This window comes from Pinus tabuliformis, chromosome 6, assembly GCF_031772625.1.
Source record: "Pinus tabuliformis cultivar Carrire ecotype Pingquan chromosome 6, CPIR1, whole genome shotgun sequence".
Taxonomy (NCBI): domain Eukaryota; kingdom Viridiplantae; phylum Streptophyta; class Pinopsida; order Pinales; family Pinaceae; genus Pinus; species Pinus tabuliformis.
Genome location: NC_142292.1, coordinates 1220862492 through 1221150849, shown reverse-complemented (window position 1 = coordinate 1221150849; position 288358 = coordinate 1220862492). Strand labels below are relative to the sequence as shown.

Sequence of the window (288358 nt, the reverse complement as noted above, 5' to 3'; positions counted from 1 at the left end):
GGATCTTCCTATAAGCGACTGTGCCAGACCAAAGGAATCTAGCCAAGATCACATCAATCTTCTTAATGATGGCCTTCGGTAGCGAATAGAGGTGCATCCAATAAACATATATGGATTGCAAAACTAACTTAATCAAAATCAACCTACCAAGCAAAATAAGCCACCTATGAGCCCAGTGATTAATCTTGATTTATATCTTGTTAATGATCCATCCCCAATCTGAAATCAGATAGGCATTTGGTTTGATATAGAATCTCAGGTATGTGAATCCAGAGTCCATTGGTCGAACTGTGACTCTGAATAATTGATTGATTTGTACAACCTCAGCCTCGTCCACCTGACCAGCAATCAACACTATTTTTTGTGAATTAATAAAGAGCCCAGACACGACACCAAAAGAGTCAAGGATATTATGAAATTGGTTCCAATCTGAAATATTTTTGGCACCTCCAAACAGAAGGTCATCCGCGAACATACAATGGGTGGCATTTATTTGTCGAGTCATTTTTATGCCAGCAATCAAGCCCTGGTCCATGTAATCTGTAATCTTCCTACTGAGCGCTTCCATAACAAGTATAAATAGGAAAGTGCACCCTTGACACAGTCCTATGTTGGCTTTGAAGAAGGGTGTGGGATATCCATTTATGATAATAGCAAAATTAGCAGTGATAACATAAGCCATGATCGATTTGGTGTTATGTTGTGAAATTTTGACATAATATCAAAGTAATTCAAGTATAGTTCCACCCCCCAACTGTTTGGGCTAGGACTCTTTTCCTTGGTGCATGCAAGAAGCACACTATGAATTTCCTCGACTATAATAGTTCGACCCAAGACTGTATTTTCTTCTTCATTTACCATCGATGGTAACAAGGAAATAAAATCCATTTGTTCTTAGAATGATTGCTCGATGGATGAGAAAACGCCTTTAAAATGGCAATAAGGAACCTGTTCGATCTCCTTTTGTGTAGTGTAATTCTAATTCTTAGTGTCCCATATGTTCCAAATGTCATTTTCCTTCCTTCGCATAGATGTGAATCTGTGGAAAAACTTGGTATTATTATCACCGACCGCTATCCATAAGGCCATGCTTTTTAATCTCCAGTTTAATTCCTGAGTTTTATAGAATAGACTCTTTCGAGCTTCCACTTCCATGATTTTTATTTTGCGAGCAGTGCAATTGTAAAGAGGGTCTTCTAGATAAAAAAAAAAACAGTTAGGGAAGCCTCTATGGAGGCCAATTACTGATTCTCTTCTTCTTTTAACATCTTAACCCAAGTGTGAACCCTATTTTTCAATCGATTCAATTTATAGAAAAAATATTCCATATGGTTGTTTTGAGGTTAAGACACCCGCCAGACCTGATGAACCATGTCCGAGAAATTTGCATGCTCTAACCAGGAATGGTTAAATTTGAAAGGTAAGGCCTTCTATCTAGATTCCCTAGTCTAGGTGAGAGTGATAGGAAGGTGATCCGATGTGAATGAGGGTATGACTAAAGAGGAGAGATTAGAAAATCCCACCACCAATAGGTGTTTAATAATGAATCGATCCAATCACTTGGAAATGCAGTTGTTCCTAGTCCTACCATTACTCCAGGTAGGGACAATCCTTGATGGGGAGATGTCGCACAGAGACAGGGAGTAGAAAACATATTTAAAATAGGATTCCTACTGAACAAACTTTGATTTCTGACTGGAATTAGCATTAATGTCTACCATCAAGTTAAGGTCACCAAACACGATAAGAGAAGACAGATCCAGAATGCAATAATTTGAGACATGTTCCAAAAATGATCGCCTACAAGAATAGGGCATGTACATGTTGATAATGTGAAGACGAGTGGTCGAGCCCCCAGAGTGTCCCAAGAGTAAAATTCTTGCAGGAGTCGAGAAAGTTGATAATTTGAGACAAGATGATTTCCATGCCACCATCAATCCCCCAAATAGTCCACATGAGTTGTATGCGCAGATGTATTAGCGAGAGCATATTTTGAGAAAACTTTCCCATGATCTCTCCTTAGAAATCATGGTTTCCTGAAGTAGAAGCAAATCTGGGTGCTATCTTAAAATAAGGCCTCTAAGGTAGAGGGATTTATGAGAGGCCCCCAATAATCTAATATTATAGGAAATTATGATCATAGGGAAACTAGAGGGTCAGGCATGTTTGCTCTAAGGAACCGATGTACAGAAGAGACAGACGCGGAGAGATCAACAATGGAAGAGGAAGGGTCTTGGAGAGGAGAGGCCTCGAAGAGGGAATAATATAATTTTTTGAATTTTAGGGGCTTCTTCTTTTGAGGGTTAAAGGGTATGGCTGAGGAGGATGGGGGAGGGGATCTTACCCTAGAACCCACCTGAAGATGGAAAAATGATTTTTTAATTGATAGGGGTTCCATCCCGAATGAGTCTGTAAAAGAAAATGCCTCTAGTTCTATGTATGGGGAGGAGGGAGAGGCCGGAGAAACTGGGATAAAGTGCAGAGACGAGGGGGGGGGGATTGTTACACAACATTTTGTCACTGACCCTGTACTCCTTGTTCCTTGATCCTGGAGGACCTCTACAGTGAACCCTTCATGCTTTCCCATCATGAAGCACCTCCCATTTCCAAATTGGTGACTCCACTGGGGAGAATTGTGACTATTGATCAACTGGCATTCATTGGTCACTAGGCACCTCCTTTCCAACCATCGTCCCTTATCGGCTCTTGTTTGCAAGCAGTTGCTTCCCGACCACAAATCAATTATGTGGCCACCCATTCCATCTCTGCATCTGTTGATGATCACACAAATGGTACTGTACATTATGTACTTGGGTCATTGGAACCCAATTTGTCTTTGGTACCAAATGACATGTATTCCTCTCAGAGCGTGGTTCTTCCATCTAGTGAGGACCTCTTGGGGCCATGTTCTCGTATGGTCCATGAATAGGATGTGAGAATAGTTCCTGGTCTTGTGTCAACCTCGTTAAAGAATGAATCAAGGAGTCATGAGGATGGTTCCTTGTCTTGTGGCAACCTCGTTAAAAAATGAATCAAGGAGTGTGAGCATAGTTCTTTGTCTTGTGTCAAGCTCGTTAAAAAATGAAACAAGGGTCTCGAGGATAGTTCTTTTACTGTGTCAACCTCATTAAAAAATGAAGCACCTCCCATTTCTAAATCGAGTCTTTGATTAAGATCTCGTAAAATCCCAGTCGAGTCTTTCTTGGATCTCGAAAGTGAACCTTCATTCCATCCACCTAGTTGACTGAAATGAAGCTTGGGGGGCATGTACCTCGATTGAGTCATTATGCTGGGGGCATGCAAACTTATAGCAAGCATAGTTTTTCATTTCAAGCTTGTGTAAACATGAAACCGAATCCAAGCAGAGTTCTCCATGGTTCAAGCTTGTGTAAAAATGAACCCATGCCCAATTTACATCTCATGATTGCTGTTTTTATCAGCTAATTTCTGCTAGATGAGCCTTGGTTGTTTCATTAAATCACCACCATCTCTTTGGCCGATCATATGCTTTAACTTGGTTGTTTTTCCTTTCTTGAGGGACCACAACGATGAGTGGTTTTATTAGCCAACCTCTTGACCATTACATGTTTTGAGAAGTTCCACCATTGCCGGAACTAATTGCTACCCTTTATACCACTCGTTCCTCCAGGACGAGTCACCTTTAAGCTCTTTTCTGACTCGTAAAAGATGAAAAGATTGTTGAGTATTTTTTCCCTTTTTGACTCGTAAACGAGAATAAAATTGGGGGGTCTGATTTCAAGCTCTTTTCCAACCCTTTAAACACCAAAAGATTGTTGAGCTCTTTTCATTTTGAACTCATTAATAGATGCGAAACGTCGTGCACCCAATATACGTTTACCCCTTTTTCGGGCTAGGATGCACTATTTACGAAAAATTTACTCCTTGACTGAAATGGTCAAGCAGTTCTCTCGAGTATCATTTTCTACCTTTTCGGGCTCGAGAGACACAAATGCACGAAAAGGAACCATGTGGAGTTTTATTTTCCGTGTCTTTATCAAACTCTCTAAACATGAAAAAGATACAGAGTTACACCTTTGTTGGACTCGCTAAAATATTAAACGACATTGGATTCGTCACCGTGACGAACATGAACTTCTCCTTCCTATGGCTCATTAATCTTACTAGGTCAGATTTGTCCAAAGGATGAACTTACAGTGCAATCATATGTTATCCCCTTCAAGCTTGCGATAAAAAATAATTGGGGCACCTGCCAGAAATGGTGGGGGAAAATTTGGAAATTCGATTAGTCGTGTCGGCAACTCACTCTTGAACATGACACTTTATGTTTCATGTCGGGTTGGGATATCCTCCTTTTCATCGTTGACCTTCCTGGGTTGGGCCGTTCATTTTTTCCTTCCATTTGATCTCTACCATGTCATCATGACCACCGATCCTATGGGTCCAAAAGCTGCCAAACTCTAGAATCATGTCATCGATATGTTCAAGAGTTAGTCCCTCTGCAGTTACACTTACTCCTGATTCTTTGTATCATCCAAAATCATTTGCATCCCTTTGTCTCATGTCGATGATGTGGGATACATCATGGCCCTCCTTCGACATGGTCACTTCCTGTCGACTTCAACTCATTATCCAGGAAGTTGGTCGAGAGACTCCCTTCCAGTACCTTGGAGCTTGCATGCCCTAACGGAAAGTTCTTCTCAACGATAAGTTCACATTACTGGCTTTTGATTGGGTGATTTCACGGGTGTTCAACTTCAGTTCCTTTATTCACATTCTGTGAATTGTGTTGCTAGTACCTTGAGAACCATTGTCATTATTGGTGGTTTCTCTTGCGCTGGTTAATAATTTACATTATTGAGTCGTAATCAAGTGATTTTCTAGCATGTTCGACTTCAACACATCTATTCACATGTTAGAGTCTGTACTTTGATTGGGTCGTGTTGGAGCGAAAAACCATGGGCTCAGATTACAAAAGTCCAGGTTGTAAGGCGATGTGACATGATCATGTTGATATACATGTCTCTTTCAGATGGATGGCTGCGACCATACCATGAGTTGTCATATGTGATCCTTCTCATTATAAGATGGTTGCAACCATACCTTGGTTTCATTATGATCCTTTCTGCTGGATGGCTGCGCCCATACCTTGGATCCATTTACATGCTCATTCTCTGGATGGCTGCATCCATACCACAATTCATGTGTCGTTTGATAGAGTTTTCAGTAATGTATATGTATATGTACTTGCTTGCAGGTTTTCCAATGACAGACTCCAGTTCCCTGCACTAATTTATAAAGTATTTCACCCCACTCTCATTCGACCTTCATGCTTTAGGGGACATCTGTTACATAACATTTTATCACTGTCCCTGTACTCCCCATTCCTTGATCCTGGAGGACCTCTACAGTGAACCCTTCATGCTTTCCCATCATGAAGAAACTCCCATTGTGTCCCTCTTCATGAGCAGAACAATTCCCCTTTGCATCATTTTCCCAAAATCTTCTATTTTTCCCAGTTTACAAGACCGACGCTAATGACCTGTGTCCTCCTCACGCCAATATGTAGGGATTACAACTGTCCCTAGCGCTAATCGGACCAATTCAGCCTTTTCCCAGTCGCGGTGATCCTCTTTTGGAAAGTTTTTTAAATATGGAGCCGAAGCTTCCAGCTTTAGAAACTTTGTAACGAAATTCTAGTAAATGGTTAGACTGGATGGAGCCGAAGAGGTCGAATTGGGCTCCTTTCCCTTATTAGGATGGAACTACCTCAAGAGATAAGACCTTCTCCCATGAGAAGAGCAACCATCTCCCATCCATTCAAGCTATATAAACCTCCACTTTTCCCAAGCACAAGCTAGTATTAGTGTGTGTGTGTTAGTGCCAATTAAGTTTTGCTTGAAGTAATCAGCAAGTTATCCATACTTTATAGCTCTCTAGTTTGCGTTTAAGGGAGAATTGTGAGTTGGTTTGGTGTGAAGCCGAAAGGGAAGAGCCTTGAGGTTATCATTGTTGGGGCCATCCATGGAATGTTAGAAGAAGTGTGTGGGAACCCAGATTTGTCAGAGGAGAACAACAATGACAAGATGTCGATTGTAATCTCTGCTTGATTTAATAAGGATGCAACTATCAATTGATTTCCTACATAAGATGCCATTTGACATGTTTATGGCTTAGTTTTTCTTGACTTGTTAAGTAGGTTGAATACAATTTTTATATTATCATGGTTGTTGTCTATTGTTGTCTACTTGTTTCAGGTGTTCCCAAGAAGAAATGGAAGATAACTGCAGCAAGGAAATAGGGTTTTCATCAAACGGATAGCGTGCTAAGAGGTAGGTGCTCTTAATTGGTTATAACCTAAGGAAATATTCCATAGAATGTTTTTTTTTTTGCTAGACCCGCTCTCTTGGGCTAGAGGAATTGTTTGTGTCCGCACTTAGAATTTACCTGCACCACAAGGAGAAAAGGGGTCGGGAGAGGAATTAACAAGTGGCGGGATGGGTACAGTCTATGGAGGAAGAAATTCCAGTGATGGTGAGATATTAGAAGTTTTTGGCTCAATGATACGAGCCCCTACCAGCTGATCAGTATGAAAAAAAAATTGGGAGAAAGACTGTGCAGGAGGCAGAAAAAAGCAAGGGGGAATTGGGATTACCTATAGAAAACATCAATGGATCATGCAAGATCTTATCATCTGGTGACCCCAATGGCATTGTGCCAGTACACCTCCAGTGAGGATGTCTAACCATGTTGAAATGTCTCGAACAGTAAGCACATAGGTGACCCATCGAATGGAAAATGAGGCATTTGTAAGGGATGCCCCAATAGTCAATAGTAAGAAAATGAAAGAAAGAGTCACAATTTATGTCCAGAATAGATGAGAGTCTGCCTCCAAGGTCGACCTCAACGAAGACCCAAGAAGTTTTCTTATCCATCTGGCCCATACTCCCCTCGTTCCAATAGTAAAAGATGTCGATAGAGATGGCTATGTCAATGATAGCAAGATGAGACCATAATTCTAGTGGAAGGCCTAGAATCTTGGCCCAAACTACCTTCCGATGGGGAGATGTCGAGATAAGATCAAAACCAAATTTCCAAGCTTGGAGCAGCAAAAAACTTCTACCTTTTACCCAAGGGGAATGTAGAATGATTTATTCATTCACCAGATTAAGAAAATGATAGCATACCCAAACATTCAGAAAAAAAATGATGTGAGGCCGTTATCCAAGCTTCGGCACCCAGATATTCGTCACCCACTGTTTGATTTGCTTGCCCTAAAGGTGTAGGAATTTCCACCTTCCGAGAAAAGCGTGGATCCTCAAACGTTCTAAGTTCTCCCTATAAGTCTTGGGCCACATGTTCAGAGTCCTCATAGCATCGTTCACCTTCAAAGGTCGTTTAGATTTTCCACCTTGTTTCCTACGAGGGAGGGTCTGAAAATTACCTGATGAAAGGTGTCTAGGTGAAATGTCGGAAGGAGGGGAAGAGTCATGTCTAGGAGTTTCATTGTTTGCTCGAGAGATAACATTTTTGAAATTCGTTGTTTAGTGATCTCGCGTGACTACAAAATTTTAGGGTTGTTTTCCAAAAACCCAATTTTCCTGACTTTAAATGTTTCTGTAGGTCTTTGGATTTTGCAAAGCTTTTCCCTTCCCTGTGTATGTTTTTTATGTTAATTGTGAGACATCTTATATGTTCTTGTAATCACAGATTGGAGTGACATGGCCCACAAGAAAAGGAAGATTAAGATAATAGCTTACACTTTGGCCAAGCAGGTCATAATCACGAAGAGGTGAAGGGCGTTGTTCAACAAATCTCAGGAGCTATCAATTCTATGCAAAACGGATGTATCCCTCCTTGTTTTTTCTTCAAATGGGAAGTTGTAAAAGTACTCCAACTCTAGTTACCCATTAAAACATTACTCCCGAGTCTTGTGTTCTTTCATCTTTCGAATTTGAGAGTTGTCATTAAAAATAGAGAAACACAAGTAATCTACATTAAAGGTGTATTTCGCTATTTTATTATTTGAGGTATAACGAGCTTTAATAGAGATACAACTTTAGGTATAATAGTGCGTGCGATGAAACAATAGAACTGGTAGTGAACTCATTTCTCTACATGCATTAGAGATCCTGGTGCAGAAAGACTATGTTCAGGATCTTTATTTTCATTTATAATAAGTATTCTATGAACAAATCCCACGCAATGAAATTGATTCAAGGACTAGGACCAAGAAACTTGAACATAGATTTATCATACTCATAAATCCAATTTTAACTTAAAATCGAGGTGCCACATTTTAAAGAGATTTTGATTCTTTGCATAAAGAAAAGAAAGGTAATATAAAATTAAGGGTTTGATATATTTAAAATGATCAATATTATATATACTTAAGAGATTTGTATTACGTTGGCATGTCTATGGAACACTTTAGTTTTCTTTGTTCATATATATCAATACATTATTATATGCACCTTACATTTTCAAAGTGTATATACATGTTTCTACTTTTCTTTATTGTTTGGTAATTTTAATTAACAAAGTACATGATTTTTATGGATAGATTTTATTTTATTTTATTGGATAAAGTCTTTCAATACAGATCACAATCAAATTGTTAGATAGATTTTATTTTATTTTAATTTGTTTTTCTAAAGGTGGTGTTGTTTTATAAATTTAAATATAGGATTATGTTGTTATATATAAAGATTTTCATTTATGTAATCACAGAATGTCTATGAGAAAGAAATGGTGGTGCTCTTGTCTCTGCAATGGAAAGCTAGCAAAGTAGGATGGATGGATGAATGGATGCTCAGGTAGAAAGTTTTCACACAATTGCTTTCTAATCATGTTCTTCTTTTCCATGCGATGGTTGGATCATTTTAAAAATAGGTTCTAAAACTCCTAGTTGAAATTATTTATCGAGCTTTCGGTCATTTTAAAAATAGGTTCTAAAACTCTTAGTTGAAATTATTTATAGAGCTTTTCATACTCATCAGCAATATATATACGATTCTTATATAATTTGAGTCATGTGATTTTAGAAAGGAGGTTATAAATTGGTATATAATTGAGTGATTATTGTTTAATATATCAACTCAATATGTTTTATAAACTAATTTAAACTTTACATATTGAAGAGTCTTTTCATAATATAATTAATATTGTTTAATAAAATAGTCAATGAAATACCCTCTACAAAAAATCAAATCTCGATGAATATAAAATCTTAAGAATTCTATTATATATATATATATATATAATCTTAAAAATATATTATTTTGTAAACAAAAGCCATATGTTGGCAATGTCCAAAAAGCAAGGGCGTGACATTGCCACCAAGTGGTTTTTTTTAACTAATAAATAAAATGGTCTTCTTCATAGTATCTTTTGTGGTTAATTTTAACTACAATTATGACTTGAGTTTATATTGTTTAATCTGTAGAAGTTCCCTAGGGGTTTTCTAGGGCGTTGTATCCATTTATGCACTCAAAAGTGTATTTTAAACAACAAAAAATCATAATCTTATTTGAAATTGTATTACAACCAAAAGGTCCAAAATACATAATAGTTAAATAACATCCTTTTTTAATACTAGCCTATATCCATCTTAACTCTGGATCTACCAAGCACCAAGAGGATCGAATCTCTTTTCACTCTAAAACAGGTTTGCAATTCAAGAGATCTTCATCGCAACTTGGTAGATTCAAAGTTAGGATAGATTTGGGGCAGTATATATATAGATATATATATATATATATATATATATATATATATATATATATATATACTATTGGAAAAACCATGAGTTGTCAAAACATGAGGCCAAAAATCGCTAATGGTAAATTGACTATTTTACCTCAATTTTATTTTAATTATTAATTTTTTAATTTTTATTTCTTTATATTTTTATGTAATTTAACCAAGTCTAAATATTTACATAACATAACACCACGGCACATTACAACATCTCTTCCAGCTAGTTATTATTTATTTATTGTTAATGTAATTTAACCGAGTCAAATATTTACATAACACAAAAACATGTTAGGAATTACATGTGTTGCTTCTTCAACAATGAAATTTTTTAATGTGAGTAATCTGGAAATGCCTCATAATTACAAAATCTCTTCCTTTATATTTTTATGTAATTTAACGAAGTATAAATATTTACATAACATAACACGATGACATATTACAACATCTCTTCCAACTCATTATTATTTATTTATTTTTAATGTAATTTAATCGAGTCAAATATTTACATAACATAACAACATGTTATGAACTACATGTGTTGCCTCTTCAACAATGAAATTTTTAATGTGAGTAATCCGGAAATGCCTCGTAAATACAACATGTCTTGCATACTCGACTGGCGATATTTATTAGTATATATGTATATTTTGGAATAAGGTTTTCAGAATTTTAATTTAATTATCAATAATTATTCAGCTGATGGTATGGAATTGAACTCTATCAACTATTTTTGGAATATTCTTAATTGTATTCATGAATTAAAGGTGGGGAATTATCTTAAAAGTAGTGGTCGAGCCTCGAGAGTGTCCCAAGAGTAAAATGCCGGCAGGAGTCGATAAAGTCGATAATTTAAGACAATATGATTTGCAAGCCACCGCCAATCCCCAAGATAGTCTAGATGAGCTGTATGCACAGAGGTATCAGCCAGAGCATGTTTTGAGCAAAATTTCCCATCATCTCTCCTTAGAAATCATGGTTTCCTGAAGTAGAAGAAAATCTGGGTGGTATCTAAGAATAAGGCCTTTAAAGAAGAGGGATTTATGAGAGGCCCCCAATCCTCTAATATTATAAGAAATGATGATCATAGGGAAACTAGAGGGTCGGACATGTCCGTTCTAAGGACCTAATGAACAGAAGAGACAGACACAGATAGATCAACAATGAGAGAGGTAGGGTCTCGGAGAGGAGAGGCGTCAAAGAGGACATAATATAATTTTTTGAATTTTAGGGGCTTCTTCTTCCGAGGGTTAGAGGGTATGGCTGAGGAGGATGGGGGAGGGTATCCTACCATAGAACCCGCCATAAGATGGAAATTTTTTTTTAAGTGGAAGGGGTTTCATTCTGAATGAATCTCTAAATGACAATGTCGCTAGTTCTATGTACGGAGAGGAGGGAGAGGCCAGAGAAAAAGGAATAAAGTGAAAAGTCGAGAGGGGGGAGAAAATGGGTCAGGAGAGGAATTAACACGTGGTGGGATGGGTCCAGTCCACGGAAGAATAACTTGGGGTGATAGTTAAATATCAGAAGTTTTCAACTCGATGATATGTGCCCCTACCAGCTAATCAGTAGGAGAAAATATCTAGGAGAAATACTACGCGGGAGGTAGAAAAAAAAACAAGGGGGGAATTGGGATTACATTTAGAAAACATCCAATGGATAATGTGAGATCTTATCATCCGGTGACCCTGACGACATTGTGCTAGTACGCCTCTAGTTGAGGATGTCGAACCGTGTTGAAACATCTCATACATGAAGCGCACAAGTGACCCATCGAATGGAAAATGAGGCATATGTAAGAGATGCCCCAATAGTCAATAGTAAGACAATGAAAGAAAGAGCCAAAATTTATGTCCAGACTAGATGAGAGTCTTCCTCCAAGATCGAACTCAACCAAGACCCAAGAAATTTTCTTATCCATCTGGCACATACTGCCCTTGTCCCAATAGTAAAATATGTCTATAGATTTGACTTTGTCAATGATAGAAGGACGGGACCATAATTCTAGTGGAAGACCTAGAATCTTGGCCCAAACTACCTTCCGACAGGGAGATGTCAAGATAAGATCAAGACCAGCCTGCCAAGCTTGGAGCAGCAGAAAAACTCTACCTTTGACCCAGGGGGAATGTAGAATGGTTTTTGCATTCAGCAGACTAATAAAATGATAGCATGCCCAACCATTTAGAAGCAAATGTTGGCATTTTGGCACAGGTGTGGCGCTACGGTACAGGTGTTCTCCTTTATGGCAAATCTCTCTGATGACAGATCTCAGTCCAGACTACAAGAATGAAGAGAAATTTCATATACGCAGATTCATTAAGCCCAAGATGCGTATACACGCCGGTACGCTATATACTAAGTCGCGGATACGCAGGCTCGCTATATACGAAGTCGCGTATACACGCAGTTTCATGAACAGAAAAGAGCGTACATCTCGAGAAGCTTCCCTTTGGTCCATGGTAGTTAGTCCTCGGTACTTGAGCCTATGTTTTTGGACCAAGGTATCTCGACAGTCGTGTTGATCCCGAGTTTTGAAGTTGATGGTATTGTATTACTATGGTTTTGGCCCATGGTATTGAGGAGGGCCTAATTCTATATAAGGAGAAGAAGATCATTAGGTTATTGTACCGAAAAAGTCTTGAATATCTAATGAAGAAAGAGATCTAGTATGCAGGTTCTGGGTTGATGATACATTGCTTGATCTGAGCTAAGGAGAGATCACATCGGTTGATGGAAGGATAGATCGGGATCAAATTGTTTGAAATGAACTATCGGTATATGGTTGATTACGCATATTTTTAGATCTGTATACTGACGCAATGTTATGTTCTGAGTATGACTGATGACTGGTACAACTGCAAGTTATGAGAAATTATTTTTAGATCTGTACGCAGGTTGGCTTCGGTAAAAGCGCGTGTATACGCGGGTTTGTTTCATTGAAGTAGCGTATATCTTTTGAAGCTTAATTTTTGGGTTGCAGTTGGGTCTGTCTGCTATTGCAGGGTTCTGTAGTCTGCTCTGTGTTCTGGTGACTGGGTGTTGACAGGGTTTCAGTGGTTCAGTGATTCAAAGTTTGATGATGCTAGTATTGGTTGTTTTGTGCTTCTATGATTTGCTATGAAAAGTGAATGAATCGTGGTCTTCAGATTGAAATGTTGTGCTTCAGGAGTATCCAGTCTAAAAATTGATGAAAAGTGGTACCTGAAGGAAAGAAGATTGTAGGCCAGCACCTATGTACTAGTATCTTAGCTAGTACAAGAGCAAAGGGGGTTGGAGCTCCCTTCCAGGAGAGTTTGGAAAACGAGAGAAGGTTGTAGCCTTCTGCAGGTTGTAACCTGCGTACTGGTATAAGGCTGCACCAGTACAAAAGATTGTAAACTGAAGTTTCTTATTAAAGAAAGATAGAGACGACTTGCAGCAGGTGGTTTTCACCCACATTGGGTTTCCACCTTATATCATGGTGTTCATGTGTGTGGCTTTTGTGTGATGATCTGTTCTGTTATACTACACCTGTTTACTTTTAATATGGTTAATAATGTCATGATGCATTTACTGAAGATAAACTAACTGAATCATAAGATTTATGGTTATACGCTGGTTGCTTTAGACACAGTAGCGTGTACACGCTGGTTCACTTAACTGAAGTAGCGTATATGTTTCTGAGTATTGAAAAGTTTTATTGATCTGATAATACTGATTCACCCCCCCCCTCTCTCAGTATTATTTCCAACAATTGGAATCAGAGCAGGTCCTTCAAAGAAGCTTGATCGCTTGAAGGTAGATCGTTCATCATGAGCAACTACGAGAGAGAAGCATCAATCAGGCCACCGGTTTTTGATGGGACAAACTTCAATTATTGGAAGGTAAGAGTTACTGCCTATCTTCAATGTCTTGGTACAGAAGTTTGGGACATCGTAGAGACAGGCTACACTTTTCCTTCAGCTACTCCTATAGATGCAGCCGAGAAAAAGAAGTATGAAACAAATGCGAAAGCAGTCAGTACCCTATGAGGATGTATATCCCAATTGGAATTCATGAAGGTAATGCACTATAAATCCGCAAAAGAAATATGGGACAAAATTGTCACGAGCTATGAAGGAGACAAACAGGTAAAGAGTGCTAAACTTCAAACTCTCAGGATTAAGTATGAGACTCTCAGAATGTATAATGATGAAAGTGTGGCTAACTATTTCCTTAGGGTAGATGAGATTGCTAATTGCATGAAAAACTTGGGTGAAGAAATAAAAGAGGCTATTGTGGTTGAAAAGGTTCTAAGATCATTGTCCCCCAAATTTGAATCTAAAGTGTCTGCAATAGAAGAAAAAGAAAATCTACGAATTCTTACTATGTCTCAGCTTCACGGAATTCTAACTGCTTATGAAATGAGAAAAGGAGGTCCATCAAAAAGAAGATAAGCTGCTTTCAAGGCTTCAGGCAAAGAAGATTATTATGAAGCAAGTCACGTGCCAGAAGATGAAAAAGAAGAATCAAATTTTGTCAGAAATCTTCAAAGGGGTTCTGGAAGGTTCAGAGGTAAGTTACCTTTTAAATGCTTTGCTTGTGGAAGAGTAGGTCATTATGCTGCCAAATGTCCTCACAAAGATAAGAATGACAAGGGAAAGGAAACTGTTAAATGGAACAAGAAACAGAATGAAAAGAAGAAAAGCTATTACACTCATGAAGATAGTGATGGTCTTTCAAATAGTGACGAAGATGAACAGGGTTATAGATATAAACTTTTAATGGCTTTTGAAGATGATGACTACATGGATGCTATAGATGTAGAAGGCTTTTGTGAAGAAATGAATAATCTCAAAGTTTGCTTAGAAGAGAAAAGTGCTATTATTGATTCTCTACAATGTCAACTGGCAGAAAAGGAAAAACATCTTGAAAAATTGGAATGTGAGATTGTTTGTCTTAGAAAGGAGATTGAGAAAACAAAAGCGATTAATCTTAAATTTGTTAAAGGATCTGAAACCTTGGATGAGATTATCAATGTGCAGCGTTCTCCTCTGATCAAGACAGGTCTGGGATATAATGGAGAAACATCTCAAGCTTCTACCTCTAAAAGTTATCTTGATGCAGCAAGGAGGAGCGAGCAAAGACCAAATAAAAGTCATCAGGTGAATCAGGGACAATTTACCTCAAGAACAAATAAAGACTATCAAGAAATTCGGGGACAAGCTGCCTTAAGGACAAACAGAAGCTACAATCAGCCACAGGTAAAATCTTCCCAATTTGCACCAAGAATGGATGTGAATAGAAGCTACAATCGGTTGGATGATAGATCTGATTATCGGAGAAATTTCTTTAATGGCCAATGTTTTTCTTGCCATAACTTCGGTCACAAAGCAGCTCAATGTGTTGCCTACAAGACAATCATGACTAGAGAAGCTCAAAAGCAAAGAAGTATGACTGGGACCATGAAAAGGACTTATAACAACTTTTCGGTTCTTGAAAATGAAGTTGAATGCTCTATTTGTAATAACTTTGGTCATGAAGACTTTGAATGCAGGAGCAGGTTCTGGAAGACAACTCAGAAGGAACAAACCTCAAATGTCAGAACATGGAGAATAAAGGAACCGCAACCAGAAAGATGTGGGATAGCCTTTTATGCAGAAGGTCAAGAAATTCTATGGTACATTGACAGCGGATGTTCGAAGCATATGACAGGGGACAAAGAAAAACTTGAATCATATACCGCATTAGAAAAGGGAAAGAAAGTTTCCTTTGGAAACGATATATCTGCAGCCATAAAAGGAAAAGGTGTTGCTCCGTTGAAAGAGAAGGTCAAAGCTGGAAATGTTTTGTATGTTGATGGATTGAAGCATAATCTTCTGAGTGTCAGTCAGATGTGCGATCAAGGAACAGAGGTAATATTTAGATCAAATGGATGTTATGTTCGTGACCTTGATATAGGTGAAACAATGATCAAAGGAAGAAGGACTCCAAATAATCTATACATATTTGAAGAAAGACAACAACAATGCTATTTGAGCAAGAATGATGAACATTGGCTATGGCATCGGAGGTTGGGGCATCTAAGCTTTCCACAAATAAGGAAAGCATGCAAATATCAGGCAGTTTGTGACCTTCCAGATATCAAAATTCCAGACAACACCATATGCAAATCATGTCAGTTTGGAAAGCAAACCAGAACTAATTTTCCTGAGAAGGAAGGATCAGCTAGCATGCCTCTTGAGCTAGTACATACAGATACATGTGGTCCATTTAGAAAAATAACACCTCGAGGAGAAGAATATTTGATATTATTCATTGACGATTTCTCCAGGTTTGTCTGGTTAGGACTTATGAAGCACAAAGATGAAGCATTCGAAAAATTCAAATCCTTCAAAGCCTTGGCTAAAAATGAATCAGGACACAAAATTAAGTGCCTCAGATCTGACAGAGGTGGGGAGTTTACCTCGAATGAATTTTTCGATTTCTGTGAAGAACATGGGATAAGAAGAGAATTCTCTACAGCTAGAACTCCTCAGCAAAATGGAGTTGTGGAAAGAATGAACAGAACAATCCAACAAATGGCTCGTGCTATGCTTGATGAGTCAGGTACTCCCGCAACTTTCTGGGGTGAAGCCGCACATGCTGCGCTTATTATTCTCAACAAAACAAATGTCTGAGTAAACAGCACTCAAACTCCTCATGAGCTCTGGTGTGGTAAGACTCCTTCGGTGAAGCACTTCAAAATCTTTGGGAGCAAATGTTATATTAAGAATACTGATGAGCAACTTGGCAAACTTGAACCAAGAGCAGACGAAGGCATTCTTCTTGGTTATTCTCCACATAGCAAAGCATACAAGTGCTACAATAAAAGACTTGGCAGAATTGTTGACAGAATTGATGTTGTGGTTGATGAGAAGGGATACATTCCTAGGCAAGTTCATCATGAAGACATCGAAGAATATGAAGGCTACCCTCAAAGACAAAATGATGAAGAAGAACCTCAAGAAGAGGAAGAACCTCAAGAAGAACCAGAGGAGCAGACAAGAATAGAAGAGAAGACTCCATCCAGATATGTTCAGAAGAATCATCCAGAATCTCAGATTGTGGGATAGAAAGAAGCAGGAGTACAAACAAGAAGAACAATTGCAGAAGCTTCAAGCTATTTGGCATTACTCTCTTCCACTGAACCACAAAATGTGAAAGAGGCATGCAAAGATGAATGTTGGGTCAAAGCAATGGATGAAGAACTTGAGCAGATTGAAAAGAACAACACTTGGGAATTGGTTCCTAGACCAAAAGATAAGAATGTCATAGGGACAAAATGGGTCTTCAAAAATAAATTGAATGAAAATGGAGAAGTAATTAGAAACAAGGCTAGACTTGTTTGTAAAGGGTATGCACAGCAAGAAGGAATAGATTTTGAAGAGACCTTTTCTCCTGTTGCAAGACTTGAGGCCATCCGAATGTTCCTTGCTCTCTCAAGTTTTCAAAACTTCAAGGTATTTCAAATGGACGTGAAATCAGCCTTTCTGAATGGAGACTTAGAAGAAGAAGTATACATTGAGCAGCCAGATGGTTTCATTCTTGGGAATGATCCAAACCTTGTATGCAAATTGAAAAAGGCTCTCTATGGTCTCAAACAAGCTCCAAGGGCTTGGTACTATCGGTTGGACAAATATCTTCACCAACAAGGCTTTTCAAAAGGATCAACAGATATCAATCTCTATATGAAATTTGAAAATAACAAATTGCTAATACTTGTTGTGTATGTAGATGATATTATCTTTGGCAGCAATGAAGAGGCTATTAGTCAAAACTTTGCCTTGGTTATGCAGAAAGAATTTGAAATGTCATTACTTGGAGAATTGACATACTTTCTTGGATTGCAAATCCAACAAAATGAAGGAGGTATTTTCTTGTCTCAAACCAAGTACCTCAAGCAGATCTTGAAGAAGTATGGCATGGAAGATTCAAAGCTAGTATGTACCCCCATGGTTACAGGATGCAGCCTCAGTACAAATGATGAATCAGCAGCAGTTCATCAACCAACTTATAGATCCATGATTGGGAGTTCGCTTTATTTGACAGGTACCCGACCAGACATTATGCATGCAGTAGGAATTGTTGGAAGATTTCAAGCCAACCCAAAGGAAACTCATCTTCAGGAAGTCAAAAGAATCTTCAAGTATCTTCAAGGGACTCAAAACTATGGCACATGGTATCATAGAGATACAGATCTCACTCTTCATGCTTACACAGATGCAGATTGGGCCGAAAGTGTGGATGACAGGAAAAGCACAAGTGGTGGTGCATTCTTCATGGGTTCCAGATTAGTATCTTGGTTCAGCAAGAAACACAGTTCGATTGCTTTATCTATAGCTGAAGCAGAATATGTGGCTGCGACATCTTGTTGCACACAACTTCTTTGGATGATGCAGACCTTGCAGGATTTTCAAATCACTTGCACTCCACCTGTCTCTATCTTATGTGATAATACAAGTGCAATCAACATTTCAAAGAATCCAGTCATGCATTCAAAGACCAAGCACATACCAATCAAGTATCACTTCCTCCGGGAACAAGTGCTTGAACAAAAGGTCAAGTTGGAGTATGTTCCTTCTAAAGAACAAGTTGCTGATATTCTCACAAAACCACTGCCGAGGGAGACTTTTGAATATCTCAGACAGAAGCTAGGAGTAGTTGATGCTTCATCCTGTTGAAGCTTGTCTGTTCTAAAGAAAAGTTGGTGTACGCGTGTTGTATAAGGGATATCCGCGTACATACGCTGATTTATGCAGGTGAAGTCGCGTATATGGAGTTCTGAACAGCAAGGGCAGATTCTGGTTGGAGAAGGTCTGAGATGGGTATGACAGAGTCCTTCAGGCACAGTTTCAAGGGGAGCAGTAGGCACAGTTTCAGGGGGAGCAGCTTAAAGTCTAATAAAGCATTGTTGGCATTTAGATGCTTTTGGTCCTAGTTCACAACTATTGTTGAAGAAGGAGCACAGAAGGAAATCTTGGTTGCTGATCTAAAAGATGATTATCAGATGATGCTGGTGACTTTCATAAGTCTTGGTCTAGTTTTTTCATCTCTATGTCATGTATCTCTTTTATGATATCTCTTTTATGATGTCAAGGTCATGTAACGGCCTATGATGGTTTCCCCACTATGCCTGGGATGAATGATGTAATGTAATTGGTTGTTATATGTAAATTTCTGATGTATCCCCTCTTGGTTGGGAGTATGGATGTATGTATTGAGTCTTTTGGTGATAGGAAGGTCCTTTATGATGTATAAGTCTTGGTTCTTTTTGAAGATCATCTTTTGTAGATCTTGCCTACAGTCAGGGGGAGCATGTTCAGCACAGCAGAGCAGAGATATCAGCATGTTCTCAGGGGAAGCACAGCCCTTTGCCCTTGATGACAAAGGGGGAGAATGATTCTAAGGATCTTGGGGTTGCCATCAAGTCCAAAGGGGGAGATTGTTGGCATTTTGGCACAGGTGTGGCGCTACGGTACAGGTGTTGTCCTTGATGGCAACTCTCTTTGATGACAGATCTCAGTCCAGACTACAAGAATGAAGAGAAATTTCATATACGCAGGTTCATTAAGCCCAAGATGCGTATACACGCCGGTACGCTATATACTAAGTCGCGGATACGCAGGCTCGCTATATACGAAGTCGCGTATACACGCAGTTTCATGAACAGAAAAGAGCGTACATGTCGAGAAGCTTCCCTTTGGTCCATGGTAGTTAGTCCTCGGTACTTGAGCCTATGTTTTTGGACCAAGGTATCTCGACAGTCGTGTTGATCCCGAGTTTTGAAGTTGATGGTATTGTATTACTATGGTTTTGGCCCGTGGTATTGAGGAGGGCCTAATGCTATATAAGGAGAAGAAGATCATTAGGCTATTGTATCGAAAAAGTCTTGAATATCTAATGAAGAAAGAGATCTAGTATGCAGGTTCTGGGTTGATGATACATTGCTTGATCTGAACTAAGGAGAGATCACATCGGTTGATGGAAGGATATATCGGGATCAAATTGTTTGAAATGAACTATCGGTATATGGTTGATTACGCATAGTTTTAGATCTACATACTGACGCAATGTTATGTTCTGAGTATGACTGATGACTGGTACAACTGCAAGTTATGAGAAATTATTTTTAGATCTGTACGCAGGTTGGCTTCGGTAAAAGCGCGTGTATACGCGAGTTTGTTTCATTGAAGTAGCGTATATCTTTTGAAGCTTAATTTTTGGGTTGCAGTTGGGTCTGTCTGCTATTGCAAGGTTCTGTAGTCTGCTCTGTGTTCTGGTGACTGGGTGTTGACAGGGTTTCAGTGGTTCAGTGATTCAAAGTTTGATGATGCTAGTATTGGTTGTTTTGTGCTTCTATGATTTGCTATGAAAAGTGAATGAATCGTGGTCTTCAGATTGAAATGTTGTGCTTCAGGAGTATCCAGTCTGAAAATTGATGAAAAGTGGTACCTGAAAGAAAGAAGATTGTAGGCCAGCACCTACATACTAGTATCTTAGCTAGTACAAGAGCAAAGGGGGTTGGAGCTCCCTTCCAGGAGAGTTTGGAAAACGAGAGAAGGTTGTAGCCTTCTGCAGGTTGTAACCTGCATACTGGTATAAGGCTGCACCAGTACAAAAGATTGTAAACTGAAGTTTCTTATTAAAGAAAGATAGAGACGACTTGCAGCAGGTGGTTTTCACCCACATTGGGTTTCCACCTTATGTCATGGTGTTCATGTGTGTGGCTTTTGTGTGATGATCTGTTCTATTATACTGCACCTGTTTACTTTTAATATGGTTAATAATGTCATGATGCATTTACTGAAGATAAACTAACTGAATCATAAGATTTCTAGTTATACGCTGGTTGCTTTAGACACAGTAGCGTGTACACGCTGGTTCACTTAACTGAAGTAGCGTATATGTTTCTGAGTATTGAAAAGTTTTATTGATCTGATAATACTGATTCACCCCCCCCCCCCTCTCAGTATTATTTCTAACAGCAAACTGATGTGAGGCTGATATCCAAGATTCGACACGTAGATATTTGTCATCCACTGTTTGATTTTCTTGCCCGAAAGGTGCAGGAATTGCCACCTGCTGAGAAGAGCATGGATCTTCAAATGTGATAAGTTATTCTAGTAAGTCTTGGGCCACATGTTCAGAGTCCTCGGAGAGTCGTTCACCTTCAAAGGCTGTTTATATTTTCTACCTTGTTTCCTATGAGGGAGGGTCTGAAAATTGCTTGAGGAAAAGTGTCTAGGTGAAATGTCAGAAGGAGGGGAAGAGTCACGTTCAGAGTTCGAAAAATGGGAAGAGTCACATCCAGGAGTTTCATCGATTTCTCAGGAGGATAACGTTTTTGAAATCCGTTGTTCAGTAATCTCACGTGACTATAAAATTTTAGCGTTGTTTTCCAAAAACCCAATTTTCCTGACTTTAAATGTTGTTGTAGGTCTTTGGATTTTGTAGAGTTTTTTCCCTTCACTGTGTATGGCTTTTTTTTTAATTGTTAGACATATTATATGTTCTTATAATCACATATTGGAGTGACATGGCCCGTAAGGAAAGGAAGATTAATATAATAGCTTACACTTTGGTCAGGCAGGTCAAAATCATGAAATGGTGAAGGGGGTTGTTTGAAAAATCTCAGGAGGTATCGATTCTATGCAAAATAGATGTAGCCCTCCTTGTTTTTTCTTCAAATGGGAAGTTGTAAAAGTACTCCAGCTCTAGTTACCCATTAAAACATTACTCTCGAGTCCTGTTTTGTTTCATCTTTCGAATTTGAGAGTTGTCATTAAGAATAGAGACACAGAAGTAAGCTACATTGAAGGTGTATTTTACTACTTCGTTATTTGAGGTATAATAGGCATTAATAGAGATAGAATTTTAGGTATAATAGTGAGTGCGATGAAACAATAGAACTGGTAGTGAACTCATTTCCCTACATGCATCAGATATCCTAGTGCAGGAAGACTATGTTTAGAATCTTTATTTTTATTTATTATGGGTATTCTCTCAACAGATCTGACGCAACGAAATTGATTCAAGGACTAGGACCAAGAAAATTGAACATAGATTTATCATACTCATATATCCAATTTTAACATAAAATCGAGGTGCCACATTTTAAAGAGATTTTGATTCTTTACATAAAGAAAAGAAAGGTGATATAAGATTAAGCGTTTGATATGTTTAAAACTATCAATATTATATATACTTAAGAGATATGTATTACGTTGGCATGTCTATGGAACACTTTAGTCTTCTTTGTTCATATATATCAGTACATTATTATATGCACCTTACATTTTTAAGTATATATACATGTTTCTACTTTTCCTTATTGTTTGGTAATTTTAATTAACAAAATACATGATTTTTATGGATAGATTTGATTTGATTTTATTAGATAAAGTATTTCAATAAAAATCACAATGAAATTGTTAGATAGATTTTATTTTATTTTAATTTGTTTTTTTTGTTTTTCTAAAGGTAGTATTGTTTTATGAATTTAAATATAAGATTATGTTTTTATAAATAAAGATTTTCATTTATGTAATTGTAGAATGTCTATGAGAAAAAACGAGTTGCACTCTTGTCTCTGCAATGGAAGGCTAGCAAAGTAGGATGGATGGATGAATGAATGCTTGGATAGAAAGTTTTCACACGATTTCTTTGAAGCAAAGTAGGATGGATGGATGAATGGATGCTCAGGTAGAAAGTTTTCACACAATTTCTCTCTAATCATGTTCTACTTTCCCATGCAATGGTTGGGTCATTTTAAAAATAGGTTCTAAAACTCCGAGTTAAAATTATATATAGAGATTTTCATGCTCATTAGTAGTATATACGATTCTTATGTAATTTGAGTCATGTGACTTTAGAAAGACAATTATAAATTGGTATATAATTGAGTGATTATTGTTTACTATATCAACTCAATATATTTTATAAGTTAATTTAAACTTTACATATTGAAGAGTCTTTTCATAATATAATTAATATTGTTTAATAAAATAGTGAATGAAATACCCTCTACACAAAATCAAATCACGATGAATATAAAATCTTAAGAATTCTATTATATATATATATATATATATATATATATATATATATATATATATATATATCATTTTAAAAATATATAAATTTTTAAACAGAAGCCATATGGAAATGTCCAAAAAGCAAGGGCATGACATTGCCAGCAAGTGGGTTTTTTTTTTAACTAATAAATAAAATGGTCTTCTTCATAGTATCTTTTGTGGTTAATTTTAACTAAAATTATGCAGAAATTTTAAAAAAATTGAGTTTATGTTGTTTAATATGTAGAAGTTTTGTAGGTTTTTCGAGGGTGTTGTATCCATTTATGCATTCAAAAATGTGCTTTAAACAACAAAAATCATAATCTTATTTGAAATTGTGTTAGAGGCAAAAACTCCAAAATACATAATAGTTAAATAACATTGTTTTTTTAATACTACCCTAGATCCTTCTTAACTCTGATCTACCAAGAACCGAGAGGATCAAATCTTTTTTCACTCTAAAGAGATCTTCATCGCAACTTGGTAGATTCAAAGTTAAGATGGATTTAAGGCGGTAGAATAATATCTATATATATATATATATATATATATATATATATATATATATATATATATATATATATATATATATATATATATATATATATATATAAGAACACCATTGGAAAAAAACCATGAGTTGTCAAAACATGAGCCCAAAAAGCACTAATGGTAAATTGAATATTTTACCTCAATTTAATTTTAATTATTAATTTTTTACTTTTTATTTCTTTATATTTTTATGTAATTTAACCAAGTCTAAATATTTACATAACGTAACAGGACGTCACATTACAACAACTCTTCCAATTGGTTATTATTTATTTATTTTTAATGTAATTTAACTCAGTCAAATATTTACATAACATAATAACATGTTAGAAATTACATGTGTTGCCTCTTCAACAATGAAATTTTTTAATGTGATTAATCTGGAAATGCCTCATAATTACATCTCTTTCATTGTAACACCCAGTGACACACCGACAACTGTTGTTATCAAGTTTTATTTACCACTGTTATTTTATTTTCAATTGTTAAAAACATTTTTGGTTGAAATGTGAGAAGAAAAGTTGTTAAACATTAATTAAAATATTCTCATTCAGTTGAGAATGGAACTAGAAAATCAGTTTTATGAATTGTTGAATAAATAGTTACAAACAATTCTCTCACTCTCCTCCTTGAAAACGGAAAAAAAGAGTGTCTCTCACTGACCAGAGTGGTCTTACAAATTTATTTAACCAATCCAATTGAAATTCTCGACAGGCCAGATGGACCACATTCTTGAGCGAATTTGAATTTGACATGAAACACCTCAAAGAAAAAGAAAACCAGGTAGCATACGCTTTAAGCCGAAAAGTACATTACATTTATGAAGTACAATTCAGCCAAGCACAATCTAACCTGCCAGAGGTTATCCGAGAGTCCTCCCTCAGAGACTCGGAATATACATTCGTATGGCAGCAAGCTTCCGAAGCTCGGGAAAAAGGGAGACAGTCTGAGTATGGATTTAACCCCAATAAAATGTTAACATTTAGAAATAAGATTTATATTCCCAACCAAAAGTTCGTCAAGCAATTTTTATTAGATGAGTTTCATAGAAAACCTTACGCAACTCATCCATGATACAAAAAATTGTTTTCTGCTATCAAGGAAAGGTAATTTCTGGCCAGGTTTAAGAAAAGATGTGGCAGAATACTTGTCCAAATGTTTAGAGTGCCAATTGGTAAAGACAAAATACTAACATCCTACCATTTTGTTACAACCCTTGCCCATTCTTGAATGGAAATGGGAGACAATCACTTTGGATTTCATTACTAGATTACCTCATACAAAAAAACAACATGACTCAATCATGGTTGTGGTGGACAAGCTGAGCAAAACTGCTCATTTCATTCCTGTAAAATCCACTTATAAAATAGTGGAGATTGCAGACATATTTATGAGGGAAATATTCCGACTACACGGGATACCCCGAGTGGTGATTTCCGATAGAGATGTAAAATTTACATTCTCATTTTGGAAAACCCTCTTTACAGGATTGGGCACTCAAATTCAGTTTAGCACTACCTACCATCCGCAAATAGACGGCCAGACAAAACGAGTGAACCAAGTCTTGGAAGACATGTTGAGAATGTTTGTAATGAAACAACCCCAGAAATGGGAGGATTACCTCCACTTAGTGGAGTTCGCCTAAAATAATGGACATCATGAATCATTAGGTATGAGCCCTTTTGAAGTGATATATGTATGAAAGTGTTGGTACCCACGGACTGGAATAGTCTAGATAACAAATTAGCATTAGGTCTTGATATTTTAGCGGAAATGGGGGCCACCATCAAGAAAGTTTGCCAAAATTTGAAGGTTTCTCAAGATAGGCAGAAGGTGTATGAAGATAAGAAAATAACCCATAAAGAATTCCAGTTAGGATATCACATATATTTGAAGGTTAAGCCCCGGAAAAGCACATTGCAATGGAAGGGTTGTGAAAAATTGGCACCATGGTATTGTGGGCCTTTTCAGATTCTGGAACGAATTGGACCCGTGGAGTACAAGCTAGCACTCCTGGGCCACATCTGAGTCCACAATGTCTTCCATGTATCCTTATTAAAAAAATATGTATACGACCCTCGACATATTATTAACTAGGAAAGCATTCAGGTAATGATAGAATGAAATATAAATATTAATAATTATGGTTTATAAAAAATTTATGAGAGAAGGTTATGAATGTGCAGGTAGAACCCGAGGGAGAATTTCTAGCAGAGCCTCTTCATATCCTAGATCAGAGAGAAACCACCCTGCGGAGGCGAGCCATCACCCAAGTTAAAGTGCAGTGGAAGCACTTTGGCCCAGATGAGGTGACTTGGGAAGAAGAGGAAGCCATGCAGAAAGTCTATCCTACATTGTTTACTTAAAGAAAAGAACACCAAGGACGACGTTCCTCTCAAGGGGAGGGAGCTGTAACACCCAGTGACACACCGACAATTGTTGTTATCAAGTTTTATTTACCACTGTTATTTTATTTTAGTTTATTCTAAATTGTTAAAAACATTTAGGCTGAAAAGCCATAAGAAAAGTTGTTAAACATTAATTAAAAGATTTTGATTTAGTTGAGAATGGAACTAGAAAATCAATTTTATGAACTGTTGAAGAAACAGTTACAGACATTTCTCACTCTCTTCCTTGAAAAGGGAAAAAGAGAGTATCCAGTGGGGGGTTGGAAAAGAGAGAGGAAAAATTGTACTGTGAGAAATTTTATTCCCAGAGCTGAGCAAGTTAGCCAGTGCGAAGCAATTGAGTTAATAGTTAAGGTACGCGACTTGAGGCTAGATTAGTTTCGTGATGCCCAAGGTACCAAACTGCCTGTCCTTGAGAGAAGTAGAAGAGCTTAGAGGGGGATTCTGGACATAATTTCCAGATCCAAGGCTGGGTGGAGAGACCTTCCAAACCAAAGGAATGTAGGCATGAATTATACTCATTCAGATAGCGAGATAAGTACTTATTATTGTGTTAACAACTATTTATTATTAGGGAAGCTTTAAATGTCTACTGTCATGATAGAAATTTATATTAGTAATTTAGTATGTTGTAGTAGCATTTCTTTATTATAAAAATAAAAAGAAATGAAGTCTTTAATAAGTTCTAATGCAAAAAGAAAACACACATTTGACAGAACATATAGGAGAAAAAAATATTGTTGCCTTTATGATGATATTTTTTATGGAAAGAATTCGAATTTACTCATAGAGGGATCATGGATCTAACAGTCAAGTATTGATACAGAGAGTTATCATTCGGGTCTAGACTTATCATACTTAACAGGCCTCTAACTCAACCATAAACAATTATATTGTATATTAAAATTTTGTACCAAAATATACTAATAGACTTCCATAAATCATAACAACAATCGTTGTACATTTATAACAAGAAAATCATGTATATAACGACCCAAATCATATTCGGTGTGAAGATATGTATATTTCTGAAGGGTTGGGGTTATCAACCTCGGTCGAGTTCTGCAAGAACCCTCCAAGAGCCGAATACCCAAGTTCATAAAAACTTCGAAACTCTTAAATAACATAATAGAGACAACAGTGTATCAAGTTTGGCACATTTAGAATCATATACATAAAGAAAAACAACGATTCCTTTCATGCAAATCTTAAAACATTCTTGGCAAGTAAAAGAGTGATCATGCTTGGCCTTTAAACCAACTTAATAAAATGTATATAAAATAAAGCTTTGTAGTAGTTTGGGTCATGACATCCATATAAATTACAACATATATAAATACAAATTCACTGTTCGGTCCCCATCGAATACGGGAGTCAAGCCAAAATAAAAGTCTAAATATCGGTAAGACACATGTCGACCCTATCTTTAACTAAAATAGATAGCTAAAACCCTCGAGCAAAGGTATTCCAGCTGTAAGGCCTAATTCCAGCGTAACACAATTTCAAGCTCTCTGATCACAGGAGGAAGCTTAAGAACTCGAAGCAAAAGGATTTTCTTGGCCTAACCCACCTGGAGAGAAGACAACACAGTAGTACTTAGAACGTCGAATCCCCAGAAGGTCATGCCGCAAGGTCGAAATGAAACCATTGAAATGTTACCTGTTCAGAAGAACAATGAAATAAGAACCAGTTCTAGTTTAAGGAACTCATAATTAAAAACAAATGACGAGAAAAGACCCTTACCTGAGCTAAGACCTGCACTCCTTGGGGCTGCGACCAAATCTGTAGAATACCTAAAACCCTTAGCAAATATTCAGGAAGGATGAACATAACCATGAATGGATGAGATTTATACCTTCGATCGACAGTTGAAGCCGAATTTCTCCATCTGGAGGTCGCACATATTTGACAAGCGAACCCACTTGGTATCAGGAACCCCTACATAAGAGCGGAAATAAGGAAACCGCCTATCTCATCTGCATAGAAATCAAGGAAAGGAAGATTAATGGTATGCTCAAACATCAGTAACAACTTGCCATTACCTGGTGGTGAAGAATGCAGCCATGGTAGGATAGGAACGACGAACCTCGAACCAGAATTAACCGTCTACCAATAGGACCGGAAAACATAAGTAGGAACAAATTAATTTTCCCTTGCAGCCAAAAGGCCTTAACCCCATCTGTCAACCTCAAGCAACCAGGACCGTGGATCAACCGGGATCCAACGATGAATATTGCACTAGATGCATAGCCTCCACACTCCTTTGAGCTGCCAAAGATAATGCTGAGTTATGAAGCCAGCTATGGAAGGGACGACGAGGACAATGGAGGACAGTGAGGTTCTCTCACCTTAACGAGGTGGATTGCCCCGAGGCAAGGACCAGGAAGGCGAATCAATTTCCATTGATTATCAGAGTTACATGGAGTCCAACCAAGATTAGCCACGTTATCCACATGAAATAGCCCTGTAGTTTGTGAAAGTTATGGGTAGTGTAAACGCCCGTTGGCAATAGCCAATTTAATTTATAGCCCAAATCTTTACTTATGTAGTGGTTAATTTCTTTTTTTTATATGGATGTTACAAATGGTATGAGATCCCAGGCTCATATACTGAGACTTCTGGGTTAATTTAGTACAATTCATTAAGTCTTTTATCTATGTGTAATCATGCAATAAACAAATTATATAAACTGAGTTTGGATGTATATGAACACAGAGAGAGAAGAAAGAATAGAAGTCAGCACCAAGACAAAAAAAAAATGCAGAGAAGCCCCAGATCAGCAAGCCAACTAGAAACGCCTTATGTGGAGGCAAACCTGGAACTGTAGGTACAATTAGGAGAGGATTCGCGACAAGACAACACTGTTCTGCTGGAAACCGTGCAACAACTACAAGTAGAAATGATGAACTTGAGGACGGAAAACGAGTGACTAAGGAAAGAACAAGAGAAGATCCTTAAAAGTATGTCTGATTGACAAAATTAGCGTGGTCCTGACCCCACTACAGAAAACAAAGAAAAGACCCCAATTGCCAACAATGGGGAGGATAATGCGGAATCAGCAGAAGGCCATAAGGAGGAAGAAGAAGGGCGTTCAAATAATGTGTCTGATCAAAAGAGGACAAAAAGGCAGAAGACAAAATTACAAGGCGAGTTCAAAAAAATCAAACCATCGTTGTTTGAAGGAGAATCCAAAGAAGCAGTGAAAGCCTGGCTGATCGACATGGGTAAATATTTTCAGATTTATGAGTATACTGAAAAACTTAAAGCTCGACTAGAAGTTTACCAATTATGGGGGAAGGCCACCCTTTGGTGGGAAGAAATTAAACCATGAGGAAGATAGATGAGGAGCAAGTAACGTGGCAGGAATTTCAGAAACATTTTAAAGATAAATACCTAACTAAACATTACTACGATGAAAAAGCAAAGGATTTCCATGAGTTAAGACTGGGAGCCTTAACCATGGATGAGTATGTGAAGTGGTTTACTTCCCTGTTATGGTACGTTCCATATATGCAAGAAGAAAAAGCTAAAATTTAGTTGTTCATTAGCAGCTTGCCAAACTTCATGAAGGAAAAATTAGAATTCGATTATCCTAGAACAATGGATGATGTAGTATGTAAAGCCCACATCTGTTATCAATATATGAAATAGAAAAATGAAGGACCTAAGGGAGCCATTGGCAAGAAAATGAGGAACTTACCACCAAACAGGCAACCAAAAGTCATAAATGGCAGAAATAATCAACAAAGGACTTTTGGAAAATTTGCAAGAAATGTGCCCAGAACTTAGACTTATACTGAGAATAGACAACCGTAAAGAGTTAGAAAAAATGTTACAGACCAGCCGCCAAAGCCGCCACTGCAATGTTGGGGATGTAGGGAAGCACATTATTACAAGAATTTCCTGCACAAGGCTCGATCGAAACAATTTTTGAACATGCAAGAAGAATATACAATGGGAGATATTGTAAGAAGCATGCCTAGAATCAATGTTGCCTTGGAAAATCATCAAGTGGAATATCAGCCCACTATGATCAAATGTGAAGGTATGATTGCTGATAAACATGTTTCTGTTTTATTTGATCCAGACACTGGCCTAAGCTACATTAATCCTAATGTGGTAGAAAAATGTAAACTACAAAGTAGTAAATTTAAGAAACCTTGGCTAGTTCAACTAGCCACCGGGACAAAAAGGAAGGTGTCTGCAAAAATAGAAAATTGCCCTATAATAGTTTCAGGACAGCCGATTCATGTTGACTTGAACATCCTTCCCTTGGGTTCGTATGATGTATTGATAAGAATGGACTGGTTGGAGGGTTGCTGGTCTTTGGTGGATTGCAAAGAAAAATTAGTTAGTTATCTTACTGAGTCAGGGCAGCGAAAAGAAATTCAAGGAATCAAGAAGAATGTCAAACTACACCCTATTATAGCCAACCCACTTGGAAGATGCATAAGGAAGGGTTGCCAGATTTATGTTGTCCAAGTAGGGTACAACAATGATAGGAATAAGATGACCTCCTTAGAGAGCATTCTTGTAATTCGAGAATTTGTGGATGTATTCCCTTAATCCATTCCTGGATTGCCACCAAAGCGGAACATCGATTTTACCATTGAGTTAGTGCCTAGAGCAGCTCCTATTTCTAAAGCCCCTTACCACATGAGCATTCCTGAATTAATAGAATTAAAAATGCAGCTTCAGGAACTATTAGATAAAGGTTATATTCACCCTAGTGTGTCCCCTTGGGGAGCCCCTGTACTATTCGTACGGAAAAAGGATGGGACATTAAGATTATGCATCGATTACCATTAGCTAAACAAGCTGACCATCAAGAACAAGTATCCTTTACCTCGTATAGATGATCTATTCGATCAAGTATAGGGAGCTAGCGTATTCTCCAAAATTGACTTAAGGTCCGGCTACCATCAAATTAGAATAAAGGATGAAGACATCTGCAAAACTACATTTTGAACTCGTTATGGACACTACGAGTTCGTGGTACTGCCTTTTGGCCTTACCAATGCTCCAGCCACTTTCATGAGCCCGATGCATGGCATTTTCCAGCAATTTTTAGATAAATTTGTATTGATTTTTATTGATGATATCCTGATGTATCAAAAAAGTCAGGAGGAACATGAGCAACACTTGAGAACAGTATTGTAGATTCTGCGAGATAACCAGCTGTACACAAAATTTAGTAAGTGCGATTTCTACAAAGATCAAATCCAGTACTTAGGCCATGTAATATCGACAGAAGGTATAACGGTGGATCCAGAAAAGATCGAAACTATCATGGAATGGACCACACCGAAAAACGTTGCTGACATAAGATCCATTTTGGGCCTAGTAGGGTATTAGTTTATCAAAGGCTTCTCAAAAATAGCCTTTTCGCTGACTTCACTGTAGAAAAAGGGGTGTGCTTTCCACTGGACAACAGAATTCCAACAAAGTTTTGAACAACTAAAGCAACTTCTCATGACTGCCCCGGTGCTAAAAGTACTAGACCCGGAAAAGTGTTTTGTAGTATGTACAGATGCGAGTAAGGAGGGTGTCAGTGGAGTATTAACTCAAGAAGGAAAAGTCATAGCCTATGAATCACACAAACTGAAGGAGTATGAACAACGTTACTCTGCTTATGATCTGGAGCTGACCGCAGTAGTGCATGCATTAAAAATGTGGTGACACTACCTTCTAGGAAAGAAATTTCTGTTATTAACTGACCACAGTAGTCTTACAAATTTCTTTAACCAATCCAGTTTAAATGCTCGACAGACAAGATGGACTACATTCTTGAGTGAATTTTACTTTCAAATGAAACACCTCAAAGGAAGAGAAAACCGGGTAGCAGACGCTTTAAGATGAAAAGTACATTGCATTTATGAAGTACAATTCAGCCAAGAACAATCTAACCTGCCAGAGGTTATCCGAGAGGCCTCCCTCAAAGACCCGGAATATACATTCTTATGGCAGCAAGCTTCGGAAGCTCGGGAAAAAGGGAGACAGTCTGAGTATGGAATTAACCTCGATAAAATGTTAACATTCAGAAATAGGATTTATATTCCCAAACAAAAGTCTTCCAAGCAATTGTTATTAGATGAGTTTCATAGAAAACCTTACACAGCTCATCCAGGATACCAGAAATTATTTTCTGCTATCAAGAAAAGTTATTTCTGGCCAGGTTTAAGAAAAGATGTGGCAAAATACTTGTCCAAATGTTTAGAGTTCCAATTGGTAAATATAGAACACCAACATCCTGTTGGTTTATTACAACCCACCCATTCCTGAATGGAAATGGGAGACAATCACTTTGGACTTCATTATTGGATTACCTCGTACAAAAAAAACATGACTCAATCATGATTGTGGTGGACAAGCTGAGCAAAACTACTCATTTCATTCCCGTAAAATCCACTTATAAAACAATGAAGATTGCAGACAAATTTATGAGGGAAGTCTTCTGACTACACGAGATACCCCGAGTGGTGATCTCCAACAAAGATGTAAAATTTACATCCGCATTTTGGAAAACCCTCTTTGCAGTATTGGGCACTCAAATTCAATTTAGCACTGCCTACCATCCACAAATAGATGACCAGATAGAACGAGTGAACCAAGTCTTGGAAGACATGTTGAGAATGTTTGTAATGCAACAACCCCAGAAATGGGAGGATTACCTCCACTTGGTGGAGTTCACCTACAATAATGGACATCATGAATCATTAGGTATGAGCCCTTTTGAAGTGCTATATGGAAAAAAGTGTCAGGTACCCACGGACTGGAATAGTCCAGATAACAAATTAGCATTGGGTCATGATATGTTAGCGGAAATGGAGGCCATCGTCAAGAAGGTTCATCAAAATTTGAAGGTTGCTCAAGATAGGCAGAAGGTGTATGCAGATAAGAAAATAACCCATAAAGAATTCCAATTAGGAGATCACGTATATTTGAAGGTTAAGCCCCAGAAAAGCACATTGCAATGGAAGGGTTGTGAAAAATTGGCACTGTGGGCCTTTTCAGATTCTGGAACGAATCAAACTTGTGGCGTACAAGCTAGCACTCTCAGGCCACATCCGAGTCCACAATGTCTTCCATGTATCCTTATTAAAAAAATATGTATACGATCCTCGACATATTATTAACTGGGAAAGCATTCAGGTAATGATAGAATGAAATATAAATATTAATAATTATGGTTTATAAAAAAATTCTGATAGAAGGTTATGAATGTGCAGGTAGAACCCGAGGGAGAATTTTTGGCAGAGCCTCTTCGTATCCTAGATTAGAGAGAAACCACCCTGCGGAGGCGAGTCATCACCCAAGTTAAAGTGCAGTGGAAGCACTTTGGCCCAGATGAGGCGACTTGGGAAGAAGAGGAAGCCATGTAGAAATTTTGTCGTACACTGTTTACTTAAAGAAAAGAACACCAGGGACGACGTTCCTCTCAAGGGGAGGGAGCTGTAACACCTAGTGACACATTGACAACTATTGTTATCAAGTTTTATTTACCACTATTATTTTATTTTAGTTATTCTAAATTGTTGAAAACATTTAGGCTGAAAAGCTAGAAGAAAAGTTGTTAAACATTAATTAAAAGATTATGATTTAGTTGAGAATGGAACTAGAAAATCAGTTTTATGAATTGCTGAAGAAACAATTATAGACAGTTCTCTCACTCTCTTCCCTGAAAAGGGAAAAAGAGAGTATCCAGTGGGGGGTTGGAAAAGAGAGAGGAAAAACTGTACTGTGAGACATTTTATTCTCGGAGCTGAGCAAGTTAGCCAGTGGGAAGGAATTGAGTTAATAGTTAAGGTACGCAACTTGAGGCTGGATTAGTTTCCTGATGCCCAAGGTACCAAACCGTCTATCCTTGATAGAAGTTGAAGAGCTCGGAGGGTGATTCTGGATGTAATTTCCAGATACGAGGCTTGGTGGAGAGACCTTGCAAATCAAAGGAATGTAGGCTTGAATTATACTCATTCAGATAGCCAAATAAGTACTTACTATTGTGTTAACAACTATTTATTATTAGTGAAGCATTTAATGTTTACTATCATGATAGAAATTTAAATTAGTAATTTAGTATGTTGTAGTAGCATTTCTCTGTTATAGAAATAAAAAGAAATGAAATCTTTAATAAGTTCTAATGTGAAAAGAAAACACACAGTTGCCAGAACATATAGGAAAAAAAAAATATTGTTGCCTTGATGATGATATTGCCTTTATGATGATATTGTTTACGGAAAGAATTCAAATTTACTCACAGAGGGATCATGGATCTAACAATCAATTATTGATATAGAGAGTTATCATTTTGGTCTAGACTTCTCATACTTAAAAGTCCTCTAACTCAATGTAAACAATTATATTGTGTATTAAAATTTTGTACCCAAATATATTAATAGACTTCCAGAAATCACCACAACAATCATTGTACATTTATAACAAGAAAATCATGTATATAACAACCCAAATCATTCAGATAGCCAGATAAGTACTTACTATTGTGTTAACAACTATTTATTATTAGGGAAGCATTTAATGTTTACTATCATGATAGAAATTTAGATTAGTAATTTAGTATGTTGTAGTAGCATTTCTCTGTTATAGAAATAAAAAGAAATGAAATCTTTAATAAGTTCTAATGTGAAAAGAAAACACACAATTGCCGAAACATATAGGAGGAAAAAAATATTGCTGCCTTTATGATGATATTGTTTACGGAAATAATTCAAATATACTCACAGAGGGATCATGGATCTAACAATCAATTATTGATATAGAGAATTATCATTTTGGTCTAGACTTATCATACTTAACAGGCCTCTAACTCAACCATAAACAATTATATTGTATATTAAAATTTTGTACCAAAATATATTAATAGACTTCCAGAAATCACAGCAACAATCATTGTACATTTATAACAAGCAAATCATGTATATAACAACCCAAATCATATTCGGTGTGAAGATATGTATATTGCTGAAGGGTTAGGGTTATCCGCCTCGGTCGAGTTCTGCAAGAACCCTCTAAGAGCCGAATACCTAGGCTCGTAAAAGCTTTGAAACCCTTAAATAACATAACAGAGACAACAGTGTATCAAGTTTGGCACATTTAGAATCATATATGTAAAGAAAAACAACGATCCCTTTCATGCAAATATTAAGAGATTATCAGCAAGTAAAAGAATGATCATACTCGGCCTTTAAACCAACTTAATCAAATGTATATAAAATAAAGCTTCATAGTAGTTTGGGTCATGACATCCAAATAAATTACAGTATATATAAATACCAATTCACCATCTGGTCCCCATCGAATACCAGAGTCAAGCTAAAATACAAGTCTAAATATCGGTAAGACACATGCCGACCCTATCTTTAACTAAAACAGACAGCTAAAACCCTAGAGCATAGGTATTCCGCCTGCAAGGCCTAATTCCAACATAATACAATTTCAAGCTCTCTGATCATAGGAGGAAGGTTAAGAACTTGAAGCAAAAGGAGTTTCTTGGCCCAACCCACCTGGAGAAAAGGAGACACAACAATACTTACAATGTTGAAGCCTTAGAAGGTGATGCCGCAAGTTCGAAATGAAACCATCAAAATGTTACCTGTTCAGAAGAAAAATGAAATAAGAACCAATTCTAGTTTAAGGAACTCAGAATTAAAAACAAATGACAAGAAAAGACCCTTACCTGAGCTGAGACCGGCACTCATCGGGGCTGTGACCAAATCCTGTAGAATACTTAGAACCCTTAGCAAATATTCAGGAAGGAGGAATTCAACTTAACCATGAATGTATGAGATTTCTACCTTCCACCGACAGGTGAAGCCAAATTGCTCCATCTGGAGGTCGCACATATTTGACAAGCGAACCCATTTGGTATTAGGAACCCCTGCGCAAGAGCGACAGTGAGGAAACCCCCTATCTCATCCGCATAGACAACAAGGAAAGGACGATTAATGGAATGCTCAAACATCAATAACGACTTGTCATTACCTGGTGGTGAAGAATGCAACCATCGCAGGATAGGAACGACAGACCTCGAACCAGAATTAACTATCTACCAACAGGATCGCAGAACAGAAGTAGGAACAAATGAATCTTCCCTCGCAGCCAGAAGGCCTTAACCCTATTCGTCAACCTCAAGAAACCAATATCGTGGATCAACCGGGATCCAAAGACGAAGATCGCATCAGATGCATAGCCTCTAGACTCCTCTGAGTGGCCAAAGTTAATGTTGAGTTATGAAGCCAACTATGGAAGCGACGACGAGGACAACGGAGGACCTCGGGGTTCTCCTGCCTTAACGAAGTGGATTGTCCCACGGCAAGGACTAGGCAGGCGAATGAATTTCCATGCATTATGTGAGTTACGTGGAGTCCAGCCGGGACTGGGTGCCATGTTATCCACATGAAATAGTCGTGTAGTTTTTGAAAGTTATGGGTAGTGTAAACACCCATTGGCAATAGTCAATTTAATTTATAGACCAACTCTTTACTTACATAGTGGTTATTTTTTTTTATTTTTTATTTTATATCGATGTTACATTCATACTCAAATGGCGATATTTATTAGTATATATGTATATTTTGGAATAAGGTTTTCAAAATTTTAATTTAATCATCAATAATTATTCAGTTGATGGCATGGAATTATCCTCTATCAAATATTTTTGGACTATTCTTAATCGTATTCACAAATTAAAGGTGGAGATTTATCTTAAAAGTAGTTATTCTCTTTGAGAGCTTTTCACTAAATTGATTAATTTAAAAAACATATCATATGAACAAGTGCCATACAAAATGAATTATAATTTTTTGAGCTTGTCGTATTGATAAACCATGGTATTGGTGGACGATATTTCCAGCTTAGATCTATCAAAGATATATTTTCACTCTAAAGGAGGCTTGTGCCTTGAAAATAGATTTGATCCCTCTCTGCACTTTATAAATCCAAAGTTAAATGGATCTAGGCTCATTTAATTATTAATTCTAATCAATTATAGATATAATTATAATATTTTTTTATTTTTTATTTTTATGTAATATTACACAGTCAAAGTGTTTTATTAATAATTATAATTATTATTTATTTTTATTTTTATTTTATTTTTATTTTTGTGTAATTTGACTTGGTAATAGCCCAAAAACTACCAAAGGTAAATTGAAAATTTTGCCTCAATTTTAATTTAAATGTCTCTCGACCCAACAAAACCTAAGCCCATTTATAGCGTAAGAATCTCCATGGTAAAATGGGGATGTATATATGTTTAACTCATATAATAATAATAATTTAAAATAAAGTTATACTTTTGTTAACTTTTATGGTTTTTTATTTATTTTACTAATGTAAAATTTATTACAGTCAAAACCTACTAGCACAATCGGTTGAGGATGGACTTTGTTAGCAAGGTGACCTAGGATGAAACCTCACGGGGGGTGGGTTGTGCCTTGCGCTAGAGGAAGGATACATGATAAAAAATCTAGTCATCGAAGGGCTAGTGTGGCCCAGGTTGTGTGTGATCCCCAGGTGAATTTGTTGGCTTAGATGCCCGAGGGTCGCAGCTCCCCAAACCACAAGTCAAACTTAGAGGATTACAGACAACTTGACAAACAAAACAAAAAATGTGAAATTTATTATAAGAGAAGTGTTTTGCAGCTTATGATGGATCGGATGCCTGCTGAAATAGATTCACAAACAAAACAAAAAATGTGAAATTTATTATAAGAGAAGTGTTTTGCAGCTTATGATGGATCGGATGCCTGCTGAAATAGATTCACCTTAACCTCAGATATATCAAGCGAGGAGAGAGATCAAATCTCTTGAAATACAGACCTCTTTTAAAGTGAAAAGATATTTGATCCCTCTCATTGCTTGATAGATCCAAGGGTAAGATGGATCTAAGTTGGGTTTTTATATACACACATACCATACACTGGATCCATCTCTCCCTCTCTCTCTCTCTCTCTTCCCTCCTCCTCTACTCTGCCACTCCCTCTCTCCTTCTCTTTTTCTTCCTCTCTCTGTAACACCCCATGCTACATGAACAATCAACTTACTTTTACTGCTTTTACTTTTACTTTACTGTTGTTTCTTTCACATAATGTGTTCAGTGGAAACACTAAAAGAATCATGGCTAAGGTGGCCAACACAATTTATGAATAATATATAATAAGAATAAAGGTGTTTTCAAGGATAAGAAAACAGTTATTAAACCTCCTAAGACAGTTAAGGTGGTTATTCACCTTTTTCCTCGAAAGGAAAATTCAAGGAAGGCCTAGGGGGCTGGAGAAATTTCAAGAGGAATGTGAAGAACTTGGTTGAAAAGGCCGGACATTGCCGAATGAGACCACAAACCTTCTTGATCTGGGTGAAATAAACCAGTGGGAGATTTGGAGATAACCCCATGAAGGTATGAGACTTGAAGATGGATTGTTAGCATTGATGTTTCATGGTAACTCAGTACAAAATATATACACACATGTGTATATATATATATATATATAGATATATATATACTCTGTCTGGAGGGGAAGAGATCGGGGGAGGGTCTAACGAATAGTTGTAATAGATAATCACACAGCTAATATCACGAAAGAAATTGGTTAGAATATTTCATTTATTGCTATAGGCAGAAGTCGAAAAATAGCAACTTACATGGTGGTTTGTTTCAAATAAAATCATGCAATGGAAAGCATATTCATTTCCTTTCATACAAGACACAGTTTCAGAATCATCCATAATTAGCAAACCAAATTTACGTCTTTTACTCTAAAAACATATAGACACAGAACATAAATTAACTAAACCCCTTTACTCTTAAATTAATGATAAATATCAATGAACATCGCACACAGTCAAGTTAAGACTGAGAGCGAACCCAATGTTCAGATAAACCAGTCTATTAACAATACAATAGTTAAACAAATTAACTCAAGGTATTATGTTATAAAACTGGAATTATAATTCTTTACACAGTCATGTACAAATAAAACGAAGAAACAAATCTAGTTTTTGAATCGGACTCGTTAACTGCTCAGGGTTCTAAAATCAATGATGAATCAAAATGTAAAAGAATTTTCCAGACGGAGACTCGTCAATGGCATACAACCCTGTCGCTAATACAGCTTGACCTAGTCTAAAATCTCGCTGCCAGAGGATGGTTCTTCCTTAGAAACCTTTCCTAAGTTAGCTAGCCTTCCCTTCCGTGTGTATGTTAATCACAAGACATCTTGATATAGGAAAAAAATGACTTTTCCTAGAAATTCACCTTCTCCAGATAACACAAAAAAACAATTCATCATCAAGCCCTTTATTTGTTTTGCAAAATCATTTCATATAAAAATCCTACTTCACTTGCAGTGAATTCTAAAGCATGCACAAACTAAAATTCTTTCATTCATACAGATATAATTTGTGAGCACCACAAATATATGAAACTCAATTTCAATAAATTAAAGATGAGCATACACACACACTCAAAAAACTCTCACTTCTCACGATTCACTCTTTATGGCTTAATTCTACATATGTTTGGCCATTATATCTCATTCAGTCTTGCAATGATTAAACAAAAAATTTCAAGAAAATTAGATTTGACTAAATCCATAAATCACTCCCTGATTTATTCCCTAAAGCTCTCATGATTTATTCCATAAATCTCCCATGCTTTTCAAGGCAACTCTGCTTTTGCGTTATGCAAAAATTCTCTCTTATCCATAGCTTTTCTAAAACTATTCTATAATAATTAAAAGAAACTAAGAATATTTAAAATTAAGGAATAATAATTACATTACAATATTGAAGTCTCTTTTGGAGATTTTCTTCAGAAATCTTAATGGCTTGGAATCTTAAATGCTCTTGCATCACATCTCATCTATTGTTGTAATCTCATACTGGAGTGACATGGCCCGTGAGGAAAGGAAGATTAAGAGAATAGCTAATGCTTTGGCCAGGAAGGTCAAATAAATGAAGAGGAGGAGGGGATTGCTCAAAAAATATAAGGAGTTATCCATTCTATGCAAAGCGGATGTAGCCCTCCTCATTTTTCTTCAACTGGGAAGTTGTACAAGTACTCTAGCTCTAGGTACCCATTAAAACATTACTCCTGAGTCTTGTGTTCTTTCATATTTTGAATTTTAGAGTTGTTATTAAGAATAAAGAAACATAGGTAAGCTACATTGAAGGTGTGTTTCACTACTTTTTTATTCAAGACACATGTTTAGGTATAATAGAGACACATGTTTAGGTATAATAGTGTGTTCGATGAAACAATAGATCTGGTAGTGAACTCATTTTTCTACATGCATTAGATAGCCCAGTGCATAAAGACTATGTTTGGGATCTTTATGTTTATTTATAATGCGTATTCTCTCGGCAGAGCTCATGCACCGAAATTATTTCAAGGACTAAGACCAAGAAACTTGAACATAGATTTATGATACCCATATATCCAATTTTAACATAGAATCGTTGTGCCACACTTTAAAGAGCTTTTGATTATTTGCATAAAGAAAAAAAAGGTGATATAAAATTAGGGGTTTGATATATTTAAAATGATCAATACCATACATACTTAAGAGATCCATATTACCTTGTCAGGTCTATGCAACACTTTATATTTTTTGTTGTACATTATTATATGCACTTTACATTTTCAAAGTATATATACATGTTTCTACTTTTCTTCATTGTTTGGTAATTTTAATTAACAAAATATATGATTTTTATGGATAGATTTTATTTTATTTTATTGGATAAAGTTTTTCAATAAAATTCACCCTCAAATTGTTCGGTCGGTTTTATTTTATTTATTTATTTTGTTTTTTTATAGTATTGTTTTATAAATTTAAATATATGATTATGTTTTTATATATAAAGATTTTCATTTATGTGATGGAAGAATGTGTATGAGAAAAAAAGAGTTGTGCTCTTGTTGTTGCAATGGAAAGCTAGCAGAGGTAGGAGGGATGGATGGATGAATGAATGGATGCACAAGTAGAAAGTTGTCACACAATTGCTTTGTAATTATGTTGTGGTTTGTTTTATTTTAGTTAATTAATTAATTTTGTTTTTTTAAGTATTTTTTTATAAATTTAAATATAGGATTATGTTTTTACATATAGATATTTTCATTTATGTGATGGCAGAATTTGTATGAGAAAAAAAAGGAGAAAAAAAGAGTTGCGCTCTTGTCTCACAATTTCATTGTAATTATCTTTCGGTTTCCCATGCAATTAAATCATTCAACCCACAAGAGGATTGGTTGGGTCATTTTAAAAATAGGTTCTAAAATTGGTAGTTGAAATTATTTATGGAGCTTTTCACACTCATCAATATATATATATATATATATATATATATATATATAATTCTTGTGTAACCTGAGTCATGCGATATGTACATTTAGTGAACAATTTTAGAAGGGCGATTGTAAATTGGTATGTATTTTTTTTCCATTAATTGAGTAATTAATGTTTACCATATCAACGCAATATATTTTACAAATTAATACATATTTGAAGAGATTTTTCATAATATAATTAATTTTGTTTAATAAAGTAGTCAATAAAATACACTCCACAGAAAATCTAATCGCGATTAATATAAAATATTAAGAATTATATATATATATATATATATATATATATATATATATATATATATATATATATTATTTTTTAAACAAAAACCATATAGTGACAATGTCCCAAAAGCAAGGGCCTGACATTGCCACCAAGTGGGTTTTTCTCAACTAATAGATAAAATGGCCTTCTTCATCGTATCTTTTGTGGTTAATTTTAAATAAAGTTACGTAGAATTTTAAAAAAAATTGAGTTTAAGTTGTTTCATTTGTAGAAGTTCAGTCCCTTGGGGTTTTTGAGGGTGTTGTATCCATTTATGCATAGAAAAGTGTATTTTAAACAAACAAAAAAAGCATAATCTTTTTTGAAATTATATCATCAGGTTTGGGTGAAAAATAGCATTTTGTCTACAAGTTGATTTAGACTAAAATTCATGATTTCACCAAAAACTGTTTTACTAGATTAAAATAAAAAAATTCCAAAATACATAATAGTTAAATAACACTATTTTTTTAATACTAGCCTAGATCCATCCTAACTCTGGATCTACGAAACGCCGAGAATATCAAATACCTTTTCACTCTAAAAGAGGTTCGCAATTCAAGAGATCCTCATCGTAACACCGAGAATATCAAATCTCTTTTCACTCTAAAAGAGCTTTGCAATTCAAGAGATGAGGATCCTCATCGTAACACCGAGAATATCAAATCTCTTTTCACTCTAAAAGAGCTTTGCAATTCAAGAGATCCTCATCGAGCTATGGTAGATTGGAAGTTAAGATGGATTTAGGGCGGTAGAATATATATATTTCGTCTTACATAAGAATACCATTGGAAAAACCATGGGTTGTCAAAACATAAGCCCAAAAACCACTAACGGTAAATTGACTATTTTACCTCAATTTTATTCAAAAGTATTATTTTTTTATTATTCATTTCTTTTTATTTTTAGCATAATAGGACGAGACATTACAACATCTCTTCCAACTGGTTATTATTTAATTTTTTAATGAAATTTAACCGAGTCAAAATGTTTACATAACATAATGGTAGGAAAGGAATTACAACACATGTTGCCTCGTCAACAATGGAAAAGTTTAAAGTGAGTAATCCAGAAATGTCTCTATAACAACCCTGGTCAAAATTTCATGTAAATAAAGTTAATAAGGGAAAAATAATAACCAAAGTCATGGGACATGTATTCCAAGTTGAGTGTTGGGAAAAACATCGTAGTGTGGTTTCTACAGTTATGTTCTAATCGAGGGTTAATAGATTGGGGTTTATGAATACTTCGGAACGTATATATATGTATTCTAGTATTGAAAGGAATATAATTAAAAATCAATCTAGTAGTCCCAATTTCGAGATCTAAGGGAAAATATTTGTGTATATATGTTTCATGTTTTATGTTATGGCCATTGTTCCCCTTGATTCACATCTGGAAGAGTGAAAAAAGTTTGCATAAAATGTTGTTAATTTATAACTTCGAAAAATCCAAGATTTTTATATAAATCCACATCATTATGTGAATGAGTATTAATGTACGATCTAAATTTTTTAATGATTAATTGATTTTTATTATCGGGAAGAAAATAACATGTTCAAAACATTCACTAATAGAAGGGATATCATTAAAAGGAAATCTATACAAAGATGGATCAACCTTGTAGAAAAATACTCTAATGACTCATCAAGTTTTATCCTAAGATTATTTATTTCATAGTATAATCTATTGCAATCATAATTTTCAAAATCAAAGAAAATCTTATCTATAAACTACTTCAATGAATGGATTGATTCAACCAACAATGTTTCACACTACTTCTTAATGTCGCTTTGAAAGTCACAGTGAATATTCTGCACATGGTGCCTTCATGAAAAATATCATGAGAAATACGATTTTGACTAAACTAAATAACATGTTTAGATGCAAATATTTCACTTTCACCATTGAATTTATTCTTTGACAAGAGTTAACTATCTTTAAGGGAATGCTACATGATACTCATCTAGAAACACATCTCCAAATAGTTATTGGAAATGAGCCATTAAAAAATAAAAAATTAAAATTAAAATGCAGAGCTCCAAAGGGTCAACTTGTCAGTATGCCCTCCTTCTAGTGCCAAAATTGTTAATGCTTGGATTATACCAAGCCAATGATGGGGAGATCACCTAATCAAGGCCCTAATTAGACCTTTTTATGTTGATTTTAATGTTTCCAACCAATATGTGGGCCTAATTTCCATTGAAAGAATTACTCCTCGTGAGGAGACTTTCTAATATGATTTCCTAAATCTAAATGCAGCCTGGGCTAATATGAAAAATACGGAAAGAACTATTCTATCCTAATTCTAAAACTAACTCTATATAAATTTATCTTGATCGAGAGAGGGAATAATCCCAATCTCAACCAAGAGCAAGGCGATTGGACCATAACTGTTCAAATCTAAGATTAATATGAATTGATAAATCACAAAAAAGAAGCATGTGCATATCTGGCTATCTGAATAAATAGATACTAGAACCATTTAAACACATTCTTAGACTCAAATGATAACAATCGATTAATTCAAGATAAGATACATTATTGTATCATAGAATCAATTCATATAATACAACAACAGTTAGAGTGAAAAACGAGTATGCAGTTTAACTACTAAATAATTATTAGCAAACACTAACATGATCTCTTCAATCCAACATTCAAATTTTATCTAAATCTAACCAACCATGAGAAGATATATTTTCATTGGTTTTAAATAAACATGAAATCAACAACAATGTAAAAATCATACGATGAATATTGATTTAAAACAAAAACAAATCAAAATTGATTAAATGTAAAGGCCAACAACCATCCCTCAAATTCAGACAATAGTGTATAAAAAATTGAGATCTGGTTACAACCTTCGGAGTACAAAATATTTCAAAGAATGGTTCATAACAACATGAGCTTCTCTAAGGTTCAACATATCCCTTCTTATACAGTCCTACTAGGTTCCAAGTTCCTTCAAGAAATTGATTTTGTAGAAGTGCAAATCATCTGCCCTTTTTCTAGAAATCGGACCCCCCCAAAATTATATCCCATGGTTCCCTTTAATACCATTTTTCTTTTCCCAAAAATTGGTTCAATTTTGATTTAACAAATAATTGAAAAAATAGAAATGAAGGTCGATTCCCTAATTTTCCATGAGTTGGAGGATCAAATCCTTACATATGGAGCTTCAATCCACAAATCATGAGTGACCAATTGCGTATATATGGGCAATAGAAAATATTTAGTTAGTAAAAGGAAAAAATAAATTTGTAACAAAAACATAACAGAAACAACACATTGATATTTTAATGGTTTTTACTAGTTCTTCCTATAAATTTAATCAAAATTAACAACTTAGAAATATTGTCCTTGATTTCATCTAAATAATGAACCATTCCATGCCCAAATTATATCTATAGAAACCAATATTTTTGCTTTTTAAGATTCAACACTCAGTAATTGTTTGGCTATGTCTACAATAGAATCGTGGTTTTTGATCTTACATGGTCTATGCATTATGCAACATGCATTGTAGTAGGGATGCTTCACTAGTTTATATTAGTTTTGGTAAATTATATGGTTTTAGATAAGTGGCTAGAACTATATAGTTTGATCGTAGGTTTTGTAGTGTTGGATATGTGTGGAAAACCTGAAATCAATAAAAATTAAATAAGAATTAAAACAAAGGAAACATCTGGCTTGGGTGATAAGTTCTGGGAAGGCCTAATTGAAAAAACACTAATGGATTCCTTTGAGATGGCGAGATATGAGACAAATAAAATTCATGTTGCTTGGTGTAAACCATCTCGAAATGGAAATTATCTCGAAACCTCAAGCTCTCAGTGCATGGGAGAAAGTTCATTTGTAGACATAAAGATTATGAAAAAGATTTCAAGGAATATGGATTAAAAATCATTAAAAATACTTTGTTGAGATCAAGCGTTTCGAAAAACAAGAAATTGATAAATTCTAAGGGCCATAACTTATTCTCGAGGAGTCGAAATACTTTGTTGAGATCAAGTGTTGCAAAATACTTTGTTGAGATCAAGCGTTGCAGAATTCTAAGGGCCATAACTTATTCTCTAGGAGTCAAAATGAGGAAAATTTCATATCATTGAAGACCTCTCAAAGGGTGGAAGATGATGGAAACCTGAAAAGTTAAAAAATTACGAGACATGAAAATCACTCAAAAATAGCAATCAAAATGCAAGCCAAGTTATTGTTTCCAAAGTTTATATGGGATCCCCTTCATTTTTTAAGACAAACTAAGGGGGCTTTTTGAGGCCTCAACAACCCCCCTTAGATTTTTTAGATTTTCTTCAACGAGTTTATATTTGTGAATTGCGCTTCTAGCTATGCAAACCTCTCCTTTGCGGGATCAAGAGAGTTATTCACATATTCATTGACTATGATTGGGCTTTTGTGAGTTTCATCTTAATTCATATGGATCCCGTAAAATCCCCATAATATGCCCAAAGAAACATGTTGTTGATACCAATATGATTTGTAAAATTCTATGGATATTCCACTAGACATCTCATCACAACAAATCTATTAACATATAATCTAAAATCTACATTATGAGGGTTTATTTCTCCTTATATTTTTAGATATGTTATTTATTTTTTATTTTATGTGCATGAAAAATATAATTTTGAAGAAAAAAAAGAACAATGAGATAAAACTTCCAAACCACAAATTGACACAAAATATAACTTGGGAAACCCTTTCAAGAGAAAACTTAGTTGGAAGGTGAGGTTGCTTTTTTCTCTTTATTTGAATGGAAAATCGATGCAAGTACAAAGAAGTTAGGCCTATGGTTCATGGGATGATACAATGCATAGACCCTCTTTGTTTTCTCTTTCCCTATCCAGTCTTGGATACTTTTTTCATACATGGAATAAAATGCACTGGAATAGAATGTATCCCATTTTCCTCCCAGTGGCCTATTTATAACACAACCTAATAGCCTACTACTACTTAGGTATGACTCCTTAAAATGTTAGCTAGAGTAATATTATGGATTCTTCTAGAGTCTTCTTCATCATGTTCATGTGGCCAACCCTTTTTCCATGAATATTAGGAGATGACATGGCATTCTCTTGAATTATGGTGGACAAAATAGGAAGGTCAGCTTCCAAGTAGCATAACTTTTGCATACAAACTCCATTTGAGATGATTCTTGCATCATTGGAAAGGTATCTATGTGTAGAATAAGGATACAATGTGAAAATTTTAAGTGGAAAATTTTTTCAACCAAGAAACACATTTTGATGAATTAAAATACTCCCAGAAGGTTTTAGACCCCATTTGCCAAATTGGGATCTGCGAGTAAAAACAGTATTGTGAGTTAATTTCTCAACTTTTTCCACTCTTAAAGCTTCAAGATGGATGACAATCAATATAATGATCCAATCTGGATCAAAGACTCCAAATAAAATAAAGTGTAATACCTAAATGAGTTTATCTTCATTTTAAGAATAATTTACTCTATTGAATAAGGCCAACCACGTGAAGGTGGAAGTTCATCTGGCTCTTTCCCCTTGCATGAACCTTAATTCTCTATACCAAAATTATCTACTAAAAAATAATTGAAAATGACATAGTAAGATTCATGCATAGAAAGTAGGAAAACACAAATTAAAGGTAAATGAAAGAAATAATATGTGTGCAAAGATGTGGACTTGTACATACAAAACATATAAGATTCATGTATAGGAAGGTAGAAAAATAAAAAATTGTAGTAACAAATAGTTTATATTAATAAATTTTTGTAATTAAAATATGTTTACATTACACATTTGTTTCATTATATATATATATATATATATATATATATATATATATATATATATATATATATATATATATATATCATCTTTTTTTGTTTCCCAGTTTGTATAAATGTCATGATTGAGTCATCCATTTCTTGATTCTCTTTACTAGTTTGGCCCTCTCTTGGTGCTAATTGAATATGCATGCTTGGATGTATTGTTGATCTAGTCATTTACTCTACACAACATGTCTACTGCAAAGGGGCATTGACTACAATAACAAAAAGTGTTAAATCGATATGGTTAGTTATTATTCATAGAAGTGGTTCACTAATACAAATATCATTACAATTTTATTTACCAAGTCAACTACTCAAGAATATTGGTTCAATTGTCATGTGTTCCTCTTCTTGTCATGTATCCTCATCTACATACTCTGTCATTCAAACAAGAGAAATTATAGGTACACCATTTGCAAGTAAATATTAATAATCATAATCCATAATTTTTGTTTTATAGCTTTAATACCATCATGGCTAAGCCAGGGAAAATTTTAAACATATAAAATTATCTTGAAGTTTAGAAACATTGGTGAATCTCACTAGTCCCTAATATGAAAACTATAAAATGTTTATTGATGTATTTGTAAAATTATTCAAATTTATGATGATTTTATATATACCCTCTATATAATGTTGCAGATCTTTAAGGTAAAATAATTTTATGTTGTAAAATTTGGGCGAATCATTTTTATAAAAAATGGAAATTGGCGAATCGTTTTTTTGGAAAAATCATGGAAAATTAGCCCACTTGCGAATATTAGCCCTAAAATTTTCCATGGGCTAAGCTACACACTGCCATCTTCAGGATGCACTCCACCATCATTTGGCTATTGTCCATTGCCAACCTCATTATTTTTGTTGTTATCCTACTTACAAAAAATAGAAACATTAATTTATGGGTGAACTCAATCATGAATAGATTTTACAAATCATCAATAATTAAAGTCCATTGATTTATTTATCATGTCATTCAAAGGGTTAGATTTTGTTTGCACCATTTTTTCTCAATGTTCAACCACAACTTGGAGATGAACTTGAAATTGAGTCGAAGGTCTTCTTCAATGGTCACAATTTCGAAGTGAGCCCATTGCTTTGCATAATTTCACTAGTTTTTCTTATCGGATGCAATTAAATAAAAGATGCACGATGATAAAAATGATAAGGTTTATTTATTTGGTACTTACAATTTGTTCTTTTAGTTTTATTTAGCCACCATGGCCAAATTTGTGCTACACATGCTTTTCTAGTATTTTTTTGGTTACTTTTGACATGTTTGGGAGCCTATAAAAAGTTTCAAATAGGTTAGATATCCCAATTTTTATGTATAATTAAAGAAAATGTAGCGTTTTAAATTCAAAATATCATATACCTTCTTGGACTAGATGGAATCTTCCCTTCTTTACTCATTTAATTATCCTTCACATTCTCTCGTAGGCTCTTGCACTTACTCTTGGGAATCATTGTAGATGCTCATACCTAATGCTTTTTGCAAATGAACATTATATTGATCCTTCACATATTTCAAATATGCAATAGTCAATGAGGTGACTTCGTTTTTGTTGAAAGATTCATCAAATATGTTGACCAATTAATCAATCATATCATCTTTTAAATTGGCATTTTGAGCATTCCATCATGTGCATATGATGGGCCCAAATATTTCCAAAACCTTCTCATTCATCTACTTATAAACAAATTCAATTCCTGGGAAACGATATGACTATTAATTTAAAATAATAAGAGATATGTGTGTTTCAATTAGATAATAGGAAATAATTAAGACATCCATAAATACCTATGATTTGTGGTACCTTGGTCGGAAAAATGTTCTTGTCCACTAAAAAGGTAACTAGCATTGTTCTCCTCATGGTAACACATGTCAATATGGGAAGGAAATCAATAGAATCAATAAGTGCCTCATGTCCACCATCATGTGCACAACTTGGAATGTACCAAGAGGGCATGTCATCTTCCAAAAAATGCGTTTCCATATTATTCAAAAGCTTATGTTTCATAGAAATAGCAAAAAATATCCTCACAGGTTGTGGCTCGTGCTAGGATATTATGGCATTGATGAATCACTACTACTAACACCAACCCATTAGTAGTTTTATGTGTGGATCCTAAAAAGGATTATAACGAGAAAATATATTTTATTCAAATCATATAAAAGCAGAAAACCAAAATTCATATATGAATATGTGGTTAATAATATTTGTAAATTATGGTGCTTACCCCATATTGTTGTATATCTTCCATCCAAAGGTTGCACCTTGCTTTGTTCACTTGCATTGGTTCACACCTATCCAATGAAATAAGTTCCCTTTTTTTCCTTTCTCCTTAACTATTTAATTGTATCCTTCGGGTTGATGGATTCAAACAATTCATCATTGTAATCCACATTATTAATATCAAGTATGTGCGCACACTCATACACACAAAACAAATTAATTTAATTAAAAAAAAAATTAATAATGACAATAAATGGATATGGATATTGTTATTCATTTAACTTATTTGAGGTTGGTTCCTTCCCATGATAACATTCTTATAATATAAGAAGCATGAAATATTAAAATGACCTTTCATTCTATGTGACTGTTTTTAGACTTTGCGCACATCAAAAGGTTTTATTTTTCCAAATCCACAAAAGTATAGGTAAGATGTAAAAGGATAAATTGCACACTCTCCAACTTGAATCAATCAATTTGGAGGTGAATAAACTCTAGGCATGCATTTTTCTGTCTCCCAATTTTATTTTTTAATTCACCAAAATGTCTTAAATATTTGTGCATAGAAATAATCTTTTTGTAGTGTAAATGCACTCCTAATTGTACAAATATATTGCAATTTTTTAAATCTTCAATCCATAACTAAAATATCAAATTAAGGAGGCTTTTCTTACTTTTGATGTGCAATTTCATACAACCAACTTTCATAATATCACCCTTTAGTTTTACAATGAATTTTTTATCCCTCTATACACAACCAGTATGTTTTTGTCTACAAATTCCATTATAAGGTTATATACACGTGTAAAAATTAAAATAATGCCTTATTGATGTTGAACATCTCAATTTGGATCAAAATTGAGAACAAGGCATCCATTTTACTTTGAAGTGGTTTTTTCTTTGAACTTACATGAAATCCCAAATCTAGGTGCAAGAAAACAACTTCTCTTGTTCTTTAATTACACTTTAAAATAGATAAATAATTTACCATACATATAAATCCATCTTCCAACTAATAAAATTATTTTTGGAGCAACAAGGAAGGTTGGGCATGCATTTTATTTGGTCACAGTGCAATTTTGACCTTCCAAATTACAAGGAAGTGGTTTCCTCTTATGCACATAACAACCATTTTTAAACTTGCCACTGAAAAAATAACAACATGAATAGGTATAATATTATAAATCACACCTCTGACAACTTTCGCAACTCAAATATAAGCTATAATACAACCTTGGCACACATTTTACAAATAGGTTGTGCATTTATAGGGTTTTACTAAGCATCTCTTACCATTTTTTGCATACCAAAATCTCTTATGACTGCAAATTCAAAAACTAACTATATAAGTTTATGTAAAATGATTTGAAATTAATCATTTACAATTTGAATCACTAATATTGAATTTGTTTTGGGACTTGGGAGTGCATTTAAGTGTAGCCCGAGGTGCATTTTGCAACAAGGCAAAAGAAACTTCTTTTGAATTTAAATTGATATTACCTCAAAATTTCAAAATACATCAACAAGAGGGACATTGTTCTTCCAAAGTTCACAATAAGAGATCTAAGTATGCCATGAGGGAAGCCATGTATATTGACTTCTTATGGATAAGTAAGTTTATCCAAAATAAAGACTAGTTGTTGGTTACAGTGAAGCCTACCATCTACTAAATGGCAACTAAAACAAGAACTGTTAGGGTCCTATAATAATAGGATTCATAATTTTGAATTAGCTATGGTTAGTCTTGTAATATTGTACATATTTTTGCTTTATACAGAATGCTTTCCATATTAAAAATTAAAAAATGCAAAGAGGGTATGTCCTAAAAGAATAATCAAAGGACAAAAAGAAATAGAAAACATAAAAAAAAATGAAAAATATGAACCCCAAAAAGAAATAAAACAGATCATGAAAGTGTGAAAATTCAAATGCCACTACTTTTTTTTTTTTATGCAAAATAAGGGTGTGTGAATCTTGTCATAAATGCCACAATCCATGATTGTCAAATAACTTAATCTTGACTTATTCATGCTTTAAATTTTATGTTGATAGATAGAGATTGAAGCTCTAGCCAAATTGTTTAACCTTGGCAAATCAGTAGGTAGGTAGAGAATAAAAATGAGCTCATCAGTGTAATCTGAGTCATTGGAAGTTATAAGATTAGAATTAGATAGTTTTCTTGTCAAAATAAAGGAAATAAAAGGTCAGTAAGCTCAAATGCACCCAATAAAATGAAGAAAAAATGTTAGTATAAATAAAGGGTAGGTAGAAGAAAGGTTGCAAATGTACAAGGTTGCTGAGTCAAAAGCACATTTATCATTCTTAATCCTATGTTTCATGTGCAGGGGCATTTATGAGAAAGAAAATATGTTCACAAGTTGGTTTAACTAATTTCCCCTCATTTCACTATGCCCCCACATGCTTATTTGCTAATTTCCGCATTGTCCCTTTATCAGTTATAAATCCTCTTTTCCTTTCAGTTTGACCCTTACCCCTTGGTTTCACAAATTTCCTTAATAATTACCCTTCAAAAATCATCCCCCTACCCAAAACTCCTTTTCCCTAGTGTGAAACTCATTCCCCATAGCAAATATTACTTCCCCCCCTTATTAATTTCCCTATTTCCCTTCAAAACCCACAAAAACCCCTTTATCCTAAGTTTTTATGCCCCTGAATTATCAAATTAATTTCCCCGCTTTATATTTCCCCGACAAACCCTTTTTTAACCCACCAACCCTTGGTACGGTTAAAAAACCCCGCCACATAACCCTTGGTCCCACTTTATTAACCTGTTGTTTATATTTAATCCCGACCTTATACGCTAATTAATTACAGTTTGTGTAATTAAACCCCGGGCCCCGTAAATCCCTTTCCCGATTCCCTTCGCGCAGCTTAACCATGCGACAGCTGTCTGATCTCCTGCCCTGAGATCCGAACGATGCACATCCAGATCGCGCGGGTTCACCATTCGACCGATAGCAGCCCGAGAGCACACGAGATTCGCGGTTTTTCCTAGGAATTGTTCTGCTATGTGGAGACACTAGGTGATATCACGTGCTCATGAAAAATACCGCCTGCCCTCTAAAAGCGGTGCGATGGCCCAGAAAACCACCTCCCCTCCCAAGCCAAAAAATTTCCCACTGTTCATTTATATTGTCCACACCAAAATGTGATCGTTACCCGTTAAAAAGCTGAAAAAGCCCCAATTAAAAATTTTTTGCTCATTTTTTACTGCAACTATTGCTCAAGCCATTTGCAACACCCTGAACCTGAAAACAACCGAATTGACCACCGTTTACTGCCTGAAGAAGCTTTGGAGACCCAATTCAAGCAACCAGTTCATAGTTGAAGCCACTGTACCCTCTGCATTCACCATTGAACCCAGTTTGCAAGCCAAACTGCCAATTTCCAGGTATTCTTGGGAAAACCAGAACGACCCTTCAATTTGAAAATGCACAGTCTAATTGAAATATTAATTAATTGAAATAAATTAAGAAATTTTCCTAAATTGAAGACGAGCTTATTTGTATACCCCAAACCCTCATTTTATAGTTTGTAATTGCTCACTCACTATACCAGAAACTCCTAAAAACTCACTTCTAGAACCTCTACAAGCCTAATTCATATCTCTAAACCCAGTTATGGCTTCCCAAACCTCCCTGGACGTGAGACCTCTACAAACTCCTCACCTGGACATCGACCACCTTGCATTAGCAGACATAGATTTTCAAATAAAGGATATTGCTTCCCCTGCTTACCTTCTAAAGCTCCACTGCTGGAGTAAGGACAAATTCTTAAACTAGAACGATGACATCCACCTTTGGGAATCTAATTTGCCCAAATATTTGTTTCCAGAAGTACACCCATTCCCAGACATCATCCATTTTTGTCATGCTTGCTACATTCCTAGCCAAAGAGTTGTTGTCACCCCTAACCAACAAGTGTTATTTACCATCACTGCAGAATCTATCAACCAAATGCTTCAGGTCCAACCAAGCCCTAATGAGACCCCACTATCTATTGGAGACTTGCTGGACCTATATGTCAAGTTAGACCTGGCCAAAATAGCCCAAATTTTCAAAACTTTCATCATAGAGGAATGCCATACTCCCATAGATAGTCCCCCTTGTGCTGCCACCATTTTTTCAGAAAGGGACAGCCAGATTATTACCATGCTCTCTTGCATCTTAGGATATACCACAGATGAGCATGTGGATGAGGTTGTCTTGGCCTTTCTTTCCATCTTTAGCCCAGACACGTCTCCTGTTGTTATTTATAACTATGCTCAGTTCATCGCAGACAAGATGCATGAACAGTTCACCAGACTACCAGCTGAGAGAGTTTTCAAATATTCTTCTATATTACTTCACATGTTTTTATATTATCAATTATATAAATTCCCTATCAGCATCCAGAAGCTGGATACCAAAGGAAATCCAAGGTCAATTATTTATTGGACACCCTTGATCCAGAAATACTCCACTGCATTCACCTATAAGGACTTCATTGATTCATTTGTCCATCCAGTCATGAACATGCTAACCAGTAGTCCTCAGCCCAGAATCAACCAAGAGATCAAGAGGGTCTTACAGTTGGCCAAGAAAAGCAAGGTGGGAGACTAGTATCTGTACCAGAACCACAAAGAGATTAGAATTTATGGATGCCAACTTGCCCCTTACAAACTGCCCAAATACCTCCCTATGAGGATATTTGCACTAGAATATTTTAGGCAAATCATCAATTCTAATGAAGTCAACTTCCTAGTAGCTAGGAAGAAAACCCAATTAAAAATTAAAAATTAATTGGGTCCCTTCATTTGTAATAATAGAGAAGATGGACAAAAGGCAGACATGATGTTACAACAAATGAAGTTCAAAAACAACTTTATGTGGGAGTATGACCCTTATGGAGTCATAAATAAGTTGAGAATCAAGGTCAAATTGGGACCTTTCATCCACCATCCTAGACTGGATATTGAGGGGTTTTCCAACCAATCAGAATGGTTGGAAAACACTCTAATTGACATGGATATCACAATAGTGGATGTGGAAAATTCATTGATTGATGTAGAGAAACAAATTTTTGAAAGTTCTTTCCTACAGGTTCCAGAACTAGGGGAACCTATGAATATTCCTCCTGTTTTATAGACCCTAGCAAATGAGGAGAGAAACCCAAAGAGAAACAGGGAGGAGGGTTCCAGGTCTGCTATCGAAACCACAGATGAGCAATTTGAGCTCAGGAAAAGGCCCAAGCTGGAGGACACCATTGAATCAGTGGAAATAACTGACATTGATACAATGGTGGAAAGAAGCAAAGGTATAGTAGCTTCAGGAGAAACATAACATCCCTCAACATCTAACACTCAACTAATTGAGAGACAACTCAATGTTGAGGTTTCCTCTTTTAGCAGGCCAACAGATAAGGAAAAAGATATAAAGGAAAGGTACAAGGAGATCAATTTGAGGAATGAGAAGTTGAAGGCTGAAACATATGCCTAATACTTCAAGCACACACCAGAAAATTAGAGCAGGTTGATGTCAACTTTTGACATCATTGCAGGAAAAAACGCAGGTGTCATTCATGCAGCCTACTGTTTAGCAACCAAAAACATTAGTTGACTACAAAAAAACTAACTTCAAGGTGTTGGCCAGGGATGTTCATCCCATTGACCAGATTGAATTCCACAAGCAGACAGGAGAGATGATCTACTCCACTTTGACAGGAAATGTCATGGCTACACATAAGTTGCAAAGCTCCTTGGATAACATTACAACCCAATATAAATTGGAAAAGGCCTCCTCATAGGGCAAGGAAAACAGGATCAACTCATTGGAGGACTTGGTAATTGAGATGGGACATGATCCCAATGACATCAAGGTTGCTGAGAAATTGATCAAGAAGAAGAATGAGGACATTGCAGCTCTCAAAAGACAACTAAAACTTCCTCATTCAAAGCACCCATAGAGAAAAGAGGTCCTGGAGATACAAACACATCAGGAGGAGATGATGGACCTGGTTCTACAACTGAATGATCAACTAAAGGAATGGAAAAGGAGTTAGATAGCTTGATACAGGTAAAACAAGCTAGTCTGGAGACTTCCCCTGCCACTGTTATCCCAACAGTTACTACAGAAATACCTTCCACTTTAGCAACATCATTAGCTCCAACAGCTCTAATCGCTACAGCACTACCAACTTCTACAACGTTTACATCAGCAACAGGGTCAACAGGTGATGAGGCTAGCAAATTGGTCAAGGCAATGGAAGACATGTCCATTCAGACCACAGAAATGAACAAGCTCAAGGAAAAGGTGACCAGTCTAGAGACTGACTATAAGCTTGCACAGATTATGCACAAAGAAGAAGTGCAGAAATCAACTAGGATGAATGAAAGAATAAAAAACTTGGAGAAGGAATTGACTTTAAAGGAACCCCTTGGACAGGCTAAGGAACAATTATGGGCCAATATCATTGACTCTGCCAATGATATTTGGTCATCCATTCAAATAATTTTTGAGAAAATTGACTTGGTGAAAGAGGCTACAAAATCCATACAGAGAGTGAAAACAGAATTGGGAGATTTGCCAAAGGAAGAAACAAGGATCGTTCACTTCCTTAACTCCAAAAATAAGTATGAATTATAGGAATTAGAGATACTTGGCAGGACAGGTACAATACTAGAAGTAAAAAGGGTCCTCACCAAGAGGAATTTAATGCTAAACCTTGAAGATAAGTGCCAAACCATACAACTGGCTATAGACAGGTTCATGGTTAAATTTGAAGTTTTGAGGCAAAAGGGTCTGCCCAATCCCTTGGTAATAAATGATAAATTAATGACACGGGAGGACTACAATAGAAGAATTAGAGAAGTGGCTAGGGATCAAGTGAATACTTCATCTATGAAGGGGATGCCTACTGGCAAGGTCCTATACCAGACTTTTGAGAACTTGTTTTATCTCCAACATGAGGTAAAACACCTTTTTGTGACAAAGCCCACTTTTTCCAAGTACACGGAGGCAGATGATATTTATAAGAAAATGATAAATATCGAATTACCAGAGGTAGAAACATGGGAGAAATTGAATGAATTACTATAGAAATACATAGTCAAAATGTAAAAATGTACAGTAAGGGTAAAAGGCATAGTAAAAGGATAATGACAGGCCAGCCATATGAAAGAGTATTAGGCAAAAGTGTATCCGTTGAAAGATCAGAGTAAGAAGAGCATTCAGCGTGAAGACCAATAAAAAAGTAGAGAATAAAAGGGAAAATATAAGAGCATAAAGACAACACAACCTAATAAACATGGACATCATACATCAGTTGAACATTTGTCTCTATCTTCTTGCATGAAGATATTTCTTTCTCCTAGATTAATTCCCAAGACAGTTTGGGATATTTTTTAAATTATTTTTATATAAATACTTCATAATTCGAAGTATTGAGTTGTGGATTGATATACATTTGTAGAGTTATTTTGATCATAAACCTAAGGGTTCTTATACCAATTTTTCAAGTTAGCAGACTGGACCAAGTAATAAAGAGATTACATTACAGGGTTCATGTGTTGAGCTATTACAGTGAAGTATTTTCTTGGTCAAATTTATTCTTTTCTTATGTTTTTCACAAACTTAAATGTTATCTAAAGTTGAATGAATTCACAGGAAATTTATCTCAGAATTTGTTTAAGTACACACTATTTTGAACTGTTGATCATTTCCATGTTTTCTTCTGATATCCGGATCTAAGAATCCTTAATTTCTCTACCATCCTAGTTGACCACTTTGACTTTCTTCATAATCTGGCCCAAGGAACCCTTAATTGCTCTTTGGATCCTATTGAAAACCACTTCACCATCCATCCTTAAGATCTGATGTAACTCTGTTATCTTGCCCTATAGACACTGTTTTTAGAACTTGATCTAGTCCCGTTTGCTTGATATTTGACCCCGTATCCCAATGGTAAAAGACACCCCTATTTTCATCTAAGTGATCCCACCACCAAATCCAAATCAAAACCCAAGTTCAATCATAGCTAGCCTAAAAAAAATAACTAAACAAAGTTAAATCATAAAGAGAGAGACCTCTATGAGAATTAGGAAGGCTAAATCCTAATCTCCAAAGTAGGTTTGTGGTTACCTCTAATCATTTCTTTCTAATCAACTCCTGAGAAATATTGGATTGGTAATAGGAACATCTAATGAAATCCATAACATAAGATCTAGAGTTTGAGGAGGTCACTAGAGTTGGATCCTTGGCATTGGTCATTAGGGAGCTAAAGGCTTAAATTCACACCAGAGGTGACTCTCCAGGTGGGCTTGTTATGCATCTAATCTCTTCGAGAATGAATGTTAATATCATTGGACCCACTTAATTTCATTCAAGGTAGAAATAATATCATTCTAGTCCTCATACTCCTCTTTAAAGACCCTTCCCAGAAGCATTTTAATCTACCAATGAAGGGTGATGGAGTTCAAATATTGGCTTTGTCTTCCCCTAGTATGATTAGCTTTGGGAACCCAGTGGGACTCCTTCTCTAATATTTCATAATATAAGAAAGTTTGACAACCATTGGTGGTGAGGATCTCAAGCTATAAAATATCTTCATGAATTTCAAGAGGGTAGTTGAATGAAAGATAGTTGCAGCTTCCTATTCCTGGGATTGGGCTCGTGGCCTTCCCTAGGGGCCATGTCCACCAACCCCCTAGCAACTTTGCAGGTGTTTTTGGGGCATAATGCACCAATAAGAACAAAAACAAGCACAAAAATTAGGGCTCAACAATAGAGAAATTAAAGGAATTGAGAAAACTGAAAAGAGGACTAAGTCTAGAGTTATTGAATGAACAAGGAAGTCTAATTTGTTGGAAACTTAGTTATATTGGGAGAAGAAGGGGTGAATTAGTGTAACGTTTAATGAATCATCATAACCAATTTTTATCCAAACATTATTCAATCAATTAAACACTTAGATAACCAACAACATAGTACATGAACAACAAATCTAAATATGCATTCAACTTCACAACACAACATAACAAGAAACACAAATGAACACCATAGATTTTAGGTGGAAATCCTAAAGGGGATAAAAACCACCGTACTTTTGATTTTATTATCTTATTCTTATTAATGTTAAATCTTTTATTTTGTATAAATTTGTTACCCCCAACTAGCTAGAAGCAACCACTCCCTCAACATAGATTTTGTTGGCCTCAACTAGCTAGGAAGCCCCAACTCCCTATCTTAGCAAGCCACCACTTACTGGAGGCCCCAACCTCCTCAATATCAATTCATTGGTCTACTAGCTAGCAATCCACAACTTGCCGGAGGCCCCAACCTCTACACAATTTTGTTGGCCACTACCAAAAAGGAAGCCCCAACTCCCTATCTTAGCAAGCAACCAATTGTCAGAGGCCCCAAACTCCTCAATTTCAATTTTCTAGCCACTACTAGCTAGGAAAGCCCAGCTCCCTATATTAATAATCTATACTTTTGACCACCCTTTCATTCATTTCCATATTGGGTCCTCTTTTTCCACAATAACACAACAACAACCTTGCTCGCAGTCAACACCAAAAACTCATACAATGATAGTCTAAGGGTAGCAATACAAACCCTCATTCAACCATACAACACAACCATCAATTGTAGTGTAATACATGGCAAGATACACAATACATGGCATCTAGAACAATGGACTAAACCTTTGCAACATTCACCCTGGATTTGATCATTGCTACATATATATTATTTAGCTTCATAATGCAGAGAAACTGAACCAATCTCCATCAATGACATAGAATATTTATGCTAACTTTGTCCTCATAAAATTGGACCAAATTAGCATACTAATTACATTCCATTTCTCTTTATGACCATATCGAATAGGACTTGATCAACATGTTATCATTCACACCAAATACCATGGGAAAATTCCCTAGGAATGCCCTTGGTTTTCCTTTCTCAACCTACAAGAAGTTCCATGGGCACATTGCAGTAATCCAAAGGTGAATGTCACAGGTAGGGTGAAGCAATACCACATATTTAAGATAGTTACATAGTCATGAAGAGGTAAGACAACAAAAATCTCAGTCAATCATTAAAATTATGTCTTCTTACTCCTAGATTTGCAACCACTAAATCAACACTTCTGCAAGAAACATATAAAAGACCTATAGGAACTTTCTAACCCTTTGCGGCATCATCCAACCACCTACAACTATGATTCACCATCAATCAAGCCAAACACATCTGAAGGTTTACATCAATTCTAACCAAACAATATTATTTCCAACAATCTCCCCTTCCACCGTTGATTGCAACCCCAACTAATCCTTCCATCTAAAAATGGCCTCTGAAAGCTTATCTCCTCAATCTCTCCCCCTTTTACATCAATGGAAATGATCCATATTTAAATAGGAACACAAACAATTACAGAGATAACCATAAATACAGAGATGCAGCAGAAATAATACTTCATTTCATTAATTTAAATTATTGAAATATGCTTACAAACGTAAATGGAAATAAACCAGCTAGGGCGATGGTAGCTTATCTCTAAGAAGATATGTGGCAGATACATCCCTCTGAACTATGCTACAATGAGGCTCGAAGGCCTATTTATTATTGAGAAACAATGGAAAACCCTAAACATCCAAAAACCTAACCCTAGGAGATGAAGCGCCAAAATATAGGCCCCGTTTTGGGTAAATTGGTACATCAACATCCCGGGGTCGTAAATTTGGCATACGATCTTCGTTTGACGCACACAATACCTAGTTAGAAAGATCTATCTGAGGACTACAACTTTTGAGTGAGAAATATCAATCCATGGACCCATGTTGCTCTCAGTTGTCCCAAAAAATGTCGTTTAGGGCCTCAAAATGGCTCCGAAAGTTCAGGACCCGAAAAACTACTAAAAATAGTAAACTGTGCTACAATTAAGGGAATTGAAAAAAATGAAAGAGACAGTTGTGGGGGTCCAAGTGGGATAAGTGGGTGGCCACCAACATCCACTTGGATCAGGCAATGGGCTATGGTAGAATAATATGGCATCAATGTCAATGGTGCCAAAAATCTAATCTCATAGTTGTTGGAGACATTTGATAAGCTCCCCCTAAGAACGTCTTAATACTAATCTTTTTTAACACTAGTGTAGTAGTACGTGATGATAAAGCCTTGGAAATAATACAACTGTATCCATCTCTTACCAACATCTTCACACATAAACAATCCTCTGATCTGAACATGAACTCTTAGCAGCAACTACATCAACCTCACTAACAAATACAAGGGTAGTAAAATGAATTACATCAATAATGACTATTACATGACATATGTATCATCCATACACACTTGAACTGATATCTATAAAATTCTAGCACACTAGCATCAACTATATACTTTCAAGGCCTCAAGAAAACCTTCTCTGACATCACACTAATTCCAAACCAACAATACACTCTACATGCAACCTCTATGTCTCATCAACATATATATTCAATGGGAAATCATTTTCTGCAATACAAACCTTCAAGCTTCCAAACCCTAGAAGCACTCTAAAAAGCACCAATTATCTGACTCATACTCTAAACCACAGATAGCAACAACTCAACATACAATAGAAACACCATTGACTCATTGACAAATCCTCCCTCTGTAGAAAAAAATGTTGTAGTAGCATATAAAACAATGATGCTCATATAATTAGCAACATACCAAAAATTCTCTCACTCTCAGCAATAATATATCAAAAAAACTCATCCCAAGACATAAAATAGACATAACCCCGACAACAACAACTCTACTATTACCCTCAACAATAGTAGAAATGTCTCTTTATCAGCACTCAATTTTAAATGGCTTTGCAATCACATTTCACTGCACCACATACTCTCAACTTTAAATGGCTTTACAATCACATTTCACTGCACCACATACTCTCAAGAATCAATTCAAAACATACTAAGACATGCTCAGATCAAATAACAACATCCGACGTTTGAGATACAAACACTATACAGAGGATTCAATAGGCCAACATCAAATCACAATTTGAAACCATGGTTACCATTGTTCTTTCTCTACACAAGTAGTCTTGGCTCTAAAAATAATATCCAAATCGATAAAACACAACAAGTACTCACACATTTTCTCATATCACACCTATACTATGAAAGCCCATCGCACTAAGCCTAAAATGTGCATAGCTCAAATCTTATCTCAAGATTTTTCACAGAACAGGGGATATGCACCTTTCCAAAAAATTATCATCAATTCAAATTATGAGCACATAGGGGTATGGCTTTGGTCATTAATCGCACTGCAATGAAATTTCACACCATCTAACAAATGTGCACAGTCTATACACTACTAGAGATGTGAATGTTATCTAACTTGCCATCAATCCAATGCATTTGGTCACACCAAATTGCATCAATCTCTCATTCAATCTCCTTTTTTTTATAACATGTTACACACTATTCACATCACTTCATTTGCATAAATGTGCATTCCCTATCGAGTGCACACTCACTTCAATTTCATTTATTTTTAGATAACTCGACCATTATCTTGTGCTACAGATCTCACAATGTTGAGGTGATGCACTCACAATCGCACCTACAAAAATGTCAACAAGTGCACATCACACATTGTTACAAGCATACTCAAGGTGCATCCGGGCTCTTCCAATTGCTTTGCATCAAAACTTAGGATCAATATTTGAAATGGTAAATTCAACACCCAAGTGTAGCATCCAATTTGGCCCACTTGAACAAATCTAACCCCTTCAACGTTGCATTAATCATGATCCACTTCACTCATGACTAAATCAACATGATGACTCGATCTGATTAAGTGCATGATTAATTAAGATGGAGCCAAACTATGACTAGATTATTTCATTTAATATGTTTCACTTATTTGGAGATCAAATTAGATTATAATGAATTCAATGATCAAAATGTTTTTGGACCATGACTAAATCAATAGATGTTGACCAAATAAACTACTTTCGATGAACATGTCAAACAATGTGCTCATGCCTTTACTTAGAGACCAGATCATCAATTAATGCACTCCACTACTTGTTGGATGACCATATCAACTTTTAACCTCTTGGACTAGATCGACCAATGACCAAATTAGATATCAAAAGACTAGATCCATTTAATAGTGCAACCATGATAAATCTTGAACACAATAGTTTTTTTTTTTTAATTAATTTCCTGTCACATCTCTCTCTTTCCTCAAACCACTAGTGCACAGGGGTATAGCCATCAACCATACTTCAAACCCGCTTTAGTGCTAGAATAAACCAAGGATAGATTCATGAAACCAAGCATCAAACTTATGTCTTTGATCATTCCAAGTCTAAGAAGAAATGAAAAAGCATAGCAATATTTGCACATAGAAAAGAGGAATTCATGGCACTTGTGCCCAAACAAATGAAGGAAATACTCGTCAAAAAACTCAACAACATACTTTTATGCCCATACCACATCAGCGCAAGACAATTGATGCTTCAAAAATCGATCTTTTAGTCAAAAGTATTCAAACTCCATGTGAAACTCTCCCTGAGCTCATGCATCTTCTGCTACAACAAAATTTTAAACTTTTCCTCACACTACTCAAGAAGCTGCTACATGCTCCCCCTAATACCAAGTTGGCTTCAATTTTTGTTTAAGACCAATTATTGCAACTTTTTCTTCTAAACTTTAATGAGGTGATCTTTTATATGTGCATCTCTTTTTGACGTCTTGTATGGTCAAATTTGAAAAAACTTCTCCTTTTCACTGGATTCCTTGATAGAACATGGAAAATTGCAATCTTTAGCCATATGGCCAATATTGTAACATCTATAACATCTTATGTGACCAAAATATGAATGAAAATACTCATATATTTTGATTCTTGGACAGTGATTCTTGTTCCTATTTGCATTAGACCTATAATCAACAACATTATGCCCAAAAACATTGCATAAGTAACAATAGCCTAAAAGAAACTTCTATATGTGATGACTAATGATGAACTCCTTTGATTTCTTGGTTGAAAAGGCTTCCTTTTTTGCTCCGTCTTCAATTGTCTATTTTGTTGGTAAGGATTGATCATTATGTGTTTATGATCAGTGATTAATGATGTCCATATTTATGCAAATTGAATCACTTGATATCCTCCAATAATGAAGCAAAAGGTCTTGTAGACTAAGGTGCTTTTCTAAAATCCTTGCTTGGCTTATGATTCAATTTTTGACCTCATTTCTTGTTGGTGTCATTTTTTTTGAAAGAGTTTTTGGACATTTCATTGGAACTAGATTCTCCTTTAAGATTATTCAAGGTCTATGTATTACTTTGTATCTTTAGCTTATTGTTATTCTTATCTAAATCATTTCTCATTAAAACCACTTCAACTTCTAATCTTTCACGTTTATTTTCTTTTCCTTTAAACTCCTTAATCATTCCCTCTTCAATTCTCCTTCCATCTTCTATTTTGGTTTTCAAGTTAATAATTTCTTCCTTAAAAAAGTGGTCTCTTTTTTCTAGTATTTGAAGGAGCTTCTTCAAATCTCTGTTTCCGCTGAGATCTTTTCTATTTCAGCCAATGTTGAGTTAAGCTTAGCTTGATCTTCAACCGATGTCTCCTCTTTACAGTAAACTATTTTGGTACTAGGAGAATAGATCCCATCTGGTTGATCACTTTCCTTCCAAGGGGAATTCTTCTTCTTCCTCTTTTCCTTTTATCCACCATTTCTACTAATTTTTTCTTCATGCGGGGCCTACAACCTATCCCAAATATCCTTTGCAGACTTGAGATCCAAGAATTTCTCAAGGTTTAGATTATGAAGATTACCACAAATTGCACACTTCGCTTGGGAATTCCATTGTTTAACTTGTTTTGAAAGGGTTTCATTGCCATAACCTTTCATCACAACCTTCCAGACTTCCGATCCAAGTGCGGATAAATGTGATTTTATCTTCTCTCCACTCTTGAAAGTTTGTAGGACTGAGCAGTGGAGCACTTTATTATCAATGATTCACCGAGATCTACCTTCCAACAATTAAGTTGTAACAAAAGGAACACTCTTTGATACCAATTATTGGAAACTTAGTTATACTGAGAGGGGGGAGTGAATTAGTATAACATCTAATGAATCATCATAACCATTTTTTACCAATCATTATTCAATCAATTAGACACTTAAATAACCAGCAGCATAGTACATCAACAAAAAAATCTAAACATGCATGCAACTTCAAAACACAACATAATAAGAAATAGAAGTGAAAGCCATATATTTTAGGTGGAAACCTTCAAGGGGAGAAAAAACATTGTACTGCTGCTTTGCTTGGCTTCTTATTATTAAACTTCAAACTTTTCTTTAACATAAATTTGTTGGCCCAAACTAGCTAGGAACAATAACTCCCTCAACATAGATTTGTTGACCCCAATTATAAAGGAATCCCCAACTCCCTATCTTAGCAAGCCACCACTTGTTAAAGGCCCCAACCTCCTCAATATCAATTCACTAGCCACTTCTAGTGAAGAAGCCCCAACACCGTATTTAGCAAGCCAAAACTTGTTGGACACCCCAACCTCCTCAATATCAATTTTTTGGCCACTGCTAGCTAGGAAGCCACCACTTGATAAAGGCCCTAAAATTCTCAAATAAACTTTGGACCACCCTTTCATTCATTTTCATACTCAGTCCTCTTCTACCACAATAACACAACAACAAGCTTCCTATAATCAACAACACCAAAAAATCACATAGCCATAGTTTAAGGGTAGTAGTACAAACCCTCACTTGACCATACAACACAACCATCAACTATAGTGTAATACAAGGCAAGATACATAATACATGGCATCTATAGTGATGGACTAAACCTTTTCAACATTCACCTTAAATTTGATCACTGCTATGGTATATTAGTTAGCTTCATAATTGAGAGTAGCTTAACTAATATCCAACAATGGAATACTATGTTTATTCTAACTTTGTCCTCATCAAAGTGGACCAAATCAACATACTAATTACATTCCATTTCTCTTAATGACCATATCAAATAGGACTTCATCAACATGTCACCATTCACATCAAATACCATGGGAAAATTCCATGGGAATGCACATGGTTTTCCATTCTCCACCTATAGGCAATGCCATGAGCACATCAAAATAAGGAAGAGGTGAGTACCATGAGAAACGTGAAGCAAGACTGCACATTTAAGCTAGTGCCAAAGTCATGAAGAGGCAAGACAACAATAATATCTGTCAATCATCAAAATTGTGTCTTCTTTCTCCTAGATCTACAACCACTACATCAACACTTTTGCAAGCAACTAGTTAAACACATGCAGCACCATTCTAACCCTTTGCAACATCAACTAACCACCTACAACCATGATTCACCAGCAATCAAGCAAAGTACATATGAAGTTGACATCAATGCCAACCAAACAATATCGCTGCCAATATAAGATGACAAAAAAATAATAGGACAAAGGAACAAAGAGGGAAGAGAAAATCCTTGGGTAGGGTCACTCGTTTTCCAGATGCCACTACAAAGCAAGTCATAATGCAGACCACTGGGAGATACAATGAAAAAATAAATTGAAATGGATTGATACAAAATCGAAAGAAATATTAATGGATTTGAGAGGAACAAGCAATGATAAAAGAAACCAACGATGCCCAAGCCATTTATTACACCTGCACTGGAGAGGGGGAGGAGACTTCTTCATCACTAACCACCAGCTTTAGAAAAATCCACGCAATCTAATACAAAATACCTTCAGCACGGCTAAATTCAATAGTTAATCCACTATTCAATTTCCCTTTCGAGCAATAGGTCACTCTATATACATGGACCAAGCTTAGATGCATGCAGACATTATTCACCTCGACTCTTTTAGCAGAGGCTGACAAACTTGCTTCACGAAGAGGCATATATGTAACCCATGTATCTACAATTGTTTCTCCATATCCAAACCCATCATTATTGGTATTCCAAGATACTAATACCACCTACGACAGGGAAGGGACCATAGTATAGCATAAAGGTTGGAGTGCAAAGTCTCTCCAAATAGAGATATGAAATAGAGAGGGAATTTCCATGGAATTGAATTTGGAAAGCATTGATTTCATTTTTAGTGCATGAGTCAGGTTGGGCATATCACCCCCCCTGCAATGGGAGGTAGTGGGGTGGTAAGATCACTCCCCAACCTCCAGCATTCCCTCGACAGTCACCTCAATCTGGGGCACTAACGAAAATTGTTAAGTTAAACAACAAATTTTCTTTTCCTTTTCATGATTATGATTTTTTTGGATAGGAGGCTCTATCATTACCCAAAAAAATAATTCCAACTATCCACAACCCCTATAAATTCATACTTCTCCTCAATTCCAAATTTATGTGTGCAAGTAATGCATCTTTTACCCAAAATTTTCTACAAAAGTAATTTTCATACCATCACTACTAATAATCCACTTTAGGGAAAAAATCTATATATTTTAACTTCACCCATGTTCCTTATGTACAACTCTACTAAGATTTCATTTTATCCATACTTATTAGTACTAAACCATACCATGCAAGTACTCTTTCAAAATTACCCTATTGTGTAGGTTTATGTATAATAACACTTCATGGCTACAATTTATACTTGTGGTATCATTCATTTAACAAATGAAAAAATAATATTCAAATATAAGTCCAATATACTTTTTAGAAACTATCCAACAACATATTTTGGATAACAAACATTATTTAGGTTTTGCACAAGCATGAAAACCCTGAGCTAGTTCTTAATGGAAGTTGTTTAATGCAATGTCAAGGGATTAATAAATCCATAACAATTAAAATTAAAAGATTTATATTATGTTGTAAGATCTCAACATATTTTTCAGCTAATTAAAGTCATTAATTTTTGGTTGAACACTACTCTCACTTTGATTTGTCTTCAAACCATTGAGTTTTTGATGAGCTGAGTCAAAGGAAGGGGAGTGGTGGTGTCAATATGCTAGATTCACCCCATCCAGCCTCATTTCGTATCCATTGGGAATTAGTCCTAGTTAAGAATTTGATTAGTTTCATGCCCACAAGTTTCTGGTTCAAATCCCTTAGGTTAATATATGCTAATTTTCACCAATAGATTAATAAAAATTGTTGAAAATGCAACAAGAAAATATCAGTTTGACATTGCCTTGGTCAAACTAGAGAAAATTCAAATTTCTATTTCAACAGAAATCTTGGAGGTAATTAACTGTGGTAACATGGAACTTGTCACTCAGTTAACTCGGTTCATTCAAGTTGGGGAAGCTTGATTTCAGTTCAGTATGTTTGATTGCTAATTTGTAAAAATATATTTTAGTTAATTTTAGTTATTGTCAGTTTGACTAGTTTTAACTATTTGAAGAACTAATGGAGGTTTGTGGAAGTAGAATTTCAACCACACTTAGTGATCAACCAATTAATTGGTCAATCAGCCCAAAATATTTGGTGCATGCAGAGAATTTGAGTTACCCAGTTAAGATGGAAATTCGAAGGTAGTGTCTTATTAGTTGTAGCATATTCCAATGTGTATAGGTAGTGCATGGAGTCAAAGGAAGGACCTTAGGGAATTGTGCAATTCAATAGTGGGAAATTCCTAAATATTAGGGGTTACTTTCCCAAGGGAATAGTGCAAGGAAATAGGAGCTTGGAGGCCTTGAAAATTGGAAGTGTTGGCCGTGTTGGCCTGACTCAATCAGTCAAGAAGAGGGATAGGCTATATACTTGTAGGTTGTGCTCAGGATTGAGCAAAAATATGTATTTCATATCTCTTCTTTGACTAATGCAATATAGATAGTAAGGGGTTTTGAGTAGTTTCTTTCCCCTAGATAAATATTTGGGCATGTGTGATGTTTCCTTTTTCATGTCTATGATTCTTGTTCTAGATGGTAACTTAAATTTCGTAGATCAATATAGTAGCTTCAAGTCTTGCGATTTAGCAAATTTCATTAGCAATATTGAATCTACACATTAATTTATACATGGTATCAGAGCCGTAATCATTGTAGAACGAAGATTTCAAAGTTTCCATTGCAGGAGGTTCAGTGTTGCAAGTTTTCTTTAGGACTGAGAAGATGTTTTTCAATGGACTCAAGCTTGAGCATGCCCTGGAAGGCACCTCAAACTTTGTTGCATGGGGGTAGTATTGGGTGATAATAGGCTGCTAGAATACATCAAGACAAATGTAAGAAAACCCCAAGCATTTGATGCCCAAAATATTGCTTAGCGGAAGAAAAATGTGTCCAAAGTGAGGACAATCGTATTGGAGGGAGTACCAGATCATATTGTCTCGAATCTCCACGGAAAATAGAATTCGTCCTCGATGTGGAAAACACTGACAAAATTGTTGAGAATAATAGTGACCGCAGGAAGCTAGCACTCAAGGACAAGCTTTGAAGTATCAAGATGCAGAAGAATGACACAACTCCATAGTATCTGAGCAGGTTTACGCAATGTCGTGATGAACTTGGCAAGGTCAATATTAATGTCCCTAAAGAAGACTTGGTAGCTCTAGCCCTTTTGGGCCTTCCCAAGACCTGGCATAGCTATCAAGATTCGGTAAATGGTAGCAAGAAACTACCAATTTAGGAGCGATTATGGTCTGATCTCGTGCAGGAAGAAAAAAGGCGAAATATCAAAGACAAGAATTCATCCAAGGGCGAGATGAGGAGAACTATTCCTGGGTTGGTAAGGGAAAGAAAGGGAAAGGGAAGAAATTCCAATCAAAAGTAGAATCTAGTCCAGGGGGGAAGAAGAAAGACTTGTCCAGAATCAATTGCTTTCATTGTCATGAATTTGGGCACTATGCCACAAAGTGTGCACACAAGAAGGAAAGAAAGAAAACCTTAGGAGGAGGAGTAAGTGAAGCTTTGGCTTCATAGTTCGAGCATAATTTTACTCTCATTGTATGCATGGACATCACAACAATGGGAAGCATGTGGTACCTTGACAGTGGTGCCTCGTTGCATATGATGGGGAATAGAGATTTTTTCAGTTATTTGGAGGAGAAGGATCTCTAGATGCACATCGATATAGGAGATGATGAAAGGTACAACGTGACCAAGATTGGTACAATAACCTTTCAGAAAGAGTCGGTCTCCCATCTCAGGCTCAAGGATGTGATGTTTGTTCCAGGTCTAAAGAAGAATCTTGTCTCTGTTCCAGTTTTGGAAGACCATGGTTATGATGTCATCTTTAGCAAAGGAAATGATTTCCTGAGACACATTTCCATGGGACAGGTGAAGCAGATCGAGCTTCATGTGAAAAACCTCTGCAAGCTAGATGTGGAGGATTGTACTGCAATGAGAAAAAAGGCAGAGAGGGTGAAAAGTCACGATGTCATTGAACTTTGGCTTAGAATAATTGGCCATTTTCATCATGGTTCTTTGAATATTGCAGCAGATTACCACAAGCCTCCCTGAAGGAGCACTACAACAACAAGACACATGCAAAGGGTGTAACTTGGGGAAGTACATAAAAGCCACTTTCCATGATTGGAACAACATAGCACATGCAGTCCTTGAAAGGATCCACTCTGATGTTTTTGGACCTTTCTCAAGAGCGTCCACTACCAAGCACAAGTATTTGTCATCTTTATTGGTGACTACTCGCGGAAGTGTTGGATCTTCTTCATGTGGAAGAAGGATGAGACTTTCTCCAAGTTCTTAGAGTTTAAGGAACTAGTGGAGAAAGAAATGGGAAAGAAGGTGAAGGCTCTTAGGAGCGATAATGGAGGTGAGTACTTGTCAAATGAGTTTAAAGATTTATGTGCAAAACAGCCCACATAAAAATGGGGTGGTTGAGGGGAAGAGTTATAGCATTGTGGGAGTGGCATGAGCAATGTTGCATGACCAAAGCCTACCTCTACACTTGTGGGTTGAAGCATGCAACGCGATGATCTATTTGCAGGACAAGAGTCCTCATCGTATTCTTGGCATTATCACACCTGAGAGGCTATCTTGGGGAGGAAGACGGATGTGTCGCACTTCATCATTTTTTGAGCTTCTTTCTATTTCCATGTCTCCAAATAATCAAGGAAGAATCTAAAGCCGAGAGTAGAGTTGGGGATATTTGTGGGTTACACATAAACTTCCCACAACTGCCATGTGTATTTTTCATCCCTCAAAATGAAATTTATGTGACAAGATGTTAAAATTGATGAAGAAAAATCCATGCATTTCTCTCTTGAGAGGGAGCTTCAGATCCCACCAGAGGAGGAGATTTTAGCTTCAAAGGAAGAGCCTTAGGATGTTGTGGACCAACCACAAGCTAAGGAGTAGAGAGTGGAGATAGCCACTCAAGCAAAACCATCCAAAGAAAGCAGGAAGATAACTAGAGAAGCTGAGAGACTTGTGCATGATGCGAGCGAGAATGTGGGTGCTCCTTCAAATCAGTGTGGGAAGAGAAGGTCACTAGATTGTTACACTGGCTACATGGCTCTATGACTGAGTTAGTAGAGACCGAGCCATCCTATTTCGAGGAAGCAGTAGATAAAACTATATGGGTTGATGCAATGGTGGAGTATGAATCCATTGTGAAGAACAATGTTTAGGAAGTGGTCCCAAGACCATCAGAAAAATCAATTGTACGTTCGATATGGATCTTCAAAGTGAAGCAGGCAACAGACAAAAGCATGGAAAAGCACAAGGCTATATTTGTGGCCAAGGGGTACTCTCAAGTGGAGGGGATTGACTATGAGGAGACATTTTCTCTTATAGCAAGATACTCATCCATCAGAACAATCCTTGCTTTGGTTGCACAAATGGGGTGGAAAATCCACCAGATGGATGTGAAAACTGCATTCCTCAATGGAGTTATTGAGGAGGAGGTGTATATCGAGAAACCAGAAGGATTTGAGCCATTTGATTGAGATTCTCATGTGTGTAGACTCAAGTGAATTTTGTATGGTATCAAGAAAGCACCCCATGCTTGGTACACCAAGATTGACAACTATCTCACTAGTTTTGGCTTCACCAAAATTGAAGCGGACGCAAACCTCTATCATATTTTGGTAAAAGGAAAAATTATGATTATTTTTTTATATTTTCATGACTTGACATTCACTGGTGATGAGAAATTGATTAGATCTTGTAAGGAGGATCTTGCAAGAAAGTTCGAGATGAAGGACATCGGTCTCATGCACTACTTCCTTGAATTGGAAGTATGGAAAGGCAATGGGGAACTGCTTGTCTCTTAGTAAAAGTATGCCAACAAGATACGTCATAGGTTCCACATGGATAAGTGCAAACCCATAAAGACTCCTCTAGTGGCCAACTAGAAGAAAGAGGATGTCACTTCAGGTGAGGAAGTGGACGTGATTGTTTACCCACAGTTGGTGGGTTCACTCATGTATATTGTGAACACATGACCATACATAGTCTTTGCAATCAACCAGCTCATTAAATCTATGGTTAGGCCAACCAAACTATTTTAGATGGAAGCTAAGCATGTTCTATGGTACCTCAAACGCACTACTTAGTTTGGACTTTGGTACAGATGAACAAAGGGAGTGAAGTTGTGTGGATTCACAAATGCAGATTGGGCGGGAAGTCCATCAGACCCGAAGAGTACATTAGGTCGAATTTTCAGTGTTGGGTCCACAGTAGTTTCTTGTTACAACAAGAAGAAAATATCAGTGGCACTCAGCTTAGCAGAAGTAGAATACATGGTTGAAATTCAAGAAGCATGTGAGGCAATCTGGATGAGAAAGATACTTGTTGGCTTGTTTGGTCAGATAATGGATCCTACTGTGATTTAATGTGATAGTCAGAGTTGCATCAAAATCTCTGAGAATCATGTTTTTCACGATCGATGAAATCATATTGATATATTCTATCACCATCTACAGGATTGTGTGTAGATGCGATTATGTTGTTGCAGCACATTCCAACAGAGGAATAAGATGCTAATATTTTGAAAAAGGCCTTGTCAAGAAGGAAGTTTGAGTTCCACAGGTGCAAGATAGGAGTGGTTTATAATTCCTTTCTTGCTAAGAGGGAGTGTTGAAAATGCAACAAAAAATTCTTAGTTTGACTTTGCCTTGGTCAAAATATAGAAAATTTTAATTTCAATTTCAGCAGAAATCTTGGAGGTAGTTAACAGAGGTGACATGGCACTTGTCTCTCAGTTAATTCAGTTAATTCGCGTTGGGGAAGCTTGATTTCAGTTCAATATGTTTGATTGCTAATTTGTAGCAATCTATTTCAGTTAATTTAAGTTGTTGTCAGTTTAACTAGTTCTAATTGTCAGAAGAACTAGTGGAGGTCAAGTTGTGGAAGTGGAACTTCAACCACACTTAGTAATCAACCAATTAACTGATTAATCAGCCCAAAATAATTGTTGCATGCATATAATTCGAATTACCCAGTTGAGATTGAGATTCTAGGGCAATGTACTATTAGTTGTAGCATATTCCAATGTGTAACAAGTGGTTCATGCAGTCAGAGGAAGGACCCTAGGGAATTGTGCAATTCAATAGTGGGAAATTCCTAAATAATAGGGGCCAATTTCCCAAGGGAATAGTACAAGTAAATAGGAGCTTGGAGGGCTTGAAAATTGGCTAAGTTTTGGGCAGATTCAGTCAGTCAAGCAGAGGGATAGGCTATACACTTGCAGGTTGTGCTCAAGCTTGAGCAAGCATATGTATTTTATCTCTATTCATTGACTATTGCAATATAAATAGTAAGGGGTTTTGAGCAGTTACTTTCCCCTAGATAAATCTATATGCATGTGTAATGTTTCCTTTTGCATGCCTATGATTCTTGTTCTAGACACTGAATTAACTTCCACAGATTAGTAGAGTAGCTTCAAGTGTTGTGATTTAGCAAATTTCATGAACAATATTGAATCTACAAATTAATTTCTACAAAAATGTCATTCATAAAAATGGGAATGCACCCCTTTGGTTTCTTCATCAAGGTTTATTTGGTAAAAAAAAAAAGTCAACTAAAATCATGTGACGTTATGTATTTTATTTGGTATACAAAGATGATAATTCGATATACAAATAATTACTTATAACAACAAATCAAGATTAGTATATGCTTATTTAGATAAATATTACATGGTTTCATGTGTTATATATCATTTGTTGGATCTTTATGCTTCAATTTCCATTTGGAATATATTCAAAAATCTCATACTAGATGACATCTTATACATGTGTTAGCCTTCATATTTCATATGCTTTAATCTACTACATTAAGAAAACAAGCACATTTCACCTAAACTAGTATTATTCCAATGGGGAGGAGAATGTCAACTCTACTTCTAACCCTTGGCATTTGGATATAATAATATATATATCTAAATATATAACTTACCTTGATGTCAAATTAGGTTACCTCTACAATGTGGAAAAATGGTATAAGAAAATATTTGCAATCTTGTAAAAGGATTTCTATCAAGGTCTAAGACCAAGATTCCACTATCAAGTGACATAAACATTGATATAAATAATTCATTGATGTAAATAATGTATGGTGAGGCAATATGATGTAAATGTGCTTTAAATAAAATTAACAAACAAAACGAAGAGGTACATAATGAGAGATTATGGATTGGGATGTGGTGAAGTTGGACTATATATATATATGAAACATGACTTTTTCTTTATGTTTGAATATAATTTTAAAAAAATGCAATTTTTTAAAGACATAATAATCTTCAAGTTAAGAATTTAACGCATAGTCATCACATAAATGGGGCTTCCAATGATGTGACACCAAACCCATACAAAGGGAAAAATTCAATTGAAGGAGGATATCTCCGAATTTTTACTCTTCACCACTTGGTTCTCATTTTAAGGGGACAAGCATGGTGATTCTAAATTAAATTCCCTAATGCTAGAATGTTATGGTCTATGATAACAAGCACAAAAAAAAATTCTTACTTTTGTTATTTAGTAAGACTAACTTGGGAGCTACAATACAATGATGTTGCAAGGATAAGCATTACACAAAGTTGATTCCATGTGATTCAATTCTAATGAGATATTTGTGTCAATTTATTGTAATTAATATGATAATTTACCAAAATTTAATAAAATCATTATAAAAACCTTTCTATCATAACTTGAAAGTGGCCATCCAATGTGGTTGGAATGAAAATGGTTCCCTATAATTCATTGTATGTGATTAAACTCTATTAACACATAATTCTATGTTTCAATTTTTATTATAATTACTATATTTATTTTACCAAAATTATTACATAATTATCAATGAAATGACAAGTTAAATAATAAACAAATTCAAACTACAATAATGATAATAATAATAATAATTGTTTGTTACTATATTGGCACATATATTATTATTATAAATGTAAAAAAAATAAAAATTGAATCATTTAACAACCCATCCTCTCGAAGGCCAAAATAAATTATAAATTTGTTCAATAATAATAAATTATTAAATTAAATTATTTAAAAACTATAATAGGTAAAATATTATAAAATTAAATTATTAAAAAATTAACATAGGTTAAATATTTTAATATTAATAATTAAAAGAAAAAAAAAAATTGTTTATTTAATTATTTTTCTATTCCAAATTGTAATGATGAAAAAAAAAATCATATATAAGTGAATACAACAAAAAAGTAATAGCATTTACTAAGATTAATATGGTCTATTGAACCTTGAAAAAGTAAGAGATTAATTGAGATGTTATTTCTATGATTGAAAAGAAGGGAGAGAAGCATTCCTAGGTTGACATAGGTGTGTTGGCTTAACAAGTCAAGAAGGTTGGTAGTGTTCCAAAGATTTTGAAAATTAGAACGGATGTGAGTAAGAGCGTGACAATTCAAGATAAAGTGATTTTCATCTTCAACCCTCTTATTATCACAAAGGTAACAAACTCTTTCATCCCAATGTGTCTTGGGAATTGACGAACGCCCAATTTCACTTTGAAGTTCATGAAAATTAATTCTTATCTTGGCAATGTTCATTTCCTTATTAATATTGGCCAAGTTGGAAAGATAATTTTGGTTATCAAGATTGTGTTTGATCACCTTCTTATAATACCTTAGCTTATTTTTTCCCTTTAACTCCTTGTCATTCCACAACTTATCCTTAAATTGGCTAGTAATAATATTTTTTATATTATCTTTATTTGGGTTTGATCACCTCCTTATAATATTTTACCTTCATTTTCCTTTCTAACTCCTTACAATCCCACAACTTATCCTTAAATTTTCAAGTAATAATATTTTTAATATTATCTATATTCATCAAGATGATCTCCTCCTTTATCCCTGAATGGTGGGCATCCTTATGTCAGCCTCACATGAGCCAAGGTGGGGGTTTTGGCTAGAGTTAGATGCAATTCTTGGGAACCTCTTGGCTTCCATGTTGTATGGACCAAAGGTGGGGGTTTTGGCTAGAGTTAGATGCAATTTTTGGGAACCTCTTGGCTTCCATGTTGTATGGATGAGATATGTAATCATAGTTATATTTTCAATGGGGAAAGTTTGACTTCAATTATGGTGGCATTTCATTCACTTCAATCTTTATTTCTATTTTCACAAATCTTATAACTTAATTAAAAATAATAAATTTTGTATAGGTGTAAATTTCAAGTTTCAATTTTATAGTAAAACCACAATCATAAAAATAAAATAAAAAGAGAGTCCTACTATTCACATTTTTGGGTTTAGCTAGTCAACTTTCAAAAATTACCAAACTTTAATATTAACTAAAGGTTGAAGATACCAAGACACTAAATTTAAATTTTTATCAAACTATGATGGTAGGGATGCAAGATGTGATGCCCCCAGTAATTGTAAATATTAATTACCACAACAAAACAAACTTGATGTTATTAATTGACTTAGGAAGACTAAAACAATAATTTGATATTTGTCTATGTTTAAATAATATGATTAAGCTACGTAGGAATCTAATATGAGATTAATATTTCTCACATCTCAAGTAGTTAGGGGAGGCAGTTACCTACCCATTACTACTCCTTGAAGATTTATTCTCAAGGAAGGAACTGAGAGCGTATGATGTACCTGAAATGAATAGAGAAAAAGACTTGTGAACATATTATTAATTGACTTAGGAAGACTAAAACAATAGGTTGTTACCTACCCATGACTACTCCTTGAAGATTTATTCTCAAGGAAGGAACCGAGAGGGTATGATGTACCTAAGATGAATAGAGGAAAAGAATTTGAACATACGGAATCCATTCTGAAGGGTCAGATGGATTGTTTATGGATTGTTTAGGCTAAGCTGGGCTAAGTCTGGTTAGGACCAGATAACCACAGTGAGAATTAGTTGCCAGTTATTAAAATTCTTGCATGTAGTTGATTGAAAAGAGGAGCAGTATGTTAAAGTTTATTAATTTAATGAGTTAATTAAATTAATTATGCTTATCTTTCAGTAATAGTTGTTTATGAAATTAAGGAACTAGGAAAGACAAAAAGATATATGACGGGAAAAGAGCTGGTCTATAACAATTCCGAGTAAACTATATAATTATTTACATAAAGTAATTTGCAGGAACTGCACAAATACAGTTACCGAAATAAATACAAATGTATTGTACTTCAACTAAAACTGTCAATTACATAAACCCTCGGTACTGTTGGAATGTTAATTCCAACTGCAGGCGGACAGGGTCAGCGATGGCAGCCAACTCAGCAGCCGTATATAACCCCAAAACCACCGCATTGAAACTACAAAACTGCCCAGAACATATCGCACCGCCATCCAAGGAAAAGCGGTTTCCGTATGCTTGGCTCCGATGGGATTTGGTGCAGACGTGTGTCACACACCTGACATCAGCCGACGTCATTTTCTCGGGAGCTATCGCTCAGACAGGTAAGGCCTTCCGATATCAATCTCCATCGTCCGATCTGGTTGTGTGTTCTCCACCGTCGATCTCCGAAGTTGCAGCCCGTCCGCGTCAAGTCAGAATTTTTGCGTGGAGTGTGAACAATGCTTGGTTGACTGTCGTCCTATCTGCGATGGAAGAATTAATGGTTTTTAATGGTTTTCGTATTGTTTGGTGGAGTCCCATTAATATGGGCATGGGCGCTTAGTTTTAACATAGTTTTTATATATATGTTTTATATATATGCGTTGACCATTATTTTCATAAATACACATGGAACGAAAAAAAAGGTGTGCGTGTTTTTATATGTGTTGGTCATTGTGAAATGTGAGCGCGCGAGAGCTGAAGTGTATGCTGTAGTTTTTATTGAGTGGTGCCTGCGAGCAAGTTATTTTGGGCATGGTGGCTGTGCACAATGTGAGTGCGTTTCTTATATATGTAATGCCCATTAAAACCAGAGGTGAAGCGAAAAAGAATAGTGTGCACAGCAGTGCATGAATGTAGAGCTCGGTGGGTTGTAAATTTTTAAGTGTTGCCCATTGTAAATCAGATGACTGTGTAAATTTCCACAGCAGTGGAGTAACCAGTGAGAGAGACAGAGGTCTCCCAGGGAATCCCTCTCTGTGCAGAGGATGAAATGTATATCAGTTCTTTTTGTTATTTAAATTAATAGAAACTGTTTTATGGCTGTTGTAATGGACTGTTATGAGTCATATTTGTTTTAATAGCTTCGCTGTGCAAAGGTCCTGGAAGAGATGAAAACAGAGTATTGTCTCTGTGGTGTTAATGTTTGTTTGGTTTTGGTATTTTTCCCGTATAAAAATACCCAACAGTGGTATCAGAGCTAGTCCAGGCTCTTTGAAGACTCAAAGAAGCTGAAGGGAGAAGGTTTGTAGCTGCAACAAAACCTCTCAGGCAGACAGAAGACTCAGACAGCGAAAAGGATTAAGGTATTCCTCAAGATTTTCTTTGTGTTACTGTTATAGAAACAGTCAGTGATTAAAAAAAACACAGTCAAGTATTTGAAGCCTAGTTAAGAATGGCAAGGTCAAAGAAGAAAGCCTCCAGGGCTGTTAAAAATGTGTCTCCCTCCTCTACTAAACTAGAAGGCAATCTATTTGAAAGCATTGTATTTGAGGTTCCAAAGTTTGATGGAAACTTTGATGTATGGGAAATAATGATGAGGGCTTTCCTAATGTCTGAGGGGATTGAAGTCTGGGAGTCAGTGATTGATGACAGCAAGATGGATAAAGAATCCATGGAGTATGATGCACAAGCAGCAAAGACTATCTTGGATGGACTGCCTGATTCTGTGAAGAGGAATCTAGGAAAATATACATCAGCAAAGGATATATGGGACAGACTGCATGACCTTCATGCAAAGGGAGCACTGACCATGACAATGAGTCAAGAAGAACCCATCATAGAAGCTGAGAATGAAAAGCTTGACCTCATCAAGCTTCAAGTAAAGGAAAGGGATGAAGAGCTAGCCAAGCTCAAGAAGGAGCTTGACCAATGCAAGAAGAAACATCATGAAGAAGTCATATCTATGACAAATCAGCTGAATGAAGCAAAGAAGCAGGCAGATGCCTTGACAAGTCAACTTGAACAAAGGCACATGAGAGTGAATAAGCTTGTAGAAGAGATTGGACAATACAAGGTAGAGGTCTCCTCCCTTAAGTCCGAACTACAAGAAGCCAAGAAGCAGGCACAAGGAGCTGAAAAGAAAATGAAGAGCAGTCAAGCAAAAGATGAAGAAGTCTCCAAAATGAAGACAGATATTATCTCCTTCAAAATAGTAGTAGCTGAAGCTACTCGTAGCAAGGAAGAAACTGAGGAACAACTTGCAAAGAAAAATATTGTATGTGAAAAGCTAGAAGAAGAGATTGTCCTCCTCAGGAAGAAGGTTGAAGGGATGAACAAAATGATGAAGAGCTCTCAAGCTTTGGATGACATGCTCAACTATCACAGATCTCCATCTGATAAATCAGGACTTGGGTATGTAGGTGAACCCTCAAACAAGGATGAGGATGCTTTAAGCAAAGGAGATGTGAAGAAGCCAGAAAGAGATGGTGATGCTCCTAGTTCCAGCAAAGGCAAGAAGAAAAATGAGGGCAGCAATAGAAGAAATCCTGCTCCAAGAAGAAAACCAGCTCCAAGAAGAAATGTAGCTGATGTCAAAGAGGCAAGATGCAATGGTCATCAACAAAGGATCTCAAGGCAGCAAGGCTTCAGAAGTACATCAAGAAAACCTCCATCTCCCAGGTACCAAAGTTCATTTTATGGTTATTGTTATTCTTGCTCAAACTTTGGTCATATGGCAAAAGATTGTAGAGCATTTCATAAAGATAAATGTTGTGGTCTTCGACAACCCACAAGAAACAACTTTAGAAGAAATCATGGAATGTTATTCATGAACAATGTTGAATGCTTCAAGTGTCATAACATTGGGCACATGGCACGAGATTGTAACTTGACATGGGCTCTTACACAAGCTAGTCCCACGCAAAAGAAGAAAGTTACACAAGTATGGAGAAGGAAGGAAAGGCAATCTGAAAACCCCTTGAACTCCCCAGTGGATCAAAATTTGTTTTGAGAAAAGTCTGCCAAAAGAAGACAAGCATACATTAAAGGGGAGCTTGTAATTTTTGTTGCTAAACTGTATTAACAGTGATTTGTTGATGAAGGATGTATTGCAGCGCAGCAGTTGCAAATGAAATCCTTGTTAATCCCTCTGAAAGGTAATATGCAGCAGTGATGAAATCAGCAATGTTTTTTCTTTGTTTTTATGCAATATGCACAGAAATGCATAAAGAATAAAAGATGGCAATGCTGAAATGTAAAGAGCAGCAGCAAGATAAGAGAAAAATGCAAAGCATGGAGACCCTCACAGCAGTGGGAAGACAAAACATAAAACAGCAGTTTGAATTTTTTTATGATGCACATGCATTGAAATGCATAGCAATGGAAGGTAGTTTCCGTCTATGTAACGTGAGAGAACATACTCACAGCAGAGTGAGTATAATACACAGCAGATGAAAATGTTTTGTATTGGGAATGAAAATGCAAAGCAGTGAGAAGAAAATGAGAAGAAGGCAAAACGCAGCAGAACGTAAATGCCCAGTGGCTGAGAATGCAAGGAAATTCTTTCACACAGCAGTAAAAAAAAATGTATTTTTTTTATGCAATGCAGCATGCAAAGAAATGCTTAAAGAAAAACAAGGACAACAGATTTTTAATGCACACTGGATGTATAAGAATGTGTGTGACAGCAGAAAGCCAAAGGAATTGCACAGTAGTGCATTGTGTAAAAAAAAATGAAGACTAAGATTGTGTGAAGCAAGGGTGCATAAGCAAAGGCAGCAGCCTGTATTTTTTTTGTGGAGAATGAAGTGCCAAGAGTATGGGCACAACAGTATGATGAAACAAAAGGCAGCGACAGTGCAAATTGCAGAGGCAACGCAGCAGCAAATAAAACCCAGGGATGACAGTCTATGGTTATGGGTATGGACAGCAGTAAATATGAAAAATGCAGCAGTAAGAAGTTATGGACAGCAGCATGATGGCAAGAAGGAGAAGCACACAGCAATGCAAATGTGAAAAATGCAGCAGCAAGAAGTTTTGAACAGCAGCACATGCAAAAGAAATTTTTCTTACAGCAGTAAAGGTAAATGTAATGAATTTGTTGTTCATTGAATTGAAATGCAATATATGCAACAGCAGTGAATGTAAGAAATATTTACACACAGCAGTGTAAATTTGTAAGTTGGGACAGTGCATTTGTTCCAGAAAACACAGAGTATTTTGTCTTTGAAAATTGCAGAAGCAGTGCAAGTGTAGACACAGCGGTGTGGGATAGACACAGTAAAGAAGATGGCACAACAGTGCAGCAGAGAATATGCAACAACATAAAAGAACATTGTAATGAGTTTGCACACACAGCAGTGCAATGATTGTTTGTTTTGGAACTGCATTTGAAGCAGTCATTTGGTGAACCCCTCTGTTGAGAGGAAGATGCTCTTTAGCATCGTTTGGTGAAACCCTCTATTAATGAGGAAGGTGCTTTTCAGCACAGTGTCACAGTAAATCCCTCTATCAAGAGGATGATGCTTTTCAGCATAGTCACAGATGAATCCCTCTGTCAAGAGGAAGGTGCTCTTCAACACATTGTTATGGTGAATCCCTCTGTCATGAGGAAGGTGCTCTTAAGCACAGTTTCAGGTTAATCCCTCTACTAAGAGGAAGACAACTTTGTTTGTTTGTGAACTGCATCAGAAGCAGTTGGTGAATTCCTCTATGCGAGGAAGATTGGTGAATCCCTCTATGTGAGGAAGTGGTTGGGTAAGATTGAAAGCCCAGCAGTTGAAATTAAAGGGGAGTGTTGGAATGTTAATTCCAACTGCAGGCGGACAGGGTCAGCGATGGCAGCCAACTCAGCAGCCGTATATAACCCTAAAACCACCGCATTGAAACCACAAAACTGCCCAGAACATATCGCACCGCCATCCAAGGAAAAACGGTTTCCGTATGCTTGGCTCCGATGGGATTTGGTGCAGACGCGTGTCACACACCTGACATCAGCCGACGTCATTTTCTCGGGAGCTATCGCTCAGACAGGTAAGGCCTTCCGATATCAATCTCCATCGTCCGATCTGGTTGTGTGTTCTCCACCGTCGATCTCCGAAGTTGCAGCCCGTCTGCGTCAAGTCAGAATTTTTGCGTGGAGTGTGAACAATGCTTGGTTGACTGTCGTCCTATCTGCGATGGAAGAATTAATGGTTTTTAATGGTTTTCGTATTGTTTGGTGGAGTCCCATTAATATGGGCATGGGCGCTTAGTTTTAACATAGTTTTTATATATATGTTTTATATATATGCGTTGACCATTATTTTCATAAATACACATGGAACGAAAAAAAAGGTGTGCGTGTTTTTATATGTGTTGGTCATTGTGAAATGTGAGCGCGCGAGAGCTGAAGTGTATGCTGTAGTTTTTATTGAGTGGTGCCTGCGAGCAAGTTATTTTGGGCATGGTGGCTGTGCACAATGTGAGTGCATTTCTTATATATGTAATGCCCATTAAAACCAGAGGTGAAGCGAAAAAGAATAGTGTGCACAGCAGTGCATGAATGTAGAGCTCGGTGGGTTGTAAATTTTTAAGTGTTGCCCATTGTAAAACAGATGACTGTGTAAATTTCCACAGCAGTGGAGTAACCAGTGAGAGAAACAGAGGTCTCCCAGGGAATCCCTCTCTGTGCAGAGGATGAAATGTATATCAGTTCTTTTTGTTATTTAAATTAATAGAAACTGTTTTATGGCTGTTGTAATGGACTGTTATGAGTCATATTTGTTTTAATAGCTTCGCTGTGCAAAGGTCCTGGAAGAGATGAAAACAGAGTATTGTCTCTGTGGTGTTAATGTTTGTTTGGTTTTGGTATTTTTCCCGTATAAAAATACCCAACAGGTACCTGTTGTAATAGAATCAAAAGAAATTTATGTAACTCACTGAGGAACTGGGAAAAACTGTAAACAAGCTCTTTTGGGAAAATATTGTCCTAAAATAAAACAGTTCAAATTAACACAGGGCATTTAGATACTGAGCAAAATATGGGTATCATTGTAAAAATCAAATTACTGAAGAACAAAAATTCAACGAAGACTCTACATTGAAGGGTCGTGTTACATACATCATAATAAAACCCTCATCATGAAAACCCATAGTAATTCATATTGTTACTATAAATTAGGAACCCTCGGCATATAATCACAGGAAATAGCATGAGCAAACAGAGAAAATCCTCTCATTAAATAACTTAAGTTTTCAGAACAAAACCCCAGTGTATGGAGTCTCCATAACAAATCAGTAAAAAATAACTTAAAGAGCAGAGAATAAGTTAATACAAGGAACGTTTTTTTCATAAATGTATCAAGCCAACATTCGGTACAGAATCATCAAGACCCTCAGCTAAAATATTCAATCTTGACTCATATTCAAATAGGAAAAAATGAGCCATAAACCAGTTGCTAAAATTAACAAAATCTAAACCCTCATGCCATCAAAGCATCCACATTACCTGGAAAGAAGCCAGAGTTGCGGCTCAGCGTCGTATTGTAGCCATTTTTGAAGTAACCTGAACAGGGTTTTGAACCAAACCTTCCAGAGCAGGAAATGGTATCGACCCTTGCAAACTATGTTTCTCATGTGCCAAAATGAACAAGACATTAGTAGATGGATAAATCGACGTGTAAAAGAAGGGCATTACCATAACTTAGTTTACCTGTAACTGACGGTGGAGATGTTGTTTTCCTCGCACTGAGTTTCACTGCCAAGTAAAGGGAATTGTTCCGAAAATTTGATCCAAGAACTGATGGTCAGTTTCTTTTCCGTTGGCAACAGAGGGAAAGAGCTGCGAAATATTTACCAAGTTGGCAGTATCTGTAGGTTATCCAAGTCGAACCTCGGACTGAGAAAAACTCCAGACTAAGAAAGAATGACACTGAGACCCCTATGTGACAGGTGGAAGTTACCAAAGAGGTTAGGGTTCCATCATCCACCGTCAGATGAGAATGTTGTGCAGAGAACAATGGTATACAATTGTTGTGCATAAGAAGGCTCCAGAACCTCGATCCCATCAGTCCTAAGGGGTTGGGTTAATAGAAATAGATTAGAACTTGTTTTAACAACCATGTGTGAAGTATAACTCCGTAATTAAAAAATAAGTATATCAAAGGTACAGGATTGACCTACGAAGATTACATTTGGTAGGTACCATTATTTAATCAAAGGTTCATATTAAACACCAAAGCCTTGAGAGGCCAATACTAATCAATCATGTTTATTAATAAAATGAATATTCCGGCTATAAACCAACAAAATAAAATTCCTCTCGAATGATTAAGAATGACTTTTTTTTAATCTAAATTATGTATTTAGATAAGAGGTTTCCAACACAAGAATACTAAGATTATAAGATTATACATTTATGAAACTATATTAAATATGGGGTAGTTTGGAAGAGAGGAGGTTCCACTCTTTTAGCATGGTACTTATTCCATTAAGTGATTTTTAGGAGTGGGATTTCAAGAGGAAAAAGATCATATTACTTATTCTATAATTAAGTAATTTTTTGGAATGGAATTTCAAAAGGGAAAAGATCTTGCAGCAATAGAAGTGTTTATTATTTTCCATTACAAATTATAAAGCATTGGCTTCACTTTCTATTTTGAGATTTTCCAACAAACATTTATATGCATAAAGTGTTTATTTCTTTATTCTTTCATTTTTATATTACAACAAAAAAAGTCATGAAAAATCGTTTCAATAGAATATCACACAAATCACTTTCCAAACATGAGATAATTGAGAAACAACTCAATAATGTGGTAATTGACATTATGACAGAAATATATACCCGAGAAATGAAATTCAAATGAAGTGTTATATATAATGAATTTTTTCCTTAATAGAAAATGGTTGTTTTTTATTTTTGTCATATATATATATAAAAGAGCATATCCTTCGATTCTTTCAGTTTTGAAAATAGTACAAAATATAAATACCCAAAGAGGTCAAGCAGCGAGAACTCCTGCGTCTGGGGCTACAACGACATCATCTCTGTTGAGGAGCATCTGATCAAAATTCCATACAGCTGCAAGAGAAAAAGACAACCAAATAAATTACTCTCCCGCGTTTAGTAATGAGACATACGTAAATTCGTTACTTTCATTGTCAATATGAAAATGATCTGTTGTCAAATGTTATCAAAATAAACATAGCATCATCGTACCGTGTCCTTTGCCTAGCCTTCTCAACTGAGACACATACTCTGATACTATCTTGATGGTTTCAACCTACAAAATTGTAATGAGAAACATGGTCTGAGCCCTCTTACTATCTTCATTGTTTATATTTCTCTTCTACTTATAACGAGAAAATTTAATGAACATGTAACCTGCTAGAAGAGAAAATTTCCCTCCATGAAATCTGTCATTTGACCATCGTTAGCCTCTTGGGCTACCTGCTCCCATCAAATCCATCAACTTTTAAAATTATTTTCTACACAACATGATTTCAAATATTTCAAAATAACAAGACATATTAAATCAACAGCTAAGTAATTTAGCCGATACTTACAGCGTGCAAGTTCAAATTTTTTTGATTTGTAAGTTTCTTCAAAGACAATCCCAACTCCATGGCTGTAACTGGTAGATTAAAAACCCACCCAAAACAAAAACAAAAACAAATAATATTGAAATCTTAATCTACATTCAACCAAAAAAGGGCAAGAAATATGAAACACGAGCGCTGCAAAATACAAGTGAACAAAAAAATATAAAGTCTATGGAATGGACTCACGATAAAGGGCTTCACCTTTCTCAGCATTCTCAAACTCCATGACAGTAGGCATCAAAATGGATTGCAGTTTAACTTTCCCACCTCTGATGTTCTGCTCAAATAAAGCACCAACACATAACAAACTATCAAATGACACTTATAATAGTCTCATAAACCTGATATTTCATGCGCTTTTCTGCATCATCCCGCTCATCGTCACCGGCATCCTTGAAGTACCTGTGAGATTGGAGAAAATCTACTGTTCATCCCACTTCTTACAAGGATATGTATACACAAGATACAACATTGGAAAACCTTACAAGTGATGAATTGTTGGGCCTTGAGCCTTTAGCTGTGAAAAATGCCTTCTTCCAAGAAAAAGAGGCTTTTAGGAGCCTAAATCAATTGAGAAGCGGATAGACCAGGAAAAGAAAAGGGTATAAAGTACAAAAAGGTATCCTCTTGTGCTGGCAGGGTCCTATCTCAATACACTCGTTCCCGAAACTATTGAAGCAACACTTTATCCCTCTATTGATTCGGGCTCCTGCAATGGCTACTATGAAACAATAAAGACATATGATTCACGGGTCCTTAGAGCAGACCTTCCCACTGCATCACGGTTTAAATGAAGATCATGTTATTTAATATCAGGGTATTGGGATCGCCACAGCTTTGGTAATTGCTTCATAATATCATATATACTAGAAGGCTTGATATTGTATTATTCAAGGAAACTATGATGGACAAGGATAAATCATAGAATTTCCTATTGGGAATATGCCCAAATTAGGTTGTTTGTGCAACTAATGCTCTGGCCATCTCAGGCGGACATGTTTCCATGTGGGATCCACAACAGTTCTCTCTCAAGGCTTATAAATACTTCGTTGGCATTATACTAACTAGATATTACAGGGGATCTCTCATGCGCATCCGCATCCCAAATCTATATTCTTCATATAGTAATAGACAAGAATTTTGGCAGAAACTAGATGTCTGTGGACTATTAGACTTATACTTTCTTATTGTTGTAGGGGATTTGAATCTTACCGTGAATGCAGGGAGACTTGGGGTCAGAAATCCTAATTGGATTCACTAGCTAGTTTCTTCAATGATTAACTTGCCCATAAAATTCTCGAGGATATAGCCCCTTGCCCCTTATGTCCTATCTGAAGGAATAGGCGCTCTGGTGTTGAGGGAATTGCGAAAAGGCTTGACACGTACTTGTACACAGTTCTGTATACAATATTAAAACATCCGGTGACATGGTCGCTATTTTCTGGAGTCTCAAATTCAATCACAAGGAACTGCCATTTAAATTCAAGAAGTTAAGGAACTGCCATTTAAATTCAATCACATGTGCCTTCAAGACCAGGAACTATTGGTCCTTGTACTAATATCTTGGCTGTGCCCACTAGAGACAATGCAAAACAAGATGATGGATAAGGTCCTGGGCAGGTTGAAGTTGGAGGTTAAATCATGGGTTCGTCAACACAACAAGACACTCTTTGGAGTTCTCTGTGATAGAGAAAGAAATTGTTGAATTGATGGATCTACATGTTTTGGTTTCTTCTCTAAACAAAGAAAGAAGACAATATTGGATCTCACAACCAAGAAAAATCATATTTTGAAATATCAGGATGATGAATAACATAAAAAAAAAAAACAGAATGGCTTGGGTTCATGGTGGAGATAAGAATACCATGTTCTTCCATAAGGTTGTTTCTAAAAGGAAAAGCTCAAATACAATATGGTATATCAGGAATGCGGAGAGTAGACTTCTTACGTCTATGAAAGACATCCAACTAGAGGTTGTATGTTTTTTCAGTAAGCAATACATGGCCTCTGAGGCCTCCAACATTGAATATCAACAGGAATTGGTCAAATTATTTCCATGTATGGTAAAGGAAGAGGATGTTGCGCGCATGGATAGACCCATCACCACTGATGAACTGCTTGTTGTATTGAAAGAATTTGCAAAGGACAAAAGCGTGGTTCCTGACAAATGGCAGGTGGAACTATTTTTTTATTCGAAGCATGGGATTAGATCTCAATGAGATGGTAGAAGATGTTGGTGAATTAGAAGGAAAAATAAGAAAGAATTACACACATTCAGTTATATATTGACCAAGAAAACACCATAACTAACTGGAAACCAAACACACACATAGACACAGGATTTACGTGGTAAAACCTCGACAATGTGTCAAGGAAACATCCATGTGGCAAGGGATTGGAATATATTATTCAATAATGATTCTCCACTCATGTACATTCCATGGGCATTCACCAGTTTTATATCATCGACCTCCGTTACATAACTGACAATTCGGTATAAAACTGACTAATTACATTTTACCCAAAATTACTAATTTGTTGTCAAACTAACAAACTCCACCTTGACAACAATTTTCCTAATCCCTTGCCCATGCCCATTCATCATCTCTTCTGCAAGCCAAGAGAAGCTAAACACCACCGCAGCTTCTCTATTGTAACTGGCTTTGTGAACATGTTTGCACAATTCTCTCGCGTATGGACCTTTTGAAGAACTACTTTTCCGCCATCGATCACATGTCTCAGAAAATGATACCTTACATCAATGTGCTTGGTTCTGCTGTGATAGGCAGGGTTTGTAGCCAAGTGAATAGCACTTTGACTATCACATAGTACATTCACTTTCTCCTGTGTTCTTCCAATTTCATCGAGCAGACCCTTTAACCAGATTGCTTCTTTACTGGCATCTGAAGCAGCTATATATTCAGCTTCGGTAGTGGACAATGCAACTGTTTCTTGAAGCTTTGACATCCAACTAATTGCTCCACCTGCAAGAGTAAAGACATAACCTGTAGTAGATCTTCTTTTGTCCAAATCACCTGCATAGTCAGCATCTACATATCCGCAGACTGATCCTTCACTACCATTAAAGACGATGCAATGGTCACTTGTGCCTCTTAGATATCGAAGCACCCATTTCACTGCTTGCCAATGTTCTTTACCTGGATTTGCCATGAACCTGCTGACAACTCCAACTGCATGTGAAATGTCAGGTCTTGTAGATACCATCGCATACATCAAGTTGCCTACAGCATTTGCATACGGTACATGAGACATATACTGCTTTCTTCATCAGCTCTAGGACTCAAAACCGAAGAAAGCTTAAAATGGGAAGCTAGTGGAACATTAACAGGTTTCACATTGTTCATAGAGAACTTTTCAAGTACTTTCTCCACATACTTCTGCTGTGATAACCAAAGCTTACCATTTTTCCTGTCTCTATGTATCTCCATGCCCAAGATATGTTTTGCTGCTCCAAGATCCTTCATATCAAACGTCCTAGAGAGTTGAGCCTTTAACCTGTTGATCTCTTCCATGCTTTTGCTTGCAATAAGCATATCGTCAACATACAAAGCTAAGATAATGAATATGCCATTGAAACTTTTGAAGTATACACAATGATCATACTCACTTCTTATAAAGTTCTGGCTCACCATGAAGGAATCAAACTTCTTGTACCATTGTCTGGGAGACTGCCTCAGACCATACAATGATTTCCCGAGCTTGCAAACTAATCTTCTACTGCGACCTCGTACAAAACCTTCTGGTTGTTCCATATATATCTCTTCGTTCAAATCACCATGTAGAAAAGTTGTTTTAACATCTAACTGTTCACTCAAGATTAAGCAACACAGTTAATGCCAACACAGTACGAATAGAAACAAGTTTTACAACTGGAGAAAAAATCTCATGAAATTCTATACCTTCAACCTGAGAGTACCCTTTTGCTACCAGTCTTGCCTTATACCTTTCGATACTTCCATCAACTTTCTGTTTCAGCTTGAAGACCCATTTGCATCCAACAACACTTCTCCCTTCAGGAATCTCTACAAGATCCCAGGTATTGTTCTTGGCTAAGGAGTCCATTTCTTCTTCCATAGCCGCATTCCATTTCTCGCTATCTATATCATCTACTGCTTCCTGATAACAAGAAGGTTCCCCATCTTCAGTAATCAAAGCAAAAGATGAAGCAGAATCTTCATACCTTTTGGGAGTTTTCCTTTCCCTTGTAGACCTTCTAAGAGCGACTGGTTGCTAAAATGGTTCAGAAGCTTCAACGGCTTCCTTTGTGTCTTCAACAACTTTTTCTCCAGAAGTCTCTCCTTCCTTTCGACTGTCACCGAAAGGTCTAGCCTCTGACTAAACTCGTTGATTTGGTGATACCTGTTCCTATTCAATTCTTTCAACATTTGATTTTAACAGAGAGGATTCATCAAATGTTACATCTCTACTAATGACTATCTTCCGCAATGTAGGATCCCACAACATATATCATTTCACTGCATAGTCATACCCAACAAAGACATAACATTTCGACTTTGGATCTAATTTTGAATGCTGATTTTTCGGAATGAGAGAATAAGCATCACAGCCAAATATCCTCAAATGTGAATAGTCACAAGACTGACCTGTCCAAACTTCTTTAGGAATTTTACAATCAATTGCTACTGAAGGTGATCTGTTAACTAAATAACAAGCAGTAGATACTGCTTCTGCCCACAACTCCTTTTGCAAGTTAGCATTGCTGATCATGCTTCTGGCTCTTTCCATAAGAGTCAGATTCATAAGCTCAGCAACACCATTTTGCTGAGGAGTATAAACAGCGGTTTTGTGTCTAACAATTCCCTCATCCTTACAGTATTGTTCAAATTCAACTGAAGTGCACTCACCACCATTGTCAGTTCTTAGACATTTAATAGATTTGCCTATTCTTTTCTCTACCATTACTTTAAATTGTTTAAAGACATTTAATACATCAGCTTTCCTTTTTAGCATATAGACCCAAACTTTACGGGAGTAATCATCAATAAACGTTATAAAATACAATGCACCTCCATATGACACAACAGGGGAAGGCCCCCATAGATCAGAATGAATGTAGTCTAAAACATCTTTACTATTATGATTTCCAACTTTAAATCTCTGTTTACATTGTTTTCCATACACACAATGTTTACAGAAATCTAAATTCAAGGATTTCAGACCGGGAAGAGATTTACGTTTCATCAATATCTGAAGACCTTTCTCGCTCATATGACCCAATCGCTGATGCCATAGACGAGTACCTGCTTCTTCCTTTTCTAAGGCAACCATTGCTTCACTGACCTGATTACTTCCTTTTAACCTGTAAAGATTTCCGACCTTTTCTGCCTTCATAACCACAAGAGCTCCTTTAAAGACTTTCAAGACGCCATCCTGACCTGTAAACTTATAACCATCTGAATCCAACACTCCCAAAGAAATCAAATTTTTCTTCAAATCAGGTACATGTCTAACACTAGTTAATGTCCTAACTGTGTTATCATACATCTTAATCCTGATATCTCCCATCCCAACAGTCTGACATGACACATTGTTACCCATAAACACAGAACTACCGTTTACATTTTTATATGAAGTAAACCAATTTCTATGTGGGCACATGTGATGCGAAGCACCAGAGTCTAACAGTCAGCTATCAAAACCCTGAGAGACATTACATTCAGGTGAAGTTTCATCTATCATACATAATTCTTCAGCAGATAAAACTTCGTCTATCATACCTGAATCGACCTGATTCGCTTCCTTCTTCGGGTTTTCGGATTCCTTTCGTTTCCAACAGTCCTTCTTCAAGTGTCCAATTTTACCGCAGTTCCAACATTTTGCCTTACAATTTTTTCCCTTCGATTTCGACCTCGAAGACCCCCTTGGTTTTTCTCCTCTTTCCTTTGAGCGTCCTCTAGCGACCATGGATTCTGATGCAACTGTTTCAGCGCTGGATTTCCTTCATACTTCTTCAGACAGGAGAGCTCCCACGACTGATTCAAACTTCAAAGAATCAGCAGTGCTCAAGCTGATTGAAGTTACGAAGTGATCCCATGATTCAGGCAGAGAACAAAACAAGGTTATGGCTTTATCTTCTTCCTGTATTTTGACTTCCATATCTGTTAATTGACATATTAGTGTATTAAAAACATTCAAATGTTCTGCAACGTTTGAACCTTCTTTCATTCGAACACTGTATAACTGTCTTTTCAAATAAATTTGGTTGGTTAATGACTTTGTCATATAGAGTTTTTCAAGTTTTTACCACAATCCTGACACTGTAGTCTCTTCAACAATGTTCAAGAGAACTTCATCCACTAGGCATAACCGGATGGTACTGAGAGCTCGGGCATCCAAGTCCTCCTAGTCTGAAGTAGTCATGGTAGCAGGTTTCTTAGTTGCCCCATCCAATGCCTTGTGCAACCCTTGTTGCACAAGCAAATCCCTAACCTTTAGTTTCAAAAGAGCAAAATTGCTCTTTCCAGTGAATTTCTCCACCTCGAATTTTGCATTCGGCATCTTGGCCATGGGTTTCAGTCTTTTTAGCAGAGGTTTATATTTCCTTATTTTCAAATGAAAGTTTTTCCTTCAACTAAGGTGTATATCTCCTTATTTCTCCAAAAAAAAAAATCAAATTTTTTTTTCCCCTTCCTTCAAAGAAATCTGTCTTCTTTTCCTTCTATTTCACACATTCACTCCTTTATTTAAAAAAAATTCTGAAACAATTGATGAATATCCTTTTTTCTTTGTTTTTTTTTTATTCAAAGAAAAAACCTTTAACAAGCCCATAATTTATTTATCAATGGCCGAAAGGAAAAATGATACCCGGTCTTTCACACAGCAACACTTTATTCAAAGAAAAAAACCTTTAACAAGCCTAGAATTTATTTAGCAATGGCCAAAAGGAAAAATGATACCCGGTCTTTCACGCAGCAGCACCTCTAGCACCTCCACGCAGCAGCACACAGGCAATGATACCCGGTCTTTCACGCAGCAGCACCTCTAGCACCTCCACGCAGCAGCACGCAGGCAGGCAAGTCAACTTCCCTTTCATGTAGCAGCACCTCTAGCACCTCCACGCAGCAGCACGCAGGCAGGCAAGTCAACTTCCGACACCCTTCCTCTAGCGCTTCCGTGCAGCAGCACCCAGGAAGATTCACGCAGCCTCACGCAGCTCCTCACACAGCAAAAAAAACACGCAGGTTACCAACACGCAGGAAGATTCACGCAGGTTCTCGCAGGCAGACTCTGGACTCTCACGCAGGTAAATTCACGCCGGTTCTGGATTGCCTCTTCTTCACGCAGATTCTGGACAGTACACAGGTTCCAGTATGCTCCTCAACCTTCTGACAGGATTTTCCACAGTGCTCTGGTTTTCACACGCTCAGTGCCTCTTCAACCTCACGCTCTTTGGCTCTTCAACCTCACGCTCTGATACCACTTGTTGGTGAATTAGAAGGAAAAATAAGAAGGAATTACACACATTCAGTTATATATTGACCAAGAAAACACCATAACTAACTGGAAACCAAACACACACATAGACACAGGATTTACGTTGTAAAACCTCAACAATGTGTCAAGGAAACATCCACGGGGCAAGGGATTGGAATATATTATTCAATAATGATTCTCCACTCATGTACATTCCATGGGCATTCACCAGTTTTATATCATCGACCTCCGTTACATAACTGACAATTCGGTATAAAACTGACTAATTACATTTTACCCAAAATTACTAATTCGTTGTCAAACTAACAGAAGAGTATCGTCTTCTAGGCCACATATCAAGTGTTATTAATGTCACCATTCTCACGCTTATTCCTAAAAATTCCAATTCATCATGTTTGGTTGATTATAGACCTATCTCACTTTATAATGTGATATATAAACTTATTGTTAACAATTTGGTTTCCTTGTAGACAGAAGGATCTGCAGACCGAAGGATCCAAGATGTTGTTGGAATCACATAAGAATGCATTCATTCCATAAAAATTCTCAAAATGAAACTCTGCATGATGAAGATTCACCTTATCAAACCCTATGACAGCGTTGACTGGGATTTTCTCAAGTTGATTCTGCATGAAATCGGTTTCCCATGCAGACATATTAACTGGATAATGGCTTGATGCAGGGGCATCCGAATGCCTCAACAATTTTTTTTTTAGAGAGAAGACAAGTGGATGAGGACATGGACAACCAGGCCAACCTTGAACAAGATTTTGTTAATGAACTAATTTTAATTAAAAAATCAGTTAAAACTGAATGTATGTATAACAAGAAATTAAAGATTCATGAATGAATCAAGAAAAGAGAGGAAAAAACCCTGTGCGTGTGAGAGAGGGCAAAATGTAGTTGCCAGAGAAATCTTGATTAAGGCTGAGATGCCTTAAAATTGTAATATAAGTTTGTACATAATAAAAATGTGTTTTACGTGAACTTGTGTCTATGTATGTTTTGGATTGTTTGCCAGCATTCTTGTTTCGTTTTATTTCTTTTGGAGCCATGATCGATGGGCAGAGGAGCCGCGTGATTCACTCGCAGAGGCACTGAATGAGTGGATGAACGGGTACTTGGAGACTATTCTCTATGTAGGAGGAGCCAGTGATGATAATGACTACACTTGTCAGAAGGAGTATTCAGTTAAGTCAGGGGTTACTGTGATTCCCCAATTGGGCTCCTTCAACCCGATACGGTATTTCATTGACAAGGTCGCCCATGGCACCATCGAGATGGATATTCACCAATTCTGGGTCAAGGTCACTGCTACCAAAAAAACCAGAGGGGCGGAACACTACGCTGGAGAATCTCTACTAGAGAATATAGCACATCAGCCGCAGGAAGAAGAAGGGGAAGTTGGAGCAATCCAAAAGTTATGGAATTTGCACCAAGAATGCGAATGAGGCCAGAAGGATGTCACGAAAGATACAGGAGATTGAGGGAAAGTATCGGAAAGGAGACGACGGTGACCTGGAGAGGGCCGATGATGGCAAGCAGATGAAGAATTTCCAAGCTACCCATGGCACATATGGTCTCGACGAGACTGTGTCAGACTTTATCATGTAAGAATAAAACCAATGATGGCACAGCGTGTTGCATGAATGATGCATTTGAAAATGAAAGTAGAGGTGCCGAGATAGAAGAGTCAGTGAAAGGAGAAAAACTAAGATCAATGCTAGATTGAGAAGGCCGATATCTAATGGATAAAAGCTGCAGCAAGAATCCGCAGCTGAAGCAACATTGGAAAATAACCTCGAGAAGGAAGTTTGTGTGTGGATGAAGAACGGTGGGAAGTTTCTGAAAGGCTTCGTAGGCCTATAACCTTATTGAGGAAATGGGATTTTGGTTCACCCGAAATCTCGTCTTCATCAAATGGATTTCCTGTGGAAAGGAGTGTTTGGATGCAAAGAAAGAAGAGGTACAGTTTGCTAAAGATTTGTAAGCTTGTAATTTTCTTTTTTAATTTATTTTGTGAAGGTGAGAAGATTGCAGTGAACCTGGAACAGGAGTGCTCAATTGGTTCGAGAGGAGAGAACCACGGTGATGCTGAGAGGACTAAGCTCAGGAGAGAAGCTTGGTAGGGCATCTGGTAGCAGGGAGGACTTGTTATTGTAGAGGTTTGGTTGCAGCTCACATGAAGGCAGTTCCACCGACGAAGTGAAACAGTGGGTAGAATTGAAACAGTGGGTAGAATTGCTAAGAAAACCCATATGACCAGGAGGTCATAAATTTCGTACCTTGGGAGTCTGATGCAGGGGCATCCAAACACCTCAGAAATTTTAGAAAGAAGACAAGTGGACTAGCACATGGACAACCAGGCCAACCTTGAACAAGATTCGGTTAATGAACTAATTTTAGTTAAAAAATCAGTTAAAACTGAATGTATGTATAACAAGAACTTACTAGATTCATGAGTGAATCAAGAAAAGAGAGGAGAAAACCCTGTGCGTGGGAGAGAGGGCAAAATGTAGTTGTTGGACAAATCTTGATTAAGGCTAAGATGCCTTAATATTGTAATCTGAGTTTGTACACAATAAAAATGTGTTTTATGTGAACTTGTGTTTGTGTATGTTTTTGGCTGGATTGTTTACCAGTGTTCTTGTTTCGTTTTATTTTTTTTGGAGCCATGATCGATGGGCAGAGGAGCCGTGTGATTCACTCGCAGAGGCACTGAATGAGTGGATGAACGGGTATTTGGAGACTATTCTCGATGTAGGAGGAGCCAGTGATGATAATGACTACACTCGTCAGAAGGAGGAGTACTCTGTTAAGTCAGGGGTTACTGTGATTCCCCAATTGGGGTCCTTCAACCCGGCCCGGTACTTCATTGACAAGGTCGCCCGTGGCACCGTCGAAACGGATATTCACCACTTCTGGGTCAAGGTCACTGCTACCAAAAAACCAGAGGGGCGGAACACTACGTTGGAGAATCTCTGCTGGAGAATATGGCACATCAGCCGCAGGAAGAAGAAGGGGAAGTTGGAGCAATCCAAAAGGCTGCAGAAATTGTGCCAAGAATGCGAACGAGGCCAAACGAATGTCATGGAAGATACAGGATATTGAGGGAAAGTATCGGAAAGGAGACGACGATGACCTGGAGAGGGCCGATGATGGCGAGCAGATGGAATCTTTCCAAGCTGCCCATGGCACAGATGGTCTCGACGAGATTGTGTCAGACTTTATTAGGTAAGACTGAAACCAATGATGGCACAGTGTGTTGCATGAATGATGCATTTGAAAACGAAAGTAGAGGTGCCGAGATAGAAGAGTCAGGAAAGGGAGAACAACTAAGATCAATGCTAGATTGAGAAGGCCGATATCTGATGGATAAAAGCGGCAACAAGAATCGACAGCTGAAGAAACATCGGGAAATAACCTTGAGAAGGAAGTTCGTGTGTGGATGAAGAATGATGGGAAGTTTCTGAAAGGCTTCGTGGCCCCATAACCCATAGGCCTCAAGAGCAATTTTATTGAGGAAATGGGATTTTGGTTCACCCCTAAATCTTGTCCGCATCATGGCTTGTGTCTCGATGATGAATTTAGTTATTCCCATCAATGGGATTCCTTCTGATAGATAATTATGGCAAGGTTGTGCGCTCTCATCACTTCTATTCATTTTGGTTATGGATGGGCTTAGCAAAGGATTAAGAGATGCTAGCGAGGCTAGGAGGATCACTGGATGCAGGGTAACTTTGGTTATGGATGGGCTTAGCAAAGGATTAAGAGATGCTAGGGAGGCTAGGAGGATCACTGGATGCAGGGTAATAACCAACACACATCCACACGTAATGTTTGTAGATGATGTTCTATGCCTTAGCAAAGTGAAGTTCTCAAAATGGTAAATCATTCATCAAATCATTACAAAATTTGGGAATACTTCAGGACTCATTCTCAATACAGATAAATCAAGTATCATTTCAAACAACATTGAGGAGGAGGTGACTAAATAGATAGAAAATATATTTGGGATTAATGTCAGACCACTTACCGGAGGTTTTAAGTATTTGAGATTTCATTTGAAGCCCTATAACTATGAGAAGAGGGATTGGTAATGACTTGTTTAGAAATTTGAAAATAAATTGTGGCTGTGGAAAAATAGATGTATTTCTTTGGGCGCAAGATGGTCATGATCAAGGAAGCCCTACAAGGCATCTATGTCTATTTGATACCTTTGTTTCACTGGTCAATGTCGGTCATCCAAAAAATAGACTCTATCATTGAAATCTTATGGGATGGATCTGGTCACAAAAAAATGTTTCATCTATCCAACTCGACTCTATTTGTAGGCCCATTGAGGATGGAGGTTGGGGCATTAAACATACACAAATCTTTAACCTCCCACTACTCAATAAAAATCTATGGAGGGCCTTTTATGAGTCTTGGTATTTGGCTGCATGGTAGAATCAGCAAAAAACACCTCAACCATTCTAACCTGGAAGATTGGATCCTTGGTAGGGCATCGATTAAGAATAATCCATCATTCATATGGCACAGTCTGATGAAATATAAGTCTTGGTTGTGTGGAAATCTTAGATGGATGGTTGGTTGTGGTGACAAAATCTATATTGGACTTGATGCAATCATTGGATTGGATGGAAATCACCTTCTTTCTCCCCCCATCCTCCATTTTCTACATAGGCATGGGATTTTTACTTTGGCCAACATTGGTCACCAACAAATCACTGATTTTACCTCTACCAGTTAGCCACATGCTAACGAATTGGCTCTCCCTCTGGCACACGTAGTCGAATGGGAAAATTATCGATCTTATCTTTGCCATGCAGGGATTTCTCTATCTGGGAGGGTAGATAAGCATGCTTCGGGCGGTCATTCCCATGGTGGACCTATCTCTTCCAAAGAGACGTACATATATATTTACAACCAGAAGCCACAAGGTCCTTACATAGATTAGTTGGCTAGTATGTGGAGATGGAATGTTCCTACAAAATTGAAATGTTTCACCTGGCTAGTGTTCCATAATCGCATACTTACTTGGGAGAATCTAGCCAAAAGAGGATTTCAGGACCTAGGTTTTTGTCCTCTGTTTAGATCAACGATTGAGGAGTCTATTCATCTTTTCTTGAATTGTCATTTTGCAACCCACATTTGTACAAAGGTCTCTAATTCACTCAAGATCAATGCATAGGTGGGCAAGTCTTTTGTTGTGACATGCCTCATTAACTTGTCAAAAAACCATCAAGAATTGAGGGTTATTCCTCTGTTCATCTTTTGGGGAATTTGGCAATGTAGAAATGAATCCACTTTTTAGAAAAAAGCCCCAGATTTTAGATCCACCTCTTTAAAAATTGTGGCCTACTTTCTAGAAATTGGTCCTTGGAAACCAGTTTTCCACTAGCGCCGATGGACTCACAATAACCTTGATAATTTCTCCCCTATTAGATTCTCTGATGGTGCCTCTGCGAATGGCATGTGTGCATAAGGTGCTATTATCATTTTCCGAGCTTCTCTAGTCTTCCATTACCTCTGGTCAAGGGGATATGGAACTAACTTTAGAGTAGAGGTGTTGGCTCTTTGGGGGCATTGAGATGTGCAACTTGATTGGCAGTGGACGAAATTATGATTGTTGGTGATTCAAAAACCTTGATCGATTGGGCCAATGGAAAATCATCTCTGGATGTGCCTCATTTACTTTACTAGTTGGAACAAATCAATCATTTGAAGACCTCTCATCTCTTTCAGTCACATTTATCGTGACCAGAACGCTATAGCATATTCTCTCTCCAATAGAGGATCTTTGGTGATGCGTGGGTGGATTTGGTTCGATTGTTTGGTCAATGGATCCATCAACAACCTAGGGAATTTCTTCCTCTGGGGCTCCCTATTTTTTTCTTGAAGCTTGTCCTTTTGTTTCTTTACTTGCAAAGGTCTCCTAGTCAATTCCCACCTGTGCGATAGAGAATCATTTTATTGTTTTTGTAGATTTATCCTTGTGGAAGACTTCATAGATCTATTTTATGTTATGTTAGAGATAGCTTTCTTGGTTGCTCTTTGTGTGATTCTATGTCTTAGTTACTTTTTCCGTTTTTTTTCCTGGTGGAAATAGAGGTTAATGGATGTTCACAAAATATGCAAGTGTAAGTATTTTTCGTTTGTATTAATATAAGATTATCATTTTTTTTTTAAACCAAGCAAAAAGATTGACTTACTTTCGGTCATGAAGTCAAGAGAACAATCCACAAATTTAACACCAATTCCATGATGATACAACACGAATCACTGCATAAATCTAATTAGTTGTCATAGTAGATGGGCCAACCTAATCCTGTCGGGTGTAGAGAAAGGCAGATGTTTGAGCTATCGAAGAATTCCACTTCCATCTGTCATCAACTGCAGAAACAAAATCATGTGACATATGACACAAGAGAGCTTAACACACGAGCTACAAAGCAAAGTGTCCCCAGAAAGGAGGTTAACGCATGCAAAAAAAATTTAAGGTAGATTTTTAGTGGTTTTCAGTGTTTTGTTAAAGGAGACGTTTTTAATACCATAAAGTGTGTTTTTTTAAGTTTAGATTTGTGTGGGTTAAGATTTGCCTCATCTATCGAGGTGGAGGAATTGTCTTTAGAATCTGGGCAAAAAATTGTTAAGCAATTTTGCTGTACTAGTATTTGAATCATGTTTTTGATGGTGGAAATGGATTCAACACCATCAAAAACCTTCGAGGCAGCTAAAATCTTGAAGTTTGACAATTGTAACCTGGATTTACAAAAATGTCTACCATATTTCGCTGGTCAGAAGTGGTTGGAATCTGGGCAAAAAATTGTCAAGAAATCTTGTTGTAACAGTGTTTTAATCATTTTTTTCATAGCGAATTTCCATGATTTTCAGAGCAAAAAAAACAATCTGATTAGACTACGGCATTAAAATTTATATGAGAAAAATAATTTTAATAATATTTGGTGTAAAAACACTTAATAGGATACATATCAAAATAAAGTGTTGTTTTAATTAAAAACACTTTAAAATAGGTGTGATCCATTTCATATGAGTGTTGTTTTATATATATATATAAGAGCAAAAGAGAAGAAATTAACAATTAATTTAAGGAAATAAAAATTAATTTAACAAATAAAAATTATTATTTTTATTATTTAATTGATATATTGAAGATTACATGATATTGTAATTTATATATTAAAATAAATTATTGAAATGATAGTAATATATAATTTAAATAATAATGATTAATTTGGTTGAAGATGGTTGGTGGTTGTGCCGTGTGCTAGGGAGAGGATACATGCTAAAAATCCAGTGAGCTTAGGGTTGGTGTGGGTCAAGCAGAGTGCAATCCCCAGGTTGGTGTGGGTCAAGCAGAGTGCAATCCCCAGGTGAATCTGGGTCACACCCCTCAAGCCACAGATCAAGCTTAGAGGATCATAAACAAATTGAGAAATAAAAAAAAAACAATGATTAATTCAAATCTAATGTTTTTAAATAATTTTTTTTAATATAGATAAAAAAATATATTTCTTTTTAATTGTATTTTAAAAAATAAAAATAAAAAATAAAAAATTGTAGATGTGTACTCTTTAAGGCACTGATTCGAAATTCAGTGGAAAAACATTTAGCCATGTTAACGGTTCATGTGGGTCAATTAGGGGGTAAGATCCTCAAGTGATTTTGACAGGTTGGATGGCCATACTTGGGATTTCTCAAGCCAAAAATTAATACAATCATCTCAAAACTCACACAACTTAGCAAACAGAAAACCCTTAAGTATAATAACTTTCAAATAAATTTAATCCATAATAAAATATAATATAAAAGTGATTAATTTGTCTGGAAAATCTTCGGCAAAATCACATAATCAATCTTTTGTCGACGCGTTTCGAACCAACCAGTGTGGTTCATCGTCAGGACAAGTTGAAGAACTGATTTGATTAAATAGTGTGCAGAGACTCCAACGACTATATTGCAACGGCTAATTTTGACCTGAGGATCAAAGTCAAACCCCTGATTTCTATTAATAGAAGCATATAATTTATTATTATTAGTTAATTGAATAATAAATTTATTGTTTAAATATAATGGTCATTATATCTTCATATTTATTAAATAACCTATATTTATTATTATCCCCAAATTATTTAAATATAAGTAAATAGTATTAAATTACTATTATTCTTAGAATTTAGTTACAATAGGTAACTGTGTATTTATTTAATAATGACTGTTTAAATCAAAGGGTCCAAAGGTAAACTAGAAATAATGGTCATTAATAAATTATGGTAAACTAAATAATGTTAAACTAAATATAATGGTCATTAATAAATTAAATCTTCATATAACCTATATTTATTATTATTCCCAAATTATTTAAATATAATAAATAGTATTAAATTACTATTATTCTTATAATATAGTTACAATAGGTAACTGTGTATTTATTTAATAATAATTATTAAAATTCAGGGTCCAAAGGTGAACTAGATCTCCTCTAAAATAAATCATTTTTATTAATTATAATAAGTTCATACAATAATTTATGTTTATTAAATAGTCTATATTTACTTAATAATTTATAATTTTAATCTTATAAATAGTATTCTAGTTAAATCATTATTATGTAATTACCATAATTAAAGTACATGTTTATCTAATTTAGTAATTTATATCCATTAAACAATCAGTATTTATTACTAAAATTTTTATTAAAATTAACTATGTTATTATTTACAAGGTTTGAAAAAGGTCCATTCACATCACATGGTCATAGTTTCCAGCGAGCTCCGAGATACCCATGGCCATCCATCGGGTCACCTCTGCGTATCATATTGATTGTCATCGCCACCAATCAGACAACAATTAGAAATTTGAAAATTGGACCGCTACTCAAAATGCCAAAATACTATGATATACATACAGTGTACACCTGCATGTAAAAAGCAGAGGATCAGGTCTTCGATCGTTTGAAATTCTACCACTAATTCTTCTTCATGTACCTGATGCAGGAGAAGCAATTAGTTAAAGGCGGGTTGGGATAAGTTATATGATTGAGCTCTTCAATGACCAACTCATTGTTCAAACACAGCTATGGAAATACAATTGATATCAATAAGCTTACGGCCTATTATATCAATCCTTACTCTGTTATGGGTATCAATATATTCCTTTAATTAATCTTCACCGCAAAATGATTCTTTGATATTGAACTTATGTAGAAAATCAATTATAAAAATATGATTTAAGTTTCAATAATTAATATGATTAAATTAGTCATAAAACTTGAGAGGTGTTTCATCCTTTCATTAGATTTGGGAAATCATAAAATCTGAGAGGTGCTTCATCATTTCATTAAACCTGGGCAATCTAAATGCAATGCATTTTTGTGCAAGGAAGGGTTAGATAGACATTGACACTACCTTATGTATTATTGTGCATAATCATGGGAAACTCGACAGAGCTACAAAGCTCTAAGAAAAAAACATGTTTTCATGAACGTTCCAATTTCATATATAGTATATGGTGTTTAAATTATAAATATTCAAATCTCTTTTTCCTATCTTTTATTAAGCAACTCTCTTCACTTCTCAAAATCCAATCTAGTAAGCATAATAAAATTTGATTATTTATTTTCTTTATAAAAAAATTAACCACAAATCCATTAAATCTACTTAAATTATAAATAATAATTATTATATAGTAGGTTAAATTATAAATCAAATTATTTTTAATATTATAAATATTTATTATCAATAAAGATAGTCCGAAAAACTTGAAGCAAAAACTGTTGCGCGCACTCTCCCCGTGAGCCCCTCCCTGGTGTGCCCCGAGGGCCTCCCCAGTCTTGAGATTCGACCTGATGAGAGCGGCCTTCTACTGCGATCATGGAACCATCGGATCCATTGAAGGATGGAGATCCTCCTCCAAAAAAATTGATCTCTGAGCACGACAAAAATGAAGATGCCTTTGCATCTTTGTTTTCTACCATTGTCCCCCCAAGAAACAGACCTTCGATATCCAAGTTTTTGAAGAAAATCGAAGATATCCCTGAGATCTCTCTACCTCCATCTCTTCCCCACAGGGAGGCTCTGTCTCTATCTGAAAGGGGATTGGTCGGCCAGTTTACAGGACTCTAGCCTTCACCTCGTTCGGTTCATAAATGGGTTGAAAGGAACTGGTCCTCTTCAATAAACAGAAAAATATCCATAAGGTTTTGTGGAAGAGGGTATTACACCTTTCATTTCGAAACAAAGGAAGATCAAGACCTAATATTCAAAAACAACCCATACTTCATGGACATGCGAGGCCAGTACTTAGATAGATGGACCCCCGACTTCGACCCTGAATTGGATCTACCTAGCGCAGTGTCGGTTTGGGTAAGACTCCCTTATCTCCCTTTACATTGCTAGGGTGATGAATTTGTCAGGGCCATCGAGAATGTAGTGGGGAAGTATATTGATAGATGCAGAACATGCTTGCTTGTGCGAGGATATGTGTCGAAGTGGATCTAAGGAAGGGCTTGCCAAAAGAAGTAAAGATCAAAGTAGATTAATGGACGCACATACAACAGTTGGACTATAAGCGGATACCGTTTAAATGTAAGGTATATCATGAATATGGTCATTTTGTAAATAGATGTCCAAAAAAACAAGAAAGTGAAAATTCAAAAGAGTCAGAAGCAAAATGGGAACAAGTTAAAAAGAAGAAATTGGCAAACAAACAATCCCTCTCCTTTTCAAGCCAACCCCAAGCTCTGCATCCCCCCTTTGCTCCTTCCCCATCGCCCCCCAGCCAATCCTCCCCTAATTTCCTCATCTTTCATCAATCCCAACCCCTTTGGACCTCTTGATGATCCTCCCATCCCTTCCATATCCCACCCCTCCTCCCCTCATATCTCTCATTCCCATATCCTCACCCCCTTCGTTCCTACTATCCCTCGCTGCCCCCCTCCTCCCTGAGTTCATAGAATTTTGACAAGAAATGAATCAAAGGAATCACTTCAAACCTTAGATTACCAAAAGAAGGCCGGAAGAAAATCTAACAAAGAATGTAGAGGTGAAGCGGTAGCAAAAGAAATGTCTTTAGGAATGCAACAGCCCATGGACTCCTTTTTTGGGAAAAGCTCTAGGAACAATGAGAAAAACCAAAATCACCAAAGAGGGAAAGGACCCTCTGCCCATCAACTAAATAAATAATGATTGTGGTCTCCTGGAACTGCTGTGGTTTGGGTACACCTTTTAAAATAAATGCAACAAAAGGTATTCTAGTAGACGAAATCCCATATATTCTAATGCTTCAGGAGACCCAAACTAGTTGCCAAGACTTGGAAAAAATGATTAAAAATCTAAAAAATTACAAGGGAAAATCTCAACAAGCTATAGGGGCCTCAGGTGGTATATGTACCTTATGGAGGAAAGGAAAATGGGAGTTGCTTCAGCAGAAAAAGGAACAACACTGGATTAGAACAGACCTAAAAGAGACAACCACCAATGAGCAATTCTACATTATCAACATATATGCTCCTAATCAATTCAGGGAAAAAGAACAATGTTGAAATACAGTTAAAGAGACCTTAAATGATACTCAAAACAGAAAAATAATTTTGGGAGGGTACCTCAATCTTGTTCTTAATGTGGAGGAGACATTTGGGGCAGGGTTTACCATTCAGACTCTTCAAGGGATGCCATCGAAAACATAATGGAAAAAAAAAATCTAATAGATATTCATCCCAACAATGGTAAGTATACGTGGAGCAACAAAAGGGTAGGAAGGAGCAATATAAAGGAAATAATAGATCACATTTTGGTTCACGACAACATCATCTCCAACTACAATTCAGTAAGATCAAAAATTGTTCACAAAACAACATCAGATCACAAGCTGGTGGTAATATCTATGGAGCTGATGGAAAATCAAGGCTCAATACCTTTCAGACACTGCCCAACATGGAACAACAATGAAGATTTCAAAAATATAATTGCGGAGTGTGGTCTAAAAAATTCACGGGGTCCCCCTATATTGTGTGGGAAACCAAGTTAAAAAACTTGAGAAAGGAACTGAAAAAATGGGCCATAGAAAATGAAAAACAAACAAAGAAAAGAAAGGTTGAGTTATTAAAAAAAATGGAGAAGCTTCAAGAGGCAAAAGAAAATGAGGAGGAGACTAAATATGACCATCTTCAGGAAAAGGCCCTCTTTTGGGAAATATACAGAGAAAACCGGAGGGACGAGGAAGTGGTGAGACTAAAGTCTAGAAGCCTATTGTTAAAAGCAGGGGATAAAAACACAACCTTTTTTCATAATGTTAGTTCCCTATAATACTAGTGATTACCCCATTACTATTGTAGTTGTATCCCTTATTAATATTTTTGTCCCCTATTGTCCCCATATTGTTATTACTGTGCCCCATAGAATCCCTCTATTGTTATTTTTGTGCCTTTATATTATTATTTTTAGGTCGGCTGTGTTATATTGTGACTCCTTAGACTCCTATATATAGAAAGGAGGTTTTGTCATTTCAATCATCAAAGAATCATTCATTTGTGTAATGTAAAGAAGGTTGCCCCCTCAAAGAAGCTGAATTCTAAGGCATTCATCTATCTTTTCTATCTTTTTGTGAGATGGTTTCATAACATTTGGTATCAGAGGTTTGGATTCTAGGGTTTCGCTGCTCCAAATAGGTCATCGTGGCATTTTCACTATAACTTTTTTTTCTGCAATGTTTCAGAAGTGAAAAAAAACCCATTTGAAACGAAATTGCACTGAAGCTCGGGTTCGAATTTCAGAGCTTTTTGCGTTATATTTACGGAGATATGATCTGAGGAAGTTGGTCTTTTTGCAGACTCCTGAATTACATTCCAAACAGGTGGTCTGGGGAAAATCACCATAACTTTCTCTATGAGCATCGGATTGAAATTTCGTAAGAAGGTACAAAAAGAGAACGGACTGTAGTTTCTTGTATATATTTTTCAAAGCCAAAGGTTGAAACAGGGACATGTGGCACGTCGTACAAGTTTGCTCTATTGAACTAGTCTATAATCAGGTCACTGTGGGAGATTTGGCATAACTCTTCCTTGGAGAATCCAATTAGGATCAGAATGGTGGTAGTGGAAAGAGGACACAGAGGGCTACTGCAGGTCACAATTTCAGAATTGGATGATCCAAAAATACAGAGATACATCAGAGACAATGTCGAGCTCCTACAAAGTGAAAAAAGGTGTTTATATTTTTTTTTAAATTTTTGCTTAAGCTTGGTTTGAAAATTTATTTTGAAGGAATTAAAAGGGCATAGTAGAGAATTATTATCAGTAACTGATGCTCTGAGGAAAGAAAATGCAAACACCTAGTAAGTCACCTGAAAGCTCTAGCATGACTCATGAAGAAGAGGAAGAAATGCTACATGATATATCAAAATTACAAGACCAAGTGCAACAAATTTCACTGTCACAAAAGCTAACAGAAGCTAAGATAGATGGTGTGGAATTTAAGATAAAGGGCATGGAAGCTAAGATGAATGGCATGGAAGCTAAGATTGATGATTTAAAGATAAATTTGAAGACAAATTTGACAAATTTTCTACAAGAAATATTTACTAATGGTGAAAGGGTAGTAAAGGAAACTCATGATGTGAACAAAAGAAATATTAATCATGATTTCATAGACTCTAATGTTGGATCGAAGACCCACCATATTCCAAAAATCGATATGAGGAAGTTTGATGGCAAGGATCCTGCAACATGTATATTATAGATGGAGCAATTTTTCGATCTCAATAATGTGCAAAACACACAAAAGGTATGTATTACAACTTTATATTTAGAACCAAATCAGTACGGAAGAATTGACAGCACATTATGAGGATACAATAAGAAACATTTTTTTTAGCCAATTGATAAGTCTCAAACAAAAGGGTTCAATAACGGAGCACATTGAGGAGTTCCAAAAATTGAACATAAGGGTAAAAAATATTCCAGAGGAGCATAGGATTGATGTGTTCATAAGGACTTTAAAGGATAATATCCAACATGATGTTCGCCTTTGGGAACTTGATTCATTAGAGAAGGCATTCAGGTTAGCAAGAAAAATGGAAAGCAAAATTATGGCAACCAGGAAGCATACCACTCACAACTATAAAGATGGAAGTATTGTTGCCCCTAGTCTTCCACAACCTATAAGGTTGACACCACAAAAATTGGAAGAAAAAAGAGCAAAAGGGCTTTGTTACAGTTGTGATAGAAAATACACTAAAGGTCATAAGTGTGCTGAGAAGAAATTATTCTACATAGATTGTGAAGAGGAAGAAGAAAAGGAGCAAGAAAGGTCAAAAGAAGAGGATATACTCCAGGAACAAAGCCTAGATAAAGAAGAAATGAATCCGACCATATCTTGTAATACATTGGCTGGAATTACCACTCTTCAAACCATCAAGATAGAAGGAAAAATCGAGAAGAAAAAGGTAATAGTGTTGATTGATTCAGGAAGTACCCACAATTTTATTCATTGTAAGATAGCAAAAGAATTGAATTGCTTCCTATATCCAGTACCAGAGTGTCAAGTGATGGTTGCAAATGGAGGAATGATAAATTGCTCTGGAAAGTGCCATAATATCAAGCTATCCATGGGAGAATATGTATTGACTAGCCCAATTCTTTCCATTCCAATGGGAGGTGTTGATGTTGTACTAGGAGTCCAATGGCTACAATCCTTGGGTACAATAGCTTTTAATTTTCAAGAAATTTTCATGAAATTTCTTGTGGAAGGAAAGGAAGTTGAATTAAGGGGTATTGTAGGGAAACTGAGAAAGATAATTAGCTCTAACGGTATGACAAAGCTTCTAAAAAAGGAACAAAGAGGTGTAATTGCACAATTATGTTCGCTAGATGTTTCCACATCGGAATCATCTATTTCTCCAGATCTCCAAAAAGTCTTGGACAATCATTCCAAGGTATTTGAGACTCCCAAAGGTCTCCCACTTATTCGTGATCATGATCATGCTATTCATCTGATTCCAGGAAGTGTTCCTCCAAACATCAGGCTGTATAGATATCCCTATGCCCAAAAGAGTGAAATTGAACGTATGGTTGCAGAAATGCTAGAGGCTGGTATAATTCAACCTAGTCAAAGTTCTTTCTCTGCTCCAGTAGTATTGGTGCACAAGAAGGATGGATCATGGTGCATGTGTGCAGATTATAGGGAGCTCAACAAGCTCACTATTAAAGATAAGTTTCCTATTCCTGTCATTGATGAATTACTGGATGAATTGCATGGATCAATTCACTTCACCAAGTTGGATCTTCTTTCAAGATATCGTCAATTCAGAATGAAGACTAAAGGCATTCCGAAAACATCATTTAGAACTCATGAGGGCCATTATGAATTTTTGGTCCTGCCTTTTGGCCTTACCAATGAACCTTCTACATTTCAAGGTTTGATGAATTCCATTTTCAAACCCTTCCTTGGAAAATTTGTGTTAGTATTTTTGGATGATATACTAATCTACAACAAGTCTTGGAAGCATCATGTTGAACATGTTGACAGGGTGCTACAACTATTGGAGGAGAAACAATTATATGCAAAAAGATCCAAATGTTTCTTTGGAGTACAAGAGGTGGAATATCTGGGTCATATTGTATCTCATGAAGGAGTTAAGGTAGACCCTAGCAAAATTAAAGCCATTAAGGAATGGAAAATCCCCACATCCATAAAGCATCTGCAAGGATTTCTCGGGTTGATAGGGTATTATCGCAAGTTTTTTAAGAATTATGGGAGAATAGCAGCACCTCTAACAACATTATTGAAGAAAGATGCATTTTCATGGACTCCAAAAGCAACAACAGCCTTTGAACATCTTAAAGAGGCAATGTGCCAAGCACCGGTCTTAGCTACATCGGACTTCAAAAAAACCTTTATTGTGGAATGTGATGCTTAAGGAAATGGAATTGGTGTTGTTTTAATGCAAGATGAAAGACCCATTGCTTTTGAAAGTCGTCCAATCAAGGGAAAGTTTTTATACTAAGCTATTTATGAGAAGGAAATGTTGGCAATACTACATGCACTTAAGAAATGGCGACCCTACCTAATGGGAAGACACTTTAAGGTAAAAACAGATCATGATAGCCTTAAATACTTTTTAGAACAAAGATTATCCTCTGAAGAGCAACAAAAGTGGGTCACAAAGAAGTTGGGTTATGACTTTGAAATCATTTACAAAAAAGGGAAGCAAAATGTGGTGGGAGATGCACTCTCAAGAAAGGATGAGGATGTGGAAGCATTGTTGTGCGCCATTTCTATTATCCAACCAAATTGGATAAATGAAGCAAGGGAGGAATGGAAGAATGATGAAGAAGTGTGGGCACTTATTCGAAAGTTACAACAAGATTCCAGTACATCTGATATGTTTAGCTGGCAAAATGATTCATTATGGTACAAAGATCACTTATACCTCTGTAAGAATTCCCAACTAAAACAAAAGATTCTTATGGAATTGCACACTTCTCCCTTAGGAGGGCACTCAGGATTTTTAAAAACTTACCACAGGGTTAAAAATGAATTTTTTTGGGATGGCCTTAAATCGGATATTCAAAAGTTTGTGGTCGAATGTTTTGTTTGCCAACAAAATAAAGTTGAAACAATTAAGACCTCGGGTCTATTACAACCTTCATCCATTCCCAACCAACGTTGGGAGAAGGTTTCAATGGATTTTATCACAAGTTTACCCAAGTCTGAGGGAAAGAGTGTCATCATGGTGGTAGTTGACAGACTTACCAAGTATGCACACTTTTGTGCATTATCACATCCATTTAAAGCCAGTATAGTTTCTACTGCATTTATGGAAACAATTCAAAAGCTACATGGAAACCCAAATATTATTGTAAGTGATAGGGATCCCATTTTCACTGGAAATTTTTGGATAGAATTATTTTCTTGTCTCAGTACTCAGTTAGCTCATACCTCATCTTATCATCCTCAATCTGATGGGCAAACTGAGATAGTAAACAAATGTTTGGAAGGATATCTTCGTTGCTTTGTATCTGATAAACAAACACAATGGGTCAAATGGTTGCCTCTGGCTGAATGGTGGTATAACACTTCCTTCCATACAGCAAAAAAATGACCCCATTTATGGCACTTTATGGATATCAGCCACCATCCATCACATCATATTTAAGAGAAAATTCTAAGGTTCAAGCAGTGGAACATCACATCGAGCATCAACAACAAGTCCTCCAACTCTTAAAGGATAACATCGTGTTGGCGCAGAATAGAATGAAACAACAAGCAGATCAACATCGCAGCGAAAGAAGTTTTGATGTAGGTGATTGGGTATTCCTACGGCTACAACCATATAAAAAAATGTCCCTCAAGCAAGCTAATAAGGATAATAAATTATCACCAAAGTATTATGGTCCGTACAAGGTGTTGCAAAAGATTGGTACTATGGCATACAAATTGGAGGTTCCTGCAACTTCTCGAGTGCACCCAGTTTTCCATGTTTCATGTTTAAAGAAGGTTATAGGTGACAAGCTCCTAGTTCAAAAAATATTGCTAGAACTTGACGAGGAAGGAAAAATTATATTGGAACTGGAAGCAGTCATAGACACAAGAACTCGACAGCTACGAAATCGATCAATTTTGGAGTATCTCATCAAGTGGAAGAACTTATCTGTTGAAGATTCCACATGGGAGGATGAGAATTTTACGCAGAAGCATCCAGAACTACTCAAGCGTTGAGGACAACACTTTTTTGAAGGAAAGGGGCATGTTAGGTCCCTATAATACTAGTGATTACCCCATTACTATTGTAGTTGTATCCCTTATTAATATTTTTGTGCCCCTATTGTCCCCATATTGTTATTACTGCGCCCGATAGAATCCCTCTATTGTTATTTTTGTGCCTTTATATTATTATTTTTAGGTTTGCTGGGTTATATTGTGACTCCTTAGACTCGTATATATAGAAAGGAGGTTTTGTCATTTGAATCATCAAAGAATCATTCATTTGTGTAATGTAAAGGAGGTTGCCCCCTCGAAGAGGCTGAATTCTAAGGTGTTGATCTATATTTTCTATCTTTTTGTGAGCTGGTTTCATAACATAATACTATGGAAATCAGAAGGGCCAAAAATCATATCGACAAAATCCAAATAGAGGGACAGGAAATTAGAGGAGCCGCTGAATTAAAAAAGGAAGCACATAAACATTTTAAAAACATCATAACAATAAATGGAGAAAGAAAGGACTACGAAACCTTTTTGCATCATGTGCCAAACAAGATAAGTGATGTCCAAAATTCAGAAATTATGCAAGAAATTGAAGAAGAAGAAATCGAGGCAGTTGTTTTGGGCCTCCATTCGGATAAAGCTCCGGGTCCGGATGAATTCAAAATTTCTTTTTACAAGCATCACTGACATATAATAAAAAAAAGATTTAGTAAGAATGATAAAGAATGTGTTTATTAAAAAATAATGGGAGGTTTTACTAAATCCTCCTATCTGACTTTAATTCCAAAGGATGTGTTATCACCAAAATAGGACCCCGATAGGCTGTTGATCAGACTATCTCAGTGTAACTATTTCAAACCAATCTTTTAGGTAAGGCTTATCCTCCTCAGCCTGAGAGGGCTCTCTTATGGGTTAATGATATTGATTAATGATAATATAGATGGCTAACTCTATCTTGGTTTTGTGTGTTTGTAGGTTGAAAAGATGAAGGCTTGCTACCATTGGGCTATGGAGTCAACAAGTCAATAAATTCAGTGGCAAGGTTTTTTTGACATGAAAGTGAGACAAATAAGGTTCTTAAACAAAGACAATTCACTCAATGACATAGGTCAAAAGAGTCATTCCATTACTAAAGGAAGTCAGAGCATAGGGTTATGAATTTTGAGTAATCGTAGTGAAATCTACTGCTGATGGTTCAAAGGTGATTTACTCACAAGATTCAGAAAAAAAAACACAATCATCTCATTATTAAAGGAAGTCAAAGCATAAGATTATGAATTCTGAGTAATAGCAATGAGATCTACTGCTCAACACAATCATTCCATTACTAAAAGAAATCAGAGCACATGGTTGTGAATTCTGAATAATAGCAATGTAATCTAGTGCTGGTGGTTCAAAGATAAAACACAATCATCTTATTGTTAAAGGAAGTCAGAGCATTAGATTATGAATTCTGAGTATTAACAATAAGATCTACTGCAAGTAATTAAAATAACATATAGATCAAGAAAGGATTAAACCCTATCTAAACTCAATTTTGTTCAAGAAAACCTCTCTGTATTACTGATTGTATTCCTTCACATAAAGCAGCAGCTGGGCCAAAAAGTCTCCAACCCTTTGCTAATTCGACCTCTTGCTTCATATATAGCTTTACAACCTTGGATTCTATGATCCACCATCAGAGGAATTCGAATTCCTATCCTAGACACCTATTCTAACCATAAAACAAGCTTATTAATTACAAAATGACAGCTTGACTGTCTTTGAAGAGTCCTAATTCAAGTAGGACTAAAACTCCTAAATATACTTCTAACAACCTTATCTAGTCTTCAATTAATCCTTTGCCACCTGCAACCTCATGAGGTCGAATTTGGTGATGTCTCTAGCCTTGTGTTGATGCCTCGAAAATCGTTGCATCAACATTGGGGGATAAGCACCCGGTCTAGACCTTAATACCGCTCCTTTTCCGTTTGGGATGGTGGCTCCGACTAGATATAATGGGACCAGTTTCCCAGTAATGAATAAAAAGGGGATGGATGAGTGATTAGTTTTCTAATAAGTGATAATGAATGGATGACTTAATCTAAAAAGCGGAAATACAAATGACTATTCTATCCTGGGAAGCTTCTATTTTTAAGTGCAACGTTTGATGATCTCTGTTCATCAATAGGCATATAGATGACTCTATTCAATAAACATAGACATTCATTCATATAATAATTGCTTTGTTCAAATAGTTGAACAAAGTAATTAATAAAACATTGCTACACTTATCTTTTTATATTACTGATACATGTATGATTAGAGGAAAAGCATGCTGTAAACATCATATAGTGGAAAGTATAAAGAATGCTATTAAAACACATGCATATATTCAACAATAGTAAGAATGATCAAATAAAATTTCACATAAAAAGAATGAATTCAGACATAGATAGTAGTACCATATGAGCTGCAAATCATTCCCAACATCAATCGCAATTCGAATTCCTTCTTCAGACTCAAAAATACATTTAAATAAAGGCAGTAGTGCACATCCACATAAAATCTTCGTTATCAAAATTGGAATAATTGGCCCAGTCTTTATAAAAAATATGCCTAAAGTACAGTAGTGAAACTTCAGGTTTAAGTCATATACAGAAACTTACGACCCTTTCCAATGCATTGAAAGGGTCTATAAATACTTGATTAAACTAACTAACTACAAAATTAAAATGCTACTAAATTGGTACAACTTGATCTTGAATATCTCCCCCATAGCAATCTGGCAGTCGGCAACATGATTCATCACTCCGACTGTTTGCCTTTCGACCTGAGTTGGCATATCACTAGCATTGGTTCTACTTCTTCAGGGCGGCTGAGACGAGAATTGAGTTGAACAGTATAGGTGGCATCTTGTATATCGGGAATAATACACCCGATTACATCTGTTAGGCACTTGAGGGCGGCTCTCTGGCTGTATGGTTTTACTAGGAACAACCAATAGGTGTTCCAAGTTAAACTGTTAATACCTGTGATCAATTTCCCATTCTTTTCCAGCTCTTGATAGCATGATTGCTCCAATGTTTTAGCCGATAGTAATTTACTTGGTGTACACTGAGAGATCATATTAGATAAATAGAGAGTATCATTAATTAATTCAACCAAATTACTTGTGGTTAATTTGCATCTAGAAACTGCTCTCTCTGCCTTCATTAACTGGGACTGCCATTCCATAAATAGGATTTCTTTATGGGATTCTAAGATTTTAGGCAAATTTGTTGCCTGTCCCTCATCAGTGTCCTGCCAATCAAGAAAATTTGTCAAGGTCTCATCGGCCTGCTCTAAGTCTTGTCTAGCATCGACTGATTTATCGATTATTGATGCTGTTATGTCACACAGGGGTTCCACTTGAGCAATTTTCTGACATAATAATCTTATTTGTGTTACCAATTCCTTATTAATCTGTAGTGCTTCTGCTTTAAACTCGGCAGGCTGCGAAAGATTCTTGAACTTCTCTATTTGACCTGATAATTGAGCAATTTTCTCATCTTTTGTCTTTACCATCTATTCATTCATTGCTTTCAATTTTGCTAATGCCTCCGACAGTTCTTTCTGCTTTTGAATTGCACTCGAATCAATCCTCTGTTTCTCTTCATGCAACTGCTTGTTTAATTGATTATTTATCTGTTGTTGCGTGGACAATTGTTTTTCTAATTGTTCTGCTTTCTGTTGTGCTTCCGATAACTGTGCTTGTAATGAGGCGATTGCCTGGTCTTTTTCTTTTAACAAATTACTCACTTTTGATAACTTGTCGATGGTGGCTACCGAATAGGCTCCAGCATATTGGGACAATTTTGTTAGGTCATTAGAAGGATCAAACTCCTCCTTCCAAACTACGTTGGCTATCACTGTTTGTTCAGGGAACAGGGAAGGTTGATCAATCCTTCTCCTTTTCCACTGTCACTTTACTATGGCCCTGTGCTTTGGGCTATAAAAGCCATCCAATGGAGGTATATCCTCCACTTGCAAAATGATTTGATCTGAAGGATCTTTGGGAATTATTTCTATGTCTGTAGTAGGGGGTAGACCGCTGGTTCCTTCACTTGGAACCACTTTTGATGTTGTATCCTGTGTATCAGCTGCTTTGGATATATCGACTTGTCTTGAGCTTTCTAGATTGCTTATGATTGAATCGAATTGCTGCCATTCCTGGAGCAACCTTGGGTCAATATGGGTATCGACATTCACATCCTTGTTGCTCTGCTCCTGCTGCCTTTTCTGTTCCTCTTCACATATTCTCTCTTGTTCTTTCCTTTGTGCTTCCTCCTGTTCTTTCCTTTGGAGTTCCTCCTGCTCTTTTGTTCGGACTTCTCAAAAAATTTCTGATGTAGCAAGAGGTTCGTTGGTAAGTCACTGTTCAGGCTCGCTTGACTGTGTCATCGAGGCAGTGGCTAACAAATCTAGAGGCAGAGTTTGCAACCTCTGCTCTCTAAGTTTGTTAAATTCGACTAACCCGTCGTCGTGATATCTCATTCTAGCTAGCGTTTGAACCTGAAATAATGACTCGGCCGAGGAGAATAGGTCATCAAACTCATCTTCTTTATGTTCAAATTTAGTGAGTTTTGCCTGTTCTAGTGCATTATAGACGACTTTGTTTGGATCAAATCGTCTGTTAGGAAGAGTGGCGAGATTCAATGTATTTATCTTTTCTACTTCCTTCTCTGCATGTTTGTAGTCATGCAGAGCATAAACGCCACACCTTAGAGGAAAAGGAGGCTAGACCTGCTTCTTTTTATTCCTTAGAGTCTTTGTAACTCCTTCGGATGTAAGCTGATATGCTATTTCTCGAGCCAATAGTTTGTCGGGTATATACAAGGGGAGGACGTGAGGCCTGACATGACTGCCAAAAACTCTTACATATGTAAATTTTTCTTCTCTGAACTAGTTTCCTAAGGCTGTCAAGTCAATCTGTGCTTGTGAGGAAATCTTAGGAGTAGGTTTGTCAAAATTTGCATAGTAAATGGGTAACATAAATCCATTGCAAACTTGATATAGGTGGTGTTTATAGTGGGCTTTCCACAACTTCTGGTGATAGATATGAATGGGCATGGGTCCTATGGAGTCCATTTCCACCCCAACATAGGAAATTCAGAGTTAAAATAGAGAGTATCTCATATGTAGGCACTAAAGTAAAATGGAGGAATGAACCTTTCAGTAATGCGGGATTTGTTTCTGAATTCAAGAATAGTTGTTGCTAACTTATCAGATAATAAATTCCCGCAATCCATTATTTCACTATTGCATGTCACTTCCATTAAAGGTACCATCTCTATAGTGAAGTTTGAGGAATCATGCAACCCTCAAATCCTACAGATCATTACTCCGGCATAACAATAAGGAGAATACAAGGAATCGACAGAGTACTTACCTGAGGACTCATGCTTGTGTTTCACTAGGTTTTGTCTCCAATCCCGTATAGGTGTTGATTCAATTTCATTTTCATCTCTGAAATTCTCCAGAAACGGTTTGTTATACTTCTTCTCTGGTGCGGGAAAATGGTACATTTGTCTCAAATCATCGGGTTGAAACGAGTCGAACACTCTCCCGTCGATAGTGCAAAATGTTCTGTTTGTAATTGGGATTTCCTCAATTGCCCATCTTACCACATCTGTGTATGGAAGAATTTTCTCCCGAGCCGCTATCCGGTGCAGGTAAGAATCGGCCAAATCCTTTAAGGTTGCATCGGACTTCCGCGTCGGGTCTACTGTAGCTTGTACTGATGTTTCCTGAGGCTCTTCGACCTCAACCAGATTATAGATGCTCTGCCAAGTAGTTTTACCAAGACCAAGACATGTGGTGTCCGAGATTAATCCATTTTTACTTGGTCCTGGATCGGTAGTGTGTTGTCCTGTTACTGTGGAAGTTGAAGCTGTTCCAGATTTCTTAGACTTCTTCCCCATTTGGCCTAAATTTGCTGCTTCGGAGGAGCTCTTCACAGGAGATAAAATGAACGTAATGCGAAGAATAGGTGGCGCAAACCAAATATGAAAGAGTTATATCAATCAATGAATAATGGAAGACTAACATAAGGTGGTCGCAGATACAATCTATGAAGAGATTTTGGCATCACTGCTTCATTAATTGGCCGTTTAAACCTGTCAATCATTAAAATGCTCATCATCTCGTTTATTGGTCGAATAATTCATTTAAGCGTGGCTTTGATGTTTTGGTGGTTGGGCGTAAGTGAATCACTATCGGGAAGAGAAAGGACTTTAATACTAATTAAACATAATATATCCCAACCTTATCAATCATTTTTGTAAGTTGCGCCTAGCTTTATTGCAATCGGCGATCAGAGGAATGCTTAAGTTGTTATATTGGTGTCCTTTCGGAATCCCCGATCGCCGATAGCGATATCGCCAATTCGCATCAGGAGTTTTTAAAAGAGGGCTTTTAGATGCATGCATGTTACATTCCCCGATCGCCGATAGCGATATTGCATCGGAGCAAAGAGAGGGGCCTTTTTTTATGATTTCTTACCTTCCCGATATCCGATAGTTATTCGCACTTGTCGCATCAGGGAAAACCAATAGGCCTTTTGTTATGCATCCTTTTTTATTGCGATATGCGATCTTGCGATCGCTTTATCGCAATAATAAAGAATTATTCATTTTTTATTATAAGACCGATTATATGTTTTCTCAAAAGGTTTATAATGTTTTATTTATTTTCGGACCTTTTGAGGAATGATAAGTTGATACCAATTTAATCTAAAAAGGGACCCATTTCATATTATAATTTTGAAAGTAAATTTTTTTGAAATGGGGGTTTGTTGTACAGCACAACACCTTGTTATGAACCCTGCGTTTCCATGACCTAACTGCCCTGAAAACCAGGAAATCTGTTTTCTGCAATTATGACTTTACCTTTATTGATGATCTTCAAACCATTTTTCTGGAAATTTCAACTTTTTGAGACAAGTGACATGTGTTATCACTTCCATAGAACCGTGCCCTTCCACTGCTTTGTTCATCTCTGTTGTAGCTGACCTTCATACTTTGTTAGTTGAATTTCAAAATCTTCAATTTGCCTCTTCAGCCCTGAAAAATAGGTGTTGAGAGAGAGATTTTTTCTCCTTATCCAAAATGTATTTTGAGAAATTGAAGCAAACTTTTGGAAACCATGTTGTCTTTAAAAATAACCTCTCTTGGTTGTTTGCATTACCTCTCCTACTGTCTACAGACTGTCTTTGAACATCATGTATAAAATTGGAAAATTCTGATTTCCGAAAATATGGCTTGAAAGAAAGCCTTGCATCTCCCAACTGGTAACACTTACGAAAAAAATGAGATAGGTTATTGTAGCGGGGGATTTTACGAAGAGAAATATCCTTCCGAATTGTAAAAATACTTTTGCATGTGGCCAGAAAGTGATCTTGAAAAAGACTGCTAAAACCAGAAAACAGAGTTCCTCTCAGTAGTTCCATAGCGCAAGTTAAACCATCAATTTGTCCCACCTCATACTAAATTTTAAGAAAGTGAAAGTGGTTTTTGTAGTTCAGTACATTAGGAATAAAAACCTCTTTAAATTTTCAGAAATGAGTTTTCAATTGCTCAGTAATCCCCTTGGAAGTTGACTGCTAAAAACAAGGAGACAAAGTTCCTCCTTTTTAGGGTTTCATCCTTATGCTTGTCTTTGAATCCTTCTGTTAAAAAATTGACCCTTTAAGACATGTGACATGTGTTCTATCATCCCTAGAACCTTTCTCTTCCACCTGTATGAAAAAACCAAGCCCTTGAAGGAGCATAAAGAAGGTTGATTTGGCTGCGCTACGAAATTGTCTGTTGTTTTCGTAGCGCATAATTTTTCCTTTGTACACATCTTTTAACCCTTTAGTTTTTTTTTCCCTTGAGTTTTAAATTTTCATTGGTGATCTCTTCACACCCTCCATCAGCATCATCCTCCAAAAAACCAATTGTTTCTTCCCTTTGAAATTTTAGAAAAATACCAAAACTGCACCTACAGCAGTTTCGTAGCGCATCTAATGTAAATTTAGGGTTTTGCGCTATGAAAACGACTAGACAGTTTCATAGCGCGTTTAATTTTTTTTTTTTAAATGGCTAAACACATGACTTTCAGAACATGATATGGGACCCATAAAGTGTAAAACAAGGTTGTTGAACTTTATTTGATGATGGAAATGAGACTCTAACCCTATGACATAGACTCTAAAAATATAAAAATTACTTAACCCCTATATAACACTATGACTTAGGAACAAACGTAAATTATCCAAGTTTAGAGAATTTTTGGGTGATAATAGTGGCTCCACTAGGGATAGTGTGCCCCAGTGGTACACTAAGAACTGGTAGCTCCAGTGTTGCTATCCATCCTTCAGAATAAAACTCTGAAATTCTGCCCAATCTGCTCCCCAAACTTTAATGATTTCTGCAAGAAGGACTCAAACTGCACCTACTAAAAAAAAAAATGCTCAGTCAACCTACCTTGAGCTTATTCACACACTCCTACCTACCCTATCAGCTGCAATCTCCATTTGTAGCTCAAGGAACATAAAATTTCCAATGAAGCCAGTCATTGATCTGATCTGACACTTGAATCTCTTGGCTGTGCTTGAAGCAAAAATAAACATGATACTGAAATAACCGAGGCAACATGAGATATATCTTATCTTCATAATGGAAATATAGTTGGAAATCTGGACTATAAAACCTTTCCATGTAGCCAGCTATAGGATCAAAAAACACATGGTCAGTTTGATGTTTCTTGTGATATTCCATAGCTTTGGACAACTCACCAATACTTTGATCATCTACATAAGGCTTTTGCTGTGTGCTCTCAAACTACTCCTCAAATTGATTTTCAAAAATAATGTATTCTTCCTCAATCTCAAAAGAGAAAGAAAGCAACACCCTCTCTTTGTTTTCTGCCATAGAAAGCTTTTGAAAAGTATGATCATGATCATGAAGACTATATGATTGAATTTTACCTTGTAAACCTTCAATGTCTTTCTCAATGTTCGTAGCAACTTCATCCAAAAATTTCATCTTATCTTCTGTCTTGCACTCAAATGATTTTAGATAAGAAGACAAGGACAAAGAAAAATTTTCATCTATTTCTTCATTAATATGATCATCATTCCATTGTTTGAAGACTTGAATTGAAGGAGAGTTTGGCACCAACTCTGCTCTGTCTATCCATTCCTCCGAAAGCATAAGCCAAAAGTCTGCAAATGACTTAATAGATTTGACAGGAAAGCTTTCAATCCACTGTTTACATTTCCCTTGAAATGAATCGTAGAACAACATAATGTAAACATCTCATGTTTGACTCTAAGAAGCTTGGTAAAATCACAGAAATCTGATATATGCTTCAAAGTTAAACTCAAATCTTCTCCATTGAATTTTGGACCATTCCTTAAAAAATATGTATCTTTGGGAAAATGATTTGGGAAACCATGAATTTCTGAAAAATTTATACATGCATACCTTGAAACAAGAATGGCACCATCTGAGTTCTTCATAAGTTCAGTAGAATCACCATAAATCTATGAAATTTGAATTCTTCAACAATGGAGTCGCTAAGGTAGTTTTGCAACCTCGAAAATATTCCTGAGAACCTGCTACCTTCAAAAGTTCAGCTTCTTGATTTCGGGAATGAGTAATCTTCAGACTCCTGGCAGACGCACCAAAATGTTATCACTAAAATAGGACTTGATAGGCTACTGATCAGACTATCTCAATGTAACTATTTCAAACCAATCTTTTAGCTAAGAATTAGCCTCCTCATACTGAGAGGGCTCTCTCAAGGGTTAATGCTATTGATTAATGATAATATAGATGGCTAACTCTATCTTGGTTTTGTGTGTTTGTAGGTTGAAAAGATGAAGGCTTGCTACCATTGGGCTATGGAGTCAACAAGTCAATAAATTCAGTGGCAAGGTTTCTTTGACATGAAAGCTGAGACAAATAAGGTTCTTAAACAAAGACAATTCACTCAATGACATAGGTCAAAAGAGTCATTCCATTACTAAAGGAAGTTAGAGCATAGGGTTATGAATTCTGAGTAATCGTAGTGAAATCTACTGCTGATGGTTCAAAGGTGGTTTACTCACAAGATTTAGAAAAAACACAGTCATCTCATTACTAAAGGAAGTTAGAGCATAATATTATGAATTATGAGTAATAGCAATGAGATCTACTACTCAACACAATCATTCCATTACTAAAAGAAATCAGAGCACATGGTTGTGAATTATGAATAATAGCAATGTAATCTAGTGCTGGTGGTTCAAAGATAAAACACAGTCATCTTATTGTTAAAGGAAGTCAAAGCATTAGATTATGAATTTTGAGTATTAACAATAAGATCTACTGCAAGCAATTAAAATAACATATAGATCAATAAAGGGTTAAACCCTATCTAAACTCAATTTTGTTCAAGAAAACCTCTCTGTATTACTGATTGTATTCCTTCACATAAAGCAACAGTTGGGCCAAAAAGTCTCCAACCATTTGCTAATTTGACCTCTTGCTTCATATATAGCTTTACAACCTTGGATTCTATGATCCACCATCAGAGGAATTTGAATTCCTATCATAGACACCTATTCTAACCATAAAACAGGCTTATTAATTACAAAATGACAACTTGACTGTCTTTGAAGAGTCCTAATTCAAGTAGGACTAAAACTCCTAAATATACTTCTAACAACCTTATCTAGTCTTCAATTAATCCTTTGCCACCTGCAACCTCATGAGGTCGAATTTGGTGATGTTTCTAGCCTTGTTATGAACCCTGTTGTTCCATGACCTAACTGCCTTGAAAACCAGGAAATCTGTTTTCTGCAATTATGACTTTACCTTTATTGATGATCTTCAAAACATTTTTTTGGAAATTTTGAATTTTTGAGACAAGTGACATGTGTTATCAATTCCATAGAACCATGCCCTTCCACTGCTTTGTTCATCTCTGCTGTAGTTGACCTTCAGACTTTGTTAGTTGAATTTCAAAATCTTCAATTTGCCTCTTCAGCCCTGAAAAATAGGTGTTGAGACAGAGCTTTTATCTCCTTATCCAAAATGTATTTTGAGAAACTGAAGGAGGCTTTTGGAAACCATGCTGTTTTGAACAAAAACCTCTCTTTTTTTTTGCAATACCTCTCCTACTGTCTAGAAATTGTCTTTGAACATCATGTATAAAACTGGAAAATTTTGATTTCTAAAAATATGGCTTCAAAGGAAGTCTTGTATCTCCCAACTGGTAACACTTATGAAAAACGTGACATAGGTTATTGTAGCTGGATATTTTATGAAGAGAAAATTCCTTCATAATTCCAAAATAATTTTGCATGTGGCCAGAAACAGATCTTGAAAAAGACTGCTAAAACCAGAAAACAGAGTTCCTCTCAGCAGTTTCATAGCACAAGTTAAACCATCAATTTCTCCCACATCATACTGAATTTGAAGAAACTGAAAGAGGTTTTTGTAGTTTAGTATGTTAGGAATAAAAACCTCTTTCAATTTTTAGAAATTAGTTTTCAATTTCTCACGAATCCCCTTGGACGTTTACTGCTAAAAACAAGGAGACAGAGTTCCTCCTTTTTAGGGTTTCATCCTTATGCTTGTCTTCGAATCCTTCTGCTAACAAAATTGACCCTTTAAGACATGTGACATGTGTTCTATCATCCCTGGAACCTTTCTCTTCCACCTGTACAAAAAAAACAAGCCCTTGAAGGAGCATAAAGAAGGTTGATTTGGCTGCGCTATGAAATTGTCTATTGTTTTCGTAGCGCAGAATTTTGCCTTCGTACATATCTTTTAACCCTTTAGTTTTTTATGCCTTGAGTTTTAAATTTTCATTGGCGATATCTTCACACCCTCTAGCAGCATCCTCCTCCAAAAAACCAATTGTTTCTTCCCTTTGAAATTTTAGCAAAATACCAAAACTACACCTACAGTATTTTCGTAGCGCATCTAGTGTAAATTCAGGGTTTTGCGCTACGAAAACGACTAGACAGTTTCGTAGCGCGTTTATTTTTTTTTTAAATGGCTAAACACATGACTTTCAAAACATGGCATGGGACCCATAAAGTGTAAAACAAGGTTGATGAACTTTATTTGATGATGCAAATGAGACTCTAACCCTATGACTTAGACTCTAAAAATATAAAAATGACTTAACCCCTATCTAACACTATGACTTAGGAACAAACATAAACTGTACAAGTTTAGAGTATTTTTGGGTGATAACAGGATGCAAGGCCTTACATTGTTAGTATATTTAACCCTATTTCATTGTGCAACTCTTCTTACAAAATAATAACAAAGATCATAGCCAATTGAATTAAGAAAGTTCTCCCTGAGATTATCTCGGAAAACCAAGGAGGCTTTGTTCCAAATAGACAAATAATTGTCAACGTTCTGTTTTCTCCAAGAAGCTCTACACTCAAGTATGCTGAAAAAAGAACATGGAATCATCATAAAACTAGATATGGCCAATGCCTTTGACTATGTAAGTCTTCCTTACCTCACTGTTGTCTTAAAGAAATTTGGTTTCTCAGACGACATCATTGAGGTAATTAGTGCCTACATTATGGAACCATGGATAGCCCCGTTGATAAATGGAAGACCGAGTGATTTCTTTCAAAGTTCTAGAGGGTTGAGGTAGGGCTGTCCTCTTTCACCTTTCTTATATATAATAATGGAAAATTCGTTAAGTAGAGCTTTGGAAAAGAGTAGGAGAGAAATAACACTAACTGATTTGCACATATCATATGGAGTAAGAAGCATTAATCACTCCTTGTTTACAGAAGACACATTGTTGATGGGTGGAGCCTCATGCACTATTGCCCAAAGGTTTAAAAAAGTCCTAGATAAATTCATGGAGGTTTGAGGTGGTCTCCTAAATAATGCAAAATGTAGAATATACAGTTGGAATTCTTCCTCCCGTACCATGCAAAGAATATCTCAGATCCTTGAGATTCCGATACATGCAAATTGGAGTCACTTCTTCTACCTAGAACTACCCATATCAAAATAAAACCTAAAGGTTGAGTTATGAAGCACTCAAACTGAAAATATGAAGGAAAAAATCCAAATTTGGGGCATGTTTTGGTTGAACATAGCGGGCAGGGTGACCCTAATCATAGCCATACTCACTACGCTGCCAATTTAACAATATGACACTATTCAAGCTCCGGCCAGCATCCACAAACAAATTGAATTAATAATCAGGGGTTTTCTATGGTAGGGAGGAAAAAACGAGACCAAAGAGTTCAGCTTGGTCTAATGGGAACAAGTAATTTTGCCTTATGAGAAGGGAGGTGTATCCATAAAGATGCCAAGAATTATGAATGCTGCCCTAGGGGCCAAAATTATATGGAGAATGATAAACAGAAAGGACAGTTGGTGGAAACAAACTTTGGCTTTAAATATAAGAATCATCGAAAACTCACTTGCTGGATGAAAATGTCCCAATAAGGCCATGCTCGCAAGTATGGAAGCTAGTCAAGAAAATGTTACCTACTATCACCAAGTACACTTCGAAGGTGCACAGAAATGGAAAAAGTATCAAGGTATGGGGAGACAGAATCATGGGGAAAGCGCCTTTATCATCCTACCCAGGTATCCATGAGTTAAGAGAATGGATGCAAGATAAGGGGCTAACTTCCCTACACTCCAGATCTCGATGGAAAAAAATAAATTGGCATAACTAGCACATTCCAAATTTGCCTCCAAATTTAAAAAGCCAATTGGATCTCTTAGTCCTCCATCTCAAAGGATCAACCCCAACAAATATGGAAGATGAAGACACAGTTATCTAGGGTCCTAGTGGGGGTGCTTACTTAGTCAATTCTTGATATATCACTCTCCAGGCACAACAAGATGAAGAAGATTGGCCCCCCTATAAAGCTATATGGAAGATAGAATGCCTCCCCAAAGAAAAGATTTTGAGTTGGAATCTCCTAAAAGGAAAAATTCTCTTAGCTGATAACCTTAAAAGAAATGAATTCTCCGGTCTGTCAAGGTGCTCAATGTGCCTAAATGAAGAAGAATCCATCCAAAATCTCTTCTTGGATTGCCTCTTTACTAGAGACTGTTGGAAGTAGCTTACTAGTCCTCTAGAAATGGAACTCAACTTCTCCATAACCTTTAATGACTTCTTCACTGAATGGAAAAAAAATACCCTTATTCATTGAAGAACAAGAAAACAATCAAAAGGTTCTGGGAAAGTCTCCCGTCATTTCTTGTTGGTAGATTTTCCTCTCAAGAAATCAAAGTGTCTTCAAAGACCAAACCCCAAAGATTGGAAGAGTTCTATCAAAGGCTTAGGGCCTCACTTCAGAATTTCTAAACATGAAAGGTTTAAAAGCAATAGATAGTAGTAGCCTCCAGCAATAAGAAAGGAATTCTATCAGCCAAGCTACTATTAGAAGTAACTGGAATATCAGTCCCAATGTTAGACCTCCAACTCAAAACTGGAAAATCAGATTAGATAAGGAAGAAACTTCAACATGGAAAGGAAATCTAAACATACATTGCCTTTTCTTTGAAGGTGCCTCCAAAAACAATTTGGGTAGAGCTGGAGCAAGAGGGATACTCCTTGAACAAGGGGGAAATAATTTAGCCACTTATGAGTGGGGGTTGGGGGAAGCCTCTAACAATAGGTTCGAGGCTTATGGCCTACTAATGGGCACCAAGATACTAAAAAAAATGGAAATAAGATATCATATTATAAGGGGAGCTTAAACTATCAACATTGAAGCCATGCTTAGTAGAAGAAATCCTCCAAATGCTTCCATGCACCAAATCCTCAATAGAATAAGGAAAAATATGGAAGACCTAGGAAATGTCTCTTTTAAACATATCTTGCGGGAAAACAACAGCTCCGCTGACCACCATGAAAATTTTGCAGTAGCCAGGTCTAAAGTGGAAACAAGAGTAGTTGAGGATTTGTTTCTCACACCTATTCCTTAGTCCTATCTTCCCTAGCTGAAAATCATGTCAAAAATCTCTTCCATCGATTATATTTCGAGTTTTAATGCATATGTGATATGTTGTACCCATACGTATCCCCGCAGTGAATCCTTTTCGACTGATAGAGCATGAAGGTCTCGTGACTACACACACATCACACTACGCAATTTTTTCCCTTCTATCCGCTCTAAGATACAGAATTTGCCTCCAATCAAGCTATCCCACGTCATCATTTCTTCCCAACTGATTTGGCCTACCTCCGCACCTCTCTCCCCTTTAAATTTCGGGCCTCCCTCTCCCCTCTTCACTCCTCGATCGTCCTCTATTATTCAAGTTGATATCTCTCTCTTGCATGCTCCCTGTATCTTTGTTGTTCCCTCCTTTCTTCTCAGCCTGTGATCCTTCCTTCTTCGCCTTCCCTTGGCCCTCTCCTGCATTCTCACTCCCCCTCTCTGCAATCCCAAACCTCCTGCAAGCTTTCTACCTTTGGATTGTTGCTCCCATCATGTTCGCAATCCTTTCGTGAGATTCATTCTATCATCGTGTTGCTCTCCCTTTGCCTTTACACCCAATCTAGCTCTCACCTCAGGCCTCTATCTTATCTCCCCCATTCTCACTTTCTTTATAGTAAATCTAGATCTCTTTTGTTTCTTGTTTCGAATCAAGCCAGCAGACTGGTGCATTAATCAAGAGAAGTTGGATCTTCATCCAAACAACAAGAAGGAACATAGGCATCACTCTATCAAGTTCAGGGGAACAACAACGGTGCCTTCACCTAACAGAGACACCAGGAAGAACCAACACACCTCAAAGGATCATATCTCAAATCACAGGACAACAGAAGACCGCTCATCAATGGACTTAAATCCAGTAGACTGAGCTTCACAAAATGAGAAATGCGCTACATGTCGATCTAACAAATTCATGATTGTCCAGATAAGAGAGATAATCCAAGACCTAAAGATTCAAATGAGATCTGAAAACTCAGCTTTGAAGAGACAATTGGAGACTCAGAAGGTTGAAATAGATTCCCTCACCAACAAGTGCACTCACCTTGAGGAGATATTCAGCTACCTCAAAAACATTACTCTGAATCAGGAGGGAGAAAACTCCAACTATCAGAGTAGCAAACAGAAATCTTAGCAAGATCAATCTGTAAACAAATATTAAAAAGCCCTATAAGTGTTTTGAAGTTTCTTAGTTTCTGAAAGTTATGCCATATAAGTGTATTTTCTTGCCTACTCAGTTTGTAAGGTAGTATGCTAGAAATGTAATTGGAATCTCTGGAATTTTTGGATTCATGTCGAAAGGAACCCATGACTGCATTCCCAGTCTACTCTCCTTTAGCATGACTCTTTCCAACCCCATATGTATCAGGAGATTACTCCTCTCTCTTTTTAGGAATATATAAAATCATAATTGATCATGTAAAAAAATAAAAAATAAAGATGGTCCGAAATATGTTTAAAGAAAAATCACTTTACAGTGACATCTCCAAATATCTTTAATCAACAAATTATTTAATCTTATTAATATATTATTTTAAAAATACTATAAAACAAATTATTAATTAGTTATATGTAATCAATAATTAAAAGATTTTTAATTCACTCATTTCATTAACATAAATTAATTTTTGAGCTTTATTTCAATTTCCTAGTTTTGTCCAAAGATCTTTGTCATGAAAAGGTTACATGACTCATGCACTTTGTGTAAAGTTTTCTAAATGTTTTTATACAAAAATATACCAAAAAAATTTCTCATTGTTATTTTGTTATACATATTTAGAAATAACTCTTGAGTAGTGTTAATAATGACAAGAACTTTGTAATTACTCAATCACTAAGAACTCCTAGTGCAACTCCTTTATTCATATATATCCAAATAAACTAAATTTATTCAGTTCACCAAAGTGGTTTTATGTGTGTGTTCCAATTTTATTGTGATAGCTTGTTTAACGAATTTAAGACCCACAAAAGTAGAATGCCTGGGGTAAAACCATCGAGTCAACAATGTCAGTTATTGGTAAAGCTTATTTAGATTAATGCCAACCATCAAATTAATGCTCTTCTCATCAAACAATGGGAATAAGTGTTATGGTTATCCTTAAAGTTCCCTACAAGAGAAGGGAAACACTATCTAATGTGGAGTTGGTTATTTGTTGGTTTAAACATCAAATTAAGTATACTTAGACTTTAAAATTTGCAACTCACTAAAGAAAAATATCCCGTTCAACTTTAAACACCATTCACTAAACTTATAAGGGATGGCCATTCTTTAATTCAGATGTATGAAATGGGTTATTATGTCACGTGGTTACCAAAGGACAAGAATAATATGGATTCTCATTAATTATAACAAATAATTTCATTAGAATGTGTGAATAAGAAACCTCTTAATTATCGATGTTATGCCCAAGGAGATGAAGCTTCATCAAATGGAAAATCAAACAACTTGGAATAGGATTTGGCCTCTAATCAACATTCTAGCATCTAATCTAATGCTACCAAGAAAGACAGAGATGCCCATCAAACCATGTATAGTCATACAACATATACAAATATTTTCTTTGATATGTGAAAGTAGTTGTATGGCCTTGTAAAACCTCCCACTCTACAAATTAGTAGTTATATTGCTCGTGCAAAATATGAAACACATAGATAGCTACGAAATTGACCTAGAGAGCGTGAAATCAACCTAATAAATATAAAATCAACCTAGAAAAGTAAGAAATGGCTCAAAGAGAGGGAGTAAAGGCTATGGGATAATTTTCAATGTAGCACTACCTGCCACCCCCTTGAACCTTCCAAGATGAATGGGAAGTGTTACTTTATCCTAGCTCGACCTCCATGGTCTCATTATGGAAACGAGGTTATAAAATTACCTTTATCTCCAAAGTTGGGGGAATCAAATTTGGGCTACAAAATCACATAACTCATTGAGAGCTTTCCACCAATATAAACTTCATCAAATTATGATACCAGGTTCAAAAGTTGTGGTCATTTAAATTCTAGCTAATAATACCCTACCACATTAGGAAGCAATGCCACATGAATCCTCCCATTGGCCTATATGGATTTGGCGTGTCACCCACATCTTCCGTCTTTTCTTCTTCCACACCACCACACAACACACCTTATGTGTCTTCGTATTAGTCCTTTGGCGTTACCTTGCCAAGCCTCCAAGGCATGAATTCCATGTTATATGACGGGATGATTTCCCGTCTCTCGACTCCCATCTCTTGGGCCACTATGAGGTTTCATCCACTTCAAATTCTCAAGGTGCATATGAAATATTAGCATCAATTACCGGGTGGTGTCATGTTTCCTTGGTCTCCATCAATCGTGACCTCTGTGAAAAAAATTGCACCATGAGGGAACTCTCATGGGGTACAACAATCACTTCCCCATTTTTTATGACAAGCTTCATGTTCCCTAACCCTATTAATCGCAACCTATCTTGTGGATGCACAATTTGAACCTCCCGAGATATGCGACTTGTGATAACAATTTTCTCCATCAAATGCCAAGAAGATTTCTTGTCCCCTGGATCGTCCCCTAAATTGCACACTTGAACCTCCCAAGGTTTGTGACCCACAATGATGTCACACTAACATCATCCCACGATCACATCATGTTGATGTGATGCTGCCATGTGGCCTCTTTTGAAGGTGCCATGGGTCACTCAGTTACAGGCCATAAAGCCATCCCAAAAGGACATTTTTTGTGGCCACATGTCATGTTGTCTGCATGCCACGTATGCATTCCTTCCATGTCACACTATTAAGTCAACCCCATCTACTTATTAAGTAACATGTTTGAATCCCATCAAACACCTCATTATACTTAGCAACTTTCTCAATATGCCTCTTGCTCCTTTACTATAACAATAAACAACAAGGTTGGCTCTCATACTTGGATTTTTGTGATCCCAAGACCTCTTGGCCATGGGATTTACATATCAGTCCCAAGGAGACAATAATCCAAATTTTCTTGACATTATTCACAGGTCTCCTCAACTTTTACCATTTTCATTGAAGAATTCACACATGCTTATAAGAGGAAAATGAGCATACAACTAATCTAACAGTTGATTAACCATCAACACTATCTTGTTAATACATAAACCATCTATGAGCATAATAAATGATCCATGCAAGAGAATCTTGACATTATATGACTTATCAATCCTGTACAAATGAGGTAACAACTCACAACACATTTCTTTATAGTACTTTTCATTCCAACACACATAGAGATAAACATTTCTCTTGAAAGCCACTCATCCAATACCATAGAGTGACATAAGTAATCATTGCATTATGACAAGCATCATAGTGTCAGTAAATCACTTATTATGATTATACCAATATCTCAACAGCTTATGAGATAGATCTACCTCATATACATAATACATAAGTCACACTACTGATGAATATACCTACAATAAGGCCACAATAATGAGTTATCGAGACCTTCAAGATATAAAGAGAACTAATGCTAGAGCTACTATGAACAGTCTTGGGTGGTCTTAGATAACCATTCAAGGAGTTATCATACAACCATGCAAAAAGCGAAGAATGGAGCAACCTTATGATTCAAGTATTCCTATAAACACCATGCTCATACAAGATAGCTACCCAACTCATAATACTACCCACAGAGGATAACTAAATGAGTATAAGATAATAAAATAATTCGCGATTAATGTAGACCACCAGGCATGCATACATCAACCCTCTTGTAATAATTCAAAAATATTAAATCAACCTAGATCATACAACTCATTATCATCATACCACATTAGATGGCCAGTCACCTCGATTTATGATGAACCATACCTTATTAATTGAATGATACAAGTTATAATGATTGGCCATTCATAATACAAGAATTTACAACAAAATAAACACGTATATGATTAGAAGGAATGTTCTTCATGACCTTCTCAAAATAAGAAAATTGAATTTTACATTTCGATTTATGGCTCCACAAGAATACCAAGTCAGTTGTCCTCCTTGTCAAGTCAACTTAACCCTAAAGAGGAACCTATTCGACCCCCAAAGAGAATATATATATAAGGTCATTTGATCTCCATCATGGTATAATTCTCATCTCAACATATCAAGCATGTTCCACTCCCTTAAAGAAATGAAGTCAAGGAGATGAAGGCCAAAGAAAAATGGATATTTTTCTGCTTCCGCATGTGACCAGAATTGGAATGATTTTTCTGTGATGCATTTATGTGAATAAGTTAGCTATTTTGATACTAGGAGAACATATTTCATATGGCTGATCACTTTCCTTCCAAGGGGTCTTCTTCTTCCTCCTCTTTTCTTTTTATCCACCATTTCTACCAATTTCTTCTTCATGTGGGGCCTACAACCTATCCCAAATATCCTTTACGGACTTGAGATCCTTGACTTTTTGAAGGTATAGATTATGAAGATTACCACAAACTGTACACTTGGCTTGGGCATTCCATTGCTAACTTTTTTTCAAGGGGGTTCTTTTCCATAATCATTCATCGCAACCTTCCATAATTCAGATCCAAGTGAAGAGAAATGGGATTTTACCTTCTCTCTTCACTCTTGAAAATTTTCAAGGTTGAGCAGTGGAGCACTATGATTATCCATTATTCACCCATATCTACCTTTCAACAATTAAGTTACAATAGAAGAAACTTACTCTGATACCAATTGTTGGAAACTTAGTTATATTGAGAGGGGGGTGTGAATCAATATAATGTCTAAGGAATCATCATAACCAATTTTTACCAAGCATTATTCAATCAGTTAAACACATAAATAACCAACAACATAGTACATAAACAACAAATCTAAACATGAATGACTTATCAATCTTTTACAAATGAGGTAACAACTCACAACACATTTCTTTATAGTACTTTGCATTCCAACACACATAGAGATAAACATTTCTCTTGAAATCCACTCATCAAATACCATATAGAGATATAAGTAATCATTGCATTATGACCAGCATGATAGTGTTAGTAAATCACTTATTATGATTATACAAAGATCTCAACACCTTCTGAGATATATATACCTCATATACATAATACATAAGTCACACTACTAATGAAGACACCTACTATAAGGCCACAATAACGAGCTATCGATACCTTCAAGATATAAAGAGAGCTAATGCTAGAACTACTATGAACAATCTTCGGTGGTCTTAGATAACCATTCAAGGAGCTATCATACAACCATGCAAAAATCCAAGAATGATGCAACCTCATAATTCAAGAATTCCCATAAACACCATGCTCATACAAGATAGCTACCCAACTCATAATCCTACCCACAAAGGATAACTACATGAGTATAAGATAATAAAATAATTATCGGTTAATCTAGACCACCAGGCATGCACAATAAACCCTCTTGTAATAACTCAACAATATTAAATCAACCTACCTCATACAACGCATTATCACCATACCACATTAGATGGCAAGTCACCCTGGTTTTATGATGAACCGTACCTTATCACTTGAATGTTACAGGTTATAATGATTGGCCATTCATAATACAAGAATTTACAACAAAATAAACACTTATAGGATTAGAAGGCATGTACTTCATGACCTTTTGAAAAGAAAAAAAATGAATTTTACATTTCAGTTTATGGCCCACAAGAATACCAAGTCAGTTGTCCTCCCTGTCAAGTCAACTTAACCCTAAAGAGGCACCTATTCAACCCCAAAAGTATACATACATACATACATACATACATACATACATACATACATACATACATACATACATACATACATACATACATACATACATACATACATACATACATACATACATACATACATACATACATACATATATATATATATATATATATATATATATATATATATATATATATATATATATATATATATATATATATATAAGGTCATTTGATCTCCACCATGTTGTAATTATCATCTCATCATATCAAGCATCTTCCACTCCCTTAAAGCGAAGAAGTCAAGGACATGAAGGCCAAAGACAAATGGATATTTTTCTAATCCGTAATGTGACTAGAATTGGAACGAATTTTCTATGATGCACTTATGTGGATAAGTCAGCTATTTTGATACTAGGAAAACATATCTCATATGGCTGATCACTTTCCTTCCAAGGGGCCTTCTTCTTCCTCCTCTTCTCTTTTTATCCACCATTGCTATTGGTTTCTTCTTCAAGCAGGGCCTACAACCTATCCCAAATATCGTTTGCAAACTTGAGATCCATGACTTTCTCAAGGTATAGATTATGAAGATTGCCACAAATTGCACACTTGGCCTAAGAAATCCATTGTTTAACTTTTTTTAAGGGGGTTATTTTCCATAACCATTCATCACGACCTTCCAGAATTCAGATCCAAGTGTAGATAAATGGGATTTTACCTTCTCTCTTTCCACTCTTGAAATTTTGCAAGATTGAGCAGTGGAGCATTATGATTATCCATTATTCACCCATATCTATCTTCCAACAATTAAGTTGCAACAAAAGGAACACGCTCTGATACCAATTGTTGGAAACTTCTTTATACTAAGAGGGGGGAGTGAATCATTATAACATTTAAGGAATCATCATAACCAATTTTTACCAAGCATTATTCAATCAATTAAACACTTAGATAAACGACAACATAGTACATCAACAACAAATCTAAACATGCATGCAACGTCAAAACACAACATAAAAAACAACACAAGTGAACACCATAGATTTTAGGTGGAAACCATAAAGGGGAGAAAAACCATTTTACTGTTGCTTTTCTTGTATTCTTCTTGTTAGACCTTAGGCTTTTGTGATCCATAATGTAGTAAGCATGTCTTTTGGAATAATCACATCAGTATTATTTGGTCGACATTTCTAACTAGCTAATGTGGTTCATCCTCAAGACAAAGGTGAAAAAATCTATAGATCCTAAAGAATAAATAGCAACAAATGCATCCTTGCAACGTCTAAGAAACCTAAGATCAGATTTTTTCTTTGCAACTTGAAGTATAGCTCATTCAAATTGTGTTACACGTCAATTTGTCACGATAACACTTGATTGGTTTATGGATATTTTTACCATCTATGAACATGTTGAAACCGGATCCCTTAGAAGTCAAACAACTCAAAATATGTTAAAGTACATAAGAAATTTGGGTCAAATAGCCCTTACACCTTGTTAAGTTCCACCTGCGTTGACTTCTCTAGAATTTCCTGCGCATGCGCTAAAATTGACTCTAAGAACAGTGCAGAGATGTGCTTTGTTTTCAACTATAAACCCGTGTAGGTGAATTCTAAAAAGTATAAGTAAAAATTACATTTTAGAAACATAGTTGGTCGAATATTTCCTAATTGGATGCTTCTAGGTGAGGACTATTCGAACTATAACCCTCATAAGATGCATCTCCATCCCTTTTCTCATGATAACATACTCCTTCATTAAAGGAGGTGCATCCTCTTCTTAGGGATCTAAATATTCCCCCTCTTTGATCTATAAAAGGACTAGAGGGTTGAGGGATGAAGGAGGTTAGAATTCAGAGAATACAAACTTATGATGTTGGTTTTAGATTGAAGAGTTTGTCATATGAGGAGGAGATTGAAGGCATTTGGAAGGGACCTCATGGAATCAAGGCGAAGGTTGTAAGGCTCCTCATATCTTCAGATTAATACAAATGATCACTTTCTGCCATTGATTTTGTCATTTGTGAATGATGAATAGTTTACAATTGTTTATTATATTCATTAAGGAAAATTCAATCCCTAATTTCCTTGATCATTAGGCTAAGTTGTTTGAATTATTATATCACATGTTCTTTTGATCCTTTTATGGTTTATGTTTACAGGTCCTATCAAGCATTAAAGAGTTGCATCAAGTCACAATTAGGGATCTTCATCGAGCATTTCGTGAAACCGGTAAGAGGTCTATCCATTAGCTACACTTCTTATAATTCGAACAAGTTCAAATTAGGGAAAGAGTCAATTCATTTGTCATGATTGTTTCTAGTTTCCATTTAGGATCTAGGGATATCACTCTTGTCCAAAAGAGGGATTATCTGGTGTAACAAACTAGCGACTCCACTAGGGAATGTCTATTTTCTCAACTTTTTCCTTAGCCTCGCTTTCTGATTTTTCTAATTTATCTAAACCTAAGTATTCATAACTTAGGAATTTTAGATCTGAGTGGTTGATTCTTGAATTTTTTAGTTTTTCTTTAGGTTTTCCTCCCTGCATTGTGTGTGTTTGTAAATAGAGTGTAGCTCTACGCCTTTTTTGTTGTAGCAACTGAGCGCATGCGCTCTGTTTCCTACTGAAAGCCCATGTAGACCTTGAAATTTTTTGAAAATATCATACTAGCTTCAACCCAAACCTGAATTTGTCTTTCTCAAAGTGTCATTCTATTTGTTTAGACTGTTTGTTGTCACTTCTGAACTCAGTTGATTTCTTTGTTGATGATTTTTACAAATTAGATATTTTTGAGAGAATACCTTAGGGTTTTGCCTGGTTGATTTGTTGATTGATGAAAACAAGTTTGAATGTATTTTTGTAAGTGATATTCTTATTTTGTTATGTCAACTACATTGGTTAAGCCTTAAATATTGCTTATTTGTAGTTGAAATCGCTTTGAAATGCAAATTAGGGTTTCTAAAGACATTTTTCTTTTGTGAAAGAATTGTAATTATTTTTGCTTGATAAAAGAAGTTGTTGCTTTCATCTTGGGAAAATTTTCGTAATTGCACTATGATTGTCGTTAAATCAAAGCATTCATAAGAGAATATGTCTTTTCTCCAACCTTCTTTATTGATTTGTGTGTACTTGGAATTTTTGAGTGATTAGAAGAAAATAGTGTTTAATTTTATTTTGATAATTAGGGAAATATGGAAATTAGTTTGTTGACTACGTTTTCATTACAAAATAGTGAAATTGGTTGCTTTAGGAAATTGGAAAAGTTGTGTGTTTTTGTATTTCATTTCTCAAAAAATAAAAGAAACCCTTTCTTTTCTCTAAATAGAATTTCTTCGAAATTGAAAGATGCTTTTGCATTTTAGGGTGCATTAAGATTTCGAGTCGTGTCACAACATCATAAGTTTCACCTTCATCACCCATTGAGTAAAATAACATCTTAATAATACAACGTTAATTAAAATTCACCTAGAATTTTATATTTTTTAGCGCTCTTTTCACCTACAGTAGTTAAGTGTAAGGCTTTGGAATATGGAAGGAAGTAAACTTTCAAAAGCTACAAACGAACAATAGAATCTTGAGTTAGGGAGAAAAATTGAAAATATTTCTGTTTTTCTCTAGGAAGCTCTTCTTATACATGAGTTAAACACGAGGTTGTGTCGACTATGGTGAAGTGATCCCACCCACTTCATTAGCCTATATATAGTGATTTGCACATATTACAATGGTACCAAAAGGTGCTTGGGGTCACTTCAAAGTAAACCTCCAATTGATCATGTGGAGGACCCTTAAAGGGGATTGAGCTTGTTACTCTACCGTTGCGTGTATGTATGATCTATGACTCTCCCCCCTAAGTAAAATTATTGTATTTGGTAAACTTAGTGACTATAATTCTAGGTCTCTACCTAAGTTGACGGCAAAGGGAAGGCCCTCTTGTACCTGGAACAGACATTGGCTAGACTCACTTGGACTCTCTGGAGGATAATATTTTCTCAAGATGGTTTATAAAACAGTTACTTGCACTAGACCGTTTCATTAAGTAGGTTTCTAGGGTAATTCATTCCAAATTCTCATTTTATATAAGCATTTCACCTTGATCTCTTTGATGTTGGATTTCATCACCAACTAGTAAATATTCATCTCTGTGAAGAGTGTTTTTGTGGTTTGAACTCCTATATTTTTAGCGCGTGTTACTTTTTGTGTTGTTTTTTGTTTCTTTTATAGACTTTAGGTGTAATTTAGATATTGTGTGATTAATAAATTAAAAACTTGTCATTATGGTGGAACTACCAAGACAATCATGTAGGATACTTGGGGATTCTCCTGAGTATACACCTAGTCAATTGGAAAAGATTAAATAAGAAAAGTATAAATCATATGAAACTACAACTGCAACATAAACTAAAACTTCTACTATTTTAGATTATGATATAAGAGGAATTGAAGTCAATCAACCTATAACATCTACTATTTTAGGCCTTGAAGTGACAAAAGTTGAATTTGATCAAACTCAGAATTTAAAATCACACTTGTTGGTATCATCCCATGACCCCCTTTTTCCTCCTAAAACATATCATTTGCCCATTCCTTTTCATCATATATCTCTTAGAATCCTTGAGAATTGATTAGTTAATAGTCCTGTAGTTATTAAAATGCATTGAAATTGATTTAGCAAGTTTATGTTAAAGAATTAGAAGTTTTGGTGAAATGGTTACAGGAAGTTCCAACATCCTGTAATTAGCTCATTGTTTGACATGTGGCACAACAGCTAGGCTGGAGCGAAAGGCATGGATGAAAAGTAGAATGTCCAAGCATGGACGAATACCTATCCCACAGCAGAATCGACCCTTCTACATGCGCGGTCAACACAGGTCAAAGCATGGCACACTGGCGACAAAGGCAGCAACAGCAGCGCATTCTAATTTGATTTAGCTTTTGTTCTTTTTGAAATCAGTTAGGATAGAAACATTTTGAAAATCTTGATGTAGTAAGAGCGGCAACAGCCATATGTACATTCATTTTCGAAATGACATGGTTGTAATAGACATATGTAAATACAGTCCGAGTAATAAAGGCATGGTTAATCGTTGTATCATTCTAAAACAGAGTTTTTGAACTTAATACTAAGAATCCAGTTACAGTTACGACTCGTGTCTTGTGCATTGATTTGATAGTCGGTTGAATATAGTCCAGTATACCTCTGGAACGCGGACGGGCCCTGTGTTAAACCGGTATACTGTCCTTTTCATTTTATTTTCACTTAGGGTATTATATGGTTTGCACAGTAGTTACGATTGGTTTCCGATTTCAATAGCTCTTGATTTCAATTGAATGTATATGGTTTGCGTTTATGGTAATGCTTGAACAGTCATCGTTGAGATCTTGAAGCGCGTCCTGTAAGGGATTCGATCCCTATGTATGTCCTTTAAAAGCAATGTCATGAACTTTATTTTCATTTCAAAATCCATTTATGATCTCTGTATATTTTTACCTTGTGTAAATATTAGTGAATGCTGGGTGTTTGCAGAACAAGGGTTTTATGTGCGATGTCTCTGTAAGGAGATCGAAAATCTTGGTTTGCAGTGATACACAGTGTTTAGGTTCAGTGTTTAATTTGGTAAATGCATTTAATGATAGTATTGTAATCAGGTATATTAGCAGAGTGACCTGAGTGCTTGGATGATAGGTAACATATCCCAATCTTCCGTAAAGAAGTCCTGTGACCTACATCATAACCACTTAGCCAACAATCCTTTATGTCTATATACTTTAGATGCATGCCTCTAAGCTTACGCATCCTGGTCGATAATAAATATAGTCTAGTCTAGTACCCTAGCTAGAACACTACATTTTGGCGCCGTTGCCGGGGAGGCGTACTTAAAGGATTCAGACAAAAAGAAAAAAAATTTCAACACACAAAAATAAACAAAAACACAGTTAGAAATCATGTTCATTTATGCCTAGATTTAGAGACAGTCAAGGTAGATTTGTAAAAGCCCCCCACCATCTAAAAACTAACCCATCATCATCAGGAGGAGACTCTCTAGGGAATACAACACCAGCTGAGGAAGTTATCCAAACATTGGAAGAAAAAATTTATTCAGGACAAAAACTTACTCTTATTGAGAGGGAAACTTTATTCACACATAAATCGCAGAAGAAGCACTTTCCTAGACCTCCTACACAAGGAGAAAGTAGTACAGTTACCGAACAATCTTCCTTTCTCCTTTTTCCACCAAGTGACACTGACATAGAGAGACCAATTAGAATGGCTGAGGAAGGATCTGGATCAGTACCACGCCAAGGAGATGAAGAGGAGTCAACTTTTAAGTTTCCTATACATGAACCACAGGAGGATGAGGAGATCAAAATGAAAAACATACCCCCATCCGTGCTACCAAATTTCTATGGTATGGCTTCGGAGCATCCAGACTCATTCTTGTTTGAGTTTGACATTGTATGTCGAACTTATGGCTATACAGATGATGCCCATAGGCTTAGATTGTTCCCAGCCACATTAAAGGCATCAGCCTTAAAATGGTTCATGGGGCTAGGTGAGCATGCTATAGTTGATTGGGATGGCATGAGGAGAATATTTCTAAGGAAATATCAGCCTTATTGCAGATCCAAAGACTCTAAAGATGATATCTTTAGAATGAGTCAGCAAGAGGATGAAACCTTAGAGGAATATTTAGAACGGTTTGTCTACAACTTACAAAAATCTAAACACCAAACTATGCCTCCTAATCTGGTCCGCACAATATTCTTGAAAGGTATCTGAGAGGAATACATGGATGATCTCAACTTGATGGGAAAAGGTGACATTTCTGCCTTACCCTTTGAAGAAATCGCTGAGTTGTGCGAAAAGTATTCGAGTAAAGCTAAAATGGGAAAGAGAAGCCTGTCATCAAGGGTCACAAAATCTGCCTCTGCAAGTGTCACAAGGGCCGAAATAGGGAATCTTTTAGAAGAGTTTAAAACAGATCCGTTAAGCACTCTAGGGAACCAAATTGACACTTTAAAAGCCAAGAAGAAACAAGAAGATGAAGATCATATCATGGCTATCTTCTGCCCAAAATGCCGAAAGAAACATGCATTAAAAGATTGCCCTCTAGAGAACATCCAAGTTTGTGCTTTCTGTACTGAACATCATGATATGTTTAACTGTTCTAAAGTTAAAGTTTTGCAGAACTGTAATATGGCAGCCAATACAGAGATGGAAAATGTGTATTACATGGGCACAAAGCGACCATGGCAGCCAAGGCCAACACCCCAAGGTATGTTTCCAATTCAAAATCTGCAATTGCCTATGAATGATCAAATGTATGCACAAAACTCATGGAATGTACCCATGCCATGGCAGCACCAAAAACAACCACAACACTAATTGAGACCATCTCAACAGTACTCCCAATCTTATCATACATATCCTCAATCATACCCACCTTACTCACAACCATATCAACAATACCAACAGCCGTATCCATCACATTCTCAACCATATCAGCAGTATCCTCAGCAAGTTGTCTATCAGCCCCAACCTCCTCAACAAGCACTGCCTGCTCCTCCACCAATAAATGCACCACAACTACAATTTCCAGCTAACTCACAACCTCCCAGACCCACTCAAATTCCTGCTCAAACTGTCCCAAATCCGAATAATAGAGCAGAGAGGCCAGCCTATAATGTAGAAGAAGGAACCTCATATTCCACACTGCCTTTGCAAAACATTAATTTGAGGTCTGGTAGGGTGCTCCACAAAGATTCTCCAATAACAGATAAGCAAGAAGAAAACTCAGAAAAGGAAAATGAAATGACAAATCAAACAAAACCAAACAATGATACCAAAGATAAACAGATGCAACCACTGCATCCACCTTTTCCAGACCGATTGGTCCAAATAAAACCACCACTGTCTATACCACAATTTGATGTCTTAGATGAACTTAAAAATTTCTACATAAAAATTCCACTGCTGCAAGCTATAAAAGACATTCCCATCTATACCAAGGCCATCAAAGACATATGTCTCAAGAAGCCTGCTAGAAAAAGGATTGATCCTCAAACCATTCATGTCATAGGACATTTAGCAGGCCTTATGACCAATACCATCTCCATGGAAAAGTATGTTGATCCTGGCATTCCCAAAGTGACCACCATCATTAACAACATATGAATTCCAAACACTTTGATAGATCTTGGAGCCGCAATCAATGTCATGACTCTTGAAACCATGAGAACACTCCAGCTCATAAATTTGCAACATACCACGATTGTTCTAGAACTAGCTGATAGGTCCAAAGTCATTCCTGAAGGGATTTTGGAAGACATCATTGTCTCACTGGACTCTTGGGAGTATCCAGTGGATTTCTTAGTCCTTCAACCCAAATCCAATTTAGGAGGACACCCTATCATCCTTGGTAGACCATGGTTAGCGACTGCTGATGCATTCATAGGATGTCTATCAGGCAACATGATCATTTCAAAAGGGACCGAAAGGAAACAACTCACCCTTTATCCATCGGCACAATCACCAGCAGTAACACACAATTTGTGGCTTGATGATAAATTTAATGATAAAGAAGAAGTACAATCTATTTTTAGCATTGACCAAATCTATGATTTCCAGGAACAAGACAATAATGATTTGGTAGAATTATTCCTTTCTCAACCTGATATGTCTGAAAATTTGAGAAGTGAACAATATCATGCTGCAGATGTACTTTTGGCTCAAAACTTTCAGGAAACATGCACCATCCAATCTTTGCAAACTACCTTTCACGACATTTTTCCAGTTCAATCCATCACTAATACACAGAGTCAGATCATAGAGATTAGTCCAAGGAAAACTCTGAACATAGGAAATCACCTTGACTCATCTCAACAAGAGAAATTGATTCGACTATTGAGAAAATACCAAAAAGCCTTTGCTTGGGACTACAACGATATGCATGGGATTCACCCCGACACATGCACTCACCATATCTATACAGATAGCACCATTAAACCAGTGAGGCAACCACAGAGAAGAATGAACCCCATGCTCCAAGATATTGTCAGAGAGGAATTGCAAAAACTTTTGAGAGTTAATTTTATATATCCTATTTCTGACAGTCACTGGGTATCCCCATTGGTTATAGTGCCCAAGAAAAATGGTAAGTGGCGCATTTGTGTTGATTACAGACAGTTGAACAAAGCAACGCTCAAAGATTATTTCCCACTGCCATTTATTGACCAAGTGTTAGACACCCTAGCTGGCAAATCATCATTTTCTTTTCTTGATGGTTTCAGTGGCTACAACCAGATCAGGATCGCCTCAGAAGACCAGGACAAAACCACATTCACCTGTCCTTGGGGCACCTATGCTTACAATGTTTTGCCATTTGGACTTTGTAACGCTCCAGCTACATTTCAGAGAGCTGTGTTAGCTATTTTCGCTGATTTAATTCATGATTGTGTTGAAGTCTACATGGATGATTTTTCAGTATATGGCAATTCATTTGAACATGCATTAGAAAATCTTGAGAGAGTTTTGAAAAGATGTATTGAAGCTAACCTGTCCCTCAGCAATGAAAAGTGCTTTATGATGTTAAACGAAGGGATAGTGTTAGGCCACTATATTTCTTTTCAAGGCATCCAGGTTGACCCAGCAAAGATCCAGATCATTGCTGATTTGCCAATTCCACAGAATCAAAGAGAGGTAAGAAGTTTCCTTGGGTATGCAAGCTATTACCGGAGATTTATTGAAAATTTTAGTAAGATAGCTTTACCTTTGTTTAAACTTCTAACCAAAGATGTACTTTTCAACTGGAATGAGAATTGCCAACAAGCATTCGAACAACAAAAAATCGAAGTTATCAACCGCACCAGTCTTGAGAGGGCCTAATTGGAGCCTACCATTTCATATCTTTACAGATGCATCTGACACTGCAGTAGGTGCATCATTAGGCCAAAAAGAGGAATCTTGTACTTATGCCATTTATTTCATTAGTAAAAATCTAACACCTGCAGAGTTAAACTATACAGTTACAGAAAAGGAAACACTTGCCATCATTTATGCTGTGAATAAATTCCGACATTACATAACTGGTTATGAGGTCTTTGTACATACTGATCATTCGACCATTAGAAATTTAATGAATAAACCAATAACTAGTGGCAGAGTTACCAGATGGTTACTATTGTTACAGGAATTTAACATCACAGTGTTAGATAGACCAGGCAAAGAGAACCACGTGGCAGATTTTCTCTCTAGACTGCAAAATACAGGTGAGGTTGTTCCAGTTGAAGATTCTTTTCTAGATGAAAACTTATTTGCAATTTCCATAGTAACTCCTTGGTATGCTGATTTGGCCAATTATTTGTCTACAGGAAGGACACCTCCACACTTTACTGCAAAGGAAAGGAAGCGACTAGTCAAACAAAGTGCTAGATATTCATGGCTTAATGGCGATTTATTTTACACTGGTTATGATATGATTATTAGAAGATGTGTAAGAAATGATGAGGTAATTGATATTTTAAAATCTTGCCATGATGAACCGTGTGGTGGGCATTTTGCAGCGAAGCGGACAACATTCAAAGTTCTTACTCTTGGATACTACTGGCCATCCATTTTCAAGGATGCCAAGAAGTATGTAAAGAGTTGTGACAGCTGCCAAAGAATGGGCAGGCCAACAGCTACCGATGAGATGCCCCTTCAGCCCCAAGTTCACTTAGAGCCATTTGACAAATGGGCTCTAGACTTTATAGGACCCATTAACCCAACCTCCAATGGTAAGAAGTACATCTTAGTATGTACTGATTACGTCACAAAGTGGTCTGAAGCAAAAGCACTGGTTAGAGCAACCGAACACACAGTAGTAAATTTCCTTTTTGAAGAGATTTTTGTGAGGTATGGAGTACCAAGGGAAATTGTGACTGATCAAGGTACTCAATTCACCTCAAAGCTAGTGAAGGACATCACAGACAAATACCAAATCAAGCATAGGAAAAGTACCCCTTACCATCCGCAGGCCAATGGGCAGGTGGAATCAACAAACAAAACCTTGGAAGGAATCATTACTAAAACTGTTGCAATAAACAGGAAAAATTGGGAAGAGAAGCTCAAAGATGCACTCTGGGCTTACAGGATTACTTGGAAAGATACTACAGGATTTACACCATATCAGTTGGTGTACGGCAAAGAGGTAATGCTTCCTATTGAGTTCCAAATACATACTTTTAAACTAGCTGCAGATTTACAAATTGATTTGGACCAAGCACAAAAAGAAAGAATTCAGCAGTTGAACCAGCTGGATGAGATGAGGCAGCAAGCAGAGGAAACCACAATCCTCATGCAAAAACAAAGGAAGCAGTGGCATGATGCACATATTAAGAAGAAGCAGTTCAAGGAAGGTGACTGGGCTTTACTTTTTTATTCTAAATTCAGAGATCATAAAGCCAAGTTCACCACCCATTGGATGGGCCCCTATGAAATTATTCAGGCTTACGACAATGGTTCAGTCAAGCTCAAAACTATTGATGGAGAAGGTCACTCCTTTACTGTCAATGGTCATCGCCTGAAACTATACACCAAGCCCATCAGCAAGCAAGATTTTCTCCATACACTATCTCAGCAAAGAGAGGTTGAGATACTGCAGCCCTCAGCTGTAGTATCACTGCCTTAGTTTCTTTTATTTCAATTTCAGAGTCAAAAAGAAATAAAAAATAAATAAATAAATAAAAATTTATATAAAACAAAAACTAAAAAAAATATATAAAAAAAAAATATAAAAAATAATGGGTTAGATGTGAAAACCAGCCTCTGGCACACTCTAACCCCGAATTCCTACTTGAAAACCAATTCGTTGGCGGGTATGAATTCTCTTTCTTTTGTTCACTGTTTGATTTATCAGCTGAATCATGACTTGAGGACAAGTCAAAATTTTAGTCTGGGAGAGAGGCATCAGCATTTTGTTCTTTTATCTCTCCATTGTAAATTCTTAAAGATTTCTTATCCTATATCTTCACTATAAATTTCCAAAGCAACTTGTTCCAGCATTCCAGACTTCAATAAATAAGTTGTTTTGTCATTGTTTTATCTCAGAGGGACCTAGTTATAAACATTATGCAGGGGGACCTGTTCTGTCCAGACATCTATGCTACCAACACCAGCAGTAAGGGGACCTGTTTAAGACACCCAGAAGGGACCTGTTAAAGAGATTGACACCAAGGGCTACTTCAACAAAGTTTCATCAAGTTTCTACAAGGATTTGGGCACCAAGATTCCATCAAATGCCCAAGCTCAATGAACCTGTATACATACAAGGACCTGCATGAACATTTTCAATCTTTCTCAAGGGACCTGTTACATCTTCAAATTTTTCTCAAAGGACCTGTGCATTCAATCTTTCTTAGAGGACCTGTTACAACAAGCAAAAGAACAGTCAAAAGGGACTAGTCCTACTCAGCATGTCAATACAACAACAACCAACAAAAGAGTAATATGTTTCTTATTCTTAAACATTTAATTTCTTAGATTGATTTTTAATGTAAATTTGATGACTGTGAACTGTTATGATCGATTTCAAGGACACCTACATTTCCTATCATCCCTTATTCCACCGATTCTCATCATTTCTCATACTTCAACCTATTCATACTTCTAAACCCATTACCAACACATCAACCTTGTCATGCTAAATACATCCTACAGCCATACCAACATCCTCCATCTGACCGAATGCCAACTGAAACAGGACACGTGGTGGATTGTGTTTTTAAATACAAGGGAAAGAAACAAATGTAAAGCGGCCTGGCTATTGTATTCCACACGGCCAAATCATGACTCCACCACTCGACGTACCCAAGTGATTCAAGGGACTCTCCGAAATCATACCCAGCATTATATATATATGCTCCCAGCGCTCTTGCGGTGACATCTATGTAAGCGTACAACACTCCTCTGTTCTAAAAAAAATGAATACGCTGTGAGTAAGTACAGCTGGTTATCCCACCATCATTTTCGCATTTGATCCCTGTAACTTTCAAAGTAGAATCAGAAGCAGTGAGCGCCGAAAGGAGTATTATCATTTGGGTTCGACTTACACAGTGAGGATTGGAAGCAGTGAGCGCCGAAAGAGGAAATATAACCACTCTGTTTCGACTTCCACCACAGTCATAAGACAATCGACCGACCGAGCATCATACTGAAGATTAAGGGAAGCGATACACCAGGTAACAAATTTGAAATTTCTTTGTTGAAATTGTAGAAGCATAAACAGAGAAGGGTTAGAGAACGACCCTTTGCCATTATGACTAATAGGGTCGAGCCGAGTGTGTTCGAGAATTCACAATATCATGAAGATTGCATTGAAACTCTCAGAGAGATACAGTGGTTACCATTCTTAGAGAAATTTCATGGCAGTGATGAAGAGGTTACCAAGCAATTTGCTTTCACCTTCAATGGAGAAAAAGCCCTGATAGGTAACTTCTCATTCAGGGTTTCAGAGGATACTATAGCTCAGGCAATAGGGATTAGTCCAGAAGGGGAGAAGTATTTTAAAAAAAACAATTTAAAGAGAAATCGTGGACGCACTTTATGTCTAGATCCAGAGTCTCATCAGTTAACTAGAAGAAGGGTGTTCCAAGAAGTTGGTTGATGCATCCCTGGGATGAGATGGTCTACATCCTTCAAAAATTCATAACCTGTGAAGGCCGTTACAGTATTGTCTATCTATACCATATTAAACTACTGCTCCACTTGAAGAAACAATGTGTTATTAGTCTACCATATTTTCTATTACAAAGCTTAACCAAGATGTCCAAAACTATCCAGAAGCAGAAGGGGAGTGAAGACAAGAGCCTATATCACTTTGGCTTAATTAAAATTCTTATTGAGCATGAATTGCAGAGAAGAGGGAAACCGTGGAAAGAATTCCTAGCTGCTAATCAAATTAGAGATGAGGAAGATAAAGAAGAAGTGCAAGAGGACTCAGGGTTCATGAAGGATATTGATGAAGAAATCCCAGTATCCAAAGCCAGCAAGGCACCTCTACCTGTGGGCAGCATAAGGACCAGGAACATGAGAAAGGAAGATGCTAAGAGGGTCGAACAAGATAAAATTTTCACCACTTACTCACGAAGAACAAGGAGGACACCAAAAGCCCAGTTACAAGAAGACCAGCTTGAATCTAATGCACCTGCACACATGGATGTTGAGAGTGGTGACCACTCACTACCAAGACCAGAAGTTGATATAGAGGTAGAAAGCAATAACAAGCAGGAAAAATGTTCACCACCTCCCATTAAGAGACAGAAGAAATTGGAGAAACAAATTGAAGAATTAAAGGAATTGCTCATGGAGGCTAATATGCTAGAAAAAGTTATCAAGAGAGAAAATGAAATGCTCCGGGCGCAGAGTAAAGAAACTCAGAAGAAGAATGAAAAGTTAAGGGAGAGAATCAGTGAACTGGAGGCTGAGCAAACAGAGATTTCTAACTGGGCCACTAAGTGGTACAATCAGAAGAAGACCCTCAAAGAAAAATACAAAAGGTTAAAACAGGAGCTCAAGGGTCAGAAAGATAACCAGGTGAGAAAGAATGTGGACACATTGCTCAAGGCAGCAGAGATCCAGGCAGGGATAGAGTTCAAGGGAAGCACTTCGGGGATAGCATGAGGACATGCTAATTCCTTAAGTCGGGGAGAGATGTTGGTATCATCCCATGACCCCCTTTTTCCTCCTAAAACATATCATTTGCCCATTCCTTTTCATCATATATCTCTTATAATCCTTGAAAATTGATTAGTTAATAGTCCTATAGTTATTAAAATGCATTGAAATTGATTTAGGAAGTTTATGTTAAAGAATTAGAAGTTTTGGTGAAATGGTTACAGGAAGTTCCAACATCCTGTAATTAGCTCATTGTTTGACATGTGGCACAACAGCTAGGCTGGAGCAAAAGGCATGGATGAAAAGTAGAATGTCCAAGCATGGACGAATACCTATCCCACAGCAGAATCGACCCTCCTACATGCGCGGTCAACACAGGTCAAAGCATGGCACACTGGCGACAAAGGCAGCAACAACAGCGCATTCTAATTTGATTTAGCTTTTGTTCTTTTTGAAATCAGTTAGGATAGAAACATTTTGAAAATCTCGATGTAGTAAAAGCGGCAACAGCCATATGTACATTCATTTTCGAAATGACATGGTTGTAATAGACATATGTAAATACAGTCTGAGTAATAAAGGCATGGTTAATCGTTGTATCATTCTAAAACAAAGTTTTTGAACTTAATACTAAGAATCCAGTTACAGTTACGACTCGTGTCTTGTGCATTGATTTGATAGTCAGTTGAATATAGTCCAGTATACCTCTAGAATGCGGACGGGCCCTGCGTTAAACCGGTATACTGTCCTTTTCATTTTATTTGCACTTAGGGTATTATATGGTTTGCACAATAGTTACTATTGGTTTCTGATTTCAATAGCTCTTGATTTCAATTGAATGTATATGGTTTGCGTTTATGGTAATGCTTGAACAGTCATCGCTGAGATCTTGAAGTGCATCCTGTAAGGGATTCGATCCCTGTGTATGTCCTTTAAAAACAATGTCATGAAATTTATTTTCATTTCAAAATCCATTTATGATCTCTGTATATTTTTACCTTGTGTAAATATTAGTGAATGCTGGGTGTTTGCAGAACAAGGGTTTTATGTGCGATGTCTCTATAAGGAGATCAAAAATCTTGGTTTGCAGTGATACACAGTGTTTAGGTTCAGTGTTTAATTTGGTAAATGCATTTAATGATAGTATTGTAATCAGGTATATTAGCAGAGTGACTTGAGTGCTTGGATGATAGGTAACATATCCCAATCTTCCGTAAAGAAGTCCTATGACCTACATCATAACCACTTAGCCAACAATCCTTTAGGTCTATATACTTTAGACGCATCCCTCTAAGCTTACACATCCTGGTCGATAATAAATATAGTCTAGTCTAGTACCCTAGCTAGAACACTACAACACTCAACAACAATAGATATACAAATTACTGAACTCATTCAAACTGAGTCAGATACTAGCTGAGAATCTTCTCATAGAAACCTCGTTTTAGAACCAGAAATTGACGAACCTGAGTCTGATATTTCTGAGCCTGAAATTCATACATGTGCTACAAAACATATCTTGGATCCTCCACTTTCGTTGCGTGTGAAACTTATCATTACTGTAGTGCCCCCACAGTGTTATTGCCATTGAAGAACTTGTTTCGGACAAAGAGGAAGATCCTATAATTTCTACCAGTGAGCCTAGAACTTTTGTTTCGATATCATAACCCTGAACCTTGGTATTTCACACCCTTGAAATTTTTAGGACAAGGGATTCCACGTTACACGACTCAATATTCTACCATACCAAGTTTTGACTGGTCCATATTGATTCCTAGAAGTGTCATGCCAAATACATCCATGTATTCCACTTCTCGAGAGTCCACATTGTCTAGTGGATTTTTACCACCTGGATATCACTCTCTCGCAGGAGCTTATTCATGAGATTCTTCTTCGAACTCATCTTCAAACATGTCAATTGGTGTAATTAACCCTACCAATGAAGGTTTAACATCTAAACAAGTCATTAATATGATTCCTGGTAATGTTTATAATCCACAAACTAACCCAAACGGTGCTTATTATCTGCCTGGGGGGCAACTATCATATCCTCCGCCTGGAGGACAGCCTTTTGGTGGAACTTACCCTGCAGTTGGGGGAAGCCCCCCCAGAAACTACTTTAATTATGTTCAAATGCCTCAAACCAGGTTTTGCCAGCCTGTTATGCCTCAACCCGTCGTTGGAATGCCTTACCCTGGATTGAATACAATCTGGAACCCTTCTCAACAGTGAATTCCTATTGATTCTAGGTGCCTTTGTATTAACCTAGGCAACCTCTTGGACAACCTACATAGAAACTGCCTTTTCAAGGTATGTCTTTTCAAGTCCAACCAACCATCTAGGCTAACCCATCGACATTATCCCAACAATCACTTCAGCAACCCGCATTGAGTACTCATCAAACCGTGGGGCAGTCTGCTATGTCAATGATTGTTCGGAACCCAGGTTTAAGTTCACCTAAAACTCCCATTCCAGGAGTATCACAAATGGTTGTCTTGCTTACATCGCAGGTTACTATGCAACCATTGTTCAAGCTTTACCTTAGGTATTTGGTGTTTAATCCATTCCTACAATTCCGTCAATACCTCAAATACATGTTGTTCAGTAGGCTAACATCCCATATATGCAAGTACCTTTTCAAGGTCTACCTTTCCAAGGTTTACCCTAGAGTCAGTTTGTTCAAGGTACGCCTTTTCAAACTCAATTTCTCCAAGGTCAACCCTTGCAAAGTCAACCATTTCAAGGATAGTTTCTTCAAGGTCAAATGGGTCAGAGTCTCCCCTTCCAGAATCAACTATACCCAGGTCATACGTTTCAACAACCTATTCAACCATAATACGGTATGTCTCATCTTGGATACCGAGGAGGTATGCAGATTCCAATTGCTCAGGTTATCCCAGGATATCCTCCTCTCAGTATGAGACTCACCCCTCAGGGTTATCAACATCCATTGCAGGACCCTAATCGCCAGTTTCCCTTCATTGCAAATTTGGATTTTCCTTACCTCTCTTGGTTAACTAATGATCCACTTCTTTATTTACCCTATTGGCCGGCTATTCCTACTAAGTTGCCCAGTGATATTCCTAAGTTCGAAGGTAAGTCGGGTGAAGATCCATCCAACCATGTCATGACCTACCATCTTTGGTGCGTGTCCAACTCATTAAATGATGATTCTATTAGATTACAACTTTTTCAACGAAACTTAACCAGTTTAGCAGTCAAATGGTATGTGGAATTGCAATGCACTCCCTTCAACACGTTTAATGCCCTTGCTACAACATTTTCGACCCATTTTCAATTACCCGTTCGGTATGACAATGGAACTGAACTTTTGACTTATTTTCGAATTCCTTAAAGAAGTCAATGTCAACCCATGTCTCCAATCACATTCAGAATGGAGACGAAGATGTCACCCAGTTAAGTTTACATTCCAAACCAAAGTTTGGCCAAATGGTTCAAAAATTCACTTTTACCAGTAATAATTGAAGATGTGGCCAAAGGGGGTGTTGTAACTGAAGAGCAGGTAATTTCATGCGCTCAATATCTTGATCTTGTTTATACTCAGTTTGGTACTTTATATGAAAAGATTTGAGATTTACCCCGATCTACTCCAAGTAATCCACCTCTTCCAGGATCACATGCCACAGATGGCATGATTGGTTATGTGAGCCAGAAATCTAAGAACAAAAAGAAAAATTCTAAGAATGTTCAGGTTTCGGCTCTATCTGATTCACCTAACGAAGATCCTTCTCCCAAAATTACTTTTGAAATCAATGTCATAGATTCATCTACTCGCAAGGGTAAGTCATCTGGAAATAAGAAAAAGGGAAAAGGAAAAACTAAACAAGACAATTTCTTTAAGGAGAAATCAACCAAGAACAAACCATCTGATGAAAAGAGAAAACCTCGCTATCCTTGATTAATTTGTAAGGAATATCATTACAATAAGGAGTGCCCTCATCAGGCCGAAGTTTACAAATTCGTTAAAAGTTTGCCCACACCCGCTATTTTGAAGGATCCTTTTCCTCCTTCAGACAGTAAAATGGTCTTTCACGTCCAATCCTCCTCATCCCCTTCGGCATATATCATGATGATGTCTTCCAGAGTTATGGTGGGAACAAGATCCAAAGATTACGTGTCAAAGAGTCCTGTTGAAAATGGAGATGACTCCAGTTCACCTAGTCAAACATCTGCATCTACTCCTCCTTCTTCTGAACCTTACATATTGAAAAACTGAATCTTGATATGATAATTCATCTGCCTCCTGAGGGTATGACTTGTAAGTCAACCTTTAATCCTCATGCAAGGGCTACCCAAAATTATAGCATTGTTGAAGATCTGGCTATGTCACCTTCGGCCATGTCTACCCTTGAAGTGCTGCAAACTTGTCCAGGAAAAAGGAAATTATTATTATTAGCCATAGCAGCTATAGATCCTCAAGGCTCCCATTTGATTGTTTTTGATCTCGAGAATCATGTCCCACATCTCCCACATCAACTCGCTTTTCAGATACCAATTCATGTCAAAACTCAATGAGTTTTTCAAACAGTGACTGATGAAGGAGCTTCGACATGTATTATTTCCATTACCTGTTGGAAAGCCTTGGGTTCACCAATGATCAATTGATCTCCCACAACTTTGAAAGCCTTCGATGGAAGAGGTTTTCATCTGTATGGACTTTTAAATGATTTTCCAATAGAGTTAGAGGGAAAAATAGTTGTAATAGATGTTGAGGTTGTTGATGCTCAGCTTGACTATAACCTTTTGTTTATTTGGAGCTTTACTTATGCCATAGTAGCAGTATTCTCGTCACATTTTAGAATGATTATGTTTCTTCACAAAGAAAGAATTGTGAAAGTGGATCAATTGTCCTACTATACCTCTAACCCTAATTCCACCGGAAGTATCCCGTTTGTTGGAAAGTCCACCACTCCATATGAAGAATTTGGTGTTGCCCTTCTCAAATACTCATCTCTGATGTGAACTTTTGCATTCCCTCCACCCATTATTCTTCCTAATGAAGCACATATCAACATGATTACATCAAGTACTTCTGAAATGGGAGATCCTTGGAAAGTACCATCAGAATAAAAAATGATATTATATGGCAATGAAGTGCCTCGTAGTCCTTTTGAGTTAGCCTATGAGGTCATTCAGTATTTTTCCAACCCATCAACATATGATGATGATTGAATGAATACAATCATTGATGAATATTGTCATTTGTCACGCTTGGAACCAATCTCTATGCCTAATCCTTTTAACACAGATTTTTTAACTGATGAAGGGATTATGGAAGTTATGACCTCGGATGAAATTCCATGGAACGATAGTCATCATCATTCAACTTTATTACCATCCTTTGACAAAATCAGGAATAATTTCTTATCACTATTTTCATCTAAGACCCTTAGCAATCCTCAAAATCCAATATCTACCCTTTCTTCTAGTTCTGAACAGAATTTAGGGAACATATCAATAGTGACACCTATTGATATATCAGTGAAGCTCGGAATAATTGAAAATATTCATATAGGAGCCTCTTGTTTGTTAGAAGAGATTTCAACGTACAAATCCCTATTTTAGGAATTTTGTGACATTTTTTCCCGGTCCTACGAAGAGATGCTAGGAATCAACCCTAGCATTGTTGTACATGAAATAGAAAATTATTTGGATGCTAAGCTAGTTAGACAACGATTACGTCCAATACATCTGTGAAAAGTCGCTGCTATCAAAGCTGAGGTTGAGAGATTGTTGAAAGCAGGATTCATATACCCTGTTCCTTTAACTGATTAGGTATCCAATGTTATGCCCATTAATAAAAAGGAAGGAAATATTCGAGTGTGTGTCGATTACCAAGATATCAACAAAGCTTGTCCCAAGGACAATTATCCAACTCCGTATACGACCAAATTGTTGATGACTGTGCTGGGAATGAAATTTTTTCCTCCACGGATGGATTTTCTCACTACAATCAGATAAACATACTCCCTGTCGATTAGTATAAAACCGCATTTATATGCCCATGTGGAACTTTTGCTTATCTAAAACTCCCATTTGGCCTAAAAAAAGTTGGCCCGACTTTTCAGTGAGTAATGTATTATGCATTCCATGATATCAAGAATATTGTTCAGCCTTATTTAGATGACCTACCGGCTCATTCCATGAAATGGAAGGATCACCCATTGCACTTAAAAGAAATTTTCATTAGGTGTAGGCATTACAATATCCGCTTGAATCCACACAATTGTGTATTTTGTGTGCAATCTAGTCGGCTTCTAGGTTTCATTGTTTCAAGGGAAGGCACTCATGTCGATCCCCTCAAGGTAGAGGCAATTTTTAATTTTCCTGCTCTTTCCAGCCTTACTCAACTCCAAAGTTTGCAAGGGAAGGAAAATGTTTTGCATAGATTCATCCACAACTATGCTGAACTAACACAGGGTTTTACTCGACTGTTGAAAAAGGGTATGTTGTCACTGACTACATTGTGGGTTTCAATTGGTAAAGGTTGCCTAGGAGGAGTGAAGTTTGGAGCCACTTTCCTAGGCCACGTAAGATCTCAGAGCTTAATCAGACCCTCTCCATTGTCTAGTGCTAAGAAAAAATCTTTCCAATGGTATATATAAGTCCAAAAAAGGACTCTTGGATCGGAAGTTAGGGCTCGTTGAAGATTTCCTTTGGAAAGCTTAGAAAACCAAAAAAATGGTTAAGTATGAGGGCATCCCACAAATTCGCTGTCACAACAGTCTCGCAGTCATAGAAAACTCCAAAACTTGCGGGGGTCGATCTTGCAATATAGTGTGAAATCATCGGGGGAGGATCAAAAGTTTTTAACAAAGGAAATGTGGAACAAAACCAAGTGAGGGTTGCCCCTTTCTCTCTCCTCCACAAGGCAGTATCCCGCATCCCAGTGACCTCGCAGTTCCCGTAGTCCTGCAAGGTCCAGCATCCCACATCATGGCTATCCCACAATCCTGCAGGGCCCCGCATCCTACATCTCGACGATCCCACAGTCCCACAGATCAGCAAGTTCTAAACTTAAAAGACCATGCGGGGGCTGATCCTGCGATATGGTGTGACATTGTCGTGGAGGGTCGAAAACTAAATACAAAGGAAATTCATGAAAAATAGGGGTGGGTGGTCCCCCTTCTCTCTCCTCCATGTGGCGAATATAGTGAATCTTGCATCCTGTAGTCCCACAAGATAGGCATATCAGTGGGTTCTAAACTTAAAAGACCGTGCAGGGGCCGATTCTATTGTATAGTGTAAAAGTTATGGGGGAGGGCCGAAAATCATTAACAAAGGAACTTCTTGACAAAACAAAGGTTGGGTCACCCCTTTCTCTCTCCTCCACATGGCAGTATCCTGCATCGCACAATCTCACATTATCAACGATCGTAAGAACAGAGGGGATACCTCCCTAATAACCTTGCGGGATTGTGATATTATGATTCAGTGCAAAATTCTCAGGGAGGACCAAAATTCGTTAACAGAGAAAATTCCTACAAAAATAGAGTCGGGCAGGCCTTTTTCTCTCTCCTCTAGTGGAACACATGGCGGCCTCTGATTGGTCCTCAGAGAAAACATGGTAGCTGACATCATCAGTGACATGGCAGTACTAATGATGATGTGGAAGACGACACGTGTCACCCAGTTTCAACATTTTTAGGGGTGAAATGGGACAATTTTTGGTGCCACATGTCACCACTCATAGGTTCACATGTGGCATTGATGACATCACCCCACAAATCAGGGATCACAGTTTTTAAGGGGAAAATATAAAGGAAAGGTGCTTGCAATTATGATATGCGAGAGTCCCTCCCAGATGCGATATGTTATAGTGGTTCTACCTCAGGAGAATTTCTGTCCAGATTGTCGTCCCGCATTATGGAAAAAGGTAAAGGGTCCCCCTCTCCTGAAGTGTGATTGTGATGTCTTAGGTAATCCCGCAATCCCGCATTATTCGTGATCACAAGTGTCTAGGGAAGAGGCTTAAGGCAAAATCAGGGTAAAGTGCCGATATGTGGGAATTTGCGATACAAAGGAAAAGGCTCCCATACATGGGTCTGAAGGCCTTAGCGCTTGAGGGCTAAACCCTTGGTTCCAACCCCCCGTCATATGAGTAAAGCCACACGAGGGGCTATAACAAGGGGGGCTAAGGGGGAAATCAAAATTTCATGTTCACCTGTTTTAGAGGAAAAAAGTCCGCGCCTGAGAGACTGCGTTGTTACACTATAATACATATCACCCACCACATCAAGGCACTGATAGTGCAGAACAAAGGTTTAAAGGGCATGATGGGTTGGCAACTCTGGCTTTTAGAGGAATAGGTGGTGCATTCAATGCATGGGATGGGTTGATCTAGCTGAAGCCCACTGTGTCATGAGTCCGACAGCCAGTGTCGCATGAATTAAAGCCATAAAAGACAGAGGTGGGTGAATTAGTGCATGAATCCATACCTTAAGTAGAACAACTCCTGCACTAGAGATAACCATAGCATGGGCAAGGAGATCTTTGTATATTTTACATATTATGTTCATTTATTTGTTGTACTGTAACGTGCCTCCTTCCAAAGAGGCTTTTAATTCTGTAATGTTTTGGGCCATAGAGCCATATCTGACTCAAATAGCTAGTTGACCTGACATCTGAGACTAGGCAAGAGAAATTTTGTTGTAATGAATGTTCTTGCTCCCATCTCTAGATAAATAGGGGAAAGAAAGACTGAGAAAAGGTTTAGAAATTCTATTGAAAACACTGCATGCTATTTTCAGACTGTATCTCTTTGTAATACAGATCTTTTTCAGAATATCAAGGAAACAGTGGACCGATTCCCCCTTCAAGTATTATAGTATGTGTTCACTTTGTCATTCTCATTTTATGTTCATCTTTCTTCTTTGTATTCATGCAAATTATAGCTGCTAGAAATGTTTCAAGCTTCCTCATCGATTTATTTGTATTGATATGTGAATGCAAGTGCTTGTAATTATAGCACAGATTCACTTGTCTCAATACTGTTGATGCATATACCTGTGTGGATTATTGAAATCATTTCTTTAAAACTACAACACATGAATCATAGCATTCTGCCCCTCCTTCATCCATTATTTCTGCTTGTAACTCAAATAAGTATAGAAATCCTTAATGCCTCAAGCTCTGTGTGTTAACTATAGAATGCTTGAAGCCTTATGCTCTATGTAATGAGTTTCTCTTTCTCTTTGTCCTCTCTAATATTCTATGCAAATCTTATTAAGTTGTAAGACCTTGAAACCCTCGGCCTCCACTATTTTTATGCTTATTTCTGAGATCTGGACTTGTGAGGAAGTACCATAAATCCATGTTCTATTTCTTTTGATAAATGAACCAACCCATTCCCTATATATATATATATAGAACATAAATTGTGTCTCCAGTTTCCTGTAAATCAATTGAGACACACCAATTCATATGTGCCTAGGCACTAGTCTTGTAAAAAAACCAAGGTTGTCTCTAGGAGATACAACATCTTTTGGTGTCATTGTTAGGGAACTTATTGAAGGATTTTTCCCTTGGGATACGACAAGATGAACACTCATGGTATAGGTGAGAGAAGTCTGTTATGATTGCATTCAAATCACCTTGGTGACTCCACACCCCCCTCATTATCATTCATAAGCCCGGCTTTTAAAAGGCCTCATACTCGCTCAGATACATCCCAGCAAAAAGCCCCATTTGTATTTGACCCAAGAAAAGTTGATTTTCAAGAAAGTCTGGAAAGAGAAAACTTCCCCTGACCATGCTACCATCTCGCCATCCTTTGAAGTTCCCTCATCCAGTTCAAAGCCTGTTGTTGCTCATTATTCAGGACTTACACCTAAGGCACTGACATGTCCTCCTTTCCCTCCAAACACCGTGGTCTTGACCCAAGTTCCTCAAGCAAATTTTAATCCCCCTCTACTAACCTCAATGGCTCTTCCAGGATTTTTTTTAAACAAGTATGTGCCTCTTGATCTACCTCAGCCCTTAAGTGAAATTCCCCTGGACTACCTAAAGCATCTACCTAGGTTCAATGGGGAAGATGATAACTCAACACAAAGTCACATTGAAACCTTTAGTTCTTTTGCCAAGAACATAAACATGGAACAACTGGATGTGGTCATGAGACATTTTGTGCAATCCATTGATAGAGATGCTAGAAAATGGTTCAAATCCCTACCTAATGCCTCCATCACTACATGGGAGCATCCTAAAAAAGATTTCACCCATAAATGGGGAGAAAAGAGGAATCATGGGTACCTCCTCACTAAGTTTAATTCCATAAGAAAAAATTCGAAGGAGGATACTTCAAAATTAATCAAAAGATTCAATTAGCAGTTCAATAACTTGCCAACTGACATAAAGCCCCCCCAGTAGAAACTCGTGTGGTTTTCTTGGGAGCTTTTGAATCTAATGTTGGTTTTACCTTGAGAGAAAGGAAGCCTCTCACTCTAGACTAACTTCATATCGATGCTCCTGAAGTGGAAGAAAATCTGGTCTCGGCAGGGAAGTTAAGGGATAAAGCAAGAACCTACTGAGCCCAAAAGAGGGAAAGAAGAGGCGTCCTCCTCTGGTCAAAATGGACAATCATCAGACCCGAAGTGGGATTATCTGGACAAATTCATCAAGTGTTCATCACAAAAGGTTAGAAAGACTGAAATTAAGAAAAAAAACATCTCCAGACATAATGCTCAAGTCAAAAACTAGGACTATAACCCACAATATAGAATACCTCCATTGCAACTATTTCCAAGGGAAAGAAAGGAGAATCTTGATCATATTCCTCATCCCTTATACTTGGAAGATGGTCCCGAATATTAATCATCGTATACACAGGAGATGTAGGGAAATATATATTTTGGTTTTGCTGAAGAATAACATGAGAATATGGCTCACCAGGAGGCCCGCCATCACAGAGAAGCAACAATTGATGAGGAAGATATGGATTATTATTGCAAATAGTTTGTAGATTTCATGCAAACACAACCCCAACGTAAGTATAATCTAAGATCTTCAAAGAAGAGGATGAGAGAACCAGAACAACAAGGGGAAGTTTCTCCCCAAGTGGTTCCTCTAGCACTAGACGAAGGGAAAGGTAAGCTCCATCCTGACCCACCTAAGACAGGAGTCTCTGCAAATAAGCAGAGAAATGGTCCTAAGGGGCACACAGAAAATGAGTCACATGTTCTACTGACAACTGCTAGAAGGAAGGGAGAAAGAACATAGCCAGGAGATATAGAGAAAGCCCAACCCACATTCAATCTCCAAAAGGAGCTGGAAAAGGTAAAAATTCTTGTTCCTCTGACTGAGCTTCTAAAACAACCTAATTACAAATCTCAAGTCTCTCAATTCATGCACCTAGCCACCTCAACATCATCCCATGATAGTTTGAACCTCAAAGAGGAGAGCTCCATGGTTGTTTTCAGGTCGCATGTGGAAGAGTTGGACCCTTCTACTGCACCTTTCTATGTTAATTTGGTGATACATGACCTTTTTGTTGCATAATTTCATGCTGGATTTTGGGGCCTCACACAACCTCATGCCACTATCAGTAATGGAACAATTAGGTTTAGAGATCACAAGACCATACAAGGACCTGTACTCCTTTTACTCCAATAGAGTCAAATGCTTAGGCATGATAAAGGTTCTGGTGGTAAATCTATCTCAGATCTAGGTGAAGAGTGTGGTAATGGATATAGTGGTCGCTGATATACCTCCTCACTTTTGAATGCTCTTATCCAGATATTGGGGTTCCAAGGTGGGTGGCTCTATCAAGCTAGAACTAACTTATACCACCATTCCCACTTTTGGAGGTCAGAAAAGGAGGCTATACATAGAATCCAGGTTTGTGAAAAAGTGACCCCAGCTAAAGGCTCAGAAAACTCCCCAGTGTATGGGAAGGATAGCGACATCTCCTGTCTGTTCCTAGAAGAGGATGACATCTTCCTAGAGGAAACATTAGTACACCTGACAGGGTAGTTAGAGCACTTGTGAGCAAATGAAAACAAAGTATGGAAATTATAATTCGATGGAGAAAACTCAAAAAATTGGAGTGGAGCTGGAATATTGTTGGTATCTTCAGAAGGCAACATGATACCCCTCTCTTTCAAGCTCGAATTTCAGGCGACCAACAGTGTGGTAGATTACAAAGCATTTATCTTAGGGTTACAAATGATAAGAAATATGAACATTGAATGCCTATTAGTCTATGGAGACTCTAAGCTAGTTGTAAGGCAGCTCGAAGACTAATGCCAAGCCAAACACCCTAGGTCGAGGATGGACCGAAATGAAGTGTGGGACTTAATTGACAATTTCTTCCTGGCCTTTAGGATCCAGTTTCTGCCTAGGGAAGAAAATAGGATGGTTGACTCTCTTGCAATAGCTGCAAACACTTTAAGGCCCTCACAGAATCCACTCCTCAGATATGAGATAGAAGTCAGACACATGCCTTCAATACCTAATAATGTCAAACAATGGCAGGTATTCGAAAATGACGAGCAGGCAAACAGATTCATAGAATTTGTTGGGGAGTTTTCCCACTCCACCATTGATCAAGAAGAAGAAGAAGCATAAAATAAGCCACTTCATGGAAAGACACAGTGGCTGGGAAAAAAAATGCAACTAAAAGGGAACACCATCCCTCGTGGACTTGTTCCACTAGAAAGACTTTTCAATAAAGATGACATAGCACCCAAACCAATGGAGGAACCCTAGAAAATTAGGTTGTCCAAAGGAATCCCCTTGCAATACAGACAGAGGTATTTAGATCTATTGAAAACTTACAAAGATGTATTTGCTTGGTCTTATTATGATTTGAAATCGTTTGATACAAATACTATTCAACATAAGATTCCTTTGAAGAGTGGGATAAATCCATGTAAATAGAAACTCAAACAGATAAATCCACTCTTACTCTCCTCCATTGAGAAGGAGGTAAGGAAGTTGTTGCAGGCTAAGATCATAGCACCTTTAAGATTCTCTGAGTGAGTAGATAATTTTGTACCTCTCCGGAAAAAGAACAGAGAGATAAGGCTATGCGTGGACTTCCAGAATTTAAACAAGGCATATGTAAAAGATAACTACCCTCTACCCAAGATGGATAATATATTGCAAAAGGTAGTAGGTGCAGCCAAAATGTCCATGATGAATAGATTTTTCAGATATAACCAATGGGAATTCCACCCTGAGGACCAGAAAAAGAGTTCTTTCACCACACCGTGGGGAACATTCATGTACGCCTACATGCCATTCGGGTCGATAAATGTAGGGGCCACATTTCAGAGAGTTACAAACATAGCTTTCGTTGTGGAGCAAGATAAATTTGTGGTAGTCTACTTAGATGACATCACCGTCTTTTCTAAGACTGATGAAGAGCATATCCTCCATTTAAATCTTACCTTTGAGAAGTGCAGAAGGTATGGCCTCTCTTTGAATCCTAAGAAATCTTAGTTCACCCTGAGTGAGGGGAAGCTACTTCAACACATAGTAGTGCAGGAAGGAGTAAAGATTGATCCTGAATGAGTTAAAGCCATCAAACTTATTCCCTTACCTAGAAACAAGAGAGAAATCAAAGCCTTTTTGGGGAGGATAAATTTCTTAAGGAGATTCATACCCAACTATGTTGAGGTAGTTAAAGGTATCACAAACATGCTCAAGAAGGAGAATGAACTTAACTGGATCTTTGTCTCCCGTGATTATTTCACTAGGATCAAATAAGCTTTGGCTGAGGCCCCAGTGCCAGCCATCCCCGACTATTCAGTGCCTTTCTACATCTTTTCTTTTGCCTCTCCACATACCATTGTTTTTGTATTATTACAGAAAATAAAGAAGGTTTCGAGTAGCCCATTTCCTTTTTCAGCCAAGGCCTAAGGGATGTTGAGCTGAAGTATAATATATTGGAGAAATAGGCCTATGCACTAGTCAAGGTGCTGAAGTAATTCTGCATGTATGTGTTGTAATAAGGAATCACAACGTTCGTCCCAGCGACTACAGTCAAGGACATCCAGGTGCAGCGAGACAATGAAGGAAAGAGGGGCATATGGATAGCTAAAATAAAAGAATATGAGCTAGAAATAAAGCCTTCCAAGCTCATCAAAGGCTAGGGGTTGGAAAAGATTTTATCTAAATCCAACTAACAAGCTCTAGGGATAATCCTGATCACAGAGGAAGGCAAACCAGAGGATCACCAGAGCAGAATTAAAACAGTTGAGTAGAAGATCTATGCCAAATATGAGGGATCACCTAGGTATAAGAACATTGTCCATTACCTCTTATTCCTAAGATGCCCGTTAGGAAGGATAGATCTAAATAACAGAGTCTGAGATTGCAGGCACATAAATACATTATATCGAACCGACTGCTCTATTGGAAGGACCCGGTGGTAGTATTAATGCTATGTTTGGTAGAAGGAGAAACCCATCAAGTGATTGAGGATTTCCATGGGGGAGTCTACGGAGGACACTACAGTTGGAAGGCAACAACACACAAAATCTTCAAGGCATGATTCTACTGGCCCACGCTATTTGGATAATTTTATTCTCAGGTCAGGTCGTGCCAAAAATGACAATTGTTTGGTGAAAGACAGAAGATTCCTTCTCTCCCCCTGATTCCTGTGCACGTAGAGGAGCCTTTTAGAAAGTGTGGATTGGAATTCAATGGAGAAATAAACCCCCCATCTAGTGGCCAACACAAATAGATTTTAATAGCCACAAACTATTTCACCAAGGTGGTAGAGGCTATCCCAGTAAGAAATGCTACTCACTAAGTGGTGATAAAATTCAGGAAAGAAACCATACTATCCCACTTTGGGTGTCCTTTTAAAATCATCACTAATAATGCACAAGTCTTCAAATCTACCAAGTTCACCAACTTTTGCCATAAATTCAATATCATTATTGGACACTCCACTACATACTACCCTCAAGGGAATGACTTGGTTGAGTCTTCTAATAAAACTGTGGTGAGGGTTCTAAAGAAGACCATCACTGAAAATCAAAGGAACTAGGACTCCCAACTGAAGTTTTCTCTATGGGCTAATCGTGTAATGCCCAAACAATCCACTGGGAAATCACCTTTTGAGCTAGTATATGACAAGGTTGTAGTCTTCTCGATCCAATTAGCAACGTTAGTAGCTAAGTTTCTATAAGAAGCTGAGGAAGAGCCAAGCGCCTTGACTAGAAGGATAAATTAGCTGGTGAAGCTGCACGAGAACAGAGAGCAGGTGGGGACCAAATTGTCAAACTACCAGTAAAGGATGAAATATTTGTTTGACAAGAAGGCTAACGATAGACCTCTTCAGTTGGGAGATTTAGTTCTAAGGTGGGATGTCCGATGAGAAGACAAAGGAAAACATGGGAAGTTTGATCCACTATGGTTCAATCCCTTCAAGATTGCAGAAGAAAGGGGAAATAACACTTACATTATGGAAAACTTAGATGGTGAATCGTTGGAACTTCCTGTAAATGGTCAGTTCCTAAAGTTTTATTTTCAAAATTAGAGATATATGTCTCTTGCTCATTATAAATATCCGATGTGTGTTGAAATTGTTATTTGAATTTTTCAGTATATTATCAAAAAAGTCCTTTTTCACATTGTTACACTAAAATTTGTCACCATGACTATTTGCAGTTAGTATGGCTCCATCAACTGTCATACTATCCTCCTTGGCAAGCCTCATACCTTTGCTCTCCATGTCAAACTCCAAGAAAGAGAGAAAGTCATTAAAAATCTATATATCTCTGGGTACGCAGTTTCTCTTAGCCTTACCTGCATGTACGCACTCCAAGTTCACAATACCTGCGTACTTGTACGCTCTGTATGTAAAGCAATGGGTGCGTACTCCTGTAAAGGTCAAAAGGCGCAAGTTTCACTCCAAAAAAGTTACTTGTGGTCATTTCTAGAGCATTCTAGAAGCTTGTTTGACGTGTATGAAGCACCTCCAGATGGTTCATGTATCCCTACCAAAGAGGAACTTATCCCATCAAGAGGGGAGCTATCCCATCCAAAGAGGGGCTTATCCCATTGATGGTGGACCTGAATAACTTCCTCTAGAACACTATAAATACAGGCATTGGGCCAAAGGGAGGGAGGTTGAAAGCTGAACATTCGTAAGGGTAGATGTTGCTGGAATTAGGACTCCCTTGTAAAGCTTGAGAGGAGAGATTCCCATCCTTTCCTAGCCTTATTTGAGAGTGGGTGATCTGATCAAAGTAAAGGAAAACTCTTGCTGGACCCTAGGAGGGACTTGCACAACACCAAGGCTCAGGTTGTAATGGTTCCTTTTGTTACCTTTTAATGCAAATGAACTTTTTTTTCTCAACAGATTGTTATTCATGGTTTGTTTCATATACTCCTTGGTCTGTATGATGGATATGTATTGTTTTATGAGTTTATCAGGTGCTATTTAATCTTTTGGCTTGTTAGTGAATGCAGGTTTCGAAGAGAAGGAGGAGCTCATCTGGATCGGCGAGGCTGGACTACTACAAAGCGTTGGACTAATGGTATGTTAAAGATCCCCTGATTACTTGTATTTGCAATGCATGTTTAGAGAAAGGTAGCTTTATTTGTCTTGTTTGTCACTAGAAAGCTTTTGCTTCTAGGGAGGTCGGTTGTGTCCGCACTAACGACTCTTTCCGCATGACAAAATGGCGACTCCGCTGGGGAATCCATTGATGTGAATGTTTTTTCCTTTGTATGAACTTTTGATCTGAGAAAAGTTATTTATTTTCTAGTTTTTGGCTGTTTGACTGTGTATTTGGGTGGGCTAGCTTAGGGTTAAATTAGATTTTAGTTTTTCTTTGTTTTGCTAGAAGTACGCAGCCTCTGAGTTGAGCACAGTGCGTACCTGTACGCACTGTCGCTTTGTGCACAGAGCGTACCCGCACCTGTGCAAACAGGTCACCTGCGTACCCCTGTCAAAACTAAGAAAATTTCATTTTCCTTTTTTTTGCCTTTTACATTTTGTTTTTAATTTGTTTTTCTGCCCAGATCCACTAATTTTCTGCCATAAATCTTCACCTAAGCTTGTTTCGTCAGTGTCGAGGGTTTTAGTAAAATTCATAGGGGTTTTGCCTTAGGGTTTGATTTTTAACTGGTCCTGTAGTGACTTTGGCGTTAGAGGTTGTCAAACTTTGGATCTCCTTGGTTTTGTTCAGTCCTCTTAGGAGTCGGGCCTGTCATAAAAATCACCCTTGTGAGAGACCTACCTTTGTGTCTTCTCTTTGCGAATCTCGAAAAAGTTTGTTGTTTGAACTTTGAATTTTATTCTTGAGAAAAGAACAAAAAGATTTCGATTTTTGTTTTTGACTAGTTTTTGGTTCTGCATTAACTAGTCCTTAGTTACATTTTGACTGAGTAAAACATCCAGGAATCATCTTTAGTAAGCTTTTGACTCATTAGATTTACTTTTATATTTATTTCTCTTAGATTTGCTTTTGAGTGAAATTGAGTTGATTTGATTGCCATAGTTTTTTTTAACTTTGATTTTTATTAAAGTAAGTTTTACATGCTTTATTAATTAGGAAAAAATACAAAAATATCTTTTGAAGGAAAGTTTGCTTTGGTAGCATTTTTGTCTTTGAAAGAAAAAGGAATTTTCATGACGTGATTAGTGGTCATGTGTCGTATGTTTTGAAAAGATAAAGAGTTTGTTTCTTTGTTTTTCATTGCCAAGAAAGTTGTTTTTATATCAAGTTTGCATTCTCCAACTCTCTTAGCTAGGGAATTCATTGAAAAAGGAAAAATTAGTATAAATCATCCTAAGTGCATCTTTTTAGTGGATTTCGGTCGAGTCTACACACCATCAGTTTCATCTCCACTACCTTTTGTCTTAAAAAAGCCATAAAAAATAAACGCTTAAAGTAAAATCGACTTAGTAACTTTTATTTACTAGGGCTCTGAAACACCAATATAGATTAGGCTAGTGTCTTGGAGTAGGAGAGTAATTAACTCTCCAAGACAGCAAAACCAAACAAGTAGCTCATCTTGTGGTAGGATAAATCCAACTGTTTCATTTGTACTCTGGGAAAGCTCTTCTTAAAGGAGAAGCACGAGCTCATGTCCGAACCAGTGAGAGGATCAATCCTCCCTCGTTGGGAACGACGCCAGACACCCATGTATTACAAACGGTAAACCTCGGATTAACCATTGTCGAGGAGCCAGGGGTCACTTGTCGGTAAACCTTAGATTATTGTCAAGGAGCCGGCAAGGGGATTGAGCTTGATACTCTGCCCTTGCGTGCTGTCGGAGTGTAGACTGTTCCCCCAGGTGCATTTGTTGCTGTTGGTAAACTTAGTGACCATTATCTTTAGGATTCTACCGAGGTGACGGTGGAGGGAAGATCCCACTGTACCTGGAGCAGACGTCGGCTAGACTCACTTGGATTTTCCGGGGGGTTCACTTCACTCGAGACGGTTAAAGTGGAGGAACTTGTGCCGGTCTATTCATTAAGCAGGTTGCCGGGGTAACTGTTCCGCCCACCACTTCTGTACTGAATTCGGCAATGTTGGGTTTCATCTCCAACTTGTGTTTTCGGTCCGGAAGGCTACTGTTTGTGTATGGTTTGACGCCCTAGATTCTTTAGGCGTGTGATTCAAATTTGTTTGGTTCTTTAGAGACTTTAGGTGGTTTGCTTTGAGATTTTACTTTGTTTGCGTGTGCAGTAGTTAAAAGTTTTTAACTGTGGCTGAATTACCGAGACAGTCCCGTAGACTTCGGGGCAAGTCTCCTGAGATTGTTACCGTGGCCGATTTGTTGAGGAAGTCCCGTAGATTGCGGGGCGAACCTCCTGAAGAGGTCCCGAGTCATTACGAAGGTTTAAAGGTCCTTGTAACTCCTAGTGGCAGTAAAGTAGGTTCACCTGAAGAAGGAGAATCATCGTTGGTAGTCCATCCAGATTACCAAGGTCTAGAAACAGGTTATAATCCCGAAGCAGTTGCAGTTTCTGACCTTGCTGGTAGTTTTTCATCTACTAGTGATATAGGCGAAGAACATGAAGTATCTGAACCTGTTACTCCAACTTCTAGTGCACCTGATTCAACTAGGGTAGAGAGAGTCATCACCGAAAATCTTCCTGCTGGTTTGATAGCTATTGAAGAACTTGCTCCAGAGGAAGAATTGGGCGTATCTATCCTTGAAGATCAACCTACTATTGATCTAAGAGAGCATGAATCTATCTTTTACAGTCCTCCTAGAAGTACTACTTGGTACCTTTCGTTAACCAATTATTTAGACAACTTAGGGATAAGTTTTTCTCCACCTCGAACTCCTTTTCCACCCGGAGGTATTTATACTCTTGTAAATATGTCTGGTCAGTCGTCCGTGTTCACTCAATCTCCTGAATCTTTCTTGTACGGCGGTCCTTTTGTTCCCTCTGGGTATCAGTCACTTTCTGGTACCTTTGCGGGAGCATCTCCTCAACCCATTGAACATGGGTTATTAGCTGGAAATAATGGTAATAAACCGTTGGGTGTAGGTATCGACTTACGTCTTAACAAGCGATAATCACTAACCATGGGCGCCATTTTCGAAACATTATGATGACAGAACTTACAAGCCAGCTTGGTTTGCGTCATGATAGTTCTACTCCTTATTATCCCCAAGGAAACGATTTGGTTGAGTCCATCAACAAAGTTCTAGTTATCATGATCTGACGAATCATTGGTATTCATCGGTTGAATTGGCACAACATATTATTTTCAGCGCTTTGGGCGTACCGAACCTCAGTGAAAACATCAACAGGGTTCACTCATTTCCAACTAGTTTATGGTTTGGAAGTAGTGTTGCCCATTGAATGCGAAATCCCATCACTTCAAATGGCTATCGAATTACTTCCAGCTACTTCCGAAGAGGAGAAGCATCTATTATACTTAGCTAAATTAGATGAGACTCGACGTGACGCTGCATTGGCAATCGAGACTCACGCAAAAAGGATTAAAGCTCAGTATGATCACAACGTGACCCCTCGTAATTTTTTGGAAGGAGACCTAGTGCTATTATATGATCAAGCTAACGATAAATTGGGTGCTGGTAAATTCGTTCCTATGTGGCATGGGCCCTACATTGTCAAGTGAAAGCTAGCAAAAGGGGCCTATGAGCTGGTAGATTTTGATGGGGACTCTTTGGGTAAGCCCAGAAATGGACTTTACCTAAAGATGTATTATGCTTAAATGATGGGTATGGAGATTTAGTTAGGTTAGTTTTTCTTTCTAGCTGGTGTGTTTGTTAGTATAGACAATGTGCTTAGCTTAGAGAGTGTGTTTTTCGTCGTTTTTCTGGCTTATCTTGGTTTTACTCTTGATATTGCAGATGTTGACGCCTCTCCAAACGTACATTGGATTTGCTGATGGTGCTTGTCATAGTACACGGAATATCTCTTCCGCGGCTTGGGTTATCTATTCGCCCTCTGACGAGTTAGTTTCTATGCATGGGGTGAGCCTCGGTCAAACAAAAAACAACATTGCAGAATACAGTGCAGTGATTGAGTTATTATCTGAATCTATTTCATTTGGGATTCGGAGTTTGATAGTAAGGTTAGATTCTGAACTCGTTGTATTACAACTTAATAGAGTATATGCCATTAGAAATCCAGTGTTATTAAGATTATTTTTGAGAGTGCGCCTCTTGGAACGTGAATTTGATTACATTGAATATCAGCATATTCCAAGGTCATTAAATACATTAGCAGATGCAATTGCTTCTCGAATGTTAGACAGACATTTGCGATAATCATAAATGTAAATTTAAAAACATTTCATAATACATGTTTAACAAGATAAGCCGGTAATAATGATATATATATAGATAGGAGTGTGTCAAAAATATACATCGTCTTCGATCATAGGTTGAAAAACACCTTATGATCGGCAAAAATGATAAGTACAAAAAACCAAAAATGTCACATGTGTCTACAAAAAGTGATTAGCCAATCACTGGTGGTGCTCTCTATACGACACCACTGCCCGCGCTACCCTACACAGGAACCTCCTGAAAGGTCCTGGGACTGCGACCACATAGCGTTGAAGTCGGATAGGAATATCGTCTATAGTCGTCTCTGGTATGTCCACCGTGAGACGCTCTAGGTCCTGTTCCAGCTCGGCTAAGGTCTCTTCGGCCGCATCCTGTGGGGCCGGTGCTGGTGCAACTGGTACTCTTCTCTCGAATGGCCAGAGATTGGCCAGACGCTGTGGACCTACATCTGCATTTTGAAATTTGTCACTGTCAGTTTTGAGACGATATAAAAAACAAAACAAAAAAGTAAATAATTTAAAAAACTTGTGAAAATGAAATACCTCTGTCGTCCCATTGTTCTCCCTGTGGAAGAACCATGTCCGGATCACCGCGAAAATCTACTCCGGCGTAAGGAAAGTCCTGAATCGCAAAGACCTGGTCCTCCAACCAGTGAAAGTAACCCGCAGGAAATCGAACAACTCCCGCTCCCTCATCAGGATGCCGGGCCATCACCGCAACCCATCGCATCAACTTTGGCTCCCGAGGAGGCCCAGCTGGAACAGTGAGATGCTGTGGGATCAGCATCGAAACCCTCTCTAGGGCAAAGCTCACAACTAGAGGCCCATACCCAAAGGTCTTTAATTGCCCGTTCTTTGCCCTAGTCAGTTGGACCTTCATATTGGCCAACACAGCGTCACACCAATTGAAAATGGTGCCTCGGTAGCAATCTATCACCATCCGCATTTGGGACCCGGTGGCAATATGCAAAGCAGCTGCGCCGCAAAGTCTGGTAACTGTAAAGGCAATTACCATAAGTTCAGGCAGGGATATGTATTTGATTTCTATCCCTTTCTCCTGGTTTTGATTGTTGCACCATTCTAGCCGGAGGCTAGCAAGGGATTGGCCACCCGGCCTGGTCCCGGAGAGAGTCAGTTGCTCGCCCCTATTAGGCAAACCAGTGAGAAAATATATGTCAGAGGTCTCTATCTCGAGCTGGTGCCCTCCGATGTAGAAGCATTGATCCTGAACATTCCACCTTTCAACCAGCCATTCTAAAATCGCACCTGGGCCCTCATGCCAGGTATGGCCTAGTATTTGTAGAGACCGCATGCCTTCAAAGCGTCAATGGAGGGTTGATGATATATTGTGGCCAAATCGACATCTTCGTGTTCTCTTTCGCGCCAATCAAGCATGGTGGGCAATCTACACACCAGAAAACATTCATTAGAATTCATTAAATCAAAAATTAATGGTTTAGTTTTGAGATTTGGGGTTTTGAAATTGCTTTGCGCAGAGTACGGACCTCGCGTTCAGAAACAGAGCGTATGGACACAACTGTTCTGAAGGTAGGCTGCGTACTCCTGCCATTTTTCCATGAACGAAAATGTCGGGGTACGCAGGTCGCCCATGGGGCACCTGCGTACCCCGAAAGGCGGATCCTAAAACCCCAAAGCCCTCAAAAAATCAAAATAGGGCTTAAAATGAAATTCTAAACGGATGAAAACAAAGAGGAGGATGTTGTGAAATACCTGAAAGAGACGGCACTCGATTCCAACGGTCGGATTCTCCGCAAAGTCCACAGGAAGTTTCTTGCCAAAAGCCCTTTTCTCTCCTTCAACAGTAAAATGGTAAAAATGACATGGTAAAAGGTCTTTTTATAGGTTTTTTGGATAAATGAATGCTAAATTTGTTTATTTTTCACCATGGAAGGATATTTCTCAATGCATTTTTTCTTATCTTAAACAGGTATGAGTAATGTGTCGTTTTTGTGCAGGACAAAAGGACTTTCAGGGAAAATTATCATTTTTCACAAACCAAAATGTCAGAGTCATATTTTAAGCCCTTTTCTGACTCCTAAAACATGAAAATATTGCCGAGCGTTTCTTTTACACTCGTTAAAACGGAATTAAAAGACGGTCCCCTTATAGCTCTTTTCTGACCGTAAAAACAGGAAAAGATTGTCGGGTTTTTGTCGTTTCAAACTCGATACGGAAATAAAACGACGTGTCCTTGATCACTTTTTACTTTTCAGGTCAGAGGCACTAATCATGAAAGTACTCCTTGGTCGCAAGACTAAGCGGTTCTCTCAAGTATTATTTTATACTTTTTCGGGCTTGGGAGACACAACTTTACGAAAAAGTTCAACCTGGAGTCTTCTTAAGTTTTTCAGACTCTCTAAAAATGAAAAACGCCGAGTTTCTCCTATACTGGACTCGTTAAAATTTCACAGTAAAGGACCTGTTCGATTACAAACAGGAACGGACCACTCCTTCTTAGGGTTCGAATCAAAACTAAGTTGGACTCATCCGAAGGATGAGCTTATAATCAAGCATATGTTATCCTCCTCAAGCTTGTAAAAAATAAAGAGGTACTTGCTAGAAATGGTGGGGGAAAAGAGAAAAAAATGAGCCCGTTTGTTATCCTTTGTCTCAGAAGAAGCCTTATTACCACTCTTGAACATGACACTTTTCACTCACCTGGGTTGGGAAATCCTTTGCCTCACAGTTGATCAAACCACATTGAAAGTCTTTAGCCGGGTATTAACTTTGGGTCAAATGTCACCAAGCCATCTGTCGTGTCGTTATTTGTTCAAGAGGTCTCTGCAATAAACATTCATCTGCAAAATACTCGCCATCCATTTTGACCATCCCTGAGTCAGTCCTTACAGCTACATTTCTTCAACTTGATCTATGATTTCGTGTTGTGGGCTTGCCTGCGACGGGTCGCTTTCTATCGACATCAACACATTATCTAGAAAGATGACCTAGGAATCGTCAGTACCTTGAAGTCTGCATGCATCAATGGCAGGTTTCTTGCCTTTGACGATAGTTTACATCATTGACTTTCGATCAAAGGACTCCGTGAAATGTTCGACTTCAACTCATTCATTCACATCTCATGGATTGTACTGGGTACTTTGAGAACCATTGACATCACTGGTGGTCTCTCTCACGCTTGTTAACAGTTTACATCATTGACTGGTAATCAAGTGGTTTCTACCATGTTCGACATCAACTCATTTATTCACATGGATAGAATCGTACCTGTTCAGGAAGTAGAAATGAAGACCCTGGATCTAGTTTCCACCATCCAGGCTGCGAGGAGTTTTGTATTCATTATACAATAGACTAATCATAAACAGATGGCTGCGTCCATACTGTGTCTACAAAAGTCTATGATTATGATGTACTGTAGAATCATTCATGTATCAGAGCAGTAGATAGTCAATTAGTTAAAGTTTTCAATCTGAGTATGGGAATGCCTACCCCAGCGATGATATGATCATATATATATGTATTTTGCGTTGAATACTTGCAGGTTCCGACTGGGCTCTCCACAAGATAATCCTTGAAATGATAAAGTACTTCACCCTTCCTAGATGATATGAAACCTTAATCTACTACAGGCTTCACACTTTAGGGGGAAATCTGTTACACTAAAATTTGTCACCATGACTATTTGCAGTTAGTATGGCTCCATCAACTGTCATACTATCCTCCTTGGCAAGCCTCATACCTCTGCTCTCCATGTCAAACTCCAAGAAAGAGAGAAAGTCATTAAAAATCTATATATCTCTGGGTACGTAGTTTCTCTTAGCCTTACCTGCGTGTACGCACTCCAAGTTCACAATACCTGCGTACTTGTACGCTGTGTATGTAAAGCAATGGGTGTGTACTCCTGTAAAGGTCAAAAGGCACAAGTTTCACTCCAAAAAGGTTACTTGTGGTCATTTCTAGAGCATTCTAGAAGCTTGTTTGACGTGTATGAAGCGCCTCCAGATGGTTCATGTATCCCTACCAAAGAGGAACTTATCCCATCAAGAGGGGAGCTATCCCATCCAAAGAGGGGCTTATCCCATTGATGGTGTACCTGAATAACTTCTTCTAGAACACTATAAATACAGGCATTGGGCCAAAGGGAGGGAGGTTGAAAGCTGAACATTCCTAAGGGTAGATGCTGCTGGAATTAGGACTCCCTTGTAAAGCTTGAGAGGAGAGATTCCCATCCTTTCCTAGCCTTATTTGAGAGTGGGTGATCTGATCAAAGTAAAGGAAAACTCTTGCTGGACCCTAGGAGGGACTTGCACAACACCAAGGCTCAGGTTGTAATGGTTCCTTTTGTTACCTTTTAATGCAAATGAACGTTTTTTTCTCAACAGATTGTTATTCATGGTTTGTTTCATATACTCCTTGGTCTGTATGATGGATATGTATTGTTTTATGAGTTTATCAGGTGCTATTTAATCTTTTGGCTTGTTAGTGAATGCAGGTTTCGAAGAGAAGGAGGAGCTCATCCGGATCGGGGAGGCTGGACTACTACAAAGCGTTGGACTAAAGGTATGTTAAAGATCCCCTGATTACTTGTATTTGCAATGCATGTTTAGAGAAAGGTAGCTTTATTTGTCTTGTTTGTCACTAGAAAGCTTTTGCTTCTATGGAGGTCGGTTGTGTCCGCACTAACGACTCTTTCCGCATGACACACATATTTATATTTGTTTAAGAATGAATCCATGCCCAATGGAAGGAAGAGCTACTGGTCTGCAAGTCCTCAGCACCTTGCCAACAAGGCACTGTCCCCACTTGGAGCCAATGTTGTCACTCACTGCATTTTGGATTTCAATTAGTCAAGGTTTCCCATGAAAAGTGAATTTTGGAATCACTTTCACAAGCCACATAAGATCTCAGAGCTTAATCATACCATCTCCATTTCCTAGTGCTCAAAAAAAGCTTTCTAGTGGTATATATAAGTCCAAAAAAGGACTCCTGGATCAGAAGTTAGGGCTTGTTGAAGATTTTCGTTGGAAAGCTTAGAAAACCAAAAAATGGCTAATTATGAGGGCATCCCGCAATCCTAAATCCCAAAAATTGGTTGTCACAACAATCTCGCAATCAGAGTAAACTCCAAAACTTGTGGGGGCCTATCTTGCGATATAATGTGAAATGACGGGCGAGGACCAAAAATGTTTAACAAAGGAAATGTGGAACAAAACCAACTCAGGGTTACCCCTTTCTCTCTCCTCCACATGGTAGTATCATGTGGAGGAGATACACATGATACTAGTGGATAGGCCACTTTCACAAGCCACATAAGATCTCAGAGCTTAATCATACCATCTCCATTTCCTAGTGCTCAAAAAAAGCTTTCTAGTGGTATATATAAGTCCAAAAAAGGACTCCTGGATCAGAAGTTAGGGCTTGTTGAAGATTTTCATTGGAAAGCTCAGAAAACCAAAAAAAATGGCTAAGTATGAGGGCATCCCGGAGACCCCACATTTCTCATAGTCTCGCAGGTTCACACAGTCTCGCATGTCTCACAATCCCATAGGGCCATCCATCCCAAATCTCGGCGACCCCACAGTCCCGTGGATTGGATGGTACTAAACTTAAAAGACTGTGTGGGGGCCAATCTTACGATATGGTGTGACATCGTTGACGAGGCCGAAAAATAAAAACAAAGGAAATGAATGAAAAACAGGGGTGGGCGGTCCCCCTTCTCTCTCCTCCACGTGGCGAAATATAATAAATCCCACAACTGACATCTCGCAGTCCTGCAAGATAGGAATATTAGCCAATTCTAAGCTTAATATGCCGTGCGAGGGGTGATTCTGTGGTATAGTGTAAAACTTCTGGGGGAGGGCCGAAAACCATTAACAAAGGAAGTACTTGACAAAACAAAAATTGGGTCACCCCTTTCTCTCTCCTCCACATGGTAGTATCCTGCATCCCACAATCCCACATTATCGGTGATCGTAAGAACAGAGGGGCTACCTCCCCAATAACATTGCGGGATTGAGATATTATGATTTAGTGCAAAATCATCGAGGAGGACCGAAATTCATTAACAAAGGAAATGCCTGCAAAAACAGGGCCAAGTAGGCCTTTTTTTCTCTCCTCCAAGGTGCCACATTGTGGACTCTAATTGGTCCTCATAGCAGACATGGAAAATGACATCATCAGTGATGCGGAAGTATTGATGATGATGTGGTAGATGACACCTGTCACCCAGTTTCAACATTTTCAGGGGTGAAATGGGGCCATTTCCAGGTGCCACATGTCACTACTCATAGGGTGACACATGGTAGTGATGACGTCACCCCATATATTGGCGATAATAGTTGTTAAGGGGAAAATATAAAGGAAAGGTTCTTACGATTGCGATATGCAAGAATCCCTCCCAGATGCGATATGTTATAGTAGTTCTACCTCAGGAGGATTTTGCGTCTGGACTGTCATTCCACGCTATGGAAAAAGGTAAAGGGTCCCTGTCTCCTACAATGCGATTGTAATGTCTTAGGTGATCCCGCAATCCTGCATTATCAACGATTGCAAGTGTCTCGGGAAGAGGCTTAAGGAAAAAGCACAGTAAAATGCTGATATGTGGAATTTTGTGATACAAAGGAAAAGGCTTCGAGACACAGGTCTGAAGGCCTTAGTGCTTGAGGGCTAAGCCCCTAGTTCCAACCCCCATCATATGAGTAAAGCCACATGAGGAGCTATAACAAGGGGGGGCTAAGGGGGAAATGAAAAGTTCTTGTTTCGCCTATTTTAGAATAAAAAGGTTCATGCCTGAGAGGCTACGCTATTACACTATAATACATATTACCCACCACGTCAAGGCACCGATAGTGCAGAACATAGGTTTAAAGGGCTAGATGGGTCTGCAACTATCGCTTTAATAGGAACAGGTGGTGCATACAAAGCATAGGATGGGCTGATCCAGCAAAAGCCCATTGTGACATGTGTTTGGGAGCCAACATCAAATGAATTAAAGGCAGAAAAAACAGAGGTTGGTGAAGCAGTGTAGGAAGCCATACCTTAAGTAGAACAACTCCTACAACATAGATGATCATAGGATGGGCAAGGAGATATTTGTATATTTTACATATTATGTTCATTTATTTGTTGTACTGTAATGTGCCTTCTTTCAATGAGGCTTTTAATTCTATAATGTTTTGGGCCATAGAGCCATCTCTGACTGAGACAGCTAGTGGAACCAACAACTGAGACTAGGCCAGAGATATTTTGTTGTAATGAATGTTCTTGCTCCCCTCTCTAGATAAATAGGGGAAAGCAAGACTTATAAAAGGTTCATAAATTCTATAGAAAACACTACATGCTATTTTCAGACTATATCTCTTTGTAATAAAGATATTTTTTAGAATATAAAGGAAATAGTGGTGATTCCCCCTTCAAGTATTACAATATGTGTTCCCTTGTTAGTGTCATTTTATGTTGATATTTCCTCTTTTTATTCATGCAAATTATAGCTGCTAGAAATGTTTCAAGCTTCCTCATATATTTCTCTATATTGATATGTGAATGCAAGTGCCTGTAATTATATCAGAGACTCACTTGTATCAATATTTTTTATGCATATACCTGTGTGGACTATTGAAATCATATCTTTAAAACTGCAAGAGATGAATCATAGCATTCCACCCTTCCTTCATCCATTATTTCTGCTTGTAACTCAAATAAGTAAAGAAATCCTTAATGCCTCAAGCTCCGTGTGTTAAGCGTACAATGCTTGAAGCCTTATACTCTATGTGATGAGTTGCTCATTTTTTTTTGTCCTCTCCCATATTCTCTACAAAAGCTTATTAAGCTGTAAAATCTTGAAACACTTAGCCTCCACTATTTTATTCTTATTTCTAAGGTCTGAACTTGTGAGGAAGTACCATAAATCCATGTTTTATTTCTTTGGATAAATGAACCAACCCATTCCCTATATATATATATATATATATATATATATATATATATATATCTATCTATCTATATATATATATATATATATATATATATATATATATATATATATATATATATATATATATATCTGTGTGTGTTTGTATAGAACGTAAGTGATGTCTCCATATTCTTGTAAATCAATTGAGACACACCAATTTAGATGTGCCCAGGCACTGGTCTTGTAAGCAATCCAAGGTTGTGTCTGGGAACTACAACAGGGTATTCGATTTTTCTAGGATGAGATTGTTGATAAAGCTTTCTATGCATTAAAGCATGCGCTAACTAATGCACCCTTACTTGCATCCACTCGATTATCATCGAGACTACTTTTTGTACTTAGATACATCTGATGCCACCATTGGGATGGTGTTAGTCCAAGAGGATGATTCTCGCAATGAACATGTGGTTTACTATTTGAGTAGAAGTATCACTAAAACTGAGATTAAATACGCGCATGTGGAGAAGCTATCCTTGGCAGCGGTGCAAGATGTTCAATGATTCTGTCACTACATACTTCTCCGAAAAATGACTGTTAGTTCAAATTGCAACCTTATGATGTACATTCTCATGAAACAACTGCTAGGGGGAAAGTACTCGAAGTGGATAGTCATTCTACAAGAGTTTGATTTGGAAATTGAAAAATCCAAAGAAAATAAATCCTTGATTTTCATTGAACTATTGTGTGACTTTCCCCATACTAATATAGAAACTGTAACAGAAGATTCTTTTGCTGACAAATCTCTCTTTCTTATTAGTACATTAGATCTGTGGTATGGATACATCATTGTATATCTCGAAACAAAACATTTTAGGCTTGAGTTATCCAAAACTGATCGTCAGCGAATCCGATACCAATCCCAACAATACAATATTATTGGCGACACTCTTTATTGCCGTGGTGCCGATCCTGTATTCTAAAGTTTTTTAAATTTTCAAGAAGCCGAACTTTAAATGACTTCCACTCTCGAGCATGTGGCAGTCACATTTCTGGGTATGCTACTGCCCATAATATATTATGTGTTAGCTATTTTTGGTTGTCAATGTTTAAAGACTGCATCACTACAGTCTACAAATTCCATAATTTCCAAATTTATGATCGCAAAATGTGAGAACCTCCCTCTCCTCTTCACCCAATTGTAGTTGTTGGTCCTTTTTCCAAATGGGGCATCGATTTCGTCACCTATAACCCTCACTCGACCAGGGGGCATGGATATATCATCCTTGCAGTCGATTACTTTACAAAATGGGTTGAGGTGATGCCTACATATAGAGACAATGATGAAACTACAACTATTTTCATTTTCAATCATGTGATTTCTCGATTCAGCATCCCACAAGCTATTGTTATAGACCATGGTAGTCATTTTCGTAACTTTATGATGGTCGAACTATCTGTACAACTCGACCTATGCCATGATAGATCTACTTTGTATTATCCACAAGCTAATGGTAAGGTTGAAGCTGTTAATAAATTTATTTAACCAATATGATTAAACGAATAGTTGGTATCCATAAAGGAAACTGACACTCTATGCTCTTTTCAGCACTGTGGGCTTACCGCACTAATGTAAAAACATTGACCGGTTTTACCCCTTTTCAACTCGTTTATGGTTTGGAAGCCATATTACCTATTTAATGTGAAATTCCATCTCTTAAATTAGCTACCGAATTTTTACGTGCTACCTCTACAGACGAAGAATCCTTTGTACATTTAGCTCATCTAGATGAAAATTTCCGTAATGTGATACTCGCTAGCGAAGCTTACCAAAAATGTGTCAAAGCCCAATATGATTAAAACATTAATCCTCATACATATTCAGAAGGTGAACTAGTCTTGGTCTATGATCAAGCTCATGACAAGCTAGGTGTAGGGAAATTCGAACCCATGTGGCATGGCCCTTACATCATAAAACACGTATTAGCTAACAGTGCCTATGATCTAGTTGATTACGATGGTGTTCCTTTGGGAAAGCCTAGAAATGGTCTTTACCTAAAGAAATATTTTGCATAATTTTTTGGTTAAGATTTGTACATTATTTACCGTTTTTTGTGATAATTAATGTTTTTTACATTTTTTACTACTTCTCTTGCTTATCTCATTTTTACACTTGATTTGCAGATGTCGATGTTTTCTATGACTTACATTGGATTTGTTGATGGCACTAGTCGTAGTACTCAAAATTTATCTTCCGCAGCCTAGGTTATCTATTCACCTAGTGACGAGCTAGTCTCTATTCATGAAATATGTCTCGGTCAAACAATGAATAATATAGCGAAATATAGCGCAGTCATTGAGCTATTTGTTGATGCCATTACATCTTGTATCTGTCATTTGATCGTTAGGCTAGATTCACAGCTCGTAGTATTACATTTAAATAGTGTCTATTAAGTAAGGGGTCCAACCATGTTAAGGGTGTTTTTACGAGTCAGTCCCTTGGAAAGGAAATTTGATTATATCGAATATCAACATATTCTAATATATTTAAACACATTGACAGATGCATTAGCAAATCATGTGTTATACAGACATTTACAACATTTGTAAATTAAAAGCAATAGTCATTCATACATTGATCGAGATAAACATAGATAAAAGTAGTAGATTTTTCATTAAAATAGAGTTTGGGTGTGTCTACAAAATATGTCATCTAAGGACATAATGCTCCATGGCCTTTTATTTTTCGAATATGCTAACACCAAAAAGTCAAAAATGGTCCTAAAAACTAGAATAGCTAGGCATGGTGATACTCATGATAACACACAATAGCACGAGAAAATCGATGCAGAAAATGTTTGAGAGGCCCTGGAACCCAAACTACGTGCCTCTAATAGGTGCATGGAATGTCATCAACTCCGGTCTTTAGGATGTTGGCAGTCAACCTCTCAAGGTTGTGCTCCAACTCTATCAGGTTTTCATCTACCTCTAGGTTCACTACCGCAGCTACTATAGGTTGCTCACCTCATCTATCGTACTGTCTCATCCTAGCTGATTGGGTTGGAGCCACATCTACACATGCATTTCAGATAATTAGCCTCTGAAGACAAAAACCACTTAAAAATTGAAAATTTTGAAAATATGTCAAAATGATAAAATTCTTACCTATATCACCCCACTGAGCTCCTACTAGAAGTGGGATATCAGGATCACCTTGGTAATCCATCCTGACATATGGAAAATCCTCGATTGGAACAATTTGCTGGCCCAGCCAGTCAAAAAACTTTGTTGTATACCTCACTATAGGACCATCACCTCCATGACGTGCCATCAGTGCAACCCACCTCATCAAGCGTGGATCCCTTAAACCTCCCTTGTCTTCCAGAATCTACTGTGGCTAGAGAATAGGAACCCTATCTAGGGAAAAGGCAATGAGAATGGCACCATAACAAAACAAATTTAGTTTACCATTCTTGCACCTAGTTAATTGGCCCTTCATGTTTACCACTACTGCCTCGCACTAGTTGTATACCGTGGATTCCCAGCATTCCATGACCATCTACATTTGTGCCCGTTTGGCTAGATGAAGGGCAGCACTTCCACACAATTTGCAAACAGTGAAAGCAATGATCCTCAAGGGTAAAATTTTAATGGACCACTAGTACAAAATGACTAATTAGTTACTAAAAAACAACTAAAATTTGCATATAAACAACCATTTTTCAGTCGGTGACCAATAGTAACTAATTTACAGTATCTTATAACGTGGCCAACTTTTAGTCATTTTTAGCTTAGTCATTAATTGGTTTCCTCAATTTACCATCTAGTAGTATATTTAGTCATAAGTTTGGTCATAAATTTTTCATTGGTTTAGTCATTAATTGTCGCAATTGATGACCAAATATAAACAAAATATATTACTATATGAATCCTCGAGAAAACCAATTAATGACCAAAGAAATATGACCAAAATGTTGGTTGTGTTATAAGATACTGTAAATTAGCTACTAATAGTCATATATATGCAAACTTTAGTCATCATTTGAAACCAATTAATGACCAAAGAAATATGACTAAATTTAGTTGTGTCATAAGATATTGTGAATTAGCTACTAATAGTCGTATATATGAAAAATTTAGTCATCATTTTAATTAAAAATGTATCATTTTCCGTAGTCGTTTATCTTTTTTTGGTATTTTCATATTCATTATATAAATGACTGATTTAGTAGTTTCTATTAATTTCATTTAATTTCATTCATAGTCATTATAAACGACTAATTTAGTCATATATTCATTTTATTCGTGTTCATCATTAATTAATATAAACTACTAATTTAGTAGTTTTAGATTGATTTTATGTGTTCATTATTAATCCACATAAATTAATTAGTATGATTTTGCTACTAAATTTTAAAAAAATGCCATACAATGTGCATGTTTATCTAATATGATAACGCAAATTTACATATGTTAATTACAAGACTAAATAATATCAAGTGCAAATAAAAATAATTTCAAGCATATAAATTTTATTATATAAAATATTAAGTATTACAATATGAGTTTCCAACTTAATATCGACTGGACTACAATTTACACATGAAATATTGTTTCATCATTTCAAAACATTATCACTGTGTTTCCAAAGCATTGCAAGTGAATTCACCAACTCTGAAGCCTTGACCATCAGTCTCTATGAGTGTGTTTTATGCAAGATATTGGACCTAAGGGTATCACTACACATATTCTCTTCTCTATCTCATTTTGTATTTGTTGCTTGAGTGCTATTGTTCTCCCCTTTCTTCAATTTCTTCTTACCATTAATATTGAGTTCCTCTACTGAAAATGAAAGAAGATACAATTTATAGTATAAGACATGAAAGACGATGAATACTTGAATATAAAATAAAATAGAATATAAAAGATTTATACGACATATAGATCAACATTCGATAGTGGCCACTATGCGGCTAGATGACCTGTATAAACAAAGAAAATAAAACATCACAATATAAAATAACGCCTTAGGAACTTAGTATTCAACCTTCAACAAAACCTTAGGAAAAATCATACCAACTAAGTTGCATATTAAACATATCAAGCAATAGATGTGAAAACAAATGGAAAAAAAAAAGATTAGTGTAAAAAATATCCTTATTGCTTGTTCTAAAAGAGTCATGTTCCTTAAATTTCAATATTCTTTTGCCCACAGTAAAAGTTCCTTGCTATTATGATCTATGTTTTTAGGATCATGAGATTGATCCAACATCATATTGGATTTTGGAGACAAAATTATTCAACTTTCCAAGGTGAGTACCTCGCTTGGTTCATTGAAGGTGCTAGCTATGTATAGTGTCAAAATCTTAGGGAAGAAGAACACTAAGGCCTAAGAAAATATATCACCACTTGTCCACTGAAAGAAAAAATTTGAATCCCATAATGGCTTCTAGGAGTACATTTTGTTGGATGGATATCACACTATGAGAGATGATTGTCTAATACAATGAGAAGTGTACATATATTTTCACAATGTCCCTAACGGTCAGACCCTATAGTTGTGTCCTATAATATTAATCATATTATACAATTTATTTATAAATTATCACTATTAGATAATTATTAGTTTGAATAACTAGTCTGAAATTCTGTTTTTAGTATTTTTGTATACATGAAAATATTCGGAAAAAAGGTACTTTTTGTGAATAGTTAATTTTGAGTGAATCTAAATACACAAGAAATTATGGTGCCTCAGTGTTTCTCTAGCGATTATCTGCTCATTGTACCAATTTCTCCCATGTCCTCTATTGATTTTGGTGAATTCCTCTTTGATGATGTCCAATGCCAATGCAATGGACATTTATCCTCGATATTTTCCTGAGCCAAATGGAAGCTCCACAAGTAACAACCAAAAAGTAGCCTCAAATATATTATTGGGGGCCAACATGTAGTAATTATATGACAAGCCAAGAAACATTGCACGCTAATCATCTTACCTTTAATAATTACTAATAATTTCTTTGCATGATCATGTAATACTAAAGTGTCAAGTAGGGACATTTAAAGTTAGTCATCCATCAATATTACCTTTAAGAGTGCTTAATATTTAATACTTCCTATTACACACATAGTAGATCACCAACTTCAAGGATAGCAATATAAACACAACAAAAATGAAATTAAAATAAATGCTAGGAAGTCAAATATGACTAATCTTGAGTCAAGAAAATACCAAGCCCTTCACATTAGCAAGGCATTCTTAGGCACTAAAACAGAAAATCCTTCCATTGCATCATTTTCACCTTTTCTTTAATTTCTTTAATTGAGAACATAACTTTCAGAAAAAATTTCATTGAAAAAGGTCTCAACATCCTAATAAATGCTCCAGTGATTGCCATATCAATTAAACAAAAAGGAAATTATTCGATATGATTTTAACTTGCAGAATATATTGAAGAATGTGAAGATTTCTCATCCCTTGCTCTTAATCAAATTGTAATCTGTGGGTTCCAATCAAGTAATCAATTTCCCTCCAAGATAGTTAAGAGATCACTTTGGATAAGGACTTCTAGAAGAATTGAGATAGTAGAAATGGAATTAACTAGGAGGAAAATGAAGCACTTTTGTGGTGCTCCAAAATATTTTAACACAACTGAAAATGATTTTATACTCCCTCCACACATTTTAAAACAGAAACCATTCAATTTCATCTCATATATTTTTCACCTTTCTATAATATGTAATTATTTGAGCAATAATAGAGCATTCATAAATATTGTCATGAAAGAGGACTCTTCATAATCCTAATAAGTTTGGCTCTAACAAATAAACAATTTCATGTAGTGAATAAATCTTACATGATAGATTTCAGTGATTAAAATGAAAACTTTGTTCTTAATCTCATTACAACAAAAATAAATTCAACCCTAACTAGTTGGGATCTAACAAATCAATAATTTCATGTACTAAAGTAAACTTACATGGTAGACCCCAATTATTTGGAATGACAAATTTATTCTTGATTTTATTACAACATAGATAAATTCAAGAGTACATGCATGTTCCTTTGAACACATTCCGAGATTTCATAGAAATATAATGATGCAATTTACCTGTAGGACATGAGAAAGCTATCTACATCTAGCACCCATCACCGGACAATAATGTTAGTGAGACACCATCTCATGGAATTAAAATCATGTAGATAGATAATGTTATATATATACCTTTCAACACCTATTCAACACTACCTTCAAGCTTCAAATTCATCAATTGATTTACTTTAGTAGCAAATTCTAGTGGGATTTCATTAAATACAACTCGACAAAATCCATTTATGATAGTTGTCATTGCTTTCTCTGGATCTATCCCCCTCTAGAAATAGAATAATTTATATTCCCCAATTTTTGAGGTACTTGCTTCATGTTCAACATGGGCTATTGGGTTCTTCACATGGAAAAGGTTGCAAATATTAGATGTATAATGGAAACAAGCATGCAATTCAAGGTTGCTCCTAAAGTCTCTTGGGTGAATTATAAAACACCATCTACTTAAAACATGATATATGGTAGTAACAAAAACCTACCCAAGATCCCACTTAAGAATTCAAAATGTTGCAAATAGGAGATGTCTTAAAAAATATCAACTATTTAATTGCATAATCATACTGAAATAGGAAAATATTTAATATGTTGAAAAGTGTGAAACAAATGGAGTTGGAATATTATAGTTATGTTAGGGTAGATATAGCTATGTAAAATGTAACTTCTATCTAAAACACGTAAATGTAACTTCTATAGCTACATGAAATGTAACTTCTATATAAAAAAATGGAGTGGAAATTATATTATAGTTACGCCAGGGTAGATATAGCTACATGAAATGTAACTTCTATATAACATTCTAAATATCATTTTTTCAGTCATTTAAGAGACTAACATTTTTTTTTTTTTTATCTTTGGTTAATAACTTAACACTCCACCAAAAATAGCATTGAATTTGTTCTTCATCAACCAAGGGGAAATTTTAAACCATTGTGAAAATGCTTACTCATTCCCTTGCCGTATTTCTGATATTTTATTTGTGTGTGGATTTAAGCTAGTGTAATGTAACTTCTACATATTTGACAATTTAAATGTAAAAAATACCCAGATTGAATTAACATATGCACAATAAGATACAATATGCATGAGTTATCTGTAATATGACGTTTACATGTTATATCAAGACAAATGTTTTCTCATCTCATTAACTCTTATCTTATAGTTAGTGATGGATATAGCCTTTAAAATTATATGAGCCATCCTTGTCATACCTTATATTTAATGATGGATATAGCTTTTAAAAGCATCAACCTTTTTTGTTATTTTATGTATGGTCAATTTAAATGGAAGTGCTCATAATTTTATTCAATATTATCTTGTACAACCAGAAATAAAATGATGCGGGAGTGGTGTTTCTAGTGATTTCCAAACTTGTTTTAATTACCTAAATTTAGACTATTTAAAATAAACAAGGGTGGTGTTTCTAGTGATTTTAAAACTTGTTTTAATTACCTAAATTTAGCCCATTTAAATTAAATATTTGTACTGACCATCTTATCTTCAATTCAGTAACTTTGCTTAAGGGAATCTTCATGACATCCACCATCTCTGAAAATTATGAAATATTAGTAGTATCTTGCACTAAATAGAAAATGTTGGCATATAATCTTTTATTGTGTTTTTTACTCCATGTCACAAATTTATTGATAATTTATGATTCTTGCTTTCGATTTCCATACTAATACTAGATTCATCATGCATGTTAGTATTTTTAGTTGTGCACACATCATATTGCTCACTTCTAATTGTATAAAATACAAAGAGTTTTCACAATGACATGTAGTGACATGTGGGTGCCTATTTTACTCAATGATGTGCTTGATTTTTTAACCCATTCCAATCCTACAACAATGAAATTAAGAGAGACAAGGACACAAGAAGGACTATCAATAAATGAAATTAGAGACTTTAGAATGCAACTCAAATTGTACCTGAATGTAACAATAAGTATTTGCAGCTACCTCATCACCGATGAGCATCGAATCACACTATGAAAAATTCCTTGCATTATGAGAATTTGGTTGCACCTACACTAATCCTCTGTAGTAGTTCCTTGACTTGTGTATAGATATAATTTTATAAACAATCCTACTCCTGCAATTGTTCCCGATATGGATCATCTTTTTCCACCCCTATTGATAGTTATTTTTCAAGGCAACATAATAGAACTCTCCAATTACATCATCGCCTTTCAAAACAATTCTTAAGTATTTCTAGGTGATTTTCGACCTAGTCTTTACTCAGGTCCATGAAATCCTTGATTTGTCTCCATCACACAAACCTCTTTACATAATAAAATTATAAATCCCACGTCTACATTCCCCATCCCTGACATACCAATTATTTATAGTGGAATCCTTTATCATTGCTCCCTCAGTGCAATAGAGATCCACTACTGTGGCATGGAGGTGATTGGTGTCATAAAATGGTGCAATGCATCCTTCAATATATGTCACAAATATCCTCTCATCTACAACAATAAGAGTCCTCTCAAACTGCCTGGTCTCCATCTCATTCATATTCAAATAAGTGGATATTTCCATGGGTGACAAAGCATGCTTGGGGATTTAATAGAAGGAGCTATCACTAAAAAAAATACAATGCAACATAATAGTTATCAGCAGGAGGAACAACCCTACCAAGCTACTTCGAAGCTAGATCAAGATACTCCCGAATTACCTCTTATAACGAACAAAAGATAACCTCAACTGCCTATAGCTTCTACCTATGCATGGTAGAAATGAAAACACTATCAAAAACAACTTCTACAACAACGTTGGTCAATCTCTTCTTCTAGTCAAAGGCATGCCCAAATTTTGAAAAGTATCAAGTAGGTTAGGGTCCCCCTCATCCACGCTCCTCTTCTTCTTCTACTCTCCCTGTTTAGGTTCAAAATATTAGCAAAGGTCTTGGAAATTGATGGGTGGGTAAAATTTATCACACCATTTGGATTCTTCCATTTTTAATCATTGTCTATAAGCATTGAGTCTAAATTTCAAAACTCATTCAGGTTCCATCTTTTTAGCTGAAATTAACCTAAGCTTTGGAGAGTTGTAAGGTGTAATGGATCTAAGTATATTCTACTTAAAATATAGTAACATGGTTTAAAATTGTAGGAATTGAGATCAGATACTAAGGATGAAACATAAAAGATTTTATGTTCATGATTACATGAAATTTTAATTTCATGTAACAAAGTTTGAGGAAGGTCTAGTATTTGCATCCTACCAAAAAGTATTCTTGCATCACTTGAGCCCTTTGAATTTGGGCATGGTAGAGTCCATTACACAAACAATCAACCACTAAAAAAAAGGTGAAAAAAAAAACATGCATTTTGACCCTAAAAAAGTTAGGGAGGAGCGAATTGATTTATACAATAAGGACATGCAAAATGCTTGCTTGTCCATTGTCTTTTGATGAATTGTTGGCCGCAATAAAGATTAATAATTAAACCCTTTGTATAATAAGGACATGAAAAATTCTTACTTGTGCATTTTCTTTTGATGAATTGTTGGCCGCAATGAAGATCTGCATTATCATAATCATTAAACCCTCCAACTTAGATGAAATTTATGCTTTGAGCATATAAACCCTCAAAATTGTTTACCCATAAGAACAAAAATCATCTTTAGTACAAAGGATCATCTTTAGTAAAAAGGAATAACTCTCCAGAGTCCAAATTCATACCCATGTACAAATGGCCAAAATCTCCATGCCCAATGACCTTGCCCTTCCTCCATATAATTGTTGATGTTCTCCTAAGATGTTTCCCATGAAAACTCCATCTGGGGTTCGAAACCCATGAAATCCATAGATCACGTTGATATTATTTCTTCTTCTAGCATTTCCACGCAGATATCAACAAGGGAGAGAAAAATGCAGTGCTACAATGTGATGTTGTAATATGTGAATATTTTATTTGAACCCAACGCTAAACTGGAAATGAAAAAGAAAATAATTATTTATAATGGAAAAAATAAAGTAAATATTTATAAAATAAAATAAAATAAAATATATAAATTGCGATTTGGTTAAATGATTTATTTTTAATAAGAATTTGTTATTTTTGGATAAGACGCTAAATTAAAAAGAAGAAGGAGAAGTTAAAAATGATATTGGGATGAGTGTAAACATTTAAATATGACGTCAATTAATAATAAAAAGTTAAATTAATAAAAATAATAAAATTCAATTTGTTATATTTTGATTTTTTTATTAATTTGTGAATAGGCTTTGTTACAATACCATGGACCAATAACATGTCTTATCAATACTACATGTCCAAAAACCATAACTAATTTCACAACCAAACTATTTTAGAACAATATGACAAGATTCGTAATTGTGTATATTCACCCCCACATTACAGTAGATATTATTAACTGGTAAAAAATAGTCTTTGTTACAATACCATGGATTATCAATACCACATGCCCAAAAAACATAAATTATTTCACAATAACAATATGACAAGATTGTTAACCATGGATATTCAACCTCACTTTACCATGGATATTAAATTGTAAATCGGCTTTGTTACAATACCATGGCTTATCAATACCACATGCCAACAAACCATAACTTATTACATAGCAAAAATATTTTATTTTAATTTAATTTTAAAACATTTTTTTAATTCAATCTAAAAGGGAAAATGTTACAATTTGAGATATATCTAAACCCTCTATCCTCACGACTACTAAAAATATTCCCATAGAAACTAAATTAAGGTTTTAATAAAATTAATCTAAGATGGATCTATGTCGGTTCTTAATGAAGGATCCAAGGGATGATAACTAATTATAATAGATTAAATATAGTGCATGATTTCAAAAAAAAAAATCCATTATTTTATTTTCTTTGACATGATTGATCCAAAATATAGGTTTAATATTTTACAACCATTTTTTTTTTTTTTAATTTAGATAATTTCTTAAACACAATGCAATGTGATCAATTTTAGGAGAGAATTGGGGAGGGGGCGGAGAGAGGGAGGGAGATAGTGAAAAAGTTAGAGGGCAGAGAGAGAGAGAAAGAGAGAGTGATGGGGGGGAGAGAGTGAGGTGGGAAAGAGAGAGAGAGAGAGAGGGAGGAAAGAACACAGACATAGAGAGATATACGTGGAGAGAGAAAGGAGTGAGAAGGGAGAGATGTAGAGAGAGTGATGGAGAGAGGAGAGGAGGGAAGAGAAAGAAGAAGATAGGATAGAGATAGGGAGATAAGAAGAAAGGAAGAGAGATGGAGACATAGATATGGAGAAGGATAGGGAGGGTGGGAGATAGTGATAGAGTTGGATGGAAGAGAGAGAGAGAGAGAGGGAGAGTGATTTGGGGGGGAGAGATAGAGGGAGGTGGGAGATAAGGGATATAGAGGAAGGAAGATAGAGATGAGGAGAGAGAGATGGAATTGGAGGGGGTAGGGGAGGGAGGGAACAAGAAAAACACAGAGGGAGAAAGGTGGAGAGAGAAAGGGGGTGACAAGGGAGTCATGGAGAGAGAGTGAGGGAGATAGGAGAGTGGGAGGGAATAGAGAGAAGGATATAGATGGAGAGGGAGAGAAGGGGAAGAGAGAGATAGACAGAGAAGGGGAAGAGAGGGAGAGAAAGTGTGTGTATGTTTGGGGTGTGATTTAGAGAAAAGGAATAACAAAGAGACACAAATACAAATATAGATATTATATATTATTATATAACCAACCTAGATGCATATTAACCCTATAACTATCAAGTGCCGAGAGGGATCCAATCTCTCAAAGTGCAAACATTTCCTCAAGTTTTGCACTAGAAAATAGGTTTGTACCTTGAGAGATTGGATCCCTCTCGACGCTTGATATATTCGTGGCTAAGATGGATCTAGGTCGGTTAATATGAAACTAAAGTAGTTTTTATTTGATATTATAGTCTTAAAAATTAAAATTGCTCTTCAAATTAATTTCAAATTGGAACAACATTCAATTAGATTCAATGAATAGAATTTAAAAAAAAAATTACATAAAATAATTTTTTTTATTAAAAATATATATTTTTAAAATTACAAATTATTAGAGATAAATAATGCAAAGTTGGCTCACCTATACACTATGTGAGGATGAAGAAGTGTTTAAGGAAGGATAACCTTTCAATCAATCTTTAACAACCTTTCAATCCCCTATCACTTTTAAGTTTAGATTGCTTGACACAATTACGATGACTCACATAAAAAACTGATTCATATTGTTGTAATACTTGTTAGGTAGTTGTATTTTTGTTCTTAGACTAAATTAGTAATTCATGTTAGTCATTTTTAGTTGTATTAATTATTAGCTAGTCACATATTTTAACCTGCGACTAAATTAGTGATTTCATTTTTAGTTCGGTCACTTAAGATTTCTCATTTCTGGTAGTATTTCACATGGAAAAGCTATGGTGACTAACTTTTTTTAGTCACCTAGTCACTAATTTCTCATTTTCTACTAGTGGACTAAATGTCAATTTGTTTGTATTTAGGTGGTGCACCCCTGCAAAAGCGCCATAGATATCCATCAGTAGTATCTCCCCCTTCTCTCCATCCAAAGAGTGAAAGATGGTCTCCCCGATGAGACAACCGAATCAGAAAATAGATGTCAACATCAATGGTGAGGTGGTGATCAAAAATCACAAAGCACTGTTCCTAGACATGCCAAGTCCTCACCAGCCATGTCATCAGGTCTACTTGGGATTTCATCCCAGGGATAAGCCAGTATTTTAGGAGGCCACAAGTCCTGAGAACCTAAAAAGTGGATGGATCAGCCAAATCATTGGCTTCATGCTCTCTTTCCCTCCACTCCATTTTTGAGCAATCAAATGACCTGGAATGAAAATTTAAAAGGAGTTAGAAGAATTTTTGAAACTCATTTCATGTTTTTTGGGGAAAAAAACTTGTTTTAAAAATAGCTCCAAGCGCCTGCTCGACCGTCCTTTTAAGGACAAGGCGCAACTGCGCAGAATTTTCCAAAAGAATTTCATAGGCTGAGATTTTCCATGTGGAAAATTTTATTGGCTTGCGTGGGCCCAATTGAACGAAACCCGTGCTGGACTGAAGGTGCATTTTTGAATAAATATTTGTCCCAAAAAAACAAATGAAAGCTTAAAATGAAAAATAAATAGATAGAAAGCTAAGTTATGGAGAGATCTTCTACCTAGAGGAAACGATGTGCAATTTCGTCCACTAGTTGGCTCGGAATCAATATTGGAAGTTCGACGATAAAAACTCCTCTCTCTGCTCCGAACTGGTGAAAATGAAAATGGTAAGAATAAAATTAATTTTTCCCACTTTTATAAGTTTTTCGAGCTTAAAAATTATTATTTTTATATTTTGAATCTGTTTGAGAGGGAAAACATGCTTTCGAGTAGTTATGATCAAGGATAATTTTAGGGGCGAATGTTCGCCCTTTGGCGAAATTAAGGGGTTTTAAATTTTTAGTGGGCGAATATTTTGTATCATAGTACATTTTTACAAATCACCTCAAATAGCCCACCTTTTTTTAAGGGAGAGGGTAAAAAAGGTAAATTTAGCCCTTGAAATTAGGACTTACAACCTTCCATTCGCCCATTTTCAAGAATAGGTTTTATTTAAGTGAATCCTATGGACCAAATACCATATTTATAAAAGAGGTATGGTAAATTAATAAAAATATAAATAAATGTGAGGTATGGTAAATAAATAATACATTTTTTATATTTACTCCATAAGTCACCTTATATACATGTAAGGGTGTAAACAAATAAAAATATAAGTAAAGTGGAGGTATGGTAAATAAATAAAACGTCTTTTTATACTTACTCAAAAGGTATGGTAAATAAATAAAAATATAAATAAACTAGACTTATCGTAAATAAATAAAACCTCTTTTTATATTTAGTCCATAACCCTCGTTCTATTTATGAAGGCTCAAGAAAGAGGTTTTATTTAAGTGAATCCTATGCGCCAAATACCATATTTGTAAAAGTGGTATTTTTTTATATTTACTCCATAAGTCACCTTATATTTACGAACACTCAAAAAATGGGTTATATTTAGGTGAAACCTATGGCCAAAATACTATGGGACAAATACCATGGACTAGATCGTTATTAATACCATGCAAAAAAACCATTATTAACCCTAATATTAGAATTAATAAAAATAAAAATGGCACATGGTATTGACCCATGGTATTCACCAAAATGGCACATGGTATTGACCCATGGTATTCACCTGGAATGCAGCCTATTTAAATGGGGGAATTAAACCATCATGTAGCCTATGCTAAGATTCACTAGGACTTTACAAAGTTTTATTATTTAGTGAAAGACTCCCCAAGATCTTACAAGATTTTATAATTGAGTAAAATATTTGCCATGCCTGGTGAGAGATTCACCAAAAAATATATATACATATTATATTATTGATAAAATCGCCTTCCATTTTTCCTATATACCATGGAGATTCGCCCATTTATTATATTTATAAATTTAGGGGGGGTTCTTAAAATTTTCACTGGTTATGATAGGTTATTGAGTTTAAATGTGTAGGATCGTTTATGGAGTAAAGATAAATCATTTTCGACATTTTAGCAGACTTTTATCGCTTTTTATGCTCTTACAAAAATACGAAAAGCAAAAATCATGGAGTCTTCTTTTAAGCCCTTTTCAGAATTTTTCAGAAACAGAAAGATTATCTAGTACTTTCTTGTTTGAACTCGTAAAAGTAAATGAACAATCATCCCCTCAATATAAGTTTACCCCTTTTACGGGATGAGCCAGGACCATTTATGAAAAAGGTATATTGATGCAGGAGCATCGGGATGGGCCAACAATGTGGGAAATTGCCCACATGTTGTGGCTTGACAAAGTGGAATTCATTTCGGTTCAGTTTGTTAAAGAAGGTGACTTTACAAATTATTAGCTATTACTGTAATAGGCGTGTCTATCTTATTGTTAAGATTGTTATAACAGGTGTATGCGAGCCCAAATAAGTAGGAGTTTATTGTTAGAATTCTTATAATTAGAAGAGTATGTATCGAGTAGTGAGGTGACAGTGTGTATTAGAGTGAGAAGGGGACAACGTGTATGGTTTTGGGTAGTTCTGGAAAAATAAAGAAAAAAAAACCAGTCCAAAGCTCTGTTTTTTATCTGTGTTTGTGTGATTATTTTCCAAAAAGTCGAATGACAATTACTGGAGGTTGCGCACTGATGTCTGTGTAATGAATTTAAATAAAAATCTGCAAACTGGCATTTTAAATGGTCATCCTGAGGAGCCCTGCTTTTATGGGTCTGGAGATAATCGGTGTTTTGCTCAATAATCTGAATTCATTTGTTGAGATCAATTCCAAAAATCCTAATTGCATCTTTTGAATATGTCATTCATCATTGTGAGCTTAGGCAACATGGATCTGTAGCGAAAAATCATGGTAGTATAAACCATTGACTTCCATTTTCCAAACTCTTCAAATCTGGAATTGCTTTACCATTTGCTCAGCGCTGTCGCCTTTGTGAGTTGGGAAGTCCTAACATAGAGAACGTGGAGTAAATCCCTATCGAATCACAGATGTGGAATTGAATGCACCGTTTGAACTGAGTTAGCTCAGAGAAATCCGCATCGGCGTTATGAAGTCAGCAATAAATAATTGACAATCAGTCCTGGAGATTGCGATCCACCGCATCGGAGCGGATCTGGATCCGGTATTGCGGCATTCAATCGCGAGTTTCATGGGGGTGACTGTCGATCACGGTAAGTGTAGTTGTGCTGCAGGGGAACACTGGACAATCGACATACACGTGTGTTAATTAACCAATTTCTATGGGATCACATCAATTTTAAATTAGATTGAAATGGTTGGGATCGTTTTGGGTTTTAACCGCGCACAACTGCAATATAGATATGCCTGCAAAGGTTTGTAACGAGCGCTTTAACACGGTTGTGTGACTGTTAATGCATTGTCTTGCCTACGTTATTGTTTGAAGAGGCTAGGAATTCGATTCCAGCGCTTAAAATAAAACAATGTTCCTATTTGTATGGTGAACTGGTAATTACCTGTGATTGAGTTGCGCTTAGGAAAAAAATTGGGAGTGCGCCCAGTGTTTTCAAGGGTCATCACCATTTTTTTTGTTTCAGCAATAGGTAAGGAGTGTGGGGCAGAGCCTTCAGGTTCTTGGTCATCAATTTTTGGTATCAGAGCAAAAGATACAGGTGGTTGCAGCTAAGATGCCGCCAAGGCGAGGAATTGGTCGAGGAAGACCAGAACCAAATGCAGTCCTGATAGAAGAAGTGCGAAGACTGCGTGAACGAATGGAGACAATGGAAACAGCCCAGAGAAGAGCGCCTGATGAGGGAGCTGAAAGTTCTTCAGAAGAATCTGAGGAAGAAGCAGAAGCAGGAGAAGAAAATGAAACTGCCAAAGTCCTCAAGATGCTGGCAAAAGTTGGAAGCAAACCCAAGATAGAAATTCCTATGTATGAAGGGAGTTTAAATGCCGAGGAGCTCATGGATTGGATCAGATCCATAGATTAGTATTTCGACTATGAAGAGGTTGAGGAGAATAAGAGGGTGAAGTTTGCAGTCACTAGACTGAAGGGCCATGCAGCCATCTGGTGGGACGAGTTACATACATCAAGAATGCGAAAGGGGAAATCTAAGATCAAGCAGTGGGATAAAATGGTAAGCAAACTGAAAGATAAGTTTTTGCCTAAAGACTATCATTTGAATCTTTTTAAGCAGATGCAAAATCTGAAGCAGAAAGGAATGTCTGTTAAAGAATATACTGAAGAATTTTACAGGTTAAATATCAGAACAGGGCATGTAGAAGATGATTTGGAGAAAGTAGCCAGGTATATTAATGGACTAAGGTATGAGATCCAAGATGAGATTAGCCTGTTAAGTTTGAAAACTGTTGAGGATGCCTATCAAGCAGTCTTGAAGGCAGAGGAAAAACTGTTGCGCAAACAAAACCAGAGAAACAGAGGAAAGAGCTCAGCAAGGGGTAGAGGATCAGCCAGATCCAGAGGAACACAACATCAGTTTGAAGCAGGAAGTTCAAGCAGCAGATCACCACAGATGGGTGACTCTAGTAGAGGGAGATTCGTGCCCAGAGGAAGAGGGCGGGGAAGAGATGTCAGGTGTTATACCTGTGGAGAATGGGGACATACGTCGTGGAATTGTCCTCATAACAAATCAGCAAGCCAGAGGGGTGCAAATGTGGCTGAGGCAAAGCCGGAACCACCTCGACTTGTAGAGAAGGAAGAACCACCGGAGGAAGGTGAATCATTGCTGCTCAGAAGAACTTTGTTGAGATCAGAAAAAGAGATTGGAGAACCTGCGCAAAGGAAGAACTTGTTCAGAACTACATGCAAATCAAAGGGTAAGTGTTGTAAGGTTATAATTGATAGCGGGAGTACTGACAATCTTGTGTCTACAGAGATGGTGGAAAAGCTTGGGTTACCAAAGAAAGCGCATCCTGCACCTTATAAAGTATCTTGGCTTCAGAAGGGTCATCAAGTCACCGTGACATAATAATGTAATGTGGAAATGCAGATTGGCACATATAGAGATGTGATTTTATGTGACATAATGCCCATGGACGTATGTCACTTGTTATTGGGGAGACCATGGAAATTTGACCGAAAGGCGATTCATGATGGAAGAAGAAATACCTACACCATAGAAAAGGATGGAGTTAAGCATACGTTGCTGCCAGTGAAGAATGATGTTGATAAATAGCTTCCTGAAAATAATATTATGCTGATCAGTGGCAAAGAATTTCTACAAGAGGTGGATAAAAGCGCAGAGATGCATTTTGCTATCGTGGGAAGGCCAAAGGTAATTTTAACCTCCACAAATTTACATGATTTGCCTGAAGAAATTCAATCTGTGTGAAATAGTTACATGGATATCATTGTGGATGAATTACCAAATGAATTACCACCGGTTAGAAGTATAAGTCACCATATCGACTTAATACCAGGAGCAAGTCTACCTAACAAAGCTGCATATAGATTAACTCCTCAGGAAAATGCAGAAGTTGCAAGACAGGTTCAAAGCTGATGGAAAAAGGGTTGATTCGAGAAAGTCTGAGTCCGTGTGCTGTGCCAACGGTGCTTAGTCCGAAAAAGGGAGGAGAATGGCGCATGTGCACCGATTCCAGAGCTATCAACAAGATAACAGTCAGGTATAGATTTCCTTTGCCTAGGATGGATGATTTAATGGATTGTTTAAGTGGATCCAGGTACTTCACTAAGATAGATCTGAAAAGCAGGTATCATCAGATCAGAATCCGGGAAGGTGATGAGTGGAAAACCGCTTTCAAAACCAACAGTGGATTGTATGAGTGGTTAGTGATGCCTTTTGGGCTCACTAATGTGCCCAGCACATTCATGAGACTAATGAATGAGGTTCTGAAAGAATATACAGGTAAATTTGTTGTTGTTTACCTTGATGATATCCTAGTTTTTAGCAAAAGTAAAGAGGAGCATTTGGAACACTTGAAGTTAGTTTTGAAAACTCTGCAGAAAGAGAAACTACTAATCAATCTGAAGAAATGTAGTTTCATGAAAGAGGAGCTGGTATATTTGGGATTTGTGATTTCCATAGACGGTTTGAAAATGGATCCGGAAAAGGTACAAGCAATCAAAAAACTGGCCTACTCCCAAGAGTGTCTTTGAGGTAAGAAGTTTCCATGGACTTGCTAGTTTTTACCGAAAATTTATAAAGGGATTTAGTCAAGTTTGTGCACCAATCCTTGAGACAATCAAGGAGGTCAATCAGCCATTTCGATGGACAAAAGCAGCTGATAGGAATTTTAATTTGTTGAAATGAAAGATAACAGAAAAGCCTATTCTAGCCTTACCAAATTTCGAGAAAGTCTTTCAAGTGGAAATCGATGCAAGTGGAGAAGCAGTTGGTGCAGTGCTAAGCCAAGAGCAAAGGCTGATAGCATATTTCAGCGAGAAGTTAAATGATGCAAAGAAAAAATATTCTTCTTATGATAAAGAATTTTACGCTATTGTGCAGGCATTAAAAAAATGGAGGCATTACTTGCTACCAAGGAGTTCATCTTATATTCAGACAACCATGCTTTGCAGTTTATTAATAATCAGCCAAAGCTAAATCAGAAGCACGCCAAGTGGGTGGAATTTCTGCAAAGTTTCACTTTTGTAATAAAGCATAAAAGTGGTAAGTCTAACAAAGTGGTGGATGCATTGAGCAAAGTAAGTTTTCTTTTGCAAGAATTTAAATTGGGTGTTGTAGGTTTTGATGAAATTATAGAAATGTACAAGGATGATGAGGATTTTAAAGACATCTACACAACAGTGCAGAATCCAGTGAGCAATAACAGAAGTCAATGGATGGATTACCTTGTTCAAGGAGGCCTGTTATTTAAAAGCAACAAATTATGCATTCCTAAATGTTCCATGAGAGAGAACATCATTAAAGAGAAGCACAGTGGAGGATTGTCTGGTCATTTTGGACAAGACAAAACTTTTGCTCAGGTGAATGCTTTTTATTATTGGCCTAAAATGCAAACTGATGTTAAAAAGTATGTTGAGAAATGCAGGTTATGCCAGTATGCCAAAGGAAGGAGTCAAAATACCGGACTATATCAGCCATTGCCCATACCAGATCGACCATGGGATGCAGTGAGTATGGACTTTGTTTTGGGTTTACCAAAAACTCAGAGAGGAAACGATTCTATTTATGTTGTTGTAGACAGATTTTCTAAAATGGCTCATTTTATTGCTTGTAAGAAGACTAATGATGCCACACACATAGCAAATTTGTTCTTTTCAGAGATTGTAAGATTGCATGGTTTTCCTGTAAGTATTGTATCAGATCGAGACACTAAATTTGTAGGGCATTTCCGGAGGACACTTTGGAAGAAGCTGGGAACTAAACTTAGTTTTAGTTCAGCTTACCATCCTCAAACAGATGGTCAAACTGAAGTTGTAAACAGAAGCTTGGGGAATATATTAAGAAGTTTGGTACATCAGAATCCCAAACAGTGGGATTTGGCATTAGCTCAAGCTGAATTTGCTTACAATGACACACCAAACCGAAGCACTGGAATGAGCCCATTTCAGATTGTCTTTGGAATGCATCCGAGAGGAGTATATGAGCTAAGAGACTTGGGGAAACAGGAAGCTAGAAGTGCAAGTGCTGAAGATTTTGCTGGACAAATGCAGAAGCTACAGGAAGAGGTTAAAGGTAAACTACAGGAAAGCAGCAAGAGATACAAGCAGAGAGAAGATTTGAGAAGGAGAGAAAAAGAGTTTCAGGTAGGAGATTTGGTCATGGCATATTTGAGAAAAGAGAGATTTCCTACAAAAACTTACAATAAGCTGAAACTGAAGAAGATAGGGCCATGTAAAATCAAAAGGAAATTTTCAGCCAATGCATATGAGATCGAGTTGCCGGAAGGGATCGGAATATCGCCCATTTTTAATATTGTAGACTTGTATCCATTCAGAGAGGCAGAAACAGAATTTCAGACTGAAGCTACAGGTGATGAAGTTCAAACTGTGGATTGGAAAGAACAGGTACCAAAAACATTCAAGAAAGAAGTTGAAGCTATTTTAGATCAGAGGATATCCAAGAAAACTCGAGGGCAGACATATTTTCAGTATCTTGTCAAGTGGAAGGAGCAGCCAGCGGAAGATTCCAGTTGGTTGATAGCAACTGAATTGCAGAAATATGGCATCAATCTTGAAAGTTTAAAGAACCAATATTTTCTTCTCCGGGAGTCTGATGCAGGAGCATCGGGACGGGCCAGCAATGTGGGAAATTGCCCACATGTTGTGGCTTGACAAAGTGGAATTCATTTCGGTTCAGTTTGTTAAAGAAGGCGACTTTACAAATTATTAGCTATTACTGTAATAGGCGTGTCTATCTTATTGTTAAGATTGTTATAACAGGTGTATGCGAGCCCAAATAAGTAGGAGTTTATTGTTAGAATTCTTATAATTAGAAGAGTGTGTATTAGAGTGGGAAGGGGACAGCGTGTATGGTTTTGGGTAGTTCTGGAAAAATAAAGAAAAAAAACCAGTCCAAAGCTCTGTTTTTATCTGTGTTTGCGTGATTATTTTCCAAAAAGTCGAATGACAATTACTGGAGGTTGCGCACTGATGTCTGTGTAATGAATTTAAATAAAAATCTGCAAACTGGCATTTTAAATGGTCATCCTGAGGAGCCCTGCTTTTATGGGTCTGGAGATAATCGGTGTTTTGCTCAATAATCTGAATTCATTTTTTGAGATCAATTCCAAAAAAATCCTAATTGCATCTTTTGAATATGTCATCCATCATTGTGAGCTTAGGCAACATGGATCTGTAGCAAAAAATCATGGTAGTATAAACCATTGAATTCCATTTTCCAAACTCTTCAAATCTGGAATTGCTTTACCATTTGCTCAGCGCTGTCACCTTTGTGAGTTGGGAAGTCCTAACATAGAGAACGTGGAGTAAATCCCTATCGAATCACAGATGTGGAATTGAATGCACCATTTGAACTGAGTTAGCTCAGAGAAATCCGCATCAGCGTTATGAAGTCAGTAATAAATAATTGACAATCAGTCCTGGAGATTGCGATCCACCGCATCGGAGCAGATCTGGATCCGGTATTGCGGCATTCAATCACGAGTTTCATGGGGGTGACTCTCGATCACGGTAAGTGTAGTTGTGCTGCAGGGGAACACTGGACAATCGACATACACGTGTGTTAATTAACCAATTTCTATGGGATCACATCAATTTTAAATTAGATTGAAATGGTTGGGATCGTTTTGGGTTTTAACCGCGCACAAGTGCAATATAGGTATGCCTGCAAAGGTTTGTAACGAGCGCTTTAACACGGTTGTGTGATTGTTAATGCATTGTCTTGCCTACGTTGTTTTTTGAAGAGGCTAGGAATTCGATTCCAGCGCTTAAAATAAAACAATGTTCCTATTTGTATTGTGAATTGGTAATTACCTGTTATTGAGTTGCGCTCAGGAAAAAAAATTGGGAGTGCGCCCAGTGTTTTCAAGGGTCATCACCATTTTTTTTGTTTCAGCAATAGGTAAGGAGTGCGGGGCAGAGCCTTCAGGTTCTTGGTCATCATATATGTTGATCAAACATGGTCAATAGAGTTCTCTCCTCTATTATTTTATCCTTTTTTCAGACCTAAGAGACTAAATTGACGAAAAATAACCTGATGGAGTCTACTTATTTTTTTATTTTGGCTCTCTAAAAATGAAAAAAGTCGAGCTTTACTTTCTTTGAGATCATCAAAATTTCATGGTTAAAGCATTGAATGATTTTTATTTTTGTGTCTTTTTCAAACTCTTAAAAGAAAACGACATCAAGTTACCCCTTTTCTAGACTTGTAAAAAATTAAACATTATAGGACTCATTAAGCATAACAAGACCAAACCATTCCTTCCTAGGGTTCATTCAAAATAATTCGATGGACTCATCCAAAGGATGAGCTTATAGTCCAAGCATATGTTATCCTCCTCAAGCTTTTAAAAAATGAAGAGGCATTTGCCAATAATGGTGGGGGAAAATTGGGGAAGGTGTCCATTTTACATCATTAGTTAAAAGGTAGCATGTCGCTCTTGAACACAACACTCCTCACATTCATGTCCGGGTTGGGATATCAATTTTCCTTATAGTTAATCAAAACTCATTGAAGATATTCATGGTTTTGGGTATTATCGTTGAGTCAAATGCTGCCAAATCATTATAGTGTCATTGTGTGTTCAAGAGAAGTTCAACCTTGGTTCAAATTCCTTTGCAAAATCTTTGCCTTGATTCCCGTCGGCCATCGTTGAGTTAGTCCTTGCAAACAATTTTCAAAACTTGATATCATGTTTCGTGTCGTAGGATTTCCTACGATGGATTGCTTCCTATCAATTTCAGCTCATTATCTAGGAACTTTTTTTAGAAACCTTTGGTAACTTGAATCATGCATGCCTTAATGGTAGGTTTTTTTCTTTCGACGACAGGTTCTCATAATTGGCCTTTGATTGAACTATTCTATGAGTGTTCGACTTTAAATCACATATTCGCACTTCATAGATTGTACTGGGAGTCCCTTGAGAACCATTTTCATTATTGGTGGTTTCTCTCACACTTGTTAACGGTTCACATCATTGACCGTTAATCAAGTGGTTTTTTCCATGTTTGACTTCAAGACATTCACTCGCATGGTTAGAATCATACTATGGATCGAGAGATGGAGATCAAGACCTTGGATCTAATTTCATCAATCCAAGTTGTGAGGAGATTTTATATTCATGATTATGTAGATAGATGGTTGTGTCCATGTTGTGTCTACCATCTATATGATCTTAGTTTTTCCATGCTTTTTCACTGAGTTCACTTTACTCTAAGTATGGGAATGCCTACCTCAAAGATGATTTTTGATATATATTTTGGATTGTGTTCCTTTGAATGTACCTTGCAGGTTTCCGACCATTTCCTATGATCTGATCCTTGAAATGATAAAGCAATTCAATATTTAAACTTATTTCTCAGACTTCACACTTTAGGGGCCAATCTGTTACACGTAAATTTTTCGCCATGAAACTTGATCAGTTTATGGATATTTTTACCATCTGTGAACATGTTGAAACCAGCTCCCCGTTGGGCCTCAGTTTTGGTCTATTTTTGCTTAGGGAAACCTACTTAATTCTTATATTTTCCATCCATTTTCCATCACATCCATCTCATTTTGATGTATTTTATGCATATTCAGGTGTTTAATTTTAATTTTGCAATTTCTAGAAGTTTTTATGAAAATTGAGTTTCAAGTGCAATTTTGGACTGGATCAGAAATTCCCGTAATAGCTATGTGGATGACCTATTTGCAGGACACTTGGGCTCGAGTTTGATGCATGGATGGATAGCTTGGGAACTAGGACTAAGCTAACTCCACTTGGTTCGGCTAGAACAAGCTTTATTAGGCCCGGTCAAGGCTGGTCAAACATGACTAGTCACCAGAAAATCCCTAGGAAATAGGGCAGTTTTGAGATTTTATGGGATTGACCATATTTCTTGGGATGAATTGGATGAGTTCGACTTAGATAGGTGGATATGAGTAGATATGAGTGTTAGAGATAATATAGATTAGTTTGTTTCATTAAACCTCTATTTAAAGCCAAGACTTTGATGGCTTTTGTAATGGAATTTGTATGTAACTGTTGTATAATTTGAGTTGGGAGCTAATTTGAAGAACTTGTTTTCATTCCAATTTGTTGTTCATGCTTGGTTGATTTACTAAAGTTGCTGTAGCTGAGATTTCTTCAAGTGTGCAAGGCAAGGGTGGAGGGCCCCCACACCAAGCTAAGTACACTTCTTGGTTTAATTTTCATAGTTTTCATAGACTAGTTTTTGTTTCAAATGTATTTAGATGTGTGATGATTGCTGAATGAATATTGGTTTAATTCTAATCTACATATGAAGGGACACACAAGAATTTAAGTTAAATTCTCCTTCTATTTGACCTTGAACTAAAACTGAATTTCATTCTCCATTTCTCATTTGAAGTTATTTATGCATTTCTGGTTTGAAGCAATGGTGATTATGATATAGTAGGATTGTGAAGAAGGACAATATGGACCTCCTTAGTTAGGAGCATCTTCTTCTACATATTCTGCATCATAAACCATTGTTAATTAGTGCTCTTAGATTTATCTTCATGAAAGTAGTATTGTAGGGAAAGACAACCTGGTTCTCCTAAGTTAGGAGCCTCTTCCCTCATATATTACATAAGTGAATTAGAAATTGTTAAAATAGGTTTATATTTGTAATATGTACTTCTTTAAATCTTCAAATTCTATCTTCTAAACTTGATTATATCTGATGTCCATATACAGTGGATTTGCCTCCAAGTTTTACAAACCCGGATTGATAATTAAATACTTGTGTTAATTTAGTCAATAAATTAGCCCAACACTCCCTTAGAAGTCAAACAACTTAAAATATGTTAAAGTACATGAGAAATTTGGGTCAAATAGCCCTTACACCTTGTTAAGTTCCACCTCTGTAGATTTCTCTAGAGTTTCCCGTGCATAAGTTGAAATTCAGTTTGAGAACAGGGAAGAGATGCACTCTACCTACAAATATAAACACACGCAGGTGAATTCTAGAAAGTAAAAATAAAAATTATATTCTAGAAACATAGTTGGTCGAATATTTCCCAACTGAATGCTTCCAGGTGATAACTATTCGAACTATAACCCTCATAATATGCATCTCCATCCCTTTTCTCATGGTAAACTAATCCTTCATTAAAGGAGTTCCATCCTCTGGTTAGGGATCTGAAACTTCCCCCTCTTTGATCTATAAAAGGACTAGAGGTTTGAGGCATGCAGGAGGTCAGAATTTAGAGAATACAAACTTATGTTGTTGGTTTGAGATTGGGTATCTTGTCATCTGAGGAGGATATTGAAGGCATGTGGGAGGGACCTCACGACATCAAGGCAAAGGTTGTAACGTTCCACTTATCTTCTGATTAACAAAAATGAGCACTTTCTCCCATTGATTTTTCCTTTTGTGAATGATGAATAGTTTACAATTGCTTATTATATTCATCAAGGAAAATTCAATCCCTAATTTCCTTGAACATTAGGCTAAATTGTTTGAATTACTATATCACATGTGCTTTTGATCCTTTTATGGTTTATGTTTGCAGCTCCTATCAAGCATTGAAGAGCTACATCAAGTCACAATAAAGGATCTTCATCAGGCATTTCGTGAAACTCGTAAGAGGTTTATCCATTAGCTATATTGCTTATAAATCGAACAAGTTCAACTTAGGGAAAGACTTAGTTCATTTGTCATGATTGTTTCTAGTTTCCATTTAGGATCTAGGGAGATTGCTCTTGTCCGCAAGAGGGATTGTCCAGTGTAACAAATTGATGAGATTTATTAGCCATTTCCCTTCCGTGTAGAGTTATAATGTTAGATTTTAGGCTTTTGTTATCCATAATGTAGTAAGCATTCCTTTTGGATTAATCACATTAGTATTATTTGGTCGACGTTTCGAATAAGCTAATGTGGTTCATCCTCAGGACAAAGGTGGAAAAACTAAACTTATTAAACTTCAATCTATTGTTTAACATAAATTTTTTGACCCCAACTAGCTAGGAACAACCACTCCCTCAACATAGATTTTTGGGCCCCAACTAGCAAGGAAGCCCCAACTCCCTATCTTAGCAAGCCACTAGTTGTCAGAGGCCCCAACCTCCTCAATATCAATTCCTTGGCTGCAACCAGCTAAGAAGCCCCAACACCCTATTTAGCAATCCATAACTTTTCGGAGACCCCAACTTCCTCAATATAAATTTGTTGGCCACTGCTAGCTAGGAAGCCAAAACTCCCTATATTAACAAGCCACCACTTGCTAAAGGCCCCAAAATCCTCAAATACTTCGGACCACCCTTTCATTCATTTTCAGACTAAGTCGTCTTCTGCCACAATAACACAAAAACAACCGTCTCACAATCAACACAATCAACAACACCAAAAAATCACATAGCCATAGTTTAAGGGTAGTAGTACAAACCCTCATTCGGTCATATAACACAACCATTAACTATAGTGTAATACAAGGCAAGATACATAATACATGGAATCTACAATGATGGACTAAACCTTTACAACATTCACCCTAAATTTGATCACTGCTATGGGTATATTATTCAGCTTCATAATGGAGAGTAGCTAAACTAATATCCAACAATGGAATCCTATGTTGATGCTAACCTTTTCCTCCTCAAATTGGACCAAATCAACATACTAATTACATTCCATTTCTCTTTATGACTATATCAAATAGGATTTCATCAACATGTCACCATTTGCATCAAATACCATGGGAAAATTCCCTGGGAATGTACATGTTTTTCCTTTCTCAACCTACAAGAAGTTCCACGGGCACATTACAGTAAGTCATGGGCGAGTACCAAGAGCAAGGTGAAGCAAGACTGCACAGTTAAGCTAGTTCCACGTCATGAAGAGACAAGACAACAACAATCTCTTCAATCATCAAAATTATGTCTTCTTTCTCCTAGATCTGCAACCACTGCATCAACACTTTTGCAAGCAACCCATCAAAGACATGTAGCACCATTTTAACCCTTTGCGGTATCAACCAACCACCTACAACCATGATTAACTAGAAATCAAGCCAAACACATGTAAAGGTTGACATCAATGCCAACCACCCAATATTGTTGCCAATATAAGCCAACACAAAAATAATAGGACAAAAGAACAAAGAGGCAAGTGAAAATACTTGGGTAGGGTCACTCGTTTTCTAGATGCCAACAAAAAGAAAGTCACAATCCATATCACCTAGAGATATGATGAAAAAAATAAATTGCAATAGATGGATACAAAATCGAAAGAGATATTAATGCATTCGATGGGAACAAACAATACAATGATGAAAGAAACCAATGATGCCCAAGCTATCAATTACACCTGCATTGGAGAGAGGGAGGAGACTTCTACATCTATAACCAGTAAATTTAGAAAAATCCATGAAATTTATTACAAAATCCCTTCATCACAACTAGATTCAATAGCTAATACACTATTCAGTTTACCCTTCGAGCACTAGGTCACTTTATATACATGGAACAGGCTTAGATGAATGCAGACATTACTCACCTCAACTCCATTATCTGAGGCAGACAACCTTGCTTCAGGAAGAGTCATAGACATAACCCATGTATTTAAAAGCATCTCTCCATATGCAAACTCATCATTATTGGTAGTTCAAGAGACTAATCCCACCTGCAGCAGGGAACGAACCATCACATAGCATAAAGGCTGGAGAGCATAATCTCTCCAAACACAGCTATGAAATAGAGATATAATTGAATTTGGAAAGGATTGATCTCATGTTTAGTGCTTAGGGTGGGCTAGACATATTACCCCCCTTGCAGTGGGAGGCAGTGGGGTGGCGGCTTGTGCCCCAACCTCCAACATCCCCTCAATAGTCACCTCAATCTGGGGAACTTACAAATTTTTTTAAGTTAAACAACACATTTTTTTTTTTTTCATGATTGACATTTTTTTGTTAGGAGGCTCTATCATTACCCAACAAAAGAATTCCAACCATCCACGACCCCTATAAACTTGTACTTGTCTTTAGTTTCAAATTTATGTGTGCAAGTAATGCATCTTTAACCCAAAATCTTCTGCAAAACTAATAATAATCCACTTTAGGGATAAAATCTATATATTTTGACTTCACCCATGTTCCTTATGTACAAATATACTAAGATTTCATTTTATCCATACATATTAGTACTAAACCATACCATGCAAGTACTCTTGCAAAAATACCATATTGTGTAGGTTTATGTATAATAACACTTCACTACTACAATTTGTACTTTTGGTATAATTCATTTAACAAATGAAAAATAATATTCAAATATAAGTCAAATATACTTTTTAGAAATTATCCAACAACATCTTTTGGATAACGAATATTATTTAGGTTTTACACAAGCATGAAAACCCTAAGCTAGTTCTTAATTGAAGTTGTTTCATGCAATGTCAAGGGATTAACAAATCCATAAAAATTAAAATTGAAAGATTAATATTATACTATAAGATCTCAACATATTTTTCATGTCATTGAAGTCACTAATTTTTTGTTGAACACTACTCTCACATTGATTTGGCTTCAAACCTTTGAGTTTTTGACAAGCTAAGTTAAAGGAAGGGGATTGGTGGTGTCACTATGCTAGAGTCACCCCATCCAGCCTCATTCGGTATCAATTGGGAATTTTATAAGTTTCATGCCCACAAGTATCTGGTCTGAATCCCTTAGGTTAATATATGCTAATTGGCACCAATATATTAATAAAACTGCCATTCATAAAATTGGGAATGCACCCCTTGGGTTTCTTCATCAAGGTTTATTTGGAAAAAAAGATAAAAAATCATGTGACGTTATGTATTTTATTTGGTATTCAAAGATGATAATTCTATATACAAAAACCTACTTATAACAACAAATCAAGATTAGTATATGCTTATTTAGATAAATATTACACGATTGCTTTTTTTTATTATCATTTATTACATCTTTATTCTTCAATTTCCATTTAGTATATATTCAACATTCTCATACTAGATGACATCTTATACATGTGTTGGTCTCATATTTTATATGCTTTAATCTACTACATCAAGAAAACAAGAACATTACACCGAAACTAATGTTATTCCAATAGAAAGGGGAATGTCAACTCTACCTCTAACCCTTTTCATTTGGCTATAATAATGTATATATCCAAATATATAACTTACCTTGATGTCAAATTAGGTTACCAGTACAATGTGGAAAATGGTATAAGAAAATATAAGAAATCTTGTAAAAACATTTCTATCAAGGCCTAAGGCCAAAGTTCCACTATGGTGAGGCAATATAACGTAAATGTGTTTTAAATAAAATCAACAAACAAAATGAAGAGGTACATAATGAGGGATTATGGATTGGGATGTAGTGAAGTTGGAAAAAAAAATATGGGAAGCATGACTTTTTCTTTATGTTTGAATATAATCTTTAAAAAAATAACTTTTTTAAAGACATGATATTCTTCAAGGTTAAGGAATTAACATGTAGCTATCACATAAATGGGGCTTCCAATGAGGTGACACCAAACCCATACAAAGGGGACATCAAAGGGAAAAGTTCAATTGAAGGAGGATATCTCCTTATTTTTACTCTTCCCCACTTGGCTCTCATCTTTAGGGGACAACCATAGTGGTTCCAAATTAAGTTTCATGAGGCTAGAATGTTATGGTCCATGATAATGAGCACAAAAAAAAAGATCTTACTTTTGTCATTTAGTAAGACCAACCTGGGAGTTGCAATACAATGATGTTGCCAGGATCAACATTACCGAATGTCGATTCCATTTGATTCAATTCTAATGAGATATTTGTGTCAATTTATTGTAATTAATATGATAATTTACCAAACTTTAATAAAATCATTATAAAAACTTTTCAATCATAATTTGAAAGTGGACATTAAATGTGATTGGAATGAAAATGGTTCCCATAGTTCATTATATGTGATTCAACTCTATTAACACATAATTCTATGTTTCAATTTTTATTGTAATTAGTATATTTATTTTACTAAATTTATTACATAATTATTAATGAAATCACAAATTAAATAATAAACAAAATCAAACTGCAACAAAATAAAAACCCTTTTGATTTGTTTGTTACCATATTGGTTCATATCTTATTATCATAAATTCAAAAAGGAAAATGAATCATTTAACATGCCATCCCCTTCCTTTTTAATTTGTTTGTTACCATATTAACTCATATCTTATTATCATAAATGCAAAAAAAAAAAAAAAAAAACATTTAACATCCCATCCCATTAAACAAATTAGATGAAAAAAATTGCACCGTGTTAATAAATTATTAAGTTTAATTATTAAAAATTAAAATATGTAAAATATTATAAATTTAAAATATTAAAAAATTAACATAGGTAAAATATTATCAATATTAATAATTGAAAGAAAGCATTATGTTTATTTAATTATTTTTTATTTCAAAATGTAATTATGTATGAAAAAAATTCATATATATATATAGATCATTTAATTATTGATTGAAGATGATGATGAGTAGTGTCCACTAAGATTAATATTGTCTATTGAACCTTAAGAAAGTAAGAGATGAATCGAGATTTTATTTCTATGATTGAAAAGAAGGGAGAGAAGCATTCCTAGATTGACATAGCTATGTTGGCTTAACAAGTCAAGAAGGTTGTTAGTGTAGCAAAGATTTTGAAAATTAGAACGGATGTGAGTAAGAGCATGACAATCCAAGATAGAGTGATTTTCATATTCAACCATTTTATTATCACAAAACTGATAAACTCTTTCATCCCAAGGTGTCTTGGGAATTGACAAACCTGGGATTTCACTTTGAAGCTCATGAAAATTAATTTTTATCTTGGCAACGTTCATTTCCTTCTTAAAAATGGTTAAGTTAGAAAGATAATTTTGGTTATCAAGATTGTGGTTGATCAACTCCTTATAATACCTTAGCTTCATTTTTCTCTCTAACTCCTTAGCAACTCACAACTTATCCTTAAATTTGCAATCAATAATATTTTCAATATTATCTTTATACAACAAGATGATCTCCTCCTTTATCCCTGGCTGGTGTAGCAAGATTGGGCATCCTTACATCAGCCTCACTTGAGCCAAAGGTGGGGATTTTGGCCATAGTTAGATGCAATTTTGGGGAACCTCTTGGCTTCCATGTTGTATAACTTCTTCTTATACCTGTGATATCTAATCATAATTATGTTTTCAATGGAGGAAAGGTTGAAATCAATTATAGTGACATTCCATTCAATTCAATCTTTAATTCTATTTTCACAAATCTTAAAACTTAATTAAAAATAATAAATTGTATAGGTGTAAATTTTAATTTTCAATTTTAGAGTAAAACCACAATCATAAAAAAAAAAAAAAAAAAAAAATTCTCCCTTAAAAATAGAGAGTCCTACTATTCACATGTATGGGTTTAGCCAACCAATTTCCAAAAATACCAAACTTTAATATTAACTAAAGGTTGAAGATGCCAAGACACTAAATCTAAATTTTTATTAAACTATGATGGTAGGATGCTAATAAGTTCATTGATCTGAGTGGCTCACTCTCAATGGCCATACTAAGGATAAGTGGTAAAAATATTTAACTCACACTCAACCATAAATAAAATATTTTAGATCGTATATAATAAAAAAATAAAAATGAATAGATGTTTGGTTTGTTTAATTAAAAGTATAATAAAACATCAATAATAGCACTCTCAATGTATATACTAAGGAGAAGTGGTAAAAATATTTCACTCTCGCTCTAACCATAAATAAAATATTTCAATGTCAATATGAAACAACAAAATCTTATATACACTTTAGTGTAATTAAATTATGCCAAAGTAAATTTTGATCTATTTTATACATTCAAAAATGCAACAAAAACAATGAAAAATTACAAGGGGTCATATATATAGAGAAAGAGATAGAGATATCTCATATTTATCTAGGTGCAAACATTATTCAAATTTTTCTCTCTAATAGAAATTTTAACCTCGAGATTTGATCCCTCTCTATAAAAGAAGTTTTCACCTAGATATCAATAGTTAAAATGGATATATATTGGTACATTTATGAAACTATATTAAATATTAAGTAGTTTGGAAAAGAGAAGATTCCTCTATTTTAGCATGCTATTTATTCCATAATTAAGTGACCTTTAGGAGTGGGATTTTAGGATGAAGAATATCATGTAGCAACCTTCAAATGATGTCTATTCTTTTCTATTACAATTCATAAAATATTGTCTTCGCTTTCTACCTAAGTTTTATCTATTTGAGATTTTTCAAAACACATTTATGGAGCATTCATTTGTTTATTCTATCATTTTTATATTACAACAAAATTTATCATGAGATATTGTTTCAGTAGAATATCACACAAATCACTTTCCACATAAGAGATAATTGAGAAACAGCTAAATAATGTGGTCATTGACATTATGGCAGAAATATATATTGTAAAAAGGAAATCCAAATGAAGTTTTGTATATAATGAACTTTCATATATAATGAAGTCTTTGATTAATAGAAAACTGTTGTTTATATATATATATATATATATATATATATAGATATAGATATATATAAGAGCATATATATTAATAAAATATTCGGCTTCCGATATAATAAAAAAATAAAAATGAATATAAGTGTTTGGTTTGTTTAATTAAAATTGTTATAAAACATCAATAATCTCACTCTCAGTGGCCATACTAAGGATAAGTGATAAAAAAATTTAACTCACTCTCAACCATAAATACACAAATAAAATTGAATATAAGTGTTTGGTTTGTTTAAGTTAAGTATTATGAAACATCAATAATCTCACTCTCAATAGCTATACCAAGGATAAGTGGTAAAATATTTAACTCACTCTCAACCATAAATAAAATATTTCAAGTCATATATAATAAAAAAATAAAAATGAATATATGTTTGGTTTGTTTAATTAAAAGTATAATAAAACATGAGCTAATCGTTAACAATTTCTTGAACTAGGATTTAGTGTGATACTCCTTGATCGATAGGGGGATTTACCCATGGCTACCTCTGCAACTCAACGTCCAAGCCTCAATTCGAAAGATGTAGGGAATGACAACCCAAGCAGGGAGGAAACAACGCACGATGATCAAGTCTGCGCCATGAACCCTTATGTGCCCACATTTGTAAAGAATCTCAGCCATGGAGGATGGGAGGGTTTGAAACATGGAATACCCAAAGGTGTCGTAGTGTCCATGCCCATCGCAGATGGGGCCAGGGCAATCCACCTCCAGCGATGCATAGCTAAGTCAGATCCTCTGAGAAATAAAAGATGGGAGAAAAGGAATGGGGTTCTTGACACTGACATTGTTGGATCTACAGGTCTGTATACCGGATCTGCTATTGCAGCTCGTGGAAGGTTGTTGCAAGGATCTGGGTTGTTCACTCTCACTGCGGAAGGGCACAAATACCCCAGATCTGCCATCGATCTAACCAATCCGGCACACAATAGATAGAAACACCAAGATCCAACAGATCCGAAACCTTGGACTGAGAAATGCTGTTCGAACAGGGATGAGTTAGGGTTTGTCTGATAAAACATCCCGGCCTTTCGCATATGCATCATCAAGCATTGGATGACAGCTGTAAAGGAGCACGCCCAGGCATACAACTTCGACCCGAGTCCTCAGATCTCTGAGGGGGCCATATGGCATGAGGGCAACTTGAATGCTAAATCTGGACCTATGCAAGGCATTATCCATGCGGCTACAGACAAGAAGGGGATAAGGAACACACACAATGTGGGTTCACCAGTGCAGCTACAAGAAGAGTACCATGATCCAGAGCGCATAGATCCTACTACTTCAGCGCCCCAAATAGCAAATGGATCCTGGCCAAGAACAACACTATCCACCAAGGACTCCGGTCAGGAATTGATACAAATATTTATCAGAACCCTGTCAGGAAGAACGATATGCAAGCAAACCTGGAAGGGGAGGCTGATAGAGGATATAAAGTATGAAATACAAGAACATACAGGCATATCAGCAAACATGCAAAGCTTGATATATGCAGAAAAAATCTTATAGGACCAATATATAGTGCAGGACTATGGAATTGTGCAAGACTCAACCATCATCCTAAACACGAGGTTGAGAGACAGAAGCTTTGGATCTAGTTCAAAGGGTACAGGTTCTTTCAAGGATGGCGTCAAAGGGAAGGGGGAAGCCATCAACAAGCCAGCACCACCACAAGATCTACGTGGACCCTATATTGTGCAACAAAAAATGTATACTCCAGTACTGACAATCGCTCTGCCCGAGGTAAATAAATTTTATATTAATTTTTATACAAAGGCTGTCATATGCAGATTCAATGGCTTTTGGCCCAAATTAGATGCATTACAACAATGGATCTACTCCACATGGACAACAAACTGTGATATCCATTTATGCTCCAAAGGCTTTTTTATTGTCAGATTCGACATGGTTAAGGAAAGGGAATTGTCCTCCATGAGGGTCCATGGTTCTAGGGCAATGCAAGACTCTTCATGACTCCTTGGTTCCCAGGTTTTGACACCATTACTACGGTGGTTTCCAAAATGCCAGTATGGGTCAAGATACATAACCTCCCGCTACACTTCTGGCTACCTAAAGTCCTCAAAGAAATGGGGAATGCGATAGGAAAATACCTCAAGCTAGACGTGGAGAGAGTTTCAAGAGGTATACATACTTTTGCCAGAATTTGTGTAGAGGTAGATCTTAGTCAAGGCTTACTTGACAACATAATTTTGATCCATAACAACACACAGTGGAAACAACCACTAGATTATGAGAACACGGCCTTCAGGTGTCGTGGCTGTCAATAAACAGGTCACCTTCTTAGTAACTACCCACAAGCCAAAAAATAAACCAGAAGAAACAAGAAACAATTACAAAAACCAAGAGGCTCGCAATGCACAATGAACCCATATGAAGTAGTAGAGGATGAGGAGGCAACTATCCCTCCACCAGATCCTGATGATGTCCCTATTTAGGAAGAAGTTGCGGAAACCATCCCCAAAGCGAACAATCAGACGCACAAGGCGCCAGAAACTAAAGAATTTATAGCACAGGAACTGATGGACTCTCTACCGGAGAAGATACCAGACACAACGAACACCAGTGAAGCCAAAAGACATCATTCCCCAACTCACTTCGATTTAGATAAGGACAATCCTCGCCCTTTGGAGGATACTTCTCTCATACTTTTTTCGTCGTCACCGACTCAAGGGGAGTGAAGAAAGGTTGAGAAGAAAAAAGGGAGAAAAGCATAATTCCATATGTACATTATATTTATTCCGGTTGAAAAGAATAATTCCATATGTACATTATATTTATTCCGGTTTCTTTCTTTCTAGTTTTTCTTTTGACAACAGTCTTTTGATCTGCTTTTTGCATATGCACCTCAGCATCTACAAAATGTAAATTTGTTATTATTAATAAAACTACGATTTTTTCTTAAGGGGAAAAAAAAGTATAATAAAACATCAATCATCTCACTCTTACTAAGGAGAAGTGGTAAAAATATTTCACTCTCGCTCTAACCATAAATAAAATATTTCAATGTCCATATGAAACAACACAATCTTATATACACTTTATAGTAATTAAATTATGCCCAAGTAAATTTTGATCCATTTTATACATTAAAAATGCAATAAAATCAATGAAAAATTACAAGTGGTCATATATATAGAGAGAAAGAGATATCTTAGATTTATCTAGATACAAACAATATTCAATTTTTGCACTCTAAAAAAAATTTTAACCTCGAGATTTGATCCCTCTCTATAAAAGAAGTTTTCACCTACATATTTAATCCCTGGGTCTTGCTAGATCAGAGGTTAAAATGAATATATATTATTACATTTTTGAAACTATATTAAATATTAAGTAGTTTGGAAAAGAAAAAATTCCACTATTTTAACATACTACTTATTCCATAATTAAGTAACCTTCAGGAGTGGGATTTCAAGAGGAAGAAGGAGTGGGATTTCAAGAGGAAGAATATCATGTAGCAACCTTCAAATGAGTGTCTATTCTTTTCTATTACAATTCATAAAACATTGGCTTCACTTTCTACCTAAGTTTTATCTATTTAAGATTTTCGAAAAAACAGTTATAGAGCGTTCATTGGTTTCTTGTATCATTTTTATGTTACAACAAAATTTATCATGAGAAATTGTTTCAGCAGAATATCACACAAATCACTTTCCACGTAAGAGAAAATTGAGAAACAGCGAAATAATGTGGTCGTTGACGTTATGACATAAATATATACCCTAGAAAGGAAATCCAAATGAAGTTTTATATATAATTAAGTCTTTGATTAATAAAAAAACTGCTGTTTTTTTTTTCATATATATATATAAAAGAGCATATCTTTTGCTTTTTTCAGTTTTGAAAATAGAGTTCAAAATATAAATTCCCAAAAAGGTCAAGCAGCAAGAGCTCCTGCTTCTGGGGCAGCAACCACATTATCTCCATTGAGAGCATCTGATCAAAATGCCATACAGCTGTAAGAGAAAAATACAACCAAATAAATTACACTCCAACATTTAGTAAGGAGACATGCTTGTGTAAATTCTTTACTTTCATTGTTAATTTGAAAACGATCTCTCCTCAAATATTATCAAAATAAACATAGCATCATCATACCGTGTCCTTTGCCTATCCTTCTCAACTGAGACACATACTCTGAAATGGTTTCAACCTGCAAAGTTGCAGAGCAAAACATAGTGTGAGCATCTTACTATCTTCATTGTTTATATTTCTGAGAAAATTAAATGAACATGTAACCTGCTGGGAGAGAAATTCGCCCGCGATGAAATCCGTCATCTGACCTTCGTTAGCCTCTTGGGCTACCTGCTCCCATCAAATTCATTAACTTTCAAAATCATTAATCTAACGCAACATGATTTTAAATTAAATTATTTCAAAGTAACAAGATATATTGAATAAACAGGTAAGTAATTCAGCCGATACTTACAGCGTGCAAGTTCGGAAGTTTTTGATTCGTAAGTTTCTCCAGAGACAAGGCCAGCTCCATGGCTGTAAGCCGTAGATTAAGAACCCACCCAAAACAAAAACAAAAATAAAAAATATTGAGATGTCGACCTACATCCAACCAAGAAAAAGGCAAGAAACATGCGCGCTGCAAAATACAAGTGAACAAAAAACTATAAAAGTCTATGGAATGGACTCACCATAAAGGGCATCACCCTTCTCAGTGTTGTCAAACTCCATGACAGTAGGCAACAAAATGGATTGCAATTTAACTTTCCCACCTCTGATGTTCTGCTCAAATAAAGCACCAACACATAACAAAGTATCAAATAACAGTTGTCGGCTGCACTAAAGTTTAAGACCTAAAACGACATACTGAAGTAAAACACGGAGTCTCAGAAACCTAATATTTCATGTGCTTTACTGCATCATCCCGCTCGTCATCACTGGCATCCTTGAAGTACCGTTGAGATTGGCGAAAACCTATCATTCATCACACTTCTTTCAAGGATATGTATACACAAGAATATAAAAAGAAAATTCATTATGTAACCAGGGTAATATAAGAAGAAAAATCGATGGTACTCACTTAGCAAAGCCTGGCAAAGCGACATTGTCCCTATCGAAGTATGCAAAGGGAGCATGATAAATATACGAAACGTTTGACATGAGTTCAGATTCTGGAAATGTTAAATGTTTCCATGAAGAATTAATAAATGAAGGACGTGAATGTCTACGTAAAGTTCTGGCACTGTAACAAATCATGGCAAGCTGGACGGTGACCGATCTTTCACAGTTGTTGGGGTTGTTAGTAGGAGTGCTTCTTCTCAGTGCAGTCATCATAGTAGAAAAAAGCAGTAAAGAATAGAGATTTCTAAGTCGCCTTTCAGCACTACGCGCCGTCACACAAGGAGCATATATATTATTAATATTTAATTTGATAATGACTTTAAAATTGAATAATAATAATAGAACTTCCTAAAATACTATAATAATAATAAAACTTCGTAATAATAAAACTTCGTAATAATATGGTAAATCAAATATTCCATTGATGAAGTTGGAAGGTGCAACCTATGGATCAAAGTACTCATTTCCCTCCGTCACAATTAGCTAAGAGGATATATTTCCAAATTACGTATCCTGTCCACTAGATATGGTTCCAGCCAATGGTCAGACAACATTACACTGCAGTCAGAAAGTTATGTAGTGATAAATATAATTGGCAAATGGTTGGTTGTTTTTAAAGTGAGTGATATTGTTGTCGGGGTGGTCCAACGGAATGGATCAGGCCGGGAGAGCCCACACCTTCCAAGGGATCCTTTTACATCACTTTTGGTATCATCTATGATATTTAAAACAAAATACAACAACTAATAAGAGCCTGGTTCGTATTCTAGCTGATGAGTTTTATTATAATTTCGATATGGTGGCAGTAGCGGTCATAGCTTACGTGGTCGGTCAACAAGTGTAGTGGTTATCCTAGCTGGCCGTTTTTATGTCAAAAAGTGAACCGATCATCCGTGTTGGCGTATTTAAGTATGGTGGATCCTACAGTCACAGCTGACATGGCTGGTAAATCTACAATTCTAGACTAAGAATTTGACACGGAGTAGCTCATAGATACTACTATTGCAGCAGTGAATGAGTTCACTGAGCGACTTGACCAACCCAACCAGGTGCACTCGTATATTACCCCAAATGAAAAATTACATCAAGAGGCTACTTGTAGTGATCCCAGCAAGGCATCGTCTGATGGAATCCACACGAACTGGATTTTTCAATGATTTATTCCCCTATAAAATGCTCAAGGATATAGCCCCTTTTCCCTTATGTCTTACCTGGAGGAATGGACGCTCTGGTGTTGAGGGAATTGTGAAAAGGCTTGAGAGGTATCTTGTGCACAGAGTTGTGTATACAATATTAAAATATCTGGTGACATGGTCCCTATTTTTTGGAGTCTCAGACCACGATGCCGTTTTTCTGGAATGGAAGGGTGAGCAAGAAGTTAAGGCACTGCCATTTAAATTCAATCACATGTGGATTCAAGACAAGGAACTAGTGGACCTTATACGAATATCTTGGTTGCGGCCACTAGAGCCAATGCAAAACAAGATGATGGATAAGGTCTCATATAAACTGCACAGGTTGAAGTCGGAGGTTAAATCACACGTTCGTCAGCATAAGAAGACACTCTCTGGAGTTGTCTGTCATAGAGAGAAATTGTTGAACAGATGGAACCTACATGTTCTGATTTCTTCTATAAACAAAGAAAGAAGACAATATTGGATCTCACAACCCGGAAAAATCATATTTTGAAATATCAGGAAGATGAATGGCAGAAAAAATGCAGAATGGCTTGGGTTCTTGGCGGATATAAGAATTCCAATTTTTTCCATAAGGTTGTTTCTAAAAGGGAAATCTCAAATACAATCTGGTATATCCAACTAGAAGTTGTTTGTTTTTTCAGTAAGTAATACATAGTGTCTGAGGCCTCCAACGTTGAAGATCAGTTGGAATTGGTCAACTTATTTCCATGTATGGTAAAGGAAGAGGATGGTGCGGGTACAGATAGACCCATCACCACTAATGAACTGCTTCTTGTATGGAAAAAACTTGCGATGGACAAAACTGTGGGTGTGAACATATGGCTACTGAAACTATTTTTTTCTTCGACACCATGGGATTAGATGTTAATGGGATTAGATCTTAATGAGATGATGGAAAAGTCTCATTTTTTGTTAGGTGCTATCAATATCATTTTTCTCACACTTATTGAGCCCAGAAGCTTATTCTACAACCCAGTCTTTTGTCAGGCACTATCAATGTCATTTTTCTTACACTTATTGAGCCTAGAGGCTCATTCTACAACCCAATTTGAAGGGGATGTGTAAATATGTCCATCCCTCAATGTCCGCAATAATAGAGAAGAAAAAAAATATGATATACATGTTTAAAATTTGTACTTTTCAAAAATATTTTAACATTTGACATCAACTTTTATATAAATATATATATATAAAATGTTAAAAAATATATTTTTAATGGACATGTTATGTAATCTCTATAACATTCAAGAATACAATCAAAACAATGAAAAAAGTACACAATGTTTTTTTCACTCTAAACTAAGTTTGTATCTAAAGAAATTTGATCCCTCTCTAGCTCATGTTAGATCTATGTTGGTTGCTAAAAAATCTAATTCATCATGTTTTGTTGATTATAGACCTATCTCACTTTATAATGTGACATATAAAATGATTTATAAACTTATTGGTAACCAAGTCAAGCAGATGTTATCTGAACACATCACTATAGAACAATTTGGTTTCTTTGGAGACAAAAGGATCAAGGATGTTGTTGGAAGCACACAAGATGTATTCATTCCATAAAAAATTGCAAAATGAAAGCTTGCCTAATGAAGATTGACCTTATCAAAGCCTATGACAGGGTTGACTGGGATTTTCTCAAGTTGATTATGCATTAAATTGGTTTCCCATGCAAACATATTAACTGGATAATGGCTTGTGTCTCGACAATGAATTTAGTTGTTCTCATTAATGAGATTCTTTCTTATTTTTTTCCAGATTACCAAAGAATTATGACAAGGTTGTGCGCTCTCACCACTTCTATTCATTCTGGTTATGGATGGACTTAGCATAGGATTAAGAAATGCTAGGGAGGTTGGGAGTATCATTGGATGCAGGATAACCACCCACACATATATCACACTTAATGTTAGTAAATGATGTTCTATGCCTAGACAAAGTGAAGATTTGAGAATAGAAAATCTTTCATCAATTCTTTACAAAAATTAAAAATACTTTTTAAAATTCTAAGTTTTAGAAAATATTAACTAAAAGCACAAAAATAATATTTAATAATTAAATTATATTTTAAATTTGAGATTTCACTTTTCCAGCAAAAAGCTGAGCTCAAATCAACCCAAAAAAATCCCATACATAGAGACACGTGCACTTATTTCCCTATGCCACAAAAAAAAAACTTTACGCATATGAAACAGAACATAAAAGAACTTGCACACAAATGGATCCGGTTATAACTACACGTCTCCTGAAAAACAAATTTATCTAATAAAATTGACCTAAAACCTAAAAAGATACAACTTTACTTACTTGATCCTTCACAACCATCTGAGAACTTCTGTCTCGCCAAAGACTGAGAGAATGATAGAGAAAGTTACGATAGCTCATCCTGGACTTCAACAAAAGGCTCAAATATAACTCCACTTAGAGCACCTGCCTTCCCTTCATCGCCTACAGCAGCTCTAACGCTATGAACCCCACCTCCTCTTTTACTCTTCATGTATCTTGCAGCAACACCAATACAGCATTTGTATTTTAAACAACAAAAAATCATAGTCTTGTTTGAAATTATATCATCCGGTTGAGGTGAAAAATGGCATTTCATATATAAGTGATGTTAGACTAAAATTCATGATTTCACCAGAAAATGTTTTACTAAATTACAAGAAAAAATTCCAAAATACATAATAGTTAAATAACGCTCATTTTATAATACTAGCCTAGATCCATCTTACCTATGGATCTACCAAACTTCACTTTAAAAGAGGTTTGCAATTCAAGAGATCCTCATCATGGCTTGGTAGATTCGAAGTTAAGATGGATTTAGGGCACTAGAATATATATATTTCTTCTTACATAAGAATATCATTGGAAAAACCATGAGTTGTCAAAACATAAGCCCAAAAACCACTAACGGTAAATTGATTATTTTACCTCAATTTTATTCAAAATTATTAATTTTTTATTTTTTATTAATTTTTATTTTTATGTAATTTAACCAAGTCCAAATATTTACATAGCATAATAGGACGGGACATTACAACATCTCTTTCAACTGGTTATTATTTAATTTTTTTAATGTAATTTAAGCGAGTCAAAATGTTTACATAACATAACATTAGGAAAGGAATTACAACACTTGTTGCCTAGTCAACAATGGAAAAGTTTAATGTGAGTAATCTGGAAATGTCTCTGTTACAGCCCTAGTCAAAATTCCACGTAAATAAAGTTAATAAATGAAAAATAATAACCAAGGCCATGGGACATGTATTCTAAGTTGAGCATTGGGAAAAACATCCTAGTGTGGTGTCAACAATGGAAAAGTTTAATGTGAGTAATGTGGAAATGTCTCTATAAGAGTTCTAGTCAAAATTCCATGTAAATAAAGTTAATAAATGAAAAATAATAACCAAGTTCATGGGACATGTATTCCAAGTTGAGTGTTGGGAAAAACATCCTAATGTGGTGTCAACAATGGAAAAGTTGTGAGTAATATGGAAATGTCTCTGTAACAACCCTAGTCAAAATTCCATGTAAATAAAGTTAATAAGTGAAAAATAATAACCAAGGTCATGGGACATGTATTCCAAGTTGAGTGTTGGGAAAAACATCATAGTGTGGTTTTCTGCCCATGGTATTTTGTAGATCCAGTCAAGTGAACTATGGTTATGTTCTAATCCAGGGTTAATGGATTGGGGTTTATGAATGTTTAGGCATGTATATATATGTATTGTAACATTGAAAGGAATATAATGAAAAATCAATCTGTTAGCCCCGCTTTTGCGATCCAACGGAAAATATATGTGTACATATGTTTCATGTTTTATATGTGTATATATGCTTCATGTTTTATGTTATCGCCATTGTTTACTTTCTATTTTTTAGAATTTGTCTACTAGTAATTTGTGTACAGGGTTAAAACATACACTTCCTTTAAAGTATCATGTTCTCCTTTCATGTTTTATATGTGTATATATGCTTCATGTTTTATGTTATCGCCATTGTTTACTTTCTATTTTTTAGAATTTGTCTACTAGTAATTTGTGTACAGGGTTAAAACGTACACTTCCTTTAAAGTATCATGTTCTCCTTGATTCACATCTCAAAGAGTGAAAAAAGTTGGCATAAAATGTTGTTCATTTATAACTTCCAGAACTCCAAGATTTTTATATAAATCCAGATTATTATGTGAATGAGTATTAATGTATGATCTAGATTTATTAATGATTAATTGATTTTTATTATCACCAAGAAAATAATATGTTCAAAACATTCATTAATAGAAGGCATATCATTAAAAGGAAATATATAACAAAGATGGAAAAACCTTGTAGAAAAATATTCTAATGACTCATCAAGTTTTATCTTGAGATTATTTATTTATAGTATAATCTATTACATTCATAATTCTCAAAATCAAAGAAAAAACTATCTATAAACTACTTTAATGAATGGATTGACGCAACCCACAATGTTTCGCACCACTTCTTAATGTGGCTTTGAAGGTCAAAGTGAATATCTTGCAGATGATACCTTCATGAAAAATATCGTGAGAAATACAATTTTGACCAAACTGAATCTTTAAAGGAATCTCCAAACACATCTCCAAATAGTTATTGGAAAGGAGCCATTAAAAAATAAAAATAAAAATAAAATGCAAAGCTCCAAAGGGCTAGCTTGTCAGTATGCCCCCCTAGTGCCAAAATTGTTGATGCTCTCATTATACCAAGCCAATAATGGGGAGATCACCTAGTCAAGGCCCTAATTAGACCTTTCTATGCCGATGTTAGTGTTTCCAACCAATATGTGGGCCTAGTTGCCATTGAAAAAATTACTCCTCATGAGGAGACTTTCTAATATGATTCCCTAAATCTAAATGCAGCTTGGGATAATATGAAAAATAAGGAAATAACTATTCTATCCTAATTCTAAAACTAACTCTATATAAATTTATCTTGATCTAGAGAGGGAATAATCACAATCTCAACCAAGAGCAAGGTGAATGGACTAGAACTGTTCAAATCTAAGATTAAAATGAACTGATAAATCACAAAAATAGTTCATATGACTCACAACATTTGGAGAAACATGTGCATATCTGGCTATCTAAATAAATATATACTAGAACCATTTAAACACATTCTTAGACTCAAATGATAAAAATTGATTAATTCAAGACAGATACATTATTGTATCAGAGAATCAATTCATATGATACAAAAACGGTTAGAGTGAAAAATGAGTATGCAATTAAACTACTAAATAGTTATCAACCAACACAACATGATCTCTTCAATCCAACATTCAAATTTTATCTAAATCTAACCAACCATGAGAAGGTATATTTTCATTGGTTTAAAATAAACATGAAATCAACAAAAATGCAAAAATCATACAATGAATAATTATTTAGAACAAAAATAAATCAAGATTGATTAAATGTAAAGGCCAACAGCCAGCCCTCAAATTTAGACAATAGTGTACAAAAAACCGAGACCTAGATACAACCTTCGGAGTACAAAATATTTCAAAGAATGGTTCATAACAACGTGAGCTTCTCTTAGCTTCAACATCTCCCTCTTTATACAGTCCTACTAGGTTCCAAGTTCCTTCAAGAAATTGATTTTATGGAAGTGCAAATCCTCCATCCTTTTTCCAAAAATAGGTCCCCCCAAATTATATCCCATGGTTCCCTTTAATACCATTCTTCTTTTCCCAAAATTTGGTTCAATTGCAGTTTAACAAATAATTGAAAAAATAGAGATGAAGATCGATTCCCTAATTTTCCATGACTTGGAGGATCAAATCCTTACATATGGAACTTCAATCCACAAATCATGAGTGACCAATTGCGTACCTATGGGCCATAAAAAATATTTAATTAGTAAAAGGAAAAATAAATTTGTAAGAAAAACATTAAAGAAACAACACATTGATATTTTAATGGTTTTTACTAATTCTTCCTATAAATTTAATCAAAATTAACCACTTAAGAAATATTTTCCTTGATTTCATCAAAATAATGAACCATTCCATGCCCAAATTATATCTCTAGAAACCAAGATTTGTGCTTTTTAAGATTAAACACTCAATAGTTGTTTGATTAGGTCTACAATAAAATCTTGGTTGTTATACAACATGCACTGTAGTACGGATGCTTCACTACTTTATGTTGATTTTGGTCAATTATATGCTTTCAGATAAGTGGCTAGAACTACATATGTTGGATCATAGGTTTTGTCGTGTTGGATATGTGTGCAAAACTTGAAAATCAATAAAAATTCAATAAGAATTAAAACAAAGGAAAAGTTTGGCTTGGGTTATAAGTTCTCGGAAGTCTTAAGTGAGAAACCACTAATGGATTCCTTCGAGATGGCGAGATACGAGACAAATAAATTTCATGTTGCTTGGTGTAAAGAATCTCGAAATGGAAATTATCTCGAAACCTCGAGCTCTTAGTACATGGGAGAAAGTTCATTTGTAGACATAAAATATTATGAAAAAGATTCAGGGAATATGGATTCAAAAGCATTAAAAAGACTTTGTTGAGATCAAGTGTTTCGAAAGACGAGTAATTGATCTATTATTTGACAACAATCAAGTAACATAGTGTGATGACCCTTTGTCTCTCTAGATGTCAAATAGTCCGATGACCAAAAGTCGTTTGACTTTTGATCGCTGATAGAACATCGCTCTGATAGGTCTTGTTATAGTCGAACTAGCTTTAAACCTTAGAAACATTGAAATACAGGACTTTTTGACACCTAACGCTTGACGACCGAAAGGTTTGGGCATTTGAGGTGTCGATAAGTGTGAAGCATCCAAATTTTGGTGTTTTGTTGTATAACGAAATTACATTATAGCTGGGTAAAAACCCCTAGATCTCCGAATACTTGGGTTTCCGTGACAACTGACATGTGAGATGGAATGAGGGTACACATGAGCATGACAAGTTAGTATTGCTTCATAAACATCAAAACAAAATAAAAACCACAAAAATTTGAATGGCCATAACTTACTTATGATCCAGGAGTCAAAAGGAGTCAAAATAGGCCATTTTCATATCATTGGAAATATTTCAAAGGGTGCAAAATGATGAAAACCTCAAAAGTTAAAAAAATTATGAGACATAAAAATAACTCAAAAATAGAAATCAAAATGCAAGCTAAGTTATTGTTTCCCAAGTTTATATGGGATCCCCTTAGATTTTTAAGAAAAACTAAGGGGGGTTTTTGAGGCCTCAATAACCCCCCTTAGTTTTTCTTCAACGAGTTTATATTTGTGAATTGTTCTTCTAGCTGTACAAACCTCTCCTTTGCGGGATCATGAGATTTATTCACATATTCATTGACTATGATTGCACTTTTGTGAGCTTCATCTTAACTAATATGGATCCCCTGAAATCCCCACAATATACCCAAAGAAACCTGTTGTTGATACCAATATGATTTGTGAAATTATATGGATATTCCACTATCACAACAAATCTATTAAAATATAATCTAAAATCTACACTATCAGGGTTTATTTCTCCTTGTATTTTTAGATATGTTTTTTATTTTTTTATTTTATGTGCATGCAAATCATAATTATGAAGAAAATAGAGAACATTGAGATAAAACTTTCAAACCACAAATTGACATAAAATATAACCTAGGAAACCCTTTTAGGAGAAAACCTAGTTGGAAGGTGAGGTTTCTTTGCTCTCTTTCTTTGAATGGAAAATTGATGCAAGTACAAAGAATTTAGGCCTATGGTTTGTGGGATGATACAATGCATAGACCTTCTTTGTTTCTCTTTCCCTATCCACTCTTGGATGATTTTTTCATATATGGAATAAAATGCACTCGAATAGAATGTAGCCCCTTTTCCTCCCAGTGGCCTATTTATAACATAACCTAATAGGTTACTACTACTTAAGTATGACTCCTTCAAATGTTAACTAGATTAATATTATGTATTCTTCTAGAGTCTTCTTCATTATGATCATGTGGCCAGCCCCTTTCCATGAATAATGGGAGATGACATGGTATTCTCTTGCATTATGGTGTACAAAATAGGAACGCCAACTTGTAGGTTTCAACCCCATACAGAAATTACTTGCATATGAATTCTAAAACATAGAAAATAAACAATGCGAGAGCATAACACATAAAACACATATACACAGAGATTTTCCCCTGGATCTCAAAACTGGGACTACCAACTTGATTTTTCATTATGTTCCTTTCAATGTTACAATACATATTTATACATGCCAAAGCATCCAATACCATGGACCTAAAACCATTGCATCCAAAACCATGGACCGAAAACCATCACGTCCAAAACCATGTGTGAAAATCATGCACAAAACCATAGGTATGTCCGTTGAACATAACATAGGGTCCAAAACCAAAATTAAAGTGGGGTTACCTGCACCCCTCAAACCCCCTGTGACCCCCCGGCTAACTACGTCAACTAGTTGTGTAAAGAATATAACACAACCCAACATTCTCCCACTTGTTGTTTTCTTTCCACAGGGGGCCACAAGAGAGCTTAGTCATTTATCTAGCCCTGTGACACCCATTGTTTATCTACAACAAGAGAACTTCTCAGAGCTCACAAATTTTGTCAATGCATCTGTAGTATTCTTCAAAGTGTCCACCTTTACCAGAAACACCTTTTTATCTTTTATCATATCCCTCACAAAGTGATACTGAACATCAATGTGCTTTGTCTTTGAATGATATGCACGGTTCTTTGCCAAGAAAATTGCACTTTGGCTGTCACAGTCTATCCTTATAGCTCCCTGTACTAACCTGATACTTGAACACAATCTCTACAACCAAACTGCTTCCTTGCTTGCATGACTGGCTTCCATGTATTCTGCCTCCGTAGTTGATAGTGCCATTATAGATTGTTTCTTACTCATCCAACTGACTGCACCTCCAAATAGGTTAAACACATAACCACTTGTAGATATTCTCTGATCCAGATCTCCAGCCCAGTCTACAACAACAAAGCCATGAACATCCAACACTTTGTCCAATCCTGGTCTTCCTTGGTAGCACAAACCATAATCACTAGTGCCACGCAAATACCTAAAAACTCACTTCACTGTTGTCCAGTGCTCCTTCCCTGGTTTTGACATAAACTTGCTCAATACTCCCACTGCATGTGCAATGTCTGGTCTATTACAGACCATCGCATACATCAGGCTACTAACTGCACTTGCATATGGAACATAAGACATATCCTCTTCCTCTTCTTGTGTCTTGGGACATTGTTCAACAGATAACTTTACACCTACAGGAATAGGAACCTTCACTAGTTTACTATCTTGCATATTAAACCTCTACAATATTGTTTTGACATACTTCCTCTGGTTTAACCAGAGCTTCCTCTTTGTCCGATCTCTTTTAATTTCCATGCCCAAAATATAGTTTGCAGCACCAATATCTTTCATGTCGAATTTGGAGGAAAAATGGGTCTTCAAATCCTGGATAATTTCTTTGTCATTTCCAACCAGCAACATATCATCCACATACAAGACCAGATAAATAACACGGTCACCAATTAATTTAAAATACACAGAGTGATCTAATTTGCTTTTAGTGAAGCCAAGTCCCTGTATAAATGTATCAAATTTATGATACCACATCCTTAGTGACTATTTTGACCCATACAAAGACTTCTTTAACTTGCATACCAGTTCTTTCTTACCCTTCACCGCAAAGTCTTTAGGTTGCTTCATGTAGATCTCCTCTTCCAGATCCCCATGAAGAAATGTTGTGTTCACATCCATCTGTTCTACCTCAAAATCAAAAGCAGCAGTAATAGATAAAAGTAATATAATAGAAGTTACCTAGGCAATAGGAGAAAAAATATCAATTCCCGGCACCTGGGAATAACCTTTTGCTACCAACTGAGCTTTTTATTTCTCCACCTTTCCTTTTGCATTTGTCTTCTTCTTGAACACCCATTTGCTTCCAATGGGTTTCCTTCTAGCCATTAACTCCACCAGATCCCAAGACTCATTTTTGTGCAAAGATGCCATTTCATCAACCATGGCTTCTTTCCAGAGTTTTCCATCCTCTAAATCTACTGCTTCCTTCACAGTTCTGGGATCATCATTAGTAATAGATAAATCAAAATTTGAACAGAAAGTAGATGGACTATACTTTTCTGGTTTCCTTCTTTCTCGAATAGATCTTCTCACACCCGAAGTTTGTGGCTCTTCATCTTCTTATTCCTCCTCTGTTGTAAAGTCTGATTCTTCCTCCTTAAGCTCAAACTCTATCTTCTCAAGTTTCTTTGGTTGGACTTCATGTTTAATAACATCTTTTACCTCTATTAACACCACATCTCGGTTGTACACAACCTTCCTTGTTACTGGGTTCCAAAGCTTATAACCCTTTAAATCATCCTTATACCCAATAAAGATGCACTTTTTAGATTTACTATCCAACTTGGTTCGTTTCTCCTTTGGAACATGTACATATGCATCACATCCAAATACCCTCAGATGTGAAAGAGAGGGTTTTTTACCTGTCCATACTTCTTGTGGAGTCTTATCATCCAATGCTGATGAAGGTGATCTATTGACCAAGTAACATGTTGTCTCCACTGTCTCTACCCAGAATTCCTATCCTAACCCATCACCATTGAGCATGCTTCTTGCCCTTTCCATTAACGTCTTGTTCATTCTTTCTGCAACTCCATTTTGCTGGGGTGTATATGGAGTAGTCTTCTATCGTGCTATACCACACTTCTTATAGAATTCTTCAAATTCCTTACTGCAAAACTCTCCAGTATTATCTGTCCTCAACACCTTTATCTTCTTTTCCATCTAGTTTTCCACAAGAGCCTTAAATTCTTTAAACCTGTCAAAGACTTCATATTTCTTTTTAAGGAAATATATATATATATATATATATATATATATATATATATATATATATATATATGTATTCCTTGAGAAATCATTTATATATGATACATAGTACACAGACTTACCCAGTGATGGAACCTTCACAGGTCCAAACACATCACTGTTCACAAGCTCTAATATATGTTTTTCCCTCTTACCACTAGAGGGGAAACTCACCTGATTCTGCTTCCCATATACACAATTTTCATAGAAATCAAAATCCAGAGAGCTATTACTCATACCTTCCAACATACCTTTACCATGAAGTATTTGAAGGCCCTTCTCTCCAATATGTCCAAGCCTTTGATGCCACAACATGGTCTTCTCTCCAGAGTGTTATAGACATTTTTGTGCCTTACAACATTGAGCATGAAATGTCCATAATCTAAGGGATCCAAAGTCCCTAAACATGTTGCTCCTACCCCTAGAGGAACAAGGCTAACAAACCACAACAATTCACAGAAGTTCTCCACCAGAAACTGCTCAAAAACAAGTCAATTCAGGATCATTTCAGTGGCTACACTAGCTATTTGCGCTGAATGTCAAAGCCAACACTGGCTACCTGCTTTGAATGTCAACTGGAACACTGGCTACCTGCGCTGAACGAGAGTGGACAAGTGGCAAGCTCATTTCTCAAGGTGGCAAAACCCAGGAAGCTTCCAAAATGACACTTGCCTCAGGGAATTCGACTGGTGATGAGTAAGAGGTTCCAAATCTCCAAGTGGAAGCAAGAACCTCCAAGTGGACTCAAGAACTGACAGAGGGAGAGGACACTAGTCAGATCTCAAGCTGACTCATCCTCTCTCCAAACATCTATATATGGATCTCTCCTCCGTGAGATCTAAAGGCTGGAATTTTGTTATTGCAAAGAATTGTTGTTGGTTTGAGACTAGAATCATTGGGTGCTTAATGCTTTGAAAGGGGTGAAGATAGGAATTCCATTTGCTGGGAAGGAGATGCTGGATTGGAGCCCTCTGGGTTGTATCTCTTCCTGAACCTTGTTATTCATCAATAAAGCTATCTTGGTTTCTCCTATATTCTGATGTATTCTTGATGTATGAATGTATTAGTGTATTTGGTTTATTTCTAATCCTAAACTAGTTATGAATGTGAATATCTGTCTTTGTGTAGTGTTCTTCTCTTGTCGCAAGTAGCTGTTCTCTTGTGATCTTGCAGGAAGTTGAAGCTGGGTAAGCAAGAAGGCAAGTAGCTGTGAACACCCAAAGAGAAGAGAGACCGGATCGAGGGACAAACAGAAGACACCGGTAAGTCTATTGATCTCTCTTCTTTCACATTTCATAAAGGAAGAAACCAGCATAGCTGTACTTGTTTGTTGCTAAGGCACTGTCACACCTTAGGTGGATAGGATCGTCCTGCATAGGCATTTTTCCCCACAACAAATTGGCGACTCCGCTGGGGAGATTTGTTTAGTCATTTTATTTGTGTTTCTATCATTACTTATTTCATAGACTTGACAACAACAATCGAACTGCATCTTTCCCGGATGCAAAGTAGAAAGTTGCTGCTTTGATCCAATTGTTGGACTTGTCTATGATCTGAACAATGGATTCACAAATGATTTGATGATCCCTGTGATAGATCTTAGTAGCCTCTCAAAGCATCCCTTTGATTACACCTTGCTTGTTGCTTTTATTTGGCCTAAAACAATGAATTAAAGAGCAATCTGTGACCCAGAACCTGAGGGAAACGAGAGCTTCTCCTTCAGCGCAGACCCAGTGAAGGGATTCTGCATTTCAACGCAGGTCCTGTGAAGGCTACCTGTGCTGAATGTCAAAACCCCTGTGTTGAGGTTGCGCTGAACCAGTTTGTCCTTGTGCAGCTGGGGTTCTCTGCTATGTTTTGCCTTGTTTTGATCTCTGATTTTGCAGCCTGTAACCAGCATAGGTACCAGTCTGAAAACTCCTTTTCTCTGTTTACATTCCGCCTCCTTTTGTACAAAAAGACTGTGAGTGTTTTTATGTGTTTGTGGCGTCATTTACAGTTTTCCTTTGCATGAGTGAAATAGTCATCCTGTAGCCCTTGATTCAGATCTGTTGATTGTGATCTTAGAAGGGAGTTCATTGACTGTTTGCAGATTGATTATACATTTACTTTTGCTTATTGGTTTGAATTTGTCTCTTTTAAGTGTCGAAACAAGTCTTTATTTCGAAAATCGTTAAGTGTTGTAATCTCTTCTATCTTCTCTGATTTCGAAAAAGTAAACTTGTTTGTATTGATCATTTAAAAGCAAATTCAAAGTTGTACAAAAAGCTTTCTTTGTAGGCATCAATACTAAGAAAGCGGAAAACAAACACCTGCATTGTGCATTTGCATTTGATAGTTTGCATGTTGGATTTAGGAAAAGTGCATTAGAGTGTGCTGATTGCTCTTTGAGAAAAGATGGTGTCTTTCTTTTCCCTTAGTAGCTAGGATTTTCAAAGTTGAAAAGATATAAAGCTTGCTTATCATCTTTAGACTGCATTTAGGAATTTGTATCATACATCTCGTGGTGAACCTTGAAAGGCAAACTTTAAAAAGATCAACCTAAAATAAACTGAATGAACTTAACAACGCTTTGCAACATAACGCACAACATAGAGGTCTAGGCTAGAGACGTGTTCCGGCGTCGTTAAGCCTGGTGACTGTCGATCTCGTGGATGGTGGGTGCTTCCTCCTGAGGGACGATAGCGCCAATACGGATTGTGCTCCCACGTACCGTCGCGTATATATTGGGAGACCCCTATAGGCATAAAACCATTATCCTTAGGAAGCTGTGTCGGCCGCCCTACTGATCGCAATGCACTGAACACAACATTCAGGAAGATCGACCACCCATACCCTAAAAAGTATTCTGCGGTTTTGCGAAAAGTTTGGCACACCCTCTGCCTAGAACTCCAGAGCAGTTCCTTTTGGCCTTTTTCAGACTCTATAACGGAAAACGTCCATCCGAGCATTTGTCACTTCGGGCTCGTTAAAACATCGAAGGAGACTAGAGTCATCTTTAGCTTTTTCTCGACTCTTTAAAATTGAAAAAGCAAATTGTGTCTAAAGCGTCGTTAAAATTTATTTTAAACGGAACAATCACCCTTTAATTCCTACGTTGATCTTTAGGTTGAAAAAATGGAGCACACCAACCAAGGAATTCCCCTTGGTGGAAATCCTAGTCCCTTCTCCTCTTGGGGAGATGTTGGTGCGCCCCACATGGCCACATTGTCGCTTCCAGGACTGACAATTGGCCTGCCAGTTTGGCTCTTTTCAACCAATGTCGTTCAGAACACCACCATTCCTGAACAGTCGAGTCAATAGTCAGACCAGACCAGAGTTGCCCACCAACCTTCTACTTCATCTTCCTCTCCCCCTTCCTCTTCGCTTGACAGAACTGGTAAAACAAAAACCAGGTTCCTAAGGAGAAGAAGGAGAAGAAGAAGAAAGAGAAGAAGAAGAAGGAGCCGAAGGCGACTGGGGGCAAACATGTGTCGTCTGGCAAAAATCCACACACAGCACTGACAAGGCCTAAATCGCCATGTGTCATATGCAAGGGAGACCACTTCCACAGAGATTGTCCCTGTATCCCTCGAATACTAAGGGACTGGTCTCCCCGTTTGCACAATTCGGTAGCATCAACCTCTGATAGCCATGTTGACTGCTCAGCGTCGACTAGTGAAAGTGAAGTCCCAGGACAGAGAGGGAAAGCTAGATTTCCCTGCAAACTGTGTGAAGGCGATCACGCCATCCACTGTTGTCCCTTCTTAGACGAGGCTAAAAGAGTTTTGGAAGATCGCCCGATTTTACGAGCGCAACTTCCTCCTGGATATCAAAAACTCCTGCCAAGTCCTTCACTAGTTGAGAACCCGGCTGGCCCGCCCAGGTGGTCAGCCGAAGCACCTATCATTGAAGATGAACTGTTTGGATCCATGCCTGACGAAAGTCAAAAGGTTGATACGGCAGTTGACCCGGTTTTGCCTTCAGAGGCTCTATCTTCGAATGATACCATCACAGAGGAGAATAAAGACGACACCGTCCAAATTCTCTTCATCAACACTGACTCTGATGAACAAGGCGGCAATGCCCCCATTCCTTTATCGCAGGAAGGAAGTTCGTCAGAGCGATATCCGGCCGTTTATTCGGTCTCACCACCAAGCAACCTGGTTGTGTCCTTTGACTGGAACCAACTAGGCAGACCCCGGTTGCCAGCAAGTATACCATTCAGAATTATCGTTCAAATATACAGAATGGTAATGGATGGCACTATCATTGATGAGGGGGCATCTGTGAGTATCCTTTCCTCTATTGCTTGGAAAGCGCTTGGTTCACCAGCGCTTTTTCCTGAAATGAGAAATCTATCAGGTTTTGATAAAGGAACCAGTCGACCTTTAGGGATCCTCCCCAATGTGCCTATAACATTGAAAGGGAAGACCGTTCAAATGAACGTGATGGTCGTTCAAGGACCCTTGGATTATAACCTACTCCTTGGACGAGACTATATATATTGCATGGGAGCTATAGTCTCCTCACTCTTTAGAGTAATGTGTTTTTCGCATGGAGGAAGAGTGGTCAAGCTCGTGGACCAACTTTCATTTCCCGGATCACGCATCGCAAATAGTCACATACCATCCCTAAATGGTCTATTCACGCAAGAAGTGTCTCAACCCACGGTCCGTCCTCCTGATGAGCGCGAGTAATCCGGGAGGATATGACTGGAACCCAGGGGGCATGCGTCCTGGTCTGCTTCGGCAGGAAAACTTTGGGTATAGGGAAGGTTTCTGTGGGAGAATATGACTAGTCCGTACCCCGTCCGTAGAGGAAGAGGGGTTGTTCTAGAATAAGATTCTTTTGTTAAAGTTATGTGAGTTGGCGAGCATCGTCGCTCACCTTTGTCTATTTCGGTAGACATTGCCGAGGAAGTGTTTTGTTTGAAAGATTAACGAGACAATCTTTGGGTAACCTGAAAGAGGTAAGCCTCTCTCTTTAAAACAATTGTTTTGAAGGAAAAGAAGTAGAGGTAACCTTGAAATCGTACTTTATACCTGGGGGCATGCAAACCTTTTGGAGTGCAAGCAAAGAGCGGTTATTTACCTGTTTTTTGGGTTAGTCGTTTCCTAACTTGCATAAAGAAAGGATGCAGGGCATAGCTTTGTGAGATGAAGCTCCGTAAAAAAATAGAATCTCAATGAGACACTCTTATCATATGACTGGGTAGTCGAGCAGTTTTAGCACAAAGTTCATGCTCGTTAAAAAATAAATGCAAGATCCGAGCAGTTTTGGCACAAAGTTCATGCTCGTTAAAAAGTAAACGCAAGATCCGAGCAGTTTTAGCACATAGTTCATGCTCGTTAAAAAATAAACATAAGTTCGAGCAAATGTTTCCACCCGCGTTTAAGCTCGTTAAAAAATGAACTATCCCAGTAAATAACCACTGTGAATGTAATATCATCAGCCATTAAAGCCTTGGTCGTGTTTGCACCGTCACCTCCACTTTTCATTTGGCCGATTGTTCACCTCCATATGATTGTTTACCCATTTTGAGGAACAGCTGCGAAGAGTGATTTCACCTAGCCATCCTTGTGACACTGCTGTGATTGGAAAATTCCAACCTGTACCTGGAATCAGCTGCTATCCCTGTTTATCACTCGTTCCTCAAAAGACGAGTCTTCTTTAAGCTCTTTTCAACTGACTCGTAAAATATGAAAAGATTGCTGAGTTTTGGCCTTCCAGCTCGTTAAAGCGACCGGAAGAGCTATCCCTCCTCTAGATTTTAATCTTTTGGACCTGAGGGATTATTGCACAAAAAGATCGAGCGCTTGTTTTATTCGGCTCGTTAAAACTATCGAAAACTCATCCATTCTGTATTGTTTTATACCTTTTCGGACTTAAGGGATTAGATGACGAAAAAGGACTTTTGGAGTTAACTTTATGTATCTTTTCAGACTCTCTAAAAATGAAAAGAACCGAGTTATCTTTGTCGTTAGACTCGTTAAAATCATTAAATAGCAACAAACTTGTCTTTAGACGAGAACGAGTTTCACTATCGCTAGGCTCGTTAAAACATAGTGATGGGCTTGCCCGAAGGGCAGGTTATAGAACAAGCATATGTTATCCTCCTCAAGCTTGACAAAAATAAAGAGGTACTGGTCAGCAATGACTGGGGAAAAATTGGGAGAAACTAAAGAAAACTTTGATGGTAACAAGTCGCTCTTGAACATGACACTTTTCTTCCGTACCACAATCGGGTTGGGTTGTTTAATTCACCGGTCACATCCATGGTCTCGCCATACCATCCATATTTGGGGTAATGCTACCAATCCATCGCATTAGTGTCGCCATATGTTCAAGAGAAGTCGTTCAGAAAAGTCAACCGTGTCCCATCCACTGCCATACATTATCCTTCATCCTTTCATGACCGCCACCCTGAATCATATGTCACAGATCGTTTTCACCTCCATTAAAATCATTAGCTCCGTTCCGTGTCACTGATGTGGGATTCATTAAGGCCCTCCTTTGACGGATCGCTTCTTGTCGACATCAGCTCATTATCCAAGAAGTTGATCTAGGAACAACCCCTTCAGTACTTTGAAGCTTGCATGCCACAATGGCGAGTTTCTCACTTCCGGCGACAGGTATACATCAATGACCTTCGACCGAAAGATTTTGCGTGGTGTTCGACGCCAAGTCCTTTATTCACACCACGTAAATTGTACTGCAGTACCTTGAGGGTCATTATCATTATCGGTGATTCCTCTCGCGCTTGTTAACGGTTTACATCATTGACCGGTAATCAAGCGATGTCTTTCCATGTTCAACTTTAGAACATTTCTCACATGGATCGACTTGTACTTAGAGTGAAGATCGAACGAGTTTGAAGACCCCAGATCTAGTTTCATCCTTCCGGGCTGCGATATATATTCAGGAAAGATAAAGACATTGACATGTACATCATTGCAGCAGATAATCATCCTACTCAAAGGATGATAATTTCATCAAAATTATCAGTCTACCATCAGACGATTGTCTCTTCTATGTACAGAAAAATGAATTTATAAAGCTGAGCATGGGAATGCCCGCCTCAGCTAGATCATGAAAGCAGTATGAAAAATAATGTATCGTATTGTATCTTATTACAGGTCTCCTCCCAGCATCGGATGAACTTCGGATCCCCCTGATAAAGCGTTTCGCCCGATAAACAGCCTCATACTTTAGGGGGCAACTGTTATAGACATTTTTGTGCCTTACAGCATTGAGCATGAAATGTCCATAATCTAAGGGATCCAAAATCCCTAAACATGTTGTTCCTACCCTTAGAGGAACAAGGCTAACAAACCACAACAATTCACAGAAGTTCTCCACCAGAAACTACTCAAAAACAAGTCAATTCAGGATCATTTCAGTGGCTACACTAGCTGTTTGCGCTGAATGTCAAAGCCAACACTCGCTACCTGCGTTGAATGTCAACTGGAACACTGGCTACCTGCGCTGAACGAGAGTGGACAAGTGGCAAGCTCATTTCTCAAGGTGTCAAAACCCAGGAAGCTTCCAAAATGACACTTGCCTCAGGGAATTCGACTGGTGATGAGTAAGAGGTTCCAAATCTCCAAGTGGAAGCAAGAACCTCCAAGTGGACTCAAGAACTGACAGAGGGAGAGGACACTAGTCAGATCTCAAGCTGACTCATCCTCTCTCCAAACATCTATATATGGATCTCTCCTCCATGATATCTAAAGGCTAGAATTTTGTTATTGCAAAGAATTGCTGTTGGTTTGAGACTGGAATCATTGGGTGCTTAATGCTTTGAAAGGGGTGAAGATAGGAATTCCATTTGCTGGGAAGGAGATGCTGGATTGGAGCCCTCTGGGTTGTATCTTTTCCTGAACCTTGTTATTCATCAATAAAGCTATCTTGGTTTCTCCTATATTCTGATGTATTCTTGATGTATGAATGTATTAGTGTATTTGGTTTATTTCTAATCCTAAACTAGTTATGAATGTGAATATCTGTCTTTGTGTAGTGTTCTTCTCTTGTCGCAAGTAGCTGTTCTCTTGTCGCAAGTAGTTGTTCTCTTGTGATCTTGCAGGAAGTTGAAGCTGGGTAAGCAAGAAGGCAAGTAGCTGTGAACACCCAAAGAGAAGAGAGACCGGATCGAGGGACAAACAGAAGACACCGGTAAGTCTATTGATCTCTCTTCTTTCACATTTCATAAAGGAAGAAACCAGCATAGCTGTACTCGTTTGTTGCTAAGGCACTGTCACACCTTAGGTGGATAGGATCGTCCTACATAGGCATTTTTACCCACAACACAGAGACCACTAGATTTTCTGCTCCACTTTCAGGAAACATAGAACTGTTGCACCCATCAACAATAGTGCTACCTTGTAGCTTGTACAGAGTTCCAATCTGAACTCCTTGCATCAAAACTAGTGCTCCCTAAACCATCTTGTAGGTATCCTTCTCAAACACTATTTTTACACCTGCATCATCCTACTTTCTTACAGAAATCAGATTTCTCGCCAATGCAGGAATATGTAGAACACTTGGAAGTGTTCTAACCCTTCCACCTTGCAACTTCAACTTTACTTTTCTATGACCAATGATTCTAGCCTTCCTATCATCCCCTAAGAAGACATCACCACCATCGTATTTATCATACTCGCAGAACCACTCTCTATGGGGAGTGAAGTGAAAGGATGCACTTGAGTCAATCAACCATGCCTCGTGATCTACATGTGTACTTGAAGAAGCCAAGTACACATCCCCACCTTCATTTGAGGTGGTTTTTGCCTCTATAGAAGGAGCATCATCAGATCCCTTTCCTTTGTTAGGAGATTTATATTTATAGTCCCTTTTGTAGTGCCCTTCCTTTCCACATTTCCAGCACACCACCTTTACAGGTTTTCCTGGAGATTTAGATCTCCCTCTAGATTTAGATCTCCCACTCGATGACTTATTTTTGTTTCTGTTCTGGGACCATCCTCGTACAGACAAGGCATCACCATTCTGGCTCTCCATATTTTTCCATCTCATCTCCTCCCTCAGCAAGGATGAGACTATTCAAATTGCAAGGCAGTTGCATTGCTACCTATTGTAGTAACTAGACTATCCCACGAATCTGGTAGAGAACAAAACAAACTAATGCACTTATCTTCATCTGAAATTTTGATATCAACAGACGATAATTGACTTACCACAATATTAAATGCATTCAGATGCCCTGTCATTGAGTCTCCATCTTTCATCCTCAGGTTATACAACTTTTTCTGTAGGAACAGTTTATTCACTAGAGACTTAGATTTGTACAAAGTCCCTAACTTGTCCCACAAAGCCTTCACTATAGCTTCCCCTGATACATTCAACAATACTGAATTTGAGACACACAATAGTATTGTGCTCTTTGCATTCCGATCCAAATTATTCCATTCTTCATTAGACACTCCCATTGGTTTAGTACCTGAATCTACCGTGATCCACTAATCTTTATCCACCAACAGATCCTCCATCTTGAGTTTCCACAACTCAAAACTCTAACCATTAAATTTCTCAATCTCTATCTTTCCACTGCTCGCCATATTCTTTCACCACCAGAATCAATCCCGCAGATCTCCCATTGAATGAGGTCTACCACAGGCCCGAGCGAAACCCCTTAGCAAAAAAGGCATCCCCTTGAAGCCAAAACAACTCAGATACCAAATGTAGGTTTTAACCCTGTACAGAAATTACCTGCATACGAATTCTAAAACACAGAAAATAAACAATGCGAGATCATAACACATAAAACACATACACAGAGATTTTCCCCTGGATCCCAAAACTAGGACTACTAGCTTGATTTTTCATTATGTTCCTTTCAATGTTACAATACATATTTAGACATGCTGAATCATCTAATACCATGGACCGAAAACCATCGTGTCCAAAACCATGGACCGAAAACCATCACGTCCAAAACCATGTGCGAAAATCATGCACAAAACCATAAGTATGTCCGCCGAACCTAACATAGGGTCCAAAACCAAAATTTTCCGGGGCAACCCATAAACCCCCTGTGACCCCCCAATTAACTACTTCGGCTAGTCCTGGAAAGAATATAACACAACCCAACACAACTTCCAAGTGGCATAGCTTTTGCATACAAACTCTAATTGAGATGATTCTTGCATCATTGGAAAGGTATCAATGTGTAGAATAAGGATACAAAGTGAAAATTTTAAGTGGAAATTTTTTACAAACAAAAAACACATTTTGATGACTTAAAATATTCCCAGAAGGTTTTAGACCCCAATTTGCTAGTAAAAATGGTATTGTGAGTTAATTCCTCAAATTTTTTCACTCTTAAAGCTTCAAGATGGATGAAAATCAATATAATGATATAATCTGGATCAAAGAATCCAAACATAATAAAGTGTAATACTTAAATGAGTTTATCTTCATTTTAAGAATAATTTACTCTATTGAAGAGGGCCAACCACATGAAGGTGGAAGTTCATCTGGCCCCTTCCCCTTGCATGAATCTTAATTCTCGATAATGAAATTATCTACTAAAAAATAATTAAAAATGACAGTAAGATTCATGCATAGAAAGTAGGAAAACACAAATTAAATGTAAATGAAAGAAATAATATGTGTGCAAAGATGTGGACTTGTACATACAAAACATATAAGATTCATGTATGGAAGGTAGAAAAACAAAAAAGGCATTAACAAATAGTTTATATTATTAAATTTCATCATTAACATATGTTTCCATTATACATTTGTTTCATTATATATATATATATATATATATATATATATATAAATATATATATATATATATATATATATATATATATATATATATATATATATATAGATATAACATCTTTTTTTGTTTCCTAGTTTGTAAAAATGTCATGATTGAGTCATCAATTTCTTGATTCTCTTTAGTTGGTTGGACCTCTCTTGGTGCTAATTGAATATGCATGCTTTGATGTGTTGTTCATCTAGTCATTTACTCTACACAACATGCAGTCTTCTGCAAAGGGACATTGACTAAAATAACAAAAAGTGTTAAATTGATATGGTTAGTTATTATTCATAGAAGCAGTTCATTAATACAAATATCATTACAAATTTTCCTTACCAGGTCAACTATTCAAGAATATTGGTTCAATTGTCACGTGTTCCTTTTCTTGTCATGTGCCCTCATCTACATACTCCGCCATTCAAACAAGAGAAATTATAGGTACATCATTTGCAAGTAAATATTAATAATCATAATCGATAATTTTGATTTTATAGCTTTAATACCATCATGGCTAAGCTACGCACCACCATCTTTAGGATGCACTCCACCATGATTTGGCTATTGTCCATTGTCAACCTCATTATTTTTGTTGATATCCTACTTACAACAAATAAAAACATTAATTTATGGGTGAACTCAATCATGAATGGATTTTACAAATAATCAATAATTAAAGTCCATTGATGTATTTATCATGCCATTCGAAGGGTTAGATTGTGTTTGCGCCATTTTTTCTCAATGTTCAACCACAAATTGGAGATGAACTTGAAATTGAGTTGAAGGTCTTCTTCAATGGTCACAATTTCGAAGTGAGCCCATTTCTTTGCATAATTTCACAAGTTTTTCTTATCGGATGCAATTAAATAAAAGATGGATGATGATAAGAATGATAAAGTTTATTTATTTGGTACTTACAATTTGTTCTTTTAGTTTTATATAACCACCATGGCGAGATTTGTGCTACCCTTGTTTTTCTAGTATTTTGTTAGTTACTTTTGACATGTTTGGGAGCATATAAAAAGTTTCAAATAGGTTAGATATCCCAATTTTTATGCAGAATTAAAGAAAATGGAGCATTTTAAATTCAAAATATCATATACCTTCCTCGACAAGATGGCATCTTCCCTTCTTTACTCATTTTCTTCTCCTTCACGTCCTCTAGTAGGTTCTTTCACTCACTCTTGGGAATAATTGGAGATGCTCATACCTAATGCTTTTTGAAAATGAACATTATATTGATCCTTCACATATTTCAAATATGTAATAACCAATAAGGTGACTTCGTTTTTGTTGAAATATTCACCAAACAAGTTGATCAATTAATCAATAAGATCATTTTTTAAATTGGCATTTTGAGCATTCCACCATGTGGATATGATGGGCCCAACTACATCCAAAACCTTCTCATTCATCTGCTTATAAAAAATTCAATTCCTAGGAAATGATATAACTATTAATTTAAAATAATAAGAGATATGTGTGTTTCAATTAGATAATAGGAAATAATTAAGACATTCATAAATACCTAGGATTTGTGGTATCTTGGTTGGAAAAATGTTCTTGGGATTTGAAACGTTGATGGAAAATGGTTTTTACTGTGGATTCTCCGGTAACTAAGTCAAAAGTAATTAGCATTGTTCTCCTCATGGTAACACATGTCAATATAGGAAGGAAATCAATAGAATCAATAATTGGGTCATTTCCACCATCATGTGCAAAACTTGGTGTGTACCAAGAGCACATGTCATGTTCCACAAAATGTGTTTCCATATGATTCATGAGCTTATGTGTCATAGAAATACAAGAAAATATCCTCATGGGTATGTGGCTTGTGCTAGGATATTATGGCATTGATGAATCACTACTACTAACACCGACCTATTAGTAATCACATTTGTGGATCCTAAAAAGGCTTATAAGAATAAAATGTATTTTATTTAGATCATATAGAAGCAGAAAACCAAAATTCATATATGAATATGTGGTTAATAATATTTTTAGACTATGGTGCTTACCCCATATTGTTGTATATCTTCCATTAAAAGGTTTCACCTTGCTTTGTTCACCTGCATTGGTTCACACCTAGTCAATGCAATAAGTTCCTTGTTTTCCTTTCTCATTAACTATTTAATTGTATCCTCTAGGTTGATAGATTCAAAAAATTCATCATTGTAATCCACATTATTAATATCAAGTGCGTGCGCACACACATACACACAAAACAAGTTAATTTAATTATATATATATATATATATATATATATATATATATAGATAGATATATATATATATATATATATATATATATATATATATATATATATATGTATGTATGTATGTATGTATGTATGTATGTATGTATGTATGTATGTATGTATGTATGTATGTATGTATGTATGTATGTATGTATGTATGTATGTATGTATGTATGTATGTATGTATGTATGTATGTATGTATGTATGTATGTATGTATGTATGTATGTATGTATGTATGTATGTATATATATATATATATATAAATTAATAGTGACATTAAATGGATATGGATATTGTTATTCATTTGCCTTCTTTGAGGTTGGTGCCTTTCCACGATCACATTCCCATAATATAAGAATCATAGCATATTAAAATATTATCTTATAATATAATACGGATGAAATATTTTAATGACCATTCATTCTATGTGACCATTTTTAGCCTTTGCGCACATTCAAAGGTTTTATTTCTCCAAATCCACAAAAGTATAGGTAAGATGTAAAAGGATAAATTTCACACTCTCCAAATTGAATCAATCAATTTGGAGGTGAATAAACTCTAGGCATGCATTTTTCTCTCTACCAATTTTATCTTTTAATTCACCAAAACATCATGAATCTTTGTGCATAGAAATCATCCTTTTGTAGTGTAAATGCACTCCTAATTGTACAGATATATTGTAAGTTTTTTAATCATCAATCCGCAACTAAAATATCAAATTAAGGAGGCTTTGTTGACTTTGGATGTGCAATTTCATATAGCCAACTTTCACAATATCACCCTTTACTTCCACAATGAATTTTTTATCCCTTTATACACAACTAGTATGTTTTTGTCTACAAATTCCATTATAAGGTTATATACACATGTAAAATTTAAAATAATTCCTTATTCATGTTGAACAACTCAATTTGTATAAAAAATGAGAATAAGGCATCTATTTTACTCTGAAGCAGTTTTGCCTGTGAACTTACATGAAATCCCAAATCTAGGTGCAAGAAAGCAGCTTCTCTTGTTCTTTAATTACACTTCAAATCAGATAGATACTTTACCATATATCTAAATCCATATTCCAATCAATAAAACAATTTTTGGAGCTAAAAGGAAGCTTGGGCATGCATTTTATTTGGTTACATAGTACAATTTTGATCTTCCAAATTACAAGTTTTTTCCTCTTATGCACATAACAATCATTTTTAAACTTGCAATTGAAAAATTAGCAACATGAATAAGTATAATATTATAAATCACACCCCTAATAACTTGCACAACTCAAATATAAGGTATAATACAACCTTGGCACACTTTTTACAAATAGGTTGTGCATTTATAAGGTTTTACTAAGCATCTCTTACCATTTTTTGCATACTAAAGTCTTTACGACTACAAATTTGAAAACTAACTATATATGTTTATGTAAATGATAAATTAATAATTTACATTTTGAATCACTAATATTGAATGTGTTTTGGGACTTGGGAGTGCATTTCAGTGTAGCCCGAGGTGCATTTTGCACCAAGGCATTTTTTTTTGGATTTAAATTGATATTACCTCAAAAATTCAAAATACATAAAAAAGAGGGACATTTTTCTTCCAAATTTCATAGTAAGGTTTCAGTATGCCATGAGGGAAGCTAGATATATTGACTGCTTATGGAGGAGTAATTTTATCCAAAATAAATACCAATTGTTGGTTACAGTCAAGCCTACCATCTACTAAACTACAACTAAAAGAGGAACATCTAAAGAAATCCATAACATAAGATCTAGAGTTTAAGGAGGTCACTAGAGTTGGATCCTTGGCATTAGTCCTTGGGGAGCTAAATGCTTAAATTCACATTGGAGATGACTCCCTAGGTGGGCTTGTTGTGCATCTAATCTCTCCAAGCATTAATGTTAATATCATTGGACCCACATAATTTCATTCAAGTTAGAAATAATATCATTCTAGTCCTCATACTCCTATTTAAAGACCCTGCCCAAAAGAGTTTTAATCTACCAATGAAGGGTGATGGAGTTCAAATACTGGCTTTGTCTTCCCCTAGTATGAATAGGGTTGGGAAACTAGTGGGATGCCTCCTCTAAGATTTCATAATCTAAGAAATGTTGACGGACATTGGTGATGAGGATCTCAAGCTACAAAATCTCTTCGTGAATTTCAAGAGGGTAGTTGAACGAAAGATAGTCACAACCTCCTATTCCTAGGATTGGGCTCGTGGCCTTCCCTAGAGGCCATGGCCACCAACCCCCTAGCAATTGTGCATGTGTTTTCAAGCCATAATGCACCAATAAGAACAAAAACAAGCACAAAATCTAGGACTCAACAATAGAGAAATTAAAGAAACTAAGAAAATCAAAAAGAGGACTAAGTCTAGAGTTGTTGAATGAACAACGAAGTATAATTTGTTGGAAACTTAGTTATACTAGGAGAAGGGGGCATGAGTCAGTGTAATGTCTAATGAATCATCATAACCAATTTTTATCCAAACATTATTTAATCAATTAAACACTTAGATAACCAACAACATAGTACATGAAAAACAAATCTAAACATGCATTCAATTTCAAAACACAACATAACAAGAAACACAAATGAACACCATAGATTTTAGGTAGAAATCCTAAAGGGGAGAAAACCATCATACTTTCAATATTATTTTCTTCATCTTATTAATATCAAATCTTTTACTTTATATAAATTTGTTGGCCCCAACTAGCTAGAAGCAATCGCTCCCTCAACATAGATTTTGTTGGCCCAACTAGCTAGGAAGCCCCAACTCCCTATCTTAGAAAACCACCACTTACTGGAGGCCCCAACATCTTTAATATCAATTTGTTGGTCTACTAGCTAGGAATCCACAACTTGTTGGAGGCCCAAACCTCTACACATACTTTTGTTGGCCACTACCAACAAGGAAGCCCCAACTCCCCATCTTAGCAAGCCACCACATGTCAGAGGCCCAAAACTCCTCAATTTCAATTCGCTAGCCACTACTAGCTAGGAAATCCCAACTCCCTATATTAATAATCCATACTTTTGACCACCCTTTCATTCATTTTCATATTGGGTCCTCATTTTCCACAATAACACAACAACAACCTTCTTGCAGTTAACATAATCAACAACACCAAAAACTCACACAGTGATAGTATAAGGGTAGCAATACAAACCCTCACTCAACCATAAAACACAACCATCAAATGTAGTGTAATACATGCTATATACACAATACATCGCATCTAGAACAATGGACTAAACCTTTGCAACATTCACCCTAGATTTTATCATTACTACATATATATTGTTTAGCTTCATAATGCAGAGAAACTAAACTAATCTCCATCAATGACATACTATGTTTATGCTAACTTTGTCCGCATTAAATTGGACCAAATCAACATACTAATTACATTCCATTTCTCTTGATGACCATATCAAATAGGACTTGATCATCATGTTACCAGTCACACCAAATAACATGGGAAAATTCCCTAGGAATGCCCATGATTTTCCTTTCTTAGCCTACAAGTAGTGCCATGGGAAAATTGTAGCAATCCAATGGTGAATGTCATGGGTAGGGTGAAGCAATACCACATATTTAAGCTAGTGCCACAGTCATGAAAAGGTAAGACAATGACAATCTATTTCAATCATCAAAATTATGTCTTCTTACTCCTAGATTTGCAACCACTAAATCAACACTTCTACAAGCAACCTGTAAAAGACCTATAGGAACATTCTAACCCTTTGCAGCATCATCCAACCACCTAGAACTATGATTCACCACCAATCAAGCCAAAAACATCTGAAGGTTTACATCAATGCTAACCAAACAATATTGTTTCCAACAATATCCCCTTCTAGCGTTGATTGCGACCCCAACTAATCCTTCCATTTGAAACGAGCCTCTAAAAACTCATCTCCTCACTCTCTCCCCCTTTGACATCAATGGAAATGGGCTATGATACAATAATATGGCATCAATGTCAACCATTCCAACAATCTAGTCTCATAGTTGTTGGAGACAATTGATAATCTCCCCCTAGGAACGCGTTAATACTAATATTATTTAACAATAGTGTAGTAGCACATGATGATAAAGACTTGGAAACAATACAATTGTATCCATCTCTTACCAACATCTCCACACGTAAACAATCCTCTGATCTAAACTCACTAAATCAACATGATGATTGGATCTGATTAAGTGCATGATTAATTAAGATGGAGCCAAATTACAACTAGATTATTTCATTTAATATGTTTCACTTATTTGGAAATCAAATTAGACTATAATGAATTCAATGATCAAAATGTTTTTGGACCATGACTAAATCAATAGACGTTGACCAGATAAAATAGTTTTGATGAACAAGTCAAACAATGTGTTCATGCCTTTACTTAGAGACCATATCATCAACTAATGCACTCCACTATTCGTTGGATGACCATATCAGCTTTTAACTTCTTGGACTAGATCGATCAATGACCAAATCAGATATCAAAAGACCAGATCCATTTAATAGTGCAACGCTGAGAAATCCTGAACGCAAGATTTTTTTCTGAATTAATTTCCCATCACATCTATCTCTTTCCTCAACCCACCAACACACAGGGGTATAGCCATCGAACAAACTTCAAACCCTCTTTAGTGCTAGAATAAACCAAGGCTAGATTCATGAAACCAAGCATCAAAACTTATGCCCTTGATCATTCCAAGTCTGAGAACAAATTAAAAATAATAGTAATATTTACACATAGAAAATAGGAATTCATGGCACTTGTGCCTAAACAAATGAAGGAAATACTCGTCAAGAAACTCAAGAACATATTTTTAGGCCCATACCACATCAACACGAGACAATTGATGCTTCAGAAATCGATCTTTTATTCATAAGTATTCAAAATCCATGTGAAACTCCCCCTGAGCTCATGCATATTCTGCTATAACAACATTTTAAATTCTTCCTCATACTACTCAAGAAGTTGCCACATGCTCCCCCTAATACCAAGTTGGCTTCAAATTTTGTTTAAGGTCAGTTATTGAAACTTTTTCTTCCAAACTTTAAAAAGGTGATCTCTGATATGCACATCTCTTTTTGACTTCTTGTATGGTCAAATTTGAAAAACCTTCTCTTTTGACTGGATTCCTTGAGAGAACATGGAAAATTGCAATCTTTAGCCATATGGCCAATATTTTAACATATATAACATCTTATGTGACCAAAATATGGGTGAAAAGACTCATATCTTTTGATTCTTGGACTTTGATTCTTGTTCCTCTTTGCATTAGACCTACAATCAACAACATTATGTCCAAAAACACTACATAAGTAACAATAGCCTAAAAGAAACTTCTATACCTGATAACCGATGATAACCTTCTTTGATTTCTTGGTTGAAAATGATTCCTTTTCTACTCCATCTTCATTTGTCTATTCTATTAGTAAGGATTGATCATTATTCATTTATGATCAGTGATTAATGATGTCCATATTTATGGCAATTGAAGCACTTGATATCCTACAATAATGAAGCAAAAGGTCTTCTAGATGAAGGTGATTTTCTAAACTCCATCCTTGGCTGATGATTCAATTTTTGACCTCCTTTCTTGCTAGTGTCATTTTATTTGAAATAATTTTTGGATGCTTCCTTAGAACTAGATTCTCCTTTAAGATTATTCAAGGTCTACGTACTACTTTGTATTTTTAGCTTATTGTTCTTCTTATCTAAATCATTTCTCACTAAAAGCGCTTCAGCTTCTAACCTTTCACATTGATTTTATTTTTCTTTAAACTGCTTACTCATTCCCTCTTCAATTCTCCTCCCCTCTTCTATTTTGGTTTTCAAGTTAATAATTTCTTCCTTAAAAAAATGTTCTCTTTTTTCTAGTATTTGAAGGAGCTTCTTCAGATCTCTATTTTCTGTTGAGATATTTTCTATTTCAACCAATGTTGAGTTAAGCTTAGCTTGACCTTCAACTGATATCTCCTCTTTACAGTTAGTTATTTTGATACTAAGAGAACAAATCTCATCCAGTTGATCACTTTCCTTCCAAGGGACCTTCTTATTCTTCCTCTTCTCCTTTTATCCACCATTGCTACTGGTTTCTTCTTCATGCGGGGCCTAAAACCTATCCCAAATCTCCTTTGCAGTCTTTAGATTCATGACTTTCTCAAGATATACATTATGAATATTGCCAGAAATTGCACACTTGGCATGGGAAATCCATTGTTTAACTTGTTTTGAAGGGGGTTATTTTCCATAACCATTCATCACAACCTTCTAGAATTCAGATCCAATTGTAGATAAATGGTATTTTACCTTCTCTCTCCATTCTTGAAAGTTTGATGGTGTTAGACCTGCCAACATGTCAGGGGATCTCCCCGGAAAGAAGTCCCAACTAGACCTCAGACCGTTTGGTGTAGGAGTCCCAACAGTGGGTAGTACTATATCGCCTTGACCACGGTTGCACATAGAGGTGAGTAAGATTTCCTTTTTGGTAGCAAGGGCGTGAAATGTCCAACAAGTCAAGGAAGGTGCATGAATGGCTCTAACACACGGAACAAGGGTATGAGTGTGCCCCTTAGAAACTTGTGATAGCACGCAGATTGAAAGGGAACACATGAGCATAAAGACATCACAAGCTAGAAATCAAGTTAGCCGATAATCCAAAGTGATGGTTATACCAATAGAACATCTCGATAAGATTCATACAAACATAAACAAAAAAGTACATACATACATGGGTAAATAACAACTACATGTATCATCAGAGTAACCGAGATAACTAAACTACAATAACAGCATATGCATGAAACGTGTTGGCTCTATTATATTAACAAAGTGAAAGATCCAATCATCATACAACCATGACCAACCACTAGTTCCAATAGTAGAACGTTACAATCACTTTCACCTTCTCCTCCAAAGAGATATACTAGCTCTGCACTATGGAGAAACTAAGGCTTGTTACAATACACTCCAAGCGTTCTCTAAGTTACACCCATATGAATCTTGTCTCCCAAAAGCTTGTACAATGAGTTATGAGGTTCTATAAATAACAAAGGGTGGGGTGACCCTTGACATTCCCCTTTGCGACTCTACACCTACCCTCATGACTCTTCAACTACTACATGATTGCTACATTATACTATCGACACTTGGTATTTCACTTTTACAAGATGCTACATTACAATCTGCACATGTGCCCATGTGAGAAAAAATAGGCTTGAGCAAGCCATGCAAGATAACACTAAGACTCGAAAAGCTGTGGGAAGACCAACTCTTCGACTTCCTCGCAATGATCGATGGTGGAAAACTGATGCGAATCTTGGTAGTCTGTTATGGTGTTCGCATGCTCAATGGTGACATCTTGTTGAAAGTGAACTCTTGCCTCCATTGCATCCGGGTACACTGATTTGGAACCTCTGTCCAACTTGTGTGATAACATGCACATCATAGTCTTGAGTGTAGTAGGACTAGCAACATACTGATGCATAGTGTTTGCGCTAATCTCCAAGTTTGTGTTGTTGGTTACCAGCATCAACTCATCAAAGTACATGTCTAGCTCTAGTCGAACTTGGTTCTTTCACTTCACCTTGGTGAGTGTGCCAATGGATGGGATCACATGGGTGCACACAATGACATCCATGCTCCTGATCACCCATGCATATGAAGCATGAAAACTGGTTATGAGTTTCAGGAGTTCCTCATAGTTCCAGATCTGACTCCAGATGCATGCCTTTAACTCTACCGCCATTGGCTTCATCATCTTTGGCAAATGAAATGGGGCTCCTTTGTACCTCATTGTCAATGTTTGCATGCAATCAACGATAATGTGCAAATTCGACAAGACATGTGCTCTCCTAGCACAACGCTGTTGTGAACCATTGAGATGGACTACTGACTTATGCAAGGCGATGAATCTAGAGTACAATGTCCACATGACTACCTCGAGAGACGATACATCATCTAGTATCGCTCTCCTCAATTATGCTCTAATGGATGTTGTAACCTATTCTCCTCCCTACTTGGTCGCTTGTAACTCCTTAGCCATACGCTCGTTCTCCACTATCAAGAATCGAACACTTGACCTGGTGGCTTTCGAATATTCTCTGGTAGAATCAACCAATGTTTTTGGATGCTTGCATACATTGGATACGATCACTCGTTCTTCAAACTGTGGAGGAGATATGTGAACATTTGTAGTGGGCACTTTGTGCAACTACACAACTCTGTGGTGTGACTCATCAAAAGCTATGTTGTGCATCTCCATCTCTGGATTGTCTGCATGGATCTCTGTTTCTCCTTGATCTCTTGGGATTTTCTCTACTTCCGAATCTGGTGAAGCCGATGGGGTGACCTCTTGGTTTTGAGGCATGAGGTCAATATCTTGATATAACACTGGTTGAACCATATCCATGTCCATCTGCTCTAGCATCTGTTCAATCTCTTGAGCTAAGTCCTGCTCCTGCGACTTCTCACCCTCTCTACTATGTGCCAGCTACTCGAATGAGTCTATCACTTGTATTGGTGCAGTTTCATCAATCTGTGAAAGTTGCGCCTCCTACTGTACTTGTTCCTGTTGCTTTTCCTTCTCTATTCTGCACATCTCTTGTTCTTCCCTAAGTTGTCGCTTCAACTCCTGCAACTCCTTTTTTGTTTCCTCCATCCTCTATTTCTCTCTTAGCCTTTGTGCGATCCTCCTATCGCATTGTTGCCTCTTAGTCTCAATCTCAAAAGCTATTTTCAACAAAAGTGGATCTACTTTGAAATTGCATCTTTGCTCTGTCTCTGTGCTGTCAACAACCTTTATCTTGCTTTTGTCACGTGCAGGTATGCTACCCTATGTTGTTATTGATGATGCCGCTCCCTGCAAGGCAGCTTCCCTCTGCTTTGCTAACCACTCTACAACTATGTTGACTGGTTCATTGAGCCTGGAGGAGTGATAACAATATCTCCATGGGTCTTCCTCAGGGAAATGACATGCCCTGTGGATTCAAGGGTGTTTCACTCTCGTACAATGGTCCTTCCCTAAGAAACGTGGGTCATATAGATTGAAAGTTCTAGTGTTGAAGGTGAATCTTTTGAATTCCTCCATCTCGGCCTCAGCATGCTTGATATTCTGTATCTCATACAACCTGATCTACAAAGGAAGAGTAGGCCAAGATGTCTTCTTCTTCCTGTGTAGTCTTGCGGACAACCCTATCGAGATGTGATATGACACCTCTTCCATGATGAGCTTGTCCATGGAAAACTCTGGTAAAAAATGTGGATCCTTCTCCACGTTGTCCATCCATATGAAGGTGCCAAGGGGTGAGGCATACCAATCTGTTATGTTGATCATTGCCTCCATCGCTTCCTGTTACATGCAAGGTGGATCCTACTCAAATATCATTTTGTACACCGGGGTGAAAAATTGGTCTAACAACTGTATGATAACTCCATGGAAGATGCATTCGGAGAAAAATCTAAAATAAGTGTGCATAGAGGTTTTCGAAGGTGTCCATGCCTAACCTAACCCTGGGAACTACTAATAGGAAAAGACTACATCCAATATGTGAGGGAACATGTATATCTTCACTTGCTGACCCTTGGGTGGATGTGTAGAAATTCCCACTGTAGATCACTAGATAATGCAATATACTAAAGCAAAAAACTTGATCTACTTCTATAGACAAACTTGTGGAAGCTTAATAGATTTTGAGCAAGATAAAATAGAACACATATAACAAAGAATGAGAAATAAATCACACATGAACACAGAAGAATACTCTGGGGAAAGCCTCAGCTAAAAAGCCTGATATTTGTATTATCATACAAGTGGAAATATCTTTGGATTACACAGAGCTTTAGCTCACAAGTTATCCAGATCTCAGTACAATCCCTCAATGATGCTCATAGACAGCTAAAGGCTTCTCACAAACCTTCTCCTTTGTCCTCCAAGCCTCTTATTTCCTTGCACAGCTTTTCCTGGGGTCCAGTACTTCCACTTGTGTGAATTCCCACCTCAGATTGCTCACTTGGATCAGAAATAACTGCACAAACCTAAAGGAGATGATTCCTTTTGCATGGATGAGTTTCCTTTATAGGAAAATTCCTCCAACTGATAGTACATTGTCCCTTCCTCTGATCTCAATTGGGTCTCTGACTGAACTGACATGCATGAGTTATTTATGAGAGAATATTCAGTTATCTGGAGAGCAGCAGTTACATGCATGCAAGCATTAACTAACTGAACTCACAATTAATTCCACAAACTGTTGGAACTAATCTAACTAGACTTAACTCAGTTAACTGAGATAACTAATTACAACTCAAATTACAACTCATCCTCATCTCTTTAACTAATGGATGAATTCCTTAATTAATGGAGAAACTGTTGCATGTCCCCACATAGTATTCATGTTTGATTTTCTACAACTAATTAACTCAAGATGAATTAATTAATTATTTTACAAACAGCTACTAAGATCAAATTCGAATTTTACTTCTCAATTTTAGTTCAGGGACTAACTAAAATTGGAATCCATCCCAAAATTCTATTTATAGCAATGCTATTTTTAGCACTTCCATTTTTCATTCCTTGTTGCTATGTCCAACACTGGTACCCGAACTTCTATTTATAGCAGTGATATTTTTAGCATTTCTTGTTGCTATTTTCAACACTCCCTCTCAACAAGAAAGGCATTCAACTCGAACCTGATTCTGAACCTTTGGAATGTTCTGCATGCAACACTTCTCCCAAGTGTTATTGCTCCAACAAGTCTAGAAAAAAAAATCTCCCAACTAACCTCTCTGTTGGGCTAGAAAAACCCTTTGATGCGGAAGCTCCCTCTGCCACTGACAAGTGCTCCCTCTATGACCTCTGAGTTGCTGCAACACTCCATGGATCTCCTACTGTTGCATACCTCTCTGTGCCATCCTACACTGGTGCAACACTCCTATGCGTCTCGCATAGTTGCAACATGCTAGCTCTACTTTGTCTTGGGATTCCTGCATTGTAGCTCTCTCTGCCTCTCCATTTGCATCTGTCTCTACCCACTCAGCTAATCCTGCTACTCCTCGTTGGGGCTCCCATAGCAAGGTCTAATAAAAAGGTTGGGTACCTCAATGATCCTGCCCCTATTCCAGCCTTCTTGGGATTGTCACTCCACATCGCCCCACCTCCTACCTGGAGGTATGGATTCATTTGCTTCCTCTACCCACTTGGCTTGAAATTTCTCCCCACTAGAGGTCTCTGCATGAGTGGATGCCTCCACTCGATCTCCTCTCAGCTTCTCTAGTTGTGGTTGCTCCACAACCTCCTGAAGTTGCTTCACCAATTGTGGCTCCTCCATAATTGTCTGAGACTTCTTCTGGTGCTGCATGTTGAGAGGTAATGTACTCTCTGTCTCAACCACCAAGTCTCCATCATTTTCCTTGCTCCTCAAGGCTTTGCATGCATATTGAACATCAAGAGCATACAAGTTCTTGACTCGTGAACCAATCTACTTCACCTGTCTAGTGGTGATGTGTCGAAGGAAAACCTTTTCCTTATTGAAGACTACATCATAGCCTTTGTCTTCTAGCATTGTGATCGACACCAAATTTTTCCTCAGTCCTGGTACATACTTGACATCAGTCAAGGTAATGCAAGCTCCATGCTCCCTTTGAACAACAATTGTGCCTACACCTGAGACACTGTACTTTTCATCATTACCCATCGCTATGAGTATCTCGAGATCTTTCTCCTCCAAGGTACTGAACAAACTCTTGTCGCCGATCATGTGGAAAGAAGCTCCACTGTCAAGAAACCAACCACATCCCATCATTGATGAAACCATGCATGTGATGAGGGTGAAATCCAACTCTAACTGTGAGACCAGTGCCTCACCTTCTAATCCATCCTTGGATCCCTTCTTAGATTTCTTCAGTGGACAATTTGTAGCAAAATGGCCCACCTCATGACAATGAAAGCATCACACTTTTGATTTGTGAAACTTCTTCCCACCATAGGAAGAAGTCGATTTGCGATGAGAATCCTTCTCCTTCCCTTTCTTTGCCTTACTTGCTAAGGCATAGTTTTCTTCATCCTCCTTGGGTGAAGAAGATCCATCTTGGGTGCTTCTTTGTATCTCCTCTTGCATCAGATCCAACCAAAGTCGTTCCCGATCTGGCAGTTTCTGTCTTTCGTTTACCAAGTCTTGGTAGCTATACTAGATCTTAGGAAGAATGAGGAGAGCTAGACTCACCATGTCGTGATCGACTGTCGTGATCCCTACACTTCCAAGCTCATCCCTGCAGGTGGTGAGCTTTTTCAGGTATGTAGATATCGTGTCACCTTTTTCACACTTGATTTTCCGAAGCTTGTCTTTCAGCACTAGCTTCCTCTGATCGTAGTAGTTATGATATAGATCTTTCAATTTTTTCCACATCAAAAACAGTGTCTCCTTCCCATGGAGACTCAAGACTATGTGGTCTCGAACTCCCTCTAGAAGGATTCTCCTTGCTCTAGCAACACATTTCTTCCATTCCGCCAATTCTATAGCATTAGCCGCTGTCGGCTTGGGGACTTGTTGATCAATTAAGTCCTCTAGACCGTTATCCTCTAATATTGCTTCCATGTGATCCTTCTAGGCTATATAATTCGAACCGCCATCAAGAGCGTATTCGAGTCTTAAACCGTTGAACGCCATTGGTGAAATTGAGATGTGATAAGAACTCGATTTCTATATTTAGGAACCTAAAACTTTGAACTTATCCCCTCTTGTATACTATTCTATACTTTAATAACCTTTGCTCCGATACCATGTAGAAATTCCCACTATAGATCACCAAATAATGCAATATACTAAAGCAAAACACTTGATCTACTTCTACAGGCAAACTTGTTGAAGCTTAATCGATTTTGATCAGGATCAAATAGAACACATATAACAAAGAATGAGAAATAAATCACACATGAACACAGAAGAATACTCTCGGGAAATTCTCAGCTAAAAAGCCCGATCTTTGTATTATCATACAAGTGGAAATATCTTTAGATTACACAAAGATTTAGCTCACAAGCTATCCAGCTCTCAGTACAATCCCTCAATGCGACTCATAGACAGTTAAAGGCTTCACACAAACCTTCTCCTCTACCCTCCAAGCCTCCTATTTCCTTGCACAGTTTTTCCTGGGGTCCAGTGCTTCCACTTGTGTGAATTCCCACCTCACACTGCTCACTTGGCTCAGAAATAACTGCACAAACCTGAAGGAGATGATTCCTTCTGCATGGATGAGTTTCCTTTATAGGAAAATTCCTCCAACTGATAGTACACTGTCCCTTCCTCTGATCTCAACTGGGTCTTTGACTGAACTGACATGAATGAGTTATTTATGAGAGAATATTCAGTTATCTGGAGAGCAGCAGTTACATGCATGTAAGCATTAACTAACTGAACTCACAATTAATTCCACAAACTGTTGGAATTAATATAACTGGACTTAACTCAGTTAACTAAGCTAACTAATTACAACTCATCTTTATCTCTTTAACTAATGGATAAATTCCTCAATCAATGGAGAAACTGTTGCATGTCCCCACATAGACTTCATGATTGATTTTCTACAACTAATTAACTCAAGATGAATTAATTAATTATTTTACAAACAGTTGTTCAGATCAAATTCGAATTTTACTTCTCAATTTTATTTTAGGGACTAACTAAAATTGGAATCCATCCTGAAATGATATTTATAGCAATGTTATTTTTAGCACTTCCATTTTTCATTCCTTGTTGCTATGTCCAACACTGGTACTCAAACTGCTATTTATAGCAATTCTATTTTTAGCACTTACATTTTTAGCATTTCTTATTTCTATTTTCAATAGGATGTCAGGCTTCTATTACATGTTCCTTCAACCTAAGAGCCAACATGTCGGACCAGTTGCAAGGTCTTCCTTCGCTAGCCAATTGGTCCAACGCAATCACCCATCTCTACGGGAAGGTCTTTTTTCTCCCTTGACCATATAAGTGGCATGCAAAGATGACCAAGTACTGATATGCCTTCTGTAGTATCTTTGTCTTGTAAACTTGGCTGGGTGTTGTCCTGAACGTAGCAAGTTGTGTTCCACTGGCACTGATCAACACCATTGTCTTTGGATCAGTATGCGATACAATCTAGTTGATCATGTCCATGCTTGGAAATGTGGGATACCTGCATGCAATCCAGTACAATCCACACTTGTGAATGTTGACACAGACCCTGTGATCTTCCATAATTTCCTCAAATGTTCCTAAAAATGGATCATTGATGTCCTAAAATTTCGTCTTGCTATCTTTGTCTATGAACAACTTGGTTTCTTTATAGATAGGCAACCTCATAGACACTTGTTCAACTGCATCTCCATTTACACTCTCGATGGTATCCTTTGACCCTACTCTCTTGGAGGCCATTGTACCTATAGTGCTGAGAGATGGAAGAACACCTACAATACTTGGAGACATAGAAACACCCATGGAAAGTAATTTGTAAGTTGAAAACCAAAACAACTTTGAGGACTAACATAAAACATACTTGAGTGGCTGACTGGGAAGATTGTGCAATTTTCACCGGGAGGCTGGGAGACTAACTGCCAAAACTGCACAAAGCATAGTCTGGGCTGTCAGGAGGCTAACTAACTGCTGGAACTATGCAATGCACAGTCCAACTTGGCCTGCTGAGGACTGAAACTACGCAATGTGCAATTTTAGTTGGCAAGGACTGCAAACTAGCAACTGCATTTTCGCAGTTTCTGGGGCCAGCAAGCCATTGCCTCTCATAATTACGTAGAGAAAGCCTAGAGGCTAGTGTTGGGCTAGCTTTACGCAATTTCTGGGAGGAAGGCTGAGACTTCACTCTTAGAAATGTGCATTGCTAGCTGGGCAAGACAAGATTCAGGCCAAGGCAACCCAAACCCACCGACGGGCGTCTGAAAACGTGAAAAGTTCTAAATGCATGGAAAAGCTAAGTGCAAAGAAGATTGAATGATCATGCATGCAAACAGTGAGTGAAGAATTTAGAAAATGGGAAAACAAGCATGTGTTTGAAGCGAGTCGTCGCATGATGACCATTAGTGTATAAATAATGTCATGCATGCGACAATAGTGAGATTCAATGAAAAACTTGAAACAATGCTTCTACAAGCTAACATAGCATGCATTAAAAAAAGAACAAGAAAACAACATTCACACAAAGAGAAATACAAAAAGTGATAGAAAAGAAACAAAAGACATGAAAAGCAGACTTACCCAAAAAAAGTTGAGCTAAATGTACCGAATGCTCCTAGATGTGATGTGGGAGGTTAGAGCTCTAAGATAGATGTGAGGAATGAGATCTAAAGCATCAAATAAATAAGTTTGATAAGATCGAGGGTTATGACGCACATGCCACAAATCTAGAAAAAAGTGACACTTGGCGGGAGGTTTCTAAAACGAATTTTGCATGTAACCTCCAACTGCTAAAAATGGATTCCTAAAATCTACCAATGCGTTATGCTTTCTTGATTTTTTTTCTTTTTTCGGAAAATGCAGTCCATGCATGCAGATCAAGATTTCTCAGTCCTGGAGGGGACCAGTCAACCTGGGAGCACATGCAATATTCTGCAAGCCTCGGAATGACAATTGTGCAGTTTCTAGGATGAGAAAGTCTGGTTGTTCCTCATGCATTACGCAATTTCTGGACTAAAGCCCTGGATGTCAGTCAGAATATTTCAATTTTTGAGCTGAAGCCCAGTGTTGGGTTGCATTGCACAGTTTTCAGAGGGAAGGATGCGTGATTGGATTGCGCATTTCTAGAGCCCAGCAGGCAACCCAGATGGATTGTGCAATTTCCTAGGTGAGCATCTCAACCAGAAAATTGTTAACTCTGGAATGTTAGCCTGCGGGTGGGAGGCAATCAAAGTTGGCAAGCACAAGATGGCAGGCCACTAAAACTCAACTAAAGCACCTGTACTTGGATAGTGAAAGACATGCTACAATAGACTGAGTAGTGGAGCACTTTGATTATTAATGATTCACCTAGGTCTACCTTGCAACAATTAAGTTGCAATAGAAGGAACACACTTTGATACCAATTTTTGGAAACTTAGTTATCCTGAGAAGGGGGAGTGAATCAGTATATCGTCTAATGAATCATCATAACCAATTTTTACCCAACGTTATTCAATCAATTAAACACTTAGATAACCATTATCCTAATACATCAAAAAAAAAAATCTAAACATGCATGCAACTTCAAAACACAAAATAATAAGAAACACAAGTGAAAGCCATAGATTTTAGGTGGAAACCCTCAAGGGGAGAAAAACAATTGTACTATTTCTTTTCTTTTCTTCTTCGTATTAAACTTCAATCTTTTCTTTAACATAAATTTTTTGGCCCCAAATAGCTAGGAACAACCACTCCCTCAACTAGATTTGTTGGCCCTAATTCACAAAGAAGCCCCAAATCCCTATCTTAGCAAGCCACCACTTGCCAAAGGCCCGAACCTCCTCAATATCAATTCACTAGCCACTACTAGTGAAGAAGCCCCAACACCCTATATAGCAAACCACAATTTGTCGAAGGCCCCAACCTCCCCAATATCAATTTGTTGGCTACTACTAGTTGGGAAGCCCCAACTACCTATATTAGCAAGCCACCACTTGATGAAGGCCCCAAAATCCTCAAATACTTTGGACCACCCTTTCATTCATTTTCATACTAGGTTTTATTTGGCCACGATAACACAACAACAACCTTCTTGCAATCAACACAATCAACAACATTAAAAACTCACAGAGCCATAATTTAAGTCTATAACCTGTATGGGCGCATTTTCATCATTTTGTGCATGTTGCACCTCCTGTTGTACCTATTCCTACTGCGCTTCCTTCTCTCTTCTACATAGCTCCTGTTCTTCCTTGAGTTGCCACTTCAACTCCTGCAACTCCTTTTATGTTTCCTCCATCCTCTGTTTCTCTCTTAACCTTTGCATGATCCTCCTATTGCACTGTCATCTCTTAGCTTCAATCTCCAAAGTTGCTTTCAACATAAGTGGATCTAGTTTGAACTTGCAGCTTTTGTCTTCCTCTGTGCTGTCAACAACCTTTCTCTTGCCTTTGTCACACCAGGTCTGCTACCCTTTGTTGTTGTTGACGATGCTTCTCTCTGTGAGGCTGCTTCCCTCTCATTTTCTAACCACTCTACAACTATGTTGACTGGTTCATTGAGCTTAGAGGAGTGATATAAGTATCTCCATCGGTCTTCCTTAGGCCAATGACATGCCCCATGGATCCAAGGGCGTTGCACTCTTGTACAATGGTCCTCCACTAAGGAATGCAGGTCATATGGGTTGAAACTTCTGGTGCCGAAGGTGAATCTTTTGAATTCCTCCATCTCGGCCTCAGCATGCTTGAGATTTCGTATCTCTTACAACTTGATCCATAAAGGAAGAGTGGGCCAAGGTGCCTTCTTCTTCCTATTTAGTCTCGCTGAAACCCCTATCGAGATGTGATATGACACCTCTTGCATGACGACCTTGTCCATGGAAAACTTTAGTAAAACATGCAGAGCCTTCTCTGTGATGTACATCCATATGAAGGTGCCAAGGGGTGAGGCATACCAATATGCTATGTTGATCAATGCCTCCATCGCTTCCTACAACATGCAAGGTGGATCCTGCTCAAATATCATTTTGTACAACAGGGTGACAAAGTGGTCTGACAACTGTATGATAACTCCACGAAAGCTGCATTCAGAGAACAATCTGCAATAAGTGTGCACAGAGGTTTCTGAAGGTGTCCATGCCCAACCCAAGCCTGGGAACTGCTGACAGGCATAGACTGCATCCAATATGTAAGCGAACATGTATATCTTTGCTCACTAACCCTTGGGTGGATGTCGGGCTTCTGTTACCTATTCCTTCAACCTGAGAGCCAACATGTCAGACCAGTTGCAAATTCTTCCTTCATTGGCCTGTTGGTCCAATGTAATCACCCAAATTTGTGGGAAGGTCTCTGTGCTCTCTTGGCTATACAAGTGGCATGAAAAGATGACCAAGTATTGATATTCCTTATACAATATCTTCATGTTGTAAACATGGCTAGGTGTTGTCCTAAACGTAGCAAGTTGTGTTCCACTAGCATTTCTCAACACCATTGTCTCTGGATAATAATGTGAGACAATCTAGTGGATCATGTTCGCTCATGGAAACGTGGGATACCTGCATGCAATCCGGTACAAGCCATACTTGTGAATGTTGACATATACCCTACAGTCTTCGATATTTTCCTCAAATGTGTATGAGAATGTATCATTGATGTCCTGCCATTTCATCTTGATATCTTTTTCTATGAACATCTTGGTGTCTTCATAGATAGGCAAGCTCATAGACGCTTGTTCAACTGCATCTCTAGTTGCGTTCTCGACGGTGTCCTTTGACCCTGCTCCCTTGGAGGCCATTGTACCTATAGTGCTAAGAGATGAACAAACACCCACAATACCTAGAGACATAGCAACACTCATGGCAAGCAATCTATTAGGTAAAAACCAAAACAACTTTGAGGATTGACATGAAAGATACGTGGGTGATTGACTGAGAAGATTGCGCAATTTTCATGAGGAGGCTAGGAAACTGATTGCCAAAACTGTGCAAAGAAAGATCTAGGCTATCAGGAGGCTGAATGACTACAGGAACTACAGAATGCACATTCCATCATGGCACATTGAGGAATGAAACTGCATAATGCACGATTTCAGTCAGCAAGGACTGCAAACCAGCAACTGCATTTGCACAGTTTCTGGGGCCAATAAGGCACTACCTCTCAGAATTGCGTAGAGCAAGCCTAGAGGTGAGTGTTGGGCTATATTTGCATAATTTATGGGAGGAAGGTTGAGCCTTCACTCTCAAAAATGTGCATTTCCAGCCTGGCAAGGCAAGGTCGAGGCCAAGGCAGCCTATACCCACCGACGGGTGATAGAAAACATGAAAAGTTTTGAATGCATGGCGAAGCTAAGTGCAAACAAGATTGAATGATCATGCATGCAAGCAATGAGTGCAGAATTTAGAAAATTGGAAAACAAGCATGTGTGTGAAGCAAGTCACTGCAACAATGACCATCAGTGCATAAATAGTGTCATGCATGCGACAACAGTGAGATGCAATGAAAAACTTGAAACAATGCTTCTACAAGCTAACATGCATTAAAACGATAGCATGAATTCAACAAAACCAAGAAAACAACATTCACACAAAGTGACAGAAAAGAAAAAAAAGACATGAACAGAAGACTTACCCAGAAAAAGCTGAGCTGAATGTGTCAAATGCTCCTATATGTGATGTGGGATGTCAGAGCTCTAAGATTGATGTGAGGAATGAGCTCTGAAGCATCAAATAAATAAGTTTGATAATATTGAGGCTTATGACATGCATGCCACAAATCTATGGAAAAGCGACACATGGCGGGAGGTTTCTAAAATGACTTTTGCATGTAACCTCCAGTTGCTAAAAAAGGATCCCTAAAACCTAGGGATGTTTTTTTCTTTTTTTCTTTTTTGGAAAAAGCAGCCCATGCACGCAAATCATGATTACTCAATCCTGGAGGGGACCATTCAACTTGGGAGCACATGCAACATTTTGCAAGCTTACGAATGACAATTGCGCAGTTTCTTGGCTGAGAAATTATAGTTGTCCCTCATGCATTGCGCAATTTCTAGACTGAAGCCCTGCCTATCAGTCGTAATTGCACAATTTTTGAGCTAAAGCCCAGTGTTGGGATGCATTGTGCAGTTTTCAGAGGGACGGTTTCTTGACTGGATTGTGCATTTCTAGAGCCTAGTAGGCATCCCAGATGGATTGTGAAATTTCTAGAGGGAAGGTTGGTTCCCCTCCATAATTGCACAATTTCCTAGGTGAGCATCTCAACCAGAAAATGGCTAAGTCTGGCATGTCAGACTATGGGTGGGAGGCAATGAAATTAACAAGCACTGGTTGGTAGGCCACCAAAACTCAACTGAAGAACTTGTACTTGGATAGTGCAGTACATGCTTCTAAGGATCGTTGGTAGGGAGTCTCCAAAGTTAATATAAGGAAAAATTTGGAGGATGGTTGTAGCCACTACAACACATGGCAACACACTGGTAGAACTCCAGCTCTCTGAATGGACCTTGTTTCGTGAAAATCAAGTCTAACTCCTCTGGAAGTATTGTTTAGTTCTTAGATCATCTTGGTTTCCGCACTAGCTTGATTGAAAGATGTAGCACCTACCATGCTCTTGATCAGTCAGCACACATTCCAAGCCAAGTCAAACAGTTGTTTTGATTGGGGATGAGGAGTATATTGGTACGCAAGCAATATGATAGTCAGAGTTTAAGTTTCATCTTTGGTGTTGCTCCACTACCAGTAGGCTTGGACATTACCCCGGCAGAGTCAAACAAGAACAAAAGCATCACTTTGCTGCCAGCGAGCCTAGTCAGTACCCTGGTGGAGTTACTTGCATCACCTCTCGGTATAGGAAGCCTTTCTCTTATTTCAATTGATTCATTTTTCATAATTTTCACATTTTCATTTTTTCCATTTTTCATTTTTCATATTTGTGCATAGTACTTATTTATTTCAGAGGTGGAAGAGGGATCCCTACTTATTGAGAGCAGAAGAGGTCGTTCCTTCAGAGAAGTATTTTGTATATACCTCTAACATACTTGTTAAGGTTTTCCCCCTCACCTTACTCTACTTGACTGAGCTAACAAGGGTTAACCTAAGGACAACCGGCTAGAGTAGGTGATATTAGTTAGTGTGCAAACATTGTGTTATCACCAAGGTTCACTTTGAACAGAACATATTTTCCATTGGTGTATCATTGAATGAATAAAAAAAGTTCTTCATATAGATACATGACAATAGATAACCAAGTATTGATGACTGCACAAGTCCTCTTGTACTTTACCCTGCTTGTTTCAAAAGTCACACACAGATTCATGCGAAACTAACCTACAAATGTAAACAAGCAAAAAAAAAACAAAGAAAAGAGAAAAAGTAAATGCGAAAGAAAATTAAGTAAGTAAAGAAAGCAAGCAAGAAAAAAAAAACAAGGAAGCAAACATGCATGCAAGCAAACAAGACAAAAGCAAACACTACTCCTACTCCTATGCTAATGGTGCATGGGTCTACTCACATAAAGTGACACTTCCAATGCAGCCACCGACGCATTGGTTGACCCATGTTAGTCAAGGCATGGTTTGCGAACAACACAGTCATGTGAACCAACATACATGAAAGATATAACAATGAAGACAAACACACTTCGATTTTAAATGCGTCCACAGAAAAGAAAAAAGTGAGAGCACATAACATGCACTTTGTGGACTTACCATGGTGTTGTGCTATTCCACGTGCAGATGTTAAGCATATGCACTCTCTTTATTGTGACATGCAAGAAAACGCGAGAAACATAAACAACTTGTGTGGTGCAAGTGTGCTTGTTGTGTAATATTCCTCCAATGCATGAGTGATGTGATCATGTAGTTCAAGTGGAGGAAGTGAAATCTGTGTGTGGGATTGATCTTCAATGCATATAGATGAGTGATGAGGAGCCTTGGGTGTTTCAACAATTTTCTAATCGGAAGTGAAACCAACATCAGGACAGTGAGGGCCTAAAACAACCATTAGCTTGCGTTGAAGTGCCTCGACAGTCTACGGGGTTTCGACTTCGTTGATAGATAGATCATTATAAACAGGTAGCTTTGTAAGATCAATAGTGATAGAGTCAACATTGTAATCGAATACGGAAGTAAATGGATTGCGAAAACTACGAGAAGAAAATCAATGATTTCATCGTCATCCTCATGATCAAATAAATCAAACAGAGGGATAGATGTGAAGCAAGAATGTTCACCCTCTGTGTTTCTAGAAAAATTAGATCAAAAGTCAAGTGGATTTCCAATGAATAATTTGTCCTCTCCATAGTCGAATGATGGACTGATATTGGGTGTGTTCTATGAATGATCGGCAGTGGATGAATCCATGGATGGATTTACACAAGGAAAATCAAATATAGCAGAATCACCAAAGATGTCAGGAAAAAATGGAGGAGGCACAAATAGAAGGAGATCATCCTTCACCACGAGTTGATGTTCAGGTTCCTAGTCATATTGATCTTAAATGACAACATAGGTTGGTTGTGAAACATCAACTTCTTCAGTGGTTTGATCCTTGTTCACAATAGGTGTAGAGTCCGGAATAGAAGAACACAAGACAGTGCAATTCGGAGGATCAAAAGAATGCGAAGACGAAGGCTGAGGTAATAAATACATGTGTCAACCCATGGGCTTCGAAACCAATGCTATGTGAAAATTGAGAGAAGGGATGATGGGAGGATGTGATAGTTGAATGGACATGTGTGCATGTTCTCCCACATAACTCTACGGTGGTGGAGTTGTTTGATGAGGGGAAGATGGACAATCACCTGTGACAATGACTGTGTCCACTTGTGATTGTGCAGCTCCATCATCGAAGTATGTTAAGTAGGGTTTGAACTTCAACTTCATCTTGGGATAGAATGATTTGTGAAGGAAATATTCAAATCTATCCCAAAGATATTGGAATTTCATCTGGTTTTTTAGAGCTTCAAACTGAGGCATAAGGAAGCACTGCCAAAAATCCATAGGAGATTCATGCAGAACCTTCCGTTGTTTTAACAGTTTTTTGTCAAGAGGTTTAGGATCAAAATGATGGAAATTGGATTCAATTAGATCATTGAATTGCTTAAGTGAGTGCACACAATCGTGAGGCAGTTTACGGCTCGATCGTTCCAAGGATTCATGAAGTGTGTGAAAGCAGCAAAGTGACCTCGACTTCATTGAACTCATCTGCATCCTCTAAGAGTGCAAGGAAGTTGTGTAAGTACTTAGGCCAGGCCACTTCACCTTCACCATTGTACGTGAATTCTGACAAGAGATCATAAAACTCCCTCGTGATATCGACAGATTGAGCATTGGAAAAACATCGCGGAGGGAGGAGTCTAACGATATCCATGATAGATGTGCGAAGATTCAAAACAGGATGTGAGGATTGCTCTTGTCATCTAGCCCTCCCTCTAGTGCCATAAATGTTGATGGTGCTAGACCCACCAACATGTTTGGGGATCTCCCCCGTAAGAAGTCCCAACTAGACCTTAGACTGTTTGGTGTAGGAGTCCCAGCAGTGCATAGTACTGTATCGCCTTGATTGCGGTTGGGCACAGAGGTGAGTAAGATGTCCTTGTTGGTAGCAAGGGTGTGACATGTCCAACAAGTCAAGGAAGGTGCATGAATGTCTCTAACACATGGAACAAGGGTATGAGTGTGCCCCTTAGAAACTTGTGATAACACGCAACTTGAAACGGAACACACAAGAAGAAAGACATCACAAGTTGGAAATCAAGTTAGCTGACGATCCAAAGTGATGGCTATACCAATAGAACTTTTCGAGAAGATTCATACAAACATATCTATCTATCTATATATATATATATATATATATATATATATATATATATATATATATATATATATATATAAGTCCAAACATACATGTGTAAATAACAAGTACATATATCATCAGAGTAACCAAGATAGCTGAACTACAATAACAACATATGCATGAAATTTGTTGGCTCTATTATATTAAGAAAGTGAAAGATCTAATCATACATACAACCATGACCAACCACTAGTCCCGATAGCGGAACATTACAGTCACTGCTGCCTTCTCCTCTAAAGAGATATACTATCTATGCACTGTGGAGAAGCCAAGGCACGTTACAATACACTCCAAGCTTTCTTTAAGTTACACGTATAGGAAGCTTGGCTCCCAAAAGGCTGTACAATGAGTTATGAGGTTCTATAAATAGCAAAGCATGGGGTGACCCTTGTCATTCCCCTTTATGACTCTTCACCTACCCTAATGACTCTTCAATTACTACATGACTGTTACATTCTGCTATCGACACTTGGTCTTTCACTTTTACAATATGTTATATTACAATCTGCACATGTACCCATGTGAGAAAAAATAGGTTTGAGAAAGCCATGCAGGATATCACTAAGACTCGAACAACTGTGGGAAGACCAACTCTTCGACATCCTCGCGATGATCGATGGTGGAAAACTGATGCCAAACTAGGTAGTCCGTTATGGTGTCTGCATGCTCGATGGTGAAATCCTACTAAAAGAGAACTCTTGCCTCCATTGCATCTGAGTACACTCGTTCGACACCTCTGTCCAAATTTTCTGATAACATGCGCATCATAGCCTTGAGTGCAACCGAACCAGCAACATACTGATGGATAGTGTCTGCATTGATCTCCAAGTCTATGTTGGTGGCTACGCACATCAACTCATCAAAGTACATGTCCAACTCCAATCGGACTTTGTTCTTTGACTTCACCTCGGTGAGTGTGCCAATGGATGGGATTGCATGCGTATGCACCATGACATCCATGCTCTTGAACATCTGTGCATGTGAACCCTTCAAACTGGTGATGAGCTACAAGAGTTCCTCATAGTTCCTCATAGTTCCAAATCTGACTCCATATGTGTGCCTTCAAATCTATCACCTTTGGCTTCATCATCTTTGGAAAATGAAATGGGGCTCCTTTGTACGTCATTGTCCATGTTTGCATGCAATTGACAAGAGTGTGCAGATTTCACAAGATGTGTGCTCTCCTAGCACAACTCTACTACCAACCATTGTGATGGACAACTGAATTATGCACGTGATGAATCTGGAATACAACATCTACATGACTACCTCGAGAGACGATACTTCATCCAGTATCAGTCTCCTCAATTTTTCTCTGGAGGATGTTGTAACATGTTCTCCTCCCTGCTTGGCTGCTTGTAGCTCCTTAGCCATACGCTCGTTCTCTGTTATCAAGAATCAAACACTTGAGCTGGTGGCTTCAGAATATGCTCTGGTCGCATTGACCAATGCTGTTGGATGCTTGCGTACATCAGATATGATCACTCATTATTCAAACTGCACAGGAGATATATGGACATCCGTAGCGGGCACTCTGCGCGAATGCACAACTCTGTGTTATGACTCGTCGAAAGATATGTTGTGCATCTCCGCCTTTGGGTTGTCTTCATGGATCTCTGTGTCTCCTTGATCACTTGGGACTTGCTCTACTTCCGAATCTAGTGAAGCCGGTGGGGTGACCTCTTGGTTCTGAGGCATGAGGTCAATATCCTGATCTGACTCTAGCTGAACCATATCCGTGTCCATATGCTCTAGCATCTGTTCAATCTCTTGAGCTAAGTCCTGCTCCTGTGATTGATCACCCTGTTTGCTCTATGCCAATTGCTCGGATGAGTCTATCACCTATATTGGCGTGGTTTCATCAATCTGTGAATGTTGTTCCTCCTGCTGTACTTGTTCATGTTGCTTTTCCTTTTCTCTTCTACACAGCTCCTGTTCTTCCCTGAGTTTTCGCTTCAACTCCTTTTTGTTTCCTCCATCCTCTATTCCTCTCTTAGCCTTTGCGTGATCCTCCTGTCACACTGTTGCCTCTTAGCCTCAATCTCCAAAGCTACTTTCAGCACAAGTGGATCTACTTTGAACTTGCAGCTTTGCTCTGCCTCTGTGTTGTCAACAACCTTTCTCTTGCCTTTGTCATTCACAAGTATGCTACCCTATGCTATTGTTGATGATGTTGTGCTCTGCGAGGCCACTTCCCTTTGATTTGCTAACTACTCTACAGCTATGTCGACTGGTTCATTGAGCCTGCAGGAGTGATAATAATATCTCCACGGGTCTTCCTCAGGGTAGTGACATGCCTCGCCGATCTAAGGGTGTTTCACTCTCATATAGTGGTCCTTCCCTAAGAAATGCGGGTCATACAGATTGAAAGTTCTGGTGCCGAAGGTGAATATTTTGAATTCCTCCATCTTGGCCTCAGCATGCTCGAGATTTTGTATCTCATACAACCTGATCCTCAAAGGAAGAGTGGGCTAAGGTGCCTTCTTCGTGTGCGTTCTTGTTAACAACCCTCTCGAGATGTGATATGACACCTCTTGCATGACAAGCTTGTCGATGGCAAACTTTGGTAAAACATGTGGATCCTTCTCTGCACTATACATCCATATGAAGGTGCCAGGGGGTGAGGCATACCAATCTGCTATGTTGATCAATTCCTCCAATGGTTCCTGTGACATGCAAGGTGGATCCTACTCAAATATCATTTTGTACATCAGGGTGAAAAAGTGGTCCAACAATTGTATGATAACTCCACGAAAGCTGCATTCAAATAAAAGTCTAAAATAAGTGTGCACAAAGGTTTTCGAAGGTGTCCATGCCCAACCCAACCCTGGGAACTATTGACGAGAAAAGACTGCATCCAATATGTAAGCGAACATGTATATCTTCGCTTGCTGACCCTTGGGTGGATGTCGGGCTTCTATTACCTGTTCCTTCAACCTGAGGGCAAACATGTCAAACTAGTTGCAAGTGTTCCTTCATTGGCTAGTTGCTCCAATGCAATCACCCAACTCTATAGGAAGGTCTTTTTGCTCTCTTGACTGTATAAGTGGCACACAAAGATGACCAAGTACTGATATTCCTTCTGCAGTATCTTTGTCTTGTAAACCTGGTTGGGTGTTGTCTTGAGTGTATCAAGTTGTGTTCCACTGGCACTGCTCAACACCATTGTCTCTGTATCAGTATGCGAGACAATCCAGTGGATCATGTCCATGGATGGAAATGCGGGATACCTGCATGCAATCCAGTACAATCCACACTTGTGAATGTTGACATAGACCCTGTAGTCTTCCATAGTTTCCTCAAATGTTCTTGAAAATCTATCATTGATTTCCTACAATTTCATCTTGATATATTTGTCTATGAATAACTTGGTTTCTTTGTAGATAGGCAACCTCATAGAAACTTGTTCAACTGCACCTCCATTTATGCTCTCGACAGTGTCCTCTGAGCCTACTCTCTTGGAGGCCATTATACCTGTAGTGCTGAGAGACGGACGAACACTTGTAATACTTGCAGACATAGCAAAACTCATTGCAAGCAATCTGTTAGTTGAAAAACAAAACAACTTTGAGGAGTAAAATGAAACATACCCAAGTGACTAACTGGGAAGATTGTGTAATTTTCATGGGGAGGCTGGGATACTGACTACCAAAATTGTGCAAAGCATAGCTTGGGATGTCAGGAGGCTAACTAACTACTGGAACTATGTAATGCACATCCCAGCCTGCCCTACTGAGGACTAAAATTGCGCAATGCACAGTTTTAGTTGGCAAGGACTGGAAACTAGCAACTGCATTTGTGCAGTTTCTAGGGCCAACAAGGCACTGCCTCTCAAAATTACGCAGAGAAAGCTGGGAGGCTAGTTCTGGGCTAGCTTTACATAATTTTTGGGAAAAAGGCTGAGACTTCACTCTCAGAAATGTGCATTGCTAGCTGGGAAAGACAAGGTTCGAGCCAAGGTAGCCCAGACCCGCTGATGGGCAACTGAAAACATGAAAAGTTTTGAATGCATGGCAAAGCTAAGTGCAAAAAAGATTGAATGATGTTGCATGCAAACAGTGAGTGAAGAATTCAGAAAACGGGAAAACAAGCATGTGTTTGAAGCAAGTCGTCGCATGACGACCGTTGGTGCAGAAATAGTGTCATGCATGCGACAATAGTGAGATTCAATGAAAAAATTAAAACAATGCTTCTAAAAGCTAACATGCATTAAAATGGTAGCAGGATTTGAAAAAAACAAAGCAAAAAACATTCACACAAAGAGAAATACAAAAAACGACAGAAAAGCAACAAATGACATAAAAAGAAGACTTACCCAAAAAAAGTTGAGTTGAATGTACTGAATGGTCCTAGATGCGATGTGGGATGTCAGAGCTCTAAGATCGATGCGAGGAATGAGGTCTGAAGCATTGAATAAATAATTTTGATAAGATTGAGTCTTATGATGCACATGCCACAAATCTAGGAAAAAGCGACACTTAGCAGGAGGTTTCTAAAACGACTTTTGCATGTAACCTCCAGTTGCTATAAATGGATTCCTAAAATCTAGGGATGCTTTTTGCTTTCTTTCTTTTTTTCTTTTTTCAGAAGATGCAGTCCATGCATGCAGATCAAGATTGCTCAGTCCTGGAGGGGACCAGTCAACCTGGGAGCACATGCAACAATCTAAAAGCCTGGGAATGACAATTGCGTAGTTTTTGGGATGAGCAAGTTTGGTTGTCCCTCATGCATTACACAATTTCTGGATTGAAGCCCTAGATGTCAGTCAGAATTGTGCAATTTTTGGGCTGAAGCCCAGTGTTGGGCTACATTGCATAGTTTTCAGAGGGAAGGGTGGATGATTGGATTGCGCATTTCTAGAGCCTAGCAGGAAACCCAAATGGATTGTGCAATTTCATAGGTGAGCATCTCAACTAGAAAACGGCTAAGTCTGGAATGTCATCCTGTGGGTGGGAGGAAATCAAGTTGACAAGCACAGGATGGCAGACCACTGAAACTCAACTAAAGAACTTGTACTTGGATAGTGAAAGACACGCTACAACAGACTGAGTAGTGGATCAATTTGATTATCAATGATTCACCCAGATCTATCTTGCAACAATTAAGTTGCAACAGAAGGAACACACTTTGATACCAATTGTTGGAAACTTAGTTATCCTGAGAGGGGGGAGTGAATCAATATATTGTCTAATGAATCATCATAACCAATTTTTACCAAGAATTATTCAATCAATTAAACACTTAGATAACCATCATCATAGTACATCAATAAAAAATCTAAACATGTATGAAACTTCAAAACACAACATAATAAGTAACACAAGTGAAAGCCATAGATTTTAGGTGGAAACCCTCAATGGGAGAAAAACCATTGTACTATTTCTTTTCTTGTCTTCTTCTTATTAAACTTCAATATTTTCTTTAACATAATTTTTTTTGGCCCCAACTAGCTAGGAACAACCACTCCGTCAACTAGATTTGTTGGCCCTAATTCACAAGGAAGCCCCAAATCGCTATCTCAGCAAGCCACCACTTGCCAAAGGCCCGAACCTCCTCAATATCAATTCACTAGCCACTACTAGTGAAGAAGCCCCAACACCCTATATAGCAAGCCACAACTTGCCGGAGGCCCCAACTTCCTCAATATCAATTTGTTGGCTACTGCTAGCCAGGAAGCCCCAACTACCTATATTAGCAAGGCACCACTTGATAAAGGCCCAAAAGTCCTCAATACTTTGGACCACACTTTCGTTCATTTTCACACTAGGTCTTATTCTCCCATAATAACACAACAACAACCTTCTTGCAATCAACACAATCAACAGCACCAAAAACTCACAGAGCCATATTTTAATGGTAGTAGTACAAAGCCTCACTCGACCATAAAACACAACCATCAACTATAGTGTAATACATGGCAAGATATATAATACATGGAATCTATAGTGATGGACTAAACCTTCGCAACATTCACCCTAAATCTGATCACTACTATAGGTATATTATTTAGCTTCATAATGGAGAGTAGCTAAACTAATATCCAACAATGGTATACTATGTTTATGCTAAGTTTTTCCTCCTCAATGTGAACCAAATCAACATACTAATTATATTCCATTTCTCTTAATGACAATATCAAATAGGACTTGATCAACATGTCACCATTTGCATAAAATACCATCGGAAAATTCCCTAGGAATGCACATTGTTTTCCTTTCTCAACCTATAAACAGTGCCATGAGAACATCACAACAAGCCAGAGACGAGTACCATGAGAAAGTTGAAGAAAAACTGCATAGTTAAGCTAGTACCACAGTCGTGAAGAGGTAAGACAACAACAATATTTGTCAATCATAAAAATTGTGTCTCCTTTCTCCTAGATCTGCATCAACACTTCTACAAGAAACCTATCAAACACATGTAGTACCATTCTGACCCTTTGTAGCATTAGACAACCACCTACAACCGTGATTCACTAGTAATCAAGCCCAGCACATATGATGTTTGACATCAATGCCAACCAAACAATATTTTTGTGATTTAGATGGATATTGGTGGCCACCTGCCAATTCCTCTTGGACCCCCACCATTGTTTCTTTTAGTTTTCTAGTTTCCTTATTTGTAGCACAATTTACTATTTTTGGTAGCTTTCGGGCCCTAAACTTCCGAAGCGATTTTGAGACCCTAAACAACATTTTTTGGGAAAACCAATGTTGCTCATCCCAATGTTGTAGTCCTAGATAGATATTTCTAATGAGGTATTGTGCATGTCAAACGAAGATCGTATGCCAAAGTTGCGACGCCAGGAAGTTGATGTACCAATTTACCCATAACGAGGCCCACAGTTTGGTGCTTCATCTCCTAGGGTTAGGGTTTTAGATGTTTAGGGTTTTCCATTGTTTCTCACCAACAAATAGGCCTTCAAGCCTCATTGTAAGACAATTCAGAGGCATGTAGCCACCACATCTCTCCTTACAGATAAGCTACCATCGCTTGAGCTAGTTTATTTCCATTTATGTTTGTAAGCATATTTCAGTATTTTTCATTAATAAAATGAAGTATTACTTCTGTTGTATCTCTGTATTTATGGTTATCTCTATAATTTGTTGTGTTCCTGTTTAAATCCGGATCAATGGTATCAGAGTGGTCTGCTATTTCTCTGTTTTTCTTTGCATGTCCCCAACGGGTGGAGATATAAGGAGTTAAGGCTTGAACTGGTTGAACCTTTGCAAGACCAACCTCACAAATCCTGACAGCCTCCCATGGCAGATGAAAAGAAAGATGCGGGGGCAGGAGATCCTATCAAGATCTTTCTCGAAGAGGCCCTCGAGCAAAAAAGGAACGCGATGATGGACAACTTTTCCTAGATCCTTCAGCGGCTACCCAAGGGTGACACATCTACTTCTAATAACTACTCTAGAAGCACCACACAAGTTAACTTTGAAATTCCCATATTTGAGGGTCAGATAGATGCAGACACTATAGAAAAATGGTTAAATCTGCTAGAAGGGTATTTTTCTATTCATGATTTTTTTCGGCTAGGAAAATATTACTTTCTCTCTTCTCAAAGATGTCCGCCGCATCAAGGACTAGTGGGAAACCTACTGTGAGCAGAAGGATGAAAATATGACCTCACTATTTTTAGCCACACCCACTTGGAATTCATTCTAGAATTCCATGAAGGAGTAGTACTACCTTGTTATAAGCTATGAGGATAAATACATAAAGTGGACCACACTGCGGTAGGGAAGGTGTTATAGACATATTTGAGCACTGCAACCCCAATAGCATATGTCCATAAACCAAGGGCTTCTAAGTCCATAAAAGTGTTGCTTCATACCCTAAAGGAGAAAGGTCAGCTGATTACATCATCCCCCAGAAGTTTTCCATGAAAAACCACTCAGAACTAGTCAAAACACGACCATACAAATTGCCCAGTGTAAAAAGTGTGATGCATCTCACCTGCCACATGCAAAAAGTGCGATGCATACTGGAAAGCCCTTCTGTAGGATGTGATGAGCAAGAGCAGACAAATGGTACAAGCAATTTTCTAGGTGGAGACCCTTAGAATCTTCTAGAAGTTGCTCATTTGATACTTGCCTTCCTGAGTTCACCCAAGGATGAGTAAGAGATCATGAAATCTCCAAGTGTAACCAAGAACTATCAGAGAGATGACACTAATCAAAATCTCAGAAGCTGACTCACCCCCTTGCAAATATCTATAAATGGATCCCTCATCCCAGAGATCCAAAGGTTGGAATTTGGTAATTTGCAAAGAGGTGCTACTGGTTTCTCTTTGAAGACATTGTTGGGTGATCTTGCTTTGTGTGAGGTGAAGAGGGCTTTCAAGCTGGGAGGATGGCACTGGGTCAGACCAAGTGGTTGTAATCCTCTCTTCTACTACTTTTACTAATAAAGCTATTTGAGTTTTCCTCCATATTCTCATGTATCTCTGAATATTGTGTTGATATATGCATTTGTATGGTCAATATATATCTGATCCTATATTGTTTACAGTGAAAGATCTCTATGCTTTGATGGTATTATGCTGCTGTGAATCTACAGGTGCTCTTTGAAGTGAGACAAGTAAGGAAGCAGTGGCGAGATTCTATCAAAGGGGAAAGAAAACAAGCAAGGAGCCAAGCGGAAGACTGAGGTTGGTACTTTCTACTTCTTTCTCATCTCTCCCTCGTAAAGGAAAAACAAGTGAATTTAATCTATTTGTTTCTAAGATAGCTACCCGTCTTAGTGGGACTAGCAGCTCTGAATAGACACTAGATTTCCCGATAAAAAAATGGTCACTCCAATGGGGAGCGATTATTTTGATTGCTTGTCTCTATTTGTTTGATTCATAAACCACAGATGGAGCCTGAAGTTAAGCTAGCTAGCCTTCGAACTGCATTTTCTATGCAAGTGCAAAGTAGATCAATGCTGCTTCAGTCAATCTCCAGGTTTGTTTATGAACTGAACAATTGACTTGCAAACATCCTAAGTGCCCTAGAGGTAGCTTGAGTAACCTCATTATATCAACCCCTGTACTTTGTAGTTACTGACTATCATTTGCTCAGCCTAAATCCCTGAACTAAGCTGCAAATTGTGACCAAAAACCAAGTTAAAGTCTCGTCCCTGGACCATCGCACCTTCTCTTCTTGGCAATCTGGATGCATTGCACCTCCCGTGTGCAGTAGGTGGGATGCATCCCTGTTTCCCTATGTTACAAGTGCGATGATCAAACAAGACTAGTTCTGCCTCCAGATTTTGGTTTTTTCTTCACTCTCTTCAGCTTTATTAAGGAGTTTTGCTATCTGTGATTAGTAGACCACTGTTGAAACCCCCTTTCTTTACATCATCCAACCTCCATTGTGCAAATATTTGTGAATGTTTTTATGTATTTTTCGCCATTAATAGTTCTCATTTACAAAATGGTAGCTTAATTGAACTATCGTCTTTGGATTTGAAATTGTCGCAAGTGCCATTTTCAGTCAAGGAAAAGAATCCTTCTCTTTTTGATAGTCAATTACGCTGTTACTCTTGTATTTGATCTGAATTGATAGTACTTCAAATGTCGAAAGCAGTTTTCAATTCAAAATTGCAAAGAGTTGTCTTGTCTCCCTTTTGTTTTTGAAAAGAAAATCGTTAGTACTGTCGCGTTGAAAGAAGATATAATTCAGATTTGTGCTTAGCATTCTTTTTGTCATTCACACATTAAGAAAGCAGAAAACAAATACATGCATGTGCATTTGCATTTAGACTGCTTGTTGATTGTGATTTAGGACAGTGCATCTAGTGTGTGCTCTCTGCTCTATGTTGAAAGAATTTCATTTCTCTTTCCTTAGTAGCTAGGATTTTCATTGCAAAAAGAAGATTAAACGACTGTTTATCATCTTAGATTGAATTTTAGGAATTGTATATCTACATCACACGGTGAACGTGAAAGGAAAATTTCTTAAGAAAGATCAAATTTAAAATAAATAAAATGAACATAAAAATGCTTTGGAACCTAATGCACAACATTTAAAAGTCTAGGCTAGAGACGTATTCTGGTGTTGTAAAGCCTGGTAACTGTCGCTTTCATCGTAGGTTGGGTGATTCCTCCTCTTTGAGATGACAAGTGACAGTACGAACTTGTGCTCCCATGTACCATTGAGTATATATTGGGAGACCACAATAGGCTATATCGTTTATCCTTAGGAAGCTGTGTCTGCCACCCTATCGATTGCAATGCACTGAAAACAGCATTCGGGAAGATTGAGTGCCGTACCGTAAAAAGTATTCTGTAGTTTTGTGATTGGTTTGGTAATCCCTCTATCTAGATTTCCAGAGTAGTCTCTTTCGTTCCTTTTTAGAATCCTTAAAGGAAAAGATCCATCTGAGCACTTGTCACTTCAGGCTCATTAAAAATCGAAGGCGACTAGAGTCATTTTTAGCTTTTTCTCGAGTCTTAAAAATTGAAAAAGCAAGTTGTGTCAAAGCGTCTAAAATTTATTTTAATCGGAATAACGTCACTATTCCCTCATTGGTCTTAGGTTGAGAAAATCGAGTCCACCAACCAAGGATTTCCCCTTGGGGGAAATCTTAGTCCTTTCTCCTCTTGGGGAGATGTTGGTGCACCTCATATGGCCACATTGTCCCTTCCAGGACTAACAATTGGCCTGTCGGTATGGCTTTTCTCGACTTTTATCATTCAAAGCACCATGATTCCTGAACAATCAAATCAGCAACTAGATGATACTAGAGTTCCCCCCCAACCTTCTACTTTGTTTATCTCTCCCTCTTCGCTTGGTGAAGATAGTAAAACTAAAAACCAAGTAACTGAGAAGAAGAAGAAGGGGAAGGAGAAGAAGAAGAAGGAGCCAATGGCAAAAAGGGGCAACCGTGCATTGTCTAGTGAAAATCCACACACTGCACCGTCCAAACCTAAATCTCCATGTGTCATCTGCAAAGGAGACCACTATCACTGAGATTGTCCTTACATCCCATGGATCCTAAGGGACTGGTCTCCTCGCTTGCACAATCTGGTGTCGTCAACCTCTGACGATCATGTTGAAAGTACACCGTCAACTAGTGAAAACGAAGTCACTGGACAAAAAGGGAAATCTAAATTTCCCTGTAGACTGTGTGAAGGCGATCATGCCCTCCACCGTTGTCCCTTCCTGGATGAAGCTAAAAGAGTCTTGGATAATCGTCCTGCATCACCACAGCGACTCCCTCCTGGGTACAAGAAACTCTTGCCGAATCCATTGCTAGTTGAAAATCCGACTGACCCACCTTTGTTGTCAGTCAAAGCACCTATCATTGAAGATAAACCCTCTGAGTCCACATTGGACCAAAGTCAACAGGTCAAGACGGCAGTCGACCCCATCTTGGCTTCAAAAGATTTACCTTTAGATGATACAGTCACCAAAGAGAATGAGAACGACACCATTCAAATTCTTTTCATAAACACAGACTCCGATGAACATGGGGGAAATCTGCCCATTCCTTTACCGCAGGAAGGAAATTCATCAGAGTTGTATCCGGCCATTTATTCGGTCCCACCTCCAAGCAACCTAGTCGCTTCCTTTGATTGGAATCTACGAGGCATACCCTGTTTACCATCTAATGTACCATTTCGAATCATAGTGCAAACTTACAAAATGGTCATGGTTGGTGCCATCATGGATGAAGGGGCTTTTGTGAGTATCCTTTCCTCAATTGCTTGGAAAGCACTTGGTTCACCATCGCTTTTGCCTGAGATACGATAAATGACAGGCTTCGACAAAGGAACCAGTTGACCGTTACGGATCCTTCCAAGTTTTCCTATAACTTTGAGAAGGAAAACCGTTTATCTGAATGTAATGGTAGTACAAGGACCTTTAGATTAAAATCTACTCCTTGGGTGTGACTACATTTATAGCATGGGAGCCATTGTCTCCTCATTCTTTCGAGTAATGTGTTTTCCGCATGAAGGCAGAGTGGTCCAGCTCATAGACTAGCTTTCATTCCCTGGTTCACACATAGCTAATAGTCAAATGCCATCCCTAACAAGTATTTTTGCGCAAGGAATGTCTCATCAATCTCCAGTCCGTCCACCTGATGAGCGCGAGTGATTCGGTGGTCGTGACTGAAACCCAGGGGGCATGCACCCTGGTCTACTTCAGCAGGAAAAATTCAGGTATAGGGTAGATTTCCACAGAGGATATATGACTGGTCTGACACACTCGTCCATTTAGGAAAATGGGATTAGACCGGAATAAGATACCTCTGTTAGGTAGGCCTTTCTCGATAGAACAAATGTTTTGTCTGCAACTTGAAGGGTAACTTGGAAAAGGTAGGCCTTTCCCGATAGAACAAATGTTTTGTCTACAAATTGAGGGGTAACCTGAGAAACTCTACTTCGCTATACCTGGGGGCATGCAAACCTTTTTGCGTGAAAGTGAAAAATGACCATTTATTTTCTTAGTTTGTAGGTTCTTAACCCTTTAAACTCGTAGGATTGGTTGTTCCTAGCTTACATAATAAAAGGATTCAGAGCATAATTTCGAATGGAGAAAGCTCCTTAAAAAATGAACCTATCGATGAGACATCCTTATTATACGACTGGCACGAGCAGTTTTACATGAAGTTCAAGCTCATTAAAAATTAAACCTAGCAATGAGCATATGTTCCACCAGAGTTTAAGCTCATTAAAAAATGAACCCACCTCCGGTAAATAACCATTGTGAATGATTATCATCAGCTTTTGAGCCTTGGTCATGTTCTTACCATCACCTCCACTCTGTTTTAGCCGATCATTCACCTCCATTTGATTGTTTACCCCTTTTGAGGAACAACTGTGATGAGTGATCCCATTAGCCACCTTCTTTACACTGCCGTGATTGGAAAATTATAAAACTTACCTGGAACCAGCTACTATCTGAAAACATCACTCATTCCTCAAAAGACGAGTCTCCTTTAAGCTCTTTTCATCTGACTCATAAAATATGAAAAGATTGCCAAGCAATTGGCCTCTCCAGTTCGTTAAAGTGATTGGAAGTGCTATCCCTCCTCTAGATTTTAATCCTTTTGGACCTGAGGGATTATTACACAAAAATATCGAGTGTTTGTATTATTTGGCTAGTTAAAACTATCGAAAAGTCATACCTTTTGCATTGTTTTATACTTTTTTCGGACTTAAGGGATTATATTACGAAAAAGGAATATTGGAGTTTTCTTTCCGTATCTTTTCAGACTCTCTAAAATTGAAAAGGACCGAGTTATCCTTGTCGTTAAACTCGTTAAAACAATAGCGACAAACTTGTCCATTCAGACAAGAGCGAGTTTCACTGCCGCTAGGCTTGTTAAAACATAGCGATGGGTTTGCCTGAAGGGAAAATTATAGAACAAGCATATGTTATCCTGCTCAAGTTTGAAAAAAATAAAGAGGTACTATTCATAAATGATTGGGGAAAATTGGGAAGAAAACTTGAAGAAACTTTATTGGTAGCAGGTCGCTGTTGAACATGACACTTTCACTCCATCACCATGATTGATTCGGGTTGGGTTATTCTGTTCACTGGTCATATCACCATTGGTCCACTGTCCCATCCACTTTTGGGGTTAACACTACCAATCCATTTCAGTATCACCGATATGTTCAAGAGAAGTCACTCAGAGAATTCACCTACCCAGCTTGTGTCTCATCCACTATAATACTTTCACACTTCATTCTTTCATGACCCCCACCCTGAACCTTGTATCATCAGATTGTTTTCAACTCTACAAAATCATTTGCTCCATTCCGTGTCGTAGATGTGGGATCCACTAATGTCCTCCTACGACGGGTCACTTCTTGTCGACATTAGCTCATTATCCAAGACGCTGACCTAGGGACAACCCTTCCAGTACTTTGAAGCTTGCATGCCTCAATGGCAATTTTCTCACTTTCGGCGACAGGTTTACATTAATGGCCTTTGACTGAAAGATTTTGTGTGGTGTTCGACATCGACTTATGTATTCGCACCACGTGAATTCTACTATAGTACCTTGAGGGTGATCATCATTATCGGTGATTCCTCTCGCACCTATTAACAACTTACATCATTGGCTGGTAATCAGGTGATGTCCTTCCATGTTCGACATCAGAACATCTTTTTCACATGGATCGACTTGTACCTTCGGGCGAAGATTGAACGAGTTTTGAAGACCCCAGATCTAGTTTCATCCATCCGGGCTGCGATATAATCAGGAAAATAAAGACATCAAATGTACATCATTGCTGCACAGATAATCATCCAAACTAAGGGATGATGGCTCTACCAGAATCATCAGTCTGCACACAGACAGTTGTCTATCCTATGTACATGAAAATGAATTTATCAAGCTGAGCATGGGAACGCCCGCCTTAACTAGAACATGAAAATATTATGAAGATAATGTATTGTATTGTATCTTATTACAGGTCACCTTCCAGTGTGAAAAACCTCAGATCCTCATTATAAAGCATTTCACCCGAGATGAAAAGATTTACAACCTCATGCTTTAAGGGGCAATTGTTATAGATATATTTGGGCACAGCAACCCCAACCACATATGTCCATAAAACAAGGGCTTCTAAGTCCCTAAAAGTGTTGTTTCATACCCTAAAGGAGCAAGGTCAGCGGATTACATCATCTCCCAGAAGTTTTCCATGAAAAACCACTCAAAATTGGTCAAAGTAGGACCATACAGACTGCCCAGTGCAAAGGGTGCGATGCATCTCACCTGCCACATGCAAAAAGTGTGATGCACACTGGAAAGCCCTTCTGTATGGTGGGATGAACGAGAGAAGACAAATGGCACAAGCAGTTTGCTAGGTGGAGACCCTGAGAATATTCTAGAAGCTGCTCATTTGACCCTTGCCTTCCTAAGTTCGCCCAAGGATGAGTAAGAGATCATGAAATCTCCAAGTGGAACCAAGAACTATTAGAGAGATGACACTGATCAAAATCCCAGAAGCTGACTCACCCCCCTGCAAATATCTATAAATGGATCCCTCATCCCAAAGATCCAAAGGTTGGAATTTGGTAATTTGCAAAGAGGTGTTGCTGGTTTATCTTTGAATACATTGTTGGGTGATCTTGCTTTGTGTGAGGTGAAGAGGGCTTTCAAGCTAGGAGGATGGCACTGGGTCAGACCAAGTGGTTGTAATCCTCTCTTCTACTACTTTTACTAATAAAGCTATTTGATTTTTCCTCCATATTCTCAGGTATCTCTGAATATTGTGTTGATATATGCATTTGTATGGTCAATATATATCTTATCCTATACTGTTTACAGTGAAAGATCTCTATGCTTTGATGGTATTATGTTGCTATGAATCTACAGGTTCTCTTTGAAGCAGGACAAGTAAGGAAGCAGTGGCGAGATTCTGTCAAAGGAGAAAGGAAACAAGAAAGGAGCCAAGAGGAAGACTGAGGTTGGTACTCTCTGCTTCTTTCTCATCTCTCTCTCATAAAGGAAAAAAAAAGTGACTTTAATCTGTTTGTTTCTAAGATAGCTACCCATCTTAGTGGGACTAGCAGCTCTGAATAGACACCAGATTTCCCGATAACAGAAGGGACCAAGACGTGCCAGAGTTTACCAATATTTTTCATACCCTTTGCACAATGTTGGGTATCAAGGATTCTGAGCTACATTTGGTACTCAAATACTGTGGCTACCTACACAGGTACATCCAAGATGAGATGGAGTTCCTAGACATCTACTTGCTTGGCACAACGTACCGATACGCTGTCAATATGAGCAGAAGTTTAAAAAAAAGAAGCGAGACTCTGGATGTGCAAATCCGACGTAAGGGAAAGGAACCCCCAAACCTCTGAACAAAGGACAAAGCCAAGGCGGGGTGGCCCAAGACAACCCGCCAAAGCCATAAGCAAAGAACAACACTGCGAAGCCAAAGAAGGACATGGGAAAGTGGTGTGAGTTCCATAAGTGCTCCACTCACAACACAAGTGAGTGTTGGGCCAAGTGGCCACTGATGGCTGAGCTAAAGTCCTCGGAATCATATGCAAAGTCAGAACCCGATAAGAGGAATGACAAAGGGAAGCAGATTATTGATGCGGAGTCCAACTCCACTGTTGTTACCATGAAGATCTAGAAGGAGGAACCCGAAGATACAGAGGAGGAGGAGCGCCTCTTCCACTCCCAGATGTGGGTAAAGGGCTCCCTGTTATAGATCATTGTTGACAGTGGGAGCCAAAAGAACCTCATTTCGGTAGAGGTCATGAAGTGGTTGGGCTTACCGACCACATCACATCCATAGCCGTACACCATCGGGTGGGTTCACCAAGGATGGGATCTTCGCGTGAGCCAGCAATGTCACCTTCCATACAACATCAAGCCCTTCACAGATGAGGTATTGTGTGACATTACTCCCCTTAATGTTTGTGATGTATTATTAGGCCAACCATACTTGTGCAAATGACATGTTGCATATGATTCAAGGCCTCGTGCTGTTATTGTTACTTTGGGGAATTGGTTGTATAGGATACCGGAGGTAGCACCGCCTATTGCCATCTCTTTGGTTACTACAAAACAATGTAGTAAGCTCATTTGCAAAACTAAGAAATTTGTTTTCCTGATGATATGCCCTCAAGGAAAGAGGAACATAGTGGCCATGACCTCTAGACAGGTCCCCTCCGCATGAAAACTACAGATGGACAAGGTCGTGGAGGAGTACGAGGACATCTTCACCTCCCCCGTAGGGGTTCCTCTACACTATTAGGTCAAGCACTCAATCGATCTGATCCCAGGTGCGCTGCTGCCCAATGGACCAATCTATCATCACTTTGTTCTGGAAAACGATGAAATCAAGAGGCAGATTCAAGAGTTTCTATAGAAAGGTCACATCTGACCGAGTTCATCACCCTATGGGAGCTCGATCATGTTGGTACATAAGAAGGATGGGACTTGGAGACTCTGCACTAACGATCGAGCGCTGAAAAAGATCACTGTCCAGAATAGGTACCTGATCCCATGGATTGATGACCTTCTAGACCAACTGAAGGGAGAAAAATATTTCAGCAAGATCGATTTGAAGTCAAGATATCACCAGGTACTAATCGAACCCTCCGATGTGTGGAATACTACCCTCAAAGCCAAGGAGGGAATTTTTGAATGGTTGGTTATGCCTTTCAGGTTGATGAATGCTCTTTCAACCTTCATGAGGCTAATGGATGACATCTTATGGCCATTCACCAACTCATTTGTAGTTGTATACTTGGATGACATCATGATCTTCAGCCAGATTTTGGAAGAGCACCTCCACCACATCTGACAGGTTCTCCAAACACAGCGGCAACATAAGTTATGTGACAATTTGGAGAAATGCACTTTTGGCATGACCCAAGTTCAGTATCTGGGATACATTATTGATGAACAAGGGGTGCATGTGGATCCAACCAAGATCAAAGTCATTTAGGGTTGGCCATCTTCAATCACTCTGATAGAGCTCCGCAACTTTCTGGGTCTTGCCAACTACTATCACAGGTTCGTGTTGGGATTTTCTCATATCACTTGGCCCTTGATTCAAGTCACCAAGGGAGGTGATCCAAAATGGATCTTAGATAGACTTCTATGTCTAAAATGTTCCTCGTAGAGGAAAATGAAAGTCAAGGGCTACTCCTGGAAATAGTCCCATTGCATAGATATTTTCATTCTGAATCTAATGCAATTTGAATGGATGGACTTCGGATGATGAAGTTATCGCAAAAGGAAGATTGTCTTTCTCCTTTGAGAAATGAGGTATTTCTTATCAAAATGGCATAAAATTCCTTATATGGGAAATTGCATCGCAAAAGGTTCAAAGGGTAGACTTAAGGCCAAGGCAAAAGGGACCCCTCATCAGCGATCCTTGACATATCACAATCAGAGGCAGGCTGTATGTGATATCGGGACCCCGGACTATGCAACATTGTGATATGTCGATTATTAGATCGGCGACGTAGTCCATAGCCAAAGGAAGAACCCTCGGGCCATTACAAATGCGATATGTGATAAAGCGATGGGTCGATGTGTGATCGCATGACAGCCATCGGATCAGGAAAATAGATCAATGGTCTAGATTTAATCGACGGTCGGGAGATCGGTGATCCTCGATACAAAGGGTTGTTGTGACAGCGATATGTGATATTGACCATCCGATCAAGGATCAGATCAATAGTCCAGATTTAGTCGGAAATTGGCAATCGACGATCCCCAATGCTAGGGCTAATGTGATTGTGATAGCGATATGATGATAAGGGCTGGACTCGATGGGTTTATAGACCCTATTCCATAAGTTTTGAAATCTAGGAATTTGGGATTTTCAATGTATTCCCATGTATTGAGGTTTTTGACCTCCCACCTATGCGATTGCGTTATGCCGATAAAACGCCGACCCGATAGGGTTTACAGGGGCGATTTGATAATATTTGAAGTCTAGATTTCGCACCTGATACTGTAATTCCGAGTATTCTCTGTGTATTGGAATTATGTGCTATTTTCGGGTTTTCAATTGAAGAAAGGCCCCTATTCCTTTGTAATTCTCCCTGATCATTATGCCATGCTATAGGCGGGAATTTTGTAACAATGATACGTTTGTAATGCACAAAGCCACAGAGCCATACAACCAGATGGCCAAGCACAGAGCCATAGAGCCACAGAGCCAGAGGGTCAGATGTAGAGCCACAGGGAGCAGGGAAAACATAGAGGCAGAAGAATGATTGCACAGAGAGGAACAGATGGAAGCCACCGCATCAGAGGATTCCTCACAAAAATCTAGAGAGCCCAAATGTTGAGGCTAGTTGAGAATACGTGCAAAGGCTGAGAGATAACACAGAGAGCGGAATTCTGAGAGGTGCAGGCAGAGTAATGCACAGAGGTAACTCAGAGAAGCCCAGAGATGTTTGCATGTTGAGGAATCCATTGGAAAGCTAAGTATATGCAGGAGGCAGTCTGCGGAGTCAGTGACTTAGAAGCAGAGGGTCGCTTGGAGGTCAAGTAAGCCTAGAAGCTCATAAGAGTCAAGAGCCATAGCCAGAGCTAGAGCCAAAGCCAGAGTCGAAGAGCTAGAGCGAGAGCCAAAGCCAAGAGAACAAAAAAGAGATCAAATGATCCAGCTGTTGCTGGTGTCCAAAGTGTGTTGATGATAGAAGAAGGCATTCCAGAGAGAATTAAATAATTCTAAGGGAGTTAGTGCAAGCTAGAGCAAGATCACTTAGAGCATTGATTGAAGGAATCTAGTCTAGAGAAGTCTAGATCTGTCTACAGAAGTATGGACAACCATCGGGATAAGATGGTATTCTAAGCCCATTGTTTCTATGTAATCCAATGGAGTTGAGCGTGGAGCTTGTAAAAGAACTTATGCCATAATCCCAGAGAGCCTAGTCGAGTTGACTAGAGCTCAAGGAGACGTAGCCCAAGAGTTTTGGGTGAACTCCATATTAATATTGCTATTATGTGTGTTTGTTTATTTGCTGCATTATTTACAGTCACATGTATTTAAATATCAGCATAAGCACAGAACTTAAAGCACTTAAGAGTTAAAGGAAAACAGAAGTATACACCTATTTTCAAGCATTATTAATTCCTCATTTGGTTACTCATAAGGTCTTGGGAATATATAAGCTCTGGAGTGGGAGAGGTTCTTGTAAGCTTGACAAGAAGCTTTTAGTGCCCCATTTTCAGATCAGGTGGTATCAGAGCCTGAGATTGATTAACCCCACCTTGAGGAAGGTGATATCAAAGCTGGTTATATTAGAGAAAGTGGTATCAGATCAGAATACTGATTGATAGAGCAAAAGATTGCTTGTGTGAAAGGTGTTTGGGTAGTCAAGGATTGATTGTCTGATTGATTGTATGCTTGTTTGCAGACTAATTATTGTTTGAGTTTGTAGAGGTGAAGCGAAAGCTACTGTTAGCTGAGTCTAGGAGAGGACGAGAAGGAAGAAGGGCTGAAATCATTCTTCTCATCCCAAAGGACCTCAAGGCAATCCTTGAAGCACAAGAGGTTTGTTGCAAAAGGTTGCTTGAATAAAGCTCTTTGTTAATTTTGTTTGAAGTTATTTTGTTCATTTTGATAATGACAACTTCTACAATTGAGTCCTCAAATTCCTCCTTCATCATAAGATTCTTTGATGGAGACATGAAGCAAGATTTTCTCATCATGATGGACAAGGTGAGAGAAATGTATGAGGATGGAAGGAAGAGCAGCATACCTAGAGAGCAGTTGAATACCATGGAGGAAGAGAAGTAGTTTCTTTCTGACAAATTGCAGGAAATGGAGAGGCAACTTCATATTGCAAATATGAACCTGAAAAGGATGGATGAGTTGGAGACATAGCTCTTTGTTGTCAAAGAAGCCTTAGTCAAGTATCGGTTTGAAGAAGAGATAAACAATTCCTGTTTTTCTTCAAATTCTTCTAAGAATTCTTATATTGGTTCTTTTGAAAAACATACCAGAGGCATAGGTTCCAATTTAATGTCCAAGATGGGCTATGAAGGAAAAGGCTTGGGTAAACATGCACAGGGTATTGTTGAGCCAATAATGGTTGAGGAAAGGCCTAAGTATTTAGGTCTTAGCTATGGACAGTCTTATGGAGAAAGTTCCAAAGCTGCCATGAAGGCCATTGAAACAGTTCCAAGAAGGAGTTTCATTGCAAGTCTTCTACCTCAAGAGTGTGAAGATTGTATTCATGGAGAATGCAAAGGTTTGAAACATCATTTGCAAGATGCAGGTGTTCATAAGCATACACTTGAACCAGAGAGTTGTGGAAACCCTAAAACCATGGAAGAGATTGATGGTGTTCCAAAGGGAGCCACTTCTTCATTTGACTTACCTCCTCATGAAGGCAATAAAGGTGAAAGAGAAAGGTATAAATCTGGTTCTAACCATATTCCTTTTGATTATGTTCAGCATGGTAAATTTCCATATAAGTTTGGGAAAATAATTTCATGTTCCTTTTGTGGTTTGGTTAACCATAATTTTTCTAGATGTTGGAAGAGAATGGCCACATACATGAAACTTTTGAAGGAAAGGAAGCAAAAATCCAAAGGTCCACTAGACTAGGAAAATCATGCTATCAAGAGGATACACAAATGTTGCACCTACTACCATAAGCAAGGACATGTTATTGCAAAGTGTTGGACTCTGAATCCAACAATGCTTCCACGAAACTTGAAGAAGGTGGAAGGAGAAAATGGCAGAAATGGAAAGGAAGATTCCATGAATGATGTGTTTCAGGATGATTCACATGTTGATGCTGATGTGCAGACAAAGGAAGGACCTTTGAAATGGATTGGTAAGAAATGGTTAGAGTTCTTATCCAATTAAGATTGCATGTCTGTTGATGCATCTATTTTCATTTCTTTGTTAATGAGATGCAAGTTGCAGGGTTTTACCAAGAAGGTGAATGGAAAAAGTTGAGTAGGGGACTCACTTTATTGCTGCAACATTATATTCATTTCATCTTCAAAAGTACAATGTGCTTAAGTGAAAGTTGAAGGATGAAATGCATGCATAAGCATGATGTGCATGAACACAGGTATGTTGATGGTTTCCTTGTATTTGAACATGTATGTGTAATTAAATTGAAGGGTTGATTGTTTTGTTTTTAAACATGCATGTAATATTGACTTGAGAAAATTTGATTTGGTCTCCAAGATGGAGATAATGATGAAGTGTTTAATCTTTGAAAAAGAGTCCTAGAGGTCCTTTTATACATGCTTGACTTGAAGGGTCAATTGTTTTAAAGGCATATTTTGTTGGATTGTTATCTAGTTAATCATTTGTATGCAGATGTAAAGACATGGAGGTGTTCACAAGATGTGAAATCTATTTCTTTTGTTGAAGTAGGATTTTGGGCCATCTAGTTGTTGTCTATATTTATGTTGTTGTTAACAGTTGTTGTTGACAGCTTTTCAAATAGGTACAAATGAAAATATTGTGAAGTAGATGTAACTTCACATTTGTTTGAGCCACCTTGGATCAATGATCAAGGAAGAGAAGTTCAAACTACCTTCTGTGACCTTCTTAGCAAGATTTATGCAGGAAGTCAAGGAGGAAAATAGTTCTTCCCAAGAGGACCAGCACATCCAGGAAGGAGATTGGTCAAAGGCTTTGGTTCAGAGGCACTATGCAAGGCAAGTGTATGGAGGCTGAAAGAAGAGGGTGTTGTTACTCTCGTTTACTGTTCAGATTAGTATATTAGTCTTTTGGAGACCAAAAGTTATTTTAGTGGGAAGGCGTGATCCAAAATGGATCTTAGATATACTTCTAAGTCTAAAATGTTCCTCGTAGAGGAAAATGAAAGTCAAGGGCTACTCCTGGAAATAGTCCCATTGCATAGATCTTTTCATTCTGAATCTGAAGTAATTTTAATGGACTAAAATAGACTTCAGATGATGAAGTTATCACAAAAGGAAGGTTGCCTTTATCCTTTGAAAAAGGAGGCATTTCTTCTAAAAATGGCATAAAAGGCCTTATATGAGAAATTGCATTGCAAAAGGTTCAAAGGGCGGACTTAAGGCCAAGGCGGAAGGGACCCTCGATTAGCGATCCCCAACATATCACAATTGCAGGCAGGCTATATGCGATAGCGGGACCCCAGACTATGCGACATTGCGGTATGATGATTATCGGATCGGTGGATCAGCGTCGACGTAGTCCATAGTCAAAGGAAGAACCCCTAGGTTGTTACAAATGCGATATTCGATAAAGAAATGGGTCAATGTATGATCGCACGGTAGCAGTTGGATCGGGAAATGAGATCAACGATATAGCTTTAATCGGCGGTTAGGAGATCGACGATCCCCGATACAAAGGGTCGTTGCGACAGTGATATGCGATATCATGTTATATACTTAGGGGGGATAATATGGGGTACCAAGGGAGGTACCCAAGGTAATAATGTAATAATGGGATGGGCCATAGTAATAAATAAGGTGGTTAACCCATGTCATGTAAGGGACCACAAGTAGTTAATAATAATGTAATGGGCCCATGGTATTAGTTGGTGGTATGAGGGAACCATGGTAATGACCCATGGTATTGTATGTATGAGGCCTATATAGAGGCTAGAGACTCCACATGAAGAGGAAGAGAAGTATTCTTGTATGAACATGCATATGGCTTGTGGAGTGTTCTCCTTCCTTAAGGAGTGAATGTATGGTGTTGCCCTACCTTAAGGGTTGATCAATAAAGAATCATTTCATATTATTTCTGGGTTATTTTGTATTATCTTATACTTTTATATCAGATCTATAATATTCTGGGTTAGATCTACAATATTTATGAAGAGAAGTATTATTGTATGAACGAGCATATGGCTTGTGGAGTGTTCTTCTTCCTTAAGGAGTGAATGTATGGTGTTGCCCTACCGTAAGGCTTTTGATAATAAAGAATAATTTCTATATATTTTGATCTTGTGCTTTCTTGGGTTTGTTTTTTTTATCATATAGCTTTTGGATCAGATCTACAACAAGTGGTATCAGAGCACTTTCTTGGGCAAACCGTGGAGATTTTTTTTTTTTCATTTTTGCAGGGTTTTTGGGTGGCGAAATTGTAGATCAGATATGTACATTTTGGTACAAGATCTGCAAAATATAATTGCAGATCTGTATTCCTGGTGAAAAAATAGCCGATTTCAAAAAAAAAATCGGTTGCATCGGAGTCCGGATGAAGAATATATCGCTGATTTAAAAATCAGTGGGGTTGCAGACAATTTTCAGGGCAGCGATTTTGCGGCGCAGATCTAGAAGTCCTGGTACAAGATCTGCAAAATCTAATTGCAGATCTGGATTCTTTGGGGAAAAATATCCAACTTCAAAAAAAAAAAAATCAGTCGAATCGGAGTCCGGATGAGGGAGATATTGCTGATTTAAAATCAGCTCTTTTTTCAGAAATTTTGGGTGACGGCGGGAAATTAGCAGCGCAGATTGCTAATTCCAGTGTCTGAATCAGGATTTCTATCACATGGGTAGATGCAGAATGGGTGCTCCATTTCCAAAAATAGGTTATAATAGAGATTCTGAGCAATATTGACGAAACTGTGACAATTTCAACTTTTCGCCAAGTAAGTGAATTTTTTTTTCCAAACCATTTATGGCTTCTAGCAAGGTTCTATACTTTACAGGAAAAGATGATGGTCCTACTATTGAAGAATTCATACAAAGAATAAAGTCCGAACATGGGATATTTTGGAAAACTATAGTACGACTTAATTTGACAGAAGAGGCGGACAAATGGTGGAAATCACTTGGCATCAAACAGTTGGACGACTTGTCGGATAAAGAATTTGAAAAACTCTTTATGGACAAATGGTCTTGTGCTAGAAAAAAGAATGAGACACGTCAGGGGTTATGTTCTACTGGTATATCCTTATTGCAGGTTCATGGATTGATTCAGAAAGAGAATATCATTGTTTCTATCAATCCTAGTGGTAAACATAACTTTATCAATGTTAGTTTGGCAAAAAAATTGCAAGTACCAGCGAAACAAATTGAACATACACAGGTGGATGATAAGGATGTTCAAATCTATAAGGATTTGAAGATTTCTATGGATAAATATGTGTTGCATGGTGATTTTTATGCTTCCGAGATGGATAATATTGATGTTGTTTTGGGATATCCTTGGATGGAATTTGTGGGTACTATCAATATTAATGTGCAGAAGAAATTCCTGAAGCTATGGTATAGAAAGAAGAAAATTGCATTACAGGATATTTCCATCCATAAACAGGTAGAGCACATGGAGGCTGAAGCAGAAGATGTTCAAGGGACTGACATATCAGATGATGAGCCTTTGATGATCGACAATCAAACACAAACAGAGGCTGCAGAAGAAAAGGTTACATGTGATGATACATCAGAGGAGGGCTCAGTGGTTGAAGTCATATTGAAAAAGAAGACACCACAACAGGCACCACAGCAGGGTGAAGTCAAGCAAAAGCCATCGTGGGTTAAAACTTCAACATATCATCACCCACATCACCCCACAAGACAACCATCATGGAAACCAAGTAGTCACATGATGGATAGAAAGGAGAGACGATCCACCTACTACACATCAACACAGAAGAGCTGCCACGATCAACTTCCATCTCAAGCGAGCGAGGCACCAGCGAGATCGA

The 288358-nt window shown here is 37.2% G+C and overlaps 1 protein-coding gene and 2 pseudogenes across 1 annotated transcript; all 3 read right to left on the bottom strand.

Moving 5' to 3' along the window:
* Positions 1-84922: 84922 nt before the first annotated feature.
* LOC149263095 (ferritin-2, chloroplastic-like) lies at positions 84923-218353 on the bottom strand (annotated as a pseudogene).
* Positions 182949-204506, bottom strand: LOC149263097 (iron-sulfur cluster assembly SufBD family protein ABCI8, chloroplastic pseudogene; annotated as a pseudogene).
* LOC149263096 (ferritin-3, chloroplastic-like) lies at positions 213362-214630 on the bottom strand. The gene is made up of 7 exons (XM_089412979.1): positions 214566-214630; positions 214377-214440; positions 214174-214264; positions 213957-214018; positions 213767-213832; positions 213626-213680; positions 213362-213483 (listed from the first exon to the last, which is right to left on the bottom strand). The coding sequence occupies exons 3-7, from the start codon at positions 214211-214213 to the stop codon at positions 213362-213364; spliced, it is 345 nt and encodes a 114-aa protein (XP_089269105.1). The 5' UTR covers positions 214214-214264; positions 214377-214440; positions 214566-214630.
* Positions 218354-288358: the final 70005 nt, after the last annotated feature.

Coding starts and splice junctions, on each gene's coding strand:
- LOC149263096 (XM_089412979.1), bottom strand. CDS start 214,213: ATGGAGTTTGACAACACTGAGAAGGGTGATGCCCTTTATG. Junction 213,833..213,956: donor AACTTCCGAACTTGCACGCT/GTAAGTATCGGC, acceptor TGATGGGAGCAG/GTAGCCCAAGAGGCTAACGA. Junction 213,681..213,766: donor GCGAATTTCTCTCCCAGCAG/GTTACATGTTCA, acceptor GCAACTTTGCAG/GTTGAAACCATTTCAGAGTA.